The sequence below is a fragment of the Talpa europaea genome (genome assembly GCF_964194135.1).
Source record: "Talpa europaea genome assembly, chromosome: 3".
NCBI classification, from domain to species: domain Eukaryota; kingdom Metazoa; phylum Chordata; class Mammalia; order Eulipotyphla; family Talpidae; genus Talpa; species Talpa europaea.
Genome location: NC_140069.1, coordinates 2,266,548 through 2,550,136, shown reverse-complemented (window position 1 = coordinate 2,550,136; position 283,589 = coordinate 2,266,548). Strand labels below are relative to the sequence as shown.

The 283,589-nt window shown below is 56.7% G+C and overlaps 2 protein-coding genes across 2 annotated transcripts; both read right to left on the bottom strand.

Moving 5' to 3' along the window:
- Positions 1-93,235: 93,235 nt before the first annotated feature.
- Positions 93,236-236,814, bottom strand: COL22A1 (collagen type XXII alpha 1 chain; the record flags this gene model as incomplete). The annotated part of the gene is made up of 64 exons (XM_084229743.1): positions 93,236-93,521; positions 95,576-95,653; positions 96,016-96,198; positions 97,572-97,638; positions 98,466-98,645; positions 100,648-100,692; positions 101,409-101,444; positions 102,779-102,850; positions 104,225-104,278; positions 105,980-106,033; positions 106,186-106,239; positions 106,892-106,936; positions 108,500-108,553; positions 112,163-112,216; positions 114,311-114,364; positions 117,970-118,023; positions 120,742-120,795; positions 122,662-122,715; positions 131,661-131,714; positions 132,098-132,211; positions 135,414-135,461; positions 138,569-138,613; positions 140,185-140,238; positions 140,693-140,728; positions 145,776-145,853; positions 152,140-152,184; positions 152,607-152,711; positions 155,067-155,120; positions 156,414-156,467; positions 156,911-156,964; positions 158,774-158,827; positions 159,109-159,162; positions 161,341-161,373; positions 161,904-161,945; positions 164,542-164,595; positions 165,045-165,107; positions 165,593-165,637; positions 166,242-166,295; positions 167,226-167,279; positions 168,174-168,227; positions 168,792-168,845; positions 174,753-174,806; positions 181,081-181,134; positions 184,556-184,609; positions 184,894-184,923; positions 185,145-185,189; positions 187,337-187,381; positions 188,339-188,392; positions 193,112-193,156; positions 194,163-194,216; positions 194,911-194,964; positions 195,898-195,951; positions 200,383-200,421; positions 204,630-204,692; positions 206,017-206,061; positions 207,255-207,371; positions 207,879-207,959; positions 208,413-208,688; positions 210,958-211,081; positions 212,414-212,525; positions 219,864-219,938; positions 232,653-233,219; positions 235,861-236,019; positions 236,754-236,814. The coding sequence occupies 64 exons, from the start codon at positions 236,812-236,814 to the stop codon at positions 93,334-93,336; spliced, it is 4,944 nt and encodes a 1,647-aa protein (XP_084085869.1). The 3' UTR covers positions 93,236-93,333.
- Positions 236,815-272,910: 36,096 nt separating this feature from the next.
- On the bottom strand, positions 272,911-274,014 carry LOC311168340 (glycerol-3-phosphate dehydrogenase 1-like protein; the record flags this gene model as incomplete). The annotated part of the gene is made up of 1 exon (XM_084229742.1): positions 272,911-274,014. The coding sequence occupies one exon, from the start codon at positions 274,012-274,014 to the stop codon at positions 272,911-272,913; it is 1,104 nt and encodes a 367-aa protein (XP_084085868.1).
- Between the last annotated feature and the right edge of the window lie 9,575 nt (positions 274,015-283,589).

Genomic DNA, 283,589 nt, shown 5'->3' with positions numbered 1-283,589 from the left:
AGCTGACCCACAGGGCACGGCAGGCCTCTCCTGACTCCCCGCTGCTCCCCGCAGCAGTGTACTTCAGCCCCTCTGCCTGCTCTGCTCCCCGCTCTGTCTCTGGTGAATCCTCTCACCTCCCACACTTCTGGCCTGCACCCCAGCTCTTGTGTGCATAAATGGAAAAAAAAAGAATGTGTGAACTATTTTATATACATTGAGTCGAGAGAGACCATTGCAAGGATGTCATTTCTGTTTCACAGACGATGAACTCAGGCGCAGCAAGGCCAGGAGGTTGAGGATCACAGGAGAAAACGCACATTCCATCCACGGCCTCCCAGCCACATCGGGCCGTGACTCAAGACTTCTCTTGAGCAGGAAGCAAGAGAGGGGTCTGGTGGAGAGGGGCGCATGGCAGGGAGCCCATGGGAGCCGTCAGTGACCCCGACAGTGACCCCGACAGCGAGGGAGGGGCTGGCTCTCCGTGCTGGCTCCCAAATCACTCCTCCTTGGAGGCCCAGTGGGCGAGTGAGGAGCCACTGGGAGAAGAGGCGCCCGCCTGGGCAGGGCAGCGAGGAAGCGGCCGCGGCCTCTGCCCGCCCTGGTGCCCAGCCCAGCAGCAGCCCGCTTGCCCTGGGGGCCCTTCGCTCCGACTCTGGGCTCAGACACTCCGAGCTTAATGCAGCTTGAGTCACAAGGACAGAGTATTATTAGTTTAGCTGTGTTTTAGCTCCAGCTTTCTCTGAATCATGTGTGCATGAATCATAATCACCACACTTCGTATTTTAGAAGCAAGTGTATAATTTTTCATACCCCAGGGAAAAAAATCAATTGCTGTCTAAATAGGAATCTAATGTTGTCTCTCAAGCTGTTGGGATTATTCCATTCTGAGTCTTCATTTCTCTGGGAGTGAGAATAGTCAGGAACGCTAGCGAGAAGAGAAAGCAGGTGACGTGCATCGAGGGTCCGCCCTGCCCACGCCTCGGCCCGGCGCCCAGAGTCAAGGCGGGTGCGAGTCCGTCTCCTGGACGCGGAGAACAAAGCTCAGCAGGGTGTTGGCCCAGGGTCATGGGAGTGAGAGAGGGTGCCAGGGTGGCAGCAGCACCCACCCTCAGGGCCCCTGGTGCTCCCGCCCCACCTCCCCTGGTCACGGCTCATGAATGGGCCGGCGTCTCCCTGTTACTGTTCCTTTCAAGATGGTCTCCAAAACCACCCCGGCACGGCCATGGCCTTGTCTGCCGTCTGTCCGGAGCCTGTTAACTACATATGAAACAGGGACTCAGACCCGGCCTGGCTCCTGGGGCTGTTATGAAGCGCAGGGATCAAGCAGGACAGGTCTGTCTGGCACTGCATACCGCATCAGGGGCCAAAGTGCCCAGACCCCTCAACTGGGGCACCTGCCCGCACCATGGGCATGTCTCCAGCTCCACTCCGCCCCGCCCCCCAACAGTGTGGAGCGCCCTTCTCTGCCTGGCTGACACGGCGCCAGGTCCAGACTGAGGGTCCCACCAGGGCCCTCCACACCCTGGGAAGCTTAGCACATGAGCCTCCTTCCACAAGAGTCGCAGGGCCTCCCTGGAGGCCTAGGGGTTAAAGTCTCAGTGCTACTGCTTCAGTCAAAGTGCCCTGAGTGTGATCCCCGGCCAGGGAGCTACCCACAAGGCACAGCAGACCTCTCCTGTCTCCCCGCTGCTGCCCTCAGCAGTGGATTTCATTCAGTAGCTCCGCCTGTTTTGCTCCCCACTCTGTCTCTGTTTTGCTCCCCTCTTACCCCCGCACCTCTGGCCTGCACCCCAGCTCTTGAATGCATAAATAAATAAAATAAATTTTTTTAAAAAAAGAGCGTCGCTTGGCTGTTGAGGGTCACCTGGTACTGGAATGCAACAGTCACGCCAGCATGTGACTGACAACATGCAATGAAGGCAGGTGACGCCAACGATCACTCTCTGCAGAGATGGCTCTAACGTATGTGTCGGGTCTGGGAGCTGTTGTTTATTTGCAATCACACTCTCTCACCGGGTCTTAATTCTCTCTGAGAATTAGATCCACAATAAGCACTTTGGAATGAATCCACACAAATGAACCCAAACACACAGATGAAGGTCACCAACGGCCCTCTGCTTTATTCTCAAAATGATCTTTCTAAATCAGTTTTGATCATGTCCCAGCTTCTCCAGCTATCTAGGGGCCGGAACCAGCAGACCTTCCAGAACCGCCGGCCTCGCTGCCCGAGGACCACCAGGGCACCTCAGCTCCCGCACGCCTGCATTCCCTGACCCTGGCCTCTGCCACCTGTGCCCTGGAGCCCCACACTGCAGGAAGCGAGGTCAGAGCCCCACTTTGCAATAACTGCACAGCAAAGCTGGGGTCCTTCCCCGCCACCCCGTGTGATCCCCAGGGAGCTTTGCTCGAACGCTCACCTCTGACGTGGCAACGGGCGTGTGGCAACAGTGGCAGGACGTGAGGTCCTGTGCTAGGTGACCAGGAGCCTGGACTCACAGGAGGAAAGTTCACGGGCAGAAGCTGGGAGGACCGACGGGTCTGAACTGGGAGAAGCCAACGGCACGGCCAGGGTGCCACCTCTGGGACAACCGTCCTGCGCCGTCCTTCCCACGAGGCATGTGTCGCTGTGCCGGGGGCCGAGGGCCCGGCCGGTAGAAGTGTCTGTCTGGAAAGATTCGCTCCTGCTGGGCGGGGGGCCCGTGTGTCTGCCAGGGAACATGGTGCCCTGGGCACGGCCCTGCACGAAGTCCGCCTGTCGGCTGCGTGTTCCCGTCACATCCACCTGCTCCTCCTGGGATCAAAGATGGAAGCACAGGAGGGAATCCTGAGAACAAAACGGAGATCAGGGCGGCAGAGGCCACCCCCGGCCCCTCGCGGGCAGGGCTGTCTGTCACACCGCACAGAGGCTAGTGTGGGGTTGTTAAAAGAGAGAGCCAGTCCCAGCCGCGGCCCAGGCCCCCTTCAGACTGATGCCAAGTGCAGTTTAACCTCCTCAGTCAATCAGTTGGGGTTTCCATGTCGGCACCTGTGGGGTCACAGCCTGGTAAGACCCTGCGCCCTGAGGGCAGCTTGACCAGGAACCAGCTTTCCTTAAACTAATAATCCTGCCCCAGCCTCTTCCTGCCCTTGCACACCCTCCGTGGGGTGAGCGCGGGTGCGATCTAGCTGGGGTGCTGCCCCACTCGTGACTCATTCACGAAAGCACAAGGAATGTCTACATGGCTGAATCTTGTCTCCTACAGTAGCTGGCGGGGCCCAGCAGGGAAGTCACGCCGGGCAGGCTGTGGCCATGTGTCCACTGCCGGAAGCCCACGCCGCTGGGCACCGTCCACTCGCCGCAGCCCGAGGTCTGGCGAGGCTGCGATGCCTTCACCCTGTAAGGGCAGCGGGAGCAGATCTGAGAGGCAGACAGATCGTGACATGTTTTGAACGCTTTTGAGGTCGTCTTGTGAAAAGCCTTTCATCTCTCCCGAAGTCTTAGTGTCTCACTTGGTGAAATGGGCACGAGACATGACCCTGTAGGGTTTTGTGAGAATGGCGCTGGTCGCAGGATGAGCACAGTGTGTGCCAACGGGAGCTGCTGGGGAGGAGAGACGCTCCCAGCCACTCGCCACTGGGTCACTGAGCGCCGCGGTCCAGCACTGTGCAGGGGCGGGAGATGAGGCGGAATAAATCCCAAAGGACTCTGCTTGCATGGAAATCTCCCCACGCTCTGACTCCACCAACAGTGACCCCTCCGGTCCTCCCACACCCCAATACCACACCCACACGCAAGTCAGCAGATGTGCGATAAAGTTGTGTTTTTATATAACTTATTTGTTATTCAAAATCACACATGCAAAAAGGCAACCAGCAGAATGGGAGACATGGTTTGTAAATCATAAATCTGATTGGGGTTAATATGCAGAATACAGAAAGAATTCCTACAACGCCACAATAAAAAAAAATAAGATAACCTAATTGAAAAGGGGCAAAGGATTTGAGTCAACATTTCTCCAGTGAAAACACACAAATGGCAGGAGCACAGGAACGGATGCTCAGCATCATGGATCATCCCACGAGAACGTGCTCTACTTTCCAAGAGTGCGGCGCAGGGGGGGAGGGTACCGACATCTGGTAATGGCACCGGCGGGGGGAAATACAGGCACAGGCATCAGACAAATGAGTTAAAATCCCAGCTGAGCTTCTTCTGAGAGGGAGGGCTGCTGGTGGCAAATTGTTTAAGCGCTTTGAACCTTTAAGATTGTGGATCTAATTCTCAGCCTCAGTTTCCTGGGCTGTGAGATGAAAGGAAGATGAAACTCACAGCAGCATGAAGTGACGGGAGACCCACTCCAGAGGCAATGGAAGGAGCGACTCACTCGGGTAAACCAAGCAAGGGCTTGCGGCCACCTGACCAACGGAAGCACAGATGCTCCACGCCAACACCGGCGCGCATCAATCGATGACAGACACTGTGATTGTTATGATTCTGAAGAGCAGTTGACTTTGGCAGTGTGGTCACTGCGCTCCTGGGAATTCACCTGTTCTCAGAACACCCTGGATGTTAACTGATTAAAGAACTTATTTGTGACTCAATTCACTCACTTGTATAAAACACCCAAAAGAACAAAAACAGATACCTTCTTTGTCTGGGGAAATCTGCTCATTTTAATTAACCTAAAAGGTTTCCAGCAATTCATGTTTATAAAGCACTTTGACATCCTAAGAATAAGAGCCAATTTAAATGCAAAGTTTTATGATAACATCTTTTTTATGAGTATTACTCAAGGGGCTCTCAAGAAGGAGTTCCTGGAACTCTCTACTCTCAGCTAGGAGAAGGCACTGTCTCTTCCAGGTGAGGGCTAGGATCCTGTCTACTTTCCGAGAATTCTTGGAACGAAGCAAAAATGTGGGTAGAGTTGGACAATAGAGTAAAAAGAAGGGGAATTTGAGTACTTACAAATGCCAGTTAAATTCTGATTCTTCCTAAGTGTAGAAATCAAGATCAATTTGCATTTTTATTATTACTCAACTTTTTCTTGATTATATATGGCTTTTAAGTATGAGGGCAGAATGCCACAGTTGAAGAGGTGAGAATCTATACCTCTGAAGCATAGAGTGATGCAAACCGACATTATCATGATAAAAAATATATATAATAAAATAAAACTAACATTTTCAGCCCAAAAGACCAGGGGACAAAATTCAGAACAAGTTCAATCTCAGTAACGTGAGAAGTGAGCCACACAATCTTGATATACAGTCTATCTAAATCTCCGCCTAACTCCTTTTTGCTCATATGTGGGGCAGACTCCAAGCAGCTGGACTAAGAATACAAGGCGATCTAGATCTAAAGCTGCCCAGAAGGTAGACTTTGCGGTTTGAGTTCAAACAAGGTAATTCCCCACAATGACAAACAAACCAACACGTAACAATGTGGATATCACTAGCAAGAACTTGCACAGAAAATCATTCACTGAAAGAACAGGCTAGAATCTAGAGTCTCCACAACGCAAGATCCACAACAGCCAAGAAACAGTTCAAAATGGGTCATCACGAGTAGGAATACGAAAGTGTGACCCATGGAAGCACAGCCAGTCAATGGCAGAAAAAAAAAACCCATGATCCAGATGTGGAGTTAGCAGACATCATGACTATGCCCAACACCACAATGGAAAATATGTTCATAACCAGTGAAAGCCAGCCCTCAAGTCTGTGTATCTCTTATACTTAAAATGACAAATAGGTAAAGAACCTAACAAGGTTGGAAAGCTTTTACCTCACAAAGATAGATACCAGTTTTAGGAAAGTTCACATTTTTTCTAGGAAAAAAATAAATACTTGGTCAGACAAAGTATTTAACACTGGGAACACAGTTTAATCACCAATGAATTGATTAACTCAGTAGATAATTGCTGAATTCCTCCTAGGTTCCAGACACAGTTCTACAATCAACAGAAACAAGTCAACAAGTTTTCATGGGCCTCTGTTCTCTGTTCACCATTGTGTAGTGTGTGTGTATGTGGATAACATACATACATGCATGTGTGTATCTATGTCTGCATACATGTGTATATTATATACATGAAGAGAGAAAGAAACTTAATTTTTAATCCTGATAAGTAGTAGGAAGATGCTAACAAAAATAGAAGAAAGAATAGTCTGGGTAAGGGGTGGGTGTTGTTTTGCTTCCTTCTGTGATCCTGTGATACGGGTTGACATGCAGCAGTTAGGCAGCGGTGAAGACACCAGCACAGCATTAACTGCCCTAAAGGCCGGTCCTTCTCGCCCCATGCACACTTGATGTTGAACTGGGTCTGCGCTGACCCTGTACATCGATATTCTGGTTTCAAACCATCTTCCCACCCCCAATAAAAGGACAGCAAGCCTCCTGAGCATGAGGACATGGCTTTTTGTCCTTGAGCCGTGCCTACTCTGCCGCCTGGCACAGGGTGCTCCTGAGCCAATACCTACATGACTCCCTAGTGCAGCAATGATGCGACCAAGCTTCCGAGAGGCTGCATTTTGCTCCCAGGCATTTTATGTCTTTCAATGGGATGATGTTCTTCCCCTATAACTGCCAAGGAGACTATGGGTGATGCAGGGCAGGACACTGTGCTAACAGGTCGCCAGTGACAGATGTGCCTCCTGCTCGATAATTGGTACCTGAGAACGCAAGGGGGTCATCACGTCAGCTTGACTCAGGACATCACTCACCAGGCTATTAGTCTCTAGAAAACACAGATCTCAATTAACTTTCATGGAAATTAGATTATTTCCTGCCCACTTGAAGGCCTACATTTATCCACAGGAGCTTTGCCAGGCAAAGGCTCCTGTGTGTGTATCCACGGAAATCTCTGTCCAGGGCCGGCACAGAGATGGATCCTTCCAGGTTACATAGGACCTTCGTGCGAGGGGTCAGCTGCCGCTCCCCGGTGGCCCTCGGCACTGGGTAGAAGGGGAATCTACAGCCCATAAATGAGCTTTGAGGGGAAGCTTCGAACCAAATGCAGAGTCCTCAGGGGTGAGCACAGGCCTACCCGGTCCCACTGCATGCCCACCCCCCGGCACTGTGTGGTCTCCGTGGTCCTCGCTGGACCTCAAGCACCATCTCACCTTTAATCCTCCAGGAAGAGCTTCACACAAACCCATTAACAGTAGGGGAGGACGCAGGGGGAGCCCTCACGCTCCCCTTTGAGGTCAGCAGGAGCAGCTCTAGACTGCATGGGAGAGTAAGGGAGCTTCAAGACTCCTCTCTTCCGCCATCCCAGCTCCTGCACAGGAATGCGCTGCGGACGCCCTCCCGAGGACGGGCGTGGGCAGCAGAGCACATCAATGATCCTGCAGGCAGGACCACTTCTGAAACTAAGCAAACAGTTTGTATTTGCTCCATGCCGCATCATTCTAGGACTGGTGAAAATACAACGAAGACTATGAATGTGCTTTCGCCGTCAGGAAGCTCGAAGTCTCTGGGGGGTGGCAAGAAAGAACTGGCAGTGGTCGAAAAGCCCAGGATGTGCCAAGCATCATGACAGGCCATTAGTGATGTGATTTCATTAATTTCTCTAAAGATTTATGTATTTATGTATTTATTTATTTATTTATACAAGCACTGGGTACAGTCAGAAGCGCGGGAGGGTGAGAGAATTCACCAGAGCCAGAGCAGGGAGCAGAGCAGGCAGAAAGACCGAGGTACACTGCTGAGGGGAGCAGCGGGCGGCAGGAGAGGTCTGCGCGCCACGTGGGACCCTCCTCCGGTGGCCGGGGAGCAGCCGGGGATCGGACCGGCGCTGCAGAGGCTGCGGGCAGCTTCGCAACCCAGCGCTCAACCACTGTGCCACCGGGGAGGCCCAATTTCATTAATTTCTCTAACAACGTGCTGAGGTAGGCAGTAGAGCAACCCTTTTCAAGTGCAGGCGTTGAGATTCAAAGTTCAGTCACTTGGACGAACTCATCTAGCAGATAAGCGTCAGACCCGCGGGTCAACTTCTGCGTCCGTTCCCTCCCCCCATGCCCAAACTCTCATCACAAAATAGGTATAACCCAGATACAAATAGCTTTCTGGTGCAACACCCTCCATGCATGTGCACGTATGTGCATGCACACACACACACATTGGCCTGAAAAGTGCATCTGAGATAAAGAAGAGCTTCCAAGAGGAGGCAGAATTGATGGAAGCCTGATGCATAAGGGCACGATGTACAGATGGACAAGGAATGGAAGAATAATTCTGGGCAGAGGCAAATGCATGAAGAGCAGCAAGAAGGCTCGAAGGCACGTGTCACGTACACCTCAGGCCAGATCAATTGCCCCAGAAGCCAGCGTGTAGGAGGCTCGGGTTGGGCCATGGTGAGCCACTGAAGGGTTTAGCTGGAGGGAGGATGCGACTTTTTTATAGAAGAAAGATTATCTGGCAGCCATAAAAAGGAAGGATCAGAGGAAAGCACAAGAAAGGAAGGTTGTGCGATCCCACAGTAACGGGAGAAGCCTGAGACAGCTGTGCTCGAGGGACAAACGTGACATGGGCTTTCAAACAATCAGGAAGTAAAGACAAGCAAGACTTGAGAAGACTAATCGTGGTGGAAAAGGAAGACATGAACTCCAAAGCACAGTACTGTAGAGATGAGAGTGGGTCAGCGCAAGCTCGCAGACACCTTCAACCAACAGAAATGATGAGGATTAACTCCCATCATGACCATCAGTGCGGACCCACCTGGATCCCAGTCCGCAGTAGGGACCCCGGGTGCCAGGTCTGAGCTGTGCCTTTCCATGGCTCTATTGGGGTGATTTACCTTTTTTTCTTACCATGCCAGGTCCACCTCTTTGTGCTGAGTTGAGACCAGAATCCTGCAGAACCCATTTCCCCAACTCACTGACAGGCCACCCACCTGCCCAGTGCTCTGAGGGGAGGTACAGGAGGGACAAGGGGAAGCAAGACATGGGCCTCTTCCATCTTTTCTGTTACCATCTGGGCCGTTGTAGCAGCAGAGCGTAGCTCCACTCCAGACTTCAGCTTCCTCTCCCTTCAAAGCTACCACCGACAAACATGGACTGTGTTTCTCTGTGAGTCAAACTAACACCATTTTTGCTAGTTTGCAGGTCTCTTTTGCTAGTTTTGCTAGTTTGCAGGAGAAATTCTCATTTCAAGTTCTTAGTTCTTAAGATCTGGTGACTACAATTGCTCTTTCAGCTTCCCCAGTCCTAGCAATCACTGTCTCTTCTTGCATTATTGTTCAACCCTGAATCATTAACAACTAGTCATTATTATTCATTGAATCATTCCTGAGACTCCTTCTTTCTGTGTCAACTTTGCAACACTTACGTAATCCATTCCCTATATTAAATACTCTCTGTTTGAAATAACTGCTATCGATTCAAGTTTTCTGGCAAGGCTTGAAGACTACTTTGCTTGGTGCCAGAAGAAGTCTAAGGAAACACTCTCAAAGACAGGATTCAAGGCTGAGCTGCTTCTGTTTTTGAAGCTGAACCCCAAGCTGAACTCCCTGTAATGTAACACAGCATGTTGAGAGCCCGCAGCCAGCAGTAGCACAAGAATCAACCCATTTGTTGCCTGTGCATTCTTGGGAAGAAAACACTATCCCAGCAAGCACTTTGTGGACCCGGCGGTGCTGACCTTGGGTTCACTGTGAATGATGGCACAAGGACACTAAGTAGGTGAGTATGTCTTACTTCCCTGGAGAGACAAGGAGAAAACAACCTCCTTGCTTCAAACTGCCTTATCAACTCAGCTCTGATCAGAGAGCAGGACTGCTCCTGGGTAGCTTTGAAAGGAGTTATTATTTCTTATAACCATAGGTATAAGATGAGGTCAAAAATCAGAGCCAATTCTTATTTATATAAATCGCAGAATAGAAGGAAAATCAAAGTCTCACACTCACCAGGTGTCTCATGTGAGCTTCAGAGCAGACACTGGGAAGGGAGGGGACATTGTCACTTTGAATGGGGGCACTTGGTGGGATTCAGGCCAAAGCGAGAAGCTTCAGCCATCACCCATCATCATGACCATCCATCATCACCGTCATTATTAGGCAAACAGCTTAACACATTGAACAGGATGCCTTCCGACACATTATTTACTTATACTGCTTTTTTATTCTTTGTCCCCACTAGCAAACATTCCAGATGAGATCAAGGACTTTTTCATTTGCTGCTTTATTCACTACCTAAAACAATGCCTTTGTGTAGTAAAAACTGTATAATGATTGTGCAAGAGAGGAAGAGAGAAGTAGTTTGGATGGAGGAGAAAGGGGGAAAAAAAGAGTTCTGAAAATGTGTGTGTGTGTGTGTGTGAGTGAGTGTGTGTAGAAAGAGACTAGGCAGACAGACAGAAAGATAGAGTCAGGGAGGCGTATTGGAGGTGGTTGGGTATCTTACACACCAGGTTGGATAAATAAACCTTTAAACTTGGGCAAAGATGTCAAAGGTCATTTAGCCATTCCCTCCCACCTGACAGATGAGCAAGGTCTCAATGGGACATGACCTGTCCAGGTGTGCTACAGACGCAAGTCAAATCCAGTTTTTCTTATCTTAGGTGCCTTCAGATTAAACATAATTAAATGTAATGTGAAGGAGGTGGGAATTATGAGAATTCTTGATAGTTGAACATTTCTTTAGAGGTCACAGTGTGTGTGTGTTGCTTCTGTGTTCAATATTTAATTTGCTTAAAACATACTTCCTGAGGACCTACTGTGTGCCAGGCACACATGACTTTCCTCATATTTATGCTGTTATCTTCCCCTTTCAACAGGTTTTAAAATACCACTGAATACATGTAATTGGAGCTTAATTTCTACCTTTCAGACCTGGAATTGATATATGTCCCCACTATATTATCTCCACCATCAAACATAAAGCAAAATAAAACTAAGCTTTAGAAAATAAGATGACAGAAAAAGAGGGGCACGAAACAGTCAAACCATTCTGGAGCGGAGCCAGCGCATGATGCCAGGCCCTCCTCAGAGAGCAGAATATAAGAAGTAATAGATCTTCAATTCACCAAGTCCCCGAGGGATGAATTCCAAGCAAACCACACTGGAGCCAAGCTGTGCAGGGAGTCCCCACTGCCAGGAGGAAGGGCAGAGGCTGTGGCCGGTCTGTAATTCGATAAGGAACCAGCAAAGTGGCCTTTGGGAAATGGATCGATTTTAATGCAATGCCACTGATAGATCAGAAAGGACTAGACAGTGGTTCTGATGAGACCATGTCTGCTCCCCTCCTAGTTTACCTGGGGGATGGTTTACCTTTAATTAAGTAAATGGATTACAGCTGATGGCAACGTGACCTGTGATGACAACTCGGGACTTTCCGAAGACTCGCTGCAGGTGGACCAGGCCAGCCTCCCCCGGTCCCAGGTCCAGACCACACGGCGCGTGTGGAGTGGCATGAGAAGGGAAAATTGAGTCTGCGAGCTGACGCCAGGCAGGAAAAACCTCGTTTCACATCACATCTGGGTCAAGCAGACCTCGTCATCCCAAAGAATAGGCCAGTAAATGAACGTTCCGGAACGAGTAAGTGACTGAGGCAGAATTTGAAATCCAGTGTCTCCGACTCAAATGACCTTTTTATTGTGTGCTGGGTCACGCTGGATCCAGAGAAGTTCTTCAAAACGGAGCCAGTAAAAATGAACTCAACTCACTAGGGCGGGACAACACGGGGCACGCAGAAGTGACCGGGCCATTTGCTACAAGGAACAAAAACAGGAGGAAAGTCAAACCAAAGGAGGCCTGTGTGATCTAAAATCTTACATCAATCCCGAAGCAGAATGCACACAAATAAAACTGCTAATCAGTCAATCCAAGACTCTTTAATTTTCAAAATTGCCCTTTGCTAAATTAATTCATTCAGCAAGGATTTTTTAAAGATTTGACGTTATGTATTTATGCATACAGGAACTGGGGTGTGGCTAGAAGTGTGGGGGCTGAGAGGATTCACCAGAGACAAAGTGGGGAGTAAAACAGGTGGATCCACTGAAATCCACTGCTGAGGGGAGCAGCGGGGAGACAGGACAGGTCTGCTGCGCCATGTGGGTCAGCTCCCGGGCCAGCTGGAAAACGAACTCAGGCCTTAGTAGTGACAGCGCTGAGACTTTACCCCTAGGCCACCAGGGAGGGCCTCAAGTTGATATTTCTAAAACGAAAAACTCTTCTCACTCTGATTGTGTTTCCAGTGAATTTCTATTGTTTATAGAAGAAGGTTCAAATACTTCAGGATTTGATTGATAATTGTGATCTACACTCGTGTTATTACGAAGAGTGGTTCTTAGAACCTCATACACTAAAGAGTGATTACAATGACAACAAGAAGCATGTCTGCTGAAGAAACCTTAAAATGCAGAAGAAATTGAAAGATGAAAAGGAAGCAACAGAGGCTGTGAATGCTGAGTCATCCAGGACGTTTAGCAGAAGGGCCCAACAGCCTCAGATGCAGCGGAATTTCCCAAGAGCAATCTTGAACGGTGAGACTCGAGGAAAACCAGATAAACACAGAGGTTTGGGCATTTAGCACAAGGACAATTAACTTCTTCATCAACTAGAGTAGCTCACTGGCTATTAATGGCCCTATCTAATTTCTAAAGACTCCCTCTCAACTTGCACGACAGGACACTGCTCCTCCAGGGGCAGAGAACCTGTGCTATTCGTCACTGCGTCTCCCAACATCCTTAAAAGTGGCACCAAAGTAATATTTGGTGCGAGAAAGGATAAATGCGTGTGTGGGGAACCAACAGATAAACACAGGAGCGAGTTACGTCAGCACACGCTGGTAGAGTCTCTGAGACATAGACATCAGGGAAATTATGACAGAGCCCTTCACTTGCTCCTTCCTTCCTTTTTTGCGTTGTTCACAATTTTTATCATTAACATAAATTGCATTTAAACAGAAAACAATGCTATTTTTAAAAAGAATGATTGCCTTGTTGGCATAAAACTCACAAGAGCATGATGAATTCCACCATAATGTAATACACAATTTCTTTTTTCCTCTACCCAACCTCTGTTTCAAAGCAGAGATGATCGCGGTTTTCAGATTAAAGAGAACACAGACGAGTCCAGGAAGTTCATGGGAGCCCAGACAAAAGGCTCAGGGAGAGCACCAGCCCCCGTCTTTTATTAACAACTAGAAACTCCTCAGTCCTCCACATCACTGTAGTGAAGACAACTGCACTCGCTGTCTACACAGGGTAACGGATCACCGCAAGAGTGAGCATCCTAAACACTACAATTATTACCTCACAGGCTGGAATTTTGGAAAAGCTTAGGTAGAATGTTCCAGTTAGCTCCTAAGTTTGCAGTCAAATGTCAGTTCGGGTCACGGTCACGCTGTGGCTCAACTAGGGCTGGAGAGTCCATGTCCCAGATGGCTCAGAAGCCTGCGAGTGAGCATGGGTGTTGGTCGGGCCTCAGTTTCCCTCCATGCCTCTACAGGAGTATGGAAGCATCCACGGGCGTGGGGACCAGTGTTGCCCAGAGCAAATGATGGCAGGAAATGAGGGATCTCCGTGACAGCACCCTGAGCCAGGATGAGTCGGGGTGAGCACAGGTGCCAGGCCTGCCGCTGTGCATACGTCACCCGTGTCACCCACAAGATCTGCAGATCCCCGCGTGAATCCATGGCCCTTCGCTGAGCTTTATCATTTCTGTCACCTCCTACTGGGGGCCGGAGTGGGTGCTCAGCGAGCTGGAGAGAGACAAAGCAGTTGCCTGATTCCACTGCTTTTAAAGCGGAAAAGAATTTTGAGGAGGCCTATGCGACAAGCAGCCTAAGCGTGCAAGCCACGGAGTTGGCCAGCGTTCTCTCTACAGCCCAGTTTTCCAGGCAGAGAAGTGGGCTCGGCTGAGGTGCGTGGATCACTGGGACTCAGCCACGGCCCATCCCTCCTTCTCCCACGTGGAAAATAGCTGCCCTCAGGGCCCCCCCCAAATGATGACTTGAAATTTATAGTCTCAGCACTTTAGACAAGAGTTACGAAATGGTCATCAAAGTCACATCTGCCCCTGGAAGGGACCAGGGGGTTTATCTACCTGAACCAGCTCACTCAACAGAGGAAGACGCTGAGGTCAAGCACGGAAGGTTGTCTGGACAGGCCCAAGCTCACCCTGCAGAAACACAGCACGGTCCAGGCTCTGCCTCTACTTTCTCCCTCTATCTCTCGACATTCAACATCACAACAATCAATATTGGGAGCCTTGCAGATGCAGCAGCAGCTTCAGTTTGCTGGAGGAGTTCACGTGGATATGACTGTGCCTCCGTGACAGCACCCTGAGCCAGGTTGAGTCGGGGCGAGCACAGGTGCCAGGCCTGCCGCTGTGCATATGTCACCCATGTCACCCACAAGACTGCAGATCCCATGGGGACGAGAACTCTGCCCGCTGTCCCTCACCTGCAGCCCTCAGCTCCCAACCTGGCACGGGGCAGGCATCCGCTCAGTGCTGAGTAAATGAAAGATCTCACTTGTTTTAGGAAGCAGATGAGCACTGAGCTATCACTGAAGAACAGAGCCTCAGCTTCACTGCTTGATTTTCCCAATTTGTTCAGGGTGTGAATGGGAGCTGGGAGTTGCTGTATGACCTGCAGAAGGAAGAAGTCCTTGGGGGATCTAGTTGAATGAAGAAGATGGCTTTGCATCGGATGAGTAGTGTTGTGAGTACATGGGTCCTTCTGAAGCACTTCAGAAGCGAAATGTGTCCCCAAGCAGTTGTGTTAGGTCTGAGTGTTTACGCGGCAAAACACTTGACAATGGACAGGCAGATGTTGACTTAATGGGGCATCCATCTGCCCAAGCAACACAGGCTTCAAGGTCACTGAAGTCCAAGGTCACTGGGGTCTTTCATGTACCAACGAGCCAGCCTGACAGCATCTCGTAATGCGTGTCAGTCAACCACGTAAAAATAAGCATCCTAGAGCTGAAAGAACATAGTAGTAATGTTGTGATAACAAGTACAGAATGTCAGAACTTAACAAGTTCAAAGAGCTTTAAACGCATCTCTTCATTTAATCCTCCCAACGAACTTAAAATGCCAGTTATCATCATTGCTGTGATAATCCCTGTTTCACAGATGAAGGAACTAAGGAAGACATATTTAAATCCAATAGACCAAGGAGTTCTAAGTTATGACTCAGCTTCTTCTTGCCTGGCATCATTCTCCTGGCGAGTAGGCGGGGGTGTGGGTGGATGGAGGAATAGTCGGGTGGGTGAATGGAAGAAAGGAAGGGGGCAGGAAACAACCAAGGCGCATCACCGCTGTGACTGTACAACCTCTGGGCAGCCCGTGTAACCCATGCCTCTCAGTGCGGGTAACTGCTGGATGGGCTGAGTCGTGTGCAATTGTTGGGGAAGCAAAGAGTGGCAGTTGCGTGTGCCAGCCCGGAGTCAGATACAACCCCCATATGCCAGCTCCACAACTTCAAGCTGTGGCCCTGGCATGTGACTTCTCCCAGACAGTCTCGATTTCTGTCTCCATGAAATGGGGGAAGTGGATCATCTACTCAGCAGAGTGTATCAGGATCAAGTCTCATGCTCACACATAGTAGGTGCTCAGTAAATGTTGTAGAAAGAGCATGTAAATGAGTCAACACAATGACAGTCCACACATGGAAGACAGCGGGATGGAAGCCAGGATTCAGTGGGTCTCCCTTATGTTACGGTTGCAGCTACAGAATCCCACAAGTGCTACACAAGTGTGAATATCTCCAGAGCTGTATTTTAAGCCCTCATGCATATCACCGTCTGTGTAGTGGAAATGCCTGGTCTTCGCTCACACTCAGGCCATCAGATGAGCTAAGTGCCGGTATGACCTGCCAAGCTTCCAAATCCTGCGGGTCGCAGAAGTGCAGCTTGGCACTCTGCCAAAACAAGTTCATTTTTAAAGAGGGCAAGACAGTGGGGAACAGGTGCTTTTGTTGCGACACCGCAAGGTTAGGTCAGTGTTAGTTTCTCTGTCTGCCACTTTGATGTAACCCACGCACCCGGCCTGGGGCGGCATTAGCCAGCGTCACTGGCAAGCCCCCTCCGGGTCATCGGCTGGCGTGGGGGCTTGTCTGGGCCTTCTGGGCAGCTGCACCAGCTCCTGGGTAAAAATCACATACCAGCTGGAAAAACAAGATCATTTCAAGGCCTGCCTTCATCCTCTCTAGATCATTCACCGGGGAGCTTCCCCAGCGCCCCTTGAAGCTCTCTGGAAGCACATTTTCCCCTCTTCATCAAAGAGAAGATGAAAAGGATGCTTATGTGGTTCTAGTGAAAGCAAAGGACTCAGCCTGGTGCACCACACAGAGCTGCAGCTAGTGGGATGAAGGGGCCCGGGTGGTATAGACACGAGCCACACCCCGCACCGCTCTCATGTCTGACATGGGAAGATGAAATGAATCAAGGGCCAGGAAAATCACTTTGGAAGTGCTTTGGGGGAAATAAATCTGGGACACAATGAAGATGTAAAAAGGAAATAAAAGGAACTGAAGGAAAGCTTTAATGTGGAATTTAAAATACAGAGGGCCTGGGAGGCTTGTAATGGTGCCCCCAACGAACCAACACATGAGGCTACCCAGAATGGCAGACACACTGCTCTGGGGTGAGGGACCCCCAGCCGACAGGAGCCCCACGACCCCCCAGCTGGCACTGGGGACCCCTGGAGGGTTTTAAGCAGAGATTTCACTTTGCTTTTTTTTTGCTTTTTTTTTTCAGATTTATTTATTTATGCATACAAGAACTGGGGTGCAGGCCAGAGGTATGGGGGGTGAGAGGATTCACAGAGGCAGAGTGGGGAACAGAACAGGCAGACTGACTGAAATCCACTGCTGAGGGGAGCAGCAGGAGACAGGAGAGGTCTGCTGCGCCATGTGGGTAGCTCCCTGGCAGGCCAGGGATCGAACTTGTGCTGCAGAGGCTGCGGATTACTTCACAGTGCTGTGCTTCACCCCTTGCGCAACCAGGGAGGCCCCACGTTGGTTTTTCTTAGTTAAGGATCAGCATTATCCATTAAGCTTTGTCCTACACCCGTTGTCCACTTCAGGAGTAAGCGCTATGTGCTGAAGAGCGTGCCATGGCTTCCTTATTCTATGTCTCCTTACTAAACTGTAACCCCACGAAGGTGGAGACCAAGACTGCTTCTGTTTCTCTCACCTGCCTCAACGGCTAACACAACAGCGGCTGCCAAAGGGAGGAACTCATGTCTTATTCAGTGATTAAAGGAAGAGAAGCACAAATGGATACACTCCAGGAACCGGGGTGGCGGATCAGAGGATGGAGATTGCAAGAGAGATCCGGGAGCGCTGGGTCACCGGAAGAGAGGAGGGCGGCCTGAAATACACCAGCCAAGCCCACCACGGTGGAGAGACAGAATCAACGGACTGAAAACAATTTCTTAGATATGGGGGTGAGTAAACACACCCAGAGACTGTCGCACATCCTTCATGGCACCCAGCCTGGTCGAAATCTGCTCCCCATCTGTGTAAATAAAGCTTTATTGGAACACAGTCACAGCCACTCAGTCTATATTGTCTACGGCTGCTCTCTCACTATAGCAGCCGAGCCGAGTAGCTGTGACAGAGCCCACATGGCCTGAGAACCCTAAAATAGCTCCTGTCTATCTAGCACTTTATGGAAAATGTGTGCTGACCCCAGATGTTGGGGCTCACTTGACTCTCTGCTGTTTTAGGAGTTACGCTGAGTTCAGAGAAAGTCACAAGCGATGGCTTTGCTGCAAGCAGAAGGCTAAATGAAGCAGAGGAAAAGTCAAATGTGGGACTTCTGACTTGCAAAATCGCAGCACGTGCCGGTGGCCACACAGCGTGGGGTGTGGAAGATCCTCGCAGAGAAGGCAGGCAAATGGAGGCTCCGATTCGCACAGCCCCCAGCCCGGCCTGCCCAAATCAAAGAGAGCTGAGCAAAGCTAGGAGGGCAGTGGCTCTGAAATTCTGGGGTGCAGAACTACGGGGACTCAGCAGAAACAGCCCGTAGAGCCATCCAAGGAAGACACTAAGGAAGCAAGTGATTCGGGCACTGACATGGGCACACTAATGGTGCCAGCTCACAGGGCAGCAAGGGCATTTGTTATATTGTTTCAGAAGCACTTTCACAATTGCCAAATGTTATAAGGGGAAAAAGCCAAATAAGCAAGGCAGAAACAGCAGCAGCGGGGAGTTGGCCGGAAGGCACAGGGCTGGGGCTTCAGGGCCACCATCAAAGCCCGGGATCAAGACATCACAAAGTTGAAAGTAACTTCAAAACACCACCCGGCTTCTTGCCCGGTCTTCATGCCACAGGGATTGTCTGTCATCACACAGGGTTGGTCTGCCATCCCACAGGGGTGCCCTCAGATCTTTCACGTCTGTGAAGATCCTAAAATGCCTTTCCACAGGCCCTCAAAGCCGAGGGCCGTCACGCAGGGCAGACCGTGCTGCTGGACGCTCAGGCCCTGGCGCGTGCTCATTCTCACCCCAGCCCGCCCTCTTGCAGGAGAACTCCACCGGGGACCTCAGCTCTGCACGGACTCAGGCGGGGCGGAGCAGGCTTAGGCGCTGCTGGCCTCCTGCAGCCAAAGCCCCATGTCCTGAGAGCCTGGGTTACCCCGTCTCCTCTTCCACACCAGGGCGCAGGGGCTGGATGACAACGTCTCCTCCCGAGTGTCTCTAAGAAGCACTTGGGTGCTGCGGCTGGGCCTGGCATGGCTGGTGTCTCTGCTGATTTGGACTGCAGCTAACCCGAGGTGGTTCCTTCTGTCCCCTGCTGGATCCCTCAGCTGTAGAAGGGATATGCTAATAGAAGCTTCCTCCAGAGTTTGCCATGATGATTAGCTGATTTAATAGACACCAAGTTGTTTGCAAAGAATCTGGGCTTCTCCTAAGAACCTCAAATGCACCCAGTAAGCACCCATAAGTATTGACTGCTTCTTGCTTTACTTGCTATGATGGTCTGATCATGGATGGGCACAGCGCTCAGTGCTTTCCAGCCCGTGTTTATCCCTCACAGCCAGTCCATGAGGCAGACGCCACACCCAGATCACAGGGGAGGACACTGAGGCACGGGTAAGGATGGGCTTTGTCCAGAGAACTACTAAGCCAGGAGCCAAGAATGGAAGATTCCACAGATTATCCAGTTTTGAGGCTCTTATTTGGTCAACCCAGGGCCATATTGTTGTGTCGAAGACACCAGTCTCAAGTTGAAGCATAGAGGGTGCAACACATTGACCCCTGGAAGAGGAGGAAAGAAAAGGCCAAGGTCGAAGTCCTTGGTATGAACCAGGGCTTGAACTGAAGGACAGCAGGGGCCACGGGCTCTCTAACCCCAGAGAAACTAATTCCCACTCTCCTGCTCTGTCACCTGCCTCCGACTCTAAGAGAAGACAGATACTGCCTCCTTGCCATGCCCTCTCATTACACAGCCATGGGAGCCCGCTAATGAAATCAAAGGGGCAATACTCTGCAAGGCTTTTGGAAAGATTTTGGTTTTCTCTTAAATGAGGAAAGACAAGGGAAGAGAGTGGCTGGGCCATACTCTGCTTTCCTTGGACACAGATGTGATGTCTGGAGCCATGGCCATCCTATTGTCACCATGAGGCAACACCATGCTAAGACTGGCAAAGAACTGCATTTGAGAAACAGAATCAGTCCTTTCTCATAAGTATGAAAAAAAAAACAAAAAAAACACAAGCCAGGCACTGATGACCACCAGACTTGTAAGTAAACAGCTATTGACACCAACATAAGTAGTCTGCTCCTGGGAGTGGACAGGAATCCCACTGATAGGCCAGTGTGGTTCGTTCAGACCTACAGGGGCATCAAATGCTTACCAGGGACTGGGAGGTGGGCTGGAGGTGGGGAAACACCCAAGAACAACCTTGTGGAATATCAGTTCTCATTTGTGAAAAAAAAAAAAAAAACTGAAACCAGATGTCAGGAAAGGTCTATTTCAGTTTGGAGACTTTATGGCCCTTTTCACAGAGGAGCGACGGGAGGTGTGGCGTGATAAAGGTGGAGTATTCATACAGAAATGTCCAGAAAAGTCAGCTACGGGTGACCTCAGAACTGGCATGAAGCCAGCTCTTGGGTTTGGAATTCATGTTAAATGGATGAAATTAACAAACACCCCATTTTTTCAGGGCTACCCTGGTTGGGACCTCACCAGGTCTCTTCCATGTCTCCCTGAAGCCTCATGTGAACCCTCTGGAATGGGAGGGATTGCTCGACTTAGCATAAAGCCAGAGACTCCCTAAGTGAAGGCATCACTGCAGCCTCTATCTGGGAACCAAAATTAAAAACAAACAATCAATTTTTTTAAGACAGAGCTCAGGCTTCTGACTCGGCCAGGACCCCACCCATCTGGCAGCAGCGGGGTTTTAGACCCTCTAAAAACCAGGGTCTCAGTGACACTGCCCTGATGCTTCTCAAAACCAGCACATCATCAAAAATGACGATCTGCCCTGCGCAGAGCCAGCCCACCAGGGTGGGGGTGTGACTCACGCAGCCGTCACCCGCGATGATGACGCAGCAGCGCTAGGGAGATGCCGGCCCTTGCGGGGGCCTCACGGCAGCTGACAGATTTGACTAATAATGGTGATAGGCAGGCAGTGTAAACACGCTCATGAAGGGAACTCTCTCTATATATATAATTTATAGGGAATCCTTTGATTCTTGTCTTTTCTTCTCCACTGATTCCCACTGTATCACATACCCAAGCCATTTTGGGACAACACATTTTGTTCTGTTGCTCTCTGCATTTATCTTTGTTTCTGATGCTCTGCAGAAAGCTTTCCTATTTGGTAGAGCAAGTCACTTCCAAGTTCTTTCAAGGATTCAGCAGGGCGGGGATGGAGCCCTCAGTGTTCTGCTATAAACCAAGTCATCACCAAGGGAGGCAGCATTACTGCCGAGTGCACATATTTGTAATGAGAGGCGGGGAAGAAACACCGTGGGCCGGGCCTCCAGGGAGCCTGAGGAGCCAGGCAGTGAGCGAGACGCAGGGGGCCGGGGCCCAGGGGAGGGGGGTGATGTCGAGGCCAGGGCCATGGTCAGGACCCAACCACAGCCTCCTTGCTGTGCAATTTCCACAGTTTCTACTTGTTTAGCTTCCTTTGTAAAGCAGGGTTACCAGCGAGCAAGCCCCAGCAGATGGAGCGTGGCCAGATGGGTCCACATGAAGAGTGGAGCAGATGGAGGCCCCGGGCACGTGGACATGTGGGTCCAGCGTAAGGGGGGTCGCTCCCCAGGCCGACCCAGCTCTGATTCCCGGTGGTCCTGGCGACCGGCATCTGCAGTTTGCAACATGTGCCTGTCCAGAAATGAGCTACTCCTAGGCCACTTACGCTGCGTTTCCCAAGTGCCTTGGCAAGTAACAAATTATCCACAGAAGAAAATCACTCTCAAGTTCCCTGTAAACCCGGCCCTTCCCGTGTTAGAAAACAAAGTCAGAACTGCTAAGAAGGGAGCCCACGAGCAAGCCGCTCTGCCGAAGCTGTGGCCACAGTGAGCGTGTTTGGACCGGGCGCTGCCGTGAGGCTGGTTGGGAGGAGAAGCAAGCACAGAGGTGGTCAACAGCTTCACAGGCCTTCAAATAAAATGGAGGCGAAGAGGCCAGCGACCCAATGATCCCAGCTTAAAGCAGAACACACAGCGCAAGAGCGGTGAGAAGGGAGACCTGCGAGTTAGACAAGGAGGAGGAGAAGGACCCGGGGACCCCAGGGGGTGAAGGAGGGGCGCAGCAGGCAGGGGCGCTGACGCTGGAGGAGCCCGGGAGGAAGAACTGCCTCGGGGAGGGGTTAAGAAGGAGAAAGAGGGGCCTCCCTGGGGTGCAGGGATTCAGTCTCAGCGCTACCAGCTATCAGCAGCCACTGCAGCCTGAGTCCATCCCCGGCCAGGGAGCTGACCCAGCAGACCTCTCCTGTCTCCCCGCGGCTCCCCTCAGCACTGGATTTCAGTCAATCTGCATGTTCTGCTCCCCGCTCTGTCTCTGGTGAATCCTCTCACCCCCCCCACCTCTGGCCTGCACCCCAGCTCTTGTATGCATAAATGAATAAATCTTTAAAAAAAATAATGAGAGAGATGAAAGTCAAACAGGCCGGCAGCCTAAGATGTAGCCGAGCGGAGCCATCCCTGGAGGAAGAGCGGGCTCTGGGGGAGACGTGTGTGTGAAGGAAGAAGCCCGCTGGTGAGAGGCGGCTCGGGACGCCGGCGCTGGCGGTCCGACGGTGGTGGGGCCAGGAGGGGGGCCGCCGCCGCTGACCCCGCCCGCACTGCTGACGCGCAGGAGCCTGCGCCTGCCCCGGCGGTCTGTGACCTCAGCTTGGTGACTCTGACGACACGAGTCCTCGCCCCGATTTTCACAGACGAGGCCGGGAGACGCGGCAGCTCCCACAGCAGAAGCTCCTCGGTCCTTAGGATTTGCTCGGTCACGACAGGACACGAGCTGCGTCCGGCAGAGGCTCCCAGGAGCTGGGGAAGCTGCTGGCTGTGCTCATTGTTTAAAGAACAATTAATGAGCAAACAGCAACAAGCCAGAATCATAGGCTTGAGGGCAATTTTGTGATTAAGGAAATTAGAGGCTGCGGTTTCTGGAGACAAACTGTCAAGCGCAAGTCGGAGCTAGGAGAGGATGCACCAGCAGCCGGGCTCCCAGGGGCCCCGTGGAACAGGGGGGCAGGGTGATTTGGGAGGAAGGAGGGAAGGGCAGAGGCAAAGGTGAGCATGTCAGATGTCTCGTGTCCCCAGCGCCACCTGTCACGCAGCCCAGGTCCGTCCCCTGCACGTTTATGAGATGCGGGGTGCGGCCCGCCCCTCTAGGACCTCCAGACACGTCCTCTGGGGGATCGCACCTTCCTCTGAGGGGTCCGTCCTCTCCCCAACCCACACACCAAGCATCTGGGGCTGCCAAGCTCCCGACTTGGCCTGAGCTGCATGCAGTAATACAGGGTGGGGCTGCAGGGTGGGTCACTCAGGGGTGACCTTGTCTTTCACCCTGCCCAGCTGCCTCTCCGAGCCCCTCTTTCCAGCCTGGAGTCCGTTGTCACCATCCACAATGGCAATTCCTGGGCGCCCTACCTTGGTGTATCCAGAGTCAGACTACTTGTCTTACTCTTCAGTCAGTGCTCACTGGCCAGCGGGAGGTCCAGGACCCCACTCTGCACCCAGAGATGCCCCCCACCGCTACCTCCAGCCCGCTCAGCCCTCAGGGCCCCAACCGGGGCCCCGCCGAGTCAGGGAGAAGGCTGGGCTGCCCTGCCTGCTCTGTGTGGCCCTGAAGCCTGGCCAGATGCGAGCAGGCCAGGAGCCGCCTGACCCAGTTAGAGAGAGTGGGTCAGAGCCTCGGGAGCGAGAAGCAGGTCAGCGGTAGAGAGGGAGGAAGCTGCAGAGGAGGTTGGCAGCGGCCCGGGAGCAGACAAGCAAGGCCTCTTGCAGGAGAAAGGACGAAGAACAGGGCAGGGAGGTTTATGCAAGGGTCAGCGTAGGGCCCAGTGGAGGGACCCAGGGCCCTTGGGTGGAAGCGCCGGGTCTGGCACCAGGAGCTGCCTAGGAAGGCTTCCTCAAGGAGGCAGTGATGGGGCAACGAACGAACCGCATGAAGAAAGAATGTCAAGAAGGATAGGAAAGGCAGAGGCAATTAGCATATCCGTGCAGGGTGAGGGGAGACACTTCTCTCCCCGCTGCTCCCAGCTAACGGGAGGGGGCGGGGTGCGGCTGGGACACCTCCTTTCATTTACTTCTGTCTTGCCCAGGAGATGGGAGATGTCATCTCTGCAACCTTCTCTGTTTGAATGTCTTCTCTTCCCTAATAAGTGTGGTGTGGCAAATGCATGCAAGCCGGCTTTGATGATTCAGAACCAGGCAAATTGTGTCATCCGGGAGACACTGCTTATTAGCACATGGAAATAAGCATTAAGGAGGTGGGGGGGGGGGCGGAGCAGGGGACCGAAGCCGGTCCCAGAACTAGAGCTGGTGAAAGGCATTCTTTCTGCTGTTCCCCTCACTCAAAACTACTACAAAGAAAATCCTCAGTCACAGTGTTCTGTGTGAGCCTCACCTTTGCCAAATCTGATCAGAAGATTCCAGGGGGGGGCCTCCCTGGTGGCCTAGGGGTTAAGTCTCAGGCTGTCACCACGACAGCCTGAGTTCAATCCCCGGCCAGGGAGCTACCCACAGGGCGCAGCAGACCTCTCCTGTCTCCCCGCTGCTCCCCTCAGCAGTGTACTTCAGTAGATCTGCCTGCTTTGCTCCCCACTCTGTCTCTGCTGAATCCTCTTAACCCCCCACACCTCTGGCCTGCATCCCAGTTCTTGTATGCATAAATAAATAAATCTTTTTTAAAAAATTGCAAATAAATTGAGAACATCAGAGGCCCCATCGCTGTATCACTGGATTTCCCCCGGCAACTAGGTCTCTGCTATCCGACAGCACAGTCCTCTGCACACATGGTCACGGACATTCAAAGCAATGATATAAAAGGCAAAACCTTCTCCGTAGCTGCGCCGGTTGCATTTCCAGCGCTCAGTAAGCCACGCGACTAAGTGGCCCGGTCAGACAAAGCATCATTAAATCATCATCGGCACGGCAAGTCCTCTTGGATTGCGTTGCCTGGGACTACATTGTGTGTTTGTGGGATACAAGGACAGAGGTCCAAGATAGTGGCATTATGAGAGGCCAACCAGAGATGCCTGCAGCGGGGGTATGGTCACCTGCCTGTATTCTCAGCCAGTGGTGTGGGGGCGCCCTGAGGGGGTTGGGGGGCCTCCTCTAGGTTGTGTCAGGTATGGATGCAAAGTTCAGACTCAAAATATGTAGCACAGCTTGTTGGCATCAGAGAGAGACGCTCGCTCAGAGAGCAGCCAGATTCTTTCTCTAGCTGGTGAGTGCGCACGTGTGTCTAGAGTCAGACTGTGAGGGGGAAAAGGCTGTCCTAAAGCTAATTCCATACGGGCTTTGTGGACTCCGCCCCCACCCCAGGCCAAAGCCAGAGACACTGGGAACTCCAAATCCCATCACCACCCAAGGGAAGGTGGCTGGGACCTTAGGGTGGGGTTCAGCAGCCAGGTTGATATAAAGGCAGACACGTGGGCTTTGGAGGGGTCCCCCATTTTGGCTCTCCACCAGCTCGCAGCGCACGGCCAGCTCTGAGAGTGCCTTTGGGTTTCCAGGTTGGCGGATCAGGTAGGACACATTAAAGACTTTATTTCCCTATTTTCTCCCTGAGTTGTACATTTCCTCAATTCCTTTTCCCTTGTAAATAAACCTTTTATTAACCTTTTGTGTGTGCCTGTAGTGGAGTATTCATAAGTCCCTTTTTAAGCGTGTGGGTGACCTGTTTTATATCGGGGCTGCTCTGTAACAAGGCTACTTGTCTTACTCTTCAGCTAGAACAGCCAGGAAGCTGTTTCTAGCTATTTCAGCTGTTGTCTGATGGGACCTCCACTTTTACGCTGCTGTCCCTAAGCCATTAGCCATTAGGGACCAGAATTCTCCAGTGACCGGACTTGCATCCAGCACTGAACCTCACACATTGCTCTTAAGCTCTGCTCGCTAGTCAATGTGTTCACTTTCTATCTTTGCATCCAGCAGGATTTGTCTGGAGATCCATTTCAGTGGCTTGTTCCATTTCAGTGCATTGTTTGAAATACAGAAATGGAAAACAAAGACAATAAATATGCTAATATTGACTATATTACCATGAAGACAGAGATGGGGAGAGAACAAAGTAGACAGCTCCTCAGCCTGGTCTGGATGCAGATGGTATTTTTTCTTGCTTTTGTTTTTTATTGGGGTAATGGTGGTTTACAACACTGTATATGATTTGGGGGTGTAGCGTCACACTCTTCAGATGCCCCTTTACCCCCATCACAATGGCACCCACAGTATTTCACTGGGGTCCACGAAGCAAATTGATGACATGCTTTATTCTGAAGGAAAATAACATAATTTTAAAATCTATAAAATACTATAAGCTATACTGAAGGTTATATATCCAAAATGTGAAGTATTATAATAGAGGAGATGAAGAGGTTTCCAAAAGTTATAGATGGAAAGTCCCAATCAATAAAGTGTCCCATTGATTCTCCAGAGAATCTCATGGGCTTCTACGTCATTTTATGACACAAACAGCTTTCTTCAGACTCTTAATCAAGAGAATTAGAAGACCACACTTTTAGTCTTTCTCCTGTCAACTTAAAAACAGAAATAATTTCTATAGAGTAGCAATCAGTAAAATGGAAAACAGGAAATCAATAGAGAAAATCAATGAAACCAAAGCTGTTTTTTTTTGAAGGTACATAAAATACGTTTGCCTCTAGCCAGGTCAAAAGAAGAAAAAAGGAGAATACAAATCACTAATATGAGAAATTTAAAAAGGGACATTACTACAGATCCCCTGGACATGAAAAGATTCATGAAGGAATGTTATGAACAACTCCATGCTCACAAATGGGTTGATAGTAACCTAGATGAAAACGCCCAATTCCTGGAATGGCACAATCTGCTAAAACTCACACAGAATGAAAGAGACCATGTGAATAGGACTGTATCTAGCAAAGAAGCTGACTCAATAACTAATAACCTAAAATGGAAAACACCAGGACAGGACAGGCTCACTTGTCAAATCTAACAAACACTATAGACAGAAATTATACCAATTTTTACAATATATTTTAGTATATAGTAACAGAGGAAATACTTCCTAATTCAGCCAGCACAATCCAAAAGTCAAACCAGGGCCTCCCCAGTGGCGCAGCGGTTGAGCGCTGGGTTGCGAAGCTGCCCGCAGCCTCTGCAGCGCCGGTTCGATACCTGGCTGCTCCCCGCCCACCGGAGGAGGGTCCCACATGGCGCGCAGACCTCTCCTGCCTCCCGCTGCTCCCCTCAGCAGTGTCCTTCGGTCCTTCTGCCTGCTCTGCTCCCCGCTCTGGCTCTGGTGAATTCTCTCACCCTCCCGCGCTTCTGACTGTACCCGTGCATGTATAAACAAAACAAACAAACAAACAAATAAATAAAAACATGCCTCTATAAAAAAAAATTAAAAAAAAAAACAAAAGTCAAACCAAAGACATTACAAGAAAGTTACGTATCAGTGTATTTCACAAGCATAGATACAAAAATCCTCAACAGAAGATGAGCAAACTGAATCCAACTATATATAAAAAACATTCGTCCCAGTTATGCAAGGTTGGTTCAACATTTAAAAACCAGCTCGTGGAATCTATCACATCCCCAGGCTAGCAGAGAAAAATCACACAAACCTATCTACAGGTTCAGAAAAGCACTTGACAAAATCCAACACCCATTCATGATTTAAAAAAAATAAAACCTCACTAAACTAAGAAGATGAGAGGGGATTTCCTCAACTTGATTTTTAAAAGCCCTATAGCTAGCATCGTTCTTAATGGTTAGTAAGTCTAAATGCCCCACCAAGACCAGGAATGGGGTGAGGATGACCCCTCACATGGCTTTTCAACATCATACTGGGAAGTCCCACTCATGCAAAAATTAATTAATTAATAAAAAAACAAAAGAAAATAAAGGTTATATGAAGTTGAAAAGAAGCAGCTAAAACTGTCTTTGTTTTCAGAAAACATTATCCATGTGGAAAATTTGAAAAGTGACCAAAAAAACAAAAATTTCTACAACTAGTGCACAATCACAGCAAAGCCACATCATAGAAGCCTGCTACATACAAAAGTCAGTTCCCTTCCCACATACCAGCAACAAAGGGGTGGAACTGGCAGCTAAATCCACAACACCATTTACATTTGTACCCTCCAAATAAGAATGACTTAGAAACAGATCTTATAAAATATGTACAAGACCTGTAAGAAGAAAACTACAAAACTGCTGAAAAATCAAAGAAGAACTAAATGGAGATATTCCATGTTCACAGATACATGATGGTGGATACATATCACCATAAATTTGTCCAGACCCATGTTCAAGAGTGAACCCGCATGTCTGCTGTGGGTTCCGACCATGACAGGTAGATGCTGTTGATCAATTGCAACAAACCTACCGTTCTGGAGGGGGCACTGGTGAGGCGAAGGACGAAGCAGGTGGTGTCTATGGGATATCTCTGACCTCCTATTAATTTTGCTGTGAGCCCAAAACTGTGCAAAACACTTAATTAAATTTTCTAAATAAATGCATATGCTTTGATTAAATTCTATTTCAAACACTAGCTATAAACAACTTTTCTGAACAATGAGGACGCATGGCTGTGAATGTAGGATGAAGTTTGTCAATTTCCTTTAGCAGGATGATGTCACCAGAGTCAAACTGAAGAAGGTCTGTTCCCACATGCACATGCTGAGCTTTTGGGTGGTGTTCTCTTGAAATCTGCAACTTGTGCTTACGTGATCTGGAAAAATGTATGTAGATTCCCAAGCAAATAAAGCAAATATTCCAAAAGGTTAATAGTAACTAAATCTGGCTGTTGAAAATGTGGGTGTTCTTTGTGCCTTTCTTCAGGTTCTCTGGATGACTGAAAATCTTCACAATAACAGTTTTGTGAAACAACTTCCCTATGGAATTTACAGAAGCTGACACGTGTCACAACTCCAAGGCAGTTTGTATTTGAAAGCCCTTTTGCTTTCATTACCTGTTAATGGAACATTTTCATTCCCCTTAACACTGTTGTATTTACGTGTGTCAGGAGATCAAGTCAAGGAAAAGCTGGCTTGTGCCTGTGCCTGCTGGCCTTTCAGCTTCTCCTGACTCGTTACCCACCGACAGAAGCAAGCTGGAGCGTTTTACCGATGTGACCACAGCCTGCTTCTCCGGTGTCAAAGGAGCTGGCTTTACTCTGCGCCCACTTCCCTTACCTTCTTTGCCCCTCCTTCTTCTCTTCTCTTATTCCTTTTAAATAGTGTTGAAATCTACAAGCAGGATTTCAGTTGGGCCATCACGAGCCAAGCGCCATCCCCTGCGTGAGCCACGCCTCGCTGTTGTTGACTCACGCAGCCCCAACAAGAAGGCCTCTCCCTTTACAAATGTGTTTTATTGAGCAACGCTGGCTTACAATACGGTGTATGATTTAGGGGTATAGGCTCACCTCTTCAGATGTATGTGATCACACCACACTCACCACCAAAGGCCACTCAATCCTCCAATGAAGCCACTTCTTAAACTCCAAACTTAAATATTTTGATAAATTTTTTCAACTTTTGGGGCCTCCTTGGTGATGCAGGGGTTGTCTCAGTGCTATCACCAGCCACTATGGCCTGAGTTCGATCCCCAGCCAGGGAGCTGACCCACATGGTGCAGAAGACCTCTCCTGTCTTCCCGCTGCTCCCCCCAGCATTGGATTTTGGTCAATCTGCCTGTTCTGTTCCCCACTGGGTCTCTGATGACCCTCTCACCCACCCCCTGCACCTCTGGCCTGCACCCCAGTTCTTCTATGCATAAATAAATAAAAATAAATCTTAAAAAATAGTTTCAACTATAATTAAAATAGTTTCCCCATGTCAGAAAGAAGTAAAGAAAGCAAAATGTAATCATGTTCCTGGAATTGCAGAACTCAAAGATAAAGGATTGGGAAGGAACTGGAAAAAGCAGACCTAGGAGAGGGGAGACAAGTGACTTTTCTACAGGCAACTAGTCACTTGGCACCTCCCTGAACAGACCAAGCAGCGAGTCAGCAGCTGACTCAACACGGGGACCGGGTTCCATCAGGCTCCTGAGCAGGACACATCCATCTGCAAGGCGCACAAGCCCCACACACCTTGGTATTGGGAGAACAAGAGGAAGAAAAGTGTCAGAGAAGCAAGAAAGCCTCCAACTCACTATGACAATCAGACAACGAACTTGTCTTGTGATCAGAAGACAGATACAGAGGCCTCTGGCCTAGACCTTCAAGCATGAGCTATTCCTTGATCGATCATAAAACTTTTTACGTCCTGAAGCAAGTGGCAAGGCAGGATAGACACACGGCTGGAATGAGCAGATCTCACCTCTTTGCATCTACATCCTAATGCTACCCAAGGGCACTAGGGCAAGAAGGTCTGAGATTCTTTCCACCTGCTTTTTTTTTTTTGATATTTATTATTTATGCATATAAGAGCTAGGGTGTAGGCCAGAGGTGCGTGGAGTGAGAGGATTCACCAGAGACAGAGTGGGGAGCAGAACAGGCTGACTGACAAATACACTGCTGAGGGGAGCAGCAGGCGAGACAGGAGAGGTCGGCTCACCATGTGGGTTGCTCCAAGGCCAGCAGGGATCGAACCGGCACTGCAGAGGCTGCGGACAGCTTCACAGCGCTGTGCTCAACCTCCTGCGCCACCAGGGAGGCCCCCCTCCACCTGCTTTTTAACAGGCTTGAGTGACAGAGTTCCAGGCATATTGTATAAGTGGTCGCATAAGTGGGAAATATAACCCCATCTGCAATGCAGCCAGTAGTCTGTAGAGATTAATTCATTCTCTAGGTAAGTCAACACCTAGGAGGTGGCTGGCGGCAGAGGCTGGTGCCAGCGGTCAGCCAGAGCAGCCATGGCCTCTTTCACATGGAGCATGCAGGCAAATGAGGGAGTGATAAAACAATGGCAGAAATAAATGTGAAACTTAAAGACAACGCCGTGAAGGCTGGAATGCTGGAGCTGAAATCTGAAAGACATACGTGGAAAGAATTGTATCTCAGGCAGAAGCCCCACGACAGGAGAAAACACACAGCTTTTGTGCAGTGTTTTCTAGACAAGAACCACACACACATGCACAGGCACACGCATGCACATGGATACACACCTAGGCACACACATGCACGTTTTATATTCACACATTAACTATCCTCGGCTCTCGGGGTATCTGGAGGCCAGAGCTCACCATGGATACGGGTAAGAGTAAATCTCTACTTCAGATGGTCTTGATATTACTTTTTAAATGGAGTATATGATTTAATTAGAACAATTGTGCTTTTTTAGCTTGCAGGGTGGCTAGAAAAAGCTTTCAGTTGAATTTCATTCTATTTTAATTATCAGCATTGTCTTCAATCTGTGATTTCCTTGCAGGAATGTTTTAAAGTCACTTGTTCATTCTGGAAGGGCTGTTTAATTAAAACTAAACGCTCTCACCCGCAGTGCGCGTCCGGGCCTGGGAGTGACAGACTGTCACGGGGAGCTGAAAGGACAGGTGAGGACACGCAACTGCCTCATCAGGGGCCCCCACTCCTGACGCCCGTCACACTCCACGTGATCCCTCATACACGCCACAGGGGAGCAGGACGGTGTGAGACGGGTGGGGGCATCGGGGCAGGAGCCGGCAGAGACGCCTCCGGGTCCTGAGGAGGGAGCGGGCAGCGCTTGGTGCCTGGGCCTGGACCTGCACGGCGGGAGGGGAGAGGGACAGAGAGGTCAGAGGGCCTCGTGAAGGTGGACAGTGTGGGACAGGACAGAGAGCGGGAGCGGGAAGGGGACACAGTGCAGGCCCCTGGGGGGGGGGGAGGGTGTGAGCCTGTGTGAGTGTGTCTGTGTGTGAGTGTGTGTCTGTGTGCATGGGGTGTGTGTGTGTGTTTTCCCCCAGCTGAGGGCGCCACACTCTGACGCTGGGCTGGGCTGGGCTGGGCTGGAGTGTCGGCCCCCGTGGCCAGTAGGGTGAGCACTGCATGAGCTCCTGCCTCCTGGCACCCCCAAGCGGAGGTCGGGGCGCCCCTGTGGCCGGGATGCAGCCCGTGGACACAGCTCAGCAGGAGCACAGCTGCTGACACGAGTTACCCATTCCGGAAAAACAAGAATAAGCTGCAGCGAAGGAAATGCTCCTCTGGAAACGCTTTCACCTTTTGGTCAACAAAACGTGAGATCGCGTGGCCGGCTCTTCCCGTGACGCCGCCCAGCTTTGCATTAACAGTGAGAGGCTTCGGGGGGAGAATCTGAAACTCTCAGGTTAAGAAGCACCGACCTAGCGCCCAGCATGACCCATGCGCCGTGCAGCCTCACCCTCAATGCCACGATAATAAAGAATAACCAAAGATATTTTGGTGTCAACCTTTTAACTTAAAAAGCCTGGCGAGGACCCCTGGTGCCTGCAGGACGAGGCCCCCCGTGGGCCCTCCGCAGCCTCGTAGGAGGCAGACCCCCTGCGTCCCCGGCGCCTGCACTGCTCCTTCCTGAGCGGCCCCGGCCTGCGTGGAATCGGGCACCGCACAGCTCTGAACTCGCAGCCGCTCCCTCTCCGAGGTGAGGGGACCTCCACGCTCCACACAGCAACGACACCGCGGGATGCACGCCGCGCCTGGGGGGTGAGGGCCTGCTCCTGCCACCTCCCAAAGACGCTGGCCCCCGAGGGCAGGTGCTCGGGCCTCGCCCTGCAGACCCCGGCCAGGAGTCAGGACCTCAGCCCGGGATTCAGAGCCACAGTGAGAACAAAGGAACACAGCGATTTTCTCCACCCGTTGGTAGATATTTTTGGATTATTTCTTTTTTTAAACTACCGATATACATGAGAGCGAGAGGGGAGGAGAAGGCTCCTTTCTATTCAACTGTAATTTCACAGCTTTAATTCAGCCTGAGCGTCGTGGAAAGGTGCACGAAACTCTAAAGAGAGTGAGCTCCCTCCGCCTCCCGCGCAGGCCGTCGCTGGGGACGCAGCTCCACAGAGAGGCCCCGGGCCGGCTTGCCATGCTCCATACGTAGAAATCAGTAGGTCGGGCTGCATTTGACTTTACCCACTGGTCTTGGGCAAAACTTGAAATAGATTCAGTGATTTCCTCTGAGCTTTGCGAAACCATTATGAAAAGTCAGCCAGTCGACGAAAAACAAATAAAACCTTGGGCGGAAAGAGTTGCGATCGCCCTGTGGAGACTCAGTGGAGGAGCTGCCGGTGGTTTGTGGAGGGCGGTGTAGACGGCGGAGCAGAGAGGAGGCACTTTGGGGAAGTGCCCCGAATGCCCCCCAGTTCCATCAGGCACGAGCCGTGTGACCTTGGGCAAGTGACCCTGACTCGAACTTCCTCTCCTGCAAAATGAGGACACTACTCCGCCCTGTCCCCCAAGACAGGGAGCCACGAGGCCAGCAATGAGGGGTGCCATCGGGGGTGTTTACTGTATGCACTTGAGGTGTGAAGATGCGAGCTCGTGGGGGCTGGGCAGGTAGGAACGACGCCCTCTTGAGCATCCCAGCCTCCGATCTGGGGACGAGGCTCCGCATGGCAGGCACTCAGCTGGCCTCCTGCCTTCTTCAGACCTTTGCTCAGATGATCTCACACTAGACAGGCCCATCCTGGCCTCCTGGTCCAAGCTGGCACCTCTGCCTCCCCCCAACCGTGGCTCGCTTTGCTGCAAACATGCTCATTTTTTTTTTAAGATTGATTGATTGATTGATTGATTTATACAAGCACTGGGTACAGTCAGAAGCGCGGGAGGGTGAGAGAATTCACCCGAGCCAGAGCAGGGAGCAGAACAGGCAGAAGGACCGAAGGACACTGCTGAGGGGAGCAGCGGGCGGCAGGAGAGGTCTGCGCGCCATGTGGGACCCTCCTCCGGTGGCCGGGGAGCAGCCGGGGATCGAACCGGCGCCGCAGAGGCCGCGGGCAGCTTTGCAACCCAGCGCTCAACCGCTGCGCCATCGGGGAGGCCCAACATGCTCATTTTTAATGGATGTATCATGTGACTCCACCAGTAGATCTGAGAGCGCGAGCGTGAGGATTCGGTCTGATGATTCTTCCCCTGTTGCCATTATGCTGAGAAGGTTCCATCCCTTACAACGTGAGCACATGGGGACACGCCAACACGCATGACTGAGTGAAAGACGCCGGCCTGGGAAGGCGGTGTGGACACCACCTGAGTCCAGCTATTGCACATTCTGGGTCCAGCTATTGCACATTCGGCAAAGCCATTGAGACAGAATAAAGCTCGATGGTTGCCAGGGTGGGGTGGGGGGCGGGGGGATGCACAAAAAGGTGCAACAGAGAGAAGTTTCAGGACAGTGAAATTATTCTGCGTTGTTATGGGGGGTCAAGGGCACCCGGAAGGCTGAGGCCTTCAGCTTGGGTGCATACCCATGAGTGTGACTCCCCTTTGCACTGTGCGTCTGCTCCTGGCTGCTGCCAGGCCTGTGCTGACGAGGAGCGCCTGGTTCCTGGGCAGGCCGGTGCCCAGTGTGCTCTGGCTGTTCTGTGAGGCCGCATGCCTGTTTGGATTAAGAAGACCCGGGGCAGGGCCTTGCCTCCCTTTTTTTTTTTTTTTTTTTTAATAGAGATATGTTTTATTTATTTATTTATTTGTTTTTGTTTTGTTTTTTATACATGCACTGGGTACAGTCAGAAGCGCGGGAGGGTGAGAGGATTCACCAGAGCCAGAGCGGGGAGCAGAGCAGGCAGAAGGACAGAAGGACACTGCTGAGGGGAGCAGCGGGCGGCAGGAGAGGTCTGCGCGCCATGTGGGACCCTCCTCCGGTGGCCGGGGAGCAGCCGGGGATCGAACCGGCGCCGCAGAGGCTGTGGGCAGCTTCGCAACCCAGCGCTCAACCGCTGCGCCACCAGGGAGGCCCCTTGCCTCCCTTTTGAGCCTCACATTTCACCCACTGTCTACCCTACTCCGGTGGAGCCAACTGATTTCCCTTTGCAGTAGCATCCCGCCTCCTCGCACCCCTCCCTTCAGCAAGCTCCACTGTCACCTGCTCGGGGACTCGCCCCACCGTGTCCCCTACTGGGTGGGTGCCCTTCATGTGGCTCCGACACCCCCATGCGTTTTCCTTGCTCTGTATTATCATCATCTGTTCATGTGCCTATTTCTTTGCACTCTGCATCCCTCAGGAGGGCCGTGGTTGCAAGATCTGCCCTACGACAGTGGCCCACGTGTGGGGTAAATGAAGAGGCTCAGGCTTGTACGCCGCTGGCCTCTGCGGCTGTCACCTGTGGCCTTCAATGCAGAAGGCGCTTGGGAGTGCGGGCGCGGGGCTGCGGGCCTGATGCTGACACCCGGATTGTGGTGTGGGCCTGTGTGAGTGGGCGCAGATGGGCCTGGAGCTGAGCATATCAGGGCAGCGTCACAGAGGACAGAGGGGCAGAGGACCGGGAGGCAGCGAAGGGCTACGAGAGAGTAAAGATCCTGCCAGGGGCTGGGAGGCCTGCCCACCTCTGGGACTCCCAGCCCCCCAATGCCTGCCGTCCCTGGCTGCCTCACTACAAATGGTGCAGAAAGATCATTAAAAGCCTGAAAAGCCACCGAGGGCTCCAGGACTGTCCTTCACCCATCTGCCCGGGTCCGTAGAGAACCTGCCCGTGCCTGCTGGCACCACACAAACCCGCACTGGGAAACAAGCTGGGCCCATTGCTGACCCGAGGCTCGGGCACCAGCACTGCCTCTGCGAAGCCTTCCTCCCTGAGCTTCCAGCAAGCGCCCGGGCAGCTTTGCTCCAGCATTAGAGGATTCCTTGCCCTTTATTTATTTAGCCCTCTGCCCCTCCTCTGTCACTCGAAAGCCAGGCGCAGCCACCCCACCTTAGCACACACTCGGCGGAGTGGAGGGAGCATCGAAGTCAGCACGTTGAACTTCAAAAGCTTTAATCTTCATCTCCCCGCTGTTCCTAATCTCGCAGCAGAGATAACCCTAAGCCAGCATGGCACGTAACTCCAGCAGACACCGGACGACTTGCAACAAACAGGTGCCACGTGCCAGGTGTGCTCTGGCTGTTCCACAGCGTGTCTGGCCGAGATTAAGAACACCCACAGGGCCTCCCTCCCTCCCTCCAGGGTGCCTGCCAGCACTTGGGAACGGCACCCTGAAGCACAGCACCTCACAGCCGCAGTACAGGAACGCAAGGGTCACATGGGAGCGGGATATAGGGGTCAAGAGCAGCGCCTGCTGGGTCTCCTGGGGCCGCAGGTGGTATTGCAGCAGCCTCGACGCAGGTGTGGCCTGAGCAGGTGTGCAGGAACGCTCGATGGGTGAGTGAAATGACTCTAAACCACACAGGCCACCGCACCCCAGCCCAGACAACCCACGCAAGGGCAGCTCCGTGCACCCAGTATTCCCGCCACAGACTCCTGCGGTGTGGCTGGAGCTCGCCCGAGCAGGGCTGGGGGCCGCTCTAGACGCCCGTTCCTGAGCACAGGAGCCCCTGGGGCAGGAGCCCCCTGAGGAGGCTCAGTGGACCCGTTTGCTGGCAGAACCTGGCCAGAATGGGCCAGGCGAACAACGCAGCCGTTAAGGGGGCCGGATGCCTGGGGCTCCTTGTTTTCCAAGGTGTGGCGTGCCTGTGTGGTGAGGAGAAGGTGTGGAGGGAGAAAGAGGCAGAGGCATGTGGGGTCCGTGGCCAGAAGGGCCCAGAAGCCTGCTCGGGGCGCCCTCCATCCTAGCCGCTCCCAGAGCTCCGGGAGAAGAGCACCTCCACCCTGCCTTACAGGTGAGTGCCGAGCCGTCCAGAGCCCACCCACTCGCCTGGGGGACCCCAGCCGCGGGTGATGCGCTGCCGTCCTCATCCTGACATGTGCAATCAAATCTAACCAGCGGCCTGGGCCCCTACGTGCCGTGCAGCCACCCCAGACTGCCCAGGAACACCAGCTTGGGCCTGTGCATTTGCAACATGTGGTCACTGCTGAAAGGTTTGTAACAAACCAACTCATTTAATTCTCAACACACCCCATTAAGTAGGCATATTATTATTATTATTATTATTATTATTATCTTAAAGGCTTATTTTATTTATGGATACAAGAGCTGGGGTACAGGCCAGAGATGCAGGAAGTGGGTGAGAGGATCCACCAGAGACAGAGTGGGGAGCAGAACAGGCAGACTGACTGAAATCCACTGCTGAGGGGAGCAGCGGGGAGACAGGAGAGGTCTGCTGCGCCATGTGGGTTAGCTCCCTGGCCAGGGATCGAACTCATGCTGTACTGGCTGGCTATAGCTTGATAGCACTGAGACTTTAACCCCTGTGCCACCAGGGAGGTCCTTATTCTCATTTTTGATGAAAGAAATTAGGCCTAGACAGGTTAAAAGACTTGACTGAGATCAGCAGCAGAGCCGGGATTAAGTCCAGTGATATGGCATCAGATTTGTCCTCCTAGATAGTCACACTGGATGCCCCCCTTGACATTGTCACCATCAAATGGGATGCCCTAAAAAAGCATACTTTTACACCCTGCCATCCACCCACCCACCCACCCCGCCACCCACACATCCACCTGGTGTTCACCCTCCATCCATAACCCGCCCCACCATCCATCCATTCAGTGACAACTTTATTTTCCTACAAAACCACGTCAAGGGATGCCTGGATTTAGAAGCTTCAATGACTTTTGGGTCAATGAATGGATAAGAGTGTGTTTCAGCCACCATGAGTAAAAAGTTGAGAAATACTCGCTGTCCCCAGAGAGGCAAGCACTTGAGTCAACATTTAAAGTACAGAAGGAACGTTCCCACGTCTTGTTCTGGGCCAGACACATTCAAATGATCCTGCTTATTCTTTAATCCTCATGAAAATCCACCCGAGGTACTTGTTTTTAATCCCTATTTTATAAATGAAGAACTTAAACTTCAGAGAGTTTGAGCAATGTCCCGCGGCACACAGCGGACCAGCCGCAGAGCTAGAATTTGAGCCAAGTGCAACCTGCAGACTCCACAGCCTCCCACGGTTCCTTGCTGTGGTCCCGCTAAGCCCAGCTCCTCTGGGAGGTCGGATAGGACAGGGGTTCAGCCCCCAGAGGAGCCGGGGAAGCTTCTCAAAAGAGATGCCGCGAGGTGACTCTGAATCAACCACAAGCTTGCCCCAAGGAAGGGGTATGGGGCGAGGGACAACTGCACACTGGCAAAAACCAGCCCCCTCTTTGGAAACACCTCGCCTGGCCTCTCCCCGGCAGCCGTAATCAGGAACCCCAAAAGCACCTGTATCAAAACTCCCAACCCGACGAGCTCCTCCACTGGCCTTGGCTGCAGACAAGCCCCACAGCACAGGGCCCCCCCGGACGCCAACGCAGACTCACTTTTAACTTAAAATGAGATGCAGCTTGAAAAAACCCATTGATCTTAAGGTTTGATGTATAACATCCCAGACACGTATGGTCACCACTGGGTTTTGAATAAAATTATCCTGGGGGCAACACTCAGAAAAGACAGATGGGTAATTTCAGTGAATGACTTAATTTCTTTCACTTTAGATGAAAATAGTCAATAAAGTCAAAAGGTGAACGCGAAGGTTTTGACTGCTTGTGTCAACAACTAGGGAGGACACAGATTGCCTGGTGAGTGGTTTTAACCTAAGCAGGCTCCCAAGCCTATAAAGGTGTCTTTCTTTTATATGTATAAAGATTTATTTATTTAAGCCTACAAGAACGGGGGTACAGGCCAGAGGTGCAGGGGTGTGAGAGGATTCACCAGAGACAGAGTAGGGAACAGTGCTGTGCTTAACCCCTGCGCCACCAGGAAGGCCCCTGTAAAGGGTCTTTCCAAGCAGACCTGTGGGTAATTGTCCGTGCACATCCCAGTGTCACCAGGCTGGGCACACGGAGTGAACTCACACCCCTCACATTGGAGTGGAACAGAAGCACAACCACTCCCTCAGATTCCAGCAGCTGGTAGCTAAACAGCAAAGGTCTTGCTTGATCTTGTTTTGTCTTTATGATCCGTAGCTGGAGTTAAATGCCCTTCACAAGGCACAGCAGCTGAGAGGAAGCAGCTTTGGGGTCAGACTAATAGGGGTCAGGCTTGGGCTTCACCGTCTGCTAGCTGTGGGGCTGGGAGCGAACGCCACCCCCGCTTTGTGCCTCAGTCTCCGCAGCCTTAAATAGGAAGACAAGAGAATGGGCCTCCCTGGTGGTGTAAGGGGTTAAGTCTTAGCACTGTGAAGCCATCCACATCCCCTCCCGGGAGCTACCCACAGGGCGCAGCAGACCCCTCCTGTCTCCCTGCTGCTGCCATCAGCAGTGGATTTCAGTGGACCCGCTTGTTCTGCTCCCCACTCTGTGTCTGGTGAATCCTCTCAGCTCCTGTACCTCTGGCCTGTACCCCAGCTCTTGTATGCATAAATTAAAAAAAAATCTTAAAAAAAAGAGAGAGAGAGGTGGGCGCTGTGGGGGCACAACTCGCTGAGGTGTGAGCCCTGGGCCTCGTGCCTTAAACGCACACGGTGCTATAAGCTGTTACCTCGACTAAAAAAAGAAAAGGGGCAGACGGCAGTGCCGCCAGGGAACGCACTCACTGGTCTAGTCTCCCCTCCACACAGTAGGTGCGTGGAAAGAGCTTCCCTTTTGCCTCCCCTGTGCATCCACAGCATTGCACTCCAACCTGTCACTTACAGGTGATTTATGATCCTTCTTTGTCTCCAATATCCATGGACTTTTGGAAAGAGGGGGCACAAGAAACCAAAGAAATCTCATTCTATTATTCAGAAGCAATTATATTAACATTCATTTTATTGTCCCCAAAGGCCAACACAAGTCTCCGCGTTACAGTATGAGGCTTAATGAATTCTAACTTGGACACGAGATTCCAAGGGTAATCTTATCTTTAAACATTTCCTTTAAACAAACTAAAAAAGGCAATTTATTCCTCAGTGCATTTTATGTTCTGATTTAAAATCACAAGGTTTCACAAAAAACTCCCATTCCCTCATCCGCTCTTCCCTGCAGGCCCATCTCGGCGAAGGCGATGGGAGCTTGGGCATTAATTTTCCAAATAACTTCTACGGAGCCCTTTAAACAGCAAATACTTTTATATATTTAATTTTAGCAATTGTGATGGAACTTATTTTAGAAATTATACTCCCCTGCTTTATTTCAGCAGAGTTTACAGACTGTAATTCAGTTTTTCCTTGATGACTCACCGTCACACCCTGAACATAAGTTACTGCTCAGAGAACCACGCCACGGTGGCCTCAGAGACCCCTCAGGTAGGAAAACCTCCAGGGTTTCTTCACTCGGGATCCTCAGGTTCTACCCAACACATCTCCCTGGCTCAGCCCTCAGAGAGGGTCCTTGCCTGGAGCGCCAGCTTCCTCCAGCCTTGGATACATTCATCCACCCTTGGTCTTAGCTGATAGGAGGCTTCAGTGAGAATGAAAACTGATTAACCACCTACTGTGTGTCAAGCGTTACAACAGATTTTTTAAGTCATTTTAGCTTTTCATTTAATGTTCATTAAACCCTCCTTACGGCTTGCCTACCATCATGCTCGTAGAGCTGAAGAAACTAAGGTCAATGCAATTAAAGTAACAAGCAATTTCCCAGAGAGAATTCTCGACGGCAGCCAGGTTATGGGCAAGAGGATTGCATTCCAAAGACCCCATAGCGGAGCACAGAGGGACGTTACAGCACAGAAAAAAGGCCAATAAATCGAAAGAAAGAGGAGATTGTCGGTCAGAGGATCCCATGAAATCTGAGAGTGGCAATAATGGAAAATTTCCACGAGCGAGCTCGGGGAGGAGGCTGTGTTCAAGACATTGTTTGGGATACAGCAGCCTCTTCTCTGAGGCTTCTCTTCGCGTGATTTAAGTTGGCCGGGGTCAACTGCAGCCTGAGAATATTATGTGCAATAAGATATATTGCGAGTGAGAGAATATGCTTTTGTTACGGCAGTTGTGATAACTCTTCTATCTTATTATTAGTTACAGCAATTGGCATCTAATTTATAAATGAAACCTTATCATAGCTATGTAAGTGTAGGACAGATTAGTAGATAGAGGGTCTGGTGTTATCCAGTTTCAGGCATTCCGGGGGGCTTGGAAAGTACCCCCCGTGGATAAGGGGGCACTGCTGTCACTATGCTGTGTGAGAGTGTAGCTAGTGGGGTGAGGGACAGAGCGGCCGAGCTCGGAGGGCACGGTCAAGGTGCTGCAGGGCTTACTGGGTGGACCCAGAAGGCCTCCAAGATAAGGGCAAGACTTAGGGGGTGAGGAGCGCCAAGGTCCAGGTGCAGAAGGACTGCACGAGGCCAGGGTGGGATGCGGGTGGGAGCAGAGGCCGGGCTGTGGCTGGCCAGGCTGGTGGTGGCAGAGCAGCCCGCACCCACTGCATTTTGCCCCGACGGTGATGCTTTAAGAGGGGGGCAGGCAAACGTGTGGCACCACAGGGCCCTTGGGTTCCAAGCATTACAAAGTTGAGGGAGACCCCTTTGACGCTGTGCCTTTATGACCCTCAGACCTCAGACATTCTGAGCAGATCAGTGGAAAGGTGCTGAATGTCATGCACCTCAAAGAGTCAACTTGAGAAATTCGTTTGCCACAAAGGAAGATCAGGGTGCTGTGCTGGAAATGTCAGTCAGTGTGCAGGGCGGTGGGTGCCCCTGAGCCGCTCCACCAGGCCATGAGCCTGTCACCCAGCTGCTGTGCTGGCTGCTCTGTCCGCCCTCAGTGACAGGCTGTGCCCCAGAGGCAGAACCCTGGCAGTGACCGGCCCCCAGGTGGAGAACTGGTGGGCCAAGTGTGCCCCTGGGCAGCCTGTGAGGTCAGCTGAACCCCCACAGGCCACATGGCTTCTTCCCTGTCTCCTTCCTGTATTTCCTTGCTCCTCACCCTTCTGAGGTTGCAGCCCAGGGCACCCCCTCCATCAGTCACCTGCACAAAAGCTACCCACAACCCCACCTCAGGAGGTGAGATGTTCCCTGCTAGACCAGGACAGGGGTCAGGCCCAGGGGCAGAGCAGGGCCACCTGGCCGGCAGCTGGCAGAGTAGAGGCGACCACCCAAGCTGGTCTGCCTGGATGGAGGGCCCCGGAAGCCAGATGTGCAGTTTTCAAACTTGTACAGTCCCAGAAAAAAAATACAAATCGGCGCTCAAGCCAGAACTAGGATCCCAGCCCACGCCTGGCTCCCCTCAAGTGTGTCTCCCTCCAGGGGGAGCGAATCCACTCCCGTGAGCATCACCCGGGGGGCCCTGAGTGGCCTCTCAGTGGGGCTCTGCTGCGTGCCCCTAGACGAGGAAGAACATGCTGTTCCCCTTCCGGATGTGTGGTGAGGGGTGTCGGCAGCGTGTGCGTTGGGCGGCAGGAATTCTCCCAAGTGTTGGGCGCAGATATAAACATGGCAAAGTCCCTGCACCACGGACCTGCCATCGAGGTTACAATGAAAAGGGGACAAACGCGTCCGTAGCAAAATCTCCAAGAGTGGTAAGTGAGGGACGCTATGGAGGAAAGTGAAGCAGATCTGCAGCAGGAGACGAGAGGGGCTGTCTGACTCGGGGATCTGGGGAGGCCCCCATGAAGAAAAGGCGGGGATGAGCGGAAAGGATGAGCCATGGGAACTTGGGGCGCCGTATCCGAGCGGCAGTGTGGGGCCCAGGACACGTCCCTAGGGCCTGTGGAAGCGAAACAGTATGTGTTTTTGTTCCATGTTTTGCCCGGGGGAGGGGCGTCTAGACCACGTGAGTCTAGAAGGACATTTTAATTGCTCACTCTAGAGCCTTCCCTTGGGTGATCCCTGTATCCCCTGCTCCTGATTAACATCCCTGTTCTCACGGCTCTCCAGGTCTACAGGTTCAGTCAAGATTCCTGTCTAAGCTTAACTGATATCTCTAACTATCTAACACATGCTTGGGTGTCCTCAGAGTCTTGGAAGCGACTTATTTCAAAACAGAACTTATAATGTCCCCTTGAGAACTGTCTGTCCCCTGTGTCCCGAGGCCAGCGAACACGCCGATCCATCAGCCAAGTCAGGAAGCCAAGAGTCATCCTTGATTCGTCTCCACTTTAAGATGCGCTGTGTTGAGTCATCCAACATGCCCCAAACTCTTCCCCCTTAATATTTCTCCAGTCTGCTGTCCTGTCTTCATCCCTACAACCCTTACCTTGGCCAGGGTCCTCTGCCTCGCATATCATGGATGTCCTGCAGTCGCCTCCCGTCTGGTCTCTGCGAGGCCCACCCTTCCCCTACTGCATTCTCTAAGCTGAAAGGCAGCATCCGATGCATATTTACAGCTGTCATCCCGAGCTTAAAACCCCCACCGCCAAGCAAAACTAGAGGCATAACATAAACCCAGTCCCTGATTTCAAATTATCTCATAAATCTACTGCAACCAAACAGTATGGTACTGGCATAAAAACAGATAGACAGGCCAATAGAACAGAACAGAGAGTCCAGGAGCAAATCCACACGTAAATGGTCAACTGCTCATTGACAAGAGTGTCAAATACATACAACGGAGAAAGGACAGTTTCATCCATAAATGGGGTTGGCAAAACTGGACAGCCACACACACCACACACAAAATAAACTCCAATGAATTAAAGACTTAAATGTAAGACCAAAACTCCTTGAAGCGAACATAGGGAAAAAGTCACTTGACATTTCTTTGGTTACGGCACCAAAAGCACAGGTAATAAAAGCAAAAAGTAAACAGGAGGGAAGACATCCAGCTAAAAGGCCTCTCTCCGGCAGAGGTAGTAACTGACAGCACAAACAGGAGACCTATAGAACAGGAGGAACCAATTACGAACTATATTATAACTGATCTCTAAAATAGATAAGGAAATCATACAGCTCAGGACACCTCGAAACAAAAAATAAAAAATAAAGAACCCAATTAAAGACGGGCAAAAAAAATTGAAAAGACATATTTCCAGAGAAAACATGGACGTGACCCACAGGGACTGGAATCCTGGTCAGGCAGCGGTCTCTGTGCTCCCACCCACAGCACCTCTCGCCACAGCCGAGACAGCCAGCAGCCTGTGCTCATCACTCGACGCAGAGACACGAGACTGTGCGGCCGCACCGTCGAACAGCGCCCGGCGTGAAGAGCCCAGCGCCTGTCGCTGGGGCAGCAAGCACGTACCTGGAGGTCACTCAGCTAAGTGGGATAGATCACGGCGCAGAAAGACAAGCGCCGGATGAGCTCACTGCAGGCGGCACCTCCAGTGGCTCAGCTCACGGAAGCAGAGAGCGGAGGGGTGGGCGCCGGGGCCGGGGGAAGGGAGGGGAGGACCTGATGGTCCAAGGGATCGGAGCTCAGTGATGCGAGAGCTACCGCGGCAGGGTGGGCCCGGGACACTGCTGGACAGCTGACGCCTGCTGCGTGGTAGGGGCTGCGGGTCCTCGACCCCTCACACTCAGTTTCAGTTTCCTAACCGCTGTGTGCAGCGCACATGGTGGGGAGCAGAGATGCAGGCAGGGGTTCAGTTCGGAGCCTGGCTTATACGTCCAGATGAGCGATGAGGGGGCTTGAGCCAGAGTGGCTGTGGGAGGAGCAGGAAGAAGCCCTCGTGCCGGCCACGACCCTCCATCCTCTTGACGTGATCAACGGTCAAAAGTCCCTAGAATGTTCTGCTGATATTTCTCGGAAAAGAAATTATTCCTTTCCCTCCTTCGTATCCCCCGTCCCTGCTTCCTGCCCATCACCTCTGTCTTCTCACTCCCAACGCTCACTGCCTGAATTCAAGCACCTCTTTTCCGCAGCGCGCCGAAGAGGACATCGTATTTCTCGGTGGCCATCTTTTCTGACCCAAATGCACCTGCGGGTTGTGTTCTGGCCAACCCGAGTCCTCCCGTGGCTGCCACGACCTCCAGGTCAGGGGACAAGCACCCTAGTCTGCTCGTGCAACTCTGGCACGCACCTCTGCTCCCCCAAACTACAGGGAGCCTCTTCCCCTTCACTGCCCTGCCTGCTCCATCCTCTCAATCCTCTGTTAACTCTTCCCTGCAGGACCCCGGGAGGCCCTCCCTCCTCCTGCTGACCAGTCCCGTCTTCATTTAAAAATCCCTGCAGGCCTCCCTGGTGGTGCAAGAGGTTGAGCACAGCACTGTGAAGCCATCAGCAGCCTCTGCAGCACAAGTTCGATCCCCGGCCAGCTGACCCACAAGGTGCAGCAGACCTCTCCTGTCTCCCCGCTGCTCCCCTCAGTAGTGTGTGTCAGTGGATCTGCCTGTTCTGCTCCCCACTCTGTCTCTGGTAAATCCTCTCACCCCCCGCACCTCTGGCCTGTACCCCAGTTCTTGTATGCTTAAATAAATAAGTCTTTTTAAAAAAATAGAAAAATAAATAAAAATCCCTGCAGACCTTCTCTCAGCCCAGACCTTCTCTTCTGTGAACTGTCCTTGCAGCATCCCCACGGTACAGTCCCCAGCCCCTTCTCTTTGCTCCTGTAGAAGGAGCAGTGCCTTGCTGGTTCCTGCCCATTTCCATGCCCGACCCCCAGCTTTCGGGCGGGTCCTTGTCTTCCCCAGAGTTGGTTCTGCTTCGGACATGCTGCTTGGCACCAGGCATGCTAGGCACCAGACTTCCTGTCCTGGCACTCCATGCACAGGGCCTCTCTCTATGCCGAGATCATCCCCTGCTGCTGTCACCCCAAGACGACTCGTCTCACCTAGAAATGATTCCTGCTTGAACAGAGGTATTTCACTCTTTTTACCATCTCCGCTTTCCCCAGACCTTTCTCCCTGCCAAGGAAAGTAGGTGAGATAAAGGGAAAATTCTAGAACCTACTATTATTGATAATTATGTCTATCATTTGGAAATTACAGGTACCACGTAGTAAGTGCCCACCACGAGCTCTCCTTAGGCGCGCCTTCCCGACCCATCTTGAAAAGCGGCTGGCATCATGATGGGGCCTGCGCAAGAGGCTCACTGAAGGGTCACAGAGAGCTTTAGCAGAGGAGCCAGGACTCACAGTTCCTCTCCTCGGGCCGTCTGTAATCTCACGTAGACGTGTTGTTCATTTTCCAGAACAAAAAAACAAATAATTAAGGAAAAGAAGGAAGGTATTTGGGGAGAGTGTCTCACAGTTTATGAACCACTTTTACTCCATGCCTACTCAGTGACTCCGAACACACAACAATCTCTGCGAAATGGGTAACGTCACCCACATTTTACAAATGAGGAAACTGAGGCGGAAGGCAACCAAGTGTCCCAGTCGCAGGTTCTGTTAGAACCAGGTTTCAAATCTATGTTCTTTTGGTCCAATCTATGGACTTTTCCATTTTATGGGAGCTGAAGTCAAGGAAAGAAATGGATGGGAGAGAAATACTGTTAAGTTTAAAATATCCCATCAGAGGTTTCCATCGAATGTCTATGAAGGCCATTCGCCACTAGACTGTAGTCCTCCTACGGCCCCCACTGGCAAAAGCAGGAGCACCTGAGGACAAAACAGATGTCCCTGTCCCCCTGCCCTCTGCTGCATGGGGGGTGGGTGGCTCCTGAATACCGGGCAGCGGCCCAGGAGCAGCCCTCGTGCCTGCCGCGCACGCTGAGTGGGGAGGGGCTGGGCCAGCACCTTGCTGTGCCGTCCCCGGCTGCAGGTAAAGCTGCTGGCCAGGAGCGCTCACTTGGCAGGTGCTACCCCTGGCACTGGGCACCCCGTAGCTGCAAGGCAAGGCCTCTGCCCTCAGCAAGCATGAACTCCAAAGGGAGGAGGTGTGTGTACGAGCAGGGACACACGACACAGCACAGACGTCGCCGTGTGCCCTGGTAAACGGCGGAGCCATCCGGAAGACTCCCCCCACCCCGGGGCAAGGGCAAGGGGCGAGGGAAATGACAAATGGTCCCTGGGGCATGAGCAAAAGCAGGAGTGTGAAAGGGCAGGAAGCAGCGTGCAAGCATCCTAATTTCTTCCAGAAATGACAGCGGCCTCGGCAGTTCAATCAAGCTGCACGCGTTGGGGCAGATCGGGCAAGCCTCCGGGGAAGCTGACGCACAGCGCCGGGGCGCAAGGGAGGTGAAATCGTGCCCACAGGGGCTCACGACGTGTCCCTCCAAGCGACCCTCAGAGGAGTCTCCAGCATGTGCACATTTTCGTTTTCACTACAAACTGCTCAGCCCCAGCCCAGTGTTCCCAAACAGATGAGAGCTGCATTGGAGGGCGAGGCCCCTGACCTTCAGCATCCGTCAGCAAGGGTGCAGGGCCGCCGTGCTCCCCTGAGGAAGCCGTCCTGACGCTTGTCCGTGTGCCTCGCGCCAGGCCACTGTGTCTCAGCTGTGAGTCACGGTCCAGTATTCCTACTCCCTTTCATAGCTGACGTCTGTGTAGTGATTTGCTGGTTGGAAGGAGGGAGCTTCTTCAGAAAAGGATGACAACTCCTTGGGCTTGCACAGCATGGTTGGCTTTGAAAAGCCTCTCAGTCCATCGGGTTCTGGTGCTCCATCCTCACCATCATCCCGCTGGGCCGCCGCAAGAGCCTGGGCAGCTGGGGGGATTGCCAGCCTCCCATTCTACAGATGGGCGAAGGGAGTTCCAGACAGGGGGGTAAGTCAAGGTCACAGCCAGGAGACGATGAGATCAGAGCTCAGATTCTCTCTCTCCTCACTCCCAGATCGCGTGCCCTTCTCTCTACACCTTCCCATCTGCCTGGGATACAATAATATCTTCCTCATTATGAGACGAATCCCAGATGAAATGCTGGCCAAATCACATCCCCTCAGGCACCATAACTACGGCATAAATTAAAAGCCCAATTAAAGAGCACAGTCTTTTAACTGGGGCCGACTTATCCTGATCACCTGAGGCCAGGGCACAGGGCGATCCCTTTAAAAGTCGATGGTTGCCCCTCCTGGAAATTATCCAAACACCTACTTACCCAGATGCAAGAGCCTTTAGACCCAAATTGCTCACCTCACTTGATCTCCCTTCGTGTTGTCTTTTGGGGCCCTGGGTTTGGCATCATGCCCAAGCCTCTGCCCCCGTCTCTAGCCCGCAGACTTGGCTGGCCGTCCGTCACTCCGGGTGGACAGCCAGGTGCCTCGCGGCGCCGACACATCTCTCAGCATCTCAGCACCAGAACCCGATGGAAAACAATGCCTCCCCAGTTCACACAGAGAGCTGGAGCGGAATTCTCGGGCTGTCTGAAGTGGGAGAGCTGGCCAATGGCCGGGCCCTGGGGGGGGCGAAGGGAACGCAGGGTGTTATTACCCTCTACATGGTCCTGTTTTGCTGGCAGCCGTGGAGGGGGCAGGGGTCTAGAAACCAGATGAGGAGGAGAAGAGGGGGCATTCCTGACCGATGGTTTACAAGAGTGTGTCCATTCCCACCCCACCCCCAAGACCGACAGCAATAACTCCCGGCTCCCAAGACGGCAATAGTTACTCCTTCCCTTGTCCAAAGCCCCTCCAAGCCGGCTTAGGGCTGACTTCACGGCCCACGAGCAGGTGCCCGCTCCCGCCCCTTTCCATGCCAGAGCTCAGCTGCAGTGCCGCCCCCACCCCGCGCCCAGTCCAGTCCCAGCGAGAATGAGTCTCCAGATCAGTCTGGATCACAGAGAGGCGCTACGACGGCCGCTTCGCCCCATCAGGGTCTCCGGGCAAACCTGCCCCACGGCCGGCTGGGAGATGCGCGGGCCGGGATCCGGCTGTGCGCCCCCCGCCGCCTCCACCCCCCGGGACGCGTGCGGGGACCACCCCGACAGCCACCCCTGCCGCTCCCCACCCCGCGCAGCGGCTTCCCCTCCTGGCCTCTCCAGACCTGCCCAGCTGTGCCCGAGGCTGGAGGACAGAGACGGGGAGACGCAGACAAGCCACAGTCCGCGGCGGAATCCCTGGGAAGCGACAGAAGCCGCCCGACGAGCGAGCGCGCTCGCAGAAACGTCACCGCCACCGAGGGGAGAGTTTTGCAGGTGCGGACCCCGCGGCGCGCTCACCTGCCTGTCTCCCGCCGCAGGGCTGCCGCCTCGGACCCGCGCTGGCTCCCGGGCGCCGGCTGCGCTGTCGCCTCCTCCGGCCGCGGGCCCCGCTCAGCGGTGGGCGGACCGCGGAGTCCCGGCACCGGCACCGAAGCTGGGTCCGGGTCCCCGCGACGAGGCTGCCTGGAGGAGGAGCCAGCGGATGCAGCCCTCGCCGCCGCCGCCGTGGTGCTGATGCGGTTGCTATGGCGACGGAACTCCGCAGCTGCCCCCTCTCGGCGCAACAGCTGCCCGGCCGCGGCCTCGGGGCGGCCCCCGCGCGCCGGCCACGGGAGCGCGGCCCGGCGGTCACTGCGGCAAAGGAGGCTCGCGGGCCGCCGGCCACGGGAAGGCGCGCGGGGCCCGCGCTCGCGCCCCGGCGCACCCCGCGCCCGCGCCGCTCCTTCCCGCGCCGGGCCGCGGCCAGACCCCGCGCCGCGCGCCCTCGCGGCCTGGAGAGCCCCGCGCCCGCCCCGCGCGCCCCGCGCCGCGCACCGCCCCCGGCTGCGCGTCCCCGGCGCGGGCGCTCCCCGCCCCAGGTCTCCCCGGCCGGGCGGGCGCCCCGCGGCCAAGCCCCGCCCCCGCCCGCCCGCCCGCCCGCCGGCCCGCGGGGCGCCCCCTGCCGGCCCTGCGCCCCCCGCCGCCCGGCGCCCGCCGAGCATGCTCAGTGTCGCCGGCGGGGGGCTGGCAGGGGAGAGACAGGTCCCCTCCAGGTCCCGGGGCGGCTGGGACGGTGGCGCAGCATTGGACAGGGGCTCGGGGGGTGCCTGAGAGAGCCGGGCAGCCCCAACGCCCTCCCGAGCCCCTGACAGCGGGCAGCGGTCGTCCAGCCCAGGGCCACCTCCTTGGTCTCGGGAACATCTTAGATCAGGACCCTGGAGAAGGGGGGGATTGCGGAGAGTCAAGCGACTCCCTCCCACTGAGCGCGCTTCCCCGGGGTCCCCAGGCAGAGTTCTCGAGGTCCCGGGGTCCCTGTGGGGTCCTCGCCTTACAGACGAGGACGCAGCCTCACAGGCGAGTCCAGAGGGCGACTCCCGACCACCCCCGGCTGCGCTGGCACAAGCCCAGGGGACGCAGACACCAGCTCACCTGCACCGGGGTCTAACCCTGATGGGGTGCGGGACGGGGCAGGGAGCAGGAGGGCCCCAGAAAGAAGGTGGCCCTTCTAGGGGCCTGCATAGCTGGTGCAGAACTGCCAGGACCGGTGAGGAGGCTGGAGGGTGTCAGGGGGCATTCTGGGCACCCTGAGGCAGCCTTGGTGCCCTCTGGGCAGGACAGGGGAAGGCAGAGCCGGGAGCCCCTGTGTGTCCTCTCCAAGCACCAGCCACGCGTGGACATGGACCGGCCAAGCTCAGTCCATGTTTAGTGAGTAGCAAATAAATATTTGTTCCTCCCTGGAGAAAACGGACGCTTCTTTTACGACGTGTGTCCTTATCACATGACTGACATCAGATGACAACAGTGGTGTCCTTGATGTGTCGTGTTTATACGGCCTCCGTGTCGAGCGTCAGGAATGTCCTCCTCGGCACTCGGTCCCGGCCACGTGGGCATGGCGACAGCACGCCATGTTCCTTCGCCCAGTTCGAGACCCGCAGGGCACGCCGCTCCATGAAACAGTGAGAACGGCATTGCTAATAAGCGAACTCTTGGGAAAGGAGAGAGACACAGACATATTTTATGTTTGTATCATCAGGAAAATATACTGGAAATCCATGGAAGAAATGAGTAGCCGTGGGTACCGCTAGGGGGTGGAGATTGGTGGAGAGCTGGTGATGAGGTCTGACTGGCAGAGAGACTTTCAATCTCCACTGCTATCAAGCGTTTTGAGTCTTGAACCAAAAATGACGTGCACAGATGCACATGTGTATATATAGGCGTGGATGTGTGTGGATGTTTATTTTCACATCCATGTAAAATGTACACATATGTACACACGCACATTATCCTGACGCTGTGTTACCATCTGTGGCTAGAATCCTAATGAACCTTGAGATAACTTCAAATGCAACATGGACACATCCCCAATGGGCGAGCGTCCAGGCCAGCTTCTGCCCCCAGCCCAGTGCAAGCTGGCCGTGTGGCCTATTGCTGAATCTCCCCTTCCAGTCCTGCCTGAGGTGAGGAGAAGGGAAGAAACTGGGACAAGAACTGAGGGCTGTGCTGGCCAGAGGCCCTACTGCCAGTATGGGGGGCTGTGCACCCTGCTCTTTGCGTCCAAACCAGGGGTCTTCCCCACAGTGACAGTCACCAGTCTGCGCAGTGGCCGGTGTAATGTGCATCTGTCCTCCAGCTGGAGGATGCCTCTGGGCCCAGCAATTCCCTCACCGGGGCCCATCTGGTAGGTGTGCCCCAGGCAAAGCCTGCCCCTCCCAGGGAGGCTGCAAACAGCCCAGGACAGCAGGGGGCCTGGAAGGGAAGACCCCCCACTGCGGGGCGGGGGGGGGGCAGGGCCCCACTGAGGGCAGGACTATCCCTCCGGACCACTCCCCTCTGCAATCACAGTGACCAGAAACCTAACCTCATCCCAGCCCCTGGCCTCTGTTCCCTTCCCTCCACACGCCTCACTCCCTGCTCATCTAATCAAATACCCGCGTCTGTCAATTCCGCCTTGTAAACAGCTCTAGAGCGGGGAGATTTTCAAATCTTCAGCAGGAGGCTGTGAGTGAGGTGCCATACAAACAGATGCAATCTCTGTGTCTGAGATGAGCAGCCACAGCACGGGGGGCACACGGCAAACCCGGCCCCAGCCCCGGCTCTAGGTCAGCAGGGGGGTGTCCCCATTTACAAGAATCAAGCACTGAGATAGTTAAGTCCTGGGCACTCCTGGCCAGGTGTGACTCTGGGGGCGGGAGGCTGCCCTCCAGCACAGGGTCTAGGGACTGGAGTCCCCCCACCATGGGCCGAGTACCCCAGCAGGTGAGGCAGCGTGTCTCAGCCATCGGACAAGGCCGACTGGCAGTGGGGACACCTGGTGGCGAAAAGAGCAACTGTCACGAAATGTCAGCTCTCAGGCTCCCCTGCATGGGGGTGGGGGGAGGCTGGAAGGGCCTCCTGCTGGGGTGTATATGTCCCATTGTTTTAGGACAATTGGAGAAGACAGAATCCCAAAAGAGAGCAGCTCTACTTCCTGCCAACCAGCAGAGGCTGAGCCGCTTGCAGGCTGAAGCCTGGCTTTGCTGTTCTCGGTCTGGTCCTTTCAGGTCCAACTTGACCTAATCATATCTCAAGTTCCCTCTGCAAAACTGAGCTAATAATAAAATGTGCCTTGTGGGCTTGGGAAGATTGCATCTTCCATGGGTTTGAATGGATGAAGGCCTTCAGCCAAGTCTCATGCAGAATAAAAGCCAGGAATGTGCCTCTGAGTTATGACAATGTTTGCTGGAGAAACAGAAGCGGCCCTCGGGATGCCGTGTCCATCAATCACACACTTTCTCATCCTCCCCGTGTTGCCACCTGCATCCAGGACCATCCAGTTGCTTATCTCAAGTGCCAGAGGAATCTCTCCTTTCATTCCCTCATTGCAGTGGGTCCCCTTCCACCTGCCTGCCATGCACAGCGTGTGCAGCTTGTCCAAAGATCACTCTTTCTGGACACTGTGGAGAGACTGGAGAAGAACGTGAGTGGGGAGACCCGTTGGAAGCATGTGCAGTAGCTCCGGGAAGAGGTGCCGGTGGCCTGGGTAGAGGCGGAGCCCTGCAAGTAGAGATTGCACCACTGGATTCGTCTTCCAGATTCTTTCAGATGTCACCTTTCCAGACAGGAAAAGGAAATACAGTTGAATTTAAAAAGGCAGATCTTTGTTTCACATGATGGCTGCACTGGCCCCACTGAGGTTTTGATGGGACGGAGCGATACTGCAATCCCAGGTTTTCAGGTCTAGTTCCCCAGCCAGGAGTAGACCCCAGGCTGCAGGGGCAGCCCTGAGCACCAGTCACGAGGCCACCAGGGGTTGGTGTCTCAGGAAGCAGCAGCAGGAACAAGGCTGATGCTCAGGCAAGCAGGTGAAAAGAGGCAGATTTGTTTAGAGAAATGGATATAATGAAAAGTTTATTAAGGAGAAAAGGAAGAGAAATTAAGTGGGACTCCCCACCAGTGGAACTGATGGGGGATAAAGACAGAGACACTGGAAAGGAGGCACCACAAGACCAGAAACCTGGCTCACACAATGCCAGAGGCTGGCTACCGGTGGAAGGGATTAACACAGTCCTTAACCCAGCTGTAGGAACTGAGATCCTCAGGCGCCAGGGCCTAGGTCACAAACCAGAGACCCAAGCAGGTGTCAGATGCTACAGGGGGTGTCAGGAGGCAGACTTGAAGGTGAAGATATGGAGATTGAGGGCCAGAGTAGAATCTCCCAGCCCCTTTCAATTTCTGCATAGTTTACAGCAAACAAACCACTCCTCCAGGAGTGAGCCCCTCCCAGAGAGAAGACTGCATCAGTGCAATCTCTGGCCTGACAGGGGGCAGCTGTCCTTCTGCTCCCCTGTGCCTACACAGGTGCTCCTTTTAGCCAACTCTGTCCCTCCGCAGGGCAGCAGCCTCTTGCCTGCCCGTGGCCCGCACCTGTCAGGGCTCCTCCTCACTGACCTCCCTGCAGAGGCAGCTCCTCAAGGCCGCCCACCTGGGACCACACAGGCCTCTCTCTTAGCAAGCCTGTCCCTTCAGGGCAGCCCTTTTATACTAAACCTGCCCTTTTGGACATAACTATCATCTCTGCGTCCTGGAGAAACTCGCCTGGGAAACTCGCCGGTGCTGGTGATAGGGGAGCTCTGGGGAAACCTTTCCCAGAGTGAACCCAAGGACCCCGCTCTCCGAACCCAACAACTCCAAAAAACTTTAGAACCAGGCCAGGGAGGGGCAGGGAAGCCACCCGGGGCCAAGACTCAGAGAACAGACCCGTTTCCCCGATTATTCTAAAGCCCCTCAGACTCTGTGACTGTTTAGTCCTTGTGGCCCTCTCCGTGCCTTAGCATCTCTCTGCCCGGAATCACGTCTTGCATCGCCCTTACCTTAGAGCCCGTCTCTTTAGCATCCTTGTTCCGGGATGTCCCGTTGCCCCAGAAGCTCTGCCCTTGCCCTGTGGCCCAATGGAGTTCAGAGAGCAGAGTTCTGGGGTTCCTCTGAGAAAAGCTGCACCAGAGTTCCGCTTTCAGCACACACGGCGAGTTTCCCCACAAGGCAGAGACCTTTGCTTATACCCGAAAGGGCAGCTTTACTAACTAAAAAGAACATGTTGCACAGACACAGGCAGGCAGGAAGAGCTGCCGGGCGCTTTGCAGAGGGGGAGGTTTGTGAGGAGAAGAAACACCCGAGGGTCCCACGATGAGAGGCGCCTCTCACCAGGCAGCCGCACTGACCATTCTTATGGGGAGGGCTCGTTCCTTCCTGGAATTGTTAGCTGTTGTTAAATTAATTACTTCTGGGTGTGACTTGTGAGTGCGGGGGTCTCTACAAAGGCCTCCATCGCCGCACGCGCCCCTCCCCGCTGGTCAGCACCTCCAGATGCTTCATCTGACCCTCGCTACAGCAGTGGCCGCCCAGGGGCCCACGCACGCACATGGTCTCGCTCCCTGCAGTGCAACTGAAAACATACAGCAAAGCAAATGGCCAGTTCGGGATAGGGGTTCATGGGGTCCCTGACGTTGCCCATGAAGCTGTGGCTTGACCTGTGGCGGCCTGTGCCAAGGCCAGATCCAAGTTCTGATCCATACCCCGGAGATCTCCAAGTCACCTGTCTACGCAGCACTCACTGAGGCCCGGATCTGGCGTCTGAAGTAGACACAGACATTTCCAAACCACTAGGTCATCACTCGAAGACCCACGCCTGCCGTCACGGCCGCGCCGGGGCCACCGGGCCAGCACGCTCAGGGAGGGCTCGGAGCCAGGGCTGGCCCCGCAGCCTGCCCCCAGCTCAGCGCCAGTGGCCTCCACTCAGAAGGCTCGGGAAGGGCCGTGCAACCAAGGACCCCAGCGTCTGCGGCGGGACTTATGTTCCCGCTCACACCTAGCCTGCTCGTGGCTCTGCGGCTGAGGCAAGCAGTGAGCTGGTAACAAATCACGCATGTCTTTCAGAATGTCCGCAACGTGGAGACCAGAGGGGTGCTGTCGCGCCGGGAATGATGACTTCGACAACGCAATGACCTTACTAGGTTGTAAACTAATATTATTTTCAACACAATTTATAGATATATGTGTATATATATATTTATTAGATATATACACACACACATATAATTTATCTCCATCATCTTCACTTGGTGACTCACTAAATTAAATGGCTACAGCACTTTGGGGACAAGTTCTTCCCTCTATTAAGGACACAGCCTTGGGAGGTGGCCAGGGCCTTCTCACTTCCCTTAATCGAAGTGCTCCAGACGTCGGTATCTCTCCCGTCTGCAGGAGCTCCAGGCCCCGCTCCAAGGCCTTCCCTTGATGAATTATAAAGGGGAAAATTGATCTGGAGCACGAAGCTTGCAGGCTGCTCTCCCGGGACTCTCATCTCCTCCTCTTTATGATAGGATGTGCCCCTGGTGGGAGGACCCCAGAATGTGCAGGTGCTCAGCTGGAACCTGCCCCCTAAGAGACCCAGTAGGTCTCACACCACCCCCTCCAGGGTCCTGCAGTCTTGTCTTGGCTCCTGGGACACATGGACCTTAGGGCGCCTCCTCAGGTTTCTGTAGTGGATACAAAAGACCCACTGAGCAGGTGATGACCTCTGAGGGTAGCAGCCTGGGTCGGCCAGGAATAAGCGCAGTGGCCCTGGGCGAAGCACCCAGTCTCTCGGAGCCTCAGTTTGCTCCTCTCTGTAAGGAACAGAACACCCCAGCCCCCACGAGCCTCTGCCCCCATGCACGTGCAAGCAGTTCCGCATGAAACTGTGTTCACTGCATTCCTATTTTATATCAATATTCCTTCCCTTAATTAGATGTATTTTTTATTATCTTAAGGGTTATCTCAATATGCAGTTGATCAACAGATAAAGGGATGTATATGTTCACGGACAGAGAGAGGAGAAATCCATGTCCATTGAAAATAATAAGAATGATCATGATGAAAACAAAGCATAACTGGGTGCACACCCCCAACACCCCCCACCCACACCCCTGAGCTGGAGGGTGTCCTTTCTTGGCGCCCGTTGCTTCCCCCAGCAGTGGACATTATTCTGAATTCTGTGTTAGTCTCAAGCTTTCTTTATATTTGAGCTCTTAAAATGTGCTGGTTAGTTATATTTGTGAAAGGAATTTAATTATAGATACGCTCGTGTGACCTTTTCCCGCCCGTGTTTGGAGAGCCGGTGGATGCAGGCAGCTGCAAATCCATGCATCCCCGTGCTGCGCGCCGTCCACTGAGCAGAAGCAGAGCCAGGCGCTGTTCTAAACTCCCAGACGGTGACTCACGCATCCGCCTGGTGGAAATGGCGGCCAAGTTGCAGAACTTGGCTAAATTCACACAAGGGGGGGAGGCTAAGCCTAGAGGATCTGAGCAGCTTCTACTACTGAGGCTATGTGGGTGGTGTCCTCTGTGCACGCTGCTCCCAGCAAGGACATCGCGCTTGTCGTGAACTCGCGAATGTTCCAGGGTGCCTCTCCTCCCCTGCGCATGTGACCCTCCCCACCTGGGCAGGTGCCTCTCCTCCCCTGGGCAGGTGCCTCTCCTCCCGTGGGCAGGTGACCCTCCCACCTGGGCAGTGTGGTCTCTGCTTGGGAGGACAGTCACCTCACTGCGGATCACACGCAAGTTCCAAATTACCGTCTGTGTCACGTTCTTTTACAAAATGATGGCATTTCACACTCCTGTCACCAGGGAACACGTGGTCCGTGGCTTCGTGTCTTTCGAACACCTGGTGAGGTCCAGCTTTGATTTCGCCGATCAGATGGATTAGAAACTGCATCTCCTTCAGAACTGGTTTTCATTTGCATTTTTCTGATTACTAATAATGTTCTAAATGTGTTTACTGGCTGTGTTTCCTGTTCTCTGGAATGCTGCTTATTTTGCTGATTCTTTTAATTGGCTCATTCATCTTTTTCTTACGGATTTGTACAAATGGATAAGTTCGTGGAAATTTTAGGTTTTGTGTGTTCAAATAGCTTCTCACGCGCCTGTTTACCCACATGCCCGTGGTGTCTTCTGAAGAACACAGCATCTTTGTGCTAGTGCCAAGCTTACCCTTTCTCCCCATGTCTCCTTTTTCGTATGGCTCTTCAAGCCATTAAATCCTCACCTAGAGGAAGAGGCACCAACTTCTAGGGACAAATCAATACTCAAAGAGGTCATTGTCATCCTCTGTCCTGGGGGTGGGAGCCTCACCCAGCAGGTCTGCCCATCCCCCGGGTGCCAATCCTAGTCTCCTGCTCTGGCCCCATCCCAACCCCAAAGCGAGGAACCCACTCCCAGGACCCAGCAGGGACTCCTCAGGCTGGCAGGGAAGGGGCCGGCTGCAGAAGGGTGACAGCAGATCAGAGAACAGCCTCAACGTGGAGTCAGTGGGAAGCGCTGTCTCCAGCATGGGGGATGGAACGTGATTCACACACGTGCCTGTCTGTTGTTGATGGAGGGAGATCAGGTTTAGCCCAGCGCCCGCAAACCCAAGGGCGCGGCGGGCTGGCATCACCAGGGTTTCTCTCTCCATTTCCATTTCGGAGGAGGTTTCGTCAAGTTTCGTGATAACACCATTGAGGTTTTTATTGGAATTGCATTGAATCCATGGAGCCGTTTAGGAGCAACTGACATAATTATGCAAATGATTCCGCATTTATTTCTGTTTATAATGGATTAAAATCTCACAATTTTCCATCTAGATCACGTGCACATATTTTGTTAGATTCAGAACTAGAGTCATTTATTTTTGTTACCTGCTTAAACGTACTCCTTTGACACTGCATTTTTCTTACCATTGCTGGATGAAGCACGTTGCTTTCCGGGTTGTATTGCTGTCGTCTCTTACTAATTCTCATACTTTGGCTATAAAGCATTTTGGTGCCTTATGAAGAAAGCTGTGTCACCTATAAATATGCTATTTGTAAATCTCCCTTTTCATATTTCAGGCAGATTATTTCTCTTTCCTGTCAGAGTCCCCTGACTGAGCCTTGCTTTCATTTTCATTTAAAAAAATTCTTTTTAACGATTCAATATTGTGTGCACCCTTTTACTATTTACCATAAGTACTCACTAATTACCTGTTTGAGGAGGTTTTCCTTTATTCTTACACAACTAGACTTTTTTTTTTAAAGATTTATTCATTTATGCACACAAGAGCCCGGGTGCAGGCCAGAGGCGCGAGGGCTAAGAGGACTCCCCAGAGACAGAGTGGGGAGCAGAACAGGCAGATCTACTGAAACCCACTGCTGAGGGGAGCAGTGGGCAACTCAGGAGAGGTCTGCTGCGCCATGTGGGTAGCTCCCTGGCCGGGGGTGGAACTCGAGGCTTTGGAGAGCTTCATAGGTTGCATCTCAACTCCTTGCACCACCAGGGAGGCCCTTGAGCCACTTTTTAAAGTGAAAGAACTATAGAGATGACTCTGCAGAAGGAGTAAGGAAAGGAGAGGCAGGGAAGGAAGCAGAAGGAGTCCCTGGGGGGCAAAATGAAGGGTTCCGAAGCCAGCGGGGCACTGGACAGACCGAGCGGCCAGCTCAGCTCTGCAGAGAGGGGGTGGACGAGACCCGCTAGGCCCACAGAGCTGCAGCCGAAGGAGCCTTCCTTGCTGGGCTTTATTTTCTTTGAGAAGAAGCAAGGCCGGCTGGGCCACGGCGGGAGTTGGAACCTGGGCTTGAGGGAAATAGAAGCTCGCCTCGGTGGAGAAGGAAGGGGAGAGGTGAGCGGGCCGTGCGGGGACATGGCGTGTGGGACGGAGGCAGGCTGCCGCCTGGCGGCACCCCTGCGGGCTGTCCACCCCCAGCAGCAACTGAAGCCTGGGCTCGCTGCTCCCCACACTCCTGGAATCTCGCCGCTGCAGAGGGCCCCACGACAAATCCTAGTAACGGTGCTGACGACGGTTATTTAAACAAATGTGGAAGCAGAGGCCCAGAGACGTTGGGGCCAGTTCCTGTTTCTCCCCCAGCATCCTCCTGCCCTTAGGAGCACGGCTGGGCGTGCAGGTACATCCTGCATTAGTCTGCAGAACGAGCTGGCCTGGTGGCTTGGAGGCTGGCAGTGCGAGACCAAGGGGGGGCCGTGGTGACCTCTGACCAGGGCCTCTCCTGTCTTCTCCCCATGTCCACACGAGCTCCTGTGTCTGCATGTCCTGTGTCCACACGAGCTCCTGTGCCTTGCTCCGCTCTTCTGGACATGGTCATGGAAGGACTGAGCATGAGCGCCCGCCCATGACCTCATTTTAACTTGACGCCCTCTTTAAAGACCTCCTCTCCAAATACACCTACACTCTGAGGTCTCCACACCTGGACTTTGGAGGGGCATGATACAACCTGTAACAGACACCTCTCAGATTGGGGCACCGAGAAGTCATTCAACAAACCCAGGCTGTCCCAAGGTGGTCTCATGTGCCACATCCACAGCTGGTGGAACCCACACTGGCCCCCTAACTGGACTCTGGGGGCAGCCACACATCCTGGGAGCCTGCCGCCCCATAGGACCCTTCTGAGGAAGAAGCCAGGCCACTTCCTCTGCGCCCCGCTGCCCCACTGGGCCGTGAGTAGGGGAGCCGCCCGCTGGCCTGGACGCGGGCCCCATCAGATGTCGGGGGAGTCAGAAGCAGCTGGGGTGGGCGTGTGGCCTCAGCCCCCATCTGGGGGAGGGGCGGTGCTCTGGGCAATGAAAATCACCCACAGTTGGTGGCTGGGGGCCCTTCCTTTAGGGACAAGTTAACCAGACTGGAGTTTGAGCTCAGCTGCTCAGACTCGTAGGAAAGGAAAACAGGAGTCTCGCAGCGCTTTTCTCTGTGTCCCCTCAGGTATGAGGCACCGGCTCAGGGACAGGTGCCTTCAGCCTCCCCCAGTTCTGTGTGTCCTTCTGCCCACGGCCAGCCGGACCCCTCCTGAGGGCCCCGGCCGCAGGGAAGACAATGGCCGAGGAGAGTCACATCCCACGGAGACTCCGCAGGGGCCTCAAGCAGGACCTGGAGCTCCTCCCAGCCCCGGGGCCTGCAGCCCATCCTGGCAGGGCGTGGCTACCAGCAGCTGCGTGAAACCTGCGCTAAGGCCTTTCCTGGTTCTGCTGCTCTCAGACACAAGGCATGGCCCCTCCATCCAGGGCGCATGCACCCCCGTCCCTGTGCTGCAGCAGAGCCGAAGCCACCGCGGCAGTAGGCCTGCCGCGCGGGAGAGGCTGGGGTGACGGGTGGGGCAGGCTCTGACAGGTGACTCCATGAGGGTGCGTGGGTGTGCTCTGCAGCCGGAGCATGCGGGAGGCCAGCTGCCACCCCTGCCCGTTTGCTCCTGTCAGCAGAGCGTGTGCCCTGGCCTGGGCTCTGGGACGGCAGAGAGCTGTGCGTGGCGCAGGGGCTGCCGCCCATGAGCAGGGCCCGGGAGACCCCAGGGAAGCCCCCCAGACACACACGCAGACACATATGTGGGCCAGACGCACACGAGGCACCAGCGGCTCTTCTCTCCGGGCAAGTGTCTCATCTCAAGACGAACCAGCAAAGACCAAGTGGATTAAACAGCCTCAGTCCCCTGCTCCAGACGCCGCCTGGCTGTGGAACAACCTCAGCAAAGCTCTTCTTCTGCTCCTTCTGGCAAATCCCCGAGGGCAAGCGCCGATTGGCGAAGTCACAGGCTCTCCCTACGAGCCCGGCAGTCCGTGCTGGCCCCGCAGACACAAGCTGGGACCCGGGTGGGCGCCGCGCAGGGCCTGCTGGAGAGAGGGGCGCTGTCAGTCAAGGGAACACCACTGGGACGTGCACTAAAAATAAAGGGAAATGTTCCGTTAAAGAGAGAAATAAATCTTATAAGATTTTTTATCATGTGATTCCATTTCTGCATAAAACTAGTGGGAAAAAATCCAGTCCCTAAAGGAGCACAAAATCCAGAGGGTCCAGGCGACGCTGATTCTCTTCACTGTTTTCCCACATTTTCTAAACACCCTGCAAGAAATCATTCCCAACCATCAGGTAAAGATGCTTTCAGTTTAATTGTTTCAATAGCACCTTATTCAAAGGACCCAACATTTTTAATTCTAGATTTTTGTAATTTTTTATATCATTGTTCATTTTTAAACAATATTTGCTCCCCCCGCCCCCTCAGGTGCAGTCCCCATAGAGTTCCCTCCCCCAGTGCACCTGTGCGCCAGCACCTGCGTCCCCTGGGCTCCTCCCGCCCTAATTCTAGATTTGTGTGCAGTGTAGTCATCAGCCATCCACCCGCCCCCCGTTCTCCCACAGCTCCTCCCTCGCCCTCCCATGCACCCAGCCTTGTCTCACCCACTGTCTCACTCTGTCGGCCTCGCGCCCAGAACCCTGGGACTGAGGCCAGCCAGGGAGGCGGCGCGGCCCCTGCAGAGGGAGCGGGCGCTTGGGGAATGGCCCGTCCTTCTCGGTTTGCTCTGCTTTACCCGGAGTCTCGCCCGTCGGCCACTCGCTCCAGCAGTCTGGCAGCAGCAGCCAAGGGCAGAGAAGGCTCACGGGACGCGGCACCCAAGGGCTGGAGTCATTCAGGGTGCACAGTGGCCTTGGTGGACAGGCTGCGGCGAGGGCCTGAGGACCAGGGGTTGTGATGAGGGCCATGCCCAATGTGTCCCAGGCCGCCGAGCTTCGCCGCTCCAGGGCCGGGCACGGCTCACCCTGGAGAGGGAAGAGGAACTCAAGGATGCCTCCCTATCCCCCGGAGCCCCCCGGCCCTGGCCGGCCTCCCCTGGCTTTGCAACTCCCAGGCAACCGCCCAAGCCCCGTCCTCAGCTACCGCATCCGCAAGTGGGCACAGCGACCCCACACTTCCTGCCTCTCAAGGTTCTTTCAAGCAACGAGAGGACGAGCAGATGTGGGGACCGTTCAGAGCCCGCTCCCCGCGCGCCGCCCGCGGTTTCCCTCGCCAAGCAGGCGGCACGCCTGCCCACCGCACCCTGCAGAAACCCACGCCACCCGCAGCAGCAGCTCTCACAGAAATGCGTCTTTGGAAGCTGTAAAGACTCCAATTAGGACTCTGATGCCTAAAAGAAAATGCATACCATCTCCTCAGATGGAAAAGTAATTTACTAACTTCCTACATAAAGGATCCTTTTCATTTAATGGAGAAGAAATCTTAATAATAGATGATTGCTTTATGAATATGAAAATTATATATTCGTCGCATAATCAGCCATTTAATTGACACGGAGTTGCATCGGCCATGGAGCGTGTGGAGCAGACTTGAAATCATGTGGCCGATTGTTGGGTGCTCCTTTGAGGAGAGGAGAGGCCTGCTCTTCAGCTGAGTGTGTAAGAAAATACCAAATTCAATCCTCCATTACTTATTTAGTGCCTGCTGTATGCAAGAAGAGTAGTTGGCGTTCATAATCTTCAGGGAGCAAGTCTCCCAGGAGGAAGTTCCAAAGCACGACATCAGAGCAGGTGGCGGTCACGGCGAGGTGGCTGTACTGCCGCCGTGGAAGGGAGGGAACTGCAGGCAGGAGGACGGGCGAGCTGTGGCCCCCAAGAGGCAGCCTGTGCCCTGGTCGGGTCTGGCCTGGCCACTTAAGTCTGGCCTTTCGCTGGCCCTCAGCTCCCTCATCTGGAAAATGGGTGAAATGGTACTTCTGCTGGTTGAGAAAACTGGCCCCGTACAGGGAGGGCTCGGAGGGCCCCAGAGAGAAGCAGGCCCTCCGGCGGGGAGCTGGGGAGGCTGGGCTTGGAGCTGCGGCAAAGGAGCGGCTCAGTGTTAACCGGCGGCCACGTCCCCGTGGAACCTCCTCCACACAAGGTCATTTTTAGGATTCATTTAAATAAGGTAAGCACAGGGTGACCTCACCGAAAGCGCATTGGCACCCTGACCCCATGCTCATTTTCTGTTCGTGGAGAAAGACAAATAACCTCATTATCACAAAGCAATGAGCAGCGACACCGTGTTTCAGGCATCCAGGGTGCAGGGCCGGTTCTTAAGAGGGGAGGCAGGGCTGCTTGACGGAGGCGGGAGGCTAGGCACAGGCGTGGCGACCACAAGCCTTCCGTGGTCAGGTCCTCTCGTGGAAAGCCGTCTCTCCTGCACCGAGCCCAGCCCTTGAGGTTTGCTGGGGACATGTCATTCCCAGGGCTGGCCTTAGGGGACCTCCTGTCTATTGCAAGAACAATCAGGAAAGGCGCTCCCTGCCTCACTGACATCTCGCACCCCAGGACTGCACAATCCTGCACTCCTGGGGCCACTCTGCAGCCACCAAAGAATCTACAAAGCCGGGAACAGAGAGAGGAAGCCCGGGTGACAGGCCAACCCCGCCTGAGGTCTTTGTCTGCGGCCAGGCGCCATCCCCCCCAGGCCCCCTGCAGCTCACCCAGCACTCACCCAATGGAGACGCTTTTCATTTGGGTCACGTGAGCACAAGGCTTTGTCCCAGCTCCCTGGCAGGTGACATCCTACATTCATTCACCAAAACCCAGGGCTGCCTGTATGACCTGGTTCATAAAAGAAAAGATAAAGTTCAGGGAAACATACCGATCAATGCCTATGAAAATTTAAGTGACCCTTTCATCAAGAGGGTGGAGCTGACTTTGAACCTGCATCTTCGACATTTTCAAGGGGAGACAGTTCCTTGAGTTTGCTCTTGAAGGTGGTGAGTTTTTCAGATATTGGACAACAATAAAACAGCAAATAGCGTTACTTAAAAATGCAACTCAATTTTCTGTTAATTTCCTTTAAAAAACGAGTTGCCCCTGAAGATAATCCGCGAGTTCTATATTGTGGCAAGATGACAAGGTAATAATACCTCTGCTAACTGGGGAAACATCCAGAGATTCAGACTGATCTCACAATGCAGACCTCAATTCATGAAAAACCATCTTTTATTTTATTTAACTCTATTGTTAGTCATATGTTAATGTATTCCCAAAACACTTCTGAGTTAGCTCCAGTAACATGCTTGAAAATTTCTAGAACATGTAAAATTTTTTTTTTTAAAGATTTATTTATTTATTTATTTAAGAGCTGGGATACAGGCCAGAGGTGTGGGGTGAGAGGATTCACCAGAGACAGAGTGGGGCGCAGAACAGGAGGATTGACTGAAATACACTGCTGAGAGGAGCAGTGGGGAGTCAGGAGAGGTCTGCTGCGCCATATGGGTAGCTCCCTGGCCAGCGGGGATCGAACTCATGCTGCAGGGGCCGGCAATAGCTTGACAGCACTGTCTTTAACCCCTGCGCCACCAGGGAGGCCCCAAACATGTAAAGTATTAACGTCAAATTATTAAATTCTGAATTGGGTCTGAACCCACGGAGACAAACAGGCACATAAGCAAACAAAAAGTCCAAGAACTGGGTTTTCTGTTGTCTCTCCCCTGATAGAGAATATGAGTCTCCATCCTCCATCAGCTATGACAGATCCTGATACCATCAGACCATAAAACCAGCCCCCGGGGCATGGCTGCCACCATCAGGAATAGCTTTATCAGCTGTCCTGAGCCTGAAAGCAACAAAACACACTGAAAGTGAAAGAGAAGAAAATAAAGCATCGGCTAAGTCAGCTTGCAGCTTGGAATGCACCTCTGTAAGCCAAGAGGAGGCAGCTGGGGGTGAGGGCATTTTCGTGTGCAAATGCCTAACTATTTAATAAGCTGCGAGTGAAGGACCTTCTGCAGACTAAGACGGAGCCACTGATGTCAAAGCACGAGCCCACGTTGAGGGAGAACATCAGACAGCACCCAAGCTGACTCACGGACCCGCTAGAAGGACAGCACCCTAGGTGACTCCCCAGGTGACGCCCCAGGTGACGCCCCAAACCTTGCCTGAGCCGACCCTGGGCAGAAAGACTCTTTAAAAAGTCTAAACGGTAGCTGGAGCCCCAGCGCATCGCGACACACCGGCTCACACACCCATTCTCTGCGAGCCCCCACTCAGACCTTGGGCTTCTCTCACCCTGGGCGCAGCCCACGGAGCTGGGAGGCAGAAGATCCTCTGCCTGGATGGGGCCGGCGCCTCCCCGCGGGCCGCGGCTGCTGAGCGCTGACTCTGACGGCGTTTGAGGCTGTTGGACTTGGTGCTGGTGGCTGCGCTGTGGGGGGACGGCTCTGGGGTGGGCTCACAGGCTCCCCGCTCACTTGTGCTGTGACAGGGTGGCCGAGTGGTCACCTGCGCGGTCGTCGCCCGCTGGTTGGCGGGTTTTGTAAACCACACGGAAGTCATGCAGGACGGGTGGGGGCAGAGCGCTGCTTCTGCTTGCAGGGGGTCCTGCTGCGGGCGTGCTCACAGCTTCAGCCTTCCAGGCAGCGGGCGACGTCTGACCCACGTGTGCAAGCGATTCAGAAGGAGAAGGCCGAGGGAGGACGTGGGAAGTGCGGGGTGAGGGGTGTGGGTGTGGGCTGTAAGCACAGACCCCAGGGCATGGACTGCAGGTGCACCCCGAGCCACCAGTTTTGCTTTCTAAGTACTCTTTTTGAAGATTTATTTATTTATGCATACAAGAGGTGGGGTGCAGGCCAGAGGTGTGGGGGTGAGAGGATTCACCAGAGACAAAGCAGGGAGCAGAACAGGCAGATCTACTGAAACCCACTGCTGAGGGGAGCAGCGGGGAGACAGAGGTCTGCTGCACCATGTGGGTAGCTCCCTGGCCGGGGATCGAACTCAGGCCACAGAGGCTGGTGATAGCTGGATAGGGCTGAGACTTAACCCCTGCGCCCCCAGGGAGGCCCGCTAAGTACTTTTTCCATCGTTCTGTGAGAGTCTGCATGAGAGTGCTAAATTCCTTGCAGTCAGGGGAGATATTGGAAAGCCACATAGGGAAAGGCAATCCCTTTTCTCGTGGCTCTCTCCTCAATAAGCTCCTGCAGGCTGGTTTTTGTTTGTTTTTTTTTTAAGTGAGATGGAAACTCACCGAGAGCAAGTCCTTTCTAGAAAGAGTTAGACCTAAAATTGAGTCAAAGCATGTCCGTAAGCATGTGTGTGTGTGTGTGTGTGAGTGTGCACGCGCACACACAGGCACACGTACATATTCAAACACCCATGAGACCGCGGTCACAGGTCACCCCAGCGTCCAGCGTCCAGCACCCAGCGTCCAGGCCCGGGCGGAGAGCGCCGTGGACATCCATGGAGAGCCAGCCCTGAGCAGCTGTGCTTCGCAAAGATGGCAAGTAACGCGGAGCACCCGGCTCACAAGCAGGCACAGGGGTGCGAGTCGTGTAATGCTCACGTGCACGCAGCCAGCGGTTCCAGGCCAGGATCTCTGCCTCTGTCCCTCCACCCTAGGCGGGTCACCCCATCACACTGTTGGTATGTGGTTCTCCCTGGAGCCCTGAGGGGGCGGGAAGGGAGGGGGCTGCAGAAGGGACAGAGAGAACAGGACCAGGAGGACGTGTTGCTGCATCCCCACATCCCCTGTCCAGGTACGGGGGTCACCTGGGAAATTAAAACTCTCTGGGAAGGGGGGCAGATGCAGCAGAGTGGGGCTGCTTAGGGTTGTCTTTACTGGGTGAGGCTACTAAGACTTCTGGAAAGCACCTCACAGCCTTGGGCGATGCCGTAGAAGAAAAGGAGAATCAACGGAGGAAGCTTTGTCTGTACATCAACTACTACAGATCAGCTAAAATAATTTGCTAATTATTTGCTCTAGATTTGAAAAGTGGAGGCTTTGAAAGGATAAATACGGTACAATTCAGTTTACGTACAGTCACTGCAAACTCATCAGCTACTAAGAGCTGTTGCTTGCGGCAGTGCACAGCTGATGGCAGTTACCAGCACCCACCGCACCCAGCGTCTCAGTTGAAGCATCTGCTGAGTGACATGGAACCCCCCATCACAGCTGTCCTCAGGGCCCTGGCCTGGCCCTGTCTTCAGCATCCCTTCCCTGGGGGACCAGGCCCTCCCAGCACTCCAGCCCCCCAGGCCCCTGGGCTACGTCGACAATCACACCCCGTCTGGAGTGATCAGCTTTGCAGATTTTTGACAAAGTTCACTTATGCCATTTGCATTTCTGTGCCTTAAAGAGAACATTCAAGGGACTCTGAAGAAAATGAAGATATGAGTCAAGGTAATTTTTCTCTCTGACTGCTGTTGAGAAGTAGTTGATAACTGGCCTTATTTAAAAGTAAAGCAATACCATTTCTTGCCATCCTTAGCATCCTCTGCAAGAGGCGAACGTTGTCATTACAAGTGCTCAACATAAAATGGTTGAGGGAAAAAAAAAATCATGAATAAAAACCTTGGATGCCTGGGCCCTGTCAGCGGGAGTCCTGTGATTATGCCGGCCCCAGTGAGGCGCCTTCCTAATTTGCTTCTCCTCCGTGTGACTTAACCACACTCTTCAGAGAAATTTTCCCCATGGGGTAGATAAAACGAACCCCAGGGAGCCTTGCCTGAGATGAAGCATCTACATTAGCAACAGCATTGGTTGGAGGTCTCCAGGGTAATGAAACGTAAACTTGGGGTTACCTGTTCTGTTGGCAGGGAGCGTATTCGTTGTCACCAGAGAAAGTCGGCGAGTGGGCAGAAATGTCACCCAGAAATGTCGGGTTTCAAAATGAAACAGGTAAGTTCGCCGGGACAATGCAACAGGCCTGGGTGCACTTGTGAAGGAATGCCCCGTGTGACAGTGGAGGGTCTCCTGCCTTCTCCTGGCCTTGTTTTCAAGTTCCCGATGTTTCCCCAAACGTTACAGCAAAGACGTCTAAGAACAATGAAAGGTTACAGTAGAGGGAAGGGTTTGGTGTAGAATAAGATTTTGTACTAATCTGTTTGTGTCCTTTATTGACATTTATTTTAGAGCAATTCATATTGCTCACCGTAAATGGAACAACTTATCACAAGATCCGTGAGTCTAGAGGGTAGGGTGATTGTCACAAGAATGGAGGGCAATTTCACCTTTCTTGACAAATATAAGCTTGCATGGAATAAAATAATTCTCTACAATAAGAATTCTGCCAATTATCATTTCATAAATACTTATAATCTGAAATTTCTTTTTTTTTTAAAGATTTATATATTTATTTATACAAGCACTGGGTACAGTCAGAAGCGCGGGAGGGTGAGAGAATTCACCAGAGCCAGAGCGGGGAGCAGAGCAGGCAGAAGGACCAAAGGACACTGCTGAGGGGAGCAGCGGGCGGCAGGAAGGGTCTGTGCGCCATATGGAACCCTCTCCGGCGGCCAGGGATTGAACCAGCGCTGCAAAGGCTGCAGGCAGCTTCGCAGCCCAGTGCTCAACCACTGCGCCACCAGGGAGGCCTTAGTCTGAAATTTCTAAGTCAGTAGATAGAAATATAATTTTAAGATTAAATCTTGGAATATTATGGAACATTCTGTAGCATATTAAAAAGACAGAAATTCAATTATATTGATATGCTATGGACTAAAACTCAAGACCTCCTCTTTTTAACCAAAGATGATTGCAGTGGCATGAAATGGGCCTGGGGAAAGGCAGGCCTTACAAGCCAAGCTTAGAGTATTGTTCTATATCCTCAAAGCAGTGGGATGGCGCTGAGGTCTTAATAATGACTTGGAAAGAGAAACGTGATTGATTTGCTTTTTGAAGATGATGGTTTGGTTACTATGGATAAAGGATTGGAAATGCCCCAGAGTGACGGTAGCTACACTAGCTGGGAAGCAACATAAAGGTCCAGGGGAGAGTCTGGGATAAATCTGTCTGGGCGGTGGGTCAATATGGTGGGGTGCGCTAGATCAGTGTAGTGGGGTAGGATGGATTTGTAGGTGGGTGGGGTGGAGGTTGGTGGGTCCCCTTGAGAGTATGGAACCCCAAGGATGCATGAGCCCTGAAGACCACACAAGGAATGGTATTTCACAGACATGGTGGGACTAGATGAAATTTTGCAAATTGGTGAGTCACAGGATGAGTTCAGTCAACTGAATAGTTGTTTTGAATTGCAAAGGAAATTTCAGATAAAAATTGACTTTTTTCTTCTCTTAAAAAATCAGATATTAATATTTCAATAGCTGTCTTCCTTGACAGCCACCCGCTGGAGTTGATAGGTGGCTGATTTTTAGACTAGAAACCCCCTGTACATCATACCCACCCCACCCCAAACTTCTCTGCATTTCCCAACTGGCCCCAACTCTTCAATTGACTATCAATTAACAGATTTTCTACCTGTCAAAACAGTATTTCAAAAAGTTGAAAAATTACCCTTATACATATGTAAAGTGAACACATGTCAAAGATGTATTTATCTCATTAACGTGGAAACCAGCAAGACAGCAAGGCTAGTTCAAAGAATTCAAGAAAGAGAACATACTCGCATATACTTCTAAGCATGTATAGCCATGTACCTGTCTACATAATTAAATAGAAGTACATTTTTATTTTATATGTGTACACACAATCTAGCAATCTTATTTCATATTTATGTGCATGTGTGTGAAGGAACAAATTCATTTTAATGACGGTAATTGTTTACGTTAGAGACAAAACTGGTTAATGTCCTATAGGTCAATAAAACAGTAAGCTTCGTGACTGTCTTCCTACCAGGTAGAGGTGATCTACAGCTCTCTAGGGCAAAGGCCTACAAAATAAGCATTTTACTTCAGAGTCTAGACCCTAATCAATAGTGAACTATAAGTTCAAAAACTCCCCTGGAACATGAAGAACCCCTTTGCTGTGCCTGTTGGCTGAAAAGCCAACATGGTGTGGGAAGGAAGTGAAAGCTCTGCTTATTTCTAATAGGAAAATTATTTTCCTACTGTACCCCTGGTTTGGATGAGCTTGAATTGACAAGGTTACATCCTTCCAGGACTTCTTTTGAAATACTAGTGCTACAGGGACATCCTTCTGCCATTTGTTTGTCGCATCCAGTGGCCATCTGCCATTTTGCCACATCCAGCGGGTTCCTAAGAAAATACAGGTGAATTTCGAATGTGTGGTCAGGACACCCACCTCCCTGCAGTTATTTCTGATCAGTCTCCTACCTGTCCCTCCCTCTTTGTCCATTTGAAAATAATCTTTTTCAATGAAGCTTCTTTACTCTGAAAATCGGGGCCTGGGTTTGACTGAAATTGCATCTTTCACCAGCTCCTCCACTTTTCTGCACAATAGCTGGTCCAATCTCTTCTTGGTTGTTCATTGTCCAATTTTCCTTTGAGAGCATCAGAAAGTCATGACTATTTAAACACAATGGATAAAGTGGAAAATTGACGCAATTATTCCAATAATCGGGGCTAACAGGAAAGCAATAATTGAGGAGAAAATAAAACTTGTTTCACCAGACTCTACGTGAATGGGCTATCTTTATTCATCAGACACAGCTTCCTAATGATTTATCTCATGAATTCTCCCTAAAGTTCCATCGTCAGAGATCTTACTGCATATAATGTGGGTCAATTCAATGCCTATTTACTCAGGAAGAGATGCCAGTGAAATCTTTGCCACACTGTAGACTGAAAGAGAGGGTGACGATGTGGACAGACCCAACCTTAATCCCAGTCCTGGAAGGATGTAACCTTGTCAATTCAAGCTCATCCAAACCAGGGGTACAGTAAGAAAACAATTTTCCTATTAGAAACAAGCAGAGCTTTCACTTCCTTCCCACACCATGCTGGCTCTTCAGCCAACAGGCGCAGCAAAGGGATTCTTCATGTTCCAGGGGAGTTTTTGAACTTATAGTTCACTATTGATTAGGGTCTAGACTTTGAAGTAAAATGCTTATTTTGTAGCTTCACTAGCTGTGGCACCTGGAACCATCTTTGTCTCTGCTCTGTCAAATGGAGATAACGCTGCTGCTATCCCAGGTTGTCCAGGAGATTGCAGGGAACTGGTCATGTCGTGGTGCCCCACATCCAGTGGGTTCCTAGAAACCACCCTTTTCTTCTAAGAGGTTGTGGCTGGAGGACAGGATTCAGAGTGGGCAGGGCATGGATTCTGAGTGCTGACAGGCATCCTCAAACTCTCCTGGTGCTAAGAAGCTGTATGAGTACTCGCTAAATAAGTGATGGTCATGTCTAATCCTCAACCTGCTAAATCAGAGCAGAGAGGCTGAAGGTTTCACAAAAAAGACTGTCCCAAGTGTCTGAATAGCAGAGACTTCTGCTACAACAGAGCTGTAGTAACCTGGACAATGAACATTCCAAGCGAGCTTATGATTTGCCTTTGCAGCACTGTTTATCCAAACAAAACTGAGCTGGAGGTAGGATATGGAAATAGATCCAGGGGACTCCCTAGTTTGAGTCGGAGGCTGAGTGGGAGTCCCCCCTGTAGGATATTGCTGTGGCAGACAGAAAAGCCACCCTCAGAAAGATGTGGATTCAATTCCAAGGTAAGTTTGAAAGCCTGCCCTGTGCCAACAAGGAATTCTCAGGCCGCCTCAATTCTGACAGTCTACCCAGAAATAGCATCAAACTCCACAGGTTAAGGGCTGGGTCTCTCAAGACCACCCTCCACTTCAGATGCTGGTCACCAGCCCAGGATATTACCTGTGCTTCTGACCAGGTGGGTGTAAGCCAGATTCCCATGGCCTGTTCCTCAGGTTAGATCAATTTGTTGGATGAGCTCATAGAGTGCAGGACACCTGCTTACTCACTAGATTACCAATTTACTATAAAAAAACAGCCCAGGAGCAGTCAGGTGGGAGAGATGCCGAAGGCAGAGTATGGGGAAAGGATAAAGAGGCCCATACCCTCTCCACGTGTGCCATTCTCCCCAAATCTCCATGTTGTTCACCAACCCACAAGGTCTCCAAAGCCCCTCCTTTGGGCTTTGGTGGAGGCCTCATTAGTTAGGCGTGACTGATTAAATCATTGACACTGGCAATTAATTGAACTCAATCTCCAGCTTCTCTTTCCTCCCCTGAGACTCGGGGGGGCAGGTGGGGGACTGGAAGCTCCAACCTGCTAATAACATGGATGGTTCACTCAGCAAGCAACCCCCATCCGTGGTGCCTCAAAAAGTCACTTTATTCACATAACAGAAGGACTCTACCATTTTTAACACTTAGGGAATTCTAAGGGTTTGGGGGACCTGTGAACCAGGAGTTGTGGCTGAAGACCAAACATATGTGAGAAATACATACGGGTCATCTGAATATCCAGATACATCTACTTCTTACAAATCACAATATTGTAAATGTCCACACTTGATTCTTGGGGCCTGTGAATAGAATACCACATATGGTGAAAGGGTATTGTGCATGTGATTACATTAGGGAGGGAGAGATTCTTTTGGATAAACTGGGCAGGCCAAGGATTCTCATAAGAGGGTAGCAGGACAATCAGGGTCAAGAAGATTCATGCTGGCAGCAGAGGTCTGACTGATGAAAGATCATGAGTCCAAAAAAATGCAGGTGACCTTTAGAAGCTGGAAAAGACAAAAAAAAAAAAAAAAAAAAAGACTCTCCTGGAGCCTATTCCACCCAAAGGAATACCTGGCTGATGGATTTTAGTGTCTGACTTGCAGAATTGCATGGGAATGAAATTGTGTTGCCTTGAGCCACTTAGTTTGTGATTATTTATTGCAGCAGCGAAAGGAAACTAATACATATGATCACCCCTTCCTGTCATCACAAAGTCATTAAGATAGACAGCAAAGACTCCGTAAAATGATGCTTGTAAAAGGTACTCTGAGCCCAAACCAAATAAATGGAGAGCAAAACTGACCAAGTCCCTGTGGGTCATGTCGTCCACAAGTTCTAGCTCAGTTGCATCCTCCCAGGGCCCAAGGTAATGTCAGCAGCTGGTATCAACAGGGCAGAAGCAAGGAGGGCTCCCACGCATCAGGAGTGCTGCTTGTGGAGCCCAGAGGAGTGGCTGGCACATGGTCCACAATCGTAAGTTGGCAGAGTCCAACTTACACGACTTGCGGGCAAACCTTGACTTCCCCACCGTGCTGACACTGGGGACTCTAGGAAGGGCAGAGAGCAGGTCTGCTCCCGGGACTCAAAGAATGGGCTCTCTATGGTAAGTCAGGCCCGCCAGCCCTGGAACTTCTAGGTCGTATTGTGTCCCCAGTCCCAGTGCTGGTTGGAAAGCAGGCCGCCCGGGAAGCGTGGGCCCGCCACGCCGGAGGCGCACACTTGCTTTACTCCCCACCGCGTGTAGTTTAACTCTTCCCATCTCTAAAATGAAGACTGAGTTTCCAGGCCAGGTGGAGGTGAGAAGCGAAGACAATACAAAGCAGGTGAACCACTCAGTATGGTGGTGGGTGCAGCGAGTTCATCAGAAAGGAAGAAAACGTTGTGACTGAAGTGACAGCTCTCCCCTTCAGACGCGGCCGCCCCAAGCAGGAGTGTCGCCTTCCTCCAAAAGCACTTGGCATCTCTCTTAAATAAACTGGGGTCCGGAGAGATCTTAAAGAGAGGAGGCCTGGTTGGCTGCATGTGCCTGCAATGCTAGATCAGTCAAGTCCAAAGTCGGCTTTATTGCTTAGTCAGCTTCTAGAAACTTCAATGAGAAAACACACGGAAGGGCGAGGAGCCTCTTCTGATTCCTGCAGCCTGTGTCTGATGCGCTACTTCCCACACCCAGCTGTCCTCAGCCCCACCTGGACTCACAGCAGGCGCTGCAGGGAGCGAAGGGTCTTTGCAAGCCCTCCCACCCGGGCCTGGTGAGCTGGAGAGGAGCTCGCCCTGAAGCTGCTTCTGGAGAGAGCGTGCCTCGAGCTGTGTCTTGGCTTTGAAGGGCCAGCAGCCAGGGCAAGGACAGGAATGGCACCAGGAGGGCCATGAGGGCAAGGATTGAGGATCTAGACACTTTGGGAGCCTCACATAGGCAACCTCCCGAACTCAGGGGCCAAGAGAAGAAGATACCCTCACCCCTCTACCAGGGAGGAAGCTGAGATGCCAGAGCCGGCTCAAGGCGCTTGCACACTCAGCTCTGAACCTGCATCTGCCCCCAACTTTCAGCATCTTGCTGCTGCTGCTGCTGCTGCCGACCTTCCTGACCACCAGCTGGCGCGTGAGTGGCTGGGCAAAGATCCCCCGCTGTGCTGCTGGGTCCTGGTTGACCTTCTCCGTGAGCGCACAGACCAAGATGTGTACGTCACACCCACAGGCGCATGAACTCCTAGAACTTGTTTATGTCTAGAGTGGGAATTTTAAAAAAAAAGTAGGATTTCACATATCGGATCAGTGTATAATCTCGGTGGAGCCCATCGCTCTCCCTCAGCTTGTGGGAGGTACTTAATGACTTTGCACTACGGGCCGCACCCTGCGCGAGCCCCACACGGCACAGGGCGGTCTTGCTGCCAGGTCTTGGGAGTTTTATTCTTAGTGTGACAGAAAGTCCTGGTAAGATTCTACGCAGGTGAGTGACGCTGTCTGGTCAGTTCTTCATAGAGATCACAGGACTGGAGAGGGAAGCCAAGAGGGACAAAGAGGTTGCCCTTGGGTGGAGCCAGACCCAGGCAAAGCCAGTGCAAAAGGGGCACAGAAAAAAAATAAGTAACTAAAAGATAATAGAAGAAAAGAAGAGAAATTAAAATAAACAAATAAATGAATACATAGAAAAATTATAAATGAAAGAAGTGGGAAGGAGAGAAGCATAGTAGGAAGGGTGGATGGGTGGATGGAAGGAAAATCCAAGAAGCTTAAGAACATCCAGGAAAATCCAAGAGGGGGTGGGGAGCAGTCGTGAGGCGCCTGGGGGAGCCCCTGACGTATGGGTCTGGCCTGTCTAGTTGATGGAGGTGCCCCAGTGCCCACAGCTGAGCTCCGCTCATGGTGCTCTATAAATACTTGTTCGAGACGGCACAGGAAGGAAGGAGGTTATTGTAAGACACAGAGAATATGCAAATGCTTCTGCTGAGCTGATGTTTGGAAGATGATGCTGCAAAGAGGAGCTTGAAGAGTGGAGACGAGGAAGCATCGCTCTCGGTTTCTAAAAGGCCTGAAGAAGGTGAAATCTACAAAACCTGTCCCGTGAGCCTGGCTTTGCCGGAGATTTAGGATCAGTTCGGCCTGAAAGGAAGGAAGCCCGAATGTAGAGACTTCTGATTGCTGAGCATCCCCTCCAGTGCACGCAGCTGTAGGGGAGGCTCCCAGCATTGAGGCCAGCCCTGTCCGCACAGACCTCAGGGCCCCGGGGCCCTGGCTCAGGCTCCGCCATTGCTACGCTGGAGCCCAGGGTGCCCGCAGCTGGCTCGGGCCTGACACCGTCACCCCGCTCGCCCTCAGCAGGGGGCTCAGTCGTGTGGGGGCATCCTAGAGGAGTCTGCATGCCAGGGCGGCTGGCGGCGTCACACCCATCCGTCCGCAGAGGGGTCGCCTGTCACTGCTCACGCTGCAGAGGTTTGAGCAGTGGGAACAGTCCACGGGGCTCCAGGTTCTAAAGCAGTGACTGCCTGGTCCCCTGGGAAGGAGGTCCCCACCATATCCAGTGAGGACGCCGAGGAAGGCAGTGGGGATCCCCCGCTGTCCACGCACCACCCAAGAGGGGAGGCATGAGTGCCTGGAGGAGGATCTTTGATGCGGAGCCAGGGGAGTTCACAAAAAGGGAAAAGGGTTGGTCCCAGCATCAAGGAGACCCCACCAGGACCTCCAGCTGCCAACAAACTGGCTCTGAGGTGGGCAGTTGCCTTTGCCTCTCCGAGTTGCAATTTTCTCATCTAGGAAGGTGTGATATGATGCGTCATAAAAATATCCTTTAATGCGCGTTACTGGCAGTCGCCACGCTGAGAAGACAGTGAAGTTCCTGGCACTGAGTGGCCTGAAGCAAACCCAGTTCAGACGCGTCAGGACGGCGGGGCAGGAGCATCACGGACCACCCCGGCCCCTTCTTTTGTGAGGTCTGCAGAGGGCGCAGGGGCTGCTGGCAGACCCTCCATGCGGGGTGTCAGGGAGTCCTTGGGGAGAAAATCTGGCCAAAGTGTGTGTGTGTGCGTGTGCGCACAGACACGCGTGTGTGCCCTGAGCTACATTCTTTGAGAAGGAAAATTGATTGACTAATTACACTAAAAGTTTAGGATGAATCAGCACTGAATTACTCAGTAGCGTGATGATGCCAGTCTCAAGCTTGGCACACACCGGAGACACTGAAGTAATTTTTTAAAAAGCTCTTTTGGCGAGATGGGCTGGCTGAATGCTCAAAAATAGTGGCGGAACCAGAACGCAGGGACATCTCTCCGCTGACTTCATGGTTTCTTGCTGTTTCTATTTTAATGCTCGGAAGCACCCTGTTTTCAGGGCCTAGAACTTTGTAGAGTCTGTGTCCCGGGCTGTGAGGGACAAAGCGAGGTTGTCCATGCTGCAGAGTCTGACCATGGCCCGGTCACTGGCTCGGTTCTCAAAGGACGAGCGAGCGCACCCCCAGCGGGCAGCCAAAGCGCCCCCGCAAGACCTGCACTCGGCCCCTCCAGGCCCCTCCATCAGCATCCGTTCGAGCAGGGCCGGCAGGAGCGGGCGGGAGAGGCCAGGTCTGAGCAACACACCAGAGTCCTCTCCTCCCACCCCCGAGGCCAGTCACTGCAGACGTTTAAAGGGAACAAACCCAGAGACACTTTCAAAAGGAATAAAGGAAAGGTGCGCCGCGCCCCGCCCCGCCCCTGCATCACTGCTGTGGTGGGGGGTGCTAAGGCCTGGCACCTTCCCTCAGGGAGGGTCCTAACCGGGAGGGGTCGCAGGCAGAGTTTTCCTTTTCGCAGTCGTGATCGCGGCTGCGCCCTGCTCCGGGGTTCCGTGCCCTGGCCCTGGCCCTGGCCTGGTGGTGTCTTAGGCAGCCGGGCGGCCCCGTCATTTCCATTATGCAGCATCTCGCACGGCCCGGTCACGTTCATGCTTCGGTTCCGCTTCTGACCCAAAGCTCCTGCCTTTCCTCGCCTCCCACCCGCCCCCTGCACAGGGCACGGCGCACGCGACACCTGATGGAGAGAGTGGCGTTCCCACCTCTCCTGCTGCTCCCCGTTCCTGGCCCCCAACTAGGGAAAGAGCAGAAAGGAGGAAACCCCACAGTCAGCTGCCGCCAGTCAACGCTGCTGAACCCCGCGACGAGGACGCGCACCTCTCCACGGGCCCCTCCCAGGGGGCACGCCCTCCCCAGGCAGTGTCTGCCCTGCTGACCCCCAAGGCTGACCCTCACGGGGTCCATTTTCTGTTGTGAGAGCATCTCAGCCTCACAGGTGGGAGTCCTGGGCCGAGGACCGCCGATGTCTGCCCGTCATGGACCCCAACCCAGGCTGTGCAGAGGGAGGAGCCGTTTCTGAAGCCTCTGGGAATGGGAACAAGAAGAAAGTGGCTCAGACTCTCCTTTCTGCTTGAACTTGCTACCAAGTCTACCGTCCTCACGGCTCCGTTGCTCCAGGAAGGCCAGCCAGGCCTGTGAGCCAGTGGACAAGGCTGTCCGTCAACAGTCACCCCTCACAGGCTCTCCAAACTCCTCCAGAGTTTTATGAGTGGCTCTTGGGGGGACTCCATCCTTCGGATTAGGTGAGGAAGAAACTCCCCTGTTTCCACGCTTTCCTGCACCTCACCCCTGGCAATAAGACATTGCAGCTAGCACCTCCCACCCGGAGCCGGGGTCTGCTTTCACACCCTCGAATTGGGCTGACCCTGCCACTTCGGTCAATTGAATGTGGAGGAAATCACAAGTCACACTGTCATTTATGAGATTAGATATATTTCCGCTCACTCTTGAATTGTCCCCAGCACTTAAGAGTGTGAAATCGGACCTCCCTGGTGGCGCAGGCAGTGGAGCGCTGCACTGTGAATCTGTCCGCAGCCTCGGCAGCGCGGGTTCAATCTTGGCCGGCCGGCGAGAATCCTACATGGCGCAGCAGACCTCTCCTGTCTCGCCCGCTGCTCCCCTCAGCAGTGTATTTCGTCAGTCTGCCTGTTCTGCTCCCCCCTCTGTCTCTGGTGAATCCTCTCACCCTCCCGCACATCTGGCCTCTACCCCATAAATAAATAATAAATATTTATTATTTAAAAATAAATAAATCTTTTTTTAAAAAAGTGTGAAATCATATTGCTGTTTTTTTTTTTAAAGATTTATTTATTTATACAAGAACCGGAGTACAGGCCAGAGACGCGGGAGGGTGAGAGGATTCAGCAGAGACAGAGCAGGAAACAGAACAGGCAGACTGACTGAAATACACTGCTGAGGGGAGCAGCGGACAAGGCAGGAGAGGTCTGCCATGCCATGTGGGTAGCTCCCTGCCCCCATGATGTGTTATACATTTCTGGAGGACAGGAAGCTTGTCTGCTATATTCCCCACTCGATACTCATTCCTAGTATAGGTCTGGCCTTCAATTTCACCCCAAAATATTTGTGTTGGGAGAAGGATGGCCCAAAGAGGAATTTCTAGAGGGAGGATGCTCAGATATTAATGAAGACCTGAAATATCTCCTGTGATTTTTTTACTGATGATTGATTGAACAGCATGAGCCGTGCTGCCATCACGCCGCACCTCCCCCGGCCCAGCTCTCGTGCAGAGCCAGCTCCTCTGGCAAGCTTTATTGTGCATTAATGCATTGTGGTTTCTCTGAGAGGCAGATGTAGGAACTGGAGCCATCTCTACACTGCGTGCAATGAAGTGGCGCCCAGGAGAAGATGGGATGCAAGCAGTGAAGTCTTCCTAAGTTGCATAAAGTGGGGGAGATTCTCGGACGCCCACAGACTGGAATTTGGAAGGCCAAATCAGCTTCGCATAGAAAGCTACAGAAATGACCCACGAGGTGTCTGGTTACATCATGATGATGGACGTGGTTCCTGACCTTGAATTCTCCATGCTCTAGTCACCCCTGAGCCCCGTGTGTGCGTTGAGCTTCCATGGCCTAGGATATCCAAGACGGAGCTTCTCCCAGGGCTGTGCACGTCAAGAGGGGCAGGGCAGGGGGCAGGAACGCAGTGGATGAGACACTGAAGGGCCTGAATGTTGACCTCCTCTGGGCTCTGGACCGCCCGCCCCTGCCCTCTTAGTCTGCTGGAGTCGAGCAAACACCCTGGGCACAGCTGCCCTCCTCGGCATGGCTTGAGTGGTGGCTTCTCTGCTGTCCCCCTCGAGGGCTCATTTATTCTCCCCGCAGGGCCCTTCAATGAGCACCCTAGGGAGCGGGATCAATAATCGATGCAGGAAAAGCATGTGGCAAAGATGAGATGGACTCATTCAGGGAAAGGTGCTCATCAAGGATGGTGGCGACAGCTCGGCTTGCCCCGCAAGGGCAGGGGAAGGAGGGGTGGTGATATCAGGGGCACGAGCCCGGAACATTCTTTGTCCTCCGCAAGCTGGAATGTGGGTTTGGTGATGGGTGACATTGAAGGAAAAATAAAAGGATAGAACGTCAGTGGCCGCTAGACAGCCGGAAGGCTTTGCAAAATGAACATATTATTTCTTTCCACCCTGGCAGGGCTGAGACTCTGGGGGATGCCAGCGTTATTAATGATTATGAACCGTGGTCATTTGGAAAAGGTCGACAATGAAAGGAATTTTCAATCCTGTTGCAAGAAGTTACCCTCCTTGAACCATGTAAAACCTCCCTGACTGGTACCTCATGTATCGATTCCTCGGCCGTGGCGGGCAGCTGCCAGCTTGGGGCTGGACACGGGACTGGGGCTGTGTTTATTCTGTGCTCATCCAAACCCTCTGAGTTAGAGATTAGCGGGTCCTTGACAGAGGAAGGAGCTAAGCACTTGAGAAACAAGCTGACTTGCTCAAGGACACGGTCAAGGCTGGAATCGCGTTTTCTGACCCCTCGTTGGTGGCTGCACGTTTGCCACAGACAAGTCTCTCCCCGTTTGACGGTCAACCTTCGAGTCCCAAGATGCAATCCAAACAGAAAGTGAAATTTGAGTCCTCAGCAAAATGTGTTTCTTTTGGGCCTCCCCGGTGGCACAGTGGATTGAGCGCAGCGCTGTGAAGCTGTTCGCAGCCTCCACGGCGCCAGTTCGATTCCCGCCTAGGGAGATTCCCACATGGCGCAACAGACCTCTCCTGTCTCGCCGCTGCCCCCCTCAGCAGTGGATTTCAGTCCTTCTGCCTGTTCTGCTCCCCACTCTGTCTCTGGTGGATTCTCTAACCTCCTGTGCCTCTAGCCTGTACCCCAGTGCTTGTATAAATAAATAAACCTTTAAAAAATGTGTTTCTTTTGTTTGGGTTTTACTATGTGCTTGGGTGCTTTGCTGTATTACTTTATTTGATTCAAAATCATGAGGGAGAAACTATCGCAACTATTTTTATGGCTAAGGAAATCAAGACTTGGGGAGAGGAAATGCATGTCCACGGTCACCGCTGGAGTAGGACAATTCCAGACCAGATCCTTGATGCCAACCTGCCTGCTTAACCGCCTTGTGTGACACCCCCACAACCCCACGCCCACAACCCAGCCCCCTCTGAACAGAGCTGTGCTAGACATTCACTGAACACAAAGGCCCCTTAAATCTCGACTCCTTGCTCCCAACACCTGTACCTCTGCCATTTCTCAAACATCTGTGTCCAGCTCACCAACAAATCCTGCCACGCCACCATCCAATCTCCCACAACCTGCATTTTCTCAATTCCTCCGCGGCCCCTGCCCTGGAGCGAGCTGGGGTCATGTCACACCTGGGCTGTAACAGTGACCTCCTCTCTGGTCTCCCGACCTTGACCTTGCTTGTATCACTTTATATGCACAACCATGGATCCCTTTAGCAACCAAGCCAGAGCACATCACTCCCGGCTCTCAAGCTTGAAGTGGCGTCTCGTGTCATTGCAGGAAACCCACGCCCCTCGCAAGGTCTCAAGGCCCTGCTTGAGCTGCCTCCAGCGGCCCCTCTGGCCTGGGTCGTCCCCTCGCCCCTGCTGCCACGGGAGGGCTCTGCCCATCCCAGAGCCCTGAGCCTGCCCCTCCCTGGACACTGCCCCGGCACAGGTCCGCCTCTGCTCTTCGCCGCCCTCTGCACACTGCACCTGGCCCAGCAGCCTCAGCCCTTCCTCTTATAGCCTCCGTCCTGCTTTGCAAAATGTCCTGCTCAGTGTCGCCACTTGACATCAAGTCTGTTATTTCTTCCTGTCCTCTGGAAAGGCAGGCATACCCGGGTAAGGAGCTCGCCTTTCTCACCAGCATGCTCCTTCCCATTGCCTGGGAGGAGATCGGGAAAGCGGACAGAGCTGACCCCTGGGGAGTGGGGCGCCTGGGGTTGGGTGCTGCCTCTGGAGGCCCCTGAGAACATGGGCAGCTGCCCCACATGACCAACAGGGCACACACCTGGCTGCCCGCCACGCCGGCCTCCCAGGTGACGTCCGGCCCCTGCAGAGTAGAAGCCACTGTGCTGTTTCCTGGACAGGCGCTTGGGGGCCTCAGCTGCTTCCAGGGTTCCTGGAGGCCCGTGGGAAACGCCGCCTGCAGAGCTGACCCCGCAAGTTCAGGCTGCAGGGGCACGGGGTGCAGGCCGCACGCAGCCCCATCGAGGAAGGGTGCAGGCGCCTGAGAGGCAGCATTCCAGGTGGGCCGGAATCTGCCCGCACAATTTTTAAACTGAATTTGAAATAAAACACCCAGAAGTCTTGCGGAGAGCTGAAGGAACCCGAGTCTAGAATCCAGGTCTAAGTAACTCCTTGTGTAGTGGGTAGAAGTCGGCTTTGGAGCCAGAGCTGCCTCCCCCACTTAACCTCTTAGCTGTGGGTGAGGACTTTGACGCCCCGAGGCAGAGTCAGGTATGAAGTGGGACAAATCACTGCAGGCCCTCTGGCCACGGGAGGCCTCGGCGCCGCTGGATGGGCATCTGCGGGCGGCTGGGCCCTCCCAGCACCCGGGCGGAGCTCGATGCTCACGGCCGCCTCTGCTACTGTCGCGTCATCACCTCTAACATCATCATTTCTATTATTTAGCCAGTTCTCTCCAAGGTCTGAGGATGAAAAAATCATCCTCTGCGCAGTTGAAGACAAAATCTGAGCTCGGGGCCCTGGCAGGCGAACATGTGGGCAGGGCCGGGCATGGCCAGAGCGCTGGGCTGCGCAGGTCTCCCCGGCAAGCAGCTCCCACGCCCCGGGGAACTGAGGTGATGTCCTGGGAGGGTGTAGGCACACAGGGCAGGCCTCTCAGCCCTCACCCGTTCTGCCGCTCCCCTGAGACCTGAGCCAAGCGCCCCACCTCTTAGCCTCCTGCTACATGAAAGATGCTGGAGGGATCGGGGTGCCAGCAGGCGCGGGCAGGTGCTGTCCATCAGGGACAGCAAAGATGAGAGTCCTGGAGCCCTCGGTGGCTTTTTCAGGCTTTAATGCCCTTCCTGTGCCAACTGTTGTGGGGCGAGCCCACAGGCTGGCGAGGCAGGGGGCGGGGGGTCAGGACGTTGGCAGTGAGTCTTCACTCTTTCTCTCTGGCATTCTCTCTGGCCTCTTCCTCCCGTAGCTGTCTCTGAGTGACACGGCCCTTGTAACCTCAGCATCCAGGCTCAGCTGCGCCCACTCACGCAGGCCCACACCACACCCCAGTGTCACCATCAGGCCCGTGGGCCCCGCGCCCACTCTGCCAAGTGCCTCCTGCATTCAGGCCGCAGGTGACAGCCACAGAGGCCAGAGGAGCAAAAGCCTGAGCATCTTCGTTTACCCCACAGATCAGGAAATTAAATTCCAAGGTCAAAACAAGGCTCCTGGATCATAGTTTTTGTTTGACCCACAGGCATTTAGAAAAACGTGGGGTCAAACATCAGAAACAAACACATACATGAAAGTCTTGCTTTCCCCCCTCCCTGCAAAATAGTGCTCAGTCTGCACTTCTACTTGCTCCCAACTGCTTCAGGATGACGAGCTCCCCATGCTCTGCCCCCTGCACCCCCTCTTTGCATGACCAGAAGGCTGCACTTGGCCTTGCCACTGCCCACAGGAGTTTTTCTTTCCTCCCGACACAGATATGCTTTTCCACATCTAATCGCCCCCGAAGCCAGGGGAGAGTGAAAGATGAACCGCTAGGTGCCTGGACTGCAAGAGAAACGAGCTGCAGCATGTCTCTGCAGTGCTGAGAGCTGCAGTGCCTGCTCCGTGTGCCTCCAGGCCACCCCGTGAGTGCCAGGGGCCCCAGGCTGGCCAGGGCTCTGAAGGAGAAGCCTCTCCCGCAAGCCTGCGCGCAGAGCCGGCGCCCACCAGAAATCCCAGCGTAAGATGTCGTCACGACACAGTCACAGAGGCCGGTGTCCATTTTCCTCACAGCTCTCAGGACCATCCCCCGGCCCCTAGAGGCCATCCTGGGCCTTCCCACGCAGCCCCTCTGTGCACCCTCCTCTGCTTTGAATCATTCTCTTCTAAGGGCTCGTCTGAGTAGATCAGGCTCAGCCGGGAGAATTTCCCTTCCTACCCCTCTGTGTTAACGCCAACTGACTAAGCACCTGAACCCACCTGCACACTTCCCCCGCAGCAGCAGCCTGTTGTCTGATTGCATAGCGATGGGGTTCCGCGACCATCCCGGGCCGGGTGGGTTCGCCGTGGGTTCAGGCAGCTTAAGAGAGAAACTCAGGGCCCTTGGCATCACCCCCAAAGGTTTCTAATAGTCTGCAGGGGAAACAAGCCAGCAGGGAGACAGCAGCTCGGGCCCCTGCGAATCTCGACACGCTCCTTCCTCTGGGATTCCTCTCGGAGCCGTAGCCCGTCCTCTCACGGCCACTGCCCATCACTCTCCACTGCTCTCTGCTACCCTTACAGCCCAGCATCCAGGCCCAGCTGCGCCCACTCACGCAGGCCCACACCACACTCCTGGTGTCCACCATCAGGCCTGCGTGCCCCGTGCCCACGCTCCATGTGCCTCCTGCATCCAAGGCCACAGGTGATAGCCTCAGAGGCCAGCGGAGCCCAAGCTTGAGTGTTCGGTCACTCACCCCACACAGGGCACCAGGGGCTGTCTGAGGGTCTACTTGTCCCAGCACTGAGCGTGCTTCATGCTCACATCCAGCTGGTGCTAGTCAGTGACTGCTCGCTGGCACAGTCAACCAGGCCCAGGCAGCAGTGCCTGCTCCATGTGCCTCCAGGCTGCCCTGTGAGTGCCAGGGACCCCAAGCTGACTAGGGTTCTGTGTGGCATCAGGTCTACACTCAAGGCTGCAGGTCAATTGCTGCCCTGACATCTGCAACCAGGAGGACCTGCCGGGAGTTGCTCCCACCTCCCCCAGGCGAGGGCCGCCTGTCAAAACCAGGCGCAGCTCCGCTTGCCCCATGCAGGATTCACTTCCTGCCAGCCTGCAGCAAAACTTACGCCAGCCAACCTCCCCCTCCCAGGGGAGCCAGGGCACCCAACCCTCTTGATCCTACAAGCCTCTGGCTGGTCCTCTCTCCCCAAGTGCAGCCCCCCATGTCCCTGCATCCTCCCTGCCTGGCCTGTGGGGCACGTGGCTGATGACCCACTGCACACGGTGTGGCCGCCCGTAGCCCTAGGCCGGGAATCACCAGCGGGGTGAGCAGGAGGCCGCTCAAACCCCAAAAACATCAGCCAGAGTCACTCCTCTTCCCTTTTTTTTTTTTTTTTAAGATTTATTTTTATTTATTTATGCATACAAGAACAGGGGTGTAGGCCCTGGGGGGCGGGGGTGAGAGGATTCACCAGAGACAGAGCAGGGAACAGAACAGGCAGATGGACCGAAAACACTGCTGAGGGGAGCAGCGGGGAGACAGGAGAGGTCTGCTGCCTGTGGGTCAGCTCCCTGGCCAGGGATCAAACTCGTGCTGCCAGTAGCTTGATCGTGCTGAGACTTAACCCCTGCGCCACCAGGGAGGCCCCACTTCTTCCTATTTCTTTGAGTGAAAGGAAGCAGGTGAAATCGACTGACTTCAAGGCATCCAGAGACATGGACTTATGCCTGTGTGTAGAAGGAGAGTTGGAAGTCTTCGGGGCTGGCACCAAGGTTAGGAATTGTAAAGGCAGGACAGGACAGAGAGCAGGTTTTCTGATCCCATGCAGACCGGATAAAGGAGGAGTCAGAGTCCTCAGTGGGTTTTTTGCAGGTCTTTTATTGGGGTTCACCAGGCATCTGGCAGGCAGGGGTGCTGGGGGGCCGGGAGGCTGGCAGGCCTCCCAGCCCCCAGCAAATCCTCACTCTATCTGGGCTCTCTGGCCTTCTCTGCTTCTGCTGCTTCTTCTCTTTCGGCTTCTGCTGCTGCTTCTCCTGCTGCTGCTGGCGTCCCCGTGACGCCGCCCTTAAAAGCCCAGTCTCAGCCCAGGTGAATCCCCTCTACCTATGCCCACATCCTACTCCAGGTGCCGCCATCAGGCATGCATTCAGGACAAGGATCCATCATCTAGCCTGATGGCGGGAGGGCAGAAAAGCCTGACATTTTCTTTACCCTACAGGAATACAGGTTGTGAAATCACACTCATCCCTCTACTAGCGGTGGAATTTGGGGCAAGTTGTCTGCCGTTTCTATGGCTTTCACCTCTGTTAGTATAGAGAGACATTTAGAATAAAACCCCACTCAGGTGCGCCCTGAGGATCACATCAGTAAGTGTGAGGAAAGCTGCGGCGTTGGCAGCGGTACGGTTCTCAGTATGCGTCTGTCACGTTAGTGAATTCCTGACCTTCTGAGTCATTGAGAAGGTGTTGATGAGCACATAGAGACTCACCAAGTCAGACATTCATCTTTCTTCAACAAATATGTGTTGAGACCAAATAGTCTCTGGAAAAGTTTCTAGCTTCTAGAGAAATGACAGAAATCTAAACAGACGAAATTCTGCCCTCATGAAGTTGACGCTGGAGAGGAGACAGAGGAAGCATGTGTGTTAGAAGGTGCAATGGAGGCCCCCCAAAAGTCAAGGTAAATAGGAATCTGAGCTCTAATTACTGTACATCTAGGACCTCAGTTGACTAACACAGAAATGTGCATCCTACGCTTTCTCTCAAGAGTCATGCACACCCAGAGCCGTAGTCCTGCCCTCATGGAGTGACCTAACTGAAGTTCACTCTGTGTTCCTCCTGGGTCCCTCCCTGCTTGATCTCCCGTGCCAACTCAGCCCGTTCTCTAGGCCCATTACTTGTTATTTTAGCTTTTAGTTCCTCTTCTCTCCCGAGAGCACTCAGGACACATACGTGCTGATGGAAGTCCTTCTTGTGAGCCAGTGATGGAGCAGCGTCCACTGCTAGGAGGTCTGAACAATCAGCTCCCTTATTCTGCATCATCGACTCCTATGGATGGTGTCGATGAGAAAAGCAGTTTTAAAATGTCCTGGGAATTCCTTACATGACTTTTAGTTGATCTCATAAAACATCCTATATGTTGGAACTAAAAAATGAATCTTCCCCAGAACTCAGCCATTTCTTTTGTCTGCAGATAGGAACATCCTTTGCTCAGGGAACTAGGCGGTCACTCTTTAGTCATGGGTGCCGCTGTCTGCAGCACCCCCAAGTTGAAATTCCAAATCACAGACACATTGAATTCGGCCTTTGTTTGGTTTAATTTGCATTTAAAACAATAAGACCCACCAGGATGGAAAAGAAAAGACCTGTGTCTCTTTGATCGCTCACTGTAGCTGTGACCTTGAGCAGCTTCCAGAACTTTCCAGAGCTCTCTCTTTGCTTGTCGTCCCATCAAGGAAGCTTTTGTAATGAAAGCAGCCTGGGGGTGAGCCGACCTAAAATAGTCTGTCTGGCACGTTTAAAATTTACTTTGGAAAACGGGAAGTTCTCGTTTTCCACAGAGCTGATGAAGCTTGGATTTTCTCCAAACAATCTTCCTGAAAGTTCAAACTCGAGCCTAGAGGAGATTAGCCTGGGAAGTCCTGGGGCGCATCAAATGGGTAGGGAGTCACTCACCGCTGTCTAGAAGGGAATCAACTCTAGCGCTGAGTGTGTGAACAGGCCAGCAACGCCGGCTTGCGATTGAGCCCCAATGGGCCCAAAATTCACATCAGGGCCCTGTGGAACCCAGGACCTCTAGTGAGGAACAAAGTCTTAATATTCTGCCAAGCAAAGTCCTGGACACCCCTTCCTTTATGATGTGGTTTTGTAAAACTGCATTTGTCCTATCTTGGCCTGCTGGGGAGGTTGTTTTGGAGATTGAGATGTCAAATGAGGAATGATAGATAGATGGTAGATAGAGGACAGATGATTGACAGCTAGCTAGCTAGCTAGCTAGCTAGATAGATAGATAGAGATGGATACATGAATAGGTGGATAGATGAAAAATAGATTATGAATAGATGGAGGGAGGGAGGTATGGGAGAATGGGTGGGTGGGGAGTAAATCAATGGATGGGTGGATGGATGGAGAATGGGTGGACGGATGATGGATGGATGGATGATGGATAGATGGATGGATGGATGGATGGATGGATGGATGGATGGATGGATGGATGATGGATGGGTGGATGAACAGACAGAACGGGACAGGTACTGGCATCCTGTGTCCTCCCTTTCACACGTCTCCCTCACTCTGACTGTGGCCAGAGAACTTATTTCTGGACCGTATCTCTGGATGGATATGATGCTCAGGAATTTTCCTTGGTTGTCCTCTCTCCTTATTCAGCCTGCACTAGAGGATGTCCATGAGGCTGGACCAAGGATGATTGCAGGTCACGTTTCTCAACAGGAGCTCTAATAAGACACTTAACCTCTCCACTCCCAGGATGAGAAATGTCACTCAGTCCTGACAACTGGGGCTGGCGTAAGGGATGATTCCATTTCCGATGTGAATGGTATCAGTAATAACGAACACTTGGAAGGGAAAAGAAAAAGAAATATTAAGCATGATTCATATCTCAAGTTGAAGGTAGGACAAGTAGTTCTCGAACATCCTGATTAGATTTTAATCTTGTTTCAGCAGCAGCAGTTCAAGTGAATGTTTTCTCAGTGCAATAATGTCATGTGGATTGACACAGAGGTAATTATGCTATTTATCATCTTACAAGACCCTCACAACTGGGAACTGTGATTATTTGGTGCTTGAGAAAGCTGGGGACAAGAAGTCACACAGCAAGAGAGGGGGGCACGTGAGCATTATTTCTTTATTCAAGGGCAATATTTTGTTGTGCAGTAGCGCTGGCTTGCAATCACTGTGCATGATTTAGGGGTACAGGTTTACAGCTCTTCAGACGAATGTGACCACACCACACTCACCAGCAAGGCTCTAGTTTTTTGTTTGTAAAATACACTTTAATGCAGTTAAAATAAATTCATTCAATGTAAGAAAGCCCACAGTGAGCAAAAATATCAAGACTTTAAATATTAAAAGTGGCTCCAATGTTCCCTTTTGTCTGAGGGGGTGTCCTAGGCCGTCCGGGCCACTATGAAGTACAGATGGGAGTCTTGTAAACAGACATGCATTTCTCGGTTCCGAGGTGGCAGTGGAAGCCAGGATGCCGGTGTGGTCACGTGTCCCCCTGGGCTAAAGACAGCCAACTCCCCTTTGCACCCTCGCAGAGGACAGAGACAAGGAGCTCTCTGGGGTCCTTTTCTACCAGGGGACTCAGCCCACTGCTGAGAGCTCCACCCTCATGATCTGTGACCTCCCACCGCCTCACCCCATCACCTTACCTGAGGACTTCAGTCAATGGGTTTGGGGGCTTGGGGACACAAGTGTCGTCCATGACAGGGTTCAAGGGCTACTAATTGCCCATAAGGAGCAGCTGCTGGGACATGGAGGAGAGGACCAGGTTCTCCCCAGCTCCGGGAGACCAGGCTGGCCCTGCCCTTGCTGGCGGGGCGCAGTCCCCGGGAACCTGGGCAGGACGCCCCTCCTGGTGCAGTCCGAGACTGAGCGCCTCCGGGCCCACGGCGGGAGCCAGAGCTGGGCAGACAGAGGCCGGGCGGGACCGCAGAGCAGCCCGGGCGAGTCCAGGAACCGCATCCTCCCAAGGGAAGGCGGAGGCGCAGAAGGCAGCCCTCGCGGCCAGGGCGTGTGAGCGGCCGGCAGCTCGGCGGTCAGCCTGTAGCCACGGGAGGGGACCGGTCCAGGTCGGAACGCCCGGCCGCAGCCCCAGAGTCACCTTGCCCGCCCTTCCCGCCCCAGCGCTCTGTTTCGCCTCGGTTCATTGGGCTCCGTCCTCCGAGGAACCGTCTCCACCAACTCACAGCTGTAGGCGCAGTTTTCAGTCGCGCTTTAGCCTGAAACTATCACCACTCGAGGGGAAGCACGTCCCTCCCCGGCCCCGAAGCCCGCACGGCTGCAGAGCAGGTGCACATGGGGGCGCCCAGGCCCGGCCCTGCCCGCGGCGGCGACTGGGGACCTGGCTTCTCTGCGCTGTCCGTGGGGACGATCATGAGCCCAGGGGTTTCACGGAGGCGTATGACGGACGATGTGGTCACAGTTTTAAGTCAGGGTCAATCGAGGTGGCCGTTCCCTCCGATGTCCTTTGCCCCGAGCTCAGATCCTTTGCTTTCTGGCACCTCCGCGGCGCGCCCTCCCAGCCCGGCCGCTGCCGTCTCTCTCCTCACTGGGTCCTTCCTGGAGGTCTCCCTTCAGGTGCCGGATTCGACTGGGAGGGCACGTCCCCAGTGCTCCGCCATGGGCCCAGGTGCACCCGCTTGGCCCGCCCGGAGCTGGGAGGGGCTGTGTCTCCCTCCTCCTGAGGATGGGGGTCTCACCTTTGTGGATGCCGCACCTGCTGAAATATTGTCTCAACAGGTTCCCATCAAAATCAGACAAGTCCTGCTCCCTACATAGGCCTGAGGAGAGCCGGGATTCCGGGGCGGGCCCAGCAGGAAGGAGTGTGCAGTCTGCACGCTCACCCAGGACAGGCCTCTGCCGCTCCTGGCCTCTGCTCTTACCTGTAGAAAGCAGGCTACAAACACCTGCCCTGCGGGATGGTTGTGAGGTTAAGTGTGCAAGGTTCTGGGCATGCCGGGACACAGCTGGCAGATGCTATTACTTTTATTTCTACTCTAGACCCTTCCCTAAAATCTAGACTTTTTCTTTTGTAGCATTAACGAACCCACATTAGGATCCTGTGTTCCAGGCGTGCCTGTGTGTGCCCTGGCTGGAAACAGCACTGAAGGGTCACTTACACACACATGGACCTCTCTGGGCCTGAATCCTGCTCCCCTTGCTGCACCCCCACCTGCTGCCCCCACCTGTGTGTGCTAAGCAAGCAGGAGCAGCCACCTGGGGCAGGACTGGCCGCCCTGCCCTGCCACCCCCATTTGCCCTTGTCTCGCCACCTGCTCAGATCGCTGGGGAATAAGGCTGCTGAGTGGCAGCCAGCTCAGGGACTCCTGCCAAGGTCTCCATTCTTCCTGACTACAGGGAACATTCTGGAAGGGAACCAAGGTCAATACCACACAAATGTCTCCATGGCAACAGCGGGTCCTGGCAGACTCAAAGGATGTTGGTGATTGGCCCGGTCTCAGGTCAAGTCTTTGTTGATCCCCCTCTGGGGATGGGGCCAACTCCATCCATACTCCCTCTGTCCTGAACCTGGGGTCACCCGGGGAGCCCCAATGGTTGCCCACCCCCCAGCAGGCATGGGTATAGACACAGGCGGTCTGCGTGGGGTATCGCTCCGTCTTATGCACCTTTTCAGCTCTCAAATGCCTTGACAGGCCCCCGTGGCCCCATGTTCTCCTCTGCAATCAACCACCAGCCAGCTCTGTGCTCTCGGTGGTTTGAAAAGCCCCCTGGCCTGACCATGGCAGAGGGGCCAGAGAGGCAGCCCCACTCTAACAGCACCACACTCGGCCTCCCCGCCCAGGGCATCTGGAGCCGGCCCATGGCTGGGGTCAAGGGCCAGGTGTCCTCAGGACTGATGGGGGAGGCACGCTTCTTGTCACTGCTGGGCAGGAGCCTCGCCCGGCCTCACGGGGAGTCCCAGGAATAAAGGCTAAAACAAAGGGGGACGCCCTTGGGAACCAGGGACAGCAGCTGCCTGGGCTGAGCGGCTTGGCACTGGGGTTTAGCAAACACAGGAGCACAGCTGAGGGCCTCAGGGCAGGGCGGGGGTGAGGGCGAGGGTGTAGCTGACCTGACCGTGCTGCCCGCGGCGCGGCAGGGAGTGGTCAGCGTACACCGTGCCCCGGACACCGTGCTGTGCACCTGTTACCTTAGCAGAGCCGGAGCGGAGCTCAGCGTCCACGCCTTAGAGGAGGAGACAGAACCTGGGGAGCTCAGGGATTCACGAGGCCCCTCGTTGTGCAGCTGGAGCAGGGAGGGCAGCAGGTGGGCCTCCGCCCGGCCAGCTCACAGGGACCTCTGGGGGCCAATGAGCACCTGAACCCGGCAGCTCAGCCGGAGCTGAGCTCTACTCCAGTGAGGAAATAAGGATACGAACGAGCAGACAACCCCTCCCCCCACCCTATACACGCAGTGTTCTCGCATCTTTAACCCCAAAAATCAGCCAGGCCCCAGTCTCAGGTGGAGATCACCCCTTACACCTGACGGCTGGCGGCGTGAAACCAGGCACGGACCCGGCAGGCTCCTTGGGTTCAGGCAAACAGAACCGTGGAGCCCTTGGTAGAGCTGACAGGGCCTCCAGTGCTGAAGCAGGCCCGGACATGGGCAGACAGGCAGGGGGCGGGGAGGCGGGGGAGCCGGGGAGGCTGTGGGCAGGCAGCAACTGAATACCCCGCCCCCCAATCTCTACGGGGTCTCTTGCTTCTCTCTGGGGTTCTTTCTCAGTCTCCCCCTATCTCCTGGCCCGGGCTCTGTACTGAAAGGGAGGTGTGTCCCGTGCTCACACCTCTCGGCCCAGTGTGTGCCCGAGCTCATGCTCCCAAGGGCCTTTTGCACCACCACGGTATCACGTGTGGACAATGAAACCCGAGAAATAAGCAAGGCCCAGATGGTGGTCATCGAGACTAATGAAGGCAGGAGAGAGAAAGCCTGGTTTAACCCATTTTCCGTACAGTGGGGTTTGCTTTTCTGCCCGGCTGGCCCCCAGGCCTCCCCCACCCACCAGCCTTCAGCCCTGAGAGGCCTTGGAGGGCACTGGCCCTGACCTGCAATGCGCAGGCCCTCCCGGGCCAGGCCTGCCTCTTGGAGCCTGCCACAGAGTTGGCCCCTCGCTCCTGGGGTGGCTGCTGCTCACCCAGGACAGCCCCTCAAGATAGGGACCACCTTTGTACCCCAGTCCTACCTTGCACCCTGAGTCTCAGGAGAGGCCCTGGTCACCAGTGGTGCTGAATTGAACCAAAGGAGCCGGACTCGCCCTTCCTGGAAGGTGGTGGCAATGGCAGGCGCATCTGCACACGGAGCGGCCGCACCCGGAGGCCCATGCTCCACCCCGGACTGGTAAGGAGCGCCCAGCATGGGGTGGTGGCAAGGAGCAGCTGGGGAGCATGCTGGGTGAGCCCGAGCAGGGTCGAGGGTGAAGGACCACAGAGTGGGCCGATCCACTCATCAATCCCCGCTCGGTGAAGACACGAAGGGCAGCTGAACGGGCGACTCTGCCCGTGAAACCACCCCTCTGGGCACTCTGGGCAGGAAGAGACCCTGAGTCTTGCTGGAGCCACTTCTCTGACCACTTCCACACAGCCGTGGCGTAGGGTAGGTAAAAGTATCAGGCTTTTCTGCCCTCCCGCCATCAGGATAGATGATGGATCCTTGCAGTCCTGAATGCATGCCTGATGGCGGCACCTGGAGTAGGGTGTGGGCACATGTAGATGGGATTCACCTGGGCTAAGCCTGGGCTTATAAGGGCGGCATCATGGGGACGCCAGCAGAAGCCGAGAGAAGCAGAAAGAAGCAGAGAAGCAAGGAAGCAGAAGCAGAACCACGAGAGAGCAGAGCAGCGGAGACCACCAGAGAAGGCCGGAGAGCCCAGAAAAAGTGAAGACTTGCTGGGGGCTGGGAGGCCCGCCAGCCTCCCGGCCCCCCAGCACTCCTGCCTGCCGTGTACCTGGTGAATCCCAACAAAAGCCTGAAAAGCCACTCAGGGCTCCTGGACTCCCTCCTCCTTTACCCCGTCTGCTGGATCAGAAAACCTGCTCAGTGCCCATTCCTGCACCTACACGTGGCCTGAGGTGTGGCTCTGGCTGGGCCCTGGAGGAAGACGACTCACCCCAGGCTGGAGGGAGGCCCATGGCAGGCCTTCAGGGAAGGAGGGGTCACCCGAGGAATAATCACCAGCAGCCAGAGGGAAACTCAGTTTATTGAGCACCTGTTCGTGCCGCGTGTCACACACGTACACTCAATGCAATTAGCTCAGAAGCCTGGACACACCGATTCCCCGGCTCTGGCCGGTGCCCCGGGCCTCCCACTGTCAGGAAACCCAGGACGGTCCCTGCACCCTGACATTATGATTAAAGTGAGTAAAGACATGGGAGGAGCTCAAAGGAGCCCCACCCGCAGCTTAGAAGCCAGTCACGTGCAGGCACTGTCTGCACGCCAGCGCCCCTGTCTTTGGTCCAGAGCAGGATGCTGAGGCCTCTGCCGGCCCAAGACGTGACATCACAGCCCTCTGCCAGCTTGTCACAGATGGCCGCTGGCTCCTGAGGACGATGGCCCCCACCCCGGGCTCTTCCCATCAGGAGGCGAGACAATTGGTGTGACTGCAAATTCCTTCTCCGCCCGATTCATATTCTCGGCCAGAGAAGTGGGGACTTGGAAAATGTCCCCCCAGGCAACCTCCGGGCATGGCCAACCCAGAACAGAAGCTCATGCTTATTGCAGTTTACCTTTGACAAAAGAGGTAAAGTTGGCAAGTGTCTGGCCGGGGTTTCATAGCACCACGACGAACCTTAACATCAAGGCTACACTTCAGAGGGGCCCTCAGAGGAACCGAGAAATATCCAAGCCCACAGAACAAGTTTCCCAATTTAGAGAGGGAAAAACACAAAGCATTGCCATATGAAATAATAATTAACAACAACATCAATAATAATAATAATAATAACCTGACCGACCGGCAGCATCTGTTGGTTTTAATAACATTGAGGTCTCTTGAAAAAGAAAAAGCAAAACGATCCACGAAAGAAGAAACAATGGCTGAAATGTTCCAGGACCTCTGCTTTCCCGCTGAGCTCTGAGTTCAAGTTTCAGAAATTCACCGCTGACGCCTGGCCTTCCAGAAGCTTCTAAGGGCCCTTCACATTCCTGGGGCGGGCAGCGAGGCTGGCAAAGTAGGCACACTGGGCGGGGTCACACTGGCCAGGGGGCCCAGGAGGCCCTGGGGGGCCAGGATGTCCAGCTGGTCCTGTCTCCCCCTGGGGGCCAGGACCCCCAGGGATCCCATCTTTAGCATAACCAGGTTCTCCAGGTAGACCTGGTACAAGGAACAAGAGAAGCAGAGTGGTTCAGTGCCTTCTGGAACATGAGCCCTGTCTGCTCTCACTGTCCATTCAGCACAGACGGGCCCAGTACATGCCCAGAGGGGACATCCCCCTGTCTGGGCATGCGTCCTGGACAGAGAACAGCAAGGAGCAGGGGCACCTTCACCTGCAGAAGGGGCTGCCTGACTGGCCTGGGACAGGAATCAGGGGCCCTTGGAGAGGAATGAGCGAGGCCGAGGTTGGGCGGAAGCATCTAGGAAATGCACCTGAACTAGGTGCGGGCCACCAAGTCCCCCTCATTAACCAAGGACCCACTCCCCATCCTTAAAGGCTGGTGACTTTCCCCCATCTGTGCTCTCCTAGCTTGCTCTGGATGTTAAAAGGAACCACGTACCTGGATGACACTGACCATCACGTCAAGGTCAAAGATATTGTAACTCGCATGTGAGTAACTGACACTAAGCCCAGCATGTAGACCTGGAAACACGGCCTCCAGCCAGCCTTCCGCGCCCTATTAAGCTCCTATTAAGCCTCCATGTGTCGAACAAACCTCTGCTCTGGCCATGGGAGCTCAGCGCTGAGTGGGGTCTTAGCAGTGGCCGTGAACCCCGTCTTGTGGCTCTGTCGTCACCCCCCCCAGGGAAGCCTGAACCCCCCATAAAAGAAACAAAAATAGACTTTTCCCTCTGAAAGGTCCTTAGCCCTTCTGGGAATCCTCTGCCCACTCTGTCCGTGGCCATCCACTCTACAGCCCTGCCACTCCGCATGTCTCGTTCCTGATCTCCGCCTCCCAGCGGGGTGACTGCGCCTCTTCTAGGGCTCTGCCCTCCAACCTTTACTTGGAATTGCCATACTTGAAAAATACCCGTCACCTTATAAGTTTATAATATAGAATGCTTATAATAATAATATAAAATGATGTTAATATAAATACAATTAATAAAATGCCATAATAAGCAGGCAAGCTGTTAAAAATGAGCTTTTATCACCGATTTCTAATTACCTTCTCATGAGAATAAAAATACACGCCCACTGTAGGGCACTTGGAAAATCCAGAAAATATAAATCCAAAATTAAAATAACGTTCAGGTTTAATATTCAGAAATGACCTCAGGCAATCCCATGAACTAGACTTAAATAATAATAGTTTTAGTGAGGAGTCTGATACCAATTCAGCCTAATTCCTTCCAAGTTCTTTTGTGGTCTTGGAAGGTGCCCGCAGCTTTATTCTAGAACTCTCTCCCCAGACCACCTAGAACCAGACCACACCAGGGCGTCCCTTGGCCCCAAGCCACCTGCCCCTTGGCCGGCACGTTCTGAGAAACAGTATCGGGTACCGGCAGGTGCAGAGTGCGACGGGAGGAGGGGGCAGCAGGCTGAACCCACACGGGCGGGGTCCGCACCAGGCCCTGGCACCTACAGGGCTCCACACGCACACCCTGGGGCCCACAGGGGGCCTCCGTGCACTCGGATTTATCCAACCCGCATGTCCTAGGACCTGTCACTCATGGGGTGCACTTCAGCTCCTAGGACCTGTCACTCATGGGGTGCACTTCAAGGATTCATGGGGTGCTCTCCAGCTTCACCTAAGTCAGGAAGCTGGCATTTTAGAAGATTTCTTAAAAACTAACCAGCACCGGGCCACCCTGGTGGCACAGGGGACAAGTCTCAGCGCTATGAAGCTGTCTGCAGCCACTGCAGCACGAGTTCAATCCCGACCAGGGAGCTACCCACAGGGCGCAGCAGACCCCTCCTGTCTCCCCGCTGCTCCCCTCAGCAGTGTGTTTCAGTGGATCCGCCTGTTCTGCTCCCCACTCTGTCTCTGGTGAATCCTCTCACCTCCCGCAACTCTGGCCTGCACCCCAGTTCTTGTATGCATAAATAAATAAATCGTCAAAAAAAAACAAAACAGCATCCTCTGTCTCCACATCACTGAACCTGACCCTCCCTGCCGTCCTGAGGCCATGACGACTACAGGGGGGGAGCCCTGTGACTCCCACTCCATGGGGAGGGCAACCCCAGCTGAGGTTCCACGCACTAGTCCTACCTGGGATTCCAGGGGGGCCCATCTCGCCTCGGAGGCCAACTCCAGGCACACCTGAGTCACCTTTGGCTCCTCGCTCACCTGGAGGGAAAAACCAACACCTCGGGTGGTGGCGACCCTGGCGAGGACCAACAGGAGCCACCGAGCCACACCCGTGCTGGGGCCCGGAGACCGCCATCCCTCGGCTCCTCCTCAGCGCCGAAGGGGACACGGCCGTCGGTGCTGCTCCCCGGGCCCCGAGCAGCTGCGTCGGTGACGGGCGAGGAGGGAACGTAATTTTGCCAAACTGCCCGGCATGGCCCCTCCATGACGCACGGAGCTGCCCCAGGGCGCCAGCCGCTGCGCGGAGGCCTCAGAAGCTGCCCCTCCGTGGATGGCGTCTCTGCCCTGGTGCTGCACCGGCCTCACGGGGCCCCCGCACCCACCTCCCAGTCTTCACTCACCTTTGGGGCCCATGGGTCCCGAGGGTCCTTCCAGGCCACCCTGCCCGGGCCGTCCCGGCTCCCCCACGGGCCCTGCGCGGCCGGGAAGCCCGTCCTTTCCAGGGGGCCCCGGGAGGCCGGGCCTGCCTTGAGATGCCTTCACGTGTGCGGGGGGCATCTGGGCCAGGAGGTAGGCGAGCTTGACTGTGGGGGAGCACAGACAGTTTGTGAAGGGGGGGACAGGACAGAGGGCCTGAGGTGACTCAGTCACAGCTCAGAGCTGCAGACGCAGCAACGACCGCGAAGCAGCACGGGACCGGCACCCGTGCGCCCCACACCAGTGCACCCCGCAGCCGTGCACCCCAGGTGGCCGGGCCACAGGGACTGGACCAGCCCGTGGTCCCGTCATGGCCTCCGGAGCCAGGCAGCCTGAGCTGGGGCCCCTGCCGCCGCTGCAGCCGTTGGCGCTGGCAGGACTGTGACGAGAGCAGCGGCGGCAGCAGTGGTGACCTGGACGCAGAGCCCCCTCGGAGGCCGCAGGATCCCCCTCCCTGGGCATCCACTTCCCACCTTCCTTTTCCTGCACCCCAGCTCAAGGCCACTGGTTGCCAGGGCTTGTCTCACAGTCCATGAGGCCGGGGCCCCGGGGCTCATATTCCGAGCTGTGTCCACCCCGACTCAGCATCTGACACTGGGTTGACGCAAAAATCACCGTCTGCCCCGTGGCCACGCGGCTCAGTGCGCCTCCCCTCTGGCCACCTGCGCCTGGCCTCCTGTGGGCTTCCCCTCCCCTGCCCTGGGGGGCCGGCACGTTCTCCTCCCTACAGTGCCCTTCGCAAGGGAGGCTGAACTTGGGGGCTGAGAGCCGGTTTCTGCTGCGCGCTGCCTGCACGCAGGCCCCGGCCCTTAACGGCTCTTCACAGCCCTTCGGCCTCGGGGAAGCTGCCATGGTGTTTCCGTCCCGACAATCACGGGTCACGGGGAGACGCCCACGAGCCAAGGGGTGTCAGCGCTTGGAAGCCTCCCCTCCCCCTCCCTGAGGCCTGCTACACACCGGCTGGTGCCAGGCCTTGGCTGCCCCGCTCCCCTGGGGTCTTCACACATATTTCAAAGTTCTGGGGTCTCGCCCCTTCTCTGGCTCCCATGCCCCCACTCCGGGAAGCCCGCCCTCCTCGATGCCTGCCCTCAGAGCTGGGCCAGCTGCTCCATCTGTCCACCTCCACGGCCCCCGCGCCAGGTGAAATCACGGAGCTCTTCCTGCATGTCTGCTTGCCCGTCTGTCTCCGCCCGGGACTGTGAGCTCTGGGAGGCCGACAGCAGCCAGGGCAGTAGCTGCTGCTGGGTGGCGCGCACAGAGGAAATGGCGGAGCTGGGCCTGCCGGGGGTGCTCTCCTTACAGGGCATCGGCAGACGCTGCAGCGTCCCTGGGCGGCCAGGCCTGCAGGGTCCCTCCTTCGCCATCTTCTCACGGGAGCGCCTGGACCCGGGCGACGGCTGAAGGGAGACCTGCAAGGCCTGCTTTGGGGCTCTGGCCACACCCAGGCTGTCTCAGGGCTCTGAGGATGCCAGCTGCTCACCTTCCAGCTGTTTCCCGAGCTCCTCCTGGATGAGCCGCCTCAGGGTGTCCAGGGATGGAGACTCCCCCTGGGGGAAGGGAGGGGGTTAGCTTCTGCCACCCAGGGCCCCTGACAGCTCAGACCCCAGGAAGGGGCTGAGCACCCTACACCCTCCTCCCAGCTGGAGCTGCTACCCCTTTCCCTGGGTCCCTCCCTGCAGACCCCCTCCCCTTAGCTGGGTCTCCTGCGAAGGCCACCCACACCCTCCCCAGCGCTGGCCCTGGGAGGTCTCTTCGGCGACGTCCTGTCTAGCTCCCTGCTCACAGGCCACCTCCTGCAAGGGCTCAAGCTTCATTCCCCCCAACTGGCCACTCGGCCGCTCTGGCCGCCAGAGCCTGGTCTCCCCGCTCTGGGGCTCTGGGCCCTGTGCCCAGTTTTCAGACACTGGTGAGGGTGGTCAGAGAAGCAGATGTAGGATTCTTAGAAGAACCTGCTAGAGCAGAGCTCCCGCCTCTGCCTGCTCTCTTGTGTCCGACCCCTCAGGGCAGTTATTGGGCCACCCTCAAGGGCAAGCGCCCAACCGGGCCTGGCCCAGGCCCCCAAGAGGTGGATCCCATCTCCCCTCCTCTCCTTTCTCCTCTGGCCAATACCCTCTTAGGAGCGTCCCGAGTGTCCAGCACACACGGGAGCAGGCCGGGAGAGCGTGGCCAGGGCCCGAGGGCTTAGAGCCCTGCTTCCGCGGCTCCCCCAGACGTGGTCGAGGGGGGTGCAGGCTGCCCGGCTGCCTCCAGGGTGGCTGACACCCAGGTGACCACAGCCGCCAGGGAGGGCTGGAACCTCAGAGCCAGAGCAGGCCCAGAACCTCAGAGCCGGGCCCCACGGAGCCCCAGGTGTGAGGCAGACCAGCACCCTTACCCTCAGTCCTGGGAATCCTGGCTGGCCTGGTGGCCCTGGGGGCCCGGCTGGCCCGTTCTCCCCTGGTGGTCCCTGGGGGCCCATCAGGCCCGTGTGGCCTTTGTGGCCTGGGATGCCAGGGTCCCCAGGCTGACCCTTCCCACCAGGAGGTCCTTTGTCACCTTTGATGCCAGGATCTCCCTAGAGGGGAAGAAGTGTGTCGTGAGCCGAGGATAGAGGAGCCCTGGGGCAGACGGCACCCCTCCAGCTGCCAGGGGCGCCCCAGTCCTGGGGGGAGGCTTGGTCCTGGCACGCCCGTGACACGGAGCCCGCTGCACAGATGAGGGGTCCGGGAGACAAAGCGCTGCCCACGGTCACACAGCAGCCTGCAGCCAGGCGGCATCCTGTGGGCAAGAATCCAGCCCCGCGCGCCATCCGGCCGCGCAGCGAGAAGACAGCCACTGCCTGAGCCGCAGGCTGCCCGCGCTGCTGGCCGCCCCGGTCAGTTCCGCACTGTCAACTGGAGGGACAGAGCCCTGTTCAAACCGGCGGCTCACTCACGGCTCCCATCTCTGGCCTGGGGCCCTGGGCATGGCAGTGCCCGGGTCCGCTGCCTCCCCACCGCCGACCAGGACTGGGGTCCTGGAGCGGAGACATGGGGACCACGGGCTGCCCGTCCCTGCCCCTGTGCACCTGACCAGCAAGCCCTGGCTGGGTGGGGCAGAAAGCGTGTGCCCCACTGAGGGCCTCAGGTGATGGGCCGGGCAGAAGCCAGCCACGAGGGGGTAATGGCGCAGCTGTGGCAGTGGACATGCCCCGAGCTGGCGACGAGGACACACCTGCCACCCACTGCCACGCAGAATCGCCACCTCCGGCGTCCACAGCGGGGAGGAGCCGGGGAGAGAGTCCGGCGGTGCGGGGTCAGGAAAGGGTAAATGCGTGTCTCTACCACGCGCGTTTCTCTCTGCACCACGTCTGGGGAGACCAGGAGAAATGGCGGTGATGGGCCGTGGGTGGGGAGGGGCTGGCGGGCATGGCGGGCGGGGGCCTCTGTGCAGTCGGCATTAAGCAAGCATCTGCATTAACAAAAGCCAATTTGGCCAGCCCCGTCACCTGCAGTCCTCAGGGCGCATTCGGGGTGCACCCGCGAGCCGAGCCCTAACGTCCACAGCGCCAAGTTTCCGATGCAGGAAACGTCTCAAGGTCGCGTTGCCCTGAGAGCTCTGGCCCGTATTTCAAACGGCCCAGGCGCGGGAAGGGCGGGAGCCCCACCACTCTGGCAATGCGCCCTGAAACCACTTACCGGGAGAGGCCACCTCTCCACGGATGGATGGGACTCGAGGACAGATTGATGTTCCCCGTCTGGGTCCTGACTCCTAAGCTACGCCCCAGCCGTCACCCCCAGGGATGCCTGGGTGACAGGGCAAGGGAGAGCCCGAGGCTTCTCGGCCACAGCCCTGCCCCCACGCTGGGTGCCAACCCAAGGTGCCACAGCCCCAGGACGAGGCGCTGAAGTCACAGAGGAGGGGGGACTCCTAGCCCCTCGGCCCCCACTTTTGTGTCTGGCCTGCAGGGGGAGCCCCATCCGTGCCCACCCTGCTCCAGGACGCTACAGGGAAAGCAGGGGAGGGGGTGGTGGGGGCCATGAGGAGCCTGTGGGCCAGTGAGACTTGGGCCGCCTGCTCCCAGAGAGGGCGTCACCAGGCCAGGACGCGCCCCTCCCCGCTGGCGTTTCTGCTTCTGCAAAAAACAAAAGTGACTCCCCCCCCCCCCCCCCGTTGCTTTATGGAGAAATGAAATGTACTAAAGGTTCTCTGGGGGCAGCGCCGAGGCGATTCATTATGGGAAAATCTGTTCCCTGTCACCTCCAGCGACAGAGCTGGCTCCTGGCGCATCGACTCGCGCGCCCAGCCATCAGGCTCCGCGCTCGGGCCCACGGAGCCAGCTCTGTCACCGTCTTGCCTTTGAATTTGTAATTGCGATGATTTTACGCCTTAAAATAACCACCAAAAAGGAAAAGGAAAATAGCAGCATGGGCTGCAACTGCATGGGGGAGCCCCGCCCTTTGGGGCGCCTGGTTTCCCAGGGCGGGAGCACAAAAGCCCCCCCACACGCTGGCTTCCCGGGCCGGGCTGTGTGCCAGCACCCCAGACCCAGCCCCCAGGCCACCAGGAGGAGGTCACCGTCACAAGCCCGCACTTACCCTTTCTCCCCGGAGTCCTGGCTCTCCAGGCGTCCCAGGGGCACCCTGGGGAGACGAGAGAGAGAGAGAGAGAGAGAGAGAGAGAGAGAGAGAGAGAGAGAGAGAGAGAGAGAGAGGGAGAGAACAGTCCATGACCTGGCCATCCTATGCCATCTGCCCCCCGGACAGGGACTTCCAGGAGCCCCTCCGCTGCCTGGACACAGAGGCACCGCGCCGTCTCTCCTCCGACCCACACCCCTAACCCCCTGTCTCCCCAGGTGAGCGTCTGGAAAGCAGGATCTGGGCTCAGCACCTCTGGTCTTCACCGAGCTCCCACCCCGGGGCAGGCCCACACGTCGTGGGTTTTCAAAAGCCGCAAACATAGAGCAGAGGGACCCGGCGGCTGCCGGGTGGGGGGTCTGTCCAGGCAGGACCCACGGAAGCAGGAGGCTCTGGGCTTGAGCACCGAGAGGCGAGAGGGGCCAGGCGGGGGCCAGGGCAGGGGCCAGGGCAAGGAGGGAGGGAGCGGGACCGAGCGCGAGGACCTGCGCGGCCAGATGGGGAGGAGGTGGAGGGCTCCAGACAGAGCCGGGAGGCGAGAGGGAGAGGCCGTGAAGATGGCCCCGGGCTGGCCGCGCAGCTACGGTGCAGGCCTCATTCGGGAGGCGTGAAGGACGCCCCAACAATGACGCCGCCCGTGCGCCAAGCCCGGGAGACCCAGCAGGCACCACCCAAGAGAGCAGCCCTTGTCTCCCCAGGAAAGGAGAAGGGGCGGTACTTGCCTCCTTGCCGGGGCCTCCCCGCTCTCCAGGCTCCCCCTGCAAAAGAGAACACCTTCAGGGCCCCGAGCAGCAGCTCCCAGCGGGCCCACCCTCCGCAGCGGCCCCCTTCCAGCAAGGACAGACACCCCAGGGTGCCCCAACAGGGCTCAGTTCGTGCCCAGGAAACACGACTGTGCGCCCCGGCTCTGGGGCTTCCCACACATAGGACAGAGGTGGCTCCACCCCGAGGGCCTCGGGCCATCAGCTTCTGTCCGGCCGTGCTGGGCGGGCCCTCGGGCGCAGGCTGGCGTGAGACGGCACCAGGCATCAGCCCTGGGGTCAGCCTGTGCGGTTTTGGCTCTGCCACGCACGGCTCTGTGGCCGTGGGCAACCTCCTTACAATTTCCTTAGACCACCTGTGCCTCCGTTTCTCCATCTGTAAATGGGAGGAGCCGCTGTGCCTGCTACAAATAACCCACCGCCGAGCTCAAAGGACGGACAGAGCGGCCAGCTGGAAGGGCAGGGACCGGCGGCTCCCCAGGAGCCAGATTATAAAGAAGGGGCCGCGGGCCAGAGGGAGGCCTGGCCCAGCAGGGACAGCTGAGGCAGGGGCTCAGGTAAGACCAGCACACAGAGCCAGACAGGGGCTGGGGCTGCGGGGCACAAGGGCCAAAGAGGGGTCACCTTGTCGAGCAGCTGGGCTGGCAGGGGGCATTCTCAGATGCCAGAAACTAGCTGGGGCGCGGCAGGATGAGGGGTGTTTTCACGTTTCCAAGGTGATATGCAACCCTCACCCTCAGCTAGCAGTTCAAGGTGTGGATTTGGCAAGTGAAGCACCGGGGGAGGCTGAGCAGGAAGGGACCCCTCCACACCCTGGCGGGACCCCAGCAGTGCTCAGTGCGTCGAACTGTCAAGGCAGAAGCCAGCCCCACGCCCTGGGGAGCCCACACGAGCAAGCCCGCATGCCCGAGCCTGCTGCACCAAGTCCTCACCTTCAAGGCGATCCCCACGCCCTCCAAGGTCAGGGCCAGCATCAGGCACTGCCCACCACGACCCTCAGTGCCCAAGTCACACATTTGCCGTGCTTGGGGGAGGGACGCCGCTAAGCCCTCTACCTAAGGCAGCTCACCCAGTCCCCGAGGCGGTGCTGGGGCAGTGGGGAAACCGAGGCACAACCTCCAGGCGGAGGCGGGAAGCTGAGCCTCTGGCCCAGTATGACGCACGGGCTCAGGCCTCAACCGATGTGCTGCATCTCCCAGCTCAGAAGGCAGTGAGAGCACACGCCAGGCCCGAACCTGGGCGGGGCACAGGCGGGCAGAAGTGACCCGCTGACCCACGTGGGAAGCCACACCTGGAGCCAGGCGTCTCGCCCCCAGGGGTGCTGTGCTTACCGGGGGCCCGCGGGGGCCCAGGAAGCCTGGAAGTCCGGGGCTGCCATTTTCTCCTTTGCTTCCCTTCTGTCCCTGCAGGGGAAAGTGGGGTTAATTCTTCAAGGTCAAGTGCCAACGCAAGCACTTGAGTTGGCTTTCCAGGAATGGAGAGGAGTGGTTGGGGGCACCCCGGAATGGGGAGAGCATGGTGGGGGCATACCAGGGCCTGGGGAGCAAGAGGAGAACTGTCTCTACACCCCGAGTGGTGTTTCCATTCAAACAGCAGAGATTAAACGGGGGGAATATTGAACAGAAACAGCCCGATGCGTGTGTGACACCTCCACCTCCAGGCAGCCCTCCGGGGAGGCGCTTTGTACGTCTACACGTCTGCCCAAGAAGACAGGGAGGCTCACAATTTGGTGCATCACTTCTGGACAAGACTCTTTGGGAACCTGCCAGCTGTGGGCTTTCTGGGAAGCTGCCAGCTTCTGGGGCCTCTTCTGAATCAGCTCTGCTTTGGGGTGACTCTCCTAGGGCCCACCCCTAGCCCATCGGCTCTGTCTCACCAGTCATGGCGAGCCCCACACCATGGCTCCTGGGGGTCACAACATTTGTTAAAGCTTTGGCCTCCTTGGGCACCAGTGTCCCTGACCCAGCAGGAAAGGGGTCTCCACTAGGGTGAGCAGCCCCTGCTTCGTCAGGGGAGGATGTGCACCCCAGGATCGGGATTTTGTGCTTAAGTCAATGGCTCCTGGCAAGCGGGGGTGGGCTGGTCACCCCGGTTTTCACAGTGACAGCAGTAGCTGGTCAGCCTGGTCTGCCCCTGCACAGGGCAACTGCCCTTGACCCCACAGCCCTTCTCAACAGGTCGCTAATCTTAGCAAATGCCAGTGCAGGGAGGTGGGGCTGGGAGGACACGCGTGGAGACCTAGACCCCGGACCCCATCCAACCATCGTCCCCCATCGGTTCCGGCTCTGAACCCCAAGACCCACAGCCTCTACTCAATGCCCAGGACTCTGCTGGTGACGCATGTGCCTCTCCTTCCTCCACCCATGGTCCTTCTACTCTCCCCGTGGTCGCCCCACAGCCAGCAGGGGACACCGTCAGCCAGGCCTGGTGTCACGCACACACTGTCACCTGAGGCGTGAGGGTTGGTGCGCCTGACCCTGTCCTTCGCCCTCTGCCATCAGACACCTGCCCCCACTGTCCACATCCTCCGTGTCTTGTGTAGCTCTGCCCGTCCGGGTGCCCCGGCCGCAGACCACGGAGCCCCGTGCACCCCCATGTGCATTTTCAGCTCCAGGAAGGGCCTTTCCTGGCTCTACTGGCCTCCAGTGCGTTTCCACCATTCAAAGCCCACCTGAGCCCAGGATGGCTGCAGGGCTAGAGACCCCACGGTCTGCGAGGACCCCCACGCCATGAAGCTCGCCCCTCCACCACCACAGCAGGCCTGGGAGGCTACTCACGGGGTTTCCTGGAGAGCCAGCGTCTCCGGGGAGGCCAGGGGAGCCATTCTTACCCTGGAGGAAGAGACAGAGGTGACGGCTCTGCCGGGCCTCACGGAGCAGACTGACGCGGGTTGCCCGATGGGAGGCCCCGACTGCAGGCCCCGAGCTGCCGCGGCGCAGGTGGCTCTCAGCCAAACGCGTCATGGACGACCCATCGAGGGACCCGCGCGGCCGTGTGGCCTTCTCCCTGTGCAGGGGCGGCGGGTCCAAGACACATTGGCACGGGTGCCAGGCAGGTCATGTGCCCATGGAGGGGCACTCGGGGGCACTGGCAACTGGGGCTCAGGCAGGCTCCCCGCGGGCCCGGGCCACTCCTCCTGCCCCAGTGTCCTCAGGCAGCCCCAGGTCTCCGAGTCACTGAGGAAAGGAGGCCACGGCGCCCTCTTGCAGGCTCTGAGCACCCAACTCCCGCTCCGCGCCTCTCCTTCCAGGCGCCCTGAGAAGACGATCCAGTGCACGCAGCCCAGGCCGGCGCGGGGCACGCTGAGTGTCCACGGGCTTGCTGGGTGGCCTCGGGCCGGGCACTCAACCTCTCTGTGCTCCCAGCCCACCGGTGAGCGGGAACAGGGGCGGTCACCGCACCGCCTCCAGGAGCCGCGTGAGCAGAGAGCCCCCGCCACGCCCGCGCGGCCATGACTGTGTCTGTTTCACGACCCAGGAAGCTGCTGAGGTGGCCAGAGAGCTGTGTTCCCCCAGGAGGCATGCCCGTGCCCGGCGGGGGACGCGAGGCTGTCAGAGAAACAGCCCGGAGCCAGCACGGACGTGTCCCAGAGAAGCAGCGTTGCGGACCCTTCAGCAGTTTTCCTTGGGCGCAGTCCCCGGGACGGGCTCGGGTGTGGGGGGGTGAGAAAGCCAGAGCGCGGCCCGCAGGCGGCGCGCGGCCAGGCCGTGGTCAGCGGAGACACGGGATAAGGACCCACCGGTCCCGGTTTAATCCCAACAGCTCAACCAGCCGTGGACCCGGAGCCTGGCAGGTCCCAGCTCTGTCTCAGGCGCTGACTCATCCGTTTATCCCATGACTCATTCGAAATTCACACGCACACACATGCACACACACGCACACGTGCACACACGTGCACACACGTGGGCAAAGTACGCAAGCTGCAAGCAGGAGAGCTGTGAGCCGCGCCGTGTCCCACCCGTGCTGTGGGTGCGCGGAGGGCGCGCCGAAGGGCATACAACGCCCCTCACTGTCCCGCTGCCGTGGGGTGGGCGGTCAAGGGATTTTCTCTGTTTTGTGATGTTCGGTGGCAGAGCAGCAGGGCCGGGAGAGGCCTGGGCCAGACCGCCCCTCAGCCTCGGGGGCCCACCCCGCTGACCCTCCATCCTTAGGGGGAAGGTAACCATCTTGGCCAAGGAGCCTCTGGGGTGGGAGATGGGCCCCGTCTCTGTGCTTTCAGCCACTCCCCGGGACGGGTGGGCTGCGGGGACAGGCCCAGAGCAGACACGGCTCCAGCGGGGCCTAGAGCCGGGGAGAGCTGGAGGGAGGGCCGGCAGGGCCCCCACACCAGTGAGGTGTGTCCAGTCCCTATTGTGGGAGGGCGGCCCTGAAACAGGCGGCTGAGAGGCCATGAGGGGGACACAGAGCAACTGCTACTTACCAGCTCTGAGACACAGGCCACGTTTTTAATGACACACAGGGCCGCACCCCAAATACCTCTGGCAACAAGCCCCGTTGAAACATGGAGCAAATGAGTCCTGGGCAGAACTCACCGGTGGACCCCTGCCTCCTCGGGGCCCCTGTGGGCCTGTGGGTCCAGCGTCGCCCTGGAACGAGAGGGGCCCCATTATCACAGAGGCACCCCCGGGAGACGATGCAGCCTCCGTTTCCAGCGAGGACCGGGGTCTGGGTCTCCGGGGTGCCCACCTTCCGCTTTGTCCACACCTCCACCCAAAGCCCCCAGGGCACCCACACTCACGTCTTTCCCCGGTGACCCTTCCCGGCCCGGCGGCCCCGCAGCGCCAGGTTCTCCCTGCAAGGGGAGCAGACACAGCAGCTGTCAGGGGAAGGTGCAGGAGTCTGCGCCTCTGCTGGGGAGGCGAGGGCTGGAGGGGGAGCAGCAGGCGGACCCTGCAGAGCCGGCCCACGGAGCTCTGGTCTGAACTGGTCTGAGGCCCAGCGCGCGGGCTGGGGTCCTGTGTCCAGAGTGGCCCTGGGCAGCCAGCAGAGGCCGCAGCCGTGGGGAGGGTGGCAGGCAACACCCCTGCTGAGCCGTCTGGCGCTCAGCTCATGTAGGCAGGGCAGGATCTCGCCAGCAGGCCCTGGGGCTCCTTCATTTGGGGCATTTGGGTAAAATGGGAGAAGCTAGGGCACAAGAAAGCAGGACAGAGCCCCCTACACTCTCCACAAGGAGCTCCAGGCTGTGGGACCATCATCATTCGGTCCTGGGGCCTCGGTTTCCTCCTCTGGAAAATAACCCTCAGAGCAGCTCGAACCTAGGGGCTCAGGATGGCACAGCCGCCAGCCGCCAGGCGGATCTGAGCTGCCTTGGTCAAATTGGTTTCCTCCAGTGCCAGCGACCCAGAAGAAAGGTCTAGAAACCCAGACCGAGGTGAGGGTGCTTCCCTGTGAGCACCGGGTCCAGCACTGCCAGCCCGGCTCCTCCCTGGGCACAGCCAACTTACCCTGGGGCCGGGGGCTCCCGGGTCCCCTGTGTGTCCCTTGAAGCCCTGCGGGAGAGAATGGGGTCATTCCAGCAGCGAGCGGGCCAGCAGGCAGGCACGGGCACACCTGGGTGAGGGCCCAGCTGAACTCTCACCCCCGATGGCCCCCCGGGCGCCCCGTTCAGCACCAGGTGCAGTGCTGGGCCCTCTGAGCTGGGTCCCGGAGGGCCAGGGGAGGGTGGCCAGACCCTCCTTGCTGTCCACTCTGGCCCAAGCAGGCTCCAGGGCCCACCTCCACCCCCACGCCCCCGTGTCTCCTGATCTCCCACCTCCTCCCTTCCTGTGCTCGCGGCTGAGCTTGCACCCCTTGGCCTGGCCCGGGGAGCTGCTTCCCTTACAGAAAACACGCAGTCTCCCGCCTGACTCTGCACCCTCCTCAAGGTCAGGGAACCCCAAATCCGGCTGGCTCAGAGGTAGGGACACTGGAGCTGAGTCCTCCCAGATAATTGTGGGCAAAATCACTGAGGGAGGGAGCTGCACCCCACAGGCCAGGCGCTGGCTGGGCCGTGAATGTTTCCTCTTCTCCACGAGCCCCCCCATTGCCATTCTGATCTCCAGCTCACAGAGAAGGGGGTCAGGAAGGTCTCCTGAGTGGCCACGTGAAGCTGAGCCTGGATTTCTCTCGCCCACAGCCCAGGCCTGTCTGACTCGGGCTGGGGCCAGTGGGGGGGTGAGGGGGGTCCTGCAGGTGAGTTTCCTTGGCGGACAACACCCACTAAGTCTGTGATGTAACCCCCTCTGAGGCCATATTCTCCCCTCTAAGTCTCTCCTCCTGATGAGCGGGGTTAAAAGCGGGGTTATTTAGGGAAAAAGGAAATTGATTTTTGAGTTGTAGCTCCTCTTTGCTGAAGACTAGCCAGGCGAGGTATCGATCACTTCGACAGAAACACACATTGAGGAAACAGACCTAACGTTTTTATCTCCTCCTTCTCCCCAGATGATTGGATTTCAGGGTGTTCATTAGAAATCATATTTACTTTCCAAAAACAAATTTTAGGGATCGTGGAAATAATTTTGGAGGAGAAAGCATTTAACCAAAAACCCTAACAGCCTCCCAGAGCCACAGTCGGGGCTAACTTTTTGGAAAATGTGTCACCTGTATGTGCCGGGTAGGGTGGCGCGGGGCTAGCTAGGCAGGCTGCGCTGCAGACGGCATCGCCCAGAGGCGGAAGGAAAGACTGGCGGAGACCAGAGGAACTCGGGGTGGAAACAGCACGGGGCCCGCGGCCGACCGCGAGGAGCCGTCCCCGGCGGTTGTTCCCCATCCCGGCGCCCACACGCGGGCGGGTCACGTTCCTAAGTGGGGCCAACAGCCCTCTAGCGACGGAGAGTGATCCAAATGCAACGTAAGGCTCACCTCTCGGTTCTGAGTCAGGACAAGCCCGTTCACACGATAACAAACAGAACAAACACCAAGAACGCAGGGAACAGCCGCCAGCCCGGGGAGCACCCCCCGCCCCCTGCCAGGGGGGAGCGGGACAAATTGGCAGAAGTCCCTGGGCCTGAAAAAAGCTGCTTCTGGAAGCAAAGGAAGTCCTGTCCCCATGACCCCACCCACCGGCCACTTACCGGGGGACCCCGCGCGCCCTCTGGTCCCGGCAGACCCGGCTCCCCGGCTTTGCCCTGGAGGGAGGAGAACGAGAGGGTGGAGGTCCTGGCTCTCGCGCTCCGGCCCCGGCCCAGGCCCCTGCCCAGCCCGCGGTGCAGGCTGGCGGCCATCCGGACACTGTGTGCCCAGGGCCGGCAGTTGGGAGCCGGGCGCAGGCCAGCCTGGCCTGTGGTGGGGGCCCCTGCATCCTCAGAGCGCAGCCTGGACCCGACCCGGAGACACCCCAGCACCGAGTTTCTTTCCCGCCCTCATCACGGCCATGAGACGCGGCGGCGCCAGGCAACGCGGCCAGAACTGAGCCCCTGGGGTGGGGGTGAGGGCCCCTCACCCCAAGGCCTCGTTCTCCGTCCCCCCATCTTCTCCTGGCAGGACCGCTTCTGCTATTTAGCATTCAGGGAGGGCCCTGCCCTGAGCAGAAGACCAGGCCCATGGTGCTGAGGTGCGAGGAACAGGTCAGAGGCTGGGGGGGTGGGGTCAGCAGGGAAGGGCAGGCGGGCGGCCTGGGGTCCTGCCTTCACGGTCACGGAAGGCTTGTCTCTCCCCAAGTGGCCCCTCATTTTCACAGCTTATCCAGGTGGGCCAGGTGGGGTCCCCGGGGCAGGGTTGGAGAAAAAAGGCCACCTTGGATTTAGAGGGTCAACTACAGAGCACAGGCGGGTGCAAGGCTGGCTCCCAGTGCGCTGGGGTCTTCCGTCCAGCTTGCCTAGCGGAGGATCTTGGGGTGTCTTTCTCTCCCCTGGTTCTTTCCTCAGAGTTACATTCAGGACACGCCCTCGGGGAGGCCCTCGGGATAGAGGACACAGGCCCAGCCTGGCGCCTGCCCACAGGCAAGCGGAGTCACTGGCCCAAGAGCCAAGTTAGCAGCCGAAAAATACCCACCCACAGCCGCGGGGTCTCCTGTCGCTGCGTCCTCACCGTCACCCAGGAGGGCGGCCCTGCGGTCCCGCAGGCAACATGGTGAGGCACAGAGAGGCTAAGTGACCTGCCCAGGGGCACACGGCTGCGTGGACAGGTAGACTGTGAGGCTGCGCCTCGTCCCAGTCTATAAAATCAATCTCAAATGCCTCTTTATAAAAACTGCAACATACAGCTCAGTCGCCCGTCTGTCCATCTACCTGAGTGTCCATCTGCCTGTCCGTCTGTCCATCATCTGTCCCCTGTCCTCTGCTGTCTGTCTCCCAGCCGTGGTCCTGAACCACAGGGCTCTGACGTGCAGTGAGCCCCTGCCACTGAGAGCAGCGGCGCCTTTTTCACCCACGAGGCAGCGGCCGCCCTGCTGGTGTCCCGCCCGGTCTGAGCGCCGTGCACACCCTTCAGGGGGCTGGCCCTGGGTGCAGAGGGCCGGGGGGCACGGGGCCAGTGCCTCCAGGAGTGCGCCTCCATCTAAAACGGCTTTGGTGGCGTTGGTGGAGGGCACCGCCTGCTGGCCTGTGCGGACAGGAGTGGGGATGCCACTGTGTTCCCCACAGACCCCAGGGAGCCCCCAGTTCCTGGCTCCAGTCTGCCCTTAGGGGAGCCTGATGCCCCCTAGTGCCGTTACCACCTCCCCAGCAGCTCAGGGGGATAAAGGCGTGGGAGGGGCTCGCACTGAGAGTCCAGAACAAGAGCTCTGGAATGCCCGCTCTGGAGGGCCAGCCCGCCTCCCCGCACCACCCTGCCCACTGCGCCCCCTGCCCCCTGCACACCAGAGCAGGGCTGCGCTCGTCCGCTCTGTCCCCAGGCCTGGCCCGGGCCTTTGTGGAAGAGCCACTCATGAAACCGCCTGAACGAAGACAGGACCTGGTCCCCTGCGCAGAACGGCAGCTCCTCCCCAGCAGGAAGGCGGGGTCCTGCTCCCTCAACTCGGTGAGTCCCGGATGTTCCCCTCAGCTGCTGTGTGACCTGGGCATCCTGCTTAGCCTCTCTGTGCCTGAGTTTCCTCACCTGCATCCACGGGGGTTTTCGGGATACCTGGTTGGAAAGTGTAAGGAGGCACCTCTTGGCCTCCAGGTGAGCCCACACCTGCCAGCCAGGTGGGCTCCCCGTCAACCTCTCCTTCCCCCCACCCCGGAAGCCCAGCTGCAGCCACCAGCCCCACAGACAGCTCAGTGGGGCGTCAGCCTCCAGCGCCTCCCCGGGGCTTTTTACTTTGCTCAGCAGCTACCAGCTCCTTCTCCTCCTGTCAGCAGTGAACTCGGGTTCCAGCGCCCCGCAACCGCGGGCGACTCTAAAGGAGGCGCTTCCCTTGGACGCAGTCTGAATCACAATAGCTGACGACCAACCAAATTAAATGAAACATAAACCTCCCCGGGGCAACTTTTCCGTATCCCACTTAGTGCTCTGACCTCACCGGGAGTTAAAACGAGGGCGCCTGGAAAAGTCACCTCCTGAAATAATTTGCCATTAGATGAGCCAGACGCGTTAATAAATGTCTCACCTCATCTGATTTCCAGCCGCTGCGGCAAGTTGGCACTAACATTCCTGTTCCATTTAAGAAGCAAGCAAAGCCCACCCGGGTCCGAGAGCCCCGTGGAGAGCAGCCAGCACCCAGCACCCAGCACCTCCTCTCCCGGTTATGCGAGTTTGGCATAAACGCGTTATAGTTTACATTTCACTGTGTCGATCGCCACCACGTGCCGGTGGCCCCCAAATTAAAACAATCACAACCAAATGAACTCTGGTGGCACACAAGCGCCTTCCCATCCCTGCACCCCTGCACCCCGGCACCCCTGCGCACATCCGCCCCGGCAGCGACTGTGGGCGTGAGCGTTCTGGCCTCCCAGAGCGACTCTATCCAAACCCCAGAGGAACACAAAGACCCAGTTCTGCACAAAACCAGCAGCTCCAGGCACTGCTGCAGACTGTGTTTTTTGACTTAGTATTTCTCGGAGGGGTCCCGTGCCAGCAGTAGAGAAAGTCCTCCTTCTTCTACAGCTGGGTCTATGGGGGGCACCCCATTCAGCCAGAGTCTCCCAGGGGTGAGCCTTCAGACAACCCAGGGCCCTAACCCCAGATCTCTCAGTGTCAAGGCTGTGGCGGGATTTGTGAACACAAAGTGCCGCTGGGAGCTGAGGATCCACCGTCGGGGAGGGACCGGCTGAGGGAGGCCTCCTGAGGGGGGCCTGCAAAATCCCTGCCTTTCCCACCCACAGCCCTGGGGCCCCGCACATCCTCAGGGACCATCTCACGGTGTCCCAGAGCAGCTGGCGGGAAAGAGAAGAAGGAAGAACGTAAGTCTGTGCCGATGCTGGAGACACACAGAGGCACGTCCTGGCCCCGGCGGGGTGCTCAGGCTTTGGGGGCCAAATGGGCCTTTCAGGCATCAGATTTGTACTCTGGCTGGGGTCCCAGCCCGGAGCCCCAGCTCACACCGGTGGGACTGAGGCGGAGGCGGGACAGGAGCCCGGGCTCAGGTTCTTGTCGCCAGCCCGCATGTGGCTCCGGGCCGTGATGGCACCTCGCTTAGACTCAGTGTTCTCGGCTCTGAGGGGGGCCGCAGTGACCCCAGGCAGGGCAGTGGGGAGGCGGTGAAGGGCAGCAGGGGGCCGGCTCCTCGCAGAGCAGTCACCCCCGAGAAATTAGTGGTTTGGCTGGTAAACAGCAGGGACGGCAGAGCCCCTTACCTGCTCTCCCGGGACCCTTACCTGCTCTCCCGGGACGCCGGGTTTCCCGTCTCTGCCCTCTTTGCCTTCTTCTCCCTGCAAGAGAAACTCCCACGGGTCACCTGGCTGCAGAGCCTGGAGGGCGCAAGCACAGATGGTCGTAGCGCCGGCGGCCCAGGCACCCGGGCCTCACACCCACAGCTGGAAGGACGTCCCCGACGGGACTGGCGTGGGGGCCACGCTCCGCCCGCAGCCAAGACTGGCTCAGGCCTCAGACCCGCCATGTCTAGAAGGGAGAGGAGACCAGGAGCTTGCAGAAGCATCATCATGTTTGCTATTACTCTGCAGGTGCCTCCCCCAGGCCTCCCTGCGCCACACTCAGGTGGACACGGCTGGTATCTGGGTCCCTGGATTGAGCTCAGTGACCAGCCTGGGCTGGGGCAGGGTTCAGCGCCGAAGTGCAGGCCCGGGAGTGCGCAGGGGACGGCAGCAGGGGTGAGGGCTGCGCTATGGACGTGTGTGCGCTGCTTTCCATGAAATGCCCCCTGGTCCCCGCCACCTCCGGCCTCTCGGGCCAACCTCCTGCTCTAAACTCAGCACTGGACACATGGCGGTAGAGACGCACGTCTGTCCAAGAGCCCCCAGGGCTGCAGCACCTCTGGAGATGAGCAGTTCTGCAGGAAGACTGTGACATCACCCAGACCTGGGCCCCAATCCTGGGACCACGCTTGGCACAGAGCCCGGGGCAGCTGTGCCTGGAAGTTCTGATTCTTAGAAGGGAGAGGATGCGTTTTCTAGAAAGGAATGATTTGTTAGGAAGGCAAAGCAGTGACTAACATCCCAGAGTGTCATTTAAGACTGTGTGCCCTGGACAGGTTACTTAGCCCGAGGTCACAGTGGGGTAGCCCCCCAGTTGCAGCAAGGGCTAGAACTGATGCCCTCAAGTGACAGTGGCCCTCATGGATGCATCACCCCTCCCCTGCGTCTCTGATGCACATCTGCTATGTGCTCACAACCAAGAAGCGGACGTCAGCCCCCACAAAACCTACACCCAGAACAGAGCTCCACGCTCCCCAGGGCCTGTCTGTTGGGCCCCCAGACCTAGCAAACAAGCTAAATTTGCTGAATGAGCAAACCCATCAATGAGACCTGGAGGAGGTGGTCACTAACCAAACCAGCAGACAAGAAAAATGTGATTACCAGCTGAGATGGGCACTCTGCAGGGCAGAAAGGGTGGCTAAGAACACCTACCCTAGACTGGGGACGGAGGAGACAGCTAGGCCGTGATGCCTGGGTGGGGTGAGAAGGCTCAAAGGCATTAACAGAGAAAGAGGACAAACAGAAACGCACGTGCAAAGGCCCCGTGGCCTAGAGAGGGACCAAATTTGGCAGGAAAGGATACAGGGTACCCTAGGAACCAAAAGGAAGCCAGTGCAACCAGAACAAAAGATGCACCCCAGAGGGTAGGGGGGGAGCTGTGGGCAGTACAGGTGCCAGCAGGGGGTGCCGGCCAGCCCTGGAGCCACAAGAGGACCCCTTCTGCACAGAGAGCAGGCCCGGCCACTCTGGGCTGGCCTGTGACTAACACCCTCACCCCTACTGTTGATGCAGCCTGTATCAAGAGCGCTGGACATGATCACACCCCAACAAGTGAACCCCACTTTTGGGGTCCATCATACAGAAATCAGAAAGGTGCTATGCATGCAGAATCATCTATTATAATTTTTTGAAATAACTACAAGATGAGGGCGTGTCGGGGGTGAACATAGGTGCGATGGAACATTTCCTGGAGAGCGTGTGTGTGATATTTATACCAGCGTGGAAAATAGAAAACATTCGTGTTTATCCCAGATAGTTCATTATCACATCTCAACTGTTGGTCATCTCAACTGTTTGTGTGTGTAAATGTGTGTGTGTGTGTGTGTGTGTGTGTGAGGGAGAAGCAGAGAGAGGGTTGGAAACACAAATGAAATGAGTAAAAAAAAACTGCATGAAAGAAGAACGAGACTAAGACTGACTCGACCAAAGCGGTAGCCGGCTTCGGCCGGAGAGGCGGTGGGGCTGGCTTTCCTCCTCACATCCTCCGACTCCCAGGTTCCCCAGGGACCGTGCCTGCCTTGACAGCGGTGAGCGGAGTTTTGTTTGCTTGTTTTTGTAGTAACAAAACTAGATTTCTTAAATGCCACTTACTGGGATTCCAGGTAATCCAGATGGACCTTGGGGGCCAGGAGGACCGTCTTTCCCCTAAAAGACCCGAGACATAAAAAAGCCATTAAATGTCTGGGACGGCTTTTCTGGAGGTAGATGGCCTTGTCTGTGATCAAGCAGCTTAGACGAGAAGCTGCCTCCTCTCCTCGCCCCCCCGCCCCGGCCCCGAGGCCACCCCTGGCCTGGGCAGAGCTCAGGCACAGTAGCTGGTGTGCAGCTGGGGCTCATTTTGACGGATCACGCAGACTCACGGGAATTGCTTATCAGAGAGCCCCTTGGGAAGCAAACAGCGGGGCTTGGAGACTCACAAGACTGGGTCCAAACCCAGCTCTGCGCTCTGTCCCTAGTGGTCTGAGACCCGGCAGCACCGCAGCCCGCCAGCCCGCAGCACCAGGGGCCAGGCGGGGGCAGGGTCTGTGCAAGCCAGGAGGTGAGCAGGGGTTTATGCCATGTCTTGTCCTTGTCCCGAGGCTCCCAGATTTTTTTACCAGCAAGGGTTGTTTTGCGTATCTTGACCGCCGCCCCCCCATGAAATAGACCATGTATTCTGAAAGACCAAATTGCATCTGGTTTACCAAATGGCATTAATTAACACTTCATTTCCCATTTTACCCAGCAAAGCTGCTCATCACTGTCACAGTTTCCAAGCCAGCATGAGGTCACCGGCGCCCTCCTCCCTACCCCACGGAGCCCTTTTATTTCATCCTGCATCTCCATGTGAATTTTTAGAGGCCCTGACAACTTTATTATCTCCTGCCGGTGGTTGTTCTGTGCTCAGATGCTCAAGACCAGGTTTTATATTCTAATCCACAGGCCCCACAAAGCTTTTTATGGACTATGATTGTAACCTCTTGAAAGAAAAGCAAGAGGAAAAAATATTATGATATTTATTTCAGATTGACTCCGAATTTATAGGTTGTTGCATAAAGTGTCTAGTCAGGGGCCCAAAATGCTTCTTCGTAAATGCAACACAAAGTCAGGAGCTGAGTTTTATTTCCAGACCTGAGCAAAATGGAAGGCATCAGCAAAGCATCATTAGACGTCACAGCTTTTTGACACAGCCTCATGGGAACTAACGAAGAATGAAAAATGTTTTGAGTTTACTAATGGTGTGTTACACCTCATCTCAAAAGAATTTTCACCTTGAGAGGTTATCTGATTTTATTTTAAACATGCCATGTTTATGCACTGACATGGTTAACAATTTGACGTAACCAGCACCAGTGTGTCTCAGAACATTTGAGATTGCCTGGAAATATTTCCACTTAGACCGATGCAAAATAATAGCAACAATAAAACAAAAATAGTCACCACTTCCCACATCACAGTGCCTACAGACACGCTGACGCAGGCAGTGGGTATTTTCCTGCCAATCTGGGACAAATATTCCATCAGCATTAGGAAGATTTAAATATTGATAGTGGGGCTCCCTGAATTCCTTCCTGGATGTTCATGTTTGGAAGACGCCAGTGTTAAACACTAGTGATCTTGGAGAGGAAGCAGCAAAGTCTCACCCTCTGCTTGGTTTTATAAATAAAGTGCCAGCGGGACACCATCACACTCGGCAGCTCACGTATTGTCTACGGCTGATTTCACCTTCTGCAGCTGAGCGGAATATTCGCAAGAGACCATCTGGTGCACAAGTCCAAAATCTTTTCTATTTAGCTCAATTTTGCTCCCATCAGGTGAGTGGAAGATGCGACAGGCATCAGCAGACTTGCTCCCGTGCCTGCTTGCACCAGTTATAATGTGCTAAGGAAAGTACGCGGCTTAATTATTCACCAGCTGGCCCCGGGAAATTGAGGTGGGGAAAGAAAAGGATGGTGTTTTATGCAAACCAGGTTAGCACTTCAGAAATATTTGATGAAGATGAGCCACTATCTAAATAAATAACCGTAAGACAAGATAGCTATAAAAGGTTAACCAAAAAACCTAACCATCTAGGATTCCGCATTCATATTGCTTCACAGGTATTGCTATTTTCTCAAATCACATTTTAAAAGGCAACAAGCGGTAGATGGGTGGATGTTCTTTTGTAGGAATAATAACCAGGGACTCTGTTCAGGGGACATGAGTCAGTGAAGAGCCTTCACTCTGCGTCAAAAAGATGAAGCCGTTTCCATGTATTAATTCAAAATACAATGGAAATGTTTTAGGTTTTGTGTATATGACTATGCCCCACCTAACATTTTTATTACTGTTTTTTACTGCCAACACTCATTGTTTATGCTAAGAAAATGTTGACTGTGTTCTGGTTTGCTCTTGAAGCGTCAGGACCACGGACAGCCCCAAGCGCAGCCATAACTTGCGAGGCGTCCCAGGACAGAATCGATGCCAAATTAAAATGGTTTAATTCCTAGGAATGTAAAGATGTACATCTGGGCTCCACATCTTACTCTCCTTGGGCAAAGAGCCCATTAGTTTTTATTGGAGAAATATTTTTTTCTGTCTGAGAATCAATAAAAAAACTGCCTGCAGTGTGCTTTCTATTTTATTCGTCTGGGACCACTAGGTGGAAAGCTTCAAAAAGACTGGCCAGATGATGATACAAAAAGAACCGAGAAGCTGTTGTTTTTCAACCCCAATGGCTCTCCAGCCCCAACCCCAGCCATCCCACACGGTGAGTCAGTATGGACGAGTGTAACATTAAATTGGGAATTTTCACTCGACTTAACTCCCAATTTAGATATTAATTTTCTGTACAACCTTGAAAGGTGACCTAACCCCATCACATCAGGTTCATCTTCCTCATCCAAGGAGAAGGCAGTTGTGCTAAGGGACCCGAAAGTGCTCTCTGCCCTAGAGTCTGCAGGCACCAGGGCAGGGTAAACCTGCTTGCCAGCCAGACTGGGAAGGTGGCGCTGAGGCCCTGGAGACCAGGGTTTGTATCTGGTTATGCCATTTCCTCACCATGTGGTCCTAATCTAGCAATGTCATGTCTCTGATCCCCACATTCCTTGTTGGCAAATGGAGGTGATGATTCAGGACCTTTCTAACGCTCAGGGCAGTCAATGTGGTGAGACATCAGTGTACTATATATGCCCCTAAATGAATATGCATGTAAAGGATCCCAGCACAAAGCCTGATGACTAGAGATTCATCTTTGTTTTGAAGTTTTGAAACCAAGACGGCTTCTGGCATCTTCATGCAATGGATATATTCTGGGTTCTGAGATAAAAATCCTTGGGTCCAAGTGCAGCTACAGATGCAGGACCTTGACCCATGCCTTCACTTTCCTTAACTCCACTGTCCTTTTTTGAACACTTGGACAGCAGTGGCTACCTCCCGCCTGACATGCCACCTGGTCCACACCACAAGCTCAGGTGGCTGAGCGCCAACCCTTCCCCTCCCCTGTGCCTGCTCAGAATAGAAACCATCCTGACAAGGCACAGGACGATGCAGCTCAGCCTGGAGTCCGAAGAATTGGTTGCAACTTAATTCTAGAATAATACGTTGCCAGGTGATTTCATTCAAACCTTGATTTTAGAGGCAAAGTAATCAGGGCCCTCACATAAGGTGATGCTCCCTGGATTTCCCTACAAGACCAGGGACTAGACCCGCAGAACAACTGAGGCATGGGAGGTGAGGCTGACTCAAGGGGTTCTGGGAAGACCTTACCACGGACTAAAGGCAGGACTTACCGGTGGTCCTTGGAATCCTGGTGGCCCAGCAGTGCCCGCTACCCCATCTGCTCCCTGGGGAGGACAAAGAGCATGTTGCAGTTCGAAGCAACACCACCGGCACCTCCTGCTGTGCGCGAAGCAATGCCCGGGTCTTGCATCTTGTACCCCTGCCCAGCTGCGTGGACCTTAAGTATTTTAAAGGTGCTCCGAATTCCCTCTCAGGCTGGGCTGGCCTCTGGGAATGCCAGGATGTTGGAGGCCAGCAGCCAGCTCTCAGGAAGGGCCAGGGCATCTACCAGCCAGGCGTTCCTAAGTCAAGAGTAACTGGTCTCACTTCCCTGTGAGGTCAGCTAATGCCAGGAACGTGTCAGAACAGAAGGCAAGAAATGAACCTTGGGATTTATCTTCCAGGGAGAAAACGAAAACAAGTGGTTTGTCATCTCGGCTGAGACAGCAGCTATTTCACTGGAGTTGTCGAGAGAATAAGTTAACACGTGTGGATTGACCAGGCACAGGGGAGGGAGTGCCACAGAGGGCTGTGCACTGCTCGAGGCACAGATGATGGCGGCCTTCTGGGCGTCTCCCGGACAGCGAGGCAGAGAGCACTGTGGACAGCACCCGGCCTGGGCTTTAGTCACGCCTGCCTAGCAGGTTTTCTTTAGTTGTTTGTTCACTGAGGGCCTGTATGGGATGCCAGGCACTGGCCAAGTCTTAGGGACACAGAAAGGGCAACACCATGGCTTTGGATGCTAAGAAAATTTGGCTTCACTATAGAAGATGTGTCTTCTTTCCCACGTAAGACAAGCTCCTTGAGTCCAGATGTGGTCTGACTTGCCTCCACCTATTCCGCTAGGGAAGGGCCCCATGAAATAGAGGGATATTGATCAGATTCAAACAAAAATCCTAACATTCATTCTCTGCACTTGGGTCGCTGCTGCAGGGGAAAATTATGCATCTAGCTGAACCTCATAGAATCCTAATGCAGTTTCTACTCCAAATCTGGATTCTTCTATACAATTTTGCCAAAAATTTTTGGCATTCTAGACTCTGGAACATACATTAGATGGAATTAAATTCCCCTCTGCAGGTGGAGAGCAGGATAAAGGTTTTACTGGGAGCAAGGATGCTGGCTGAACACCAGAAAATAAAGGAAAAGGAAAGAGCCGTGTCTGCTTGGTGTCCACACGCCGTGTCCCTTGGCCAGCGCCCGGCACATTGATCAACACGCAAAAGGACAATACATAGATGGTCAGGAAGATTCAGTTTCTGTTCTTGAGCTGCTTCTGCCTAATGGGCTGCTGGACCAGAACAGGCGCTGAGTCAGCACCCTGTCCCCAAAACGATGACAGGTACAAGGCATGACCCCACATGGAGGCTCAATAACCATCAGCCAAGTGCACTGGAAGCATTAATCAGGTGGAGACCGACAAGCTGGCTCCTAATTTATGGCCGTTTCTTTATCCCAGCCCCATCATCCAGCAGAAGAATAACAAGCAAGGTGCCACGTCCCACAGCGGAGAGTTGCCGGTCACAGCGCCGCCGCTGAGAAGAGGGTGGTTCTGTTCGCTTTGGAGACGTGTTCCAGACCCTGGGGCTGCCCGAACAGGGCGGGGTGGAGCTTTAACCCACTGCTTGTTTCTGAACCCCTCAGATATGAGGGGACACAGGAAGCTGAAGTCACCATGGTAAGAAGTTATCCACAAGGGAACTGGATTTTTAGATGAAATTATTTCCCTCTCAAACGACCCTCTGTGCCCCACAAATGCCTTTGCACACCACATCCTATTGCCACCTCGACCAGTTTTTCTTTTTCAGATGGTCTTATGACACAAAATCCTACAGCATGTGCACATGCCATAGAAATCAGGGTCTTCAGTGAAATAACACATTTTAAACAAATGCAGAATTTCACGAAGAGAATCGACAGCAAACTGACCAACCCCCCCCCCCAATATTGTTCACAAACATGCACATAGCCGAGGTGGGGCAGCGACGAGCTGGGGATGAAGAACGATGAGGCTGCAATGCAAAGGCCGTGGGGCATGAGTTGAGAGTAAAGATTCAGGGTAAGCTCTCCCAAAAAGTGGGGAAGCCCTCCCCGTCCCAAAGATACTTGATCTTACGAGTATCTTGATCTTACAAGTTTGCTGTAGCCTTCCATCAACAAGGGAAGGACGCTATTGCACGCTCTCACGTGATTTTAATAAAAATACCTTTTCAACACCTGGATTTACTCTAAGCAGATTTATTCTAACACATAGTTACAGTCAGGAGACTATTAGAAGTTGTTGAAAAGAAGACAAAGCAGCCAATGCAAGCAGCCATTTTAACCTCATGACCTTAGCTGAATCTCTTGTTCACTATCAGTGACTCTAGGTTGGCCCCTGTTGGAGCCCCTGTTGGGCCGGGGCTCATGGCGAGTGCGTGGGGACTCCCAGGGGAGGGGACACTCAGTCCCACTGCCTGTCCCCAAGGCTCTTGGGTGGACATGTGGCCACCACCACAGTGAGTGTTATCCCGGACGTCCCACCCACCCATCTGGGTGACATAATAATAAAGCGCCTGCCCACCCTTGCCAGCACCCCCAGCCCAGCAGCACTGCAACCACGCTGCCCAGCATGTCCACTCAAGCCCCTCCTCTGCACGTGCCCTCGAGGCCTCTGGGACACGCCCAGGTGCCAGCTGTTCCCTTAAGACAAGAGGTAACCCCTCTGGCACCCTCTCCAGGAGCACGGAAGTGTGTTCAAATGCCAAGGCCAAAAGAGAAGGGAATTAAAAATCATTTCTTACCGGTGGCCCCGGGTTCCCTGGGGGCCCCATGAAACCAGGAACTCCAGGATGACCCTAAGAAAAAAAGAGGCAATTCAGAAAAACTCTACACTTTGGGAAACAATCAGATTTCAAGCAACAATCCAGAACCTACCTCCAGGTGACAATTTTGGGTAAACACTGACGGCAAAAAGACCTCTTTTTCATGTAGCACCAGTGGGTGATTCGGTACCTCGAGAAAGTATCTGACAATATTTACAAAAACACGTCTATCCAAAAAGAGGAGGCTTCCAGAAGGCCATGGAGGAAGGAGGTGGGACGGGAGGTGTGGGTGAGTGAGGAGCCGCCACAGCTGGGGGCAGCCGGGGCCGGCTGACAGGCGGTGGACGTTCTCCCGCTATAGCCTCATCTTTGTTTGATGCGCCCCATAATTAACAGTTTGATACATCGCATGTGCCCGGCGCTGGGCTAGCTGGGGCACGGCAGCTGCCGGGACACATCTGGCTCTTCTGAGACCCTCCCCACGGAGGAGGAGCCGTGCACACCCAGAGCCAGACACCCCGTTCCAGAGCGCAGGGCTCTGCCCCTGACACTCAGCGGAGCAAACCAATGTGACGACACCAATCCAAAGACCCCTAAAGAAAGGGTCCCCTGCCTCCAGCGCCACCTCCCGCCCCGGGACACAGTAACAAGCAGCGCAGAGCTGCCTTGACAGCTCCTACTCCTGAGAGTCGTGCAAGCAGTTGCTTTCCAGATGCAGATGGAATTTTTTTGTTCCCCTTTTTTTTTAGTTAATATATCTTAATTTATATAATTCTTACATCATTTTTCATTTTTGCACAATGTATGCAGGTTCATTTCGGTTATATTCCCGTACAATTCCCACCCCCTTATTTTGACCCTAATCCCTCCTCACCTTCCCTCCCACCCCACCCCGTAGTGTGTCTCTGGTCTACAGTGACTTGTTGATTTTGATTTTTTCTTTCTTATACTTATTCTTTTTCCTGGTCCCTTATGCAGGTTTTCTAGATTCCTGCTATGAGTGAGACCCTCCGGTATTTTTCTTTTTCTTTCTGGCTTATTTCGCTGAGCATGATCCCTTCCAGCGCAATCCATGTTGCTGCAAACTACATGAGTTTGTCTTTTTGATGGCTGAGTAATATTCCACGGTGTATATGGACCACCTCTTCCTGACCCAGTCATCTAGATGGGATTTTTGCTGTGTGTGTCACGCGGCCCCTGAGAGTTCTCATCTCCCCACCTCTGAGCACCGCTCTCGCGCCTCCCCTCACAGGGCCAAGAGCCTGAGGCCAAGAGCCTGAGCCGAGCCCCCGTGTGCAGGCGGAACCTTGGCACCTGCTGTGCAGCCTGGCATGGAGGTGGCTCACCACGAGTACCGGCTGAGACTTGCAGAGGGTGGAGGCAGCGGGAGGCAGCGGGAGACGGGAAGGGAGGTCAGCGGGGAAGAGGGCAGCGCCGGGGCAGAAGCGCAGGGGCCAGCCTGGGGGGCATAGCGGAGCCAAGCGCGGAGCCGGCTGGCAGACGGGAGGGAGCGGCCAGACCCACAGAAAGGGCCGGGCTGCCGTGATGCCACGGGAGAGAGGGCCCAGCGGGGTTGGGCGGCCACTGAGCCGGCAAGGGGCCCAGCGCAGTGAGAGCCAGACAGTGCGGCCTGGGGATGCGGGGGGAGGGAGGGAAGTAGCAAAAGAGATGTTTGTTTGTTTTCCAGAGAAAGGAAAGGAAAGGAAAACAAGCTCTCAGAGGCAGGGAACTGTGACCAAGAAGCGGAGGATTCGAGGTGGAAATCCTGAACACGAGCGCTTCAGAGAGCTGCACGCAGGCAGAGGCGCGTCGAGGAAGGACGTCGGACGTGGGGGACGAAAGGTCGCTTAGAGAAGCGGGGCGTCCTCGGGGTGAGCAGCCACCAGGGGTGGGTCTTACCTGAGCCCCTTTCTGCCCCGGCTCGCCATCCGCGCCCTGCTCTCCTTTGCTTCCCTTGGGAGAAAAAAAAGAAAAATTTGCTCGCGCTCCATTGCAGAAGAAATCAGGCCCCACGCCTGCATTCGCCCAGGCGTGCGCTGCTCATTGGTTCGCTCCCCTTCCTCACTCTCGCCCAGTCCGGGTGAGCCCGGCGCAGGGTCGGCAGACACAGAGAGAGGGATCTGGCTGAGGGGTTCCAGCTGGAGAGGTTTAGAGGGGGCCGGGGAACTAGGTGGGGAGCGGAGAGCGGTGCGGGGAGACAGGCAGAGTGCACCTCACAAAGCCCCGGCACGCCAGCCTCTGCAGCTGGGATGGGTTGTGGGTGATGGAAACCACCAGAAGCCTGTCTGGCTGCCCTCGTTGCAGAGCTGCTCCTGCAGCCCCAGGGTGACGAGGGTCCGAGGAGGCAGGACACACGCAGGGGGTGTTAGGAAGGGGCCGGGGTGAAGAGGCCGAAAGAATCCCTGAGTGAGGAACGCGGCCCAGAGCTAAGGGCCATTGCTGAGAGGAGAAAACAGGTGCAGAGGGGAAGGGCGCTTGTTCCCACAGCTCCGCATGTGATGGTCCTGCTGTCCGTCCGCACCGAGAAACATCAAGGAGAGACGTGACGCGGCGCAGCACAGGGCTCCTGACACGCAGGGCCGCTGCCCGAGAAGTCAATGGTTTCCTCTCCTTCCCGTCCTCCGTCTGAGCTCAGGGAGCCTTCAGCCCTCGTCTCACAATGGAAATGTCAGCAGCCAGAGGAGCGCCACAGTTGTCCTTGTCTCCCTCTCAGCTGCAGCCGGGATCAAAGCAAACACAGCCGCCCCCAGCCGGATGCACTTCCTTCCCGAGAGGACTGACATTTCCAGAGCCCCACGCTGCCAGCACCGGGCAGGCCCTTCCACGTGAGCGCCTGTCCCATGTATTTTTTTGTGTTCTCAACTGATGCTGCACACATGCGTGCACACATGCACACACACACACACACACACACGTAAAAATTCTTAAGACCAGAGAGGTGAAGCTGATCACCTGAGCTCACACAGCTAGGAAAAAGCAAGATTTGGAACAGAACTCAGATGGCTCTGCATGCAAACTGCCCCTCCCTACCCAGGTTACACTCCCAGCTCTTTTCCTGGGCACGACGCCCCTCCCACTGGTTTCACGGTGTCGCCAGCACTGCCCTTACAGTCCAGGAATCTGACCATGCTCTGGGACCGTCCGAAGCACCTGGGGTCGCAGCAATCCACAAACCAGTTAGCCAAACCCCCGCCCACCTGGAGTTTATATTCCAGAGAGACTGCTAGTCCCTCACTAGCTCAGATGGTGTATACTGGGGAGCCATTATAAGGGCTTCATTAAAAATAAGGGAAGGGGACTTCCTGGTGGCACAAGGGGTTAAGCACCGCACTATGAAGCAATCCGCAGCCTCTGCAGCACGAGTTCGATCCCCTGGCGGCCAGAGAGAAACCCACATGGCGCAGCAGACCTCTCCTGTCTCGCCCGCTGCTCCTCTCAGCAGTGTGTTTCACTCGGGCTGTCTGTCCTGTTCCCCACTCTGTCTCTGGTGAATCCTCTCACACCTCTCCCCTGCATCTCTGGCCTGCACCCCAGTTCTTGTATACATAAATAAATCTTTTAAAAAAAAATTTTTTAATAAATAAAAGCAATGGAAGTTACTCTCTCCCCAACCCCTTCTCTTAGAATATTTACTTGGGAAAACTTGTGCTTGTGAATTCTCTGTCTGTCTGAAATGTAGGTGAATCCTTTTAAAAGCTAAGGAAAGCCCTTTGCGAGCTCTAGGACTAGGGTGTCTTTCTGAGAGATCTGGGGAGCATCTCTGGAATGTAATCATCAGTGAGGACAGCACCCCATCTCCAGTGGGAAAGTGGGAGACTGACCTACTGCAGCGCCTGGTTCCAAGTCACAATCCCTCCCCCATCACAAAGGGGTGAGCCCCCCGCTGGTCCCTGGACACCGGGGGCCACCGCCATCACCCGGTGCTCAGAATGAGTGTGTGTGACGGACGGCGCCATCAAGGCCCCTCACCTGAGCTCTCTTGACCTTGAGGACCTGTGTGCAGTGGACCACGGCTGCTGGGCCACAGGAGAGGGTGAGCCTGCAGCCTGAGCAGAAGGCCCGTGGTGCACAGCACATGGTTTGATGCTTGTTTGACATCACAAGGGCCCTCTTCTTGTTCTACCTTTGTCGGGAGGCTTTCTGGTTGGGAGGAGATGTTATTTCATCTGTGGTGGCCTTTCCTCCTCAGCGCTGTCAGTGCCAAGCGCGCACTGGCATGATTAGAGGACATGTTCAGATCAGAGGGTTCTCGAAGGACATTGGCCTTTGTGAATCCACCACGTGGGCAGTTCTCTGGGGGGCTTTATAAACTGTTGTGGGCAGGGCTGAAACGTCCTCAAATGAATGAATTTCTGCTACTCTCAGCTAAGCCTTGTCCCTGAAATTCCGCGTGCTGATTCTCCACCTAGAAAACCTTCCTGGGGTGCTGGCGAGTCTCTGCCTAACCTTCCCTGGGGCTGGCCGCCCCAATAGTGAGACTGGCTTTTCTCAACCTGCCCAGAACAGGTCTGTTCCAAGGAGTGTCCTCTTGATATGAACTCAAGGTCAGTGGCCACCCCGTGCACCCGAGGACACCCATGACCATCACGTACAGAACGCAGACTACTTAAGGGCAGTGAGGAGCCTGGGGGCTTCCTGCCATTTGCCCCTTTTTCCTGCACTCACTGGCCCCCTGCTGACCTAGCAGCATGCTTGCTGGGGGGTCCTCACGCAGGGACAGGTTTAGCAGTGGACATATCCTCTCTCTCTGGGAATCTCACCTTGACTTTTAGAATAAAGATGAGGTCAGCCCAGGCAGAATCTTGTTTGTCCTATGAAGTGTCCCCAGCCCTTGACATCCCAGGTCCTTAAACACAGGATAAATATCCAGGTCCCCCCAATTATTTTTTGAATTTACGACATGTAGATCCCCTATACACATGCTATTAAATCGATTCTTTCTGATGTTCTTGATTATTCACCTGAGAAGCCGCCAGAGGGTGAGAGACCCCCCTCCGCCTCAACCCTTCCAATGCGACTAAAGCGCGACCCCCTCAATAGCCTTCACAGGCATCCCTTGCCCCCCTGGCGTGCTGTCCCTGAAAGTCGTTTGCTCGCCTGAGGTCTGTTACTCCTCACACAGAGCCGCGATGGGCAGCCACGCGCCGTTCACGAGGCCATGTGTCTTACGGGGGGGCCCGTGCCTGCTCTCTGTGAACGTCTCCTCGTCAATCCTCAACTGTTTCTGAGGCTCAGAGAAGTCAACTAAAACTGCCCAAGTCCCACAATTAGTAAGTAAAACGAGCCTGGCTAGTAAGAGACAGAGGTGAACTGCGGGACCACTGATGTCCAAAGCCTCCCCTCGCCCACAGCTCTCGATGCCTCCAGCCCAGCCTGACTCTTGTAAGAATCTTTCTTCTCCGCACAGCAGCAGGCGCTGGAAGGCACAGCCCATGTCCGACCTATCTCTGTGCCTGCAGACTTGGAAGGAACTCTTTAAGGGGCTGCTCGGTGAGAACCTTTCAGATTTGAGGCATCTTTGGGAAATTAGAGGCTTGTGCTCATGCAGCGAACATGGGCTACATGTTCTGGGTCCCTTCTGGACAGGATGGGGCCCAAGACCTCTGCTGGAAGTGCCAATGGCTCCCCAGAATTGCCCAGAACTGCCCAGTGGGGATTTCTGCTCATTGAGTGTTTTCATTCCCTCCGGCTCCCATTATGGTTGGGGGACATGCAGCTGAGGAGGAAACCAAGTGCTTTTTATGGAGGGTAGACGAGTGGCATCATAGCATCACAGCCTTTCCAATTCTGGGGAGACTTTGACTCTGACTCTGCAGAAAAATGTGTTTCCAGGGGGGACTTCTCTCTGGTTGCCAGCCTGCTCCTCTTTTCCTCCATGGGGACAGAAGTCATAACAGCAGCCACCTGTCCCTTAAAGTCATGTTTTATGAAGTCTAAAAGCTCTAGAATGGAACTCTGTAATTGCCAGTGGCATTAACCTTCCCAGGCACAGCTGCCAGACAGGGTAGCTGCAAATCTGCAAGATAAATCTTGGGGCAGCTGACTTCCCAGATGCTGGATCACAACTGCAAACAAGCAAACCAAACCCTCTTAGTGATGCACGGGGCCAGCAAACACCCAGGGCCTCTGGGCTTCAAGGGATGGGAACAATGGTCCCAAGAGCTCTGCCTCAGGTGACATTTTCAGTTTACAGATTCATCTTCACATCCGCAGGTCCCGCAGAGACCCTGCCTGAGAAGTGAAGCTCAACAGAGAGGAAATGAAATCGCCCTTCCACCTGCTTTCTGGGCAGTGGGAACAATGAAGAGCAGAGACTGGCTTGGGTTTGAAGTCATGAACCAAGGCAAGATATTTAACTCCTCTGCCACTCCTGTTCCAACAGTAAGAGGTGCTGAGGGGGAGCTATTCTAGGGACACCAGCCAAGGCAGTGGCCAGAGGGAGGCTGTGCCCACTAGGACCTGTGCTTAGTGCTGAGATAATGGCCTGTCACCTGTCGCGCCCCTCTGGGAGCTGACCTTGGTGCTGGGGCTCGTGGCACTGCCAGGATAGTCATGTATTGCTCCCCTTGGTGCTGGGGCTAATGGGAAGTTAATACTACAGTCACCACATCCCTTAACAAAGGGAGCACATTGAGAAGTGTCTCTTTAGGGGATTTTGTCTTTGTGCAAACATCATGAATTGTAATAACACAAACCGAGATGGTATAGCCCATTACATAGCTGGTTTCCATGAAAGGGCCTGTTGGGACTTCCATATTAAAGATGGTCTGTCATTGACTGAAATGTCATTAATCAACACAGGACTATAGTATAATAGGGCACCGATTAGTGGGGTCCTGGAGTTGGACTAGCAGGGATTCACCCTTGGCTATGCCGACTAATAGTGTAATACTATCACTCAATCTTGCTAAGCCTTGGTTTTGCCATCTGTATGGTGGGACAAAAGCTTTACCTCCTGGGGGCCTCCCCAGTGGTGCAGTGAGTTGAGTGCCATGCTGTGAAGCTGTCCACAGCCTCTGCAGCGCGGGTTCGATTCCTGGCCAGCCAGGGAGCAACCAACAGAGCACAGCAGTCCTCTCCTGCCTTGTCCGCTGCTCCCCTCAGCACTGTCTTCGGTCTATCTGCCTGTTCTGCTCCCTGCTCTCTCTCTGGTGAATTCTCTCATCCTCCCACATCTCTAGCCTGTACCCCAGTTCTTGTATAAATACATCTTTTGGGGGAAAAAAAGATCCCCAGTGGATCTTTATTTAAAAAAAAAAAAGCTTTACCTCCTAAGTCAATGCTTACCTATTCAGGGGATAATCCTTTACAGCAGGTAATCTGCCCTTGGCCCTTACAGAGGCTGGACCCCCAGCTCCGAAAACACCTCAAGCTCAACAAGACTCCCAAGGTCAAAGGTTAGAACACAGTCTTTAGGATGCAATAGATATTTTTGTTTTATTTCTGGAGGGGGTCATTCTTTCACTTCTCTGAATATGGTTAAGAACAAACCCTCCCTTGAAATGAATTATAAAGGAACAGAGGCAGAGCCATTATCCCAAGACACCAGCACTTAAAGCCAGAGTGGGAATGATCTAGGAATCAATCCCTACTTAGTGGGGGGAACCCCTTATCTGTCAAACTGATTTTATATTTGTTTCTCTGAATAAAATCCATTCCTCAACACAGACTAAGCCCAGCAGCCAGCAAGTTGACAACAAAGGTTACTTAAGGATCAGATGAAATTACCAGCCTGTATTGCCCTCCAGGGGAGGGGTGTCGTGGATGGAGCTGATGACGCCAGGAAGGAAGGATAATGCACAGCCAATAGCACAACGTTACACTTTGCTGGTGTCTCTCATCCCAACACCGCCCGAGGCCAAGTGTTGTGTTCCCTCCATGCTGAGGCCTGCTGTCTGTGATTCCTGAAGCAAGAGTCTTGGTTATGGAAACACCCTGTAGGACTCAATAAGGTCCGTGGACAGAAAACGCTAAGTGTCTTAAAGTGCCAACCAGCCGCTGGACAACTGGGGGGTTGCCAGCCTGGTATCCCACAGGTACAGTGTTGATGCTTGCTTGCTGACTTTTAAATAATAATAATCATACCCTGAACCCCATTTTTCCAGGGATGGATGACCCGAGGATAGGGCAAGTAAGTGTCACTTTAGGTGGAAATGTAAAGGGCTCCAGAAACCTCCGTATCCAAGATAAATTATATCCCAGCGCCATAGTTTCAGAAGTCAAAACCAATGCAAAATTACCCAAAATATCAATATATAAATAAGCACAGGGCTGGGATTAGGAGCAGGGAGGCAAGTGGGTAGACTTGGGGTTAGGTTCTGGGGCCCCCCTCCTTCCCTGCTCAAGCAGACAGGGGAGCAAATGCACCTGCATAGACCTGAAGTCTGGAAACAGTGATGCAAGTTTTACTCCTTCCAGGAAAACCAGCTTCCCAACCCCCAATGACCAGGGAGCCGGATACATAAGATGAAACAATGAGCACCCAGCCTTTGCATCCTGCAGCTCATTCTTTCAGGAGGAAGAGCTTAAACCCCAGCATCACCTTCCTGTGCACATGGAGACCCCAGCATCGCTTTAGTTCAAAACAACTTAGAACCAGAAGCACCCCGGGTCAGGAATAAATATATTTTTAAAGTCAAGAGTTCACTATGTCTACCTACAAGCTAAATTCAAACTTGTGAAGGTTGGGACAGTCTCACAGAGCAAAATCTTCCCGAGTCCTTCCCAGATTTGAATCCTCTCTTTGATGATCTAATAAACTTTGTTGATCAGTGAGAATTTTAGTCCTTGTCTCTATTTAAAATTTTGTGACTTGAAAAAATATAGATTTAATTAACTTTAAAAATATTAGCCTTTTTACCTTGGTTACTGAGGCTTTTGGTTCTCTCCCCCACCCCCAGCCCGCAACCCTGACGTGCCCCAGGCTGTGAGCACAGAAGCTGGAAGAACACAGGAGGTAGTGCTGGCAGAGCTCACACGCACCGTTTGTCACGGTCCTCAGCCTGTAAAGTCCCCACTCTTATTCTCCAGCTCACTGGCGTTAAAAAGGAGAGGGGAATAGGCCCCAAATTGAGTCGTTCATGCTGGGCCCCCCCAAGTGCAATCCTAACCCAGTCAATCCACGAGTTTCCTGGCTGGCACCAGTGAGGCTGACCACGCGGTGAATCCTCTGCCACCCCCGACAGGTGCTTTGCCTGAGTAATCTTTTTCTTTTGCTAAAACCCTTGTCCTCTCTCTCTGAGACCATAAACCCTCTCACCCTGGCAGAGCCAAGCCTACCTGCCGAAGGGGAGGCTGCTTGGGTCACGACAAGTTCAATTAAGCCAACTTGACCTTTACGTTTATCTGGATGGATTTTGGTTTTTAACACCAGAGGGGGCAGTAAGGCCCAAGGTAAGGACTTGGCCTGAGGTCAGAGCGGAGCAGGATTCCTGCCCTGGGGTCTGGCTCCTGGCTCTTTCCTATGGAAATCTTGCCCTGTGCCTCCGGAAGGGCACAGCTCTGCACCTGGCCAGGCCACAGGCGTAGACGCAGTGACCTGCATGAGCGTCAGCACAGGCGAAGTGCCGGATGCAGGGGCACAGACAACACAAGGGAGCCGGTGATGTCACCCGGGTACACCACTGTTGGGGGTCAATGAGGCAGGAGAGGGGTTCCCGTGAGCCTCGGGAAACTCCATGGCACTCAGCTGGGGCCAACCACGGCACTGTACAGTAGAAAGCAGCATTTTGCCCACTGGAGCACTGAGGTCAGGTCACCTACCCACCCTCTGCTAGTGACTGTCCCTGTCTCTAGGAAGGAACCTGTCCCCAAAACACACTGAAGATGAAATAAAGTTTTCACCGCAAAGAAACCTTCTAGGCTAATGACATGGAAGCCAGCAAGACGCGCTCACAGACCCAGATCGCAGGGTGGAGAGACGGGGCGCCCGTGGGAAGAGGAGCAGGGAAGGCCCCAGCCCTTGCATGGCTCTGAGTTCAAGCAGCAACAATAGTCTCCCCCTGCTCCTCTGGGAGCAGCACGCGGACCCCATCCCTGAGGGTCCTGCCCTTAGACTCAGCTGCATAGCTGTTGTCCGCTCTTACTCAACACCTGCAGGATTAGGATCTCCGTGATTTGTTTCTCAGAGAGCTCCAGAACCCAGATTCTGGTAACAGAAGTGGAATAAGGTTGGGGGTGTGGTCAGTGCTCTCCACCCACCCCAGCCCTCACCCCCAGACTTAGCAGTCTCTCCTTAGAGCAAAATACTCTCACTCCCAAGAGCCACAGCCCATGTACCTGCTCTGATGTCCAGACCCACCTGCCGGCTCCGGGACTGGCTCCTTGGCTGTGAAACCACTGAGCCATCCCGCTGGTCTCAGAGGGCGCGTCACCATTAGGGTGAGAGGTAAAATACGCACTTGCCTCTGCATAGCGCTCTCTAGAAAGATGTCTTAATTGAATGCTAGACTGCTAGACTGTTTTGGCGCTCAGCTTCACAAGTCTCTGAAGTTTTCTTTCATTCTTGTCATCAGTGCATGAAAATGGAGGCCCAGAAAGAGCAGGGATTTGACCTAAAGCTGCTCAGGGCTGGGACTCGATCTTGGAGCTGCCTGAGCCCAAAGTTCACGTCTCCACCTGGAAGAGCCGCACATGCAGCCTGTGGCTCCTTCCGCATCCCAGCCACGCATGCGCTTGTAGACGAGCAGCCTGACACTCGGCAAGTGGACGTGACCTTGAGCAAGGTCACGAGATAGTCAGACCCATGGTTAGACCCTAAATGTTGGGGTTTGACTTTACAGCCCTGATTCCTTCGCCCTGGAATCACTCTCCCTCACACTCAGATCAACCAGAGAGACGCAGCGCCCGGTGGACGCGAGGCTGAGGGGCACAGAGGGTGTTGACGAAGGCTCACTGACCTGAGGTCCAGCTACCCCTGGGGGCCCCGGGAGGCCTCTGGGCCCAGCATCTCCCTGCAGCAGGGACAGAAGAAAGGAAAACACAAGATGAGTGACTGGAGCCCATACCCAGGCGCCAGCAAGCCCTGAGCACACCCATCATTTCACTGCCACCCCGCGGGTCTCCCACTCCCACCCTACCCCCGGTGTCTGAGCAAAGTGTGGGGGCTGGTGGTGGCCTTAGGGGGTGCGGCTGTGCATTCATGGGCTACCCCGTGACTTACGTGGGTGAGGGTCCGTCGGTGTGGCAGCCAGGCCCCGATGACCCAGCCCCGATGACCCGGCCCCCAGGCACGTCCTTGAGGAGGCCACTCACACTTGCCCAGAGAGGCCGTGTTGGTTGCATTCATTGCATCACATTTCACTGCTATGGAAAAGCCTAGATCTTTTCTCCTTACCTTTTTCCCTTCTGGGCCTTCTCTCCCTGGCTTTCCCTGAAGACCTTTGTCCCCTTTAAAGCCTGGCATCCCAGGGAGGCCTGGGGGCCCAGGCGGGCAGTCGTGGCACATGTCCTGGAAGAGACCAAATGACAGCACAGCTACCGCGAAGCACCAGCGCCCCCGGGCAGCAGATGACGGCAACAAACAGGCGGGCTGAGCCACAAGCTGACCCTTGGCGTCAAACGTTGCCTTTCTCGCTCTCTTAACCTTAAATTAGCTTTCCTTGCTGGCAGATCTGGGTCATGACATCATCTCTCCCTCCTGGGTCCGGCCAGACGGCTGGGAATACGGCCCGAGACCAGGTGGTTACAAGTAAACGCCCTGCTACCTGGGAGCGGCTGCCACAAACACTCTCAGGTGAGGCTCAAATCCACGCGACCTTCATAAGGCGCAGACATGTAGATAGGACCCAAGGCATAAGCAACAAAAGAAAAAAGTGGATAAATAGAATTTGAACAAAATTTTAAACTTTTGCTTCAAAGCTGCAAAGGGCGCTGGTGAACATGAACACTCGCACGATGAGAGGCAGCTGCGTTTGCAGGGCCTGCGGCGGGGCCCTGTGTCTCTCGCCCGATTCCGCTCCCAGCAAGCGCGTGGCGCAGGGCGATGCGCGCACACGGAAAACAGTGCGCCGTTGTCAAGGACAGGGCTCGGGGAGGGTGGAGAGGGTCTGCTAGTGGATACAGGACTTTGTTTCTTGGGTGGTAGGAACGATCTAGAACTAGACACTGGGATCGATGCAATGGAAACCTTGCATAAAAACTGCAATGTACACTCCTGAGAGGCAAGTAAATTCGTAAATGAAAACAAGAGGAGCAGACTTAATGCAAAGGTTTAGTGTTGCTAGAGGTAGCAAGCTCTGTCCCGAAGCCTAGAGGCAAAACAAAGCTGGGAGCCGAGTCCCCGTCGTGTGGGCTTGCCCCAGCGGGTTCTGAACAAAGAGGCAGAACAGGCACAGCAGCAGGTGCCACCCTCGGGACTCCCCGGGCTGTGGCTGGGTTCTTCTTTGCCCAGAGCAGGTGGTAAGTTCTGCCAACCCCACTTCTCTGAGGTGGATCCAAGTTCTCTCAAGCCCAAGGAGGTTGTTTTCTGACTTGCCTGTGTCATCCCCATGTCCTGCAGCCTGGAGCACGGAAGGTACCAAGACTCGCAGGCCAAGCACTCTCTGGCCCACGCCAGCCCCTGCGTGCTCATCTGGCCAGAACTCCCTCTCTCCCTGGGGCACCACCGAGGAGCCCCTAGGCGAGACAAGGCCCAGGGCATGCGGCTCTGATGGATTCGCTGCACTGGAGTGGCCGCGAAGTGCTTGGAGGGACACCCCCTCACATCCCTGCGTTGGCGCCCCGGCTGGCATCCCTTTGGGTCTCTAGCTCAGAGCGGAAGGGGCTTCTGCACAAAAGCAGCTGAATAACCACCCACTTTCACTTGCTTTGTTCTTACTGAGTCCTTACAGACCCTCTAGACGCCGCCTCCTTGGAGATCTCGTCCTGCTGCCTCAAGCTGGGGCGGATTCTATCCCAGGTGCCCGCTGAGCAAGCATTTGTCTTGCTGTGGACTCGGTCTGAACCCCACCCCCACCCTGGCCCCAGGGCAGCGGGGCAGCGTGTGCTCCAGAAGCCGGAGGGCGCCACTCTGTCTCTGCGCACCCTGCCCAGCGGTGCCTCTGTGGGTGGCTTGAGAAGTGCTGAGCTTTGGTTTTGGAGGTGGGCACTGCCAGATGCCGGGGCACATGAAGCAAGGGTGAAGGAGATGAGCTGAGGGTGCTATTTGCAGCTGCCAGTTTTCATCTGGGAGGGCTGCACCCAGCTCCCGCCTGTCTCAGAGTGCCTTAAAAGGAGACGCGTCCACGAGCACCGGCCCGCGCGGAGATGGACGGACACGTGGGCGTGGGCAGTGGGCAGCAGGGATTCTGGCCGTGGTGTCTGCTTGGAGGGCACACTGGTGGCAGCGGCAGTTAAGAGATAGTGATTTGACTACGTAGCTCAATGCTGCAGCCATGAAGCCTGATAACCTCGCAGCCTCGCTTCTGCTGCCTCTGGGGTGGAGGTCGGGACGCCTTGAGCTGACGTCCTGGGAGGTGGAACGGGGACAGGGTCGGATGCAAACCCAGCTCTGCCCGAGTGACGGAATGGTGACAAACGACCCAGGCTAACAGAAGCCTGTAACGGGCAGGGGCTGAATCAATAGATAATGATTAGTCGTCAGGCCCTGGGCCATGGAGAAAACTCTCTCGTCAATAAAAATCAGGAAAGACTGTTCTATTACTATTCATTTTTAATAGAATGTATAATTAGCCAGCAAGGCGCCTTGTAGGTGGCGAGATGAAACACCCCAGGCTGCTGTGGTTTTCTCCTCCCGTCTCCTCTCGTGCTGTCAGGAGTGAACTGGGCACTCTCTGGCGTCACCCAGGGGCTCTCTCTTGCGCAGGAAGTGAGGAAGGGCTGATCACACAGACCCAGTGTCAAGCTTCACCCAAACTAAGACGAGGCTGGGAGGAGCGGCAGCAGAGGGGCCTCCCCAGAGGGTGGCGTGGCTCCGTCTGAGCTGTAAGTCTCACCCCACCTCTGCCTTGCTGTCCCCAGGCCTTTGCCAGTTAGGACCCGAGGTCCTTGGCCAAGTGCCTGGCCATCAGCGTGCCCTGCCCCATCTTGGCAGAAAGAACATCCTCGCCGCTCACGGAGAGTAGACGGAGCCCTGCACTCGCACCCACACTAAAGGCCCAGCAGCCCACACCTGCCGCCCCACTCGGCCAGGCCCTCTCTCCAGAACGCGAGGCTGACCGTCGTGGGCTTACAAGTCTGTCTCTGGAGTCAGCGAGCAGCAGATTCTAGTCTCGGAAAGTCCCTGACCCTTACAGTGCCAGGCTTCTCGGGCACGAAACAGGAACATGAAGCGTGCAGCCCTCAAGGAATAATTGTGAGCAGCGAGCACGAGATGCACACCCAGGGCCAGCACAGCACTGCCCGGGAGAACGGGGCCCTCCTCGTGCACTGTCCCGGGCGGCCGGCAGGCACGCGTGGCCGTCACACATTTGGGATGTGGCTAGTGTGGACAGGACCCGTATTTGAATTGAACCTCATTTAATTAACTTAGATGTGAGCTGACAGGTAGCCAGCAACCCTCTTATTGGGCTGGATTAGCACGCTGTGGGCACACCGGCAGATCTCACCCAGTGTTCCTGGAATGCAGTCACACAGGTGCTCAAGCTCAAAAATGCAATCTCTCGCCCCATCTCCAGCTCCAAAGCGCATGCACAGTGACGTCATGCTTTTACCTTCACCAAGAGCTTTATGTCCTCTGGAGACAGCAGCGGAGAGACGCCCTGTCAAAGTAAAAATAAATGAATACACACATGCACACATGCACACACACGTGCACACATGCATCCCAAGCATCTGCGGGTGGTGCGGGTCTTTGAAGCACAAGATTTAACTCAGATCGGTGCTTCAGACAGTCCCTCGACCTCCCGAAGCTGGAGCCACAGAAGTCGTTCAACCCTCTGACTATCGCAAGTGGAGAAAATCAAGAGGTCCTGGGGTTGGAAAGACTTGGATTTGGGGGTGCGAGGAAGCAACCAGCCCTGAAGAGAGTTGGTTTGTGCTGCGGACGCTAAGCCCAAAGCTGAGTGGCCTGAGCGAGCCTCCGGGGAAGGCAACCTCTGCAATACTCATTTATCAAAACATTAAAAGGGGAAAGAGGCTTTATTTTGAAGATTGTTTCTCCGCGGGGAGTTAAGAGCAGAGGGTTCACATTGTCCACATCGGGACATTTTTATGCACTGGGACCTTGTCCCGCTGTGGGTCAAGTTCTCTGTGTAGTGAGCGTTTAGGCCACGCGGCCAGAGGTGGCTGCGAAGGGAGAGAACAAGGAGTGAGTTTTTCGTGCAGGTGCACGCGACCTTGGGGACACCTCACGGCTGCAGCTCTCGCAAGCCAGGGCTCGAGAAGACAGGCACGGGGCCTGCCTGGGGTGGTGTCTGCTGACGGGGGCCATGGCGCATGAATGAGCCTCTGAGCCCCCGGCCACACGTGCTGGGTCACTTCCAAGTCTGCAGGGCTAAGAGCGCTAACGGCCAGAAGCCCCGCAGCTGGGGGAGACGGTGTGTGCCCAGAGTCCCCTTCACTCCAACCTGCCCTTCACCAGCTGCCAGAACACAGGCCTGAAACGCCAGCTGGGCACAGCCAGTGCCCGCGGTGGGGGTGAGAGCGGCCCCTGGGGTCGAGATGGGGAGGCCGTGGCTCCTCCCTCCAGGACACCTTGCACCCCCCACCCCCACCCCGGCTCATCCTCCCTCCCACCACGTGGGTCTCACCTGAGAGTCAATCATTGGCCCAAGAATCCCCCGCCCCCCCCGCCCCAGAGCCTCTGCTTCTAGGGAAGACAGTTCTGGACAGAGCGATTCTCGGCACAAGTCCCACGAACACAGCACCGAGGGCCCCGTTCTCCACCCACGGAGGCTGGGGGGCGAGGGCCGGGCAGGCAAGGGTTAGCCAGCAGCCTGGGCATCCTACCCATTCCAGAGAGGTGCGCTCCTTCCGGCTCCCGAGGGTAACCTCTGAGCTTTGGGGTGCCCTTCCTGAGAAGGTGTCTTTGTTTACCTAGCGTCTTGGCCAAGTTAGGCAGCTGACGCTGAGGCTGTGATTTAGGGTGGGGTCCTTGGGTCAGTGTGACCTCTGGAGGGACCAGCAACTGCGTCACTAAGGCCATCAACCCAGGGGTCCCACGACTATGGGACCCCCGTAAAATCTCTGGACACCAAGGTTTGGGTGAGAGTCCCTCGCTGGCAAGGCCGAGCATCCCCGAGAACACTCATCACCCCACGACGAAGCCCGGAGGCTGCTGGGGCAGGCTCCCAGGAGACGCTGAGGCTCAGCTCTCAGGGACGCTGCCGAGCCTCAGTCTCCCGTGCTGCTCTCGGCGCGCGTCTCCGCGCGGTCATAACCATGACTGTGAGAGTCACAGCTTTCCTGAATTCTGGGAGTCCTTCTAGGGAGTCTCTGAACTTGGGGATGGCCTTGGGGACTCCTGAACGAGGCCTAGCTGACTGGGAGGGTTGGACAGAGACCCGCGCGACTGCTGGGCTGTGAGCACAGGGGGCTCTTTCCAGCAAATTTAAAAGTCATCAAGCACAAACCCCTGTCCTCCCTCTCTGATTCTGCCGCCCCCGCCCCGTGCCCTCTGGGTGACGCGCAGTTGTCCACACTGGCAGCTGGACTCTGCTGACTTGGTTCTCTTTGCAGCAAGGTGTCCACCCCTTGGCTTGGCGGAGGTCACCCAAACCCTGTTTAGCTCTGGCTGCACCTTCTTCTTCCACCCGATTCAGCAGGGCCTGGCCCTTGGGCGTGAAGTGGACTCTATGAGGAGCAAGGGTGAGCGAGGAAGTCCTCTCTAGCTGCCAGCACGACCTTTCCTCATCCCATTGGAAAAGTTTCCAAACAGGCAAGAACCCCGCGCTGGTCTCTGCTGCGTCCAGCAGTCTGGATGAGGGAGAGCAGAGCTTGAGCCCACAGCAGGCTCCGGGCGGGGTTCCTAGCTTACAGGCCCCGCCCACAGAGGAGCAGGTGGCTTGCAGATCCACCCTGAGATGAAGTGTCTGCCCAGGTGGGCACATGGTTCCTGGAGCCAGACTTCGGTCTCCGTCCTGAGACCTGAGGCTCCCCAGCCTTCCATCCCAGGGGTGTCCTCCCCAGGACCCATCCTCCGATATCTGCACGCTCTCCCCGCTCTCCCAGACCTGCCTCACGGTTCCCTCTGTGAGCCCCCATGGCCTGGCCACCGACTCCGCTGGCCTCTGGCACTGGCCAACGAGCGGAGGCCGCCTGAAGGTCTAGGACCTGGGAGACTGGCCACACCCCAGGACCCCGCCCTTGGGACTGTCCATCCTGGCTCAGCCTTTCAGGGCTTCCCCTGCCCTCACTGAGAGAGGACAGAAGTTTCTGCTCCTAGAGGAGTGGGCATTGGGAGGGTTGGCATCCCTGAACAAAGGGGCAGGAAACGGCCAGTTAGAAATCTGCAATGCGTGAGGCCACTGCCCGCATGCAGAGTCCACTCTCGTGTGTCCTCTCCCTCCATGCCCGGGACGGGAGGCTGCACCCCAGAATGCGCTACAGGCTCACTGTCCTGCTGGGCCGATGAGCGGTGCCATTGGGAAACTAGGAGGGACGCAGCTCCCCCGCTCTGGACCACGCGCCCCGGCGCCCCGCCCGTGGGCTGCTTCTCTCCCACCGCCCTCGCTCCCACTTGACCTGAAACCTGGCAGCGTGGCTCCCCACCACGGTTGTCTCCGGCTTCACCGCGCCTCGGATTAGGACCCCCACTCACAGATTTCTAAAAGTCCCTTTTCAAAGTCTCTTGAACTGTCTGAGTCACATTTTAATCTTGCCGGAGCCCTGGCTGCTGTTACTCGTCCAGAACAGTTAGCTGACATACTGGCTTGCCAGGAGGCCCTCTTTCTCCTGGGTTTCCTGGGACACCCTAAAGAAGAAAGAAAGGAAACATCAGCTGAGCTAAGCTTGCAGCCCCCATGCACCCCCCCATGTCTGCCCAGCGCAATGCGGCGGGAGAAACACCGCCTGACCTCGAAGACTCGCGCCGGGAACCTCCCGCTCTGGAAGGAGCATCCAGGGGTTCCAGAAGAGAACGCGTGGTGCGTTTAGAAGAGGAAGCCGCCGCCCTGGTCCTCCTGCCTGACTCACAACCACAACAATCCATCCAGTGTCTCGCGCACACACACGCAAACATGCACATACGTGCACACACACACAAGCACATACAACACAGCATATACACCCACACGCAAACACACACACACACACACACACACGCACATCATAACGTTCAGCATTCTTTCCCAAGCACAGGGGGAAGGGCCAGCCCCGCAGGAGGGAGCCTCCGTCACCGGGCGCAGAGCGTGACGTCGGCGCAGGCGGGGAGGGTGACGGTCACGGACACACGTCGGGGGAGAGGAACAGCGGGCGGCTGCAGGGACGTGTGGAACACAGGGAACCCGGACTAAGGCCAGGGGGAAGACAAAGCTTGCGAGCCACAGAGCTGAGGCAGGAGCAGGGGAGGAGCAGACGGGTGGAAACGGGTGGGAAGCGCACGGGGGCCTGCGGGCGGGTCGCGGGGCTGCGGTGGTGGGAGAACCCAGGGGCGACGCCGGGGGAGGCGCCAGATGCTGCCCTAAATGAACAGCGATGTAAGAAAACAAATACATAAATTTAAAAAGAAGGAACATGGTGTTGGAAGTGGGGCGGGACGTTAGGATATCTGGCGGCAGGGCCAGGGCCGAGGGGACAACTCTCCTCCCTGAACTAGAAGCCGGCAGAGAGGGAGGGCGGCCCTTTGTCCTCCCTTCCCCGGACAGGAAGAGGCAGCGCAGGGCCACGAGCGCGCTCTGCTCCTGCTACAGGATGTCTTTGCGCTGCAGGACCCGTGGTCATCTCCACGGGCGGGGGAGTCCGCGTGGAGTAATGTCCAGGCGCTGGGCAGCCAGGACCACAGGGGCAGAGCACGCTGGGCCCTCCCTTCTTGGCGTTAGCTTGGCCCCGCCCGCACCATCCCTTCCCCGAGGGCCCGGCCGCCGAGCAGGCCAGGGAGCGGAGATGAGCGATGACCAGAGGCAGGGACAGGGGCACCCTGGGAACACTGGATGCGCCGGAGCCCCCTGGGTGGGAGGAGGGCCAGGAACCAGCCCTGGAGAGGGGGTGCCGGATCTGAGCAGCCCTGAGCAGAAATGACCAGTTGGGTGTGTAAGAAAAGGGACCAAGAAGGAGGGGGCGCTGAGGAGAGGCCTAGGAGGTTATGGAAAGCACAAGCACACGAACTAGAATTTGACAGGATGCATGAATGGGGCACAATTGTAGACGAGCAAACCTCTCCAAATGTCCATGGGGAAGGAGAGGGGGCTGGAGAAGGAGGCTGCCCTGGGAAGCCTTGACCAGGCCTCGAAGCCGCTGTGTGCCAAGGGAGCCAGGGGACGGCAGGGCGGGCTTCCGGGGAGCGTGCAAGAACCCTGACCGTGGGGACCCTGTCTCTTTACTTACGTCCTGGCCGGCTGGTCCCTGGGGGCCGGGGAATCCAGGTGAGCCTCGAGATCCCTAGAGAAGAAGAGGAACACATGTCCGCCGACAGCCGGCTCGCTGCCCCCCCATGTGCCCAGTCTGGGTCTCTGCAGGCCCGGGCCTGCCATGGCGGCCACCCAGGGGAAGGACGCCTGCTCGTGCGCTCACGCTACGTGGCTGGGCGCGCTGGAGCCAGGACTCGGAGCAGGTTCCTCTGGCCGTTTGGCCTAATTCACGACTCCAGGGCCATCCTCGTGCAAGGGAGAGATGCCGCAGGCCACACTGTCACCCCACCACAGGGGGACGGCGGAGCAGACGCTGCCCCGGCCTTGCCCGCCACCATGGCCATGCCCCTCCTGGAGCCGCCACTGCCCAGTTGTAGCTTTACAGACTACATGAGCCCCTGGTCCCCCAGTTAAAAAGACACTTCCACCGAGAGAGCAGGCGTCCTCCCGGGGAAAGCCAGCCCCCCATTGAATCCATACTGTACCGGGGGTCCCTTGTCTCCGGGCGCTCCAGAGGGGCCCTGGGAACAAGCACACACAGTAAGTAAAGCAGCGACTCTTGCAAACAGAAAAAACAGGGCCCAATGGGGTTGCTCACACCAGGTCCCCCCAGACTGGATACCGATGGCAGCTTCAGCCTCTCCCCACAGTCACCCGAGGCACATGCGCCGCGCCCTGAGGCCGTCTGCGCTGCCCCTGGGGAGCGGCTCCACCTGCCACGACCTTCCCTAAGTGGTTCATCCTGCCGCCGCTTGCTGCCTGCAAACACCCTGTGTCTTCGCGTGTGGACAGGACGCTGCCTGCACCGCGTCCCTAACGAGCCCACTAGGTCACCGCGTGTCGGTTTGTCCTTTACCACAGGCGACGCTCACCGCACTGCGGGGCGTTCCTGCCAGGGGACAGCCCCCACCCGGGAGGAGCGACCCTGCTGCTCTCAGCCACACGTCTCCGCAGCTGCCATCCACCCAGAAACGTTGAAATGTGAAAAGCTTTCTGGAACCTTCTCCATTTGCCCCTGAACTGGTACCTCCTTACCTGGCACCCACTTCGTTCCCACACCTGAGTCCATCTCTGGTCTGGAGCTCAGGTGCGGGGTGGGAGCCACATCCCAGCATCTGTCCCTAGACGTGCTGGTGCTCACTGCTCGGGAGCCGGGGCACTCGGGGGGCAGGTGGGCTGATGCAAGTGCTTCCTGCTCCCACAAGGCGTCACACACAAGCACGCGCACACAGGTGCACACAGGTGTGCCCCGCCTGGAATGTGCGCAGGCTGTGTACTTCCACACTCCCCGGGTGAGGTTCCAGGGTACCGCTCCCTCCTGCGTAGAGAAGAGCTGCGCCTGCGCCGGGGCCCTTGCTACGCTGAGCGTCTGCGCTCCAGCCTGCTCTGCCTTTTCTACCTGGACACAGAGTCCCATACTCAGCTGAGATGCCACCACCCACAGAAGCCTTCCTGGATTTCTCCCAGGGTGCTCATCAGAGGCGGTGTCCCCTCCACACGCCCCTCCATGGACACACTGTCCAGTGCTGATGCCGCCTCCTGTCCGGCCCCTCCCTGATTGTCTGCCGCTGAGCCCCGGGCCTGGTGCGTCTCTCCAGCACGCACACGGCACCCGCTGTAGCCAGAACGCAGCGGAGCCCAGGAACGCACGCCCTCCGGACTGGAAGCTTAGAGCACGAGGGACTTGACAACCTTTGTGATGGTCCCTCCTCACGGCGATCAGACCCAGGCAGCAGCCAGCCCAGGGCTGACCATCGATGTCATCAAGCCACTGTCCTCCCAGAACCCTCCTCCCGGAACCCTCCTCCCAGCAGCCTCCTCCTGCCACGGCAGGGCGTGCTGGGAGCTGGCCATCAGGATGCTGCCCGCGGAGTTGGGAGTGAGGGTTCGGGGTCCAGGCTGCCCCTGGGAATCTCCACCTGCAGACCCCAAGCACCTGGATGCAGCCCTCGGCTGGAGCAGGCTTATGTTTAAGCTTTTCAAACCTTGCTAAAGAAAGACCAGCAGCCACCTGAAGGGTAATGGGAGTGTCTTGTTAATGTCTTAGAGCAAGAAGCTGAAGCTCCGAAGGGATCACCCACACGCACCCCCGGCGGGCGATGTGCGGGCTGGCGGCAGCCCATCCCCTCCGGGCAGTGAGGCTAACTTGGCAGTCAAAGGCCTTGGAGTGTAAGGCTGGGGTGGCACCAGGGGGTCAGAGGAATAACAGGACCAGATCCATCCTGGACGCGCCTTCTCTGGGGGAACTTAATGGAAATAATCCCTCTCTCCTGAAGGCCCGGGGCGGGGCGGGGGGGGGGGCGGGTGGGAGTCTGGGTTGGAGGATGTGGGAAGTGACACACATCTAGACACTGGCCTGGGCCCGTGTGTGACATGACCAGTTACATGACACTGGCCTGGACCAGCCGTTGCCACTGGCCAAGCCGCACCGCCCAGTGGACCCGAGCTCACTCACCTGGACTATTAGTGGGGCAGACACCATCAGAGCCCCCTTCCATGTTCCCCGGACACACACCAACCTGGCAGCTCCTCGTTCCAGGCTCCCGTCCAGGGCTCTCTGCAGCCCAGGAGGATGCTAGCTCAGGCACTGGGTAGGCTGAGAGTCCCTGGTATCAACTCTCCTGGGCGCAGCCCTCAAGCATGGGCCAAAAGTGCTGGAGCACAGGCCTGTGGCTTGTCACTCTCTCTGCAGGACAACTGCCGCAGCACCCTACAGTGAGTGCCCAGTGGATGCCTGAACATTCACACACCCTCCTGGCTTCCCGCCCCCATGCTGACATCGCCAATCCCTGAGTGGTGACTTCTGAGGCCATTCCCCAAAGAAACGCCTTGCCCTTGACTCTCGTTCCAAAGATCTCTCCTGCAGAATCCTGCCTTCACCCGATGACAGATCCAACCAGCTTGCACAGGACACCAGGAGGCTGGTGTCCGGATGCTTCTGGACCCAGGACAGGGCAGGCACAGAGCCTGCTGGTAAATGACAGAACTCCTGCCAGGAGGGCACCTGCTTTCCTGAGGGGCTCCTACCCATGTTCCCGCCGCCCCTGCATACACCTGCTCTCAGCACAGCCCTGAGCCGTCCCCAGGTCTCCAGCCATTAGTAGCCTAGGCTACAAGCCAAAGGCAGGATTTATGAAAATTCAATAAGGTTTCATCCACTACGGAAGCTTTTAATAAGTTGAAGTGGAGGAAGGATACTAAACAGTTGATTTACAGCCTCTTGGCCAGAGTCGACCAATTACTTTTTAGGTGTTACCACTTGGGCAGGGACATATTTCACGGGCAGTTTTAGCTGGCGCGTAAGTGGGCGGCTGCAAGAGTGGGGTCCACCTCTGTGGCTTGGCTTTCTGATTCAGGTCTGGGGACTCCTGCGGGTAGGCTGGGGCATGCAGTACCCCGTTACATGATGGGGGGGACGGGCCCAAGTTACGGTTCTGCAGAACCACTTGTTTCCAGCCGAGGGGGTAACTCCTAGCTGGCTCAGGAGATCAGGTGTCATTAAAAGGAGTTTAGAAATGAGAAAGTGTGAAATATTATCTCTCTTCACTATATCTTTTGCCATATTCTTCCCAGTTACCAAAAGACAGAAGATAAAGCCGATGTCACAAAGTGGAGAGTCTTCTTCACAGAAATTTCTAGCTGACACTTTCTCTTAAGGAAAGCAGATGCAAGACAAAAACTAGAGATTCCCGAGGAGATCCCACATGCCTTTCCCATGGTTTCCAGGGACGCCTAGAAAGATACTGAGCCACCGGGCCCTCCTGCCACCTTGCCATTAGCCCCAATTGCTGGGGGCATGAGGAGAGTGAGGGGGACATTTCTGGTGGAGCGGGAATAAGGAGTGTCCGGGGGAGATGCAGGAGGAGAGAGCCCTGGAGAACTTCAGCAAGAAGTGAGAAGCCCGAGGCCAGGCCTGCAGCGCCAGAGCACCGCGGAGGGAGGACAGGCCTTCTTACTTTATAAGAGACATTGTGGGGAATAAGGCGGATTTCCTTACATATTTTTTGAGAGACTATGAAGGATGGGAATGCTTTCATTATTTGGGGGTGTGCTCTGCATTTCTTGAATGAAAACCCCGAGACTGGACATCTGCTCTGGTTCATATCTGGTTGTGTTTAGTAGGGGTCCAGTCAGACCATGTGGCTGGATTAAAATAATAATGATAATAACAACAGCAACAACATCGTGTGGGTAGCAGAGTACTCTGAGGCTTAGTGATGACATTTGAAAAGAATTGGGTGTTTGAGCTTCTTTTAAATAACGGCATGTGCTGTGCAGATTATTGGTCTTTTCCCAGAATTCATATATTGAAACCTAACTCCCAGGGGGATGGTATGGAGAGGGGGGGTCATGAGGACAGAGCCCTCATGAAGGGGAGCGGTGCCTTGGTAAGGGATCCCGGAGACCCGCGTCCCTCCCTCCCCAAGAGGACACAGGATAGGCCACTGCCCCTGAACTAGGAAGGGGTCGGCCCTCACTGCATGTGCGGGTGCCTTGACCTTCCAGCCTCCAGAACTGTGAGAAGTCAGCTCGTGTTGTTTAAAGCTCCCCAGTTTGTGGCATTTTTGTTACAGCCACGGGAATGGACTAAGACTAAATGGCTGTCAAGTAAAAAGTAAGCATTTTTTAGGTGCATTAACAAGGCATGGTACTTTCACAAAGAAAGAACAAAACAGATAAGACCCCAGGTTTGAAAATTGGCCTTAAATTTTGATGGTTATTCGACGTACTGTATGGAGGAGACAGGCCACCACGGTCCCGTTCTCTGCGAAGAGACCCGTCTAATAAACTTCTATTCTCGGTGGAAATCACCGCCTACATTTCCAATCCAGGCTTCTCGCTCTGAGAGAAGCGTGTCTTCTGCTTCTAGAGCGTCCAGCTGGAGGCTGGTCCAGAGGGCTGGTGGCCTTCTCCAGCTTGGACGGGGGCCCAGATGACATTGATCCTCATGGTCCCCTATAAAGGTTTTATAATTCCTAAATTTACCACCTCCAGGGAGTCTGCGGACTCACACCTCCTGATTGAGGTGAATTATTCATCAAAGCGAAGCCACAAGGGCTACTTTGTAGACCTGACCTTGGGGCTGCGTTAGGACTGCTCTTGGCTCTACTCACACTCGCACCTGTGTGCTGATCAGAGGCGGAGGCCAGTGAGACACCCATTTTTGCCTGGACTGCTTGAGATCGTGCCGTGTCGCCCACATCACACCCCTTCCCCAATCCTTTCAGTTTCAATTCACTACTTACAACTCAGTGTTTGCCAAGCTTGTCTGTCTTTTCTTTCTCTCTGTTTAAATTTTAGTTCAATTTTGTCCTCTTGCTCCCCTTTGAGCCAAATGAGACTTGACCTGCCCCCAAACCGCATTTCCCTAAGAAACACACCCAGATTTCGTAACACAGCCACCCACAGTGGACAGACCTATACCCTGACCCATCTAAGGGCCAGGGACCCACACCCAGGTTGGCTGGAAAGGGCTGTCCCTACAGCAAGACCCAGGCTGCACTGGGGCCCAGCAGGGAATGGCTGTATGGCCAGGAGCAAGGAAGTTCTGGGTGAATAAGGACTCACAGGAGGACCAGCAACCCCAATGCCTGGGTCACCACGGCTGCCAGGAGAGCCAGGAATCCCAGGTGCACCTCGGTCCCCCTGGAAAGAGAAAAAATGAGATCAAGACGTCAGTTCCAGAAAGGAGAGAGCAAGGGTGCAAAAGCGCTTATGTCCCTCACGCTGCCCTACACCCGGGCCCCACGTCTCGCCTTCACCCAAGCAGCCCATCCCCCACCTGTCCCCACACGGGAGCCGCAGCCTCCAGCAGTGGTCACACAGCTTTCAAAGCTGACCTTCCCGACCTTGACCACAGCACCAAATGTGCTCATGACAACATGCCCCTCCCACGTGACTCCATTGTAGGTTCTGTTGTGCTTTCTCCTGACTCATCATGCCCCCATCCTGACCACAACTCAGACTGGACCACGTACCCACACCACCACTAAATTCACAAATCAATCCACCTATATTTTCTGATCACTTTTTCAGAGAAGGGCGGGATGACCGAAATGTAACTTCTGCCTTCGAGCATAGTGGTTATTATAGTAAAGTCCCACAAATGCCTGGGATTAAGGTCTGACCTCCACCCTTACTAACAGCTGACTTAAAGTGACAAGTCCCTGAGCTCCAGTCTCTTCCTCGACATAGAGAGGTAACAGGAAGAGCTTCCAGGTAACGGAGGACACGCCCAAGTGAGATCATGCAACAGAGCGTTTGGCACACTTGTTGCCGTGGGGCTTGGTGCCAGCTGCATTGGCATTGATGCAGTGTTTACAACCCCAGCTAGCCCATTCTGTATGCATATTCACACAATTATGTTGCAGCACCATTAATAGTCTGATCAGAGGGGCTTCCCCATGCACCCTAATAAGTGTTACTTATGTAAACACCATAGAAAACCTCCTGGGGACCCCATCCCAGTGTGGCCAGCAAACAACCATCTCCATACGCTGCACCTTGCATGCAAAATTCTACATTGCCTGAGGTGCAAGTCAGTATTTTCAGATAAGTAAATATTTAATGATGTCCAGCCTTCGCATCTCTTCACGCGGAGGAGACTGGGTCATGCATTTCCTTCCTTTAGTATTAGTCTGTCTTTGGATCTGGGCAATTTAGAGCCGAAAGTCCCTCCTCTCAAGAACAGTCACCTCCTAAGTGCCCATGACTCACTGTTTCTGGCTACATGTAGAAGCTGTGGGCTTGTGTTTGGAGAGAAGCTCCCACAGGGCAATGTCTGTTTGGGCTGCTTCCCAAGTGTGAATCTCACCTTGATAATCTAATAAGCTCTTTGTGTAAGTACTCTGGAGACTTAAAGTTTCAATTAATAGTTGTGTAGTTTGAACATTACTGCCTTTCTAAATTCCAAAATAAATCCAATCCAAACACAAATAAATGGTCCCCAGCAATTCTGTATAAATGGCTGTGCCACTGGGTCAGGTCAGCTGGACTGCAGTCCTACCCTCCGACTTCTGTGTAAGTGCCATGACAGTAGGAACTATCAACTCAGTCATCAAAACCCAATAATTCAACAAATAGTTGTCAAGTAGCTAAAATGAATCAGACTCTGTTGGGTACCATATCTATACACGTTTCCATCCAGTGTGCCCAGCTTAGGGCTGGCACTGCTTGCAGTCTTTAATCACCATCTCCTGAATGCCAGAAGGAATGGATGCGTCATCACTCACATTTTGTCAGGCACAAAATTCTGCTTTTGACCCAAATTAGTGTTAACAGGGGAGGAGGGAGCATATTAGATAAGTGCCCCACAGCCCAGCTTGGAATTCCTGGCCCAGAGAGTTCTTATTCCAGACCTGGCCCAATTGGATGTTTACGTCCCATTGTGACACTAGCATTTTCCCCAAGAAATTACACTTTACAGCTTAATGAGCTGGAACTTTTAGAAAATGGCCCCAAGAAAAGAACAAAGTACCTTAATGCTCAGTCAGAAAAAAGCAAGCTCATGATTAAGGAAAGAAGGCACATGAGCTCGATCCTGTAATACTGACTTGAGCATCTGTTTTGGCTGCAAGGCATTCTGGGCCAGATTCCAACAGGGCCTGCCGCGGACCAGCACAGCGATGGACGATGAGGCCGTCTCAGGGTTGAGAGACTGCGCAGGGTGGTCAGGGATTCGATGAATAAATGACACACAGACACACTTCAAGAGAGTGAAAATCTGAGTGCGTCTTTATTAAGCTAGTGGTCAGTATATATATGTTTTTCTAAAAGCATAGGAACAGTGAACATCAAAGAGATCAGTTTGCTCATAGGCTTAGCTTAATTGACAGGGCAGTGATTTATGTCCGAAGTTACATCTGGACCTAGCCTCATTCCTAATTGGACAGGCTATAAATTCTTTCTACTGTTTTATATAATTATTTTCTAGTTGCACTAACTATCATTTTTACTCATAATTAATTGTCATGGGTGAATTTATTTTATAATGCAGTTAATATCAAAGGTACTAAAGTTAAGCACATAATAGAAAGATTATTAAACTAACAATTCTATTATAACACAGTGTTTAGTAATGTTTCATTTGCATTAGCCTAATTATTAAATTAGGTATGTTTTTTAATTAGCAATCAATGACCAGAAAAAGGAAAGTTTTTAGAGAGACAGTTGTAGCAGAATAAAGTTTATGGGCCTTGAGAAAGCGAGATAAGGTTCCAGGTGGTCAGCATTTCTTTTAATCATCTTTGTGGCAGCTTCTGGTGGTCATTATTTATTGGCAGGCATTCGGCTTCTCTGCATCTTAGGGAGTTTGCTGTTCTCCCCCTGCGCGCATGGTTCCTTGCCCACGCCGGACCTCAGGGACCATGGCAACAGCCATTAGCCCTGAGGGTCACTGCAGGGGGGGGTGCAGCAAGGGCCCAAGGAAGAAATGTGTGAGGAAGTGGGGGGTCATGGAAGGACACCTTTTGAATAACAAACATGTCCCCTAAGATGATGTCTTTCTACAAGAGTCCTTTGGGGGGGGGGTAAATATTCTTTAGCCATTTTTACAGAAAAGGAACAGAGGGTCTCAGAAAGGATGAGCCACTTGCCTCCAAATCTATCTTGGCTGAGTTACCAGTTCTGCATGAAGGCAAAGCCTGATTAATTTTCTAGAAACAAGCATCCCCCAAGAGAAAGGCGTCTTTAATAGTCTGCACTTACAAGTTATTAGGAAGGGCCAAGAGGATGCCCATCCGCTTTCCTGCCTTAATTTTCCTAAGTGCTTTCGGTGGTCAGCGCCAGGGACAGCGCCAGGGCGAAATACACAGGTGCTTTATCCAGTATCTAGCTCCATCTCTCCACACTCCTGCGCCTCCTCCTGAGTAGCCCATCCTCCAACTACCTTATCAGTGCCCACTGACCATGGAAACTGCTATTTCTACACCACAGTCTAACTTGCAACCTCATACAATATCAACACTGCAATGGGGCTTCGGTATAATGTCTCACATTTGAACTGGGTGGAAATATTTGGTCCAAGGGAGAGCACGCCTTATCCCTGAACCCTGTGAATTTGAGACAGGTTGGTGAACTGAGCCCAGCCCAGGGCTCCCTATATGCCTCACTGCAGGGTCTCAGCCCGCCTCTCTACTCTCCAGTACCCACTTGGCCCCTCCACAACGTGCCTGCTAGAATGGAGAGTTCTCTCCAGACACCACCCTCCTGCTACAATCCTAAAACAGACTCCACAGAGTGATCAATAATAAGTACCACTAGTGGGCCTCCCTGGTGGCACAAGGAGGTAAGACGCAACCTGTGAAGCTGTCCGCAGCCACTGCAGCACGAGTTTGATCCCCGGCCAGGCAGCTGACCCACCTGGTGCAGCAGACCTCCCTGGTCTCCCCGCTGCTCCCCTCAGCAGTGGATTTCAGTCAGTCCTCATGTTTCCCACTGTTTCTGGTGAATCCTCTCACCCACCACACCTCTGGCCTGTACCCCAGTTCTTGTATGCATAAATATTTTCTTTTTAAAAATGAGTATCACTAGTACTTATGATCATATGACTGTGACAAGCATGAGGCTAAGCAACTCTATTTACTCGCATTATCACCCATTTTTACCCAAACTGCCTGGGAGATAAATTTTATTGATCTCATAAATACTTATCACAGAGAAAGGACATCTTAACCATTTTCCTTCTTTACCATTTCTGGTGCCTTTGCCTTCCTTCCAAGAGATCAATGTCCTTTGGACACTGAAGGTCTCACTTCAGCATCGGGAAGCTCAGCACACTCCTCAGGCTGGCTGGTAACTCACAAGGTCCTCGAGAATCAGGCTCTGCTTCCGTCTCTGGTTCCGCTCCACGTAAGACCGCTACTCCAGCCAGACACAGCCACTTACTACACCCCCACTGCAGGCAATGGTGCTTCCATTTTTTTCTTCAGAAAATAAGGAGCTGCCATATGTTTGCCCACATTGCTCAAAAAACTATTTTATTTCTTTTGACTTTGCTCTTGAAGATCAAAATCACTATTAGCAAACGCACATCAATTAGTGCAAGCTCGGGATGCTCACGGAGGTCTCCTGTCTGGATGGGGCAAGCCCTGAAGCAAATACATTTAATTTAGACAACACGGTTATTCCCGAGGCTGCAATGTCCATTTCCTGGATATTATTTTAAACAAGCCTTTTAAGTACAATGTGAAAAGTGACATTCTCTGTGGTTATGCTGCTCAGATTGCAGAAATACAACTACAGAATTAAAATAAAAACTTTCCTATTACCGGGATGAGTATCTGGTGCTTGGGGGGAAAACACCTAGTAAGAGAGGCAACATATATGAATTCCTATTAAATCACCCGGCTGGATGGGCAGCGACAAACTTTAGGTCGGTGCTAGATAATTCGGAAAGTGGCTTTAGGGATAAAAGGAAGCAGCACAGAAGGCACATAATTTTTTTAAAACATGTTTTCATAAATAGATACCAGGGGTAAAAACAAATATACTAACATTACAACACCCCTTCAATCTATGTGACCTGAAATGCTTGTGTTCAATTAAAACAATGCTGCTTCTAATATCAAGAATTAACTATGTTACTCCATTCTCAAGTTTCTGCATTTTCGTTGGTCAGATACTTTTCCACTGGCCGAGGCTGCATTTACAGCACGAGGTCTTCTCCAAAGACAGTTTTCTTTCCCTGCCATCTGCTCTATGTGCTTCAAGATCAGGACCAGCTTCACCTCCTCCCAAATGTCTTCCAGAGTCAAACCACGCCGGGTCGGCAGCTTCCTCTCTTTCCCTCTATTGGTGCCCATTCCGGCCCCGTTCTGTGGTTTCTCCAGTGGCCCCTGAGCTGCTGGGGGGCAGGACACTCACACACATTGCTGTCATCCACAGCCAGCCTCAGGCCTGACACGTGCCGGCAGTGGTGGAGGTGCCATGGACGAAATTACAAACACACTGGTAATTGATGCAGAAACAAGTCAAGGAAGGAACAGTTCCAGGCAGGGAGAACTTCAGGGACACGTCCCTGCCACCCGGGAAAGTTCTTTTAAGAGTGTGTTTGCAGGGCCTCCCTGGCGGCGCAAGGGGTTGAGATGCAACCTATGAAGCTGTCTGCAGCCACGGTGGCATAAGTTCAATCCCCGGCCAGCCAGGGAGCTGCCCACATGGCACAGCAGACCTCGCCTGGTGTATTTCAGTCCATCTGCCTGTTCTGCTCCCCACTCTGTCTCTGGCGAATCCTCTCACCCTCCGCAGCTCTGGCCTGTACCCCAGTTCTTGTATGCATAAATAATAAATCTTTAAAATAAAAAGAGTGTGGCTGCAAATGAGTTGAGGAAGAGGGCACTGGTGTTTCCAAAGCGTTTCCCTTTCTGGAATCCTAGGTGCTCGATGACAACCCCGTTCCTGCCGCCCCTCTGGGGAGCAGCACCAGCTTGGTGGGAATGAATGACCACCTGTAGCCTGACCCGTCAAATCTGCCCACAGGCACTGTCCGCTCCTCCAAGTACTCCTGCGTGCCAGGAATATGGTGGCGGCTCCTGAGCACTTAGGAGACGGAACAGACACTAGACTGAGGAGTGTGGGGTCCGGCATGGCTGTGTGGGTCAGAAGCCACCCGCCGAGACGCCCACTAGCCTGAATGTGAGAGAGAAGTAGACTGTGCGATCAGCAGCCGTAGGGGGCCATCTGTCGCCACCACTCCATGGCCACACAAGATGGCGGGGCCCATTCTCTGCTGATTGAAAGTCAGTGTCGCTTGCCACGTCATTTAATAAGCACCAACTGGGCATGCTGGAAGGGCACACCCGGAGTCACAGAGCCTTTCCTCAAGCAGAACGTGATGGACAGGAGTGCGAGTGGCCAGAGGTGCTCACAGTAACACTCCCGCGGTGCCTTTCTGAGGCCAACCTGTGGCTCCTGCGGTACAGGTAAGACTCACCTTGGTTCCTAGGGGTCCAGGTAAGCCAGGTGGTCCACGAGGTCCCTGGGGAAATGAACAAATGCCAGGAAGTCAAGGACCCCAAGTGCCCCCTGCCGTGCCCTCCACCTGAACACAGGTGTCCCCAACTGTCGCATTTAGAAAAGTGCCACTTCCTCTGAGCCATCTGCCTGGCTCTGCGGGGGCCGAGGCCCTTCTCTCCGCACAGCCCATGGCTGAGCTGGCTGGGATGGCTCCGTGCGCCGTGTGGACGTTGTGCCGCCCCGGCCTGAAGAACACGAGCGCCACTGCTCCCCAGCCAGGCCCCCAAGCCCGCCCACGGCCTCCCCACATCCCCTCCCCCCCGGCTCTTCCTGTCACCGGCTGTGACTCCGTCTCTGCAATGTTCGGCCAGTGAGCCTTTCTCGTTTCCAAGCCCAGCCTGATGGTCACGGGCGCAGGAGCCCCTGGTTTCTGGGGACACTTACCGGCTCCCCATCTTTCCCCTTTCCAGATGGTCCAGGGAGCCCGGGAGCACCAGGGTCACCTCTGGGGCCAGCTAGTCCTGGGGCACCTTCCTCGCCTGCTGCTCCCTGAAAAGAAAAGTGGACAGTGTCCAGGCTCACCGACCCCCAGGGAGAAGCTTGCTGCTGGCTGGCGTCCGAGGGCTGGAGGGCCCTGGAGATGCCCCGACTGCTTCAGAAAGCCCCCCCAGCAAGTGGGGAGAATGACAGATGGTGTGCGCCTGGTTACATTGTGCACCCCGAATGGACAGGCTGAAGTCCTAACTCCTGTGCCTCTGCTTGGAAATAGGCCCTTTGCTGATGTTAAGAAAGGATGAGGTGACACCGGAGGAGGCAGGTCCTGACCAACATGACTGGTGTCTGGTGAGGAGGAACTGGACCCGGACACACTCGGGGGGAAGACACGGGGACAAGGCGGCCATCCACAAGCCAAGGAGAGGGGCCCAGACGAGGCCTGAGACAGGAGAGACAGGACATTTCTGCTGTTTAAGCCCCTGGTCTATGACGCTCCCCACAGTGAACACGCACACATGGAACACGGAGACAGAAAGGTCGTGAGTGGTGAACCCATCGGCCCCCACTCAGGGCAGGACTCCACTCAGCTTGGGTCCCCGCGGAGCAGAGCGGTCACCACCTCCCCAGGCTGCTTGTGCACGGCCTAGACTCAGTGGTTCCTCATGGCCAGCCCAGTCGGCCTCCCTGCGGCCTCCCGGACATTTGGCATGCAAGCGTGGAGCTCTGCAGACAAAGCCTAAACCTTCACACAACAGACCTTCAGTGATATGACCACAGCTTTGGGCTTCAAAGTGGGGAGAGAGAGCGACACACACAGAGAGACAGAGACAGAGAGAAACACACAGAGACAGAGACACATACAGGGACAGAGACACATACAGGGACAGTGACACACACAGGGACAGAGAGATGAAAGAGTGACAGAGACAGACATGACAGCCTCTGACAAGGAACTGGCTTTGAGCTCCCTGCAGGCCAATGTCCTCCTTTCTGACCACACAGCTCAGCCCCTTGTGGCTGCAGGGCACGAGGCTGCCCCGCCGGAGCCCGGGGACTGCTCCCAGAGTGGACGCCCTCGGGCCCAGGGCGCAATCTGGGGTCTCCCTGGTAGAGAGCAGAAGAAAGAGGGGCCAGGATCGGCAAAGCCAGGGATGGAGAGGCCGCTCGCAAGCCAAGGGCAGGATCAGCCTCCCCAGCCTCAGACCAGCCCCTGGAGAGTGGGACGGAGGAGGAGCGTGTCCGGGCGTGGACGTTTGTCCACTCCGCGGGGCACTTGCGTTTCCGGCTGAGTTCCGGGAGGGCCGTGGCGTCCCTGGGCCAAGGAGAGGTGTTTGGCGCCCCCTAGAGGGTGAGTGAGCTGACAGCACCCCGCGCGCCAGGGCTCTGGTCTCAAACCCTGACGTCCACGTGTGGGTCCAGCTGCGGGTCCACCCACCCGGCCCGGAGTGGAGAACAGTCCTCACGCCTGGTGTGACGGAGGCCAGGAGATGGGGGGGGGTTTCCTTCCCTGGCTCAGCCTGGGTGACCTCATGGCTGGCCTAAGGCGGTATTCATTACCTCTCTCTCCAACACATTAGCCCCCGGCTCACGTGGGTCATGACTGAGCTGGGGATCCAATTACGCGCCAACCCAGGCAGTGCCCGCAGTTGGCTGCTCATTTTTCTCTGCAATAAACAGTTTTGCATTCTGTGGATTTCAGAATCCAGCCTCCCCTCCCCGTCTGTGCTGGTCACATTTGAAAGATAAAAGATAAAGAGCTCAGTCCTTTGAAAGTTCCCAGGCAAAGCGGAAAAGAAGGAATTTGTTTTGAGAAGTTCAGACACGTGTGCCAGGAGGGGCACTGGGGGGGCCAGGGACAGCTGTGTGTGTCTGTGCCTCCTCCTGGGGTGCAGAGCAGCCCTCGGCCCCTGCCCCGCGCAGCCAGGCCCCTCCGCCGGGAGCCTCGTGACCCTGAGCCACGTCTCCTGCCCCAGGAATCTCAGGGCGGAGCAGACGCCGCCATAGGGGACAGGCCCGTGGACGGCGATGGGGGCTTGGGGGCAGTTTGGGTGGCCACGTGCATCTGACGAGGTGCGAGCCTGTTCCCCTAAACCAACATCACTTCAATTAAAAAGCACACACAAAAGCCAGGTCGCTCAGCTCGCACGACTACCATTCGGGGCGTCTGGGGTGGGGGCGCGTAATGTCATTTGTGATTCTGGGCACGAGCCCCGGCTTCAGGAGGCGGCAGGTCCCCTTCGCCCTTGAGCGTTGGTGTGTTGGGGGGCCCGTGTCGCTCCTCTTTCCGGTCAATAAAGCCTGTCCTCGCAGCTTGGGAAGTCTGGCAGCAGCAGGGATGGGGGAGCACTGAACTGAGAGGGAGCAGGACTGGGGAGCAGCCACGTGTGCCGGAGATGGCCCGTGCCTTACCTTCTCTCCGCGCTCCCCGTCCTTCCCAGGGGGGCCTCTGATGCCAGGGGGGCCCTGAAGAAAAAAGAAAGGCGATTGACATGCAAATTCCAAGGTGGCCTGTGCCCAGAGAGGGTGACGAGGCCCCTAGGGTCCAGGTGGTTGATGATGGCAGCTGTGTCCTGCTCGTCCGGCCCCGGCTCTGCTCCTGCCCTGGGCACGCACACAGCGTGGCTGCTGGACTCTCTGCGGAGGCTCCTGGAGGGACGGGTAGGGTCCCTATGGCAGACCCCAGGGAGGGTGGGGATGACCCAGAAGCCAGGCGTGACATCGGAGGCCTGCCCCCCGCGGCCCGTGTCTCGGGGGTGCCCAGAGGCTGAGACAGGCCCTCACCTTCCAGTAGGAGAACAAGCTGGTGAAGGGGGTGGAGAGACAGGTGTGTGTCATGGGGCTCTGCCCTGCGGAGCCCCGGGGCCAGGCAGGACGCACCCTCAGAGCCACCCCGGTGGGGGCAGAGCTGGGGCATCGGTGCCCACAGATCAGGGCAGCTGCTGGGGCCGCTGACAATGCCACGTGGCTGGACAATGACGAGGTCCCAAGCGCCAGAGGAAAGCCCTGGCTCGCAGGCCTGGCTGCCGGACCTGCCCCTCCGGGCGGGGGAAGCTGCTCCGAAGCATCTACGGCGACCACTCCCCACCGGCCTCCACTCCCCGTGCCCCAGTCTCCTCATGTGTGACGGGGGAAGGGCAATACCCGCCCCCCTAGGGCAGGGCCTGCGCGTAGCCCCGGGTCTGCCTCCCAGGCCAGGGTGTCGGTGCGGTGGTGGCCGAGAAGAAGGACCTCGCCGGCCCGGAGCCCAGACGCTCGGTAGCCTTGGCGGGCCCCTCGGAGCTCCCCCCAGCAACGCAGAGTCAGCGTGGACGGTGGACCCTCAGCCAGGCCCCCGGTGGACAGCCCGGCCCACGGGGAGAGGCCGCACCCCAGAGGGCGGCTGGACAGTCGAGGGCTGAGGGGCCCAGCCCTGCCCGCTGCGTCCACCCTGGAGATGCAGAGCTCGGGGTGTGGGAGGGGCCAGGCCCGGAGGCCAGCCGGGGCCGAGGTGTGACTGGAACCCACAGCCAGGACCCCCGAAGTCTTGGGTTCATCTTCCCTGCTCCAGGCAGACGCCGGTGCTGGTCTAGCAGCCGGACACGTCCACACTCCCGCAGCCCCAGCCACTCCGCCCCGGCCTCTGCTCCCCGAGCCGCCTTTGCTGCAGGCGGGCTTGGGGCGCGGGGACACCCTGAGGAGCGGGGGTGTCCCAGGAGAACTCGCCACATGGCCCAGGCCTGGGCTCCCCACCGGGGCTGGTGACCCCGCCCCACTCACCGCATTTCCTGGGGGGCCACTGGGGCCTGGGGGTCCCGCAGGTCCGGGCGTGCCCTGTGAGGGGGAGACGGTTGGAAGGGCTCACCGCTTCAGCTCGTCCTCCCGCGGCCTCCACGGCCCTCGCCTCCGCGCTGCGCTCGGCTGGGACCACGGCTGCGCCGAAGCCCTCCCTGAGGAGGGGGCGCGCCTCCAGCCTGAGTCACGGCCAAGGCGGGTGTATGTGTGCGGTACGTGTGTGTGTTGTGTGTGCGGTGTGTGTTGTGTGTGTTGTGTGTGTTGTGTGTGCGGTGTGTGTGGTGTGGTGTGTGCAGAGCCTGCATTGCTGTGAAGCGGGGAGGCCAGGCCGCCATCTCTCTTGTCCTTGCTGCTCAAAAGCCCCACCCTGGCCACCCACGCGTGGATGGCGCTTCCTTCCCCACCCTGAGCCCAGAGCCAGGGGCAGATGCTCAGCTCTGTCCCCCAGGGGCCCCAGTGGCGGGTGGGGCTCCAGGACTCACAGGGTTTCCAGCCGCTCCGGGCACCCCGTGGGCACCGTCTTGTCCCTTGGCACCCTGCACAGGAAAGAAGAGGGGGAAGGAGACATCATGGTAACATAGTGGTCATCCCCTCCCCACCACTGTCTGGGGACAGCTTTCTTGTGAGCCTGTTCCCCTAAACAAGCTGTGAACCACTGTTACCTCAATATGGATGGATGGATGGATGGATGGATGGATGGATGGATGGATGGATGGATGATGGATGGATGGAGGATGGATGGATGGATGGATGGATGGATGGATGGATGGAGGATGGATGGATGGAGGATGGATGGATGGATGGAGGATGGATGGGTGGATGGATGGATGGATGGATGGATGGATGGATGGATGATGGATGGTGGATGGATGGATGGAGGGTGGATGGATGGATGGAGGATGGATGGATGGATGGAGGATGGATGGAGGATGCATGGATGCATGGATGGATGCATGGATGGATGCATGGATGGAGGATGGAGGATGGATGGATGGATGGAGGATGGATGGATGGATGGATGGATGGAGGATGGATGGATGGATGGATGGATGGATGGATGGAGGATGGATGGATGGAGGATGGATGGATGGATGGAGGATGGATGGATGCATGGATGGATGGATGGAGGATGGATGGATGGATGGATGGATGGAGGATGGATGGAGGATGGATGGATGCATGGATGGATGCATGGATGGATGCATGGAGGATGGATGGATGCATGGATGGATGGATGGAGGATGGATGGAGGATGGAGGATGGATGGCTGGATGGAGGATGGATGGAGGATGCATGGATGCATGGATGGATGCATGGATGGATGCATGGAGGATGGATGGATGGATGGAGGATGGAGGATGGATGGATGGATGGATGGATGGATGGAGGATGGAGGATGGATGGAGGATGGAGGGATGGATGGAGGATGGATGGATGGATGGAGGGATGGAGGATGGAGGATGGATGGATGGATGGATGGATGGGCAGAGGATAGAGGATGGATGGATAGATGGTGGGTGGATGGATGGATGGGTGGGTGGGGGGTGGGCGGGTGGGTGGACAGCTGGATGGATGGATAAACGGGGAGGGGAGCATTCTGAGGAGGAGAGGGAGAAGTGTGTGCTCACAGTCTAAAAAAAATACATCAAAGTGGCAAGTGATCACATTTCCGACTCTTAAAATATCTTGATCCAAGCTAGAAGGACAGGGCGCAGGTGGGCCCAGGCAGAACCCCCAATCTGTGAGAGGAGCTGGAACCCCACCTGGCCTTACTTTTCCCCTCCTGACCCCCAGGACGTCGGGGTCCACCTGCCCCTGCATCCCTATGCAAAGTGGCCCAGAGCGACAGGATGGTGCAGGCACCCACAGGCAGCGAGGTGGCCCGTGGAGTCTGGGTCCACACACCCCATCCTAAGCTGTGTCCCCAGCGGCAAGTCCTCCAACCCCAGAGAACTATCAACAGCTCAAGCGTCAGCTAAGCCAAAACTAAGACAGGCCCCAGAATGCTGTCCAGGTCAGAGCTGCAGCCAGGGCTGGTGGGGAGGGGGTTTGCACTCGGAGAGCCCAAGGGGGCTGGGCCGGGAGCACCTTTCCAGAGGGTGTCTGCTCTCGGAAGGGGACGTGGTGGGATCCGAGTTCCCCTAAAGGGCAGGGTCCAGAGGTGGGGGTCATGGGGTCTGCATTTCAGGTGTTCTGCCGGGGCCTCTGGGGCCCCGGGCTCATGGGTCTAGTCAGCACAAGGCAGTGCCCCCAGGAAGGCACTTCGGAGGTGTCAGGGGAGGGGCCCGTGGACTGGAGAGGTTTCCTGGTCTCAGAACCAGGGCGTGGAGAGAGGATTTTCTTACCGGTGGCCCAGCAGGTCCCCGAGGCCCCAATTCTCCAGGATGGCCCTGAGATCCCTGCAAAGAAAGGCCACTCAGTGACTAGATCACCCCCTCATTCTGGGCATGTTGGGAGGTGTGGGCAGGTGCCATGGGTGTGAGTTGAGGTCTGGGAGGGTTGAGGTCTGGAAGGGGGTGTCCCTAGAATGCCGGGGGTGGGGGAAGGGGCTGCATTCCTGCAGTGAGGTGCCCGGGGGCGGGTTGTACAGCTCGGCCCTGCACCTGCTCAGCTGGATTCTGGGTAACCAGCCTGGGCACCGGGCTCTGACCAGGGCGAAGATGGAGGTGCAGGGACTCACCGGTTCTCCTGGCAGGCCGGGATCGCCCTTCTCACCCTTGGGCCCTTGTTCTCCCTGTTGGCACAGAAGCAAAGATACAGCAGACGCAATGGCCACGCTGGCCTCACGGCCATCCTGCCCCCAAGACTGTCCCTCTGCCAGGCATGTCCTTCCCACGGCACCAAGCCGAGCAACATTTCCCATCCTTCAGGCCTAAGGCCGAGAGTCTTGATGGACCCCCGCGAGGAGCGAGCTGCCCGTCGGGGCTGCCCAGCTGTCTCTCTCCTCCACGGCTCTGGCGGTCGGGGCACCGTCAGGCCATTTCTGCGTTGTGTCCTGGTGACGGGGGCCAGGGAGAAGGGTCGGCACCGCCCAGCCCAGGAGTCTGCACACGCGGGGCGCGGGCTGTTTCCTCTTGCTTTGGACTGAGATTCCAGCCCCGGGTGCCCGAGGTGTGCGGGACACCGATGCCCTCAGATGTCCCAGGGGTGTGCCAGGGTCAAGATGACCGGAGGCGGGAGGCCGAGAACAAGACCAGGGGGCCGGACGTGACGAAGACCAGGAGCAGCAGCTTGACGCTGCCTGGCGGGCTGCTTGCTGGGGGCTGCCCAGCCCGCTCTGAGGCCAGCTCAAGGCGGGTGGCGGACGGTCTCCTCGGGGTTACGCCCCCATTCTCTCTGCTCAGTGGCCGGGGATCTGAAATGAAGTGCTTGCACGTGGGGCTCCTGCCTGCTCACTGGCTCCTGGCAGGGGCCGGGGCACAGGCCTGTCCCGCTAACACTGTGGCCTGCAGCGGTGGCCTAAGCAGGGCCAAGTGGAGCGAATGCCCAGAGGAGGGAGGGCTTTTCCCAGCCGCTCGGCCCAACCCCTCTGGAGCTGGGCTGGCGTGTGCGGCGCTGGGCGTGCCCAGAGAGGAGAAGTTGCCGGGGGTGGGAGGCTGGTTCTCCTCTTGATCTGCTGGTGCCATGTCCAGGGTCCTGGGAAGGTTGAGATGCCCACCCTGGCCTTCAAGGTAACAGGACAGGTGGGCAGACAAGAGGCTATATCCAGGTGGACCACAGGCCTCTCTTACGCTCCAACGGCTGAAGGCCCCACCCAGCCACAGGAGAGGAGCCGGACTAGACCCTGCTGAAAACAGCCCCCCCTCTTGAGCCTCACCCAGCCCCACTTGAACCCCCGCTCACTGGCCACACAGCCTGGGGCGAAGTGTTCCCCCACGGTGACCCTATCTGCAAAATGAACAGGTGGTTCCCACTTCACACGGAACAAGGTGTCAGTGCAAAGGCAAGGGGCTGCAAGATGAGTCCACAAAGGAGACAGGCGAGTCTGGGGTGCTCTCCTGGGGGAGCAGAGGACGTGCCTCAGCAAGGCCCTGCACAGCTGTCTCAGGGAGGGGAACTAGCACAGTGCATAGGTGCACGCCTGCTTGGGGAGACACCCCACCCCCCACCTGCAGGACTCAGGGTAGACCAGCATGTACCAGGAATGTAGGGGGCGGGGGTCCTGCATAAGCCAGGAGTTTGAAAGCAAAGACTTTGGAGACTTTGGAGGTGTAGGGAGGACCGTGGAAGTATCTAGAAGGCAGACCCAGCATCTGATTAGGGGATCTGGAGGAAAGGGCTAGTGCTCAACCTTCAGTTAGCTGAGTGGCCAGTACAGAAAGGTGCTGTTGGTTTTGGGGTGTCACTCTACATTCCCACCTGCCACAGGCAGATTTGGGGACCTTGCTCTCGAGGCTCCTCCCTGTCCTCCACTCCCAAACCTCTTCTGGGGCCCCCACGAGTGCCAGTGGCACAAGCTGGTTTCCTAATTTTCTCTGCATGGTCTACTTCAGAGAGCCGAGACCCGGATTGAGTGAAATTATTTTTTTGCTAAATATGCTTCATGGTACTTGACGCAGAGGAAGCTTCCGCAGACGTGAGCTCGTTCCTTCTGGAGGCCTCATTTCCAGCCAGCTCAGAAGATGCTGCTGGCCCCAGGCTGGCCCCACGTGCCGGGCCATTCCACGCTGGGCTTCCCCCTAGATCTTGCGTGGTGAGGGCTTGAGAGATGGCTGGTCCTCGAGTGCCCCCCTACCTCTGCTCAGGAAAGAAGCCCCTTAAACATCCTCTCCAGTGGCCTTCGGGGAGTCTGCCTGAACCCCTCTTTCAGTGCTGCCTCCCTGGTGTCCAGGTGAGCCCAATACACCGTGTCTGGAGGTGTGACCCGCCTTTTTGTTGGTACTTTGTCAGATGCAAGTTGGGGGAGACTCACGGGCATCCTAGGGTGCGGCGTGAACAGGGGCGTCTGCAAAGGAAACCACAGCGTAAGAGGCGGGGTCAAGTCCAGAGCCGCCTCAGACAGACGCCCCACCTGGAAGGACACAGGCCTGACGCTCCCTTTAAGTATCATTAGTTCTGACGATTAGAATCACATGCTCTGTCCAGAAGCTGTTGCCAGGGAGAAAGCCGAGGGGCGGGAGGCAGGGACGCTGGAGTCACGGGCTGAGCTCAAGCCCCGCCGCCCCTCTGCGGCTGTGAGGGGGACGTCTGCCAGCGCCTACACCCTCAGTGGTAAATGGGATGAAATGCTCCCCACGTGGGCGCTGCAGGGCGCATGTGGAATCATCCTCCAACATCCTCAGCAGCACCTGGGGCCCTGGGACGCTCTCTCGGGGTCTCCTTCCCACCATCATCTGCTGTGGCTAAACGAGATGCCAGTGAGCCTGGACGCCAGGGAGGCGCTGGTGTTGTGACTAAGCAGTCATGTGTGGGAAGGGGCACCCCATCAGCTTAGGAGCTTTGAGCAGGAGAAAGGGCTAGAATAGTGGTACTTACTGTTCCAGGTAGTCCAGGGGGCCCGGCTGGACCGACCTCACCCTGGATGGAAAAACAGAAAATAGATGACACTTTGTCCTCCTGTCAAGTCCGCTTATCCCCAGACAACAGAATCACCCACCCTGCATCTACCTGGATGATGGATGGAGGATGGATGGATGGTGGATGGGTGGATGGATGGAGGATGGATGGATGGAGGATGGATGGACGATGAGTAGATGGTGGATGGATGAATGAAAGATGGATGATGGTGGATGGATGGCGGATGGATGGATGATGGATGGTGGATGGATGATGGATAGACGATGAGTAGAGGATGGAGGATGGATGGATGGATGGATGGATGGATGGAGGATGGATGGAGGATGGATGATGGATGGAGGGTGGATGGATGGATGGATGGATGATGGATGGATGGATGGATGGATGGAGGATGGATGGTGGATGGATGATGGATAGACGATGAGTAGAGGATGGAGGATGGATGGATGGATGGATGGATGGATGGATGGATGGATGATGGATGGAGGATGGATGGAGGATGGATGGATAAAAAAGAAGGGAGGGGCCTCCCCTGGTGGCGCAGCGGCTGAGCGCTGGGCTGTGAGGTTGCCTGCAACCTCTGCAGCACCGGTTCATTCCCCGGCTGCTGGCGAGGGTCCCACAAAAAAAAAAAAAAAAAAGAAGGGCGGGAAGGAGGAAGACGGAAAATAGACATAACCGACCGGCGCTAGGCAGATGGATGAGTGATGGACAGCAATAGATCCCGAATTATAAAATATTTTCAACACACAGCAACCTATGTTTTGAGAGGTCGCTAGGTGACTTAGACATTCACACGGCCGTAACTACTGTGCGTGAGGAAATAAAGGGAGCCCCACACCTCGTCACGTTGAGGACATCACTGCTTCCCACCTACCGGAGCCGCAGGCAGGGTTGCTCCCCCAAACCAGGCCCAGAGCACCAGGCCCAGAGCTCCAAGCCCAGAGCTCCCTGAGAGCCTCCTCTGGGGCCTGCCCTTCCCTTTGAAGGGGAAAGATGTTCTCGGGGCTGAGGGCACCATCCTACACTCCTGTGAGCAGCACAGAGGGGCTGACTCTCTAAGCTTGCGCCCCAACTCTACCACTTCTACATTGTTTTGCCTCTTTGTTGGTTTTCCTCTTCGCAGGATGAGGCTCCTGGGACAGACAACTGGCCACAGAGCACAGGGGCCGAGTGGGCCACGCTTGGCACAGCAGGCCAAGGAGGGAGGCGACCACATGACCCTGAGCGGGCTGGGAGCACAGCAGGGCGCGTTCTGGCCTCCTTTACTCTCCTTAGAAGAGCCTAGAAGATAGGCCACTTCAGGAATAAGGAAACCGAAGCCTAGAGACGCCCATTCCCCTGCCCCGAGTCACACGGCCGGCACATGCCGAGCCCGGGCCGGAACTCGGTCGAGGCCGGCAGGAAGGAGGAAGCTGCCCTCATCGCGCTCCAGAAGATTTGCAAAGACAAAGGCCGCCCAGTGCCGTCTGCACCACCCGCTCCCCGGTTCTCTGTGACACCTGGGCTCACGCTCCGCACCAACCCGCCCCGGCCGGCTCACGCACCAGCCCTGACAGGCGCCCACGTCAGAGTCGGCGGCTCCCCAGTTCACTGTGTAAACGGGTGTCCGAGAGGAGCCTTCGCGGGGAGACCATGCCCCCAACCCGGGGAACAAGGGGCCCCGGGGCTGGCGCAGGCACGGGCGGGGCTCTCTGACGCGACCAGGGGCCTAGGACCGCAGGGCCCCCTTTAAGGGGCCTGGGCTCGGCCGTTCTTGGGAGCCTGTTACGCCTCCCTTCAGGCCTGCGGGGCGCCAGTGCCCACAGCAGGTGGCGGGGAGGAGAGGGCTGGGGGCAGGGCCGGAGGGGCCCTATAGGCACAGTCAGAAGGGGCACCGGTGCATCGGTGTCTGATTCTGCCCCCCTTGGCCTGCACTGTCCCTACACCTTTCTCTGGAGGAGGAGAAAGGAGACCAGACTCTTCGGAAGCCTGCCCAGGGTTCTGTCCTGGCCCTGGCAATTCTGCCAAAGCAATAAAGAGGGCTTTATGGTCTCTCTGAGTCCTTTGCATCCTGGAAATGAGATTCTCAAATGAAAATTGCGTCTCTGGCAAGTGCGCGCGCGGGCCCGGCTGCGCGGCCTCCCCACGAGCCCTTTCCACGCCAGACGCCACTTAGGTCGCCGGCCGCCTGCGGCAAAGCCCTAAGTTGTCAGCCCGCGGCGGGGGTCGGAGCCCCTCCCAGAACAAGGGAGCACAAGGGAACAGGGGCAAGCGGCGGAGTCACCCTGAGAAGGACGTGCGGACCCCGCGCAGGGGCCCGGGGCGAGCCGTGTGGAAGGGGGCGCACCAGGCCCCTGGGACAGAGGGTCCCCAGGCCCCAGATCCCAGCCTCCAGCCAGCGGGTGCACGGAGCTGCCGGGGCCAGGACACTGGAGATCCAGGGCCCGGCGCAGCCCCCCGAGCCTCTCCTGCAGCCTGGAGGAGGGTCCGCCTCCCCCCAGGCCCCTCATCTGTACAGTGCACGGCCATCAGCAGCAGGGACCCCAGAGCTCGGCCTCCCCGCTGCAGGCAGCACCCACACATGCAGAGGGGAGCCCTGGGCAGCAGCTCCTACCTTGTCTCCTCGGTCACCTTTCAGTCCCGGGAGCCCCAGGCCGCCTTTCTCTCCCTGGGGAAAAGATGACCTGTCACCCCGGGCAACTGAGCAGCACCCGGGGGAGACGCTGCCTTTCCTGGGGGGCGACGGCTGCACAGACCCCATTCCTCCAACGCCCTCACCTGGCAGAGAGCGCACCGAGGCGGCCCCAGGAGTCCTGGGGACTAAGTAGATGCACCGGCTCCCCAGGCGGCAGCCCCCAGGTGACCCCGCCCACCCGGCCCTCTGCAACTTCAGGGGGACAGCCCACCCTCTCCAGGGCCCACTCAAGGCCGCCACCTCCCGGTCCAGCTCACAGACCAGAGCTATCTGCCCCCTCCCCCACTTTTCTCATCTTTGAGCTCCGGAGAAGGCCCCTTGAACCCCAGTCAAACCAGCTAGCCCCCCAAAAGACTCCCAAGGGGGCTGCTCTCCCCAGGCTCAGGTGAGGGGCCCCAGAGGAAAGGCTGTGGGTCACTTACCTGTTCCCCCTTCTCTCCCCTCAGGCCCGGGAGTCCTGGCGCACCTGGCAGACCTGCGGCTCCCTGGGGGACAGGGGCGCTGTTGAGCCAGGTTGTGGGGCCACTGCCCCTGCTCCCGCTTTCCAGCCCCCAGAGGTCTCGGACTTAGTGGAGGTGATGGGGCAGCCAAGGGAATTGCCATTGGGGCGTCCCCAGGCTCTCCCCACTTGTGCCTCCCTCCCGCTCGGTGTCTCACTCCTGGCCCAGCAGCTCTCAGGCGCGGCCACGCCTCGCTCTCCCCAACACGCCCCCAGTCTGAGTTAGGGGCTCCCCAAGCCCGCCCTCGCCGGCTCGTCGCTCAACGCACCTCGCACAGGTGCACCAGGTCATGCTGGTGGCCCCCCGCCCCCCACCGCCACGGACACGGAGGACTTGCTGACTATGGGGTGGGTCACTGAATGTGTGAACTGAACGCCACACGCCCCAGGGACCCCTAGAACAAGTCCTCGCAGACGCTGGGGAACAGGGGGTGGAGCGCATGGGCCTTCGGGCAAGTGACACCAACAGACCTTCTCTCCGGGCTGGCCTGCCAGACCTTGCTCCCCAACTTCACCCTGGAGACAGAACAGACACCCCATCATTTTCCCTGCACACTCTCTTTGGGGTACCCCCACGTCCACATCAGGGGGTCCAGGGCCACAATAGCGGGCTCCATCCAGTCCCACTGCAGTGATTTTGGGTCGTGTGCATCTTTTTAAACGAACACGAATGTCGGTTCTTACGCTGTGAAGGCCCCCGGAGCTGTGCGCCCCCAAGGGCGTGCTGGGGTCCTAGAGTCTGGACTCCAGGAATGGGGAGCCCAGGGGCCGGGGGAGCACTTCTCCACGGTGACAGACAGCTGGGGGGGCAGGGCTGAGAGCTCTTGCGCTTCCACGGGGCCTCTAAAGGCTTCGAGGCACGGAGCGGGGCCCAGCCTCTCGCCAGCCAGCGGGGGCGTCCTGCTCATTTCGAGGGACCGTTAGCCAGGAGGGGGGAAGGCAGGAAGGAGGGAGGGCCCCAGTGCCCCTGGCTTGCGGGACCCACGCCTCCCCGCTCCTGGGTGCCCGGGGCTGTGACCCTCCCGTCATCCCCCCAGCCAGCGGGCCCCATGCTCCATCCCGGGGGGTCTGCAGCCCCGACACCGCTTGGATGACAGGAGGGCAGGCGGGGGGTGCGTACCCGAGGGCCGGGCTTCCCAGGAAGGCCGTCGTAGCCTCTGTCCCCGGGCTCCCCCTGGAAGGAAGCAGCAGGACAGTGAGGGCCAGTGGCCGGTGGTGCAGTGCGGGGGGAGGGAGCGGCGGGCGGAAGCTCCTGAGTCCCGGGGGACCCAGAGGGCCGCCACCACCTCGCAGCCCCACGTGCAGCAGCTGGGCGGGCAGGTGCGCCTGCGCCCGAGGCCTGGATGGGGCAGAGCTGGGAGGGGCCCGGAGAACGCGAGCCCCCGGCTGCCCTGGGCCTAGTCTTCTGAGCCGAGGTGGGTGGAGAACAGTCACGTAAAATGCAAGGAAGTGAACTGAAATTCCTCATTCTGCGTGAAAGACGAGTTTCTAGCTCTGCTCACTGACGAGAATGAGGAACCGTCACCGCTGCCTGCACGCCCGTGGCCGCGGCCGGCCCCCCTGGGCGACGGGGCCCAAGCTCAGCTCAGGCCTGCGGCTGGCGGCTCTCCACCGCCCGTCGGCGCCGCCCACGCCCCCTGCGCCTGGAAGCCAGGGTGTTTGCCCTCCAGCGCCAGCGTCCTCACAAGGAGAACCTCAGGAAGACGTTGTTTTCATTTTCTCAAGTTTTGTTGATTTGCCAGATACTGACTTGTGGGGTTGAGCGAGCACAGCCTCGCCCCTCTGTGCACGCTCGCCCTCCCCCGCCCTCCCCCTGCGCTCCGGGCCGTGTCCCAGAGCGGTTTACAAGTATGTTAGCAAGAGTGTCTGCAAGGTTCTCTTCCTCACAAACAAAATAAATGCAAATTTTTAAGATTCAAAATGAACCCACGCCCCTGCACCCCTGGGCTCCTGCGCTGACGCCCGGCGCCTGCACCCTCCCCAAGGCGGGCATCTCCGCCGCCCGCGGCCCAGGCCGCCCGTGCAGTTTAATCCCCCAGCAGGGACGCATCTCCCTGGCTCTGCCTCCGCGGGTCCTCTCCTCATGCACCCCGTGAATACCCACCTTGGGTCCTGGCAGGCCCGGAGGTCCATGCAGCCCATCCTTTCCCGGGGACCCCTGGCCAAGACGGGGAGACACAGACGCATGAGGGCAGGCCGGGGAAGCACCAGCTTAGCGAGGACTGATTCTGCAGCCAGAGGCTGGGAACCCCTTCTTATCAGAGGCGCTCGTGGCCTTATCCATGGGGCCAGGTCCACTTGCACGTTTCCCTGGGATGGGGATGGGTCTGCCCCTCTGGCCCCTGCCAGCCCCCAGCGGCCCGGAAGTGTGGGCGGGCAAGCGGGTGGTTGGCTGGACCTGGTTCTGAAGGTCCCATTGCCACGTCCAGCTGCCAGGGGAGGAGACAAGCCAGGCCCAGAAGCAGCATGAGGACCACAGCCTGACCCAGGCCTCTGGGAAGATCGGCTTTCCCAGGAAGCCGATCTCTCCACGCAGGCCCCAGGGCCCCAGGCTCGCCAGGCCGTCCACTGCTTCTCTGTGCCCTCATCACAGGTCGGAGGCTCAGGGGCCGCCCCTGCCATCCTGTCCTGCAGAGCCGAGGCCGAGAGGCCAGGAGACAGACACCCACTGTGCCAGGCGGGTGTTGGCTGAGCACAGGCCTTGGAAGAAAGGACAAGCTCCTGGCCCAGGTCATCTTGGCTTAGGGTGAGAACAGGAGGCCCGTGGCCTTGTCCTGGGCCGGCCATGGCCCAGCCCTTGGCCCTCTCTCTCTACGTGTCCCTCCTGGACAAACACAAAGGACTTTGACTTTTTCTCTGGGTAAGGAGAGCAAAGGGGCAGAGAGAGGGCACCCCAGTTGGCACCCCAGCTGCAGTCACGGGGGCAAAGCCGGAAGCCAGGGCCCAGGAAGGCCCCTGAGGAAAGGCCTGGTCCTGGGGCCTGGGGGTGAGCAGCAGCGCGTCCCGTGGAAGGCCCCTGGATGGAAAGGCGGGAAGCCGGGGGGTCACTCACCGCCTGCCCAGGGTGCCCGGGTTTTCCCGGGAAGCCGATCTCTCCAGGAAGACCCTGTAAAGGGAACCGCAGGGCACGGTGAGTCTGGCTTCCTGGGCATCGGCCCCTTCATCCCGCGCCTCCCTGGCCAGGCCCAGGCCTCTGGCTCCATGAGGAACCCAGTGTGGACGCATCTGGGAGCCAACGCGTCCCCACGCTGGCCTGGTCCGCAGCGGCCACCCGCCCCACACTCATCTCCACTGGCTGGGGTGGCGGGGCCCCCTCCTCTGCCCACACCAGGCTGCCTCCCCCAGCAGGGGTCCCTGACCCCACTGCCCTCTGCAAGGTTGCCCAGCAAGGTTGCCCATTGCACCCAAAGTTGGGGAGAGGAAACACGGACAACGCCCCGCCCCGGCCTGCTGCACCCCTCACGGCCAAACCACGAAAGGGCGACCAGGCTCCCTGGACAGTGCTGCAAGCAGCTGCTCCCTGTGCTGGGGCTCGGGGCTGAGCGCCCAGGGCCTGGGCTCGGCCAGGGCGGGACCCCTGCCGACACCCCAGCACTGGGCCTGGACAGAGACAAACCAAAGATGCGCCTGCCCTAAGTTCCCTGTAAGAGAAAGTCCAAGCCAGTCTTACCGGGGGGCCTCCGGGTCCAGGCGGGCCTGGGATGCCAGGGGAGCCTGGAGGTCCCTGCAAAGGAAGAGGGTGGAGGGTTACAACACCACAGCCCCTCGAGAGGCTCCTCTGGGCTGGGGGCAGGGGCTGACGTCAGCAGCGTCACGGCTTCTTTTCAAACAGAAAGGAACAGGAGCAGAAAGAAAAGACCGAAAATCAAATTGTAAAAGATTCCTTCTGAGGCGACACAGAGAACGGCTGTTGGCTCTTCGACTCTGCGGCCTGCGGACGTGCGGCGTGCACACAGCGGGGCGGCCAGGAATGAGGCCCCAGAGCAGGGGTGCAGCCCTAGTGGGCGGGGAATCTGGGGTGAAGGGCAGGACCATAGGTCTGCGGGAGGGCCAAGAAAAAGCACGTGTCACAGTTCTGCAGACAACTCTCCCGACAGCAAATCTTCTCCACCCCACCCCCTCTTCACTGAAGGAGCTTGGACGTGTGACCTCACGCGGGTCTTGGGGCACAGGTGTATGAATCAGCCTCTGCGTGTGTGAGTCCCGCCTCTCACCCCACCGTCAAGCCCTTCCCTGATTTCCCCACCCCTTCTCCCTTCCCTTCCAGTAACCACTGTTTTGTTCTTCGAGCCTAAAGGCTTGTTTTTGTTTTATTTGTTCATTTATTCTTTATCTACCGCATATGAGTGACATCGCATCGTCTGTCTGTCCCTATCTGGCTCCTCGCCCTACATTCTGTCCCCTCTGGGTCCGCCCAAGTTGCAAACGGCAGGGTCACAACTTCATTGTTCACAGCTGAGTAATATTCCACCAGTCCATAGACTGATGCATTTGCCCGCGGGGCAGCACTTAGATTATTTCCCTGTCTTGGGGGTTGTGAACAACACTGTGATGAATACGGGGGCACAAACATTTCTCCGAATGACTGGGTTTCTGTTTTTTTGGTGTTCTTTGGAGAAACACGCAGCAGTGGGATCACCGAGTCACATAATACACTTATTTTTAATTTTTAGAGGCCCCCATGCTCTTCTCCACAGCGGTGGCACCAGGGACGACCCCAGCAGTGCGCGCCGGCCCCGTCTCTCCTGTCCTGGCCAGTGCTCGCTCCTTGTCTTTAGATGAAGTAAGTCATTCTGCAGAGACCCGTCCGGCCCACCACAGGGACCCAGATTCACAATCAGTCTAGTCATTCCTTCCCGGTGCTTATGCGCCGCACCCAGGAGGCAGGCGCTGCCCCTCGGTGTACCTGGGTCACCTGCACCGCCGTGGCGACTGCAGGGAGGGCGGGGGAGGGAGCGCGTGGCAGAGAGTCTCTGCCAGAAAGCGGCAAGTGCTCGGGAAGCCATCAGCACAGGCCAGGGGGTGGCCCGGATTCCTGCAGGGAGAAGGGGGGTGGCTCTGAGGGGCTCCTGTGGGGAAGAGGCCAGGAGAAGGGGCAGCGGGCAGCGGCAGGGAGCCAGGCGCAGCGGGAGTGGGGAGGCCTAGGCTGGGGGCACGGCCGAGCTCCATCTGGGAATAGGGGCCGGCTGGGTGGGGCGGGGCCGGAGCCGGGGCCTCCCAGAGCCGGGTCAGGAGGCTCCATCTCCAGGGCAGGCCTCGGACAGGCGCGCGCTGAGTTTCCCGCGAGCACTCAGCGAAGCAGCCAGCAGCCTGGAGCGGGCCGGAGGGCCAGGGCGGGCCTGGGTGACAGGCCGGCCAGCCGGTGAGGCAGGAGGGGAGGTGGGCCTGAGCGTTCCCGACAGGCCCACCCAAGGCCATCGCAGCACAGCCGGTCCCTCCGCGGGTGAGGCCCTCCGCGGCCCATTCCTGCCCAGTGCTGCCCTGTGTTGGCAGTGGCCTCCCCGGCCCGTCCCCTGCATCGCGGCCAGCGGCAGAGCAGACCTCGCCAGGGCCTCTGTGGCTCAGGGGTCTCCCCTCCCTTCCCATCTGCGATGTTCCTCCTCTCTGCCATTTTCACTAGTCCCCCAGGGGAACGCGCGCCCTCCTGGGGTCACCTGAGCACAGGCCCTGGAGCCAGAGGCCCCTCTTGTCCCTGCATCTCTGGGGGAGCCCAGCTCGGGCAGGTGGACCAAGGAAGTCAAGGACTTGAACCCCCCGTGCCACTAGAGGGCGATACACGCCAACAAATGGCAAGACTGTGCGCAGCGTCCACTCTCGGCCCCCTGGGGGCGCGCGGCAGCCAGCAGCGGGCTTGGACTTCGGGCAGTTGGGACGCGGACACTTGGGCAGCACCTGGTTTTCTCTGTAGCTCTGCCAGGCCCCGTGAATCTTTGGGGGTGTCTATTGGGGGACATTTGCTTGCAGCAGGATCAATTGAAGGTCCAGGCAGAGCTGGACAGTGACCTGCACAGGGACCGGCCAGGCTCCTCCCTGGTGACTGCAGCGGAGGAGGGTCAGCGCACAGCTGTCCTCTCAGGGGTCCCGCGGGCCAGCCTGGGACACCGTGGCCAGGCTCTCCGTAAGTGCGGGGACGCCTGTCCAGGCCCTGAGGCCAGGTCTTGGTGAGGATCCGCTGCAGTCACAGGAGCAAGAGCAAACCCTGTGTGGCAGTTGGCCCACCCCCCGCGGAGGCCACCAGCAAAGACAGAGCAGCGGGGACGTGGCTGGAGAGGCTGGAAAGCGGCCTCCACGGGCCGCACAGGGCAGCGAGCTGCCTCCAGCCTCCTCTACACGGGTGGGCAGTGCCTGCAGGCCCAGGTGGAAATGTCAGGGTAGTGGTCAGGGACCAGATGCCTCTTGCCAGAGCCCTGCTCGGGAGGCCCCAGCAGCCGGGCAGGGGCACATGGAGGCGGAGGGGGCCGAGGGCGCAGGAGCTCTGCTCGGACCGGCCACCTGCAGGGGGCTACGTCCAGCCTCCTCCAGGCCACCAGGCACCTCGGGCAGAGTGGACCTCAGCTCTGCTTTGTCAAATCGTCTCCTGTACAAATGTCCACTATTTGTCATTCTGACTTGCTTTACTGCACAGAACTCCCTGTGCAGTAAACTCCTTCCATTTGGCTGTAAATGGCAGCTTTTCACCCTCCTTATGACTGAGTAGTATTCCAGACAGTGGCGGAACCACATCTTGCTCCAGCCCTCGCTGCTACTGACAACAGCCAAGCGACGGCACGGCTCCGTGCCCGCGGACACAGGCATGGACGAGCTCACGGTGTGGACTCACCACGGGGCGCTACTCAGCGATCAAAAAATGAGCTCTTACAGCTCGCCACAGCGTGTTGGGCTCACGGAGACAACTCGCAGACCGGGAGGGTGAGCTCGGGGCCTCCAGGAGCTCAGTGTGCCTTAGGCCCGAGCCCTGGGAGAGCAGGGCCTCCTGGCCAAACGTCCCTGCGCCAGCCCAGCCCCAGCCCTGCTGGGCCCCGCACACACGCCCGCAGGAGGCTGGTCACTGCACGCTGGAGAACCAGAGCAGGAGACTTCGACCTTCACAAGGTTTTTGACCAAGGAGAACCGGCCTGTCTGCTAGTCTAGCATTGGAATTAAAGATGGGCTAGGGTAGCGACACGGTCAGGTTTTACGCTGCTGGCCTCCGTGGCTGTCACCTGCGGCCTTGGAGGCAGGAGGCATGTAGGATCATGGGCACGGAGCACGCAGGCCTGAGGGTGGACACCTGGAGTGTGGTGTGGGGCTGCGTGAGTGGGCACAGCTGAGCCTGGACGCTGGGGCTACAGGGCGGAGTCGCATACAGAGGACAGCTGCAGCAGAGGACGCACGACTAAGAGGAAGAGACCACAAGAGAACGCCAAAGCCAAAGAGTGAAGATTCTTGGGGGGCTAGCCAGCCCCCCAGCCCCCCTGCCTGCCCTGCGCCTGGCTGCCTCACTACAAATGGCGTAGAAAGATCAAAGCCTGGAAAACCCACCGAGGGCTCCAGGACTGTCCTTTATCCGCTGCTCAAGTTGGTCGAGAACCTGCCCAGTGCCTGCCTTCCCAAGCAGATGGCAAACCAGAAGTTTATTTTGAGGGGACCGTTAGCTTTGTTGGTGGTGGTAGGGATGGCATAAAGAGATGAGGGACAGGGCCTGGGGCAAGATGGCCGAGGTCCAATGCCAGGTCACCTGGGGCTGCCTGCGCTGGCGCAGATACTGGGCCTTGGGGGTGCAGACCACCCGCCTCCAGGGCCTCCGTCCCTCCGTCCCAATGCCTCAGGGGCTGGATTAATAAGGGTGTGTGAACTCACCCAGCATGGGGGAGGCTTCCCAGGTGTGAGTTCACTCTCTTATCACAGATAAAAACATAACAAAATAACTAATTAATCTAATTATTAATGAGTGTGACAAATTACCACTAGACCTAAATGTTCACAACAAAATGATGACTGTTTTAATTATGACTAATGAAAACAACCAAGTAATGAGTCTACTTATTAATTAACTGATCAGGCTAATTATCGTTAATGAACAGCACTTGATCCTTCTAATCCGCTCGTGACTAAACAGCTCTCTAGCGGGCCTGGGAATTAGGGGATGCTGCATAAATAACCAACGAGCCTATTATCATTAATAAGGGAATGGCAAATAATCATTCCCAGTAACCACCTCGCTCCAGTGGAGGTGGATTTATGAAAGTGCCTGGAACCTGAGGCTGCATGAGAAGGACTTGCATACATGAGCGCAGCCGTCACACCCCGCACCTGCACACACGGGCTTTGGAGGAGGTGTCCAAGGTCCTCCCTCCAGGATGCGGCTCTCGGGGTGCAGCGGCAAGGACTGCCAACCGGGGGGTTCTGGGCAGCGGCCCAGGCCTGGCAGCCCCTGGCCTGCCTCTGCTCTGGCTGCATTCCCACCTTCAGTGGGACTTTCATCCGCCCGACATCTGGACAGTCACCCAGACTGCAGCACCCGACACCGGACCACGCCACACCCCGCCTTTCGTTTCTCCAAAAGGCAGAGGATGCTGGAGCCACCAGCTGTGACACAGGCCGCCACCATCCACCAGGTGGATCTTTCAGCTCGAAAGGCACAGGGAGCGTGTCTGGCAGGACGCCAGGGCCCCAGGGGCTCACTCGTGTGCTGAGGAGGTGGTGCTGACTCGTCCCGTTACAGACGGGGCTAATTCATCTCTGAGCCAGTGTCGCTACATCTCCCGGCGAGAAGCGTTCTTCTCTCGCGGGTGGTTCTCAAGTGGGCGGTTCTCAAGAACGGACACAGTGACACGGACACACTGACGGCAGCAGGAGCGAACAGGTTTGCGTCCACCAGGTTGCGATCAGTCCATGCAGGAGCCGGCTCTGAGCCCCGGAGAATGTCTCAGAGTGCCTGTTTCTGGCAAGACCCTGCCCTGGAAACCCCAATATTCACATCTACAGCGCCCAGCTCAATGCCCAGCACTCCCTCAGCAGCTGCCCGGCACTTAGCTGAAGGGCAGTGACTTCAAAACTAAAAATGAAAGAATGAAACATGCATTCCCAGGAGCGCACAGAGGGCAGCAGGGAAACTGTTGCTGGAGCTGTTTGATGGCGGAGCACTCATGCCGATGTTTTCGGAAACGCAGAAGCTTTGCTCACGGGAAAGCCCGGTGATGCAGCGCACACGCAGGCACTCTATGTGGCACCGTTAACACACAGCGCCACGTGCGTGTAACTCCAGGAAGGCAAGCTCGGGGGTCCAGTCTCCACTCCCCACCCCTGCCCTGTCCTGACCGGGTGCCCGGGGCTGAGCCCCGGCCGCCAGCACCTCTCTGCCCCGCGTCTGCCGCAGCAGGCAGTGAGCACCTGGAGCAGTGATGTCAGCGGCGTCCTCTGCTGGCACCTCCCTGCCAACACCTGGCGGGAGGTCTGGCGTCCACCGTGGGAGCAGGTGCACAGGTGGGGCGTCCAGGGCGGGGGGCCCAGGGCGGAGCCAGGGGAGGAAGGGCAGGAGGGAGGGCAACGAGCCCTCACCCTCCTCCTCGAGCTTGGCGAGTGACCGCCTGAGAACTGCCCGCCCGGTCTCCGCAGGGCACTGCTGCAGAGGGGCAGGCAAAGCGCTTACCTGCGGGCCCAGCGCTCCAGGGGTCCCGGGGGTGCCCACGTCACCTTTCTTCCCCTGGGGGCAGAAGACAAGGCAAAATTAGCAGGCGGGCAGGCGCCGTCCACCCAGAGGGGCTCTAATCACAGCTTCGGGGGCGACGTCAGTTTTATTTCCCAAACACCCTGATGAACAGATTTGCCCCCAGACACCCTGCAAACCGTTGCGGGGGTGCTCCAGGGTCGTAGTGGGGAGTGGGGGAGGCCTGACCTTGGGGGCTGCGGATCCCAGCTGGTAACTTCGAGGGATTAGGGAACTCGTGGCCCCACGTTCAAAAGGCGCAGAGAGGCTCGCCTGGGAGAAGGCCCAGCCCCGCCCGCAGCGCCTTCCTTCCAGGCAACCAACGCTCCTGAACTCTGGGGTCCCTTTGGTGAGGCTCCTGCGGAAAGGCAGGCCCCGCCCACCACCCTCCTGTGCACACACACACTTGTTTGACTTTGCAAACTGCCTGACGTCTGGGGAGGCTTCCCGGAGGAGGGCTGCTGAGGACCCACACGGCGTGGCCCGGCCGGCTGCTCTGGAAGCCGCGGGTGGATGGAGCGGGGCTGCCGGGCAGCGGTGGACGCCACCGTGACCCACCCCGGCCGGCTGCCCCTGCCCTCCTCTCCCGGCCCTGGCAGGGGCGCCGCCTTCACCTTCTGCCCATCGCCTCACTTTACCCAGCTTTACCCTGCTGGTGTGTGTCCTTGAACACAAACCGGGTCCTGCTCCCACCCCAACCCGCCACTTCCCGAACCGCTCCAGTGCGGGGCTCGAGGCCCCGCCCCGGGCTCCGTCCATGCTCGCACCTCCATCCCTTCGGCTGCCCCCTTTCTCCAGCCAGCCGGACCTCCACTGCCTTGACCTTGACCCCACCCCGACTTCCCTTGACTTTCCCTCTGCCTGGATGCTCTTGGGGGCAGCCTGAGGACCAGTCCCAACAGCAAGCTGCTCTCTGCCCAGCATCTTCTCCCCCGTCACCCCCATCCCACCCCCAAAGCCCCCACCCCTCCCCAGCACCCCACTCCTCCATCCAGGGCCTTCTCCAGCCCCCCAGCCGAGAACACCCTCTGCCTGTGGCCCGCGGCCTCCCCTGCTGCTCACTCCATCTCTCCCTGCAGGCTCAGGCCTCCTGCAGACAGGGCCTGGCCCTGTTCTCATCCTCGGCCACCTCCGTCTGGGGCCCGAGACATGCCTGCGCCTGCAGGACTCCGCATGTCAGGGGCCACATGGACAAGCTGCCCCTCGGGAGGGAGCAGGCCCGAGCACGCCAGCGGGGACAGCAGACAGTGGCCAGGAGAGGCCAGGCTAAGAAGGGAAGCTGCGGCCAGCTGTGTCCTGACTCAGGGAGACTGAGGAGGACCCCCCGGGCCACACCCCAACCCAGGAGGTGCGGCGAGGTCAGAACAGGCGACTCAACACAGGAGGTGAAATTCCAAATGCGATCACAAAGCATGTGTCTCGTTGGGGGGCACTTTGTCTGCACCTGAGGCTGCGCTGGTGAACGTGAACGCCGGGGCTGAATCGGAGGGCGCAGGGCTGCCAGCCCCTTCCTCAGGGAGCTGAGAGCAGACGCCCTCCAAGGACTTCCGGGCCATGCCACGGAGTCGCTGGGTATTCGTGAGATAAACCCTCTCCTGGGGTCACTGGAAAGGCCGGGTGAGTACATCAGACCAGGCCCCGGCCAGCGGTCACCCTGGTCACAGGAAAGCTGTGTGAAACGAGGGAGCACAGTCGTGGGCAGGAAAGGATCCGAGAGCAGGACCTGGATGGGGACCCCCATCCGGGCCATGGGCACCCCTGGCGAGGGAGCGGGGCGGCTACGCCAACCCACGGGAGCAGCGTCACGTTCCCTAGCCCAGGTGAGCCGGCGCCTGATGGGGGTGTGCGAGGCGTAGCGGCTCCTGCCACCCGGGCTGCGGGGCTCCTGCGGCGGCCTGACTGATACTCCACGGACACCGACGGCGGTGACAGGGTTTGCAGAGGGCGTGGATGAGTCAGGAGGCGCTCCCCGGCCAGCGAGGGGAAACACTGACCCAGAGAAGGACTGTGGGCAGGGAGGAGAGGTGGGGCGAGAAAATGGTGGGGAGCAAGGCACCCCGAGACCCCAACACCCCTTGAGCTTTATAGCAAGGAGGAGAAAGACAAGGAGGCCAGAGGCCATGGAAGAAAGGGCCGGAATGCGGATCACGGGGTGCAAGGCAGCCCCTCCTCCCCAAAGGCATCCCCTTTCTGGGTGATGTCGCATCCCCCAGAAACACTCGGCAGCGGCTCTCCCATCAGGCCTGGGGCCTGGGTTCACACTCTCCCCCCACAGCACCTGGGGCGTCTCCAGCCCCGCTAAGCCCTCTTGCTTCTTGCCACCACGGCCCAGACCCTTCCAGACTTTTCTGGACCAACCTATGCTGCAGGTTATTTTTCCGAAAGGGTGAAAGCAGCTCTGTTGACATCATTCCCGCCTCAAAAACAGTCGGAGACCACTCCTTCTCTCAGAGACACCCCAAGCTGCGAGCACGGCAGCTGCCAGCCCGGGGAGTCTGATCTGCCTTTTCCACGCCCTGTCCCTGCTCCCAGCCCCTAAGCAACAGCTCAAGTCAGCGGCTTAGCTGTGCCCCAAACACCCCCTTCAGGTTTCTGGCTTCTGGACTGGCCCACAGCACCGTCTGTATGTAAGAGCCAGCGCCGCCTCCACTTGTCAAAAGCACAGGCCTGCCCGTGCCACCTCGCCCACAACATCCTGCAATGACAGGAAATAATGGCCAACATGGCTGGAACATATTTGAGAGATAAGTTCCCTGGCGCTTCCCCAGAGTTAATGGGTTGGAGCTACCAGGGTTGGGGTGTCAGGTTCCGTGCAAGTGATTACGCGGCGGGGCTGCCAACTACCGTGAAAGGGAGTCGATGTGCCCTTTCGCCAGCTCCCTGACGATGGCATGAGGGGGAGAGCGCCACGTCTAAGGTGGATGACGGGGGAGCAGCCACTGATCTCGCTGAGTCCTCGTTTCCTCAAGTGGAAAATTACAATCATTGTAATTATCAAAGACAACAGTGGAAGACACAGCTCGGATCCGAGGAGGTGACTGATGAGTTTAATGAAAGTGTCACGCAGCTGGAACAGATGCTTGGAGATTGAGGAGGAAGGTGATGAGGGCTCCGATAAGGACGACAGTTGCAGCAGTAAACTAGCTCTTTGGAGTCCTCGTCGTGGGGGAGAGACCACATGTCAAATAAATCCAGGTTCAAAACCCCTGGCGGGGCCATGAGGATTAAATGGGATCAAGCCCAGAAAGTGCTTAGCATGGTGTCCGCCATTCGGAGACATCCAGTAGTGGTGGTGGTGGTCATGGTGGAGGTGACGACTTTCAATTCATTCTGATGGTGGTGGCGATGGTGCTGCTGATGGTGGTGATGATGGTGGTGATGATGGTGGGGGTGCTGGTGCCGATGACAGCGGCGGTGCTGGTGAAGGGGGTAGTGCCGGTGCTGGAGAGAGCAGCAGCCGCGCAACCTCCGCATTTTGGAGCTATAACTGGCTGTGGACATTTGCGAAGTACTGGCAAGGGCAGGTTTTGCAGCAATAAGAACTGTGTTACTACCAATGAGCCTGTTTCTTGTCATTTTTCTTTTCCTCTCTTTTAAATTGCTACCCGACGCGGTATCTGGATAAGCGCGTGTAATTTGTCACGAGGGTAGATTTTTCAATTCATTCTGAATGTCAGGATGCTGAGCAGGACTGATCTCCCAGGGCTGCCGGGCTGCCCGTGGAGAAGAGGAAGCCCATAAATTCAGATCAGCAATTCTTCCAGCCAGGAGGCGCTCACCCAGCCAGGTGAGGGGCCATTAGCAGATAAAGCGATTGCTTGTGCGAGTGGTTCTAATATGGGCCGTATGGTCTTTTGCTCAGTTCCTGTTCTCGTGCCTCCAAATGTCAAACAAGATTATTTTCTACTGGTTCGAGCTGAACCCAGGTGCTTAGGGGCAGCCTGGAGTGGCCTGATATAAACCCTGGCTCCGTGCCAGGAGATGAATCAAATGGCAACCTGTGACCCGCACCGGCCTTGGCCATCTGCAGAGCAGGGAGAGGCCAGAGAAAGGGCTTCACACATTGAAAAGTAAAACAAATCCAAAGCAGGTTGCCACTGACAAACGACTGCCCATGTTTCTCTCCTGGAATCTACTACAAATCAGAGCTGATGGGCCTGAGAGCTTTTGGCAACATGAGACCCTTGACTCCAACAGCCAGAGAACAAGGCACAGTGTGTGCTACGCAGCCACAGAACCAGCCGGCCTGTCCCAAGGAGCTGCTCTCTCCACGCGCCCACCACAGGGCTGCCGAAGCCTCGTTTAGAATTCGGGTGCATTCAAACACACACGTGCACACACACATGTAAACGGACACACACAAACATGTGCGTGTAATGGGCAGGTGTGTGTTTCACTGCGCGCATGCATTTGCATGTCCATATGCACATGTGACCCGATGCATGTGCACTCACATGCATTCACGTGTACACGTGTGCACACATTCGTATGCTCATGCACACTCGTGCACTCACACACCACTGAAGGGATTGAGCCAGGCAGACCCGAGTGCCAGTCCCTGCCCCAGCATTTATAATCGGTGTGACACGGGGTAGCCTTGGGGTTTGCAGAATGGAGTTCAAACTGCCCTGCCTTACGGAACCCTTGATGAGCTCCACACGCCACCTAGGTGAGCCCCGGCTCTGCACTGCTTGTCCAGGCAACGTTATCTCCTCCCTAGTGCACATTCAGTTTATTCCTGCACAGGTGGAACCTGTTTAAAATGTGCTAAGAGCAATGGCACGCGCTGAGACATCCAGGATCGCTGTGGTGAGACATCCAGGATCGCTGCATCTCAAGTGCGACGGGCTGTGATAGCCGGTCTTGGTCCTCCCAGGAAGTTAAGGCTGGGGTGCGGCCAGATGTTTATTTGGGTGGGTGAACGGGACATCACAGATTTTGAAAATATGGACCTGGGAGTTCTAGAGTGTCCAGGCACCTCCGTGGCATTAAGCCAGGCTCGTTCTAGTCCAGAAACTTCGGATCAGCAGTATCCCGAGCACTGCCTGCGGCTGAGTGTGCTCCTAACTCTGGGGGTGGCTCGGGGGCACTGGGCTCCTGATCCCCCCTTTCACTGTGTCATTGTGGAAAATACCAGCTTTGTCCAAATGAATGCGTTTGCCTCACCGGGGATTACCTGTCTGCCTGGTGCTAATCTCTAAAGTAAAGGCTTGGAGCCCTTGTTTTAGTCTCAGCTTCTCCATTTCCAGGTCCCTGCAGCTGCCCGTGTCTTATCCCTTCCCTTTACATAGCTGGTGTGGGGAGGGTTCGGAGCTTTTCCGAGGGATGCTTGCATTGCAGCCGATGAGGGGATGTGACAGGGCACCGCCGGGGAAGGAGAAGTAAGTGCTCTGTCTCACGTGTCCGACTCAGCAGAGGCCAACCTGACCGGAAGCTGCCTCCAGCCAGCCCACGCGCACATCAGTTTGCCTTTGTGGGTGTTTTCCTAGCAGTGTCACCCACGAGGACAGAGCGGCAGTCACAGGAGGCCGGGTGTGCTCACTGTCCTCGCTCACCAGAGGCAGCAGGAGGAGGGGCAGCCCTCGGTACTCCCTGTGCAACCTCCACAGATGCTCCCATCTGTGGCCTCCTGGCTCTCTGGGCCCTGAGTCCCTCGGGGGCAGGAGATCTGCCTTTCCCAGGGGCCCTCGCCCCACACCACCCCACCATCTGGCCCAGGAGGCTCCCCTCCAGCCCCACCCCTGGCCTGGGCCACCTCCACCATTGGATCACTTGGTCACCTCTCACCAGCCGCCTTCCCCGCCGGCTACTCTCCACACAGCGACTACCTCACCCCCAAATCCTGGGCTGAGCAGGCAGCAGCTCAAAGTGAGGCCCGGGAGGCTTTGAGCTCGCCCAGCAGGGGACAGAGGCGGCGCTGGCATAAGTCAACAGCCAGTGACTTGACAAGTGGTGCAGCAGATTTGGGGAGCCTGGGGGATCATTTCCTAGTCCTTCTACTTTTGTATTTGTTTATTTTCTCATACCAAAGCATGCAAGGGCCCCCATTTCACTCACTGGGCTCTGACCACACAGGGGTATGAGCCTCCATACGTCCTCATGTCTCCAAGTCCCAAACGCAAAGCTGAGGCCCCTGGCCCTGTGGGCGGGACCAGATCTAACCCTTCACCACCTGCTCCCAATCCTCAGCGCACGAGGCTGCCGCCGCCTGAGCTGCTCCAGCGGCGGCCGTGTGGGTGAGCCGCGGGGTCGGAGGACAGCGTGTACTCACCCGGAGCCCTTGCAAGCCAGGAGGTCCCTCCTTGCCTTCCGGACCCATCAGACCCTTTAGGAGGGAGAAAGAGAGAGAGAAGGTAACTGCAGGGTCGACACCGCAGGGGGCATTTCGGCCTCTCATTGGATATTGGATAGGAAGACACCGTCCTGGGAGGCCGAAGGGAAGAACCAGCCTCTCTCCTCAAATCTATTAACATTTTAAAACACGTGCATCCATGTGATCTGATTGAGAACCTCGACCAGCCCCGATGCAGGCAGCATCAGACACTTTAAAGGTGACACAGCAGGAGCAAATGCGGCTCACGGCGCTTTGCACGGAGAACAGACAGGAATTGTCTGCAATCCAAGCGTCTCCAGCGTTCAGCCGAGCGCCCCCTCCCAGGCAGCTTGCTGGCTCAGCAAGACCAGCCGGGATTAGCTGACACTCAGGCAACAGGAAAACACAAAATAGAATAGTCCGGACAAATAAATCAATTTGTCTCAGCAAGGCAAGGGTTTTGTGGCCAGGACCCCGGCCAGGAAGGGGTCCCAGTGACCTAACTCCAGCCCTGCCCTCCGACCCCCACCGGGTGTCTGCTCATGACCTCAGGCAAGTCGCCTGTGCCTTGGAGCCTCAGTTAGCTCATCTCCCCGGGAGGGCCACACCCCAGCTGAGCAGTGCTGAGGACCACATGCAGGATGGATGGGAGAGCCCCAGCCTAGCCCCTGGGCCCCCGAAGTACACCCCAACGGCACCGAGGAGGAGGTGCGGGATGCAAGTGGGCAGCTGGAACCCCGGCTCAGCCGTGACTCTGATTCCACATGAATTTGGGCCAGAAATACCCTCCCTGCAACTCTTCGCCTTCCACAAATACCAGGATGGCACTGAGAGCTGCCATCTCATGCGTCACTCCCCGGGGCAGAGCTGTGTGAGGGGCCAGGGTCTGTGCCTCCCACTGGAACACACAGATGGACGCCGGGCAGCCCGCGGGGGTCCGAGCCTCCCTCCTCGCCAGGCTGACCCGAGGGGCTCGGGGCCTGCAGGAGCCAGCTCTCAGCAGCGAGGAGCCCTGGGGTTCAATCTTCCCAGCCGGCCCCGCTTTATTAGGTTCAAGCAGACGTTGATGAAACTGCCCGCGCCTGATTCATCTTGGGGGAGGATGAGGGATGTGGGCCCCGGACGGCTCTGCATTTGGATGCAGGAGGCTGTGTGCTCTTTCCATTTTGAGAACGGGGTGCATTTTTCTCTCTCTGAGATTGCTAAGCACAAACTCAAAATTTTCCATTCTCAACAGAAGTCACCGAGGCCAGCTTCTCAATTTGATTCCAGTGAGTAAGCGGAGAGCCACCGCGCCGTGGCGGGCCTGGGAAGTGCTGCTGGGATTCAAGGCAGAAGCTGATCTGGGCCCAGCTGCGTGGGGCTTGGCAGAGCACGGCCGCATCCATCGCCCCCTCAACCTCCCAGGCATGCACGTGGGCACCGATGACACCACAGTGACATCCAGTGAAGCCAAAGATTGGGAAGGTTAAGTCATGTCCCCAGACGCCGCAACCAGAGCTCTGGCTCCAGATCCCGGTGCCTCCCAAGCCCACGGTGCCCTGTGCTCCCACTGCGGGGGCACCACCTCACCATCCCTGGGTGCCCGTGAGGTCCCCAGCCCTCCATGGGCCTGAGTCGGCTTTTGATCAAGCCAGGGGTACTTCTGGCCTGTACCCCAGTTCTTGTATGCATAAATAAATCTTAAAAAATATTTTGCAGGGCCTCCCCGGTGGCGCAGCGGTTGAGCACTGGGTTGCGAAGCTGCCCATGGCCTCTGCAGCGCCGGTTCGATCCCTGGCCGCTCCCCGGCCACCGGAGGAGGGTCCCACATGGCGCGCAGACCTCTCCTGCCGCCCGCTGCTCCCCTCAGCAGTGTCCTTCGGTCCTTCTGCCTGCTCTGCTCCCCGCTCTGGCTCTGGTGAATTCTCTCACCCTCCCGCGCTTCTGACTGTACTCAGTGCTTGTATAAACAAAAACAAACAAATAAAGAAAGAAAGAAAACATGCCTCTATATAAAAAAAAAAAAAATATTTTGCATGCGAGAAAGTCGATATCCACAAGGGGTTAGAGTTCCTGCTTTTCCTCCCCGCCTCGTCTAGCGTAGCAAAGTCTGCACATGGAGGAGACGACCGTGTACTCCATGCCCGCCCCCAGAGTAAGAGGCCAGGAAAGCCGCGCCCGGCACAAGCAGGGCTGCACCCTGTTAGCTGCCTTTTCCTTAGCGGGAGCGTGAAGCCAAGCGATTCTCTTTGGCGCTGCTGGGGGACGGGTGCTCTGCTGCACACACAGGGGTGAAGAGGGTGTGGGCTCCACACTCAAATCTTGGGCCAGAGCCCCGTTTTGCTTCTTAATAACTATGTAGCCTTGTGCAAGCCCCTCAGTATCTTTGCACCGATGTCTTCATTGGCCAAAGATGCAATGAATGCCTTCTCACCGACAGACTTAATGTGCAAACACGTCCTGATGAAATGTATTATGCATGGACACTCGGCACTTGTCAGCTGAAATCTGAAATGTACCTGCATCTACCCACAGAGGTAAGGGCTGAGGGCACGCGCACCGCCTGCAGCACTCCCTACCCACCGCTGGGCAGATGCCTCAACGGCAGACTGAAACCCGGGCCTTGTGAAGTCAGCAACAGCTCAGATGACAGAGGCAGAGGCAGCTTTCTGACCGGGACTCCCTGCTGTGGAATTGCTTTAGTTGCACTGGGAGGAAGCATCCTCTGAGCGTCTCCTGGCTTCACCGGCAAAACCATACACATTTGTCCACTGAGACGTGGACTTTGATGGACTAATGCAAATCCACCCATTAATACAAATCCATGAATAGTTCAAAGAACATGAATATTTCATATAATATTTGGATTATACAGATTACTTCCTAATAAGCATCTTCTTTCAAAAAATCACAGTCACTTGAAAGAGGTAGGAGTGCTGGGGGGCACGCCGACCCAGGGGACCGGCCGCGCCCCCAGGGGCCCCGCGCATCTCGGCTCACGCTGCCAGTGACCGCAGAGCCCTCGGCTGGCCTCCTCCTGAGGGTCAGCCCAGTCATCACACCACAATGAGGGAGAGGCCAGAGCGTGGCACGTCCATGCCCCATGGAGGCAGAGACCCGGGAAGGCACGTGTGGGTAGAGGGTGCTCCCTGGGCCCTGGGGGCCCCTGCTTCACCCCTTTACCTGAAAGGAGCTGAGATACCAGACTGGAGGGGGACCCAGAAAGGGCTGCCCAGGCTTGCGGCTCTGAAGGGGGTACCCAGGCTGTAGTGCCCTCTGGTGACCTGCTGCCGGTGACACCCCCAAGACTCGGGCCCCCCTACGGGTGTTGACAGGATGTGGGGCACTCAGATGAAGGGACGAGCTTCTCCGAGAATGAGGGAAGAGGAAGACTGTTACTTTCTAGATCCTGAAAGCTACGAGGGACCCTGGGCTGGGAGGGGCGACTCACCGGAGCTCCTGGTGGCCCAGGTGGGCCCTGGTGACCTCGTGGACCCGGAGCTCCCTGGCAACACAAGCAGAAACAGATGCCCTTAGTTACAGCGCCCTTCACCACCCACCCAGCCCTGTGCTGGCTCGAGATTCACTGCGCTCCCCAGGGGCCCTGGAGGCAAGTTGGGGTGGGGTGCATGCGCTCCTGGCAGGGGTGGGTGGACCCCTCTGGCAGGGGTGGGTGGCAAGGGTGGATGGCTCCATCTCAGCTCAACGAGCAGGTGTGACGCCCTGGCTGGGGCCACCGTCCTGTTTCTGCGACACCCACGGCCCACGATGGCAGGGCCATCCCCTTACCTGCTCGCCCTTCAGGCCCTCTCTCTGCACCTGGGGACAAACAGGCGTCAGCAAAGATAGTGGTGGGTCCCGAGAGTCCCCACCCTGCTCCACCAAGGCGGTCTGTGTCACACTGCAGGGCGGCAGCTGTCTCCTCCCCAGCCGACCTGTGCTCAGTACCGAAGCTCTCCCCCTTCTGAGGCGAGACCCCCCCGCACAGCCCTCCGCCAGCCAGGACCCCCGACTCCAGCCCGAGGCGGCTGAGCACTCACCACGGAGCCGGGAAGGCCCGGAGGTCCCGCAGGCCCCACGTCGCCCTGCACAAACGACAGACAGTGCCCTCTGTCACCTTCGCTCCGCCCTGGCCAGCGTGCCCAGCGCAGCGGCCATTGGTCCTTTCGGCGCAGCTGTGCCAAGTCCACGGTCCAGCATCAGGTCAACCGCCACAGCATCCACCACACCAGGGACCGGCACACGCGTGGTGGGGACCCCAGCCCCTCCACCGTCACGACACACAGGCTGTCCTGTGTCCACCTCCACGGCCAGTGCGGGGCGATGGCAGCTGCAGGGGACCAGCTCGCCGGGGGGCTTGGGCTCCACAGAGCCTATTCTGGCCATTTCTCCAGGGGCCTGTAGCGAAACAGACCCCTCCGCGGAGCCAACACCCGAAGACCCGCGGGGACTGACCTTTTCCTTTTCTCTAGAGGCTGCTCAGGGGCGTGGGGAACACGCAAACCTGCTGTCAGAGAGGTGGGCCGGAGCCAATGAGGTGATGAGTGAGCAAAAGCGTCCTCTCAGCTGATGACGCGCAGCTGCCAGCCGCGTGTGCCCAGGGCCTGCTTCCCTGGCCCGGAACCTACACAGTCGCCCTCCACCGGCCCCACGCCCGCGGCCAAGTCACCACCTTCACAGAGCATCCCCGGGCTTCCCGGGCCCCGGGCGACTGTGCTCTGGTTTTCAGAGTGTGGTTTCAGGGCACAGTTGAGGGGAAGGCGCAGAGTTAATGATGTTGTATGTCCTTCCACCATGCACCTGCTCACCTCTCACATGTAATGAGTCCTGCTCAGAAACATCGTCTCAACATGCACACAGGCACAGGCGCACACACGCGCACACACGCATGCACACACACACACAGGCAGCAGCAGGGCAGAGTCGTCCCCTAGACCCAGACTTCAAGGACCGTCCCTCGCACTGATCTGAAATCCACTCCTTACCTTAGGGTTCAGCACCCCCACTCCAGGAGGGCTACAGGAGTATGTTAAACCCTGAAGCCGGGATCACAGATGGTGCTGACCTCAGCTCTGAGCACATGCGGCTGCAGAGAACAGCTAGCTCAGCTAGAACCAGGCCCAAGGGGCCAGTTTGGAAGGCGTCAGCCTCCTCCAGCTCCAGGCCGAGGCCAGGGCGCTTTCAGCCTGCACATCAATCCGTTTACCTGGACGGGGCCCAGCGTGTCTGCGCTGGACAGTCGGAGCCGCGAGGCCCCTGCCCGGCGCTCCCTCGGGCCGCAGCTAGTCTGAGTCAGCACGACCTTCACCGGCTCGGCGGAGGGACAGGGGGGTGCAGGGAGGCCTGTCTCTGTCTCCCCCTCCCACCTCCCTCCCCCTTCTCACTTCACCTTTAAGGGACCCCTCTGCTGTCCCTTCTCTCCCAGCAGGCCCCCCCGTAGGATGACCTTCCTCAAGACGCCGGAATAGCTTCACCCTCTTGTATGTTATCACCCCCCATTACAGCCCAGAGCACCTCACCTTTCCAGCCCCCTGCTCCCTGACACCTGCCTTCACCTGCTTCTCCAGGACACCCCAAAATCTGTTGCAAAATTGTTTTGCAAAACAATTTTACATGCAGCTTTTTTTTTTTCAGTTGCAATCCAGAAATTCTAAGCAAGACATTCAAGTCTTGTTGAAAAACTCTCCAGAATAGACGCTGGCATGATAAGACACAACCTTTGCTTTGCTTATTCAAGATGCGGCCCAGGTCAGGGTCAGCATTCTGGCAATTGCTTGAAACGTTGCAGAGGAGAGAGGAAGAGAGGAGAGAGGAGAGAGGAGAGAGGAGAGAGGACTTGGGAGGGTTGTTTGTCCACGGCCTGCCTTAGTCCACACGGAAATTTAAGCTACGTCATATTTTAATAATCTGGGTATTATATAATAGGATGCTTTGGGTATTTCTAAATGGATTTTTATTAAAAATGAAAAAAATGTTAAAAATGAGAGCCAGGAACATCTTGTCGAGCTGAGTTCCCTCATCTCCGTTGTCTGCCCTTTGTTCCAGGAACAAAGTCAGCCTGGACGCCCCCAAAGTCAGCTTGGGCCACCCTCCCCCAAAGTCACCTGGGCACCCCCCCAAAGCCAGCCCAGGTGACCCTCCCCCAAAGTCAGCCCAGGTCCCGCTCCCCCAAAGTCAACCTGGGCCCACCTGCCCTGAAATCCCTACTCGCCCGCTCCGAGGGCCTGCTTACCTTCTGTCCCTGGGGTCCCGCCACACCAGGGGGGCCGGGTCTTCCCTGGGGGAGAGAAGGAACATGGGCAGTCGGGGTGCTGATGGAGGCGGTGGGCAGGGCATGGCCCACGCTGCACCCTGACTTCCCCAAAGGCACAGCCCACCTGAGCCCAAACTCCCCGCCGCCTCACAGCTGACAGTTCTCCCTAACTCGCCCAGGGGCCACGTCTCCCTGGTCCCCGGGCGCACCCCAGAGCCGCGGCATGGGAAGTGTCTGAGCCAGCACAGGGGAGGTGAGGACCCGTCTGGAGAGGAAGCAGCCCCCCCTGGGCCCCCAGTCTCCTGCCAGTGACTCGTGCTCCTGACTGATAAGCTGGCGCGTTCCCTCGCTGTCTTCAATGCAGAGACATGGTTTTAGGGTAACTTTGTTGTAATCATTTAAATATTTGAATTAGTTACTCCCAGAGACCAGGTCCTCAGGGCGACATTCAAGGGCATAAGACTTGCCTTCCACTGCCCCGGCCTCCCTCCGAGCGCCCTCTCTGGGGACACCCAGGCCGTCGGCTTCGCTCTTGTCTGTCCGTCCTGAGAGCTCCGTCGCCAGTCACGGGTGCTCTGTGCCCTCTCTCCCTTTCTGCAGGTCCCGCAGGACCCCCCAGCATGCCCGCCCGGTTTCCACGGCCTCTCACATCCCCGTATCTACACGCCGGCCCACACGGATGGGCCTGTGGTGGTCCTCGCGCCTCTGCCCTCCCGGCCGGGCCTGCCGCCAGCGTGTCTGGCTGCCCGGGCCTTGAGGTTAATCGTCAGGTGTGACGTCACTCACACGTGAGGTCAGGAAGGGTTTAGAGCCCCGTGCTCCCTGGGGCCCCTGGCACAGGGGTGGGGGCCTATACCCGGGACCCGCAGATGCCCAGAGATGCAGAGAGGGGTCACGGCACCCCAACCCTGCAGAGTTTGTGTCAGACCCCACCGTTCCTGTCCTCCCGCTAACCCCAGTCCAGCGCCCTCGCGCACCTACCTGCTCGCCAGTCTCCCCGGGCTTCCCGGGAAGCCCATCCAGGCCTCGCTCCCCCTGGACAGAGGGAAAGAGGAGAAATGAAGACCCAACGGTGAGCACAGAGGGCAGCGGCCAGACCCCACAGCCACATCCCGGAAAGTGGGGGAGCAAAGGCCTGGGGCCTTACAGCACTCAGCCCCTCCCCCCGCCAGACACCGTGCTTATAGTGCACACTCACACTCACACACAGAGACACTCACACACAGACACCCACACAGACACACCTGCAGAGACCCTCACACAGACACACGCACACACACACACACACACACACAGGCACAGACAAGCTCACAGATACTCACACAGAGACACACACACAGACTCACACACAGACACTGAGACACAGACACACCTGCAGAGACACACACACACACTCACACAGAGACACACAAGACACACACAGATACACAGACACACACACACAGAAACAGACATACACACAGACACACTCACACAGACACACCCACACACAGAGACACACACACACATACACACACACACACACACCCCAGTCTAGACTTCACTCATGTTGGGGCTGAGGAGCCTGGTCAGCGGTCAGGGAGACCGGCGCCCTCTCCGCAGTACCCACGTGGCCTCTCCGCACACTGTGTCCGTCTCGTGGGCCTATGCGGGGCCAAAGCCCTGGGTGTGGGGCTGTGAGCTGCAGGCACCTGAGTCCATCACCACCCACAGTGCCGTGCACCCCCACACACCCTGTAGTGGAAGCCCCCTGAGAATCCCCTGCTGGCCACCTTCACCCATTGCCACGGGCCCGGGGAACCCAGAGGCCTCACCTCACGGGCGAGCACACAGAGCACCTGGGGCCTGGGAGATCACCCCAGGCCCGAGACGTCCAGCCTCCCTGCCAGAGCACTCGTGCCGCGGGCCAGGCTCCCGAGTGTCCCCGGAGCAGGGCCTCCATAGACTCAGCGGAGGAAGCGGGAGCCATCTCGAAGCAGGGGACTCTTTCTGCTGCCCAGCCCCCACATGCCCCGGCCTGGCCCTGCAGACCAACAGTGCTGGGGCCCCTGCAGACCAAGAGCCCGCCAGGCTCGCCTGGGATGCTGCAGGCTGTGGGCTGCTGGGCGGGACATGCTGGACGCCGTGTCTGCATCCCCGAGGCTCAGCACAGGGAGCAGGGCCAGGACACGGCACAGAGCTGACGGATGTGTCTCCATTAGCAGGGGTGGGGGGAGGAGCAGGAGAAAGCAGGTGAGGGTGGGCGAGGAGTTGAGAGCAGAGGCAGCCAGAGGCAGGGAGGGAGGGTCGGGTCAAGGTGGCCGTGTGTAAAGTAGAACCTCAAACCGCAAGGCCTGCAGGAACCGCTGGGACGCGGGGTGGAGTAGAGGCGACGGGGAGAATGGCCAGAGGCCCAGCTGGAGCGCACACCCCGGAGGTTGGAGCCGCTCTGCTCTGTGCTGTCTGCTTTCTTGGCCCTGGTTCCCGCGGTACCAGCCACGCCAGCGCCCAAGGACGGGGTGGGAGCCGCAAGCTTGGCCCCTGCACAGACAGTGTTGCAGGTTCTGGGGTGCAGGTGCTGGGGCAGGAGACCCGCCTACAACCCAGACTAACCCCTGACTCCCCCAAACTCAAGCTGTGTGACCTTAGGCCATCACTTAGCCTGTGACTCAGTTTCCCCACCTGCCAGTAGAGATGCTACTTATCTCCTACAACTGCCTTGCGGGTTTCGGTGAGCTGGCAAATGTGAATGCCTGGAACAGCACCTGCCGCCTGGAAGGGGGCGAAACAGCATGTCTGTGGGGAGCAGGAGAGGGAAGCAGACGGCTGAAGGGGACAGCGGGAGATGGATGTCATAGGAAAAGAGGGGGTATGAGTCTGGGACAGAAGGAATGAGCGAGGAGAGCCAGGAGCCGCAGACTGAGTTCTGAGCCGGTTCTGCCAGGGCCGCTGGGCCGGCACACGCCTCCTCCTCTCTGGGCTCTTGCTCCTCGCGGGAGCTCCTGAAATACCGAAAAGAAGAAAAGCAGGCCCGCCGCTGCGCTCCAGGGCCTCTGAGGCCGCACGGGTTTTGCCCTCCTTAGCGCGCTCGGACAGCTGAAAGGAACGTCCCCCGCCTGCAGCTCCGGCCCCCCCTCCACCTGCGCCTCTGTTGGCAGGAGAGGAAGCGAGTCTTAGGGACCACGTCCTGGTGCCCATGGGGTCAGAGGGGCTAGAAGCTTCTATGAGGCCCCAGAGCCGGTGAGGGAGAGCCAAGGGATCAATGGGAATCTGGCTTTCTGATTCCAAAGATGGCTGGTGCTGTTACCCTCGTCCTCGGGCCACCTTGTTCTGCAGTCAGGGCAGAGCCCTGGAAGCTCCCGGGGGCCTCAGGAGCTGGGTGGTCACATCCACCCACGGGGGTCTAGGGAGTGGGGACCAATGCAGCCCACTTGGGGCCCTTGCAGTGAGTGGCCTCCTTGGTGACCAGCTAGATCCACCTTAGGATTTGCCAACCATCCCAGCCCCTCCCTGCCTCTGTCACCCCGGCATCCTGGGGCCTAGGGGCTCCACACCTTGCGGTGCCCGCAGGGGCATCTTCTGGAAAAGCAGGGCTGCCGGGGCTTACAGGGCTGCCTGCAGGCGGCTGTCGGGCATGGCCTTGGGGACAGGTGCTCCTGGCCCAGCTCCGTGCAGGCGAGCCAGGCAGCTGGACTGACTGTCTCCAGGGAAGATGGAAACTTCCTTCTTGCTGAGGTAAGAAATCAGAGCAGTTCCCGGGAAAATAAACAGTTTGCAGAGCCCGTGGGAGAAAAGAACTCGAAAGATGCCGGAGCTGGGATCAGGTTCAGGCTTCTCTTTGGACAGATGGGGAAATGGAGGAGCCCGGGGGTGGGGGACAGCGCCCCTCAGGGTCAGCCAGAAAGTCAGGAGGCGTCGGCAGGCAGTTCCCATGCTGGGCTAGCAGAGCCCGCTGCCATGCCTCCCCCAACTCCTGTCTCTGTCTGTCTGTCTGCCCCCGGAGCTGCCAGCACTGTCATAAGCATTTCAGAAATACACCCCTCACTTCATCCTCACAGAGCCCCTATGCCGGGGACACGGCTGCCCAGCATCGAGCCCAGGGCTCCCCCCTCTGTGCAGGGCTCAGACGCAGGCTGTCGACTCTGGGATCATTGCGTGTGTGTATGTGTGGCCGGGGATAAGGTGTTCCCCTATGTGAGATGTTGCTTCTGGGGAAACTGAGGCAGAAGGTTCTCCCTTGGATTCACTGGGAGGTGCCATGCACCTGAGGGTCAGGTCACAGGCCTGGGTCTTAGTGCCTCCTGCTGTGCTATCCAAGCCCTGAGGACCACCTGGTCCCCAAGCTCTGCCCGCGGCCGAGTGGGCTTCTAGACCAGGCCTGGTCCTGGGGGCCGCAGCCGCCTGTCCACTCGCTGTGCTGTGCTGACCACTCGGCTGTCTCAGAGGCGCGGTCCCCACACTGTCACGAGCCAAGAGCCACCGAGTGGAGATTTGAACAGTGGATCACGCACGTCCAAACTCTCAAAGGAGCCGAGACGCAGATCCTGGGGCCCAAGTGCGGGGACCGGCGAGGCGCCAGTCACCATGGGGGAGAACACAAGCCACCTGCCCGGCCCCCTGGTCACCCAAAGCCTCTGGGGACCTGGTGAGGTGACCCAGAATACACAAGCATCTTTTGTTCTGACTTGTAATCCCACTTTGGAGCAGGGGGAGCCTGGGGAAATCACCCTACATTTGAAAAATAAACCAGCAAATAAAGCTAAAGGTTGAAAGAGTATCACGAGGCCTGGTTTTTAATGGTGGAAAGCTGGAAAGCACCCTACATGATGGGTACTGGGGCACTGGGCATGAAGCTCGGTCTGTTCACGTCCTGGAACAGTGTGGTCCGGCACAAGTTAGAGACCTTCGCAGCTGCGGGGCGAACGCCCTGCGAGGACAGACAAGGCCAGACAGAGCCTGTCCTGGCAGCTCTGTAGCCCCGACTGCTGACCACAGCCCGCAAGTGTACACCATGAAACCCCATCATGTAACAACTTAGAAGTCCTTATAAAACTGGAGAGACAAACTGTAGAAGACAGACTAGACTCTGAAAAAGCGCCTGGGACATGGCTTTGCAGAGTCCAGATCAAGTTCTTGATCTTGAGGCCCTTCACAGAGGGGTCCAGAGAGACCCTAAGAACCTGCACGGTCATCTGGGGAGGGAGTGGACAAGCCGCCCCTGTCCCCGGCAGGCAGAGCCTGGGGAGGCGTCTGGCCACAGGGTCCCCTCGTGTGGTTTGGCAGGAATGGGCAACCTCCATCGTCAAAAAGTGGCCAGCGCGGCCGAGGTTGTCAGGGCTCAGATTGGGCCAGTTCACTCGGTGAGCAGGGCTGGGCTGCAGCACCAGAGGTCACTGCATGGCCCCTTTTGTTTGAGAGTCAGGGTGACGGAGCAGAGATTATGCAGCTCACTAGGTGAGACTGGAGTCGTGGTAACAACGGGGGCCTGGAAACCCTCCACTCTGTCTTGGGAGAGGCCCCCACCTGCGGCTCCTGGTCCAGGCCTTCTGGGCTCAGAGCTCATACTCAGGGGGAGAAACTAGGGCCTTGTCTGCACTGGCCCCACCAGCCACACTTTTGTACACCGCACGCACATGCGCACACATATGTACACTCAAGCACACAGGCACACCCGCGCACACACACCCATACACACAAGCAGGGTGTCAGTCCCAGCCTCCTCCTCCTGCTTTCTGTGCAAAGCTGTATGGCATTAAGGAAGTAGCCTGTAAATACCTTCTCTCCTTGGGCTCCCTTTGCACCCCGTTCTCCTGGGAGACCCTGGGGAGAGAGGAGAAAGTCAGTAGCACAACATCTCGGTCCAGCATTTACTGTTTGAAGGCTGTGGACCAGCTGCCTGGATGCCGTGAAGATCCTGTCTCCTTGGAACTAGCTCCACACCTGGCTGCTCCCCACTCTCCACCCCTGACAGCTGCTGGGATCCTGGGGTCGGCAGCAGGAGCTGATGAGTCAGGCCCCTCCCAGGAGGGAGGTCAGGGGCTCGGGCCTGCTGGAAGGTAGGAACACGTCCAGTGTGGCGATGTGCTGTCCCTGTGCCCCCCCTCCCGGAGACAGGACCGTGGGGACCCTGTGGGAAGGCCTTTGAAGGGCAAAGATGCTGCCGGGTCCGTGTGCTGGCTCCAGGATGAACACCTACAACTTCGGGGTCTGGACAAGAGCCTCGGGGCAGGGACTCTGGGTGCCATCCAGACAGCAGAGGGTCTGAGACCCGCCCCCGCCCCGGGGACAGGCTGAGCCTCCAGACCATTTCAATTCCACCCGATATTTTGGTCGGACACCGACACAGGTCTGGAGCGTCCCCGAGGCAATGCGGCCTACTCTGTGCTGGTCACATCGTGCCTTTCTTTGGGGACAATCTTAACGAGAACCAAAAAGCCACTTTGCTCCTTGGAGACCATTTCTATTTGCTCCTGGTGGCACATGGCCACTGCGCCTCCGTTGCGTGTTCCAAGGGCTGGAATTAATAGGCTCTGCGCCCCCCCCACGAGGGACAGGTGTAGACATGGCTTCTGTGAGCGAGGCTCAGACACTCCTGGGCTGCTGGGAAAACTCCTGGGCTCCACTCAGACCCACACGTTACTATCTGGGGTTGGGGCAGGAGAACATGGTGTCAGCCTGTCCTCCGGAGGGTCGGGCACTGCACTGTATGTGCGTGGCTGGCCCAGGCAGAGATCCGGTGCAGATGCAGGGCGGGGTCTGTCCTGCAGCCTGGGCAGGCCCCAGGGGAGGGGTCAGAAAACCTTCCTAGAGAAGAAGCTTTACTTACAGGAGCCCCGAGGTGTCCAGGAGATCCAGGAAGCCCGGGTGGCCCTTGGGGTCCCTACAGAAAGAGTCACAAAGGAAAGATCGGATGGAAAGAGAAGGCAGAGTTGGCACCGTGACCTGCAGGGGGCACACAGCTCACCACCATGGGGTACCCTGCACCCACGCCTCCCCTTTGCAACCCATGCCATCACCGGCCTGGCACAGCATGATCCAAACGGATCTGCCTGACACCCGCCACGGGGTGCTGCTCTAGGTGCCAACACATCCACCAGGGGCCCCACACCTGGGGTCTGCCAGCTGTGTGCAGCTTCTGAAACCACACGGCTGAGCCCGGGGGCATCAGCCCCCCCCCACACTGCTGCACGACAGGCCAACTGGACAGTCCCGCAAAGACCCCGTGGAAGCCCCGGGTGCCGGTGCCACCTGCGCCACCAAGTGCCGGCTGCTGGGGGCAGCGGATTTGGCAGAATCTACGAGAATCTACACCGAAGCTGCATTCCCTTAGCCAATGTTAATCTGATTTTCCTCATCCATTCCTACAGAAATAACGATCAGGACACAAGGAGAAAGACACAGGCACACACACACGTGCGCATTCCCCACGTCGATGACTTTAGTGGAGCACAAGCAGAACTAAAAGCACGGGCGGAGAAGGGGGGGCCCATGTGCGTGTCCCCGCTACCTCGAGCAATGGGTTTTGCATCAAGAGTGTCTGCTGGGGCCAGGAGACACAGAGGAAAGACACTCACCCGCATGCCCACTTCGCCAGGCAGCCCCGGCTCTCCCGGCTCTCCAGGCTCCCCCTGCACACAGGGAAGAAAGTGGTCACAGCCCCGTGGGGTGCGGCTTGGACCCTCAGGCAGCCCGGAACCTCAAGTGTGTCCATTCCCAGAACTCAGTACAGAAGCAACGAGGCTGCCGGTGTCCAGGGGCCCAGACACCCCCACAGAGGCTCTCTGGGAGCAAAGGCGCAAGAGCCCCTCTGAATGAGGTGTTCTGTCCCCCCACTCACCCCTGCTGCTGGCGGCCAAAGGATACGGGCCGGGGCAGAGAGGGAAGCAGAGGGCTGGGGCTCGGGGCCGGGAGCACAGCCCTGCAGGAGGGCCCAGCACGGGGTCTGCGGCACCCAGGACCCCTCTCCTTGGTCCCCCTAAACCTCCTGCTCTCTGCACAAAAGGCTGGGGCTTTTGAGGTGCCCACAGTCCAGGCCCCACAGGGGGACGGCTCCACGTGGCCAAAGGTGACGCAGGGGGAGGAGAGGGGATTTCTGCCAGGGGTCTTGGCGGAGAAGTCGGCCCCTGTTCCCAGGCAGACCGGCCCGCCCGAGTCGAGATCAGTTTTGCCTGCATTTCGGGGTCGTGCGCCAATTCAGGGTGGGGACGAGGAGGTGCAGTTGGGGTGCTGTCAGGAAAAGGCTGGTCAGGTGGGTACCTGGTGCTGCTTGGGCCTAGCACCCCAAACCCTCTAGCTGCAGGCTGGGGGCTTGGGGGTACTCTTCACCTTGGAACCACCAGGGGGTCCCGATCTCGGCATGGGGCACGCCTGCTTGTCGGCCACGGGGACAGTCGCCCCACAGGCGCAGAGGTGACGCCCAGGGGCAGCTGCGCCTGCTGGCGCTGTCATTACCGGGCTGACCTCTGGGACCCGGATGATGCTGGCAAAGGCCGCCCGCCGCGGGACGGGCTCTGACCGGGAGGACCCGGTGGCGCCGCCGGTGGGCGGCAGGAACGACGTACCCGAAAGCCTTTGCTGCCGTCTCTCCCAGGGGGACCGGGCAGGCCCAGGGAGCCCTAGGACGAGAGGAAACCAGAGTGAGCCCCGCGTGGCAGCTGGCGCGGGAGAGCGGGCCCCGGCGGATGCGGGCGCAGGGGCCTTGGGGCACTTCACGAGAGCAGCGGTTCCGCGTGAGGCGGGGTCTCTGTGCGGCTCTTTCTGGGAGTCCGCGGGTGCTTTCTGGGGCTGAGTTGACGCAACACCTTTATTGGGAAGGGCTGTGGGTGGGTGGATTCTCAGCCTCCTTCACTTGCCACAACCTCACAAGCCCCCCGGCCACAACCACTCCCCCCTCCCCAGTTTGGCTGTTCTGAAATTCATTCCCGCAGAGACTGCAGAAGAAACCAGCAGAGACAGCAGTGATTTGGGGGGCACAGCACCAGCCAAACACGCGTTCACAAAGCCACTATCTGCAGTAAAATGGCAGAGCTGGCAGGGACCGTGAGGTGACATCAGGAGTTATGGGACATGGAAGTGATGTAGCAGCAACGTGATACTGAGGTGACGCAGTGACAAAGTCACGTTGGCAATAACGGCATTAGCGTGACGCGAAGATGCCGCGTCTGGCGGGAACCCTGTCTGCCCATCACGGGCACCAAGCCCGGGCCTGTCACACCATCAGTGTATTCTAGAAAACAGAAGTGACTGCTGCCTACAGGCAGACTTCCAGATCTGCCCAAAGCCACAAGCAGAGGAGACTTCCAGGCTGAGCTGCCTTTAACACCAGCCCCAGCGTTTCTGCCTGTCAGTCCCCAGATGCCTAGTGTCCCACCACGAAACGTTTTTACCACAGTTTACACGGATCCCCGGGCACAGGGCACAGGGCCACAAGGGGCACAGGCTGGTGAGCTGGCAGGGCCACCCCAGAGTCCACCCTGAGCTCCCTCCCCAGGCATCTGTTCTTGCTTGGACATCTGACCCACCCACCCAGGGAAACCCAGCCAGGGAAGCCGGGGCCTCTGTCCACGGCCTCATGGGACAGAGCTGTGCACCGAGCTGGGATGCTGGGGTCAGGGGCAGGGAGGGCCAGCGCCACGATGCCCCGTCAGCCTTTGGACCCACACTTCACCCCCTGCCTGCTCACTGATATGAACAATTGCTATGTGCACCCCCAAGTGCCAGGCATGACAGCCCTCAGTTGGCTTCCATGCAATTCTAGGGCCAAAGTCAAGATGTCCCAAAAGGAGACACATCACAAAGAGGTAAAGACGTCCTCTGAAGAAATGCCTAGAAGGTGCTTCCCGCAAGTCAGGCCTTTGGCGCAGCAGACCTCTCCTGTCTCCCTGCTGCTCCCCTCAGCAGTGCATTTCAGTCCATCCACCTGTCCTGCCCCCCACTCTGTCCCTGGTGAATCCTCTCACCCCCTGCACCTCTGGCCTGCACCCCAGTTCTTCTACCCTAAAATAAACAAATAAATGTCAGGCCTTTGGGGTGGCGTGGTGCGGGCCCACCCAGCCGCGGGCAGTCCACTCAAGACGCCGGCCCCCGCAAGGCCAGGGCGTCTTCTGTCTGCTGCAGCTGCAGAGGGGGGAGGGATGTCTCGACGGGCTCCCACCTCAGGAATAAAGGGTGGGGCAGCAGGGAATTGAGGCTCCCAGGACCAGCCAATAAAGGGAACCAGGGAGGAGACCAGAGACAATACCGGAGGGAACTCCGGAGAGTTCTGGAACCTTCCCCTTTGCCCACAGTTGCTACATTCCCAGCCTGGTTCTTTCCAACAGATGTCCAACGAGTGGCAGCACACCGGTCTCATTCACAGGGTGGGAGCTCTGGGAGGCTGGGGGCACACTTTACAGAGGACACCCGGCTCGGAACAAGGTCCCCACACTGGCAGTGTGGACTCAGATTCGGGTGATGCCAAATCAGCCTTTGACCTCTTGCTCCCCCCACACAAACTCTGCCTGACCTCGTCTGCAGCCCCTGTGGGGTACGTGGGCAGAAATGAGCCCCCCACACACACACCATACCCACGCTGGGAACCGTGTGATCACCTCACTGGACAAGACACAGAAAAGAGAAGAGAAATTTCTCCTGTTCTTCTGGCTAATTAACCATCAGGCTTTGTCCTACCTGGTCATAAAGACCTCCTGAGTGGAGCACTTGGTCCAGTGCGGGGCCCGTTGACTGGGCAAGTGCCTGAGGGCAGACAGGGCTGGGGGAGAGTGCAGCTTCCCGCGCCCGTCCTGCCCGGGACAGGCTCCCGTGTGTCCTCCTGCACATTCCTTCATGCGCTCAGCATTTTGCCCCCAGCCTACAGTCATTTGAGGGTGCATAAGCAGCTACACTTATTTCCCCAAACCCTTTAATTATTATAAAAATAGAAGGCCCTCAACCACAGCGCTCCAGCCAGATAACCGTGGACAATGCCTGTGAACACACAGCTCAGAATAGCAGCGGGAGCCGATCAGGCCAGCCGTGAGCAGGGAGGGCCCCGGGGCCAAGGCCAGTGGCAGAAATATCCTGGGCGTTTCACACGACAAACACACATGTAAATCGGATCTGCGGCTCAGAGCAGATACTCTGCAATGCAGTTATTAAATGAAATAAGTTGATCCCCGGGGGGACAGGGCAGTCAGGGCCGAGGAGTCCAGCATCACTTTGAGGGAAGGCCTGGACACTGGCACTGGCCAGGGGAGAGGAGGAGGGGGTCTGAGTCACACAGCCCCCGCCTCGCCCACCGCTGAGTGAGCCTGGACCCCTGGTTCCTTGATGGGGGTCTGGGATCCAGATGCTCAGAGGCTGGGCGACCACATGGCCAGAGGTCAAAGGCTGACATCCCCACTGCCCACTACATCGTGGCTGCTTTGAGATGGTCACTGCTGCTCTAAGTGCTGGCCATTGAGTCTGCCCAGCTGCCGACACCCCCACCCACCCATTCATTAAACCATGGGGTGCTCCGTGCGCCCCCTGCCCTGCCCTGCCCCGTCCTCCACCCAGAGCCGCGCTGCGCCTCGTCCCTCTGTCCAGTCGCTCTGCGTCCTTGCGTGGCCGTCACAGCGAGTGTGTCTCTGCTCTCGTGACCAGAGGTGGGGTGAGCACGGGAGTGACACAGACACAGGGATGGAGGGAGAACAAGGCCTCAGGGCTGTCACCCAAGACAACCAGGGGCTAATGGGGTTTGCCCCCAGAATCTCTCTCTCTCTCTCTCACCGCACCCCCCCTCCCCCCACGGGTTAACATTCTAGAGCATTTTGCAATGTGTTTTAAGAATGAACCAAAAAAGTGCTTCCTTTTCACCCTGTCTCCCAAGCGAGCTCCCGCGGCCCGAGCGCGTCACCTAAAGACCGACAGCTCCCCGCGGCCCTCGGGCGGCTGTTTCCAGGCGGGCTGACCAGTCCCGGTGAAAAAGACAGGCGTGGACTCGCGCTGACCCTCCACTTCTCTCCTTGGAGCAAACCTCCGGGCACGACCGTGCTAACGCCCGGGCGCCTGCAGGGAGCGGCGGGCTGCCCCATGAAGGCCGCCCCACGCTCGCGGCCAGAGCGGCACCTGCTGCCCTCCCAGTCCACGCAAGGGCTGCCGTGGCCCAAGTTGCAGATCCCAGCCCCGCCTAACAGCACAGCTGCCGAGTCTACAGGGAACTGGTCCACACAGATGTGCCCCCGACGCCTTGGGGCCCCTCTCCAGGGACACGGGATACTCTGAGCGCCTGCTGAGTGGGGAATGGCCTGCCAGTGGCTCTGCTTTGAGTTCTCCGCCAGCAGCTTGAGCGCGCCATTGGCTTCCGGGGCCCGTCTCCCGGGACCTGTCAGGCTCTTGCAGGTTATGATGGAGGTGAGGGGAGGTGGGGCGCTCACAGCTGGGGACACTCACAGGCCACCCGCCAAGTCCCCCCTACTCGTCTGCCTGCCAGTCCCTCCCCACTGCAGTTCTGTCCCTCCCCACTGCCCCTGGAAGCTTCCGCAGTCACTCTGAGCCTAGCCCCGGTCACTCTGCCTCTCCCCCCGCAGTGATCCCACACCTGCTAAGGGGGCACCTTTGGGTGTGGACACACACAGAGCCTCAGGCTCCCTGCACCGCAGAGACAGTCTGATGTCAAATGCCCCGAGAATGCTCATCAACCCACATCTGCAGCCCGGCGCCCCCCGCACCAGCGTGGGAAGCACGCTCTGCTCGAGGCTATGTGACTCCAGAACACTTTACTGTCTGGAAGCCCCGCCACACCTCTGCCTCCGGGTGCTGCTCACAGGTCCACTCTCCATCAGAGCCCCCGAAGCCCCCCAGAGCTCTGGGTCCTGCTTCTCAATTCTCACTACCACCTGCTCCCAGTCCACCCTACTCTCCCCGCTCACCAGCACGCGCTCGACCCCCGAGTCAGGGGCAGGCACTGCCCAGGAAGCTGCTCCCGACCCAGTCCTGCCAGGCAGGTACCCACTCCAGACCCAACCCTCCTCCTGCTCCCTAACCACCTGCGCAGCCCCTGGGGGAGATCAGAGGGAGACACTTACCTTTTCACCCTTTTCTCCGTGGTAAAAAGGCCCCCTGCCCTAGGAAGACAGAGCGGAAAACAAAGGGTTAGCACAGAGTAGCCCGGCTCGTCAGCAGCACCTGAGCTTCCAAACGGCCAGATGCCTCCTCGCCAGCTCTGCCAAGCAGCCTCCCAGGTGACGATAACTAGTATTTATCGAGTATTGATATATCGTCTCCTTGAAATTTTGCAGCAACTCTATGTTTTGGTCCTTTTCTTTGCTGTCCACGTCATCTTTACTGAGGTGTAATTCACATACTGCGTGATTCGCCTGACAGAGCGCGGGCCCAGCGGGCTTTAGCACGTCCAAGAGCTGCGTGGCCGTCCCCAAGACCCACTTGAGGGCCTTTCATCACGTTCCCAAGATGAATGACGTCCCCCCTCCCTACACACGTGAGCGCTCACCCCCTCTGCTCCCACGACCTGCCCTAGGCAAACACTGATCCATTTTCTATATATTTGCCCATTCTGGATGTTTTGCACACACATGTTCCAACAATATGGCCATTTAGTGCTTTCGAGGTTCCTCCCTGTTGTACACAATCCACGCTTCATTTCAGTGCACAACAGCACCCGCTGCATGGCTGCCACTCACGGCCCATGCGTTCACTCCCTACGAGCTATTTCGGGTTGTTTCCACCTTTTGGCTATTGTAACATATGCCACGAACATCTTTGTATAAGGCTTTGGGGCAAACATGTTTTCTTTTCTTTAGGATCTATAATGAGGCGTGGAATTGCTAACTCATAAGGCGATCCTAGAAACCGCAGGGCTGTTTCCAAAGCAGCTGCACCATTTTACGCCAGCAGCATAAGAGGGTCCCAATTTCTCCAAGACCCTGTGTCCCACCCACTACTAGAGGGGGCGCTGCAGCCCCCAACGACTGTGATTGTCGGCTCTCCTTCGAGTTTGCCAGGCTGTGCTCTGCATATTTCAGGGCTCTGTTGTGCGGTGCGTGTATGTTTATAATTGTTGTTTTAGAAGAACTGACCTTTTAATTACCTCTATAAAATGCCTCTCTATTTCTATTAACTTTTGTTATCTTAAAACCTATTTTGTCTGATAGAAGAGTAAATACAATCACTTCATTTTTTGTTTCTGATTTTCAAATAAATGTACATTTTCCATACTTCACCTCTCCAGCTGTTTATGTCATTAAATCTAAACTATGTCTCCCATAAACAGGATAGAGCTGAGTCCATCCTGCCCAGTCTGAAAATCTCCTCTTTTAATTAATGTGCTTCAAACATTCACATGTAATGTTCATATTTACAGATATACACGTGCCATTTTTGTCTTCTCTATGTTGCCTCCTGTCTTTTTGTGCCTATATTTCTCCTTCACTGACCTTTTTTTTGCATTAAATGAGTTCTCTCTGGTCCAGTATTCACATCTCCTTAATGATATTTCACTACATATTTGGAATTATTAGAGCTTGCTTTGGGGCTGACCATATACATCTGACCTTATCAGGATCTACTTGAGGTATTTTTTTGTTTGTTTTTTTTTTTTAAAGATTTTATTTAGTAAAGATTTTATTTATTTATTTATTTATTTATACAAGCACTGGGTACAGTCAGAAGCGTGGGAAGGTGAGAGAATTCACCAGAGCCAAACTGGGGAGCAGAGCAGGCAGACTGACGAAGTACACTGCTGAGGGGAGCAGCGGGCGGCAGGAGAGGTCTGAGCGCCATGTGGGACCCTCGCTGGCGGCCGGGGATCGAACCAGCACTGCAGAGGCTGTGGGCAGCTTCACAGCCCAGCGCTCAACCGCTGCACCACCGGGGAGGCCCTACTTGAGGTTTATAGCAACCTCCAGATGAGATTTAGAAACACACTCCTACACTGTCCTCCTCCCTTTTTGTGCTGTTACTATTATACACATCATCTAAGTATTTGCTAAAGACCCAGCAATACACAGCTATATTTCTTTGAATTCGGCTTCCCATTACTTTTCGACCTCAATTATTTCTGATGATGTGTTGGCTGTTGATCTGACTGAGGTTTTCTTGACCAGGTGAGTCACCTTCCCCGGCTGCTCTCCAAGTTTACTCCTTGTCTTTTAGCATTTCCACTGTGATGTCTCTGAGGATGAGTCTCTTTGTGTCTATCTTGATTGAAGTTCATTCAACTTCATTGTGCAGGTTACTGCTCTTCACCAAATTTGGAATATCTTTAACCAATCTTTCTTTGAATACGTTTCCAACTCCCTTTTCCGCTCCTTCTGGAATCCCCATCATGTGCATGTTTGTGCATTTTATGGCCCCTACATTTCTCTGAGCTTCTGTTCATTTTTCTTCCTGTCTGTCCTCTGTTTTTCAGATTACGTCATCTCCACTGATCTATTTTCAAGATCGCTGCCTGTTTCTTTGGCCTCTCTAAATCCACTGTTGAGCTGCTCTAGTGACTTTTTTCATTTCACTTATTATAATTTTAAACTCTAGAATTTTCTCATTTGTTTCTTTGTCACAATTTCTATTTATATTCTGTATTTGATTAGAGATGATCCAAGTACCTTCCTTTACATCTTTAAGAGCGACCTCCTTTCTCCCTTTGAACGTGATTACAGCAGCTGCTTCAAGGCTTGGTTACCTCTGCCTGTGCTCTCTCCAGGCAGAGTCTGCTGCCTGGTTTCCTTCCTGTGTGTGAGCACGATGGGAGTTTCTCTCTTCCCTCCTCACCAAGTTTACATGATGGTTAAGTGACCCTGACATCACAAAGCATGTTCCACGGGCCCAGCACACACAGTGCTGTCCATGCTACAGCTCTCCCTAGCTCCACGTTGCTTTGCACAAGCAGTTGCTTCGCACAAGCAGTTGCTTCCTCCCTCTAAGGAGGTGGGTCTGCAGGCATGGGAGAGGGGCGTGCAGGTGCACACAGAACACAGACTGAGCATGCAGGGTCCAGTCTCTGCCTCATGCAGGCTCTGTGCTCATGGGCAACTCATCCAAGTTTGAAAATTTGATGTCATTCCCATTAGAAAAATGGCAAGACTACAATTCAGAAAATGTTCCCAGGGGTAATGAGAGAATGCACAGGATGTCCCTGTCAAGCCAGCTCGAGAATGAGCCGTTGGTAGCTGACAACACAGGGTATTAGTGAATCACATTAGCCAGGTTAGTTCTTCTAAGGAGAGGTTTTATCTTGTTCTAGGGTATCCCCCTGAGCCCTAAGAACCGAGAAGAAATGAATATAATGACAGAAGAAGAGAACAGCCACTCACTAACCATGTACTCTGGGCCAGACATTTTATAGACAAAGTCATTATTATCCTCCTCACTTAGCTAATGGGGTAGAGGAGATTTGTCAGAACCCTCTCGTGGCCAGCAGCTCGTACAGGCGGGTGCCAAGGGCAGGTCCTGAGGTCCATCAGACACCACATGAGCTGCTGATGGCTCAACACACGCTGGAGGATGGGGCTATTTTCTCTCCATGCCAGAAAGTAGCAAGGCAACAGGAGCACTCACTGAGCACAGGTGTGCCAAACTTCTTGCATGTGGTAACCCACTGCCTCCCCAGAGAGCTACCAGACAGTTGATTTCATCACCCCCTCATCCACAGATGAGGAAACAGGGCAGACAGTGGAGGCAGGACGTGCTCCCAGTCACTGGACTTGGAGGACCTCCTCTGAACTGTGACTCGGTAGCCGGGTGCTTTTCCCCAACACACCACCCACTGCTGCCCGACATCAGCTGCAGGTTCCATGAGCTCATCGTGCTGGTCCAGGACCAGGGAGCTGATGATGAGCCCCAGCCCGGGCATCAGGAGGTCAGCTGAGGGGCCAGTGGCATGGATCACAGAGGTGTGGCCAGATCTGGGGTTTGAGACGTCCCAGGGCCAAAGGCAAGTTGAGATTGAATGAGGTAAAAATATAAGCCAGACAGACAGGGGCTGGGTGAGGGGAAAATCAGGGTCAGGCAGCAAAATTTATCCAGTAGAGCATGTGCAGAGGCCACAGAGAGAAATGACCAGTGTGGAGAATCATGACTGCCATGTTAGAAGCACAGAAGTGGGGTGAGGGAGCAGGTGGCACAGGATGAAGGAGAGCAGCCGGCTGGGCCCCGTCCAGAGCCTGTGCCCATGGACCGGGGCTGGATCCTCATTTGGAGGGTGGTGGGGACACACCCCGGCCCCCGGGTGCAGGCACTCAGCCCATCCCAACTGACCAGGCAACCTGGGCAAAGTCCAGGTCTCCCATGCCCGCCACACAGAGAGGGCCCCACTCACCATGTCTCCCTTCTCTCCCTTGGGTCCAGGAGCTCCCAGCAGCCCAGGGGCACCTGCGTCTCCCTGAGGAACGGAAGCACAGCACTGGGTCAGACCCTCTGAGGGCTGCTCTAGGCACTGCCAGGAGCCCAGCGAGCCGCACTCCCTTCCCGGGGGCAGAGGAGCACTGAAGGAGGCACGGCAGGCTGCCTCTGGGGAGGCCTTCTAGGCCCAGAGGTGAGCTTCGAGCCAGCCCCAGCCAGGCTCTGCCACTTCCTGGGTGAAGACACCTGTCCTCGGGCCTCGGCCCGTCCTCCGCTCAGGGCCTGCCTGTGCTCCCAACACCGCCAGACATCCAGGCTCCCAGAGTCACTGTCTGTGTGACGGGTATGAGCCTTGAAGGCCCTGGCCCCGCATGTCCAGGTAGAGAGCACGGAGCTCTGTCCCTGCGGGGGCGGCCCACTGCCCGCCTCCACGACCTGTCGACCACAGACACGTCGTCCCCCAGCAGCGCGGCCCAGCCCGACAGCGCTGTTCTCCTCCACGCCACGGCTGAGGTGGAGGGCACAGCCCAGGGGCCAGAGAGGCGGAGGCCCCGGCCCTCTCCAGGACCACCTGCACCCTGGGCCTGCGGTCCTCCAGCAGCAGGGGAGGGACGCACTGTCAGTGGTGCGGTTGTGTGCGTGCGCGATGGGGTGTGTGTGTGCTGATGGGTGTGTGTGCTGATGGGTGTGTGTGATGGTGTGTGTGATGCCGTGTGTGTGATGCTGTGTGTGCGATGCTGTGTGTGCTGCTGGGTGTGTGTGAAGGTGTGTGTGATCGTGTGTGTTCATCATGGCCATCCGGCAGGGTGCGTGGAGGGGTGCACTACTGAGTGCAGGGGTGAGTACCGCAGGAGGGAGAGCAGGAAGCAGGGGAGCAGGGATGAGGACAGAGGGGTGGGGGCCTCTAAGTGTCTCTGCCTCCCCCTTTTCACTGGGGGGGTGGCCTCTGGACAGCGTGACCCCCTCCCGCCCCTCAGCCTGCATGGCCTCCTCTTCCTGAGCCCAGAACGAAGCAGCGAGCAGCCATCCTGGGAGACATGGAGAGAGGAGGGGCTGTCCCCCACCCCGGGCCGGACGCCACCTCCCGCACCTCGGAGAGGACACATGTCTAAACAGCAGGGCCTCAGGAGCCAGGCCCCCGGTGGTTCCTGGAACACGAGGCCTCAAGGACGGACACTGAACGAGCTGACCACAGGGAGTCAGGTGTTGGGGTCACCAAGGTCGGGGCTAGCGGGTTTGACAGATGTTCAAGCTTAACGTCACTTCCTCCCGTCCGTCCCCCACAGGCGCGCACCACCCGGTCCCGCCCTCCCTGCAGAGAGCAAGGCCAAGGCCCAGGTGCTCCTGGCCAGCTCGGCACTGACCTTTGGGCCGGGAAGTCCCACGGGGCCATCCAAGCCCTTTTCACCCTAAAGGAAGAAAGACCCAGAAACCAGTCACCCTACTTTCACTCCCCCCATCCTCACCCCTGCAGGCTGCCCCCCACATGCTCCCACACACCGACGTGTCAGGAGAGATTCCCTTGGGGGTACCTTGAAAGAAGACCAGCATGCTGCTCAGTGGGGGCAGGAGGGGGTGGGGGCAGAGGGGAGGGAGGGGGCCCCCTCCAAGAAGGCTCTCGCCTGCTAGACCTGGGAGGGGGCGCGGCAGCTGGGGACCCGCTGGGTTGCTCCAGTGGGAGCAGCTGGGGGGGACCCACAAGCATACCAAGGTGAGCTGGGGGTGACTGAACAGGAGAGAGGCGGGAAGAGGGGGTCTGCTGACCCCAGACGTCCCTCCAGGGGTCCCTGCCAGGACCTGCTCTGGGTAAGCCAAGGTGAGCGAGGACAGGACAGGACGGTGTCACCACCCTCCTTGGCACAGGCTGCCCGAGGCAGGTGCCCGGCGACCCGCCCAGCAATGCAGTGGGCAGCGGAGGGAGGAGGAGGAGCTTCTGCCAAGACGGACTTAGGCGAAGCGACTCTGGGGCCATCTCGGAGGGTGTGCCCGCCGCTGAACTCCAACCAGACCTCTCAGGCTTGTCCATGTCTCCCGGCCCCGCCCCCCAGTTTCAGGACACCTCCTGTGTGGGCCCAAGCGGGGAACCCCACTCCCATCAGGGTCTGGGGCTGTGGGTCAGCAGAAGCCCTTTCTCAGCCTGCGTATCTGTTTATGTTTGTTCTGCTCTAATAGTAGGAAACATCTCCTCCCCTGACGGAAGGGCCCCCGGTCTCCCGAGAAACAGCAGACCAGGCCGCGGGCTCTCGGTGCCCGGTGGGCGGAGGTCAGGATGCTGGTGCCCACAGCGCTTCAAGGTCAGAAACTCCAGGCTGACCCACTCGGGCGTCATCTGATGACAGACTCCCGCAGACAGAGAGGGAGAGGGTGTGGGAAGCCCCAGCCCACGGCCTCCCACCCCACTCGCCCGGATCTGGCTGGACCTGCGTGTGAGTGGACATGACACAAGCCTGGCCAGGAAGCCTCAGGCATCCGGCGTCCACCCCCCGGCCCCCAGGTCCCCACATGGCCAGACACTCCAGCTCCAGGCCGAGGTCCCGCGGCCACTGCACCCACACGGCCCAGCCCGGGGCTCCGCGGAGGACAGAGCCGCTGCAGGTGGCACCTTTTCTCCGGCGGGGCAGGAGCAGTTGATGGTCTTCAGGAAGCCGATGTGCTCGCTGCTGGAGCTGGGGGGCCACAGGGGCGGGGGCGGGGGCTCCGTCACCACGGTCACCTGGCACTGGAGGAAGGCCGTGGCTCAGGGCTGGGCTTCAGGGGCCACACCACGCGCTCACTGACCCGGGGCCCGGGAGTCCAGGGACCGGAGTCCACCCTGGGGTCCAGGGAAGCGGGCCGAGATTATCGCCCCGGCCGCACCTGGGCCCTGGGGTTTGGAGAAGAGGTTGGAGAAGGAGAGACTAGAACAAGACAGAGGTGGCGCAGTCCCGGGAGAGGAAGACCACCTGGGCCCTGGGGCCATCCCTGCCACCCGCCTGGTGCCAGCGCCCCGTGAGAGCGGGCCGCAGGGAGGGCAGGCGCTCCTGGTTACCCCGCAGCTGCCGCCTCTCTCCCCAGAGCTGGGCCTCAGCACCCACTGCGGGCGCCCTCACAGGACCCCTCCCACCCCTCCCTGCTGACACGGGACCCGGGACATTCTGAGGGGGTGACCCGAGCCTCTGCTATTCGTTCCTAGGCCTAGACGCCCCTGCTGCCCCCCCAACCCCCCCAGGCAAGCGCCCTGGCTCACCGGCCCCGAAGGGATGTCACAGCAGGTCTCCAGCTCCGCGTGCCGGGAGTCGCAGTAAATCACGACCCGCTGCAGGTCAAACTGGAGAGGATGAAGGGCAGAGGTGAGTCGGCCTGGGAGCCTCCGTCTTGGCCAAGCGCGCCGGGGGCTGAGCTTCAGGGGCTCCCGCACTCGCTTGCCTGGGCCCGCTGGCCTCCCCGTGCCGCCTGCTCCCCTCTGTCCCTGAATTTGGTTCACTGGGGACAGTCCCAGCCTGCGAGAGCCCCTCGCCTCCTGGCCCCGGACGCCATTCTCTGACGCCTTAGTCTATCCTCAGGTAGGCAGACGCCGGGACCGGAATGGAGCCGGGCACCTTGCCAGGCTCTAAGCATGCGCACACCTGGCCGGGGTGAGGTAGCGTCTGAACAGTGATTTTTAGAGTTTTCCTTCAATTTCATTATTTCTTTTGTTTAATTTGGTTCCACATCTATTGTCTGATTTCACCATCTCTGCCCACCCCAGGACCCTGGCTCAGGAGGCCCTGCCGATACGCACGTCGATGGGCACGCTGTCGTAGAGGCGCTTGCCGATCACGGTCTTGCCCTGGATGTCAATGTTCTCCCGCTCCTCGATGGGCAGTGTCTGCACCAGGGCGCAGTCGATGTAGAGGGAGACGTTCTGGGCCTGGATGCTCAGGGCGATCTTGTGCCACTCACGGTCAAAGAGGCTGTTGACCGTGGGCCCCCGGAAGACCACCCTGACGGCGTCCTGCAGCGCGCCCACGGCGTTGTACTCGACCGCCTTGTCCTCGCCGTCCAGCCGGATGGAGACCTGGGCGGACAGGACGGGGGCTCCTTAGGCTTCATGGGATCAAAGAAGAAGGCACAAGTCCGCTGACTGCCTCGGCCCAAGCCACTGTTTCATCATCTAACCCAGATCACCGTCGTCACCTGACGATTATCTGGTACATAAATAACGCGCCCATCGCTGAACACAGTCTCCCACTTCCTACGGTCCCATCTCTTTGCTCCCCATGCTCTAGGCCTTGCCTTCAGGCCTCAGATTCTTCTGGCCCCCCACAAAGCCAGGGCAGGGGCCAGCAGGCTAAGCCATTTTCTTTTAGGGATTTTTTTCCCAGAAGTGGGACTGCCACATCGTACGGCAGTTGTGTTTTTAGCTTTTTCCTCTATCCCATAATGGTGGCACCATTTCAGGTCTGTCTTGGGGACTCGGGAAGGTGCCCCAGGACGCAGGTCTGTCAGCAAACCCTGCAGGTTCTATTTTCAAAATACATCCAGAATCCTCGGTTTCTCCCCAGTTCGTGTCCTGCCTGGTGCTGGAGACAGTGTGGTCTCTTGTGTGGGTTACAACCAGCCTCCTAATAGTCCTCCCGGAGTTTCTGCACCGGAGAGTCCGGAGTCTCCTCTTAAACAGGAAGCCTGACATGGGCCAAGGTATGATATCTGGCCTCCCATCACCTCCCCAACACCCTACGTGGCCCGAGACCAGGCCCTTCCATCTCCCCAAATTACAAATGGTGCCACTGCCAGCTCTCAAGGGCTGCTGTAAATACCCGATGAGCTCATGGGTATGAAAGTCCGGACCTTCGGTCTGTGATGACAGAGCGGACAGGGCAGCTGCTACATCATTCAGCTCCCAACTCATCTGCAGCCTGGACCCGTCTCTCCTGGGTCTCAGCCCGAGGTAAGTAGGTGGTCCTCGTCCTCTGAAGGCCACCTAGGGAACTGAAACTTGGAAAGGCACCTGGAGGCCCTTCCTGGCAGGCTCATCTCCGCTGGCGGTGCCTCAACTCCCAATGCTCTGGCTGGAGGGGCTGGCAGGCCCAACACAGCTCTGCAAATGCCATGAGGACCGAGACCCCAGACGGAGGGGGCGGTGTGGACCTGCCCACAGGAATGTCATGGCCGGCGCCCAGCCTGCCTCAGACCCTGAGAACCAGAGAGGCAGGCCTGGTGGCCGCAGATGGACCTGAGCTGCTCCCCAGACAGCGGATTTCCTTGTTCCTCTGCCCACACGTAGGGCGCAGGCTGCTCGGCCGCCAGGCCTGGAGATGTGTGGGCCCCAGCCCGGCCTGGCCTATGGAGAAGTCACTGGGCAGGTGGGCACAGGTCCGGCTGCCTGGGCTTCCTCTCCTCTTGTGGCCGCCTCTACCCCAGCCCACGTCTCTGCCCCGCCACGAGGGCAGCCCCTCGCTCTAGACACCACAGCTGTGATGGGGACAATGGACGGCCCAGGCGGGAGGTGCTGTGACCCGCCCGCTCTGGCCCCCAGCATTCAAGTCTAGAAGCTCGTACGATGCCTGGTCCCACTGGACCCGTGAGCTCATGCCCAAGCGTCTCCCGGGTGGCCGGGGCCCAGTCCAGGTGCAGACGCCATCGCTCCGCCCCAGAAGGGCGGCGTCCGCACACAGCCAGCTTTCCGGGAAAGGAAGGGGGTCCTGATGCCAAAGACGCATTCAGCGCATGACCTCCCGGGAGGGGCCCTGCCAGCCAGCGCCTCTGTCTCACAGGCCCCTGGGGTGCCAGAGACTGACGCTGGCCACCCCTCCCCACTCAGCCATGTGCCCCTGACAAATTCTCCCGCCTTCTTCAAACACGAGGGGCTGAGCCGGCTTCAGCGCCTCCTTCAGGGTCAAGCCTGGGAGGGGGCGTCCCGGATAAGGCCGAGCACCCGGCGGCTCGCAGGCTCAGTCTCAGCAGCCCCCCGGGGGGTCCGCCACCTGCTTCGCAGCCGAGACGAGCACAGCTCAGAGAGCTCAGGGCCTCGGGGACTCAGCAAAAGAAGGGCGACCCAGCCCAGGCTGGCACAGTCACCAGCCCTCGCCCACACGCCTGCGGCTGCAGAGCAAGTGCCGGGGCACGAGCTGGCCCACGTGGGGACGTTGAGGTCCCAGTATCCTGGCCAGAGAGACCCGGGACCCCATGCCCTGGGGAGGCGGCTTCTCCCGTGTGCGGGTGTGACCATCCCGGGGCTCCCTGTGCCTCCCTGCCACAGAGGCCCTGTGGGGAGCTTGGTAACGATACAGACCCCACGAGAAGGATCGGAAGCCGTGCCCCCCCGCCAGGCGGCCCCCTCGTACCTGCGGGATGCCATACTGGTCAATGACCTGCCACATGTACCAGTCTTCCTTCCGAGACGCCTTCCTGAGCCGGAAGGTGGTGACGAAGGCGTACTCGTCAGGCAGGCCTTGCGGAAACACGTCCCTGGGGGGACAAGGACGGAGACCGGCTGATGGGGCGGCGGGCCCTGGCCCGGAGCCTGGGCGCCGGCTTTGTTCACAGCGAGAAGGGCGGCTACGTTCGCTATGGGCAGTGTCCTCACTGGCCTAACCCTGGAAGGCATTTTACAAACTTTCATCTAATGTGCTTCTCGTTACAATGAGATGTGGGCGTGGGCTGCGACACTAGAAATCGGGATGAAAACTTGTCCAGAATCTCACGGCTCATCAGGAGCGGAGGCTGGCCCCGAACATACATAAATACGTGTGTGTGTTTAATGGTGCTTTTTAAAATTATTTTTGCATAGAAGAACCAGGGTGCAGGTCAGAGGTGCGGGGTGAGAGGACTCACCCGAGACAGAGTGGGGAGCAGAACAGGCCGAGCCTCTGAAACGCACTGCTGAGGGGAGCAGCAGGGGACAGGACAGGTGTGCTGTGGGTCAGCAAACTGGCCGGCCAGGGATCGAACTCAGCCCTTTGTGGTGACAGCGCTGAGACTTAACCCCTAGGCCACAGGGAGGCCCTGCATGTGTTATTTTAAAGCAGCAAGAAGAACGTGTTTTCACTTCCCCAGGTGGGAGAGAAAGGGCGTGTGGTCAGAGCAGGAGTGGGGGGCGCCCGTACGGACATGGGAGCCAGGCCAGGGAGCCGTGGGACAATCGTGAGGCCCAGAGGCAGGACGGGGCCAGACGGCTCGGGCCTCTCCAGCCCTGAGCCCGAGGACCCGGAAAGCGATACAGTGTTAGATGGGGGGCTGAGAGCAGCAGAGGGGGCAGGTATGCTGGCACCCTCCTTTGCCTGACCGCAGACCCAGCGGTGTCAGACCTGTGATGAGTGTTCACAGGAGGAGCCACCCAACAGCGCTACACGGTGGGGGCACCTGCTCAGGGGGACGTGACCAGAGCGTGGAGCAAGGGGCGCCTGATTCCGTGTGAGTCCAGGCACCCAGGAATGCTGAACCTGGTCCCCGCTGGGGACCACGAGCCGGGGGCAGGTGCTGTGCATCTGCTTTCACACAGAGGGGGCCAGTCCAGGCGCCGTGGACGCGCAGCGCTGTCTGGTCAGCTGGCACAGCCCAGGCACGCAGGGAAGGCCACGCCAGGCATGCTGGGAGGGCATGTGGCCGGCCAGGGAGGGAGACAGACGGCCAGGGAGGGAGAGAAGGAGACGGACGGCCAGGGAGGGAGACAGTGGCCAAGGCAGGCCCAGGCCAGGGTCCCAGGGCGACCGCCCCAGGCACTGAGTGGTGGGCAGCCGGGCTGGCTGGCTCCACTGCCCGGGTGGGTGTCCAGGCCGGCAGGAAGGAAAAGCGACTCACTCTGTCCTCTGTACCACAGGGAAGGAGCCCAGGCGGACGTAGGAGCTCCGAGCTCCGTACTCTCTCCTGCCCACGACCTCCTGCACGCTGAACAGGTCCATCAGGTCAAAACCTGTCCCGGGAGAAGGGAGAGACGCGTGAGTTTCCCCCGAAGGCGCCCGCGGCGGATGTGGGTTTGAGTGACTTCAGCAGGGGGAACGTTCAGTTACATATTCGGGAGAAAACAGAACTCGGGGTAAGAGGGTCCAGCTTCCGTTGGCGATTCTGGGTGGGGGTCAGAGACTCGCGGGTGTCCCGTCCCGCGGCCAGCAGCAGGCGGGGGGAAGCAGTCCTCACAGGCCGCCCGCCCGCCAGGCCCCCGACGCGGCTTGCACGCGGCCACCGAGGCCTGGCTTCCCCAGCAGCCACACTTTTGCAAATCCTTTGGCTTTTGCTTGGATTAGAGTCTGGCAGCTTTAGTTCCAGCCTCTTAACGAGGAAAACATCAGAGAGAAGCAAACCGTCTGGTGACACAGCCCTGACTGCTTTTCTCTTCCCTGGCCCTGAGAAGGGAGAGCGTGGAAACTCTGGACCGCGGGGCCTGGCGAGGGGTAGGACAGGCCCATCCAACATGTGTGACTCTGGGCAAGTCACTTAACCACAGGGGCCTCCGGACCTGGTGACTGCTCGGAAGTGAAGGCAAAGACCCCCACGCAGAGCCAGCGCGAGGACCCGAGACCCTGAGTCGCTCAGCACGCAGCTGGGGTAACACCAGCACGTCTCCCCAACACGCTCCTCCCGCACTGACCAACCATCTGGAGGCTGGCCGAGCCATCCTGTGGGTCTCAGAGGGGCCAGGCACATGCCTGGGCTGGGGGCTGGTGGCGCGATCCACGGGCTCCACCTTGCATCCGGGGAATGGACGGCCCCGGCAGGGAAACACCCCGCACCAGCCTCACTAACTCCACTTCCCCGGAGCTCACACACCTGCCTGGCGACACCAGCCCAGGGGCCTTGGGACGATTCTCAGGGTCCAACACTCAGGCGCTGCCATGGACCACTGGGAACAAACGAGAGGGTTCCCAGGACAGGGGTGAAAGCATCTTCTCTCTCTAAATCCCGCCCAGGGAGAGCAAGCAGCCCTCAGCACGTATGTTTAGGCACCGCCCTGATCCAAGTGCTGTGGAAGACACAGCAGGGACAGGAGGCCTGAGCACAAAGCCCGACGGGCTCGGCACGTGGCGCCAAGTTCCTGCCGGTGCGTGGGCACTCCCTGACGCCCGCGGGCACCCACTCTCCATCCATCACACAGCGGAAGCAACAGGATGGAGTCTACATGGCTTCCCATCACCACGTCGCAGGGCCTTCTACACGGCACCCTGGCCCCAGAGGCCAAGTGTTCACTCAGCACGTGGCTATTGAGAGCCTGCCCTGGACAGGCAGGTGTGAGCACTGGGGGTGCAGCCTTGAGGGGCAGGAGTGTGTGGGGAAGACCCGATGTTCACCCACAAGCATCGGGAGCTCGCCAGGCAGGCCTGGAAGCGACACCCCTGAGCCGGGCAGCAGTGCAGGCCTCGGGCACAGGGCACCAGGCAAGCTGCCCCAGCCAGGCCGCCCAGGCTGCCATGGCCTGGGGGAGGGTCCCCACAAGGGGTGGCTGTGCTGGGATTGAAGCCCCGGCTGACCTCAGGGGGTGACCCCTGCCCAGCCCCGGGCCACTCTGAGGCTTTCTAGTTCTCGGAAAGTGACTAAGAATTGCCATCACCTCATTTCTAAATAGCACTTGGCACCCAGGCTAATGAGCAGAATCCATCATGTAATGGTAGCCGGTAATTGGCCCCTCAGATGGAAACATAAATCCGGAAGGAAGCTCCTTTATGGATGAGAAAAGCACAACTTTAAACTGGGCGTTTTAATGTTCCAAGGCAAAGGAGACAGCCTCCCCAGAGCTGGAGTGTGGGATCCCCAGGGGCGGGGCCCGCTTCCGCACCGGCCTCCACCACGTGTGACGCAAGCGGGCCCAGGATGCAGCTGGCACAGGGTTGCTGAGGACAGAGCCCCCCCCAGGGGCACCACCTCCACCCTGCTCCCCACCCCACCCCCAAACCACAGACTTGGTCCCCAGAACAGACTTGGAAACACTCAGCTGAAGGGGCCGTTGGCCTGGGAAGGCTGCAGAGGGGGGTGTGCCAGCACCCAGCAGGAGACCCTGAAACCCCCAGGCAGATGCCCATGGGGTGAGGCCCACTCAGCTGCGTGGCCCTGAGCAAGTGTGTTACCTCTGCTGTTTCTGTTTTATGAAACTGGGGTAATAATAGTGTAGGGTGGAGAGATGAGGGCTGCAGAATGAGAATGTCTGGGTTCAACTCCCTGCTCCCGCTCTCCTACCTACTCAGTCTTGGGTGCTTCATTCAACTCCTCAGGGTCTCCACTTCTTCCCCTGCCAAGTGGGGAGCTCGAACGGACCCATCCCTCGAAAACAGGTGGGTCCACTTCCCCATAGTAAGCCCTGAGCAGGCAGTCAGGGCCAGTCAGTCTTCTAGGCTCTGACTCAGCGCGACCTTGGCCGAGTCACTGCGCTCCTGCCCACGAAGTCAATCCCCGCAGGTGTGCCACAGGGGGCAGGTAGAATAGGGACTTTTTGTGGTTTTAGCACCAATAGCTGGCTGTCCTAGTCCCCCCACTTCCACAGGGCTGGGAGGAGTGTGCTGCCCATTCAGTGGCGTGACCATGACTCTGAAGGCCGCGCTTCATGCAGCAGAGAAGCCCTGGTCCAGCGAGCTCGAGGCTGATGTCAGGCCAGTCCCGGCTCGGCAGAGCAAATCCCAAGATGCACCCCGTGCAGGGGGCTCTGATGGAGGCTGCCAGGTTATCTCAACACTGCATGCTGAATATGCCCCCCACCCCTAAGGGAATGTCTCAGGAGGTGGCCCTCTGCCATGATTAGCTCATGCAGCCCCTAGGAGAGAGACCCCAAAGACTTCCCACACCCCTCCTGCCAGGTGAGGACCTTCCTGCCAGGTGAGGACCTCCCACTGTGTCTCAGCCGGGGAGAGGCCCCTCCAGACAGGGAGTCTATGGCCACATAACCGGGGACCTCTCAGCCCACAACTGTGGAGTCAGTTTCTGCCATTTATCAGCCACTTAGTCCAGAACTGCTTTGCTACAGCGACCCAGGGGACTGAGGCCCAGAGTGGTGTTGAAGAAGTCACCTGATTTTTTTTTTTTTTTTTGAGTCTGGGTCCTTAATGAAGAAAATGGAGACAATAATTCCTGGAGGCTGTGGAGAGGCTTCAGGAAGGTGACCTCATCCAGTGTCTCCGGGAAACCGGGCTAGTCAGCACCCCCGATCCTTGCTGTGATCAGAAAGTGGCACTTTCTGATCACACCCCTGTGGAATCCCTGATATGAGAGCCTCACACCACGTGACAAGTCCCCACGGCCCCAGAGCCCAGCACTGGCCCTGGCCACGCAGGGTCAGGCCTCTAAGCATGTGCTGAGGAGCCAGGGAGTGTCCTGGGGAGCCCCCTGGGACTCTCTAGCTGTGCACAGTCAGGGCTCCCAGATGTGGGAAACTGCAGCTGAGGGAGCAGGACAGAAGCCCTCCCTTCCCCTGCCCCTGACTCCTTGGCACAATCCTGGCTCCCCTGGGCATCACCTGCCCACAAGGGGCCCTGCCAGCTCTCCCATTTGTTAGCCTCTGAACCCCTGCCTGGGGACAGGGCTCCAGAGCCAGTTCCTGCCCCAGGAGGGGAGGCAGGAGGGCACCTTTAGTCCATTTTGAATTACTCTCTGTGGACGGCATCAGGTGTGGACCCAGTTCCACTTCTTTGGCAGGAGGCTGGCACGTTTCCCAGCACCATTTGCTAAAGAGCCTCCCCTTGCTCCCCGTGAGGCTGTGGCGCCTTTGCCAAAGACCCTGCGCAGTCCCGGAGGAGCCACGAGCCCTGTCGGTACGCAAACACGCAAGCTCTGCTCCGAGAGTCACGTGCGCCCCTGCGTCCACAGCAGCACTGCCCCCCAGGAGGGGGCCAGCCTAAACGCCCTCAGAGAGAGGGTGGGGTGAGGGAGACACGGTGGGACACTACTCAGTTAGGAAAAAGATGAAATGGTAAAAAGACAAAACGGATGGATGGATGCTGAGACGATGACGCTTCGTGAAGTAAGTCAGAGAGTGGAAGACAGATGTCACGGGGCCTCGCAGATCTGTTGGAAGATAAAAAGCATGCAGCGGAGGCACAGCGAAAACACACCCCAGGCTTAGTGAAAAATGAGAAACATTCTGGCTACCAGGGAACGGGTGGGGGAGGGAGAGAGAAGACACTGACGGGGCTCGGTGGCAGCTGAGAGAACAAGTGCACCTACGGGGGTGAAAACAGAACCCCGGGGCACACCGACATGCGGCGACGGACAAATTTAAAAATTTATGATAAAAAAAATTAAGGTGTGTTGGGGGGGAGCATGGGGGGAAAAAAAGGGGGTCTCCCCCGGTGGCGCAGCGGTTGAGCGCTGGGCTGCGAAGCTGCCTGCAGCCTTGGCAGCGCTGGTTCGATCCCCGGCCACTGGCGAGGGTCCCACATGGCGCGCAGACCTCTCCTGCCTTGTCTGCTGCTCCCCTCAGCAGTGTCCTTCGGTCCTTCTGCCTGCTCTGCTCCCCGCTGTGGCTCTGGTGAATTCTCCCACCCTCCCGTGCTGACTGTACCCAGTCCGTGTATAAATAAATAAATAAATCTTAAAAAAAAAAAGAAATAAGAAAAGAAAAAAATAAGGTGTGAAAGTGGGAAAGATGTTACCAGAGCACACCCCAGGGCCCAGGGCCATGCAGCTCCAGGACGTCGGTTAAATTCCCAGCCCCTTAATCTCCTTTCTCATCTGCACAGAGGGCAGAGGGGCAGAGGGGCAGAGGGGCAGAGGGGCAGAGGGGCAGAGGGGCTGCTTCCCAGCTGCTGGCGCCCAGCGCAGGTGCCCGGCCCTGGACACGCCCAGCAAGGGGGCTCTCGTGCAGGGACCTGCTGGAGGTCAGGTGGGCCTGTGCCCAGTGCGGGGCGGTGAGTGGGGGCGAGAACCCTCCGTTTCACAGCTTGTCAGCTGTCCCTGGAAACTGCCACTTCAGCTGGCTTGCCCGTAGCGGTTCTCCGTGGGAGAATTAAAGAGAAGTTTTTAAAAAGCAAGCATATGCTCTGCTTTCTGCTTCCACGATGGCTGGTTTCAATGAGTAAAAACAAAGGCTTCCACAGGACGCAACTTTGAATAACAAGCAGTTAACTAGGTGGCAGACAGGACAGACAGAAGGAGGAAGATGAATTGCCTGCAGTAAATAGAGGCTGGAAGGACAAGGACAGGGTGGTGGGTGGACTCGGAGGCAGGGCCCGCCGGGTAGAGAAGCAATTGTCCGGCCCTAGAGCCGGCTCAGCCGCGGCCTCAGGAGCCTGCCAGGGTGTCCTCTGGCCCAGGCAACCCCATGCTGGCGCCCACCCGCCGTGCTCTCTCCTCTCGCCCTTGTCCTTCAATGTCCACCCTGACCCAGCATTGCCAGGCTCCCCCAGACCCAGTAGGTCACCCGGTCTTCAGTGGGAAGACGTGCCCCCGGCTCGTCTAGGGGTCAGCTTCCGCTTGGGGCGAGCTCTTTGTGGAAAGGGGCCCTGATTCATGTCCCCATCCCTAAAACACCACGTCCTTGTGTCGTCCCCGTTTGTGGCACCATTTGCAGAGAGCAGGGAGGACAGTGGTTCGGAATCACCAGCCCTTACATGCCCTGCCTGCTGCCCGGACCCCCATAATAAACAGCACGAACCCCTCAGTGTGCCCACAGGTGCCCCCACACAGCCTCACACAGGTTCACAGCTCCCACTGGGGCTCTCAGCGCGGGAGCCACAGGCGGCTCCGCTGCTAGCGGGTGACATGCAGCCCTGGCTCCTTTCTGCTCCTGCTGGCCTGGGGGTGCGCCCTCCCTCCGCCACAAACTCAGGCAAGTCGCTCATCTGTCTTACCCCGGCATCCCCCACTCTCTATCACGTTGTAAGGGCTGAAGGAGGAGACACATGCCCGAGTCCGGGCACCCAACGGGCGCCCAGAGTGCCCGTCACCGCTGGTGGTAGAGGTGTTTCTGCCGTCACTGCTGCCGGCTCTGACACCGGCTGGATGACGAGCAACACGGGAGAAGCCGCAGAGGGACACTGGTCACCGCCAGGAGAAAGTGGGGAGCAGGGAGGGCTGTGTGCTGCATGAACTGGCAGCAGCTGTCCCGCGGGCATGTCCACACTCCCGGGCTGGGGGCGACGGACCAGGCTGGCCAAGCAGGGTCACAGGGCAGTGAGTGGCCAGCAGCTCCGCCCCTGCACAGCCACTCGGCTCTAAACAGATTCACTTCCAGGTAATTGAGCTTCAACACGAGGAAGGTGAAAGTCACCTTTATCTCGCCAGTTGGACAAAGAATCCTGGCAGTGGAGGGGCCTCCAGCCACACACCAGGTTGAGAGCAGAGAGCGCCAGCCCTGGCTATGGGCTCCTCCCGAGGAGGCGGCCCTGGGTGGCCCCTGGCCAAGGGCAGGGAAGTGGTTGGGGAGCAGTGGATACTGACCTTGGGCCAGTCCCCCGGGAGCAGCAGAGCCGGGCCTTCTACGATGGTCACTGGGTGAGGACAGTGCACCTCCCCCCACCCCAGCCCAGGAGGTTAACGCCTCACACATGCACCTGCGTGCACACAGGTGGCACTGCCATCCCCTGTTCTAGAAACGTCCTCAAGTGCAGAGGCAGCTGCTGGCACTTCATGGGGCAGGGGCAGCCTGAACCTGAGCTCCACTGTCCCAGGCCCAAGACCCTGAGTGGCAGGACCCCTGGGACAGGGGCCACTGGTGGCCTCAAGGCCTGGGGTGGGGCAGGCCCTCGGTGTTCCACGCTGGCCACAACTAGAGCCCTGTGGAGGGGCTGGGGGATCCTGACCTGGGGCATCCTGGTGAGGGCAGGGGCTGTCCTGGAGGGGCTTCAGATTGTGCCTTTAAAGTGATGACCAGGACCCTGCCCAGGGCGACTGGGTGAGGGGGGAGCCCACTCAGCTCCCCCACATGCCCCTGCACCCCATCACGGAGTCGCCTGCTGCCGGGTCTGCAGTCTGTTCTCCCACCACTGATCCACACACACTTTACGGCCCTGACCCCTTCTCGCCTCACTCCGGCGCATCTGCCCATTCACGCTGCCGGCCCTGCCCGTCGCCAGCCGCTTCCTCACTCCCTGACTCCCGCCCGGCTCGCTCGCCCCTACACGACATTCAGGGTCTCCTAAGGGACGGCACTGACTGCGAAGTGAAAGAAGTCACTGTCCTCCCCAGGGACAGTTTTCGTGGCAAGGGCCTCCTGCAGCGTCCAACTCACTCGACCAGGACTTTGGGGCGTGGTGGGAGTGAGACGAGGCCGGCGCGGCCAGCCCTGAATCCGGGAGCTCACGCGCAGGCACCGCGGGCGGCTGCGTCTCACCTGTGATTTCCCGGGTGCCCCCGTTGGTGTGCTTGAAGCGATCTCCCTCCACACGCACGCTCGGGCACAGCACGTCTGCGAAAACAAGAGGACACAGATGCGTGAGCGCCGGCCACGGCCAGGCCACGAACGTGACGTCCCAGGGCCCGTGTCCAGCGTGTGGGGCGTCAGCATCCGGGGCAGGCAGAGGCAGCTCCCCAGCCACCGTCCCGTTCACACTGCGCTTGCCAAACGCCAACACTGCAGGCACAGCGCTGGCCACAGGGCCCTGCCCGCAAGGCTCAAGGCTGGTCCCGAAAGGAAGCGAGACGGGGTGGCCAGGACCAACACTGTGACTGAGGACAGGTTGCTGGGAGACTCAGGCACAGGCCCAACACCCTGTTGACCTGGGGATCTTGGGGGGCTTCCCCAGAAAGATGCTTGAGGCAATACAGGCAGAGAAGGTGGTTCCGGCAGAGGGGCCCTCAGACACACATGTGACACATATGTGGAAACTCCAAGTCCACGCATATCTGTGAAAGAGGACGTGGGGGTTGGGGCCACCTGAAAGGTGTCTCTGCTGCCACCCCAGGGGCTGCAGGCACAACCCGGGAAGAAGTGAATCCCAGCAGCACCCGGTGCCCGCTGTACGCAGGCAGCGGAGCTCGTCACACAGCAGGATGTCTTCTCTGCTTCATGACTCCCCACTTCCAACCAAATTTGGGAGGAAAAGAGTCTCCTTCATTGCACCAAAAATCCCAGCAAGAGCCCCAACTTTGACCTTCAAAGTCCAGGACGCAAGGGATGACCCCACTTCTGGGTGAGCGGGCGGCTGGGACAAGTCTCTGATTCTGTGTGTCTGGGGTGAGTGTCTGCGACCAGGAGCCCATGCCCAGCACACCCTGTCCAGGGCGGCCTCGGGGACTGGGCCGGAGCCTGGGGACCGGCGCAGAACACCCTCTCTTCAACGTGAGACAAGTCAGCGCAGCGGCTGCCATGCCAACCCGGCATCTGGTTTCCTGCTGTCATCATCATCTCATCTGCAGGCACCCCGGTCAGCTCCACGGAGTGGCCCGATTTTCCTAGTTGCTGAGTTGCTGGTCCCCCACCCCGAGCAGCGAGGGCAGACACACGATCTTTCCAGACTCCAGAGAGGTATTTTTAGTATTTATCCTCAAAGGCACCAGGAGGTCTGAGGAGCCCCACGGAACGGGTTCTTTGGGAAACAGCGCTGAGCTGCCAGGACCAAACCCGTGAGAGGCGGTGGTGCAATGTCATCCATGTCCCCAGGGCCGGGGGCCTGCCGCAGGGGAGCGCCCCGAGGCTGAGCTCTGGGAGCCCACCAGACTGCCCCGCTCATGCACCATCTAAACTGGGTTGACTCAGAAGGTTCTGTCGTCCGTGCTGAGCTAACCTCTGCGGGCTGAGAGCTGGCGCTCCTAGCGGGCAGGGCCGCCCAGCCGGGTCTCCGAAAATATGCCGAGGGCTGAGCCTGGTTCCTCACCTGGGATGGGCAAAGACAGTGGAAGACCATGAACGCAGAGAGAGGCAGACTCTCCCGAGATGTCAGACCTTGGCCAAACCATTCTAAGGACTCGTTCCCAAAACAACCCGCCAAGCCCCGCTGGGGACATCGCCAAGCCTTGCACATCCAGTAGACGCAAGCGGCAATTTATAGCGAAGTCAGGACAAATGGTGCCCGGAATACCCTCCGGCAGGCTCCCTGGGGGGAGGCCTCAGGGCGCAGCTGCTGGCAGGAGGTGGAGTTGGCGTCCAAAGTACCTCCTAGTCTGTGACCATGGCCGTGTGCACCAGGCTATTTCCACATCTCAGGTAATGATCTATTTATCTCCGCCTTAACTCATCTGCTCAAACTAGAGCATCTATAGCGCTCCAGCCACGCGCCAGGCATGGAGCCAGCTGCAGGGCACACCGACAGGCGGCTGGCAGGTCAGGCTCACTGTCCTCCAGCACCCCCGGCGGCCTGTGCACGGGAACCGGACACGCAAGGGCTGGGAGCACAGAGTGGCCGAGACAGCCTCCTCGCATCTCTGCTTCCCAGACACCCCTCCTCCTCAAGCTGAGGCCCTGCTTAGCCTTCAGCCCCCCACCTGCACCCCTGCCTGCCTCCACTCACCCTGGCCTGGGAGGAAGCCTTCCACCCGCGTGCTAGAACCCAAGGACCACATGGGAGGCCTGTCCCTCCCCAGGTGAGCTGGTCTCTGCTCCGCTGTGTCAAGTTCAACTGTTCACTGCCTTCACAGCTCCGGGCACAGAAAGGTCCTGCACTCACACGGGCAACACCGGAGTGGAGACGCTGAAGGGCCGGCTGGGCGGGGGTCGTCGTGGTGCCATCACCAGGGAGTTTCACAGACCCCCACCACGGGGCTTCCCGTCAGGGCCCTGCAGCCTCAAAGCCACTTGGGAAACTCCCTGCTCAAAGCAAGCCTGTGTCTACTCACTGCCCAGCAGCAGCTGTTTCTGAATCACCCCAGGGGTGGGCACCCCCAACCTCAGCAGCCATGCCTGTGAATCCTCCCAGCTTCTCCGCATCTGCCCCAGTGCCACCCTATGGGCTGCAGGGGCCAACCATGGGTGAGGGGCCTTGCACGCCCTGCTTCCCACACTCTTGACAGTGGATGGCGTGGGGCAGGTCAGAAGCACCCAGTGGGGACAGGTAGAGACAGCTGCTCGGCCTGAGCGGGCCCCTTCAGAGAGGGGTTCACTTTGCTCCATGGAGCCCAAAGGATGGGACTCAGGTACAAGGGAGCATGGTGAGACCTCCCGCAGGGCAGGTGAGAGGTAGACCAGAAACACAGTGTGGAGAAGGCCCCAGAAGGCCTGGTGTCCACAGCAGCCGCTGGGACAAACCATCTCCTCCCCAGTTTTGAAAAAACAAAGGATGGGGGCCTCCCTAGTGGCACAAGGGTTAAGACGCAGCCTATGAAGCTGTCCGCAGCCTCTGCAGCACGAGTTCGATCCCCGGCTGGCCAGGGAGAAACCCACGTGGTGCAGCAGACCTCTCCTGTCTCGCCCGCTGCTCCCCCCAGCAGTGTACTTTGGTCAATCTGCCTGTTCTGTTCCCCGCTCTGTCTCTGGTGAATCCTCTCACCACCTGCACCTCTGGCCTGTACCCCAGCTCTTGTATGCATAAATAAATCTTTTAAAAAAAAAGAAAAAAAAAAGGATGACTGACCAAGCACCACAGGCCTCCAAGCAGGGGACTTTGCAGCCTCCACCCACCTCCCCGCCCCTTGGCTCTCGGACAGATGGGCACACAAGATAAGGTGCTATTTGCTGCTTCCAGTCCTGGCCACAGTCTCTCCATCAGCTTGTGGCCTGGGATCAGCCGCTTCTGTGTCCAGACTCAGGGTCATGTCCCCAGATTTGGCCACAGGGCCAGAGGCCAGAGCCCAGGAAAGCCGGGAATGGGTGCCAGCCTGGGCCCTGAGGCCTCGTGGGAGCAGAGGGCACCCGGGATCCCGCCACAGGCTCCCAGGTCCCAGGGCAGGGGCAGGGCTGCCAGTCCGGCCCCTTGTTAGCTCCAGTCCCCTGAGTATGGAGGTGGCTTCCTGGAACGCCTGGCCGCATTCCTGAGGCACTTTGGTGAGGCTGGCGGGAAATCACAGCCAGATGTCAGGGAGGAACAGCTGGCGTGGCCTCCCCGCCCTCCTCTGGACACAGCAGCTGGTGACGGCAGAGCTGGCACTGGAGAGGGGCTAGGGCCTGGGGTCTCTGCATGCCTCTACCCAGAGCACCCACCGGGGCTGCACTCCCAGACCCCACCATGGGATCTGCTCCCCCACCTGCAGCCTGGACCAGCTACCCCCCTGCTGCTCCCCACCGGCAGCGAGAAGCAGCCAGGCTCCAGGTTCACCACGAGCTGCCTGATCTTCCGGCCTCGCGAGAGCGTGACTACGTACCTGCGGGCTCCGGCTGGCACCTCCCCAGATCCTGACTTCCAGCCTGCCTCCACTCACCCCAGCCCTGCCGCGAGCCCGTGTTCTCAGGAGACGCCCCCATCTCTCGGGGTCTCCCTGTGTGCCCTGCCAGTCTACTTCCTGGCTCAGCCCCATGCCCAAGCTCCTAGCACCCCCGGGTCCCTGGGCTCCTGCTCACGTCTCCGTCCTCACCTGGACCCTGGCTGGCCTCACGCAGCTCTGGGGTACCAGCCTTATGTTCCCGAACGTCCCTTCTGCAGCAGCCCAGGGCCTCCGGGTGAGGAGTCCGTGGTGCAGGTGCCCCCTAACATCACATGACCCTGCAAGAGTGAGCCTCATTCAGGGTCTCATCCTCCCACTCTGCCCAGCAGGTGCACCCAGAGCCCAAGCCTTTCCCTGAAGCTTCGACGCACAGGCCCGGGGTCCCGGTGCGGGTGAGCGCAGAACAAGAACGCACCTTCTCCCGCCACCGAAGTAAAATCACCATGTGAATGTGCAGTCCCCTCCCCGAGCTGGGGCACTTGGCAAGACGCAGTGCCCGTGGGAGCGGGTCTCGCCCAGCAGATGATGCTCTCGCTCCCGGCAGGTGGCACCAGGGACCCAATGCCGCCGCCCAAGGCCCCACAGGGGGCAGCGGCTAGGGAGGATGCAGACACCTGCCTGGCCGTAGCACGCCTTCTACTCCCACTAGGGCAGGAATTCCTGCCGAGGCCTGGGCAGAATTTAAGGATGCCCAGGAAACCCCTCAATGACAGGCAGAGGAAGCATATGGAATGCAGAGGGTACAGGAACATGGCGCGTGGACAGCAGGTGCTGGCCCATCACTGCCAGCGACCCCGCAGCCGACCCCTCCGTGTCTGCCCCTCTCCAGACAGGGTGCCTGTCCCCCTTTTTTCATTCTGACCCCATGGAGAGAGGGTCAGAATGAGGTCACGCCTGGCTGGCAGCTTCTCCGAGGGTGAGCAGGCAGGGGGGCTGGCGCCGTGGCTCCCCGGCCCGTCCTCTGCCGCCTGCCCGCCTCGCTGGCACCTGTGCTTCTCCTGGGAGGACTGCAGGCCAAGCTGAGGGCCGCCTGGCGCTCAGCACAGGGAGCCCCAGTGCCCCTCCAGGCCGGCAGCCCATTCCCACACAGGGCGCGACGCAGGCTCTGGAGAGCGGGGGGCTGAGGGCCGGGGTGGTCATGCCCCGCGCAGGGGAGACGCGGCCACGTCTGCGGGGCAGAGGCACGGGTGGCAGCTGGGGCTCCGGGCTCAGGTGGAGACGGGAGGCCGCAGGGAAGGGGTCATGTCCAGGCGTGGGCCTGGCGGGGCAGAGACAGAGACTGTTCCTTCTCCCTGACGTATACAATTAAGGAGGAAAGATGGATTTTTCAATCACGTCCAGTAATTTTCTAATAACCTTTGCAGCACATAATGGGCATGAATAACCTGTGGGCCATTTCCAGGAGGGACCCCAACCGTGACAGTTTCCAGGAGGAACTCCCAGTGACCTCTGGGCGGGCGGGACCTGGCCTGCTGCTCCTGGAAGCTGACACCGCCGAGGGCCAAGCCACAGCCGTCCACGTGGAGGCCCCAAAGCCGCAGCGGATGCTCGCTGGCCTTCCCCGCCCGGCCCCAGCAGCACCCAAGTGTGTGTGTGGGGGGAGGGGGTCTCAAGACAAGTGTGTGCTGTGCGTCTACGTGGAATGGGGGGTGGGGTGATGGGTAAGGCTTACGGTACAGTTTATGCGCGGGGGGCGGTGGTTGGTCTACATAATGCATGTTTGTGCTGAGTGTGAATATGGTGCATGTGAGTGACGCCTGAGTTAATGGTATGCAAGGATGTGCCTGTGCCAGGCATGGGGTGTGGATGGTGATTTGTGTATAGTATATGTGTCTGTGGTGTTTGTGCTGTGTGTGGGGTGTGTGCATGTATGAGCTGTGTGTGTGGAATGTGAGTATGAAGTAGGAATGTGGTGTGTCTGATGTGTGCTGTGTGTATGGTGTGTGACGTGTGTGAATGGTGTGTGAGGTGTGTGTATGTGTCTGAGGTGTGTTTGTGTCTGAGGTATGTGTGGTATCTGAGGAGTGTGTGTAGTGTCTGAGGTGTGTGTGGTATCTGAGGAGTGTGTGTAGTGTCTGAGGTGTGTGTGGTGTCTGAGGGGTGTGTGTAGTGTCCGAAGTGTGTGTATTGTCTGAGGGGTGTGTGTGGTGTCTGAGGTGTGTGTGGTGTCTGAGGGGTGTGTGTGTCTGAGGGGTGTGTGTGGTGTCTGAGGGGTGTGTGTAGTGTCTGAGGTGTGTGTGGTGTCTTCTGAGGGGTGTGTGTGGTGTCTGAGGTGTGTGTGGTGTCTTCTGAGGGGTGTGTGTGGTGTCTGAGGGGTGTGTGTGGTGTCTGAGGGGTGTGTGGTGTCTGAGGGGTGTGTGTAGTGTCTGAGGTGTGTGTGGTGTCTGAGGGGTGTGTGTAGTGTCTGAGGTGTGTGTGGTGTCTGAGGGGTGTGTGGTATCTGAGGTGTGTGTGTAGTGTCTGAGGTGTGTGTGGTGTCTGAGGGGTGTGTGTGGTGTCTGAGGGGTGTGTGTGGTGTCTGAGGGGTGTGTGTGTGTGTCTGAGGTGTGTGTGGTGTCTTCTGAGGGGTGTGTGTAGTGTCTGAGGGGTGTGTGGTGTCTGAGGGGTGTGTGTGGTGTCTGAGGGGTGTGTGTGGTGTCTGAGGGGTGTGTGTGTGTCTGAGGTGTGTTGTGGTATCTGAGGTGTGTGTGTGTGTCTGAGATGTGTGTTTGGTGGCTGAAGTCTCCAGGGGACAGATGATGGTGGGGTGTCTCTGCCTGGCCGAGGGGAGACGTGGCCGAGCCTTCGCCAGCCTCCTACATGACCTTGCGACAGAGGGCCCCAGGGCCTAGTGCCTGCAGCAGCCAGCCTGGTCACCCCGCTCCTGGCCTGCCCCCAGGGTCCGTGCACTGCAGGCCCTTTGCCCGCTGCTGCCTCTGCTGAGGCTCGGTGCCCACAAACACCGACACGCTGGCCGCCCCACGCCACTCCACGCTCCATGCAGCGTTTCTCAGAGGCCTGCCCCTCGGGCCCTCATGCGGTCACTGCACCTGCTTCATTTTCTTCAAGTCACCTGTCACTGTTCAGTCACCGTGGCGTGGGCACCTTTATCTCCCTTTCCTTCCGGAAGGTGGAGCCCAAAGCAGGTGACTGAAGTGTCCTTCACCAGGGGGTCCTGTGAGGTGAGCAGGGTTGCGACCCCAACTGTGCTTACAACAGCCCAGGGAGACACACAGACAGACGGGCAGACAGACAGACGGACGGGCAGGCAGGCAGGCATGGTCTTAGGTAGGGTCCTGAAACACCCGCCGCTCCAGGAGGCCACAAAGGCCCATCCAGCCCATTCCCAACCACAAACAAGCTGTGCTGTTTGCTGAAAATGTGTCACAGGACAAGGGAATGAAGCAGAAAAGTGAAGCTAATGATTCATTCAGAAGTGACAGGAGAGCAGGGCCACCCCTGACTCAGCCCAGTAGCGCCCCACAAAGCGTCTGGACATCTTGCCCTACCGCTGGCCATGGGCCCCAGAGACCAGCAGAGGCACACACAGGTCAAAACGCAGAGATGGGGTGTGGATGCAACAGCTCTCCCAGGAGACCCATGTGAACAGGGGAGCAATCTGTACCCCCCAGAGCCCCCTCACCACGCGTCCCACACCTGACTGACTCTGCCTGTCCACATACCTGCCTCATCTAAACCCACTCTGGTCTGTCTCCCCTCTTTCTCCCTTCCCCCTCCCCCACGGCCCCTCTCAGATCTGTCTCCTCCTCTCTCTCACCCCTCTGTCCATTGTGTCTGCCCCCACACATTGGCAAGTGAGCCTGGAGCGGGAGGGGCCCGTGGGCAGCATGGGGCTGAGCATGAACAGAAACGGGCAGGGGCGGCCAAGCGCCCGTGTCCCAGCCCCACTTAGCATGGGAGGGGTCCCTTCCTCCCGCCAATCCCTGGTTCCATCTCTGCCCAATCGTCAAAGAAGTGCCTGAGCCCCGGGGAGGGAGTGAGGACCCCCCAGAGTGTCCCCAGAATAGACACAGGCGGAGGCCACTGCGGCATTCCACAGCTCGCTGAGGCGGCCGATAAGCTATATAAAGGCTGCTTGTGGCCACGGCGGGGCCTGGGGTGGAGAAAGCTCTCAATTACAGCGCTGCTCTGGGGCTGGGCTGTCCTCAGCCTCGGACTGAACCCCCGGGAACCTGCCCACAGAGAGGCAGGAGTTGATATGGAGCGCCGGAGGCGCTTCCCTGGGGACCCAAGGCCAGAAGGCAGTGAGCTCCACGCCCTCCTTTAGGGCTGCTGGAAGAGGCCACGGGGCTTCAGGACGCCGGAGATGGCCCTGCCACGACCATGGCCAGGTCTTACTGTCCAACCACTGCTCTTGAGGCCACAGACACTCGCTCTCCTGCACATACTAGGGGTTCTGTGACCTGCTCACTCAGTCCACGAGCAGCCCCTGGCCACCATGTCTGAGCCAGGCCTGAGATGGCACAGGCAGGGTCAGTAATGAGCGGTCCACGGCTGGCACAGCAGACCCCAAAGGGACACAGAGGCTCGGGCAGCCGAGTCAGCACCGCAGGAGGAGTGTCCGTGACACCTGTTCCCTGGGAACCTGGACAAGTGCTCAGCCCCTGTGCCTTGCGCAGCCATGATCAAATGGAAGAATCAGAAAACCCACGCAGGCTTTGGTGTGGCCTCCACACCACCGTGGCCTGAGAGAGCATCACCAACCGTGTCACAGACCTGGAAGCTCTGGGGGCCTGGGCTCCAGGGAGCAGGGAGTCCCAGGCCTTAGCCTTATCCCCACAGAGCAAATCCAAGCCAGGCACCACCAGGACGCGAGGAGCAGTGTCACGCCCAGTCCAGCACAGGTCACTGCACAAGCCCACACCAGCAGTGGGCAGAAGCCTGGGTGCGACCGACCACGTGAGGAAAATCACTGAGCGGCACGGCCTTCTCTCTGAAGCCTGACACCGGAGGCCAACGTGCAGCCAGGATCACAGACGCTCCTGGCAGTGTGCTCAAGTGAGGCCTGGGGCAGAGGACAGGGCAGGCCCGTGGGGGCCCCAGAGCCTTGGAGCAAAGGTGAGGCCTCTGCAGTGCCCACGCAGAAGTTCTGGTGAACCCCAGGCCTTTCCTGCTCCCACTGCACCCCTTCTTCTGCTCACATGGACACTGTCAGCTGAGTTTTCAGACCAGACAGCCTGGCTGCTCCCAGACAACCGCCTGCACTGCCTGAGCATTGAGGGAGGGCCGCTGCACCCCAGCCCAAACTCCGGCCCCTGACTTCCTGTGCACTGCCCTGGGATTCAGTGTCCCCTCTGGAGGGGAGCCCCAGGGAACCTGCTGTCCTGCAGGGCTGCCCTTCCTCCCTCTGTAGCCAGCTTGGATGAAAGGAAGGGCTTGGGGAGCAGAGGGACCTCAACTCAGCATCAAAAAAGGAGGGGGAAGAAGAGGGATTTGCTGCGTATTCCTATTCTCACGGGGGAGTAAGTCTTGCACAAGCACTTCTCACACCACATCACACCTCAAGTGCAGAATCACTACCCATTACGTGGGTCTCCTGCACAAGTGACCTTGTTTAAAGATCACTTTAAACAAAATGCAGGCAGCTCCTCCTCCATCTGAGCTTGTTCCCGTCACAAGGGACAGACTTTGCCCTCAGGAAGTTTATATTCCGTGTGCGAAGACAGCGCCCAGGCATTTCCACTCGCTTACGTGCACCCTCCAGACTGTGCTCACCTGCTGCTCTCTGGGGACAAAAGCTTCTCCAGGTCAACATGGGCGCCACGCAACAGCCCTGCATTCTGAGTAGCAGGTGTGCAGGAGACCCGCGTAATGGGTAGTTGTTGAAGGAAAGAACGAACGGTTACCGAGACACATGGTTGGGTTATTAAACCTGGTGATGAATGAATGACTGAATTAAGTCAGCGGTTCCGACAAGGCACAGTTGGGTGGTTGAAGGGGCATGAAGGCGGGGTCAGGTGGATCAGAGGTGCTGGGCGCACGGCTGAGTTGCTGAATGACCGCGAGAGTGGGCTGGATTGAGTCAGCGCTCACCACAATGCACGGCGTGTTGTTGAAGCTAAAGGAGGGACTGAATTGAGTCTGATGACTGATGCGACACGACGTGTGGCTGTTGGAAGAAGGAAAGGCGTGCTGGGCAGAAGCACTGACCGTCCCAAACCTCCATATTGAATGTCCGCGATCCCCAACCTCCCACACACCACGGCTGCTCACAGCAGCTCTCGATGGGGCCGCGAGGCCGCCCGGCTCCCTCCCCAGCCGAGGGATTTCTGTTTGTTTGGACTTGGCCAGGCTCCTTGATTTACCCTCACTACATGCTGCTCCCCATGTCCCTGAGGGCTATTTTGTTGTTATTTTGCTTCTGACTGAAGCTCGGGGTTTGTTTTGTTTGTCACCAGAACAGAGCAGGCCTCGTCAGCTGACAGCTGTATTGACGAAAGCGGTTCCTGCAGAGGCTTCGGACGCGGACGTCACTGGCGCATCTGGGGAAGCCTGGCGCTGGCGGCCCTGAGGGCCTGGGAGCCACGTGGACATGCAGTGGCCTGGGCCGGCCGACTCGGCATCCCCTTCTCTCTTACAGCCCCCAACTCGCCCGCCTGGATCACACCACTTTCCTTGAGGCTGTGGGGCGGGAACGAACCCAGCCCCAGGGCTTAACAGGGTTAGGTGGTTTGGGCCCCAAATAGCAGCTCCTCATCCGTGGCGAGGCGTGACCCGCAGCGGGCTCCGAGTCCAGGCCTGCAGGCCCTGGGGGCTAGGACAGCGGTCTCAGCGCCTCAGCAGGGCCCAGCTCACCAGCCCCAGGGTCTCCTCGCCCGCTCTGAGCCCGGGAGGCTGGCTGCCTGGGCCCCACGTCAGGCGGGGTTGGCGGGAAAGTGGCAACTTCCTGCTCCCTCCGGGTCATGGGTGGGTGGCAGCTGTGCCCTCACCCGCGGCGCCTGTAACACTCCGTCCCTCCAGTCAGCTGCTGTCCCCACTCATCCCAGGGCCTCAGCCTCCCTCACTGACCTGGGCCCTTTCTGAGCAGACCCGCCCCTGTGTCTCTGTGAAAGCCGTTCCCTGCCAGGACCCCGGCGACGAGAGCAGAGCTAACACCTGGAACGAAGAACCTGGACACGGAGAGTATGAGAGCCCAGGGTCACTGATTGAGGCCGCTGGCCTCTGACCCCTTCGAGCCACAGGGTGGGGTTCCCAGTGCCCGGGGTGTGGGCGGTGTCACCCGCTTCGGACGCAGGTCAGAGAGGGTGAAACCCGCATCCCGGAGCACACAGGTGGCTGCTGAGGCCGATCTACCCAGGCCCGCGGTCTTATTAACTGGGCGCCACGTCCCAGTGACTCCACCTCTTGTGACAACGGGACAGAACCAGCCACACCCCCACCCACCTCGGCCACATGGGCCAGACAGCTGCGCTGTGTCCCCCCGAGCCCCGAGCCACCCCGTCGTCCTGCGGCTCACACTCCTTTCAACACAGTCTGTCGGCCCCCAGCGTGGCCTCTGGAGGAGCAGGCCTGGCTGTAGTCACCTGCAGTAACCTCAGCTGCCCCCACAGCCAACTCGGAGAGGGGGCTGTCCTCGGAGGGACCCCCTTGGAGTCCCGGAGGTCATCTTTCAGGGTCTAAGCCCCAAGATCCTGCTGTCCTCCTGCCCTTCCTCCTGCCCCTCCCGACATAATCAAAAAATTCTAAACAAATACTCAGAGCCCAGGCTCATCAGAGCCGCCAGGCCCACAGCACCTGACCCCTGGATGCCAGCCGACTCTGGCCAGGTAGTTCCAATACATGCAGGATGCCCATTTTCTTAGGGTTCTCCCCCCACAGGCCCAGGGAGGGAAGAGGACCTGATCCCGCCACCTGCTCGCACTAGCACATGCATCGCTTGCTCCGATTCAGCCGAGACCAGCAGACACTCCCCTTGCAGACAAGAGGACGCAGCCCAGACATTCCAGCAGCCTCCAAGGAACCGCCCCCTTCAGTTTATTGGGCGCCTCTGCCTCCCTGGAAGGGGCGGACAGGCCAGGACCCTGGTGACGGTGTCGGGTCCAAGCCCAGGATGCGACTCTGGCCACCAGGGTCACCAGCCACTTGAGGAGCTCATGCCATAGTGCTCAGGGAACCCCTGCTGGGGGCTGTGGACACCCCTACCCCGACCTGTACTGTGGGTCTGCTAATCCTAAGCGGCCTGTTCGGCCACCATTTTGTTACCTGCGGCTCTGCATTCCTGCACAAGGTCGGAACTGCTCAGTCACAGGAGCCCAACCTTACAAGGTGCCTTTCAGATCAACCAAGAACTTAAAGCTTCATCACCCTGGGAAGGCTTTGCAGCACGACGGGAACGCCCGGGGGGCTGAGGACCGAGGCTTATTAAACACATTTCCGACTTATACATCACAAGGTGAGATCAGGAACACCCTGGGGGGCTGAGGACTGAAGTATGACAGGGGACTCCAGAAGCTGATCGGTGGAGATCCTTGCTGATGAGATTGAAACCCTGAGCCCAGGAGGCGGATCAGAGCTTCATCTCAATTACAATACCGGGTCCTCAAGCAGCTGAGAAGCGCCTGGAAGCAGACTCAGAACTCTCCGATTGATAGTATGACAGAACACGTTTTTTTCTAGTTTCACCCCCTCCCTTTTCTCTCTGTCCGCCCCCTCACAACTGAGGCTGGACAATTCTTCCACCAATAAAGAGGCCAGGATCTTGCTCTTCGGCAGCATCCTGCATTGTGTAGCCTGCTCCACGACGCCCGTTTTGTTTTATCAGTGGTGGTGCCCGACGCAACACTGCCCCCTGCCCCCACCCCCGACGTGGCCAGGACCCCACACTCACTCTCACACAGGCGCCGCCGCAGCTTGCCCCGGATCTTGTCGATGGCGTCGAAGTCAGACACGTGGAAGACGTGGGCGGCCTTGGGCTCCGAGGCCATCTCCGCCAGCTCCTCCTTCAGCGCCTCCCCGACGCCCACGGCGAAGATGCGGATGCCTGCCCGGTGAGCAGCGGCCGCGGCGTCCAGCACCAGGTCCTGGCTGCGGCCGTCGGTCAGTAGGATGGCCACCTGCTTGAAGGCGCGGTCCCCGGGCCGGCCGCCGGCCTGCGGGGAGAAGCTGTGGCGGGTGAGGAAGCGCAGGGCATCGCCCGTGTTGGTATTGCCGCCGTGGAAGGCCAGCTGGCGCGCAGCCGCCTTGACCGCCTCCCGGGAGCTGAAGCGGCCCAGCTCAAAGGCCAGGCTGGGCTGGTCACTGTAGCGCACGACGCCCACACGGGTGTGGTCAGGGCCCACCTCGAAGGTGTCCACCAAGTTGGCCACCCACTGCCGGACCTTCTCAAAGTCCTCCTTGCCCACGCTGGAGGAGGTGTCCAGGAGGAAGACCAGGTCATAGTGCACAGTCTTGCAACCTGCAGGGGCAAGAGGAGGTGACCAGCACATGGCGGGCGGCAAGGGCACTGTCCCCACCCACGCCACAGCCTCCCTCAGCACCCCTGGCCCCTCCCGGCTGCCCCTGGCCCAGACCCCTTAACGCTCCCGTCCCATGACCCAGGGTATCTCCAAGGCTGTGGTCAGCAGGCTCAGTGGACACTTACAGAATCACCCATAAAAGCGATTCATGTTCACAGAGCATCCCCATATCTATTTCTTTAAATACTGCCATTCTGGTTAAAAAGTGACTGTGGTTTTTAAGTCCTACGACACACCAAGCATGCCCATGTCAGAAAACTCAGAAAAGGAAACCGAGAAAGGCCCTAAATGCCCGGATTCCCGTCTCACAGAACGGGTTGCCACCCCTCGCCCAGTGTCCACATGGCATCCCCTTCTCCCTGGATGGCCAGTGGGGCGGCCCTGGGCACACTGACAGGGAAGCCCTTCCCGCGTCCAGCCGCAGGCCGGGAGCCCACTCCGTTGCTGTGGGCAGGTGGTTGCCGGGGGCATACAGTTGGGGTAACCAGGCTCCCGGAGCTTCAGTGCTAGAGATCACAGGAAACATGTCGCAGTCACACATTTCAAATGCAAAATTAGAGAAACCCTATAAAGATTTATAAAAACAGGCCTGCATCTGGCTGGGACGGTGCGTCTAAACTGCACTGCTCCTGAGTAAGCAAAATGCACACTTCATCATTGATTTCTGGCCTGCATGGCGACCCCGCGTGCTCATGTCCACCTCAGTCATCGAGCAAGAGGGACAGTGCTTTCTCGACTCCAGAGTGCGGCAGAGTCCCACAGGGGAACCAGCAAGGGCCCTGGCCTGGACGCCGTGGACACCGAGGGGCCCACCTCTGGGGACATCCGGCACGAAATAAAAGCCAACAAGCAAGGAAAGCCATTTCGTTCAGCTGTCAGGTTGGCGAAGACCACGCAGCTAGCGTATGTGGACGCCAGCAGGACACCGCTCCCTGCTGCAGGGACTGCCAGTCACAACCAATCTCGGGGTCTCACAAGCCTCATGAGGCGGCATCTTGTGAGCTACCAAGTCCAAATGTAACCCCCCCCCCCCCCAGAAACCAGCTCCATAAATGGGAGGGGAAAACAAGCAAAAGGATCCGCTGCAAGGATGGCTGGCAAACTCCTGGGGGCCCTGCCCAGCCACCAGGTGGGTCTGCCGGGGCCACCTGAGCCCGCAGGGATGGACGCCTCCGCACAGCTGCGTGTGGTGTGTGTGCAGTTGTGTGCGGTGCAGGAGAGCCTGCAAAGGGCAGCCCACCCACTCCTCAGAAGCAGAGCCGGCGGTGAATTTATTATTTCATTTTGTGTTTCTGATTTTGTATTCACGAGGGATGAATTAAGTCGGGGAAATCCCAGGAAGATGATAAAGTCACCAACGCAAGTAAGCACGCACACCGCACAAACCTGTGCACAGAGGCATGTACACACACCTGCTCACATGCACAAGCACACGCACGCCCAACCCACCACACCTGCCTTTCCACTCGCCCTCTAGCGCCTGCAGGACAAGGCAAGGCCCCCGGGCTGGAGTGACCCCACCAGTACTGGTCTTTGGGGTGTATGTGCTCAGAGGGTGCACTCAAGAGTTAATTCCCAGGGAGTTTTTCTCCTCGACACAAAAGGTCACCTTTGGTCTGGGGCAATTATGTTGCAGCCTGTTCGGGATAATTGGCAGTGTGGAGCAGGCAGGGCCGCCTGCGGGCTGTAATCCTTGAGCAAATTTGTTTGATGGTTGCACAGGCTCGTCTGTAGCGAGGTCTCCCCAGGGCCCTTTGGAGAGCTCTGTGCCTTTCCTCCCGGAGGCCAGGGACCGGCTCCCAGGACTGTGCGTGTTGAGTGCCATGTCCGGGAAGGGCCCGGAACCCAAGGTCCGTGTCCTGGCTCTGGCCTCAGCTGGGCAACAGGCAAGGGCAGGTGACCCCTGCAGGTGACCACTTCCCTCTGGGCACCACTGTCCACTCTGAACTGAGAGCCTGGTGGAGGCGCTCTCGGGCCCCCCTCACTTCTCAGAGTGATGACCCCGAGTCAGCCTGGACTTGGCCTCGCCTGACGGACACAGATGTCCCAGAGCCCCGCGGCCAGCGCTGGATTTCCAGCTTCACGCTGAGAGGCCCCCAAAAAGTGAAATACCTGGGAGAAATTTATGAAAAAGCAATACGAAGACACAGTCTTCAGGGTGGGGTCTCACTTGCAGACGCAGGAGAGCGGTGTGGGTTCTGGGCCAACACTCCCTGTGTCGTCCACCCTGCCTGGGGGGCTCTGGTCCTCGCTTCACCTGCCTCACCTGCAGCCTGGGGACAGTGCTTCGGTCCAGTCATCCAGCGAGAGCGAAAGCCCCAGCGAGTTGTTCCAGTTAGCAGCAAGCGGGCCCTGATGGAGGGCTCTGGTAAGAGTGACTCAGCTTGATGGGCCCTTTCTAAAGTGGGGGTGGGGGTCACCTGTCCGTGATCTACACAGGTGTGTGCCCCGACGGGTCAGTCTCCTATTCTCTTACACTCACAAGCACACATTAGCTCACACACACACACTCCCTGACACTCATATCCGCATAGCCGTGCACACCCACTGCTGGGCCCCAGCCCTGCCTTCGAGGCCCACCTGCCCTCTGGGCCTGACAGCCGTGGCCCCCGCTCCACAGCAGCAGCATCCAGAGCAGACAGGGCGCGGCGCTCCCTCGGGGGCCGGCCATGGTGCGCGTGCTCGCGACCAGCGCTTCCCAGCCAGGAGGAGCAGCGTCGGGATCTACCGGAGCATCGCCTGTGGAGAAGACACAGGCATAGTGACAGCTGCAGCCGAGACGTCCACACAGCGACCTGGGCAGGAGCTCCCCGACCTGGCCCCTGTCTGTCTCACCCCCATACACAGCCCCCACCTGTCTCACCCCCAGACATAGCCCCCACATGTCTCACCCCCAACCCAGCCCCCACCTGTCCCACTCCTGACCCAGCCCCCACCTGTCCACCCCTGGACCCAAGCCCCACCTGTCTCACCCCTAATCCAGTCCCCACCTGTCTTACCCCCAGAAACAGCCCCCACCTGTCTCATTCCTCAGACTGGCCTCTTCACACAGCCCAGTGTGACCTCCAAAGAGCAAAGCCGCCCTCACCTCCCCATCACCCACCACACCTCTCCCGCCTCCAGCAGTGGCAAACACAGCTGCCCGTGCCATCCCACCAACTACCTGGGACCAGGCCCGAGGCCAGAGGTCGCAGCTGCTTTGGGAAGAGCTGCTCCGTGTCTGACCTTACGAGTCAACACCTTTGTGCCTACGCCTTTGCCCAGGTCTATTTTCTTAGGGCCCATTTGTAGGAGAATACTTAGGGCACCTAAGTCTTGAATGGCTGTGTCAGTGGCTGCTGCCTCGGGCCCACGCTCTCCTTCACCCAGAAGGGACCCTTCTCCCAGACCTGGGTCTGTCTGGGGCCACGCTCCTTTCACACAGGAGCCACGGGGCACAGCAGCCACCCCATGAGAACGACCAGAGAGCTCACGGCAGATGGGTGCCTGCAGCAGGTGCACCGCGTGGCTGTAACAAGACACAGGCCCTGCCATTCGCGCGACACAGTGTCACTGGAGGGGCTGGTGCTAAGCGAAGTAGAAGCGATCCAGGGCAGCAAGGGCCCTAAAACTGGCCACGGACACTGCCTGAACAATTCACCAGTCACCGTCTGTGTGCCTCACCCACGCCCACACTTGCAAGGCCACCCAGGCTCAGAGACCAGCAATAATGGGTGCAGGGGCAGGATGGGCCAGAGCAGGATCTCATGATCGAGCAGACGGGCTAAGGAGAGTCCTGGAGCCCTCGGTGGCTTTTGCAGGCTTTTATTGGGCTTCACCAGGCACACAGCAGGCGGGGGTCACGCTTTCTGGGCTCCCCGGCATTCTGATTCTTCTGGTTATTCTGCTCCTTTCGCTCTGCTGTTCCTCTGGCTTCCCCACGACCCCGCTCCTACAAGCCCAGGCTCAGCCAGGTGAATCCCATCTGTGTGTCCCACACCCCACTCCAGGTGCCGCCCTCAGGCAGCACTCAGGAGCGCAGATCCACCTCCAATCCTGCTGGCAGGAGGGCAGAAAGCCTGATACCTTTTAGCTTACCCTACAATGGGGTTTAACAACCCAGGGATAAAGAGCTACTGAGGCCAAAACTGGCCGTTCGCCTCGCCCAAAGTGTCCGGTGCTTTAAAGTCCTAAATGCAGACGCTCCCAAGCTGGCGTCCACCCCCACTGCAGGCCTGGAGCTCGCGGCGGCCAGACCACCGCGGGAGCAGCTCACCAAGACAGCGGGAGACACGACAGGAGGTGCTCACCAGAGCTGCCCAGATGACCCGGAGCAGCAGCAGACAAGCGACACTCAGGACGGCAGCTGCAGCGGCCGAACAACCCAGCAACAGCCCCACTCACAGCTCGGCGAGGCGGCTCCGGTCTCTGCCTTCCCCGCCAGGCCGTGACAGCAGCAAAACTGGGAGCAGTTTCAGCAGCTCAGCCACTTGTAAAGCCGCCGAACTTTTCTGGGGGACTCTCCACATCCTTCCAAGGCCCACAGCAACCTTCTGGAAGCTCATCAGCATGATGGGGGCAGAAGTCACTGACCCCAGAGTCGCCGAAGATCCGAAAATGCTGAAATCCCCAACACTGACTCCCGAACACCCTACCCCAGGGCCCTTCTGCCGTCCCGGATATCCCTCCTCAGAGTTTCCACCCCCCATGCTTTGTTGGCATTTTCCCTGGGGCTCCCCGTGCGCACCGCACCCCTCCAGGGGGCGCCACCTGTAACAGACTTTGGCTTCAGCCCCCGTTACAGAAGGAGCGGGACAAACACCAGGTGATTTCACTTAATTGTGGACCACAGGGAAACAACAAGGGGTCAGACGAAGCAAACCAAAAACAAGGCCTAGAAATCTGCCGATGGGGCTGAAGCCACCAGCGCAGGAGAGGGAGGACGGAAAACAGAGGGAGGGGCCCGTGGGCTGTGGTGAGGGTTACAGGTGCTTTGGGGTGCAGTGGTGACATATCCTCAAAGGTGTGAGCCTCCTCCCCTAAGTCATACGCGGTGGTGTAAGCGCTGTTACCTCCATGGAAATAAAAAACTGCTCGCCCAGCTCACCGGAGAGGAGGGAGCAAGGGCGTCTGAGGGACAGGGAGAAACGTCCCGACGAGCATCCCAGGAAAGCCGGTTACTCCACCTTCACTCCTGCCCCAGCCTGCCACCCTGGGCGGTTCCACGTGTGTAGGGTAAGGCAAAAAGTGTCAGGCTTTTCCGCCCTCCCGCCATGAGGATAGATGAGGGAGCCCTGCGGTCCCAAATGCAGGCCTGATGGCGGCACCTGCAGTGGGTGCACCTGGGCTGAGATGGAGTTTATAAGGGCGGCGTCTCGGGGACACCAGCAGAAGCCAAGAACGAAGAGAGAGCAGAGAAGCAGAGAGAACATGCGAGAAGGCCGGAGAGCCCAGATTGAGTGAAGACTTGCTGGGGGCTGGGAGGCCTGCCAGCCCCCCGGCCCCCCAGCACCCCTGCCTGCCATGTGCCTGGTAAATCTAAATAAAAGACCTGCACAAGCCACTGAGGACTCTGACTCCTCCTTGACCCGGTCTGCTGGATCAGAAAACCTGCTCTGTGTCCATTCCTGCCCCTACAACATGGTACCAGCACAGAACTGTGGCGTGTTCAACCGGGACGGCCACGCAAGTGCCTTCCGTCGTGTCTGGTTCTTACATGTGGCTGCGATCACGTGCTGGCGTTTCCTTGAGGGTTTGGCCTCTATGTGCACAGGAGGGATTGGTCTGCTGTTCCCTTTTTGGAATAGCGTCATATGTTTGGTGTTAGGCTCTCGACGGCTTCACAGGAGTCGATATTCTGTGCTGCTATGTTCTGGGGCAGCCGCGGGGCCGAGGGCGACCTCTCCTGCCCCCGCCCCCGGAACCCAGGGGGCGGTCATCACAAAATGCACCGAGGGAGCTGGCCTGGGGTGGAGTGCCAGCTTTGCTCCGAGCATTTCCTCTCCATAAAATGGGGTCAAGCTCCACTTCCTCGGGGTGCTGGTGCTGGGAGGGATGCGTGGAGTCATTTTTGCAAAGCAGGCAGCCCCATCCTGGCACGGTGGGAGCACACTCAGTGTGAGGTTCCCAGCAGCCAAGTTCCCCACCCTCCCGGCCGCCTCGGTGCAGCCCCAGCCAGCCCGGCACCCTCATCCGCCTGCATTGCCAGACCCCGAGCCTTCCTGGGGCTGGGCTGCCCAGTGGGCGTGAGCTGGCCACGCCCCCGGAGGCAGAGTGCTGCCCTTAGACTCCAAAAGTCCAGCAATTAATCCACTGAGCCGAGTTCCTTCCACAAACTGCCCGGTCACCATGGTAACCAGTGCTCCCTATTGAGGGGCCCAGAGAAGGGGGAGGACTCTGAGTGGAAAGCAATTTCCAGAGAGAAAATGAGATTTGGTGCAGCGCTGGGGCAGCCAGGGCAGCAGACGACTCTGGCTGCTTCAGGGGCCTGGTCGCCGTCCGCGGGGTGGAGGACAGGCGGGGGAAGAGGCTGCTCTGTGTGTTGCTGGGGTGACAGGCACTGGTCCAGGCAGGAATCTGCCAGAGACATAAAGGCCTGGCATGGCTGTGTCCAGACCACTGAGCTGAGTCCTTCTGTCACAGGCAGCTCGACCTCGGCGCCCGTGGGCTGAGCGGGGTGATGCCCGCTGCACCTGCTGGTCAGGGCAGGGGTACTCGGGGGCTCCATCTCTGCGGGGCCCCTCCAGCCTGGGGAGCACTGAGGAGCCGGCATCCTGGGTTCAACACCGAGCTCTGCAGGACTTGTAGGCACTGATGTCTCCGGGGGCAACTGCCGTCAGGAGGGTCAGGGCAGGCCCACATCGTACCAGCACTGGATCAAAATCCCTATGTCCAAATTCCAACTCTGCCCCTTACTAGCTGGGCAAAGGCGGGAAGCCGCTTCCACTCCCTGGGTCCCAGCCCTTCCGGGTATGCCTTGGGACCATCACCCCAGCTCTCAGGCCACTGGGAGAATTAAGTGCCTTGGAACAGTGGCTGGGCGCAGCGGGCCTGGGAAGCCCTGTCCTCTCCTATAAGACGGGAGACGTGGAGGGTCTCGGGGCGCCCTGGGCATCCTGCTCCACTGCTGCTAGGATCAATCTCTAGGGCAGACTTGGGGGCTGAGCTGCTCAGGGGTGGGGTCCGCATCTTTCGGCAGGGACCTCACTGGTGTGCCCGAGAGGCACTCACCAAGTGCCCGGCCCTTGGGACAGGACGCTGTGCCCAGCCCACTGCTGGGGACGACAAGCCAGCGGGAGCCTGCATTTCTGACACAGGTGTGTGCCTACGGCAAGCCTGGGCAGTCAGGGAAGGCTTCCTGGAAGAGGGGATATCTCAGCTGAGCCTGGAAAGATGAGTGAGGAGTGGGCAGGAGCACAAGAGCTGCTTCACCGGAAGAGCCCACCCTTCTTCCATAGCCCTCGCGGGATGGGTAGCAAGTACAGCATTGTGACGGGTGGGGTGAAGGGATGGTGAGCATGGCAGAGGCTGGGGCACAGGGCAGGGATCTGTGAAGTGTGACGACAGAGCAGTAACGAGGGCCGCCTGGAGGCTCCTGCAGGGACCCAGAGTAAGTGTTGCGGCTCTGTCTGAGACTCCTGAGCCCGCAGGTGTCCCATCGGGGGTGCACCTGCTGCTGTGGTTCAGGAAGCCCTAACTAGAGGATGCTGGCATGGGGGGGACCTGTGAGGTTGGTGCAGCATTCAACTGCAAGGCCAACCAGCTTCCCTGGACACCACAGCTCCGGGCTCCTGCGAGAACAGCCCCTGCTCCTGGGCGTTCTCCATCCCGACGTCTCCAGACCTAAACAGAATCCGCTGAGCCCTGCCCTGCCCACACCCAGGGGCAGCCAGAGTGAGAGATGTGCCCGCCGGCTTCCTTCTGTGTCCATGAAGCTCAAGATGTTTCTTACCGGTTTTGTTTCCCTGAGGCCCAATGCCAGTTTTGTTTTTCTCGCAGTTGCTAAAAACTGTGGATGAACTCAGGCCACAGCTGTCCGTTCTCGACACGGGACCATTTCTTGAGTTTGTCCCGAAGGACTGGAAGGCTCCCTCAGCCTGGGGGTTCGCTGCTGGCTCCTGGCCGGAGCTTGGGCTCTGGCTGCACAGCGCACCAGCAGTTATCAAGGCCCAACTGTGCCCGGCTTTGTGCCCACCGGGGTACAGAGACGTGTTGCCTCCTTTTCTTTCTCTAGAGGCAAAGCTAGGCCAGGACAGCAGCCGCGGCTTCCGAGCACTAACTGCAGCGTAACAAGGGTGCGTGTAGAAGCAGGGTGGGCAGGCATCTCCCCTGAGCTGGGGACAGGGAACTGCGCTCTAAATAAGGAGCTCTCGGGCCTCCCCAGTGGCGCAGCAGGTTGAGCTCAGCGCTGTGAAGCTGTCCACAGCCTCTGCAGCACAGGTTCGATTCCCAGCCAGCCAGGGAGATTCCCACATGGCATAGCAGACCTCTCCTGTCTCGCCTGCTGCTCCCCTCAGCTCTTCAGTCTGTCTGCCTGTTCTGCTCCCCGCTCTGTCTCTGGTGAATTCTCTCACCCTCCCGCGCCTCTGGCCTGTACCCCAGCTCTTGTATAAATAAATAAGTCTTTAAAAATAAATAAATAAATAAATAAGGAGCTCTCTGGATGCAGAGCCAGGGGCGTGTGAGGAGCGGGGCCTCCGTCAGGTCTGGGGGACCTGCAGATGCCAGCTGAGACCCAGCCCAAGACCCACCTGACCTCGGATCTGCGCATCCTCACAGCAGCAGCGGCTCCATCCAGCTGCCCCCACCTAGACACCCAGGGACCCCGCAGGCTGGGGGCTCAGTACCCCCAGGCCTCAGGTGCTGCTCCTTGAGTCCAAGGGGCCACTCGGGCTTCTGAGCGCCCGGCTTGGGCTCCCCCTCCGGCCTCCGGTGCTGCCCGTCTCAGCCCAGGTCATGACCTGAGCACCTGGCTACAAAGCCCGGGTTCGCAGGACCCCCACTCCAGGCTAAGTGAGTCTGCGAGAGGGGCTCACGGGGCTCAGGACGCCTGGTATGGATCGGCCAGAATCAGCAGCCAGGAGAGAAGCCTGGGCCAGGGGTGGGGCACAGGGCCAGCGCCCCTGTCCTCCCCAGAGCCCCACACCCCACATCTCTAAATGCTCACCCACCAGAAGCCCCGTGGCCCTCCGCTGGGCGCTATGGAGGTGAGTCACTTAGGAGGAGACACTGAACACTGGCCCCTCACCCTGGAGTCCACCTCCAGCCCCTCTCCACTCCGGAGGCCACGTGACTGGACATTCCCACCCTCAGAGCAAGTTCGTTTCCCTGGCAACCGCCATCTCCCCAGGTGTTTTCCAAAAGTTACTACATTAACATAACAAGAGACACCTGGAACTGTCCCCACTCCTAGGAAATTCCAGGCTCTGCGGGGGCTGGGAGCCAGCGCCTTGGATGAAAACCAAACACCTATGAGAGCCGCACTGGTGGTCTTGGTGGAGGACGGGAATAAAAAAATTAAATGGGAGGTGGGCACAGGACCAGAAACCTGGCTCACAAAATGCCAAGAGCTGGAGGTGGGGGTAGCGGGATGAGCACAGCCACCGACACAGCTCTGGAGACCAAGGTCCTCAGGCGCTGACGCCTACGTTACAAAGCATAACATCCAGGCAGGCATCAGAGCTGGCACCCGAAGGTAAAGATGTGGAGATGGAGCCCGTGGTGGAATCTCGGGTCCCTTTCAGATTCTGCAGTTGTCCCAAATCAGCAACCAACTGACAGCTCACAAGGGGTGGCCCCTCCCAAACGGAAGCGGACTCTATCAGGGCAGTGTCTGCACAGGCTCCGGGCAGCACGCCCTCTGCCCACCTGTGCCCATGCAGGTGCTTCTTTCCACCCACTCTCCCCTCTGCAGGGCAGCAGCCTCCTGCCTGCCCGTGACCTGTCCCTGCCGGGGCTTCTCCTCGGTGACCCCTCCGCAGAGGCCGCTCCTCAAGGCCGCCCGCCTGCACCCACGCGGGCCTCTCAGCAAACCCGTTCCTTCGGGGCAGCTCTTCCCGCCCGCTGGTGTCTATGCAAGTGTCCTTCTCTCTTCTGTCCCTGCCCTAGTAAACCTGCCCTTGAGAGATCCCTCCCGTCTCTGTCTCATGGAGAAACCCGCCGGGAACCGCACCACGTGTTGCTGAAAGGGGGGTTTGGTGAAACCATTCCCAGGGGGATCCCACGGACCCTGCTCTCCAAACCCACAGACTCCAATAACAATCGCAGTCTGAACAACTGTAGTGGCAGGATGGCACACGGCGGGTTTCCTCTGACCCGAGCGGATGATAAAGGAGAGTCCTGGAGCCCTCGGTGGCTTTTTTAGGCTTTGAGTTTACCAGGTACAGGGCAGGCAGGGGGCTGGGGGGCCAAGAGGCTGGCAGGCCTACCTGCCCCCCACCAGGCCTCCTGGGATGGGGTCCCCCACGAGTCCTCGTCTTTCTGGGCTCTCGGGCAGGCATTCGGCATTCTCTCGTGCCCTCCCTCCAGCCTCGCCCTCAGCCAGGGCCCTGCCTCGCCCTCAGGGCCCTGGACCGGGCCTCCTGCCGCAGGACCAGGCTACATTCTTCCATGTTTTCAGTCTGAAAGGCCTCCCACTTCCACCTCCCTTGTCTCCTTTTCCTCCCCTCAAACACACCGTCTCAGCTCATGTCACAGGAGACGGTCTCAGATCACAGGGCCCTGAGACACAGAAGATATTTCTGCTTAGCTTATTTTGAGCAGCGTCTGGCCTGATGAAGCCACGTGTATAAATAGGGCTGCCGCACTAGCCGACTGGCCGGCGGGGTCCCCTTTCCTGGGGGAGAGCAGCAGGAGCCACGGCAGAGCCTCCCGAGGGGGACATGGGCCGGGGCCAGACGGCCTGTAGCTGGCGCGGCCCCCGGCTCCCGGCCTTTATTCCCTCACGCGCTCATGGTTCAGCTCAGCCACCGGCCCTGCGCTGCCCCGGGCAACGGGCAAAGAGGCCATGTCCACCTGGCCCCCTGGCTGGGGCTGGCCGCGTCACGCACCGACCCCATCCCGGTGCACACGCACACACTCGCGTGCACACGCGCTCCGGCCGATCCTGGGCGGTGAGGCCGGAGGGTCGGTCGCTCTAAGTCCTGCCACCTCACGAGAGACCTGCTTGTCCCTAAATTCCAAGTAGGAAAACTAACTCGCGTCCCCCGGGGCTGTGTCCTCAGCTGTAGAATTGGGGGGGAGGGTCTCACTTTCCCATCTTCCCAGGTCTGGGTCTGTCTTGATTCATGTTGGGCCACCAGGATTTCTCTGATTCTTGAGTAGGGGACTGGATGAAAATCCTTAGCGCTCGCCCCCCCACCGCCCCCACCGACTGCTCATTTCAGTCCTCGGTAGTCAGCATCGATAACGCTGACCCCTTGGGGGAGTGCCCCAGCATGAGCGAAAGGCCTTAGGGGCAATGGCTTTGATGCCCCAGGCTTGGTATCAGCCTCCCCTGTTCTGGCTACCTGTCCTCAGGTGCGACCGTCAAGCTCTCTGCTCCCTGTCCTTGATAACAGAAGCGACTGGCATGCATGGCCCTGGCCCACGGGCCTGACCCCTTGTATGCGTGAGCCTGTCACCACCAGCAGCAGCGTGGCGGGAGGAGACAGCAGAATTTTAAGCTGGGGAAGAAGCGCTTAGGAAGTGCAGGGTCTCGAGCTGGGAAAAGAGGGGAAAGTCCACCTGACCCGAGCACCCCAGGTTCAGCTCAGCCCTCCACCAGCCCGCCGCAAGGGCCCCAACCTCTGCTTTGTGCCTCTGGCTGTGGGGGACCCACCACCCCAGGCCTGGGCCCTCCTGTCTCTGGAAAGCTCTTCCAACCACAACAGAAACCTGTATCCATTGAGGCTGACCCCCGCCCCTCAGTCCTTCCAACCACCCTGTCAGACCCCTGCACGGGGCAGCCCTCCAGGCACACGTGAGCCCGCCCATCTCCCACGGCAGCGCCGCACGCGCCCGACCCCAGTCCAGGACACGCAGGCCCCGCCCGTGGAGGCTCGTCAGCTGGTCTTGATACAGGGCAACAAGGGGCACCGAGTGATTGAAACTGTGAGCGGTTTAGCTGCTATGACTGGCTCCGGGTCTCCGCCCTCCCCTCCAGCTATAACAGCCCCAAGACTAGGAACGGTTTCAGTCACCCGGCTACCTGCAAAGCCTCCGAACTTTTCCTCTCTGACGTTGGCTGCTGGAAGCCTCTCCACATCCTCAGAGGCCCACAGCAGCCTTCTGGAGCAGCCACATGGCGGGGCAGAAATCGCTGACCCCTGAATGGCTGGAGAGCCGAAAATGCTGAAACCCCAAACGCTGAATGCCGGGGGAGGGGGGGCTGTGCTGCTTCTGCTGCCCTTAGATTTCTTACCAGTCTCCCCACCCCCCCCCCCACACTTCCTTCTCATTTTCCCTGGGGCTCTCCATCCTCACCGGCACCCCCTCCAGGCTTTGGCTTCAGCCAGTTACAATCTGGCCCCCTTACTAGGGAGCCTGGATCTTCCAGCCCAGAGTGGGGCCACACGGGGAGATGCCCAGAGGGTCATCCTGATGACCCTGGCTGAGCAGAGGCTGCAGTTTGGCTAACCAAGGCCTCTAACCCCGGCCTTGACCTTCAAGCCAAAAGTCCCATCTTCTCAATTTTCCAGAGAGCCAGAGAGGAAGCTTGTGCGTCTAATCTCAGCCTCCCAGACCGCGGGGTAGCAAGCTACTGAAACAAAGTTGACAGAACCCACTTCTGTGGCAGAGCAGCCTGTGGCTGAACCATTCCGGAGGCGTAAAAGCCTTTGAGAATCTGATGAAACTTTGAAAAAGCCCCAGAAAACCCAGATGTAAACAACTCCTGCTCCAAACATGTGGGAGGGCTGGGGCATCCCGGAGCCTCCCTGAGGCCCCTGGAGAAAGAGACCCTCGTTATTCCAGCCTCTTGCCCGACAGGAAAACCAGCCAGAAGGGGACCATCTCCCCATGTCACCTAGCAGGACCCACGGTAGCAGACAGACCAGGACACCTTGGGGCTGGGCTCGCCTTCCCCAGTGTGAGGCCCCAAACTCGACGACGCTCACGGGATCACCTCTTTGCTTCCCTTCTCCCGTCCCGCCTGGCGGATGGGGGCATGGAGGCTCGCTGGCGACCCTCCCAGCTCGGGGCAGCCAGAGAAAGCAAGAGAACTAGGGCAGAAGGCAAGACTGGCAGCCAATACCCTTCCACGGCGCCTCCATGCGCAGGGGGGCAGTGCCCCACGCTGCAGGTCTCCTACACCTGGAAGCCCGGGGATTCAGAGCTTCCAGGGAACAGCTCGGGGGCCTGTTCCGAAGATGTGGCGCACGGCCAGGCAGTGCTCCCAGGTCCAGCCTGGCATTGTAGGGTGTTGCCAGGCGCACACCGGCTGGGAGAAGAGGACTGGGCTGGAGGACCTGTGCAGACACAGGTGCTGCGTGGGCTTCTAGAAGATGACAGGTAGCAGAATGGGGAGGGGCGCCAGCGCACAGCTCCAGGACAGGGCAGTGGGTGCCGCCTTCGGAACGCGTCCACTGTCACCTCTGAGCCTGAGCGGCAAGAAGGGAGGGCACGTGTCCCAATAATGCAGCGAATCCAGCCACACTTTCTAATCAGACCAGACAAGATGCTCTCGGGGGCGCTGTGCCACATAAAGGCCAAGAACAACCTCTCTGGGCTGCGGGAAGAAGGGGTTGGGATGGGATAAATCGCTCACACCGGAGAGTGATCTAAACACAGACCCCAAAGGCACCTTCCTTGATAACACATGTGAAACCGGAGCCTGTTCCGCCCACACTCCACTCCCCCAAACACTGATTTTCTTTCTTTTTGCTTCTTTTCTCTTTCTCCCCAACTTTCTGGCTTTTGCTCTAGATTTCTTACTGGAAGTAAAGAAGCCGGGATAGCTCTAAAAGCAGCCACTCAGAAACAAGCCAACATCCGACACAACGCAGTGCCCTGCCGGGCTGTTCAAGCAGGATAGAGCAGGCTGGACCGGACGGTCCTCTGAGCCTGAAGTTTGGGGACGCACAGACCCACCACTCAGCACTGTGGTCGCTCCCTGAGAGCACAGAAGGAGACAGACTCGAGTCTGCAGAGAGGCTGCACCCCAGCACCGATGCACCATCTCCTTCCCTGCATCCCTCAGGGAGCTGGGTGCAAAGGGGCGCCCTAGGACCTGGCCGCCCCAGGAGAGAAGAGAATGGCCTTACCTGGCAGGGGAGGAGGTCAGGGGTGCAGCAGGGCTCCAGCCCACCCAGATCCGCAGGAAGCAGATTCCAGAGACGCTGGCAGCCGGCAGCCCGCCGGGGCACCTGCCAGCAGCCCACCCACCCGTCCCCACACCCAGCAGCTCAACCTCTGGACAAGACTTGAGTCAGCCCGGAGGCGTCCCCGGCCCGAAGTCCGGAGAGAGCTCGCTTTAAAACAATAACTCAGTAAAAAGGTAAGTCTTAGAAGTTAGAAAAATGGAAAGTTGTGTGAGAAACAAAAACAGGAGAAAAGGAGACACTTCCTGGGGGGACGCAGGCTGCAGCCAGCCAGCTGCCGCCCAGGAACAAAGCTGCCGGGACCCCCAGGGGCCAGCTGGGAGCAGGGGGACTCCCCTGCCTGGGGGCGGAGCCGCGGCGGGGGCGGGGCGGAGGGCGGGATGAGGAGGGAGGGCCGGCCCTCTGGCAAAGACAAATGTGAGGGGGGGCCAGATGCACCCCAGTGGGGGAAGATGGGCTGGGGCCTGGGCCTGGGCTGGAAGGGCAGGGACAGTGTGGGGTTCCTGGCAATAAAGAGGCGGCTCTGGGAAGCGGGGCAGGGCTGACGACTCCCTGCCCAATTATAGACCAGCAGGGATATTTTGGTGCCTTTAACAGCCAGGTCCGAAATAGCCCCCCCGAAATAGCCCCCGACCAGGCAGCAGCTGCGGGCATGTTTGGAAAGTTTGGAGGGGCACGGGGTGGGGGGCAGCTTGGCTCCTTGTCTGCACCGAGCACCCCACTCCTCTCCTGGGGGGCAGAAGGCGGGTAAACCAAGTCTGCCCACCTCCTCCTGGGGTGCCCTGGGACCCTGCTCTCAGCACAGCCCAGTGCCGCATGGCCTTGTTTGAGGTGAGGACTGAGGGGGCTTGGGAAGACCCTTAATCATCCAAGCAGCGCAGGCTGGGGGCCCGGGTTGGTCTGACGAGGACACGTTTGCTCCCCAAAGGGTCACAGCTTCCCAGGCATCTCCGTGCTGTTTCCTCCTAACCTTGCCCCTGACCTAGACTGGGTATTTTGAACTGGGTGAGGCCATGGCTTCATTCCTAGGACCCCCGGCATCCCCACTCCCAGCAGACTCTTAGCTCTGGCTGCAGCTCAGCGGCAAGGACTCCACGCACAGACAGGACCCGGCTCCTCTGTGGCCTGCAAGCGCTCAGCGACCGGCCCTTCCTCCCTGGCCTGCTTCTTTCCGGCCACCCTGGGACAGCTCAGAACAAGCCTGTCTCCCAAGAGCCCAGGAGGTGCCAGGCCGTGCCAGCTGCCAGCTCAGGGGAGAGGCCCACTGGTGGCCAGAGGACCCCGGTGGGACAGAGAGGAAGAGATGGGGGCGCCACGCAGCGTCACATAAAAAAGGCCCATCCCCATCTCTGGACCCCCTGGAGCACCCCGCATCTGCCTGCCTGTGAGATTCCGGAGGCGGAGGCTTTCCTGGCCGGTGTGGACTTGCTCCAGGAGCCTGACTTGGGCCGACGCCCCTAACACGATCTCCTCGCACGGTTCTCTGGTGCCCACGGCACCCTCGGCCTGGCCGGCAAGGATGGAGACGTGAGCTGCCCTCTCCGGAGTCCCGCGCCCAGAGGCTGGTCCCCCTCCCACGCCAGCATCCTGCACGAAGCAGAAGCTGGGGGCCCTGTGGGGACGTGAGCTGAGTCACAAAGGGGTGTTTAGATGGCAGAGAAAAGGGGCCCCGTGGAGGAGCCTCTACCCGGGCCCCTCACGGGCTACATCCAGCCACAAGTGGAGGCGGCCGGTGCCTGGAGGACACGAGCCAGGACACGTCCACGCGGCGATGATAAGGGGACCGGGGCCTGCGAGGTCTGTGTGCTGAGGGTGGCTCCTGGCTGCGCAGAGGTCAGCGCCGCCAGGTGCGGCAGCCGGGCAGGTGAGGCGCGGGGTCTGGCGGCAGGAGGCCAGCACCCCTGGCCTGGGATGGCGGCGGTGCAGCGGGGCCTGGAAACACGGACAGAGAAATAATAAGGGCCTGCGCTTCCCGGAGACAGTCCTGCGATGCGGAGCGGCTTAATCGGCCCCTGTTGTTCAAGAAAAACAAACCCGCTTTCCCAAATGACATGCCTGCGTCTGTATTATAGGGCTGGCGGCCCCCCGCACCCCTGGCAGCCACCGTCCTGGCCTCTGGCTCGGCACTGCCGTCTCGCCGCCCTGCCGCCCGTGCTCACGTGCCTGGCAGGCTCAGCTCACCCACCTTTAGGGGGAGCAGGAAAGGTTCCCCTTTTGCAGAGTGATGGGTGGAGATTTGCTGACCCTGGACTAGCCGGGACCAGGCTGCCTGAGGAGGCAGTGCTGGGTGCGACAGATGCCCCGTGGGGTCAGAGAGAAGCCTGACATCAGCGCCTCTCCCCATGGGCAGGCAGACAGTGGGGACGATGCACTGGACCCCTGTTCCATGACTTTGTCAGCTGTGCAAGGCCCGCAGCACCCCGTCTACACCTCTGGCCACACGGAGCAGCTCCTACCACGTAGGTCCAGGCATTCAAGGGAGACAACAATGCTGTTTCCTAAAGTCAGGACCCTTATGTGAAATTAGCCTCCAGGTGTGGCCCTTGGGAGAAGCTCGCACAGGGGGGCCAGCACCTCTGGGAGCCGGGCCCTGCTGTCCTGGAGAGCCTCTGGGTCTCCTGGGGGAGCAGGCAGCCCCCGCGCAGACAGCAGGTGCCGGGGGACCCAGACAACAGCAGGAGGGACTCCGGCCCACCCTGCTCTCCCCGGGGCTGCAATCCCTGCGCTCGCTCTGGCCTCGGTCCCCCGGCGCATCCGGAAACAACCAGCCCAGCGAAGGGTCAGACAGCTTGGGCTCCGGCTGCTCCGTTAACAAAGTTCCTCTGTCTCCTTGCTCTGCTGGGCTCCCAGGCCACTTAAAATGCTGCTTTTGGAACATTGCTTTCCCATGACCCCATAGTTTCTGTGGTCAAGTTTAGGGGGATTCCTATTTATCTCCTTACGGTAGGTTTTTTTTTTTATTACACTTGACATTCTGTTGACTTCTGAAAGATTTTTTTAAGCGTATTTTTAGGTTCAAAGCAAAAGTAAGAAAAAGGGAGAGGAATTTCCCTCTACCCCACGTCCCCACATGCGCAGCCCCCCACGGCCAACATCTCCCCCACGTGGCGCGTTTGTCCCTCCATGGACTTGCTTGATGCGCCTCGCCCCGCACAAACCAGGCCCCTCGTGCTCCCCCCTTCCAGGCTCCCCTTTCTCCAGGCACAATACAGAGAGTGAGGCCGGGGCTCCCCCGGGCTGGGTCACTCCTGCTTTGTGTCGGCCGGAAGGAGGGTCTTGCCTTGGGCCTCAGGCCTCGCAGACGGGGCTCCACACGGCCCCCCTGTGGGGAGGGGCAGGCTTTTCTGGGACTTTTTCAGAAAACAGTTGAACAAACACTTTGTCCGTGGATGAGCACGCGATGCTCACAGTTCAGGTCCAGTGAGTGGCTGCGCGCCCTGAGCCTCGCATCCCGCGTGGAGAGGCGGAGCGAGCTGGAGGCCGCCCCTCGTGTGCAAAGGGCCACAGGCCAGGAGGGTGAGCCCAGGCCTCTGATCACCACTTTGGGGCGGTCCTGAACTGGGGTCACACAGGCCCGGGTGCAAATCCCGAATCTGGAGTCTCACGCATCTTTCTCTGAATTCCAGCCGCCCGCTTCCTCAGCGGGACGACGCCTGAGCTCCCGTCTTGAAGACAGAGTATGGCAGAGACTGCTGTCACCACCCACCCTCCCGCCCTCCCGCCCGCCCAGCTTCCTTCCTTCCGTCCTCATGGGCGCAGAGCGTGTCCTGCGAGCTCCCTCAGCCGCCTCCGGGAGGGTCGGAGCTGCAAGCGGCGTGGTCAGTGGGCAAGAGCCAACTTTCATTTTTGCTGCTTTTCAGGGAAGCCACTGACTGGGCACAGTGAGCTGCGCCCAGGGGCTGGTGAGAAGGGAGAAGGGACATGAAGGCCTTGGCTCCCCGTCAGAGAGCTGGTCCTCGTACCTCTGGCCTTTCCAGGTCAGCCAGGCACACAGGAGAGGCCAAGCCGGCGCTGAGGGAGCTTCAACCTGAGAAAGGGGAAAGGCGCCTGCAGGGGCAGCTGAGGGAGCCGGGGGAGGGGGGGTGGCCAGGCCCTGGCCGCTCCTCCAGGCCTGATTCCCGACAGGAGCGCGCCCTCTGGTGGGCCGTGACAGAACCGATCCCGCCAGGGCCGCGGCCCCTGCTGGGCAGCCTGGCCCCTCTGGCTCCCAAGGGGGACGCACAGGCATGGTAGGAGCCGTGGGCAAGGTGCGGCCGCCAATGGGCGGTGAAGGGGGAGGCTATTGGCTGCATTTTGAAGACCCGGATCTGCCTTCATGGCCCCAGGGGTCTGTGCCTGCTCACACCTGCCACATTCAGAGAATGTCTGCTCCAGTCCGGGCCCTGCTGAGGACAGAGCACCCACCCTGGCCACCTCCCTCCACCTGCACACAGGCCCTTAGGGGTCTCCCGCCTGTGGTCCACAGGCTGGCGTGTGGGGAGCCGGCCCCCTGGCTCCCTCTCGGGAACCCCGCTCCTCAGTCAGGGAGACGCGTGGGGGGTAAGCTGGACGGTCAGAGGGTGGCTTGTGAGGGTTGGTTCTCTGTGACCTGGGCCAGGCCACGGGTCTAGAGGTGTGGACAAGCATTATTCTGGATGTTTCTGTGAGGAGGGTTTGGATGAGAACATGTACATCCCTGGACTTCAGGTCGGTCGCAGCTGATGGGGGTTCATGCCATGAGGCCGGTGGTGAGGGAGCCACAGCAGGGTCCTCTGGGACATCCGAGCCTCGAGCAACCAGGGCAGGCTCCTTGGAAATGGGGGTCCTGAGGGATGAATTGCTCCCTCAAGGCCACCAGGAAAGACTGAGCCACCCCTTGACTCACCCACAGTGGGGCCCGGCGGACGCTGCCCGACCAGAATTGCCCAGCCAAGTCCTTGACCTCCAGCAGCAACCCTGCCCCCACCCCCAGACATTCTGCTGGTCATCTGGAGACACTCAGAGGTGGCCCCAGACCCCCACAGTGGGTGGTCGTGTGCAGAGAGCCCCCGCCTCGGCTTGTTCACCTATGACATGGGGAGAGCAGCCCTCTCCTCGAGGGGTCATTCCTGCTATTAAGGGAGGTGGGGCCCGCCTGGTGCTCAGGGCAACCAAGGAGGGGCGGGTGAGTCACCACACACACTGGCAACGCTGTCCTCTGTCCAGTGGGGTGAGCGGGACTCAGCTAGCAGCTGCAGCTGAGAGGCGTGGAGGCCGAGGTGCCCGAGGCAGGATGGAGTCCGCCAGCCGCTGCTCTGGTTACTGTCCTCACTGTAATTATTCTCCTCCACAGCTCCAGCTGCGATGCCCAACCGCCCCCACGCCCGAGCCATCTGCAGGCCATTGCAAAAGGCCAGCGAGACTGGCAGTGCCCACTCTGGGCACTGCCAGAGAACAATGCAGTTCCCTCAAAACTTTCCCTCCAGAAAGTTTTGAAGGGTTGCGGAGAGGGGCCGAGGGCCAGCTCCCTGGGCCTGCATGGTGGCATCTGCCCGCTCCCTGCAGCCACTCCAGCTGCCTGTCCGCCTGGCCCACCTGCCTGGCCTCCTGGACACTTAGGCCTCTCGGCGGGAAGGTCGAGAGCACAGCACGCTGACTGCCCCCGCCCCGGCATTCAGACCAGGCACCTTCAGGCCAGCCTCTCCCAGACTGTCGTCCCCTCTCCAGGCACCCGGCTCAGAGGGGCTGATCCTGCCGTGGGCTCGCTGGGCAGGCTGCCGCTGCTTGGCCAGGCTTCCTGTGGCCCCCGAGCCAAGCAGATGCCCCTGCCCCCTCCCTGTCGGCCGGCGTGACCCCATTCATGAGCCCGAGGTTTCATTTTCCTTGTGAGCGTCGCCCACCCTCCTGCCCTGCACAGGGATCCGAGGACCTCTGGTTCTCCCTGGCCCAGGCGTGCCTGGTGCGCACGTCCCCATGAGGGACTCGGCACAGTCGCTGCCAGCGTTTGTTTCCATTCCTGCCTGCACCAGCCCAGGGCAGAGCTGGCCCTCCCGCTGCTCTCGTGATGCTGAGGAGCCCTCTGGGCGAGCAGGGAGGGGTGGGGGGCTGCAGGGGTCAAGAGGCTCACTGGAGGGGAGCTCTGAACCCCCTGCAAGGATGCGGCCACTGCACCTGGGGAGCGAGGGGCTGCAGGAGGGGCTGCAGACAAGGGAACCAGGGGGAATTTCAGGTCTCCAAGAAGGGAAGCACTTCTTGGGGGGTGCAGGGGTGAAGAGGAGAAGCTGAGGCAGACCAACAACACCCAGGCCAGGCGTTTGCTGCTGGGAGAGAAAGGACAAGGGAGCTGCATTGTTCTCTGGACCCTGAAGTACCCCCAACCCTTTATAGTAATTTAATATACAACTCACGATGCTTCAGAATAGAACATTTAGGTTTAAAAGCCTAAATGATGTCACTCAGCCAGGAAGTGGCAGAATTAATAATAAGTCATTTGCTGATGAACACCAAGTCCATCTGCATAGAAGCTCTGGAACTCTCCGTTATAGGGTTGCCTCGAAAGCAGCATTTCAAGAGATGTAGAGGTGGGTTCTCGTATACCTCTGTCACCAGAACTGGCAGATAAAGGGCCTCTAAAATACCATAAGAGTAAATAAATCATGGAAGGGAGAGGGTGTGCCTGTTGACAGGGTGACGGGCGCTGAGTCACGGGATACACAAGCACCCAGATGAGTAGCTGGATAGGTGGGTGCCCCTCAGGGCCTGTGACTTGATGAGTGAGTCAATGTGGGGATTAGCAGCTGAGTGGACGGATGATTTGCATGTGAGTGAATACACGATCCATGAATATACACGCGCATCATGTGCCAGGGAGTGAGCCGACGAGCTTGAGGGACGTATTGATGAATGAATCAGGAATAAGTGTGTGACTCCATGCACGTGGCTGGTTGGGCAAATATTAGAATTGATAATAAAAGAACAGCCGTGTGAATAAATGGGTAAACAAGTGAAGACGCAGATGAGGAAGAAATGGTAAGCAATGGAAAGAAGTAATGTAAGTATTTAGGACCAACTGAGAATGAATGGTTGAATAAATGAAAGGGTATTTTCCGACATCCGTAGATAAATGGACACATTGATATGGATTTGGAAGAGTGGACAACACACGATTGTGTGCATGAACGAATGAGTACCTGAGCAGATCGATGACTGTGTGGCCAAGTGGGGGACAGTGGGGGGGTGCACCAGACCTGAGCTGCCCTGAGCTGCAGAGGCAGTGTCCTGCGTCCTGCCCCTTTGACCAGAGTCTTCCTCCTGTGTGTCTCATAGGGCTGGGGCTGCCGGGAGCGCCAGGTGCTCCAAGCCTTCCATTCTGGTGCCGGGGAGGGGTGCCAGTCCTGAAGAGCAACAGCCCTTCTAGGGCTCACGGTCACCTGCCCACCCTCACCCTGATGTGCGTCATTGTGCCAGGTGTGGGGGCGTCTGCAGTGGCTTCTGTGGCCGCAGTGCTGGGTAGTGTAACAGGAGGCAGGTCTAGATCTGGCCCTCGTGCATGCTCTCCCAAGCTCCCACAACTCTGGAGAGTCTTAGAAAGGGTGACCCCGACTCTCAGTGTCTCATCCAGCTTTAGAGCCAGGACCTCAGACTCAAGCCTGTCTGATATCTGGCCATGACGCCTTGGCCTGCTCTATGTGGTCACTTCCATGGAGGATGACGTGTCTGTGGGCAGAACACACTCAGATTATTTTATTATATATCATAAATCAATGCTATTTGTAAATCCAAAGATCTTATGTATGTGCAACACGTGTGTGATGTCTATAAATAAAAGAACTTCCGAATAGTACAACAATGACATAAAGTACAAATTAGTGCGTAGGTAGCCAACTCAATAGATTAGAAATGTGTTATCTACAGGGAGATAACATCATAACTATGTATGTTTATTTACACATCAATATGCATATAAATACATTGTGTGTATATATGTGTATTATGTATGTAGACAGTGTTTCTGGTTTTATATGCACTTTCACGAGTCTTATTTAAATAGTTGACCTGGCAAGGAGCCGTAAGCCATGGCAAGTTTAAGTCGACTTTAAATTTTACTTTCTGTCCTCTTGAATCCAGGTTCACGGTGCAGTGTACTATTTGGAAGTTCTTTTATTTATAGACATCACACACGTGTTGCACATACATAGGATCTTTGAATTTACAAATAGCATCGACTTATGATATATAATAAAATAATATGAGTGTGTTCTGCTCACAGACACATCATCCTCCATGGAAGAGACTACATAGCGCAGGCCAAGGCATGTTGTGTTGTGTTGTGTTGTGTGGAATTGTTACACATCTTTCCTTAGCTTTGTTCTTGGGTCTATGTATCTTTTTAGTTTTACATACATTTCCGTGGGTTTCTTCCTATGCACTTGATCATTTTTCTATGCAATCATAATAGTATTTTCAAATTTACTTCTCTGTTGTTTGCTGCTAGAAAATGTCAACTTTTTTTTAATAAATCTTTTATTTACCTTGTTTCCAACATCTTGGCTAAATTGCCGTATTAATTCTAAATGTAAATTAGGTAATCTCTCCATCTATAATCATGCCATTTGTGGGACCTCCCTGCTGGCGCAAGGAGATAAGCACAGCACTATGAAGCAGTCCGTGGCCTCTGCAGCATGAGTTCGATCCCCAGCCGGCCAGGGAGCTACCCACATGGCGAGGCAGACCTCTCCTGTCACGCCCGCTGCTCCCCTCAGCAGTATATTTTGGTCAGTCTGGGCTGTTCTGTTCCCTACTCGGTCTCTGGTGAATCCTCTCAAAAACATGTCATTTGTAAAGAGGTGATTTTATTCCATTTTTAATCTTTATGGCTTTTATTTATTTTTATGCATGGCCACACTGACTAGTGTCTCGCACAAAGCTGACTGAAGATGGTGATAGTAGACTTTTTTTTTCCTATTCCTATGCTCAACAGGAAAGCATTAATTATTTTATCATTGAGTATGAGGTTAGCAAAAGGTTTTTAGCTGATCTGTTTTGTTAGATTAAAGTTCCCTTAAGTCAATTTGTTGATTATTTTTTATCCTTAATAGGTATCAACTTTTATCATTTTTTAGAGATTTATTGGGGAGATTATAAGGTTTTTTTCTCTATTCTGTCAATGTATAAATTAAAGTATTTAATTTTAATATTAAAGCAAAAATGTATTCCCGGACTAGATCTCAAATTTTATTACCCTTTCTATATGTTGATGAGACATAAGAAGTGTTCAATAGATATTCCCTTTAATATCTCTTACCCAAGTATATCTGTATGTGTATATATGGTTGTACATATTATATATACTAATGTGGAAGTATCTAACATTGTGTGTATATATAATATTGTGCATATCTATATCTAGTATGTGTGTGTATGTCTGTGTGTATATAAAATCTCCAATGGGGTCACCAATTTTATCTAAAGAATTTTAAAAATGGGATAAGACATTTAACCCAATTTAAATGCAGAAGGAAGTATGCAGAGCATAATTATTTATTTGCACTCTCAATGCAATTGCTCTCTCTTCTTAAGCATTCCTCTGGGGCCTTTGTCCCTTATATCATTGTGCAAATAGAGATCAGGACTGTTGGGATAAAACCCCCAGAGTCCAGGCTTCCATCAGAAACAAGGGAGGCTACTCACAAGAACAAAAATTACAAAATAGGCAGTCATTTTAGAAATGGACAGTAATTTGCCAAATGATTTGAGAGCGTTCCCTAAGTGTCTAAAATAATGTCATGCAGCTCACCAAGTTTTCCAAAGGACTTTCTTCTCAGGCAAATAAACGCTGTCACTCACTCATTTGTGAATTCAGCATTTATTAAGCAGCTATTACTGTCCCGAGTCTACAGCAGCTCCTGGAGACACGAGATGGTGGCCTGCGGGACAGGAGGACATCTGGGGTGGGGCGGCTTCCACCCCATGAGGCTCACAACTCTCTGGCAAGAGTGAGCAGAGGAGCCTTTGCGCCCTCAGGGCTCCACACCCCCCTCATCAGAACAGCTTTACTTGTCTTTGTACCTTTATTTAGGAAGAAATGGTTTGATATCTACTGGGTAAAGCCTGATGAACTTCTTTTTTTTTAAAGATTTATTTTACTTTTGTGCATGCAAGAGCTGGGGTACAGGCCAGAGGTGTGGGGGGGTGAGAGGATTCACCAGAGACAGAGTGGGGAGCAGAATGGGCAGATTGACCGAAGTACACTGCTGCGGGGAGCAGTGGGGAGACAGGAGAGGTCTGCTGCGCCATGTGGGATGGAACATGCTGGGCCAGCCAGGGATGGAACTCATGCTGCAATGGCTGCGGATAGCTCCATAGGTTGCGTCTTAACCCCTTGCGCCACCAGGGAGGCCTTGTTTATATATTTTGACAAATGTGATTTCCATTGAGTGTGATTTCCATTGGGTGTGTATCATGCGGAATGAAATTGCTCCTAGAGTATCAGAGTATCTTCCTCAGTGATCACCACCAACACTTTCCCGTCGTGCTTGGACAACTCTGCCCTTCTTTATGCAGCATATAAATCAGGCAGTTGTTCCGCATGCTTATCACAAGTGAAATAAAAAAACTGGTAAGTAGCCAGCAAGTTGGAGAGGGAGCCCAGCATCCTAATATCTGGGGTTCTAATGCCTTTGGGTTCAGACTTTTCCCTAAAAGACAGAGTTCTTAAGCTGGGGGCTTTACACGCAAGAACTGTGATGTCGTTGCTGCTATTGTCACTGCTCCTGCCTGTAACTGATCTTTATCCTTAGATGGGGCACCGCTCATCTTCCAGTGTCCCCTGTTGTTTGAGTCTGATCTATTTTATAAAATGTGTGCATGTTTCATAATGTTATTTATGGGAGGAAATATGTGAATATAAGAAGTATAAGACAAAAAGAGAGAGACATAGACAAACCTTCTTTTAGTAGAAATTGGAGTATTCTATTTTTTCTTTACATGAGCTGGTCTGTTTGTTTAATTAAACCCAGAATTTTTCCAAAAGGAAATATTTGGGGACAAAATACTGAAGGTTGTTAGATCTGGAAATACGCCCAGATCTGGATGACAGCAGCTCAGAAATAGGGTGAAAATAGGGAGAAAAGCGAGCAGCGGGGGCTGAGGGGCGCTCTTACACAGTTGGGCAATTTACTGCTCTAATATTTTTCATAAAGACCCATTCTTGAATGGAGGCTCCAATTTTGTGCCCGGTATTTTGTCATTTTCCACAGAGAGGCTGAAGCTAAGAGTTATTTCAGGTTCGATATGGCGTGTAGCGCAGGCATTTTCAACCCATTTCTGCCTTCACCAAACAAATGAAGGAACGTGAAATGTCATCTGGTTTAAGCCTCGCAGCTAACATTCCTGTGAGGTTAGCACTATTGTCCATATTTTGCAGAACACTGAGGCTCTGTGCTGTCAAGGTGACCTGAGTTCAATCCCCGATCAGAGAGCTGACCCACATGGTGCAGCAGACCTGTCCTGCCTCCCACTGCTCCCCTCAGCAGTGTGTTGCAGTAGATCTGCCTGTTCTGTTCCCCACTCTGTCTCTGGTGAATCCTTTACACCACCCCACCCCGCACCTCTGGCCTGCACCCTAGATTTTGTATGCATATACATAAATAAATAAAAATAAATCTTAAAAAAAAAAAAACCTGCTGAGATACAGAGTCCAGGTGAGAGCCCACGAGGGCAGAGCAGGGTGCCGGTGGCTTGAGAGGAGGTGGAATCAACCACGGACTGTCCAGCTGGCAGGGCTGGTGACTGGCAGCTGGTTGGGGGCGGGGGAGAGAAAGCAGTCAAGGACGATGAGTGATTTGGCTCCGATGAGATAATACCCATTGGGGCCGTCAAGTAAGAGGAACAGTGACAGTCAGAACTGTAGAGAGCCCAACCTCAGAGGACAGGAATTGTTCTTACTACATGAAAAATAATGATTCCTATTCAAAAAAATAGAAACTAAATTAATGATAGGCTAGGAAATGGTTCTTCCAGTTTCTGAAACAGGCACATGATTTCTATCAGCAATAAAAAATAACAAGCCCAAAAATAAAAATGAAAGATACTAAATGGAGTAGAAATATGGGCTGAGGTTATAAATACTCAACTGACAGATGGGAGAGTCTAAATTATGGATATGTTTATTAAAAATGTCAAAACTCGGTAATTAAAAACCCACAATTAAAGGTACAACTTTACACCCTGAAAAATATCACACGGAAGTACATTGTGGGGGGCTGCAGGGGGAGCGGGGCGAGGACCCTCATAAACACGGGTGATGTGGCGGGATCGACCGGCACAGCCATCCCAGTGGGGAGACAGGTAGGATGAGGGACAGTGAAAGGTGGACATCAGTGACCTGCCCGAGAGACCTAGGCAGGGATCAGAGCTCGTCAGCGTTGCTGTCGTAGCAGGTGTGAGAAGACACGGGGGTGCCCGTCTCTGCGGTAATGGGCAGTGAGAGGTGCGGCCAGGCTGGAGGACCGCACGCGACACGGCTGCCTCTGAAGCGGCTGAGTGTGAGGTGAGCGCAACGTCAACAGACACGCACTCGACAAGAAGACCCCCGCTAGGGAGCAACGGCAGGCGCCGGGCAGAGACCCACAAGGGAGGTAGTGGATGCACTGAGGAAGGGAAAGGGAATTAGAGGGAGAGAGAGGGAGAGGGAGGGAGAGAGAGGGAGAGAGGACATCCTCTCTGAACGGAATTAGTCTTTGAATGGACGATGATGTTACGTCATGAACTGAAGAACACAATCAGCCCGGCTATTTCCAGAGAAGCTGCTGATGGAGCCGAGTCTGACCTGACTAGGGGACACCCAGGAAGCACATCGAGAGGCATAGCTGGAGATCACAAGAGGGGGGTCGTGGACACGGAGCCGACGGGGCTAGAGGTGAAGCCACCGGGAAGGACACCCAGAGCGCACCCTTGGGAGCCGATGACATGCATCCATCTGCTGGGAATTGATGGGGGCGGGGTTTCCCAGGAAACCAAGCACCCGTGATGTAAGGGGCTGAAGAGTTAAGGAAGACAAAGGCCATGGCTCAGGGGTGCCAAGGGGAAAGGCAGAGAGGGCTGCGGGAGCAGCACTTGCAAGATCTTAGTAAAATAAAAGCTGGAGCCCTCTTGGGGCGTCAGTTACCATTGTCGCTCTCGACACCAAGCAGTGCTTCAATTTGTGGGGTGGGATGAGGGGGTGTGGTGCAGCAAAGAGGCACCAAGGACCAGCAAGTGACTCCTCTCCCTCTTCTGCCCCTTATGAGGGGGTGAGTCACCTTTCAAGTCATTTCCTGTCTCTGAATGTCAGTTTTGTAGCAATGAATCAGATAATTATTTCTGGGCACTGTCCTTCCCTGACTTCAATTAGATGTCACAGGCAAAATCCTTCCCTATTGCTTTGAGCTTGGTAACTCCTGCCACCATGAAGGATCCCAGCAAGAAAACCAACTTACAGGACATTCAGAGCCATTTGGAGCTCTATTCCTTTTTGTTGAATTGGCCTTTATGGAGTGCAACTTCATGGAGTTCATTTGAGAATAAAGGAAGAGAAGAGCTAGAAACGTTTTTGAAAACTAGTGTTGAAGGAGCGGAGTTTGAGCGGTGTGACTGTCATCGTCCGAGGACTCAAACCACCCTGGGCTGCAGGCCGCCTGGACTTCCTGCTACATATTCATCTTCTTCTGTCCTCTCTGGGAGACAGATAGTCTCGTTCAGGCACTTTCCAGTTCCAAGTGTGGAGCTTTTCCCCAGAGAACTATCTCCCCACATCACTCGTGGCATTGACTGACAGGAGAAAAGAAAGGAAAATCAGTGTTGGAATAAAATAAAATGGGAGACATTACAAAAGAGAGACTCATCTTGGCTCGGAAGCTTCAGTGAATGCTTCATGAAAAATTAACAGAGTTGTGTTTGGGAAAGAGAAGGACCAAAATATGACAGGTTCAGAAGGAGAAGGAAAATTCTAGAAAGCAGTGTGAGCAAAGGAGTCAAGGAAGTGCAAGACTTTCAGAAACTTCTGAGTGGGACTTGCAGGAAGCAGGAAGACACGAGGGAGACCAGACACCACCAATGTGTAATGTGCCTAGTTACGTGCACACGCGTCATGCATGCAATGGACACGGCTATCAGAGTCTTTCTACAGAAATTCAGAACCAATAGAAAGAGATTTATTATAGGAATTGGCTCAACAATTATGGAGGCTGGCAAGTCCAAAATCTACAGGATTGGTTGGCAGGCTAGGAACCCAGGAGAGCAATGGTGCTATTCCAGTCCAAACACTGGCAGAATGTTCAAGAACCAGCAAAAGCCGATGTGGAAGAAGTCCAAAGGCTGTGCATTGGAGAATTAATTGTCTTCCACTTGGGAGAGTTTAGTCAGCGTATTCTATTTAAGTTTTCAGCTGGCCTTGGGTAAAGAGGGCAAGCTTCTGAGGGCAGTCTGCTCTGCTCCAAGTCCATTTATTTGAATGTTAATCTCACCCCAAAATACCCTGCTAGAAACATCTGATATAAGGTTAGACCAATTATCTGGCACCAGTGATGGAGGCTGGCAAGTCCAAAATCTACAGGCTAGGTTGGCAGGCTATGTAGACACACGACCTAAAGGAAAACAGGGGGTACTACTATGTGTTACCTAGAAAGAACTTGCTGCCTGACATACAGAGAAGCCAGTTACTGTGACACCAGGTTATGAGAAAGAAAAAGTGTTGTTGTTGTTGTTGTTGTTTTTTAATTTACTGCAAATCAATTGGCAATAAGGCAAGAATAAAACCTAAATCTGCTTTTCTGATTGAGAACAGGAATGAGGTTACATAGGCTTTGTGGACCCACCAGGGTTGAGAACAAAGGAGTTCAATTTTATTGGCTCAGGAGCGCACAAAGGACGAGGCGGGGAGGCTTGGCTGGAGCGCATCAGTTATGCATAGAGCAAGGCTTTTCTTCAGATGACCGCAGCGCTGAATTTCTGTGCTGGCCCCCTGGCGCTAGGGAGTCCCCCTCTGTTGCGTTTGGAGTCTCTTGGCTCCAGGCAGCCTGGGACTCAGCTCAAGACCGGTCATTCTGTGCATGCGCGAGTTGTAGCGCGAGTTGCAGCATTTGTCGATAAGGTCGAGGCTTCCAGATGCATTTCCTTGCCAATATTCTCCAGTTTAGGTGGGAGAAGAGCCGTTTGTCCAAGCTCGTGGCGTTCCGCCTACGCCTGTCTGTCCAGGTCTCGGGGCTTCTTCCTTTCCAGTGAGAAGGCAGAGCACCCCCGCCCTTGCTGAAGGGACAGGCACCGGGTCTTGAGCTGCTTGTCCCAGAGACCCACTTCAGTCCTCAGAGAAGCGGCAAGACCCACCCTCGCACAGACCAGCGAGACCGGGGCAGCCCCCGCTGTGCCCGCTGCGGGCCTGCTGGGCGGGGTGTAGGATTTGGGGTTCCTGAACTGGGAAACTAGACATCAGGTGGATTTAAAACAGCTGCACTGGGAAAAACAAGGGTGCAGTCTCCTCCGACTCCCTCTGCGGACCGGGCCAGCTGCCCGGCCTCACGTGGGTGATGCCCACCCTGACGACAGTCCCCTCACCCAGATCACGAAGCACCTGAGGAGAGCAAGCCCAGGCCTCACCACACCCCTGCAGGGGGCAGCGCGGGTGTCCCACAGACTGAAGCCCCAGTCTGAGCTCCGTCCCTTGGGACCCTTGCTTTCCGTGACCTGGAAAGCAGGCCTCCAAGGCCCCCGTCTGTGCTGACAAGATGAGGGGGGCATCCAGCCAAGCCCCCATGCATGTTTAGATGTGGAGATTCTGTGCCGCAAGTGGTGGCACTGGGGGAAAACCTAGGATTGCTGCAGTGCTGGTCAGAGACGGTGCCGTTCATGTGACCTGCGGCCAATGGCCAGTGCTGCCCGGGGATCCCAGAAGCCTCTTTCACTCCAACATGTGAAGAGAGAGATGGAAGTTGTGTGTATTTCAAGGGCCTGGCGATGTATCTTACGAAAGCCTGTCCGTGCCTCTGACACCGATGAGACTAACATTTCTTTACCCGCCAAGCAGGGTGCATCTTCCAGATGCTCAGGAGCTGAGTTGGATCTAAGATGCAAACTACGCCCAGATCCAAGCACAAGGTGCGCTGGGCTTGGGGCCAGCAAGCACAATGCTCTGGACAGCGAATCTCCACTCTGGTCCCCTCATCAGGAGTCCCTCGGACTGTCTAATTCCTCAAAGAAGGAATCTGCCTTCTTCACCTGCCCGCCAGCACCCTTGTTTGCAGAGACCTCACGCCAGACACAACCGGGGCCACCACCAGCCTGTATCTGACTGAGCCCTAGGGAGAAGGGTCTTCCCCTGGTGCGGGCTGCTGCCACTCAGGTTATAGGGGTTACATTTTTTAAAAAAAGATTTATTTATTTATGCATACAAGAACTGGGGTGCAGGCCAGAGGTGCGTGGGGTGAGAGGATTCACTAGAGACAGAGTGGGGAGCAGAACACATGGATCCACTGAAACACACTGCTGAGGGGAGCAGTGGGGAGACAGGAGAGGTCTGCTGCACCCTGTGGATCGGCTTCCTGAACGGGGATCAAACTTGTGCTGCAGCTGCAGTAGTTGCAGATAGCTTCATGGTGCTGCAACTTAACCCCTGCACCAACAGGGAGGCCCCTCTAGGGGTTACATTTGCCGGAACAGGGTCCCCAGGGCAGGGACCACAGTTTGAGGTCCCAGCAGACATTGTGGCTGTGAGGCACCTGGAAAAAACAGATCTTCTCTAGTGTAGTGGGGGTGAGCTGTGACGTTTGCTAGATCAGGTGCATTAGATGCTAATGATGTTTCCAGTTCACAGCGGGTTTCTCTCTCCCCACCCAAGGCAAGCGCAGGGCCAGCTGCACGCGCCCTGCAGAGGCCGAGAGCATTTCCCCAGGCCCGCGACGCCCGGGCGGAGGGGCACTAGGTGGCGCTGTGAGGATTAGCAAATTATCAACGGGCGTCGGACCAAATTACCTCCTAGTTCCTTAGAATCTGTAACTACAGTATTATTTAATTATTCCCCTTCTTTTGTCGGAGATGACCTCTCTGAGATCAGTGGGTCTCATTACATTGATTGTCTCGATATTTTCTGCTGGGAAGAGGACTTGGCAGCGTTCCAGAGCTCAGGGGTCAAGGCAGACTCTCCCCCCCACAACTGTCTTATGTCAGATTTTTTTATTTAAAGTCACAGGATGTTAAAGCCGAAGGGTTTCTTTGAGATGCGGACTCGGAAGCACAGAGGGGAAGGGAGAAGCAAGTGGGGACCGGGTGTCTGGGCCACCAGGGGAGTACCCCAATCTCAGTGAGGATGTCCACAGCATGCCTGCCCCATCCCTCCCCCAGCTCTGTGCAGGGGCCCAGGGTCAGGGCGTGACGAACCCAAGATGTGCAGGCTGGATGGCCACGTAGGGGGTCACAGATGATGACTGGCATAAGCAAACCCCATCACACAAACGTGACACCGTTGAGTGACACCCCTCTTCAAGGAGGACATGGTGACGGCTGGGGGAGCTGCGCAGAGCCCGCCCCAGTCTGTAACCGTCAGGCAAGGCCGGGTCCTGTGCGCGGGGCAGGAGAGCACTCATGGAGAAGCCCCATCCTCCTGCAGCGGCTGGGCGCTCTCCCTGATAAAAGGCCGTGTCTGTGAATGTCACCCTCTTTTAGTGCCAACGTGCTTTGTACACGTGTGCCTGCACCTCACCGCACTCTAAGCCTGGCATTGGCCTCCGGTCTTCGCTTAAACCCCCTGGTGACTTTGCCCCGTGGTAGACCCTGCCTGCCTCCCCTACCAGGCCCTGGTGAGGGCTTGGCACCCCCCGCCCCTCCCCCCACAAGTCTGCTGCCGGTCAGTGGCCGGGCACCCTGCCCAGGATCCTGTCCAGGGCCTCGTCTCCTCCCACCTCACCCTCACCTCTCTCTTTAAAACGTCTGCTTCTCTCGCATTTTCAGATTTCAGTTCTGGGAGGCGCGCACCTTCTCCGGGCACCTTCTCCGAGGCCGGCCTCCGCCGCTCTGCCTGCGCGGCTGTACTTGCTCTGGATTTCCTGAGTATCTCCGTTTGCTGCTCTGCCAACTATTTCTTATCTGCTTCCATCACGCCAGCAGAGATCACGCATATCTTCTTATTACCATACGCTGGTGTCTAGCGGAGTGTGCTAGCACATGCTAGGAAATCTGTAAACATATGTTGAGGGAATAAAAGCACAGATAAAATGTGAGCCCGTAACAGTGGTAAGAATGGGCGATGAGGCTCTGCGTGGGGGGCGGCTCGGCATGGGAGGACCCAGGCCACTGCAATGTGTGCATCATCCTTGACAATGCCTAAGAAATACTTCACGGGGCCTCCCTGGTGGCGCAGGGCTTAAACACAGCGCTATCCAGCTGTCTGCAGCCTCTGCAGCACGAGTTCGATCCCCGGTCGGCCAGGGAGCTACCCACTTGGTACAGCAGCCCTCTCCTATCTCCCCACTGCTCCCCTCAGCAGCGTATTTCAGTGGATCCGCCTGTTCTGCTCCCCGCTGTGTCTCTGGTGAATCTTCTCACCCCACCCCCCGCATCTCTGGCTTACACCCCATTTCTTGTATGCATGCATGCGTAAGTAAATCTTTAAAAAAAAAGAAAAAAGAAAGAGCTCACATGAGCGCATTTGAGTTGGGTGAAGGGTAAATAAAGAGTTGTTTTACTTTGGTCTTTCTCTCTTTCTTAAGGATAAGCACGCGTGCTTTCCCAGGCTGGAGATCCGGACATGGTCTGGCAAAGCTTGAGCATAAACAGAAGAGGCCCTTCGATGCTGTGACACAGATCACGCCCTTGTCTCCCTGGGACATGCTCGCAGGCGCGCTGAGCAAGGAGGGCAGCCATCCATCACCGCCGCCGCCCACGTGTTACTAACGAGGGGCTGACGCTGCAAGAGGCGAGGATTTCCAAGTGGAAAACAAAGGCTTGTAAGTCAGAGTTCTGACGCTGGCGCCAGGTCCCTGGCCCCTGGGATGCATCCTCTGTCTCCTCTGGGTGAGCCTCTGTGCTCTGAAGACTGGGGGTGGCCTCTGTCCCTCTGACTTCTGTTCTGCCAGCCTGGGATCCTATTAATGACTCAATCAAACAAGCCTGCTTGGCAAAACAGATTCTCCATTTCTAAATATCTGAAAGCGTAACGCAAATTAGTTTTCTGAGTTATTGATTAGAGGCAGGCTCACGCCGCTTCTGAATTTAAGGGAAAACAAAGACGATGAGGATGTGACCATTCTGAGCACAGTTGGGCTCTCGGGAGGCTGCTCCCCACCCCCCACCCCTGCCCCAGCTTGAGAACAAGCTGAATGAACTAAATGATGAGAAACTTTTCAGTGGAGATCTGCATCGTAGAATGAAATCAATGCTGGGGAAGGACAAACCCTTCGCAGGAACGAACAGCCCACCCGCCTCTCCTCCTGGGACGCGCCAGGGCAGGACGTGGCCCAGGGGAGGAGTCAGTGCAAGCTGTGAGGGGCCTTGAGCGGCCAGGTGGGCGCTGGTGCGATGGACTGGAATTCCTCAGGCCCTGGAAAATCTGGTGGGAGCCGCTGGCCGACATTTTCCAGTAAGGCCCCATCGAGTGCCCGGGTGGTGTGCTGAGGGCTGCAGCGCCCGGGGCGCCCCGGAACTCCCAAGTTGGAGGGGGCCTTTCTTGAGTTTAATCCTCATGTCAGGGTGGCGGCAGGACAGGAAAGCGAGCCCTTCCAGGGCATGAGGCTCTCTCTGCTTGGCAGGTGGAAGAAGGTCGGGGGCAAAGAAGCCAGAGGAGATGAATCACCCCAGAAGCAAAAGACCAGGAGCAGCAGCAGGATGGCGGAGCAAAGACCCCCCCAAAGCTGGGGCCACGCTGTAAACCAGAGAGACAGATTCCTTGATTCAAACACTTGGCAGATGGGCAGTAAAGCATAAAGAAGTCTTTGGAGTTTTACCAAGTAGTCAGAGCCCAGTAAGTTCTGAGGATAATTATTATTTTCTTTGGATCTGTGTTTGTTCTCTTTTAATAACCAGCATATACTAAAAATTAACCTCATGATATGTAAAGAAGCAAAGCATCCCAAGCAGGTGGCACAACACTAATTAAAAGCAGAACCACCAGAGCCCCGAGGGGGAATTAGCGGGGATTTGACATTGCTGTGAGGTATGTGGGAAGGATCTGGTAAAAAAGGTATAGGGGGAAGCTCAGATCTATGCAAAAAATAAAAGAACAGCAAATATTATAATCATGTATTTAAATACATGAAAAATCTTATTTATCATCTTATACCTTTTTCTTTAAAACATAATGACTCTAGAAGGCAAACCAAACCAAGGTATTTGGGGGTTTGTAAAACAGGAGTGACATGTCGAGCAGGAAGGGAAGGGGAGAAGTCGTGGGATAGAGACACAAAAATTCATAACAAAATATCACTGGAATGAATCTGGAAACATGGATAGCAGGTGACCCAGCAAGGTTTATCTCGGGAATAGAATGTGCTCAGAACTTAGAATCTATCCATATCATTCACCAAAGTAAGAGTATTAAGAAGAAAAATCACATGATCTTTTTAATGAAAGAATAAAAATTATTTGATACAGTCTAAAATTATTCTTGATGACAAGACACATCAAACAGAGACAGAAGATAACAAGCTCCATCAGGGCAAGGTGGGCAGCTAGAACCACAGCTTTTGGCACAAGTAATTGTCAAATATTTACTGTTCTCTTCTGTGGCTGGGCTCGGGCAGAGATGCCCACTGCCATCACTGAACTGGAAGTCTTGGAGCAGCAGGCAAGGGGTGGGGGCACCTGTGGTCCTCAGGGGCTGCTAGCCCCAAGGAAGCGCTCTCTGCTGAGGAAGAGGAACACGAACTCCACTAACACGAACAGAAGGGGAAGTCTGCTGGGAGGTTTAAGATCTAAACTCACCTTGGTCTCCAGAGCCTGATCCAACAGAAGTACGGTGTGACCCAAGACTGATTTTTAATTTTCCTATAGCCACATTTAAAAAGTAAAAAAAAAAAAAGCTGAAGTTAATTTTAAAAATGCATTTTGTTGAACCTATTTAAACTTAGAATTAATATAAATTATTAATGAGTATTTTAACACTTAAAAAGTTAAATTTTTGTAATCTGGTGTGTATTGTACATCATATTTTAAATGCTCTATCACCGCACGTAGCAAGAAGCTCCTGTATTAAATAATGAATTTATATAGACTTTCCTGGAAGGTCCAGCTTTATTTACGCCGGCGGGCCCAGTGGAGATCTCGCCCCAAAGTCTGAGCCCTGAGCAATTAGACTACAGAGTATTTATTGACTAAAGCAAGGGCCACAGCCAGCTGGGAATGCATATATCAGGGTGCGTGTGGCCTGGAGGGCACTTATCAGTTGTTCCCTGAAACTCTCAGTTGCAGGCTGCATCCCACTCCAGCTCATCAGCAGGTCAGCCTGGCATTTTCCACTTCAGTGAGGCTGGTGGTGGTGGTGCTGCTGCTGCAGGGGGTGAGGATACCACGGTGGGGATGGTGATGACAGTGGACAGGGATTGAGCACAGCTTCTGCACCAGGCACTGTGCTCAGATGTTTGCACGCTCGCGATAGGGAATATTTATAACTCTGAGAGGAGCTATGAGGGTCAGTTGCTTGTGTATAAAGAGGGAACTGAAGTTGAGAGATTCAACTGCCGAAAATCACATCGCCAGCCTAGATTTCTAGGTGAAATCTAGATTTTAATGTTAGCACTTTTGCTGGAGCAGACTCGAATAACCGCCTTGCTCTCCTGCCTCGTTCTGCGCTGTTTTCCGGAACGTGACTCGCTGTGGCAGCAGGATGTGGCACGCGGGGGAAGGAGCCGTGTGGCTCCAGAGTCAGAGCAGGAGGAGTCTGAAAGCCGCTCATAGAGCTGCGCCTACCTTACCCTGTGAATGACCAAGAGAAACGGAGAGGGGGCAGGTCATTCCCAGGGCGCGCGGGAAGCTCATGCGGCGTGGGGCTGCGGGCGCACCGGGCCCGGGAAGCACATTCCGGCTGAGATGGGAAATCATGCCGAGAAGATCTCGCTGCGCCCGGAGGTCCCGAACGCTGAGCTGTGTGTTAAGGGCCTTCGAGTTGACCGTGCTCGCCCGCTGGGTTGGGGTTAAGGGTAGGTCCATGGCGTGATTAAAAGTCTAAATTATCCTGTTTGTGAACTTAGAGGCCAACGGAGCAGCCGCTGGCGCTCAGCAGGCAGGAGCTCTGCGGTGATTATCACTTTCTTCCTCCCCAGCCTCAGGTGACCCCGCGCGTCTTGGACTTTTCCTGGGGCCCTCGGGATCTCACCTCAAAACTGCTGTCGTGAGAGGAGCAACCCTCCCAGAACACCGAGTACGTTAAGGCCGTTGGGACCCAACCGCCTGCAGAGAGAAGGCCCATTTCTACAGCCAAAGCGACAAAGTCTAAAACATTCTTCCTCTACATCTAATTACTGCGTCCAATTAATTCCTATAACTCAGCACCACAACTTCTTCCTCACCGTGTCTCAGGGAGCACATTTGGGTCACTTTGCTGAATTAAAAATTTCCCCCAAGACACGAGGACAAGAAATTCTCTACGTGTGCATGGCCAGTAGAAAGTTTTCTAGAACAAAGTTAATCTGCTCTAAAAATGCTCAGTGTGGTCTACTCTTAGGGCATAGAAGTGATTTACATCTCCCAAAGGATGGTTTCTTACTTTCAACATTTATTTATTTTATTTATTTTTGCTTAGAAGAACAGGGGTACAGGCCAGAGGTGCAGGGGGTGAAAGAACTCACCAGAGACAGAATGGGGAGCAGAACAGGCAGAGCCACTGAAATCCACTGCTGAGGGGAGCAGCGGGGAGACAGGAGAGGTCTGCTGCGCCATGTGGGTAGCTCCCTGGCCAGGATGACACTCAGGCCGCCGTGGTGACAGCCTGAGGCTCAACCCCTAGGCCACCGGGAAGCCCACTTTCGGCATTTTAGAATTCAGTCTGCACTAGCGTATCCCATTACACTTGAAGCCTTTAAAAATGGTTTGAAAAAAATAATCTTGCGTGAGCTGCGAGAGGCTGTGGCCGGGCAGGGCTCCGGAGTCCTGCTGACTCTCCTTGTGGCTCCTGCCCTGGGAGGAGGAAGATGGAGTCTGGGCACAGGGGCTGCCTGGGGTTTTCTGCTGCGTCTGTGTGCGTCCAGCGAACCACTGCCTCTCCATCCCCGAGAGGGGCTAATGGCATCTGTAGACTTGTTTCAGATGCTGCTACAGTGGCCACTTACAGACCAGGGCACCGCGAGTGTTTGCACAGACACGTCTGTGAGCCTGTGAATGTGGTTCACTTCACGACGCTGACCCTGAGGCTGCTGTCACTGCGTTTGCAGAGGTTCACCTGCACGGCCCCTTCAGAGAATGATGCGAGCTCGCCATACAGCTGACGCCCTGGACAAGAGGCGGGGTCACCGCATACATTGTGCGGAGAAAAGACTGAAAATGGAATGTTCGCCTGAGGCACAGCTGGGGGCGGGGACCAGGAGACTGTCAGAGTTGGGGGCAGGCTGACCGTCACGGGGGGGGGGTGATGGTGGTGTCCCGGGAGGTGATGTTGTCACCAGGGGTGACGGTGGTGTCCCGGGAGGTGAAGTCAGCTTTCAGCACCTCAGCAGGGCCCTCGGGACAGTGCTGGTCAGCAGGGCGGGAGGAGGCTGGGCAGGAGCCCCATCCAACAGCTGCGAGTAACAATGGACCCGCTTGACGCCCACCTCGGCGGCGCGGTTGTCTCTTGGCTGGAGCTGGTCGTCTCAGCATGTGCCCCTTAGGGGAGCACAGCTGGCTGTCAATCATGCTTCCATGACGCTTGTTCGGGGCTGTCTGCTGCCCTTCTCTCCTGCTTTGCCTCCTTCAGGATGTTTCTCCCTTTCTCCCACAGCCCCCTGGAATCGTGGAGACCCCCCAGGACCCCCCCCAAAGGTCCGGACAGAGCAGACCTGCTGTGAAGGGTCTCTGCAGGCGTGCGCGGCGCAGCGGGGGTGCCATTTATGACGACTCGCGCGCTCGCCGAGGAGGGAGCCCCCCTCCGCCCCCCCCCCCCCGGGTCCAAGGATGAGCCCCGGGGGTCAGGGCCCAGCTCAGCAACTGCCGAGCGCTTTTAAAGACGTTCTTCATCCGCTGGTCTTTTCAGCCCACGCTTGCGGTCAGTTCTCTTTGGTCTCCAGACGTACAAGGGGAAGGACCCAGCATTCACTGACCAGCATCGTCTTACTCAAACTCCGCAGGGGCGTCCCAAGCCAGGAGGCCGCTAGCCACGGAGTCTGCTGGGGGGGGGGCACGCGGGGAGTCGGGGGTGGGGGGGGTGTGAGCAGAGACTCCAAGCCGGCCCGGGTCCCAGCGCTGCCTCTTGGTTGCACACAAATTCTCTAAACCTGCCCGAAAAGTCAAGTCAGTTGAGACACTTTTTAAAGTGAGGGGCTCTAGCGGGGAGAGGAGGGGTGATGAAGATGGCAAAACATCCCCTAAACTAACCTCTAGCGGGAGAGCCCGTGCAAATATGCAGGAACCCGGGGGTCTGGGCAGGTCTCCACGGGCTCCCTGGTAGCGCTGGTGGCCAGCGGGGTGTGCCCAGCAGGGTGCTCCTTGGGCAGCGAGGCTGCCGGTGAGGGTGTCACAGGGAGGAAGTCAGCGCTGAGGGTGGGGCCCTCCCCATGCCCAAGGATGGCGCACGCCTAGCTTCTGCAGACGGGGAGTCCTACACCCTGCCGTCCAGGGGGGCAGTAGCTCTCCTGGCTTCAGGGAGCTCACCTGCTGCAATGCAGGTCCCGGCGGTGGACATGGAGAGGGGCTTATTAGTAACGATCTCCCCTCTCACCCGCATAGTCAGCGCCGGAGAAGCCACTGAACCTCGGGGCACAGGTTAGCGTGCAAAGGCAGAGGGTGGAGCTGGATGATGCTGGAGTGTTCACAGGTTTCAGAGTGTGGCTCTGGGCACCCACTCTCGCCTGCACCCCACTCCCGCCTGCACCCCACCCTCTCAGTGCTGGTTGGATGTTTACATCAACCATGTGAGTTAGACTTTGAAATTTTAGCTGAGATAGTTCCAAGCTTGTAAGTTACCGCAGTGGACAAATTTCAAAAGCCACTTTCAAATAGAACTTTTAATTCTGATTTCTAGAAACATCTTCAGGATGAGAAACAATCACTCCCATAGTCACACACGTGCACCTCGTCGGTAGCCCGTGCGTCTTCATCAGTGAAACGCTTCTTGAAATTCAGAACTAACTTGCAAAAATGTGTACACACCCAGGTGACGGCCACAGTCACAAAATTCTCATGTTGCCGAGTCCCAGTTTTTATTGGAACCCAAAAGACGGTCCCATGGCATGCGGGTGACCCTCTACTTGTGCTGCGGGTGGTTCTGCAGGTTCGTGATCATCTCCCCGGCCGGCTTGCCTTCGTAGCAGATCTGGTAGATGGCGGTGAACAAGGGGAACTGGTCCAGCAGCCCCTTCTGCCGGAGGATGTGATACACTTGGGCAGAAGTCAGGGGGCCTTGGAGCCTCTGCCCGTTCAGCATCTCCTGCTCCAGCTCCTCAATGGTCATCCCGGTCTTGGCAAAGGCCTCAGCCACGCGGTGGTTCCGGCCTCTGTAGCAGGAGGTGATCAGGTCGCCCACGCCGCAGCTCTCCAGAAAGGTGGCCGTGGACACCCGGCCCTTGAAGAAGATCCTGGTGAAGGTGACCATCTCCATGAGCCCCAGGCGGATGATGGCGGCCTTGGTGTTGCTGCCGAAGCCCAGGCCGTCGCTGAGCCCAGCTCCCACGGCCACGATGTTCTTAAGAGCCCCGCAGAGCTCCACAGTGTCGGCATCGTCCACCACAGTGATCCGGAAATTGGGCGTCTGCAGGAGTTCTTTGAAAAGAAGGCCATTGCTCTTGACTTTGCTGCCGATGGTGGACTCACAGAAGCTCTCCTCGGCCACCTCGTTGGCGATGTTGGCCCCCATGAGCACGCTGACGTCGATGCCCACCTTCTCCCGGATGACGTCGGAGATGAGCTTCAGGTCCTGGGTACCGCTGTCCACGCCCTTGATGAGGCTGATCCCCAGCGCCCTCTTAGGCACTTTGCCCGCCATGTCTTCGCAGATCCTGTGGATGAACTGTTGGGGCATGGCGAACACCAGCAGGTCTGCATCCCCCGCGGCCTCCACGAGGTTTGGGACGGCGACCACGCTGTCCGGCAGCTTGTGTCCGGGGAGGTATTTCACGTTCTCGTGGTCCTCGTTGATGATGTCCGTCAGCTTCCTCCCGTTCACCGTTTCTTCTAAGACCCACATCTTGACCAGGGGGGCAAATTTCTTAAGTTGCTTGACATTATTACCAATGATTTTTGCGATAGCCGAGCCCCAGTTTCCCGAGCCCACAATGCACACTTTCAGGGGCGCTGCTGCTCTGACCAGGGTGCAACGCAAGGAGTAAAACTCTTTTTTTATTGTTGTCATTTCTTCATCCAGTCGCCAAATACCTAGCAAGCTGCTGCCAGCTCGGGCATCGCTCAGACCCCGGGGAGGCCTCAGCAACCAAGACCAGCAGACTCATCTCCACCCATCTCTTGCCCAAGAAAGTGTGATCAGGGCTGTTGGGGGGCAGCTGGCAACCCTGTGAGTCAGCCCTCCTTTGTGAAGTCACACAAGAGCTTGCCAGCGAGGACACTGAATGCTGGGCAGGCTGCTTCCTTCTCCCCCCGGGTCGCCGCAGGAGTGTCCAGCCGGAATGGAGAGGTCAAGGCTCCCTCCCGTGTGTGACGCCCAAATGCTCCATCTCTTGCCCTGAACCATCAGCTCCAGCTCCCTCCTGGGCAGAAGACCCCAAACAGAGTCAGCGTTCTGGGTCATCGTGATTCAGGGGCGCTTACGGGCAGATACCAGCCTTCAGCGACTGGTAGCTACAGGAGGGGAGGCCGTTTCTGTCCTAGAGACTGTGCTTATGTGCTTGAAGCCTGAGCTGGCCACCCAAGAATCTAGCTGGTCATTTTCTCCCGATATGCCTCCTGGGCCGGCGGGCGCGTCCCCTTTGTGATCTCCCTTGTCGCCCGCCCTCCAGGTGGTGGCATCCGTCCCTGCGTGGGCGTCTGCTGTGCTCCCCACCCTGGTAGCTGCACATGGCTGCTGGCAAGAAGATGGTCTGTCCCTCTCCCTGCGGTCTGTCCCTCTCCCTGGCAAGAAGATGGTCTGTCCAGGCATCTCACAGGCGATCTGTAAGGAGTCAGATCTGGTCTGGACAAGGCCCGTGTCCCTGGGCGGCCTCTGTGCAATCCTGAGGTATCGCAGAATATAACTTTATTTACTCGTTGCCTTTTGGATACAATTTTTTGCAAAATGATTGTTGAATCTCCTGCTCATTTTTCTATTGAGATCTCCTTCTTTTTCTCACTGATCTGAGAAACGTGTTTACCCTGGATCGGAGTCCTTCATCGGCCACAACCATCCCCTCCTTCCTGTGGCTTGTGCAACGCCCCGCTCCGTGGTGTGTGTTCATGGCCAGAAATTCATAATTAAATGCTAAAAAAATTGTCTTTAAAAAATAATTTATGGTGAGTGAGTGTTTTTCTGTGAAAGAAGCTTAGTCTACACATGGGCATTCTCCGTTCATCAGCCCCAGGGCTCGCTTTCAGAATTTATAACAATTTCCCTTTTGCATTTAGATCCATAATGTATCAGCGAATTTTACGTATGCAAGGAAGAAAGGCTCAAAGTTCACGTTTTAGAAATATGGATACCCAGTTAATCCAGATTGATTCACTCACTTACTATATGTCCGTGTGTGCACACGCACATGTACATATACATTCCACACATATGTAATGAACTACTCCAAAATTTAGAGGTTTAATTTAACCAAAATAATTTCTTTTCTCGAGATCCCGCAGCCAGGCACAGGGTTCCGGGAGGACATTCGAGAGGGTCAGGGTCCCCTTCCAGGAAGGGCAGGAGGCTCCCTCCGGCTGAGCCTCCCTCTGCAGGAGCCAGGTGTGCACACACGAATGTGTGCACACACGTATAAGCGTGTGCGTGAACGTGTGTGAGCGTGTGTGTGAGTGTGCATGTGCCTCTGGACATGTCATTCTCTCCCTTGCCTCCACTTGCCTGTTTTTGCAAGCGTTATTCTACTGTCTTAATAACAGAACTTGATATAAACTTTAATATCTGGTGGCGAAGTCTCCATGTTTATTCTATTTCTTCACAATTAACTTGGCGATTCTCAACCATTTTATTTACATAAGAATGACTTAAAAGAAGCAATATCCAGCCCAGTTTTGCCCTCGTTTCGTTTTTATTTTCTCTAAGATCTTTGGTCCCAAATTCTATCTTCTTTGGTTAAGTAAATCGACACACGCTCGCACACATGCACACTTGCACACTCTTGCATTCACACATGCACACACTCAAACACTCACACACGTGCACACACTCAAACATGTGCACACTTGCATGCTGACACACTCTTGCACACTCACACGATGCACATGGGTGTGCAGGCACTTTTGCTTCTGTGCTCACACGGGCTCCTGCCTTGGTTGTGTGACTAACTGTCGGCTCCAGGAAAGACACAGGCACCGGCGCCAAGGCGCCTCCAGGAACACTCGCTTTGAGATACTTGTCTCAGAATCTGGCTCCCGCAGAGGGAGGCTCAGCCGGAGGGAGCCTCCTGCCCTTCCTGGAAGGGGACCCAGACCCTCTGGAATGTCCTCCTGGGACCCTGTGCCTGGCTGTGGGATCTCGAGAAAAGAAATTATTTGGGTTAAATTAAACCTCTAAATTATGGAGTAGTTCGTTATATATGTGTGGAATGTATGTATATGTAGCGCATATATGATAATATATGTGTGGAATGTATGTATATGTATCACATATATGATAATATATGTGTGGAATGTATGTATATGTATCACATATATGATAATATATGTATGGAATGTATGTATGTGTATCACATATATGATAATATATGTGTGCACACCCATGGATGTTATATTAGGGTGGTTTATCACACATTCAGAGAATTGTAATGTACAAGGACATTTTTTATCGCATGTAATCCAGCTCTCCGAGTTGTTCTCGGAAGAAGTATCGTTCTGACACTCCGTGGCCCCGTCACAGTCAGAGCTGCACTGTATCTGGAGCACAGTCTCCCACAGAAGCGGCGGAGAACAGGGCTGAAACAGGCTGAGGAAGCGGGCGCGAAGCCCATCATCCGATTCGTTCAAGAGTGTCAGCGGGATTGTGTACGAAGTATCCCCGTCACTGCCACCGCCACAGGCTGTCATCACACTCAGGTGCTTATGCAGCAGGTGACAAGCCCTCAGGGTCACTCAATTACAAATTCTGTGAACAAATGTTGGGGATCATGGTTTTTATTTCCCTGATGTGGAAGGAGAGCGTAAAACGATACATGCAGATGATGTCACAGATACTTGTGTGGATAATTATACTATTTCAAATGGACATGTTTATATTTTAGGAACGTTTGTCAGGGACATAGCAGGTCATTTAGGTTCCAGTTAAACATCTTCTCTGCACCTTCTCGGATGTTCCTAGTGCAACACGGGGCTTTTGAGATGTGCCGTGAGTACTTTGCAACCTATAATTGTTGAAATGCTGATGTGTGCACATTACACACTTTGTAAATAACTTAGAGCAATTCAAGGTTATCTCTTTAAAATTCTCTTGATTGCATTCTGATGCCTCCTTCAAACTGTGTGGAGTAATTGTCCATCTCCCACGCTCCCCACAGCGGCCTCCCCACTTCCTGCTGGTTCCAAGCTCCCTGCCGCTGGACCTCAGCAGGCTGCATCTGCAGGAACCCGAGCTGTGCCGGGGGTGGGTCTGGTGAGCACTGCCCTGCAATCTGACCAGGGAGGCGATAAAATCAGGGTTCTGCTGTTTTGACTGTTCCTGCATGATCTCTGCGGGCTGACTGTGCGTCAGTGAGGAGCGTGTCCCAGGCTGGGGCTGCAGGCTCTCTGCCTCTCGACTGCTGCTTTATTTCTCTCTGCCCACGGGGTAAAATGGCGCCTTTCACAAATTGTTCTCATGCAAATTCTCCTTAAATATATGGAGGCTATCTCTTTCCTGTCAGGTCTTAATACGAGTTGAGGTGATTTATTTCTCAGCATATTTTGCTTAAAAATCTGAGTTCATTTCATGGGCTGAACTTGACTTAATCCATCATGTGTGAAACACCAGCCTAAAAAGTCAAGCGTAGCCTCTGAACTGAGTCCCACGCAGCCAGTCGGGAATAATGAGCTCTGATAACGGCACGCGTCCCTGTAAGGAAGTGGCTCTGGATGCCTGCGTGTCTGCCGTGGGAAGAAACTGTGCTCCTCCGGCCTCGCTCCATCTCTCCTTACGTGGAAAGACGGTTCCAGAACATAGACAGCCCTCCCTGCGTCATGGTGAGGGCCAGAGCACTGCTGGGGCTGAGGCTCCCTTTGGAGGAGACGGGGCAGAGGTGCTGGCATCTGGGTTTCTACCAATTAGTGGAACAAGCAAGCACCAAGCCCCAAGCAGACGCCAAGTGCTGCCCAGGGGACGAGGCCGGCACGGTCCCTGTCTTCACTGGGCTGAGTTCTGACCGGAGGGGCAGGAGGCTCAAAGCTAACAGCACATGTGTGTGTGTGTGTGCGTGTGTGTGTACACGTGCGTGTCTCTGTCTGGTACATGGGTGACTGTGTATCTTTCCATACGTGTCAGACAGATGCCTACAGCCTGGGTTAAAAGGGGGTGAGTCCATATAGAACGGAGGGAGAGCCGGCTCGGCAGTCAGAACAGCATGTGCAAAGGCCCTGAGATCGGAGGAGCTCTGAGGAATTGAAAGGAGCGCGTGTGGTGTTGTGCGTGTGGTGGTGCACCACGAATGAGGTGAGAGGTGCCAGACAAGGCTGGGGGCTGGGCCAGGGCCGGTCTGGCCAGGAGGCCCTTGGGAGTCCCTCCTGCCCTCACCGCTGTGACCAGGACGAGTCCTGGGGTCTCACAGCATTGGTCTCCTCATCTGGGCACTGGGTACCCGCATCAGAATCATCAGGAGCTCCTTACAAAACAGACCCCCAACCCGCATGCCTCATGCAAACCTAAGTACTAGCCTGGGATTTGTAGCAACAGGGCCGGGGAATCCGTAGTCTCAAACGAGCACAGCGAGGAGGGACAGCAAGCCAACCCCGACTCTGGCCCCCAGGCTCGTGTTCTGGATTATCTGAGGTCAACTCTGCTGCTGGCGTCCTGCTGTGGCTCTGCAGAGGACAGCGGAAGCTCTTTCCTCCCCTGCTGGTGGCTCCTGATCTAATTATCACAGCAACCAGATGTGACATCTCCAGCCCAGCCTGTTTGAAGTCACAGAGGGCCCTGCTCAGGACCCACGCCTGGATCATTTGCCAAGCCCTGCCCCTGGCAGCAGGAAAGTGTCCTCATGCTAATTAGCAACGATGTGTCCTTGGGCCAGAAGGATCTGATGACCAGGCATAGGGTGGACATGACAAAATCATCCCCGTGGAAGGAGCACGGCATTGGGGCGGCCCCCCGACACCCCTCCAGCCCAGGGCCTGTTCCAGTCAGTCCTATGTGTCTGTAGGTGTGAAATGTGATGAATGTGAAGGTGCCTTTCCCAGGACGCTAAATGCACACATGCACATTGACTTGCCCCAGGTCTAGAACCCATGGGCTACCCGCATGCCCAACAGAACCACCCTGCCCCAGCTCCTGCCCTGCCCCAGCTCCCAACCGCCCCCCACCCTGCCCCCACCTCCAGGTGGCAGATTTGAGCCAGCCACACCTGCTGCTCCCCACAGCTTGCCACCGAGTCTCCTTCCGGGTCCTTCCCTGCACTTGCCTTTCTTTCTAGGCACGTGGGGCCGCCCTCTGCAGACTGTCGCTCATGAAGTGAACGGGCAAACACAAAGAGTCCGGAATTTGAGCTGGACATGGCTGTGTATCCAGCCGTGCTTCCCAGCTCCCCAAAGTTGGCAGCATTGTTCTCTGAGACCAGGACCCCCCAGTAAACTGGGGGGAGCCGGACAAGTCCCAGAGAGTCCTTGCCTCAAGAAAGATGATCTTTGGGGAGTCCTGTGGGTGCCAGCGCCGGTCGCTGTGGAGACACCACTGGGTGCCCGCAGAGACACCTGTGTGTTAATTAATATGGTCTTGACCATCATTCTGGGAGGCAGGTAAAAACCCAAGGATTGTTCTGCAAGGCGTTTGGTAGGACGAGCTGGCTAGAGGTGGCAGGGCATTATTTATAGTTTTCATTTGTTTCGTCCTTATGAATATTCATGTCTTCCTGCGAAAACAGTAATGAGTTTTATGAGAGTCTTGCCCCTGAGCCTTTTTGGGCATTTCACAATATTAGAAACATGCACCGTGTGATATTAAACTTCTGAAATTCTAAAACGTTCCGAATTCTGAATATTTCCGGGCCCACAGGTTTCACCTGGGGGATTTGCACGCACGTCTGTTGCGCTCACTGGGAAGTCGGGGGACCGAGGTGAGGGCAGCGCGGCACTCGGCAGGCCCAGCTGGGAAGGCCGCCGTGTGCGCCCAGGGCGGGCTGGCACCCCCGAGCGCCCGCTCTCCTCTAGAAGGTGCATTTTTAAATTGATCTAAGAAATGAAGGGGAAGTCGGGCCAAGTGACCCCTAGAGGGAGTCCCCCCGCCCCCCAGCTCTGGGTCTCAGGCCGCAGCGGCTCTCTGGCCCTCGCCTGCCCAGGGCCGTCCTCACTTCAGGACCTCACTTTCATCACGCCCCTTTGGAGCCCAGGGACGAGTCCTAAGTGCTCCTAATGTGCTCTGGGTCGGTGTCTGCCAGGCCCGCGCGGGACTCAGCGGCAAGGACAGCTGGAGGCGCAGCTGCAAACCCTGCGAGGCTGGCGATGCCCACAGAACGAGGGAAGCGCTCAGAGAGCTCACCCAGGACACAGCACACACCCCGCGGCTGCACCGTTACCCCTCATTGTGAAGGGGCCTCGGGCAGACACACAGCGATGAGACCCTGGAAAGAGCAAGAGCTGGGCGAGGACCGCGCTGGGCAGGGAGTCCTCTTTGCTGGCCTCCACTCTGCTGCCCGACCGCCGCGCCAGAGGCAAGGGGGAGGCTGAGGCACCAGCAGGGATGACCCCGAGGCGTCACCTCACGCGGCACAGGCACACAGTGAGGACTGGGCCGTGGGCTTCGGGCAGAGTGGCCGGACAGTGAGCGGTGCGGCCAGGGGGACCAGCCCCCCTGTCAGTGTGGGGGTGCTGAGGGGTTAGGTGTGGGCTGCTCCCACAGCCCCTGCCTGGGCCATCTCGGGCTGCAGTGGGCAGAGCCTTGGGCTGAGCGGCTTAGGCAACACACGTTTCTTTCTCACAACTCTGGAGGCAGAAAGTCCAGCACAGGGTGTCGGTGCGAGCAGGTGCCGGAGGCTCTCTCCACCTGCACAGCTGCCTTCCCACCTCCCCACCACCCCGGCGTCCTGGGTTCGCCCCTGTGCATACATCCTCGCTGCCATGAGCCTGAAGTTCCCGTGGGTTTTAGAAATAACCCCCCCCCCTTTTAGGATTATTCCCCTTCTGTTGTCATCCCTATTCTCTTAAAAATTCTTGCTCCTGTTAAATAACAAAAATCCAGCTGAGTCCACTTTAATCGTAACTGGCTTTACTGAAGGGTCCCTAAGTCAGGACGCATCGCACTAGGCAAGCAGAAGAGCCGGGACAGCTGTGAGATGGAGGGTGTGTGTGCGCAGAGGGAGGACGGGAGAAGGAAAGGGGATATTTCAGGCTTCGGTCACCGCATGGGAATGCAAGGAGTGGCTCTGGAAGATCCTCTCACCGCCCTTTGGAGACGCAGAAAGTTATTTCACTGGTGTTGGCCGGATAACTCCGCAGAGGCCAGTCAGGACCACCTTCCCGGGACAGGCTGAAAATGCATGGAGGTTGGGGTGACGTCTTGGGGGGCTTGGCCCAAGCGCCTCTATGTGGAGGTCTGTCATTGTCTTTTTAACACTCTTAAGATTCAGGTCAATGGCTCTTAGGGAAACTTTCAATTTCTCTCCCAAGAGGTTAATTAATTTGCATTTTTGTGTTTCTGTCCTTTATCCATGGCTCTGCTGAGCACTGCCCGGTCCCTCAGCTGCCTGTATCCCTGCTGGACTGTGAACTTTCCTGGGAAGGAAATCAGCCCGAGAGCTGCCTCCTGCACCACCAATGAGCGGCGTGCAAACTCCACGGCAAGACAAACCCAGAACCTGCAGGAAGGGGCGACAAGTTTAGCCCCCCACACACACACCATGGGGAGCCCAGCTCTCCCCGCAAGGTTGTGTGAAAAGAGTTTCTGGGTCAGTTCCCTGACTGGGCAATGGTGGGCAGTGCTGCTGTGAACACAGGAGTCACAGGCTTTTTGTAGCAGAGTTTTCATATATTTTTAGGTGAAGACCAAGCAGAGAATTAAAACGGAATGGGGGTTCCATTTTTATTTTCTTAAGGAATCGCCATCCCTTTCCCTCGGAGGCTGCACCAGCCTGAGTCCCCACCCCCGAGCCCAAGGTCCTCTGTCACCCCGTGCCTGGGTGTCGTCACATGGGCCCGGGGACAAGTGACACCTCGTCATGGTCTGGACTTGCGCGTCCATCATCGTAAGTGGCGTTCAACACTTTCTTGTGCCCGTAGCCATTTGATCGTCTTCTTTAGAAAACTGCCTATTTAGCGCGGTGGCCCATTTTGACTGGGTTGTCGGGTCTTGACGCTGGATTAGGTCGCTGCTGCGGGATGTGCGCTCAGGGGGACGCTGTGCAGCTCCTCGAAGGACAAGACTGTGCCTTTTGGAAGAAAATGGGTGAGCCTTGAGGTGACCGACTACTAAGTGAGATAAGTGAGCAAGTGAAAAACAAATCAGATGCTTTCACTTCTCTGTGGAATATAAATAACAAGAAAAAATACATACTGGCAAAATACAGCCAAAATACACCTAGACTTAGTGACTCATTCACTGGTTCAGAGGGAGCAGGGCCCTCCTCAGGTCAAGACTGTTTGGTGGGTGGAATACAAAGCTGCTCGTCGCACACCAGATTTTGGGCTTAAACAGTCCCCTATTCCTATTAGTGCGTGTGAACGGAGCAGGCACGTCTGCAGGATGACAACGACCATGTGCAAAGGCTAACAAAGAGGAAGGCGGAAGACAGCAATGCGGACACTTGTGTGAGGAGCATGGGTAGCCCAAGAAAAACCGGCGGAAATAATTGTCAGACTGGAAAATACAGTGGCTCCCAGAGGGCGCGGGGAGGAGGCAGGACCCGGTCCTGCGGCTTCGGTGGGGGACATGGAGCGTGTCAGGCACATATGGAGGTGTGGCATCATGCTCCCCGAATTACATAGTCGCATGAACCACTGGAACATCAATTTGAGAAAAGGTGTAGCTGCAAACACCATGGCAACTCAGGGGCAGTGAGACCGTCCCTCTGTCGGCTATTTCTGGAGTTCTCAGAGTGTGTGGCTGCCGGGCTTAGGGTTGGTGTTCACGCTGGCTTCTGTAGGGGAGTGTTTGATGATTACTCTAAGCAGACGTGGTTGTGAATGGTCCGCCACATGCCAGGCACTGTGTTAGTCTCCATGTGGCAGGTGCCATCCCTGGCATTGGTCTTCCACATGCTTTTGAGAAGAGGCACCCACAGAGGACCCAGCGAGTGGTCAAGAAGCAGGGACCCCAGGAACATGGATGGCCCCTGGGGCAGGTCTGGCCGCGCGGACCCTAGTGTGGCGGTCAGAGGGTCTGGTTTCTGGGCGCAGGTGCAGCAAGGCGGGTGTCAGAACAGAAGGGAAGCTTCGTACAGTGCAGGAGGCTGGCAAGGCAGCCCTCACTCGGTGCGAGACAGTGACAATGTCACACCGCCAGGGAGCAGAGGAGTAGAGGGCTAGCCGAGGGACAGTTTCCGCAAAGATTGATGGAGCTGGGGGGCGGCCGTGAGCCAGTGCCCCGCCCCTGGGGCAGGGCTGGGCACCTGCCACATCCCCACTCTAGATAATTTGGGCTTCTGTCTCATAAAATCACTAAAA